The sequence below is a fragment of the Lissotriton helveticus genome, chromosome 12 (genome assembly GCF_964261635.1).
Source record: "Lissotriton helveticus chromosome 12, aLisHel1.1, whole genome shotgun sequence".
Classification (NCBI taxonomy): Eukaryota; Metazoa; Chordata; class Amphibia; order Caudata; family Salamandridae; genus Lissotriton; species Lissotriton helveticus.
The window spans coordinates 895,056,180-895,344,537 of NC_136073.1; the positions used below are offsets into that span (position 1 = coordinate 895,056,180).

The window sequence follows — 288,358 nt, forward strand, 5'->3', positions numbered from 1 at the left end:
TAAAGTGAGTACAAATCACACATTTTAAGTATGTATAGAGTTATACCTGGAGCACATTCACTTTGTAAAAACTGCCCTCACCCACAACAACGTGTGGCATGCTTCATCATGAACCGGTTGCCAAGGTCAGAATCCTTGGGGTCATGTTTGACACCAAACTAACATTTCACCATAATGTCAACACTGTGATTTCTTCCTCCTTCTTTATTCTCAGAAAAATCGAAAAACTCCTCCCTTATCTACCCTCTGCGGCAGAAAAAACTCACATAACCACGTTAATATTTTCCAAATTGGACTATTGCAATGCCCTCTTGCTGAATGCCCAGGAGCAGGTTTTAGACAAATTACAATCTGTCCAAAATGCGGCAGCCAGAGTACTACTCTCCATTCCCAAGCAACATTCTGTCTCTGCCACCATACGCCAACTCCATTGGCTGCGAGTCAGAAGCCGCATAAAATTTAAAGCCCTTTGCATTGCCTACAAGGCTATCCACAATTCCGGCCCACTATTCCTCAGTAAGGCTTTCTTGATTTACACCCCACCAGGGCTCTTCGCTCTGCATCGACTTATCTTCTCCCAGTCCCCCGCACTAGAACTGTCGCTTGGGGAGACAGACGCTTTCTAGTGGCCACTGCGAGGCTTTGGAACACTCTCCCGCTCACCATTAAGACCAGTCCCACACTTTTAATTTTTCGTAAAAAACTGAAAACCTGGCTCTTTGACCAATGATCTTCTTCAGTATGTTCTATGTCATCTTGATAATCCTATGCGCCGAGACACCTTCGGGTATTTGTGCGCAATAAAAATCCAATAAACATAAACATCATAGGGCTGCTACGAAACGCCTCAGTGCAGACCAACGCTAGAGGCGGAGCAATAGAGAGGGGTGGACAATACAAATAATTAGAAACAGGAAAAGAAAAGGATCCTAAACAGGTGCAGACGGTTAGTGTTAAAACTGACTAAGAGATATTGTCATAACAATTTTATTCCTTGATTCCCTAGTCAGGAGAAAAAAAAAAGGGTGAAAAGATACCCTCGGATGGTGGTGGCGTGAGTGAATTATGCACTCTCCACCCTCCGTTCGGCATAGAGGTCAACATGTTTCTGACGGATTCCGTCTCTCTACCGGCATTCATCAAGACAAACGGGATCCCCATGGTACTTTCCTTGTTGTCATAAATACCCCTGGTATTCCCACTGTACTAAGTGTTACTACACCTGTAAGTATGTTGCAGTCCAGTACACTTACGCATCAATGACATCGAGTTTATTGAGATGAGCGCTAGAATGGGCATGGAAGTAGAGGGCGACCCCCTGTAGTCACACTTTCGTCAAGGGTCGTCAGCCGCCACCTAATCGGTCTCTCAGGGTGCCCTCACTCCTGTATTTGTACTCACCTTACTTCCTTTTGTGTGTATATAGAGCTATGAGGTCCCAGTCTGTAGAAGCACTGTGAATATGTAAGTCATCATCTTTAACTTGCATTACACACAGTATAAGATAGGCTGCTACAAAATGCAAAGAAAGGCTTAAAATAAAAAAGTGCTTTCAAAATATAGATTTTAGTAATACCCAGACTGTACATAGTTCGATTTTTTTTATAACTGTCCTTTAAAAGCACGCACTTCACAACTCAGCTGATAACTCCTTGTAATACAACTTGAAAAGAATGAATCTGTGTCATCAGGAAGCTTCAAGTGATTCATTAAAGCTAATGATGGCGAAACGCCGAAGAAGATGGCCACAGACTACAGCGGCTCCGAAGAGGAATCCACCAAAAAAAAACTAAAATCCGTCTAATTAATCCATTAGTGGGGGACCGGAGCTAGCAGCGTAACCGAAGTCAGCGCCGTTACTCCAGAGCGGGGAGAGATCGTGAGGCCGATTCAGGACAATGGGCCTTCACTGCCAGGGGGCTGGCATAAGGAGTGAAGGCGGGGAGCAGGCCAGGAGAAGGCGGCAGAAATGAGGAACCGTGGGATGTGAAGAGAAGGATCTGTAAAAATAAAAAACGGAGCCGCATCCTGCCCTCATTGACGACCCTTCTCTGGCTCACGAGGCCCGAGACCCTTTGCATCCACTGAGACCCCTCAGTCCTACTGCCAGCGCTCCCTGTCAGACCCCTCCCCCCCACAGACCCAGGGGTCCGCCCACCTCCCGCTCCAAGGGAAGCTCAGAGCATGGCCGCGGTTTGCGGTGAAACAACGTATAAAATCACAGGTGGTGTGAGGAGTAGGCAGGCTGGTTCCAGGTGTGAGGGGATGGGCAGGCTGGTTCCAGGTGTGAGGGGATGGGCAGGCTGTTTCCAGGTCTGAGGGGACGGGCAGGCTGGTTCCAGGTCTGAGGGGACGGGCAGGCTGGTTCCAGGTGCGAGGGGATGGGCAGGCTGGTTCCAGGTGCGAGGGGATGGGCAGGCTGGTTCCAGGTGCGAGGGGATGGGCAGGCTGGTTGCAGGTGTGAGAGGGTGGCAGGCTGGTTCCAGGTGTGAGGGGTGGGCAGGCTGGTTCCAGGTGTGAGGGGATAGGTAGGTTGGCTGGCTCCATGTGCGTGGGGATGGGTGGTAGGCTGGTTCCAAGGGTGAGTGGGTGGTAGGCAAGCTTCCTTAGTGGGGTGGGCAGGGTGTGATGGGCAGGCTCCCTCTAGCTGTGAGCAGGTAGTGACAAGGCTTGTTGAGACACTCCCCCCCCCCCCCGGTGGTCATGTAGTGCTTTGACCTCACGGAGCACCCAGCACCATCACCCGCCTGCCCCAGAATACAAACCCTCACCCTGTGAAGGAACTCACTCGGTTCGTGTTGTTAGAGACCCTCCTGAGATTCCAGCCTCTGCTATGTGAGGTGGTGTATGTGTGGGGGAGGGGCAGTGTGTGGGTGGGTGGGGTCAGCACTCCGACCACAAATACAAAACGTGAAGTCATCACTTGTCCCAAAAGTGACCTGAATGTCAACCTCCTACCCCAAAACCCCACTAGAGGACACCACCCACAGAAGGATGCATAGGGGGAGTCCCGAACTCTGTTCAGGAACTGCCCCATGTTACTCAGTAATGTCTGCCATGAGCAGTTCTTCCCCGTCTGCAAGAATGTAAATACATTTTTGTATTTTTCTCCGGCTGGGAAATGAATGCTACCAGGCACTTGGACGTGTAGGAAAGAAATACTGTTCACGAGAGGAAAGAAACTGCCAAAGTTCTCGTCACTCTTCTGTTTTCCAGCACAGGTCGTCCAAGCGCCTGGTAAAATGATATAGGTGTTTTCGAAGCTGAGCTCAACTCGCAGCCATGATGAGTCAGAGATTCGCCCTTTGATGCTCCTGCAGTTGTAAATACAAGCTGCCTCCGTGGAGCCAACGGTGGGAGGGAAAGTGAAAGTGCGCAATGCGAGCGCTGTGTAATACCAGCCTCCGGGGACAGGAATGTGAACGTGTACGGAGTGCACATCTCCTGTCCGGGCGCGCACATGGTTTGTGTTCCTTCGCGAACCAAAGCGACGACAATAGAGTCTCGCCAAGGCGAAGCATCACATGCGCTGCGTTCGATTGGCGAGACCTAAAAAACGGGGCCGCATCCTCTCGGCAAATCCCCCTCCTCACACCCCACCCCCAAGTGAAGTAGTGAAGAAGAAACAGCAGGATTAAGGAATCGGCAGTGCGGGAAGCAGAAGAAGGGCTCAGAAACCGCAATCGCTATGGGCATCAAACCGCAAGTATTTTGCCCCTGACCGAGAAGCAAGGGGAAAACCCAGCGGCGGCGGCCACGAGAGCAGGACAGGGGGACGAGGGAGCAACGAAGAAAGGACGTGGAAAGAGGGGAATCGTGGCTCATCTTGTGCGACATCGAGGCCTTCTTCTCCCCCCCAAGGCAACAGAGTGGGGATGTATGGGCCTTCTGAAAAAGGAGAAGCTGCACCACGTGAAGGGGCAAGCGGGGAGGCCCTTATCGCAACTACCATGCCGCGTGGAGCTCACAAGAGGCCAGTGGGACGTGAAGCAATGCATAATCGATAGACTCCGGCCCCCGGGAGTAACACAGCTGAGAGAACTGGCAGCCTGGAGGCAGACTAAATACTAAAGGGGTCCTCAGCGAATACAAGGTATTTACCACTGGGAAATACCGGGCCATTAAAAGGAAAAAGGCTGAGCTGAATACATCAGAAATAGTGAGGTGCCGCAAAACGCGTGCTGAAGATCGAGGGACCACAGACTCACAGGCTAAGGGCAGCTCTCGCTCGCAGCTCAGACCCTGGCCAACAGAGTAATGGGAGCCATAAGCCACACCAGGTGGAGCAAGCCAGTGCCACACTCAGGGCCCAAGGACATTGTGCAGACTCAGAGAGACTTGTTGGAAAAGTCTATAACCTAGAGTGACAGCTGTAAAAATGGGAGAAACCAGACAGGCCGAGTGGAGAGGATTCTTCTCCTACATGCAGCTGGCAGAGAGTATCCCCCATACTCCCAAAACTTCGTGAGCCTACAAACTCAACTCACCCTCTGGAGATGATGGGAGGGAGGGGACTGAAAGGAGGACACTAAACTAAACTTAATAAAGTTACGACAAATAGAAATCACACGGTGGAAGCGGAGATGACACCTTTGCTCGCTCCAACCGCCCGCCGCACTCGGTATCTGTGTAAGGGTACTCGCGGGCAGGGGTATCTGTGCGTCGATATCTGCAAAGCTGTCTGGGGTATCAATGCAGGGGTGGGCTGGAGTAAGCTTTTACCACCTGCACCTGCACATCCAAGATGACAGCAAGAAAAAGCTGTACCTGAAGGGGTTGAAGGTGGGATTTGGTCTGATTGATAGTGAAGCCTAGACTGTGCAAGCAGTGAATTGTGGTCTGGGTGTGCTCTAGACAGAGTTGCTGTGTGCCGCTCTTGATTAGCCAGTCTTCTAGGTAAAGGGAGCACGTGGATGCCGCTCCTCCTGAGATGAGTGGCCACCGCTACCAGACATATGGTGAAAATTATATTTGCAGTGGTAACCCCGAAAGGGGGCACTTTGAATAGCTAAAGTTGTCAGATTACCACAAGCCTCAAATATCTGCAAGAGTGGTATTGATAGAGCAAGATTTCGTATCGCGACTTGCTCGATTCATGAACCTCGAAACCGTTGTAACCTCGTAACGAATTGTACGTTTTACTAATATCTTTTATTTCAGATATATATGTATGATAGAGAAGCTTGCCTATGTGTTCTACTAATACGATTAATCCTTGTCCCTAAAATGGCCGCTGCTTGGCTTTTCGTTTCTGCGCATGCGTAAGGCATAGTCAGCTGACATGACGCAGTCAGAATTCGAGAGGGAAAAGGCGCGCATGCGTAATATGATAACGTGGTGAAGCCTTGTGCTGCTGCTCCTGTGATGTTATTCGTTGCACTTATTCACTAATGCATAGTATACTTTTACAATGATGAAACCTGAAATGTGAAATCATGACATGTAATACATTCATTCATTTCTATGTTTTAATTTGTTTTCGCTTACTTTTCATGTATCACAGGAAATGGGGGTCCGAATGGGTCGTGAGCCATTTTGAAGGTCCTTTCTGTGCATGCTCCAGATGCAAGGCCAGAGACAAACTTGGACCGTGGAACTCAGCCAACTGGCAGCCACAGTCAAGATGCTCCTGAGAGAGTTACCTCTGACCCAGGAGGATGGAGCCAATGTCCCTATGTTGTTACAAATGTATAAGTTTCCATTGTATTCTCTGCGACTTCTCGTGGGAACCTCAATCTTGCTAGGCGGCACCCTAGGATGCTAAGTAAGGCTTGTAATAGTCTGTTCTGATTGGTGTGTTAACCAAATCCTACCTTAGGACCAATCGAAATTGGGGATTCTGACACTTTGCAACATTTGGGGGGTGGTACCCTGTCCCAAAACAGTATATCTAGCCTAGGTTCACCTAGGGAAATTGTCCGACTTGTCTGAATAGCTGACCTGTCACTGACCCATCGCACTCAATAGGTGACTGAAGATACAGAGCGCTGCGGAGCACTCTGTCCGAAATTGACCATAGACTAAGGTTTTACTAAACCTTAAAAGTGCTGGCGGAGCACTTTGCTGGGAGTTCGCTGACCCAATCGGGGTCCTGACTCATAGCTGCAGAGAGGGTGGAGCGCAGGCGTTGCTTCCAAACTGCGGGTGCTGGTCGTGTCCTGGTGGTCCTGTCCTGATCCTAATCTGAGGGTTTCCTGTCCTGTCCTGGGTGTCCATTCTGCACCTGCTGTCCATTGAGGGGTATCCTTCCTTGAGGGTTTCCTGTCCTTAACTGACCCGTGGCCAGGGTTTGGTTTTTCACACCAGTCTAGGTCAATATCGCTCAAAATCTCTTGAAACTGCACCTTTCTATTTTTCTGTCTTTGCTTCAATAAAGACATATCTTTGCATATGATAAGTTTTTCCATGCTTTTCCGCAACTCATTGCATCTCATGAAACGTATGCATTTATTTTCATAGCATGTTCCTATGTTACCCTTCCTTTTACAAATCAATTTTTCTCCATTTGCAGTTTATAATTTGTTTGACGTGTTCTATACATTTTTCTCACTAAACTAAATGAAGAGATTTTCTGAAGTTATAGCGTGTCCTATTTTTCACGTTAATCAAACTGTTTAGATTTCTAAGTTTCCCATTCCATAGCATAAATGATTCTTGCCCTAGTTATTCTTCATCACCCATGTCCACTCTTGTATGATTAGTTTACTAGCTTAGCAGGTTCCCAGTCGCATTTCTCTTGAATCCAAATGTTTTGTTATCTTGCTTACTGACTGTCTGCTCAATGTAAGTTGGATTTTCACACTGATTTGAACTTTATATAAACTTTATAAAACTTCTAGTTGTCCGTGGTCATTTTATGAAAAGCAAAGGTCATTTATTGAAGAGTATATTATTTTTGCTGCCTTTCCTTTACAGCTAGCTCCCTGATCCATTGTGGTCATAGGTACCCGTAACAGTGGATGGTAAGTCGGGTACACTAGAAAATAGAAAAGGAACTCCCAATTATTGGTAGTAGATTGTGACGTCATCCGATCAATGTATCTGGTGATTTGAAATATATGGGCCCGAAGCCGGAAGTGGCGAAATTATTGGTCGGGTGACCCGCGATCTCTAGCAGTAATTTTCTGGTAGCAGAGTTATGGTTAGGGAATAGCTAAAAGTTAGGCAGGACTAGTTAGTCTAGCTAAGTCGGAAGCTGCTAGTATTGATGCTGCTATAAGAGCAGGCTCTTCAGGAGATCTGATCAGTCACTTGAAAGGTTTGCTTTGAAAAATTATGAAATGTTTTAAACTGTTTTTCTTATTGTTATATTGATATATGTATTAACCCATTCGTTCGTAATTGTTATATGTTGTTAGGAATCCCCGGGGAATTGAATAGCGAATGGTGAATAGAATCCATTCGTGTTGAGGTCACCTGTTTTAAGGAAGGTTGGTGCAGGTTAGGTAGAACTGGAAGCACTAACTAGGGTTTTTTCCGAATGCATGTTTGAATAAATGTTAGTAACGAGGTTCATTGGCAAAATTCCCATTGTGGCATAAACCTATTTAGGGTCACATCAGAAGAGTAGCAGGTTCATCGGAGCTTGTGGTGAAAGCAAAGGGGTTCGCTGGGGAAACCTTAGTCTCGGATATATCCCGGTAAAGTGGATGAGTCTAGGGGAGTAACAGGTTCTCCGATGCTAGAGTGAAGGGTAGGCAGAGAAGATCTATCCGTAGTGAGTGAAAAGTAAATGGAAGTAGTTTACTTGCAGTGAAAAATTTCTTTCTATTTTAGACACTTGAGCACGGTGGCGAATGTGTAATTGTTGTAAAATAACCAAGCACTAAGCACTTTAGAAAGAAAGAAAGTTTCCGTTACCTTGTGAAGGAGGGAGTCAGTCGCGAAGCCGCTCTGACATCACTCCGTGCCGCGCTGGGATTGGTAGACGCAGCGGGCTGGTAGTGGAGCTGGAATTGTAAGGGAGGGGTGAGCGCCGGAGCGTGGGAACTGTCTCACGAAGGGGCCGCGCACCCATTGGCCGAAATAATTTGAACTCGTGCACCTCATTGGTCGCACGAAATTACAAGACGACTTCTGATTGGAAGTAATTTTGTAAACAAAGTTAAGCGTAGGAATCGTATGTGGCACTTGTACAGACCGCATACTAGACCCGATCCGAGAGATTTGGGATTTGAAAGAGATCAGTTTAAAGGCATAAAGCACGACATTATGTACGGAAATAAGAGAAAATTGTCCCTTGTAAATAAAGTAAAGAGTTACTTCAAAAAAGACAAGCCAATTAAAACTAGAGAAGGTGTTGTCATTCCACCACCAAATACTCCCGCATCTTTTATGATGTTCGATAAAGGGTACAACACATGTGTATGGTTGGAAAATTGGGCGGAATACACGAAAGATGACGGAGTATTGGCTTTTCCATTAGACGGAACATTTAACAGCAGGATTCTATTTAATTTGAGAACCCGAATGAATGATTTGCATCCCAGACCTCGGTTAACGCAGTATGAAGCACTAGAGGAATGGGAGATTGAGGCTTTCGAAAGGGACAAGCCCCGAATGGATAAAGGGTTAACTAAGTTTTACCCAAAACTGAAGCAAGAAGCCTGAGCCCAAAAGATGAAACAGTGGAGGCAGAGTATGATTGTTGAGGGACTGTTTCCCATGATGCCAGCAGAAGATCCTCCTGGGGGGGGGAAAAGGACAGAGAAATCCAAACACTGGGGGCCCCTCGGAGAATCAGATGACGAATTATTAGAGGACATATGCATGAGAAGTCCGCCTCCTTATAATGAAGGACACCGACCTTCAAGTGCAGGGGATATTCCCCGGAGACCTCTACAAAGGGAAGAGGTCAGGTACGCAAGTGTAGGAGGGGATTATCCAATTCCTCCTTATACTGAGAGTCTAGGACCCGTAGAAACCAGAAGTATTTACCCAAGGAGACCAATTGGTGGGGAGATGGGATATTCACGTGAAGGAGATTTTTGCTCTCGTCCCCCCTACGGAGGTGAGGTGAGGTCCTTAGGTTCAGGAATGCCGTTATTAAAGCCACAGGATGAGGAAGATCCGAGGATTCTAGGCACAGGGAGTTTGTTTCAAAAACCTAATTATGGCGGAGGACCGAGTGAGACACATCCCACTGCTCCGAGTTATGCTCCCACTCTAACCCCACAGGTGTTACATGACAAATCCTTGGACAGGTTATTAGAAGAGAAAGAGCAAGAAGCCCTAGCAAAGCAGAGAGCTGAGATAATACAGAAAATGTCACAGCTAAATACAAGTCCTGAAGCCTTGACGATCCCAGTAACTATCGGACCAGTGGTTCCGTTGTACGGGGACCGTCAAGGGACTCCGAAAACTCCAGTAATTACTCCTGTCATTGCACCGGCCAGACCAGAACCCTTAATTGTAGATGACCAGACAAGTGAGTGCGAGTCGGAGGTCTCGCTGCTAGATCTGCCCGTTAGAAATGCCAGAAAAAGGATACAGAAAAGACATAATCCTTTTAATGCGAGGGAAATTCAAATGGAATCGACCTCGGGTACTAAGAGTGTCACATTGGTGACTCCTGAAGAAATCGAAAGATGGAGTCAAGAATTTGAAAAACAAGCGTCCCCAACGAAACCTTTAGATCTCTACAAGCTGAGAATAGAAATAGAGGAATTGATGGCAGGAAACGTAGGATTAGACAGATTAAATACCTACTCCGAAGACGAAATGCTGTTTATCTGCAAGAGTCTTACCCGAAATACTCGAGTACTTCATGAAAAACTGACAGACACTGCTGCTAGCATGGGAATAGATATTTCAAAATCGAAACCTCTGCAGAAACCATATAGGGCAGATTTCTCAGACAAAGATTTGGAAAACTTGAATGTTTCAGGGAAGAAAGCACAGGTCAAAGAGCTATTGACAGTATTACAAAAATGGGGAGATGTGGAAAGATGGAAAGCCAGATGGGTCAAGAAAAAGGATGAGGCCAGGTCTAGGCAGGCAACTCCTGAATTTGTTCTAAAGGAAGCTGACAAGCTAGAACAGTTATGCCCTATGCGCGAAGTACCAGGTGGAAAATATGTACACGTTCCATGGTCCAGACAGGATAGTGTATCCTTTACTAATGATTTTCCGAAATTACGAGAAAAGCCCGTGGATTGGTATAGGCAGGTAGAAAGATTCGTAAAAGTGCAAAAATGCCTATGGAAGGACCTGGATGGGTTCTTCGACATAGTGGTCCCTGTAGATCTGTGGACCGAGTGTAAAATAGCCATAGCTTGGCCTAGTGAGGAATACCCGAGAGACGACAAAACAGGGGAACCATCGAAGGAAGTGATGAGGAAGTATGAACAAGTAATTCAACATTTGAAATTAAAAGTGCCTGCAAAGGAAACTGATTGGACCAAGATAGATAGAACCACGCAGGAAAGAGATGAGACCGTGCACTCTTTATATGAAAGGCTGTTGCAGGTATTTAAAACATACAGTGGTATAGATAACATCGAGATAAAGGATATGACCCATTTTATTTACAGGTTTGTAAACGGTTTAAGACCCGAAATTTGTCAGTGGATAAAGGATAATAAAATCTGTTGGCATACCAAAAAGATAGATGAGGTCCTACGGTACGCAAAGTACTGTGAGGACGAAATGGCAGAAAAGAAAAAGGCTCTCAAGGAGAAGGTTATGTGGGCTCAAGTAAAGCTCACAGAACAGCAGGAAAAACAGTTAAACAATATGAACAAAACTACCCCGAACCAAAGCACTGGGGGTGGGGGTGGAGGAAAGCCTAGACCGAAAATGAGTAGAGAGGAAGCTAAGAAGAAATTTCCTTGCCATCAGTGCGGGGAAATTGGACACTGGAGAGACGAGTGTCCCTATTTACAAGATGATAATGCCCAAACACCTGATTTAATTCCACAGACGCAGAGTGAAAAACAAAGAAAGACCCAGCAGCAGGTAAAAACGATCCAAGTGCCCAGAGCGCCAAAACCTATTTTTAAGGGAAAATCACCACAGGGTGATGACGTAGAAATCTGGGGAGGGAATGAAAATAGAAATGCAGCAACTTCGCAGTATTTGTTGAACGACACTTTCTTCTGTGACGACCAGTACTGACGGGGCCTGAGAGGGGAGGACGAGGAGTGCGTACTTGGCGCTTCCTTGCCGGTGGACCAGTCGGGACCATACATTGAAGGAAAGGTTGATGGAAATGATGTCACCTTTCTGTTGGACACTGGTGCTACCCGTTCTACTGTGAGAACAGTGGACGTTCCAAACCTACCCCTCTCGGGAGAAGCAATCCAAGTAGTGGGTGTATCTAATCAACTGATTAGTACACCTGTTACCGAGCCCATGGAGATCTCAATTGGAAACTTTAAAGAAATGCACAGATTTGTTGTCTGTGATACCAGTCCGGTAAACTTACTGGGACGTGATTTGCTGTGCAAAATGAATTGTACCATCTTTTGCACACCAAAGGGCGTCGAAATTCAAACTCCAGACGAAGACAGTATCTACAAGCTAATGTTAATTAGACCTGACTCAGAAATAAAACGACTGACTATACAGGACTTACCTGAAGAACTCCAGCAGACAGTGAAGCCAGAAGTATGGGACTTTACAGGAAAGGATGTGGGATTAATGAAAAACGTAGACCCCATACAAATAGCCATGAGAGAAAATGCAGTGTACCCCAATACCAAGCCTTACAGAATGAGTGCAGAAGTGAGAGCAGGTGTTGCCATTGAAATACAGAAATTGCTAGAAGCAAACATCATACAGGAAGTGATGAGTAGCCCGTGTAACTCACCCATTATGGGCATCAAAAAGCCTAATGGCAAGTACAGAGTAGTTCAGGACCTAAGAAAGGTAAACAAGATAGTGGTTCCTTGCTGTCCTATTGTCCCGAACCCAGCAGTGATCCTGTATCAGATTCCCTGGGATGCTGAATGGTTTACTGTGATAGACCTATGTCATGCATTCTTTTCGATTCCATTGCACCCAGACAGCAAATTTCTTTTCTCATTTGCTTTCAACAGTCACATGTATGTTTGGAATAGGGACCCCCAGGGGTACACAGAGAGCCCCTCTATCTTTAATCAGATCTTGAAAAAATGTCTTGAAACTTTAGTCTTACCTGAAAAGTCCGTTTTGGTCCAGTACATTGACGACCTATTGGTGGCGTCCAAAAGTCATAGGGACTGCGTGGTTGACACCATTGCCCTACTAAATCACCTGAGTGAAAAAGGACATAAAGTGGCCCCTGAGAAATTACAGTTCTGTTCGAAATCAGTGAAATATCTGGGACACCAGATAGAAAAAGGCATCAGAAAAGTTACCTCAGAGAGAGTCAGAATAATTCAAAATATGCAGTTACCCCGTACTCAGAAAGAAATCAGAATGTTCCTCGGAGTTGTAGGTTACTGCAGGCAATGGATTGTGGGATTCGCAGTCCTTGCAAAACCTTTGATTCAAATGACAAAGAAAGGAGCAAAGGACCCAGTGGAATGGAATGACGAGAGCCTAACAGCTTTCACAAAGTTGCGTAATTGTCTGTGTACAGCCCCTGCTCTAGGGATGCCCGACTACTCCAAGGAGTTTGGCCTATTCTGTGACACTCGTGACAATTGTGCATTGTCAGTCCTGACTCAGGAACATGGCACGACCAGAAGGCCTGTGGCATATTTCTCTGCCACATTGGATCCAGTGGCTGCTGGATTACCTGGATGTCTGAAAGCAGTAGCTGCAACATGCACCAGTCTGGAACAAAGTGAGTCCATTATCATGGGACATCCTGTAACTGTGTATGTTCCACATGCAGTTGTGATTCTATTGACCCGAACAAAAACTCAGTATCTCACCCCTAGTCGGCTGACTAAATATGAGAGGATTCTCATGGGTGCTGCCAACATTGTCATCACCAGATGCAATATTTTGAACCCCACCACTCTACTCCCTGAATCAATGGTAATGGAAGGTAAGGGAGATGATGAGCATGACTGTATTGATCTGACCGAGTTCAGTACTAAACCTCGCCCAGACATTAAAGAAACTCCTTTGCCTGTGCATGATGAGGAATGGTTTGTGGACGGTTCGTGCCTGAGGCATGAACTGGGGGGGCCTAAGTGCTGCCTATGCTGTGGTAACGTTAACGAAAATTGAAGAAGCGTCCTATTTATTTGGAGTAAAGTCTGCACAAGTAGCTGAATTGATCGCTCTGATTAGAGCTTGCAAATTGGGAAAAGACAAAAGAATAACAGTGTATACTGACAGCCAGTACTGTTATGGGGTGGTGCATGACTTTGGCCAGTTATGGCTACAAAGAGAATTCCTGACTTCATCCGGTACCCCCATTCCAAATGGAAAAGTGGTTCAAGACCTTTTAGAGGCAATCCAGTTACCAAAGGAATTGGCAGTGGTCAAGTGTATTGCTCATAAGAAGGGCCTTGACCCTGTATCTTTGGGAAACGATTTTGCTGATCGAGTGGCAAAACAATGCGCCATGGAACAGATGCGAATAAATCCGAAGCGGGGTGGGACTGGAAACAGCTGCCAACTTAGGATGTTTGAAGAAGTGCCTACATGGGATGAAGTGAGAGAATGGCAGCATGTGACACCCTGGGAGGAGAAAGAGAAGTGGAAGGAAGAAGGTTGTAGACCGAGACGTGAGGATGGTGTCATTGTGGGCCCGAATGGTATGGCTGTGTTACCCAGACAACTACTTGCCCCAATGGCCAGACTGATACATGAAGGATCACACATTGGTAGGGATGCCATGGTTCTGGTATTTCAACAGACTTGGTACAACAAGAAGTTCAGGAAGGTAGCAGAGTCCCTTTGCCAGAGGTGCTTGCCATGTCAACAGTTCAACGCTGGCAAGAGAACAGAAGTTGAGCTGATGAAAATTGGGAGATCAGGGGGTCCCTTTGTGAGAATACAAATAGATTTCATTACCATGCCCCGTTGTGAGGGAAAACGATATGTCCTTGTCATTGTCTGCCTATTTTCAAAGTGGGTGGAAGCTTACCCTGCCACACAATACGACGCCATAACAGTAGCCAAGTTATTGCTGAGAGAGCTAGTACCGAGGTTCGGGGTTCCAGTCTTTATTGACTCAGATAGAGGCGGACATTTCCAGAATGAAATCTTAGCTCAGCTCTGCAAAGCATTTGGGATCACACACAAACTCCACTGTGCATATCATCCAGAGGCTTCTGGAGTGGTAGAACAAATAAATGGCACCATCAAGAATAGATTGGCAAAAATATGTGATTCTACTGGCCTAAACTGGATAAATGCCTTGCCTCTTGTTCTGATGGGACTCAGAAGCATTCCAGATCGGAGAACAGGCCTGAGCCCCCATGAGATCTTGATGGGAAGAGTGATGAGACAAGCATGGGTACCAGGATACAAACTGTTAAGCATTTCTGATGATTTGGTACTTGAATACTGCAAGCAACTGGGTGACCAAGTGCGTTCTATCTCTCGCCAGATTGGGGCAGACGCCGTCGCCAACCCGACAACACCAGTTCACAAATTGGTTCCTGGTGACTGGGTTAAAATAAAGAAGCACACTCGTTCAAGTTGCCTTGCACCAAGGTGGGGGAAAAAGCGGCAAGTAATCCTGGTAACGACGACTGCTGTAAAGTGCGCCGGCGTTCCCAAGTGGATCCATGCCAGCCATACCCAGAAGGTGATACCTGACGAGGAGCCTGGAGCAGAAGGTTGTCCAGCTGAGGGGTCTGCAGATGTCGGTCCTGAAGTAGCTGACGACAGACGACCGAGCACCAGCCCAGCTGAGGGTCCCACAGACGTTGGCCCGGAGGTAGCTGATGACGCATGGCCAAGCACTAGTACTGCTGAACATCCAACGGAGGCTGGTCCAGAAGTAGCTGATGACGAGCTGCCGGGAATCTGGCCAGAGGATTGGATACCCATAGTCGATCTCTCTGGAGACCCACTCAGAACAAGAGAGCGAATAAGAGAAGACAGAGAGTGGAATAGTGAGGTCGAGCAAGGCACAGGCGAAGACCCTCAGATCATTGAGATTCACATCAAGTCTGAGGACGAAGAAGAAGGTCAGACAGGGACAGATCAGGTGATTGACACACCTCCACTAACTCCTGAAATTGAAAAGGGACAGACTAGAAAAAGTGTAATAGTTCGAGCAGAAGAAAATCAAGGGATCGAAGTGCTTGAACAGGATCAGTTAGAATTAGAAGAACGTGTTCAGGACAAAGAAATAGAGACATTCAAAAGCAAAAACAAAAATTCACCTGAACCAGGCCAGCTTAGTAACCAGGCAGAAGAAATAGACACAAGACCTGGGACTAGTCAGACAGGAAGGGAAGAAACAGAAATTGAAGTGCCACAAACAAGTGAAAATAAAAGGACGTTAAAAGAAAGTCAGATCGCAGTGCCAGCCAAAAGACTAAAGAAAAAGAAGCACATTGAGCCAAGGTATGTTAAGAGACTGAAATTAAGAATAAAACAGTCCAAGAGAAACTTGGAGATATAAGAAGAAGTCCCCGAATTGCAGAAATACCTGAAGATAGCTCCAAGAGAAGAAGTGAGCGAATAAAAAGACAAAACGAAAAATATCAAGACCCGGAATGGACCTACTTAATCTTGGAAAATTTTGAGGAACTTGATATCACTGACGAAAGTGACGGAGAACCGGTTGCTGAGTACTCTGGAGAAGAGGAAGACGAGCTCACCTGAGGTTGCACAGAGTAAGCTGGTGGGGAAAAACTTACAAAGAGGGGTTGAGAAACTTCTTCTGAGCCAAAATGTCTGAGTCAAGAACGAATGGAAGGCCTAGTTGCAGTTGTTGCAAAACATGCTGCAAGGTATGTGTATGTAGTATAGTTATAGTAATATTAGTTTGGATAGGACTAACAGTTTTCATTCCCTTTATGGTTAGTAAAAATACTAATATGTCCCCTACACAGATTACTGACACTGAAGAACTGACAACACGAAGTGTAGAAAGACGTGAGAAAGCACTCAAACAGACTAAACGAGACTTAGATGCATCAGATGAGGAAGGACTACATTACCACGGAGTTAGGAATCAGACACACTCAAATGTTTTCGCAAACGTGTTAGTACATTATGTAGAGACTATGGAGATAGAGGATTGCTATGTCTGCATGAAGCTACCTACCTCTGTAGCTGAAGGCGTGACATACCATCACTTGCCCCTGACATATGGAATTTCCTGTAGTATTTTAGCAAGCTTATTTTACAAAAGAGGACCGTTACAGTATTATTACTCTAACAATGACGTGATCTTTTCTGAACTTCCCATTCGTGGAAATCTGAATCCTGTACATATAAAAAGTGACATAATACGCTATATGGGAGACTACTTTTTGACTATAGGCAATATAGATATAGCTGAAGCACATAGAGACAACTTGACCTGTTCATTGCATGAACAAGAGAAAATATTTTTAAACATGGCAGAGAAGAGAAGGGAGAGTTTCCAAAGAAAGGCTAATGACAAAAGGCAGAAGACCCCTAAATGGGCTGAGAACATGGAAAGCACCTCAACTGGCGGGGCGGGACCTGCTCTGTTGCTGGATTTCGAGAAGAAAGGGAAACTCTGTCTTCACCGCGAGAAGACTGATTATTATAATAACATTTTCATTGGTTCCAGTCAATGTGAACACAATTACAAGGTAATTGGAGGTTGGGGATTCAAAAATGGGTCAGAGCCTGTGTTTCCTGGAATTTATTATATATGTGGAGACAAGGCTTATTTCAAATTGCCGGATCACTGGTATGGAAGCTGCTACTTTGGCATTGTCTTCCCGAAAATATACCATGTGAATGAAATTGCTGGAAGCAATGAAAACACTAATGGCTTAGTGCGTAGTACAAGAGAAAGTGTAGGTGAAATAATGGGTAGTATTTTTAGTGCACTGATACCTGGAGTGGGAGTGGTTCTGAACACTCACAGAATTTGCAAATTGTCCACAGTAGTGGATGTGCTGTCTACTGACACAGCTCATGGATTTCTGCTGGTCAATACCGAAATGGTTGCGATCAGATCAATGGTTTTGCAGGACAGACTTGCTCTTGACACCTTATTAGCAAAAGAGGGCGGAGTCTGCCGGATGTTGAAGGCGCAACATTGTTGCACTTACATTCCGGACAAGAGCGTGCAGCTCAAGAGATATGTGAAAAACATTACAAATTTGGAAAGGGAACTCAAACCACTCGAGGTTGACAGTGCCTGGAAGAGACTAGTTGATGGTCTCTCAAATGTAGGTCACTGGTTTGCTAACTTAGGTAGAAGCTTATTGTTCAAAGTACTGATGCCAATTGGAATTATAGGTCTTATCCTATTTTTCATATTCGTCTGTTGCAAGTGCCGGAGACATACTAAGAAGTATCAGGTGAATGCAAGAGGAGTGAAACGGAATGCGGATGAGCTTGAATTGGAAGAAATAAATAATCAGATTTACAAAAGGGTGAAGAATTCTCACCCTACCAAAAATGAGAAGGAAAAACTGAATCGGATGTTGGAAGAGATAGAGATGTACAAAGTGTGAAAGAAAGTTGGCATCTGGTTCCATTTTTTTGTGATGATAGTAAATATCATCAAAGAGGGGATTGATAGAGCAAGATTTCGCATCGCGACTTGCTCGATTCATGAACCTCGAAACCGTTGTAACCTCGTAACGAATTGTACGTTTTACTAATATCTTTTATTTCCGATATATATGTATGATAGAGAAGCTTGCCTATGTGTTCTACTAATACGATTAATCCTTGTCCCTAAAATGGCCGCTGCTTGGCTTTTCGTTTCTGCGCATGCGTAAGGCATAGTCAGCTGACATGACGCAGTCAGAATTCGAGAGGGAAAAGGCGCGCATGCGTAATATGATAACGTGGTGAAGCCTTGTGCTGCTGCTCCTGTGATGTTATTCGTTGCACTTATTCACTAATGCATAGTATACTTTTATAATGATGAAACCTGAAATGTGAAATCATGACATGTAATACATTCATTCATTTCTATGTTTTAATTTGTTTTCGCTTACTTTTCATGTAACACGGGAAATGGGGGTCCGAATGGGTCGTGAGCCATTTTGAAGGTCCTTTCTGCGCATGCTCCAGATGCAAGGCCAGAGACAAACTTGGACCGTGGAACTCAGCCAACTGGCAGCCACAGTCAAGATGCTCCTGAGAGAGTTACCTCTGACCCAGGAGGATGGAGCCAATGTCCCTATGTTGTTACAAATGTATAAGTTTCCATTGTATTCTCTGCGACTTCTCGTGGGAACCTCAATCTTGCTAGGCGGCACCCTAGGATGCTAAGTAAGGCTTGTAATAGTCTGTTCTGATTGGTGTGTTAACCAAATCCTACCTTAGGACCAATCGAAATTGGGGATTCTGACACTTTGCAACATTTGGGGGGTGGTACCCTGTCCCAAAACAGTATATCTAGCCTAGGTTCACCTAGGGAAATTGTCCGACTTGTCTGAATAGCTGACCTGTCACTGACCCAACGCACTCAATAGGTGACTGAAGATACAGAGCGCTGCGGAGCACTCTGTCCGAAATTGACCATAGACTAAGGTTTTATTAAACCTTAAAAGTGCTGGCGGAGCACTTTGCTGGGAGTTCGCTGACCCAATCGGGGTCCTGACTGATAGCTGCAGAGAGGGTGGAGCGCAGGCGTTGCTTCCAAACTGCGGGTGCTGGTCGTGTCCTGGTGGTCCTGTCCTGATCCTAATCTGAGGGTTTCCTGTCCTGTCCTGGGTGTCCATTCTGCACCTGCCGTTCATTGAGGGGTATCCTTCCTTGAGGGTTTCCTGTCCTTAACTGACCCGTGGCCAGGGTTTGGTTTTTCACACCAGTCTAGGTAAATATCGCTCAAAATCTCTTGAAACTGCACCTTTCTATTTTTCTGTCTTTGCTTCAATAAAGACATATCTTTGCATATGATACGTTTTTCCATGCTTTTCCGCAACTCATTGCATCTCATGAAACGTATGCATTTATTTTCATAGCATGTTCCTATGTTACCCTTCCTTTTACAAATCAATTTTCCTCCATTTGCAGTTTATAATTTGTTTGACGTGTTCTATACATTTTTCTCACTAAACTGAATGAAGAGATTTTCTGAAGTTATAGCGTGTCCTATTTTTCACGTTAATCAAACTGTTTAGATTTCTAAGTTTCCCATTCCATAGCATAAATGATTCTTGCCCTAGTTATTCTTCATCACCCATGTCCACTCTTGTATGATTAGTTTACTAGCTTAGCAGGTTCCCAGTCGCATTTCTCTTGAATCCAAATGTTTTGTTATCTTGCTTACTGACTGTCTGCTCAATGTAAGTTGGATTTTCACACTGATTTGAACTTTATATAAACTTTATAAAACTTCTAGTTGTTCGTGGTCATTTTATGAAAAGCAAAGGTCATTTATTGAAGAGTATATTATTTTTGCTGCCTTTCCTTTACAGCTAGCTCCCTGATCCATTGTGGTCATAGGTACCCGTAACAGTGGATGGTAAGTCGGGTACACTAGAAAATAGAAAAGGAACTCCCAATTATTGGTAGTAGATTGTGACGTCATCCGATCAATGTATCTGGTGATTTGAAATATATGGGCCCGAAGCCGGAAGTGGCGAAATTATTGGTCGGGTGACCCGCGATCTCTAGCAGTATAACATCCTATAGAGTCACCATATGGAAGTGCTCCAACAGAATATATTTGCCGAGAGACCCGAGATCGAGGATGGGCCTGAGGGAGCCATCCTTCTTTGGGATAAGAAACCAAAGGGAATATACACCCTTTCTACGGTGTTGATGCAGAACAGGCTCTATGGCTCCCCCGTCAGGGCTTGTACCTCCTCCCGCAAGAGGCCTAGATGTTCTCGGACAATCTGTGTTGACGAGGGGGTATTTGGTGGTGTTTGCATGAGCTCTGGACATTACCGCTCCTATATAATATCTAGAACCCAAAGGTCTGTGGTGATTTCTGTCCAGCAGGGCAGAAACCCAGATAATCACCCCGACTGGTATTGTGTGATCAGGGGAAAGCTGTAAGATATCACTTTCTTGGGACACGGTCCCTTTAGAGATGGTGACCCTACCTTGACCTCTTCCGTTATTGCCCCAATACCTGCCTCCACAGTAACCCCGCGAGGGGGACTGGTGTGTTGGATTTGTGAAGGTAGAAGAGCTTTCTGGAGTGGGGTTCTTGGATGCACCAAGAAATTGTGTGCACAAAAAGGAACCACTGGGGGTCTGTGTTTGTAGAGCACACACGGCCTTACCCATATCAGTGTCTTTTTCTGATTTTCTCAAGTATCTCACCTACCTGAGGGCCAAAGAGATGCTGACCATCAAAAGGGACATTGACTAGGTGTCACTGCACTTCCGGCTTAAAGCAATGCTAGTAATAATGCCGCAAGCGACTGTATCCACGGAAACCAGAGAGCAGCAGCTGTTAGTGTTGGAGATGATCTTCCCATCTGCCACTAAATGCTGCCCCTTCTTATGGTCCTGCTCTGGGAGGCGCTCTACCAGGTCCACCATTTGCTCCAAGTGTGCGCGGTTGTACCGGGAGAGCAAGCTAACTGAATTCTCAATTCGCCAAAGGGACGCGTCTGCGCTGCCACTCTTCTCCCCCTGCATCAGTTTTCTTGCTCTTCCAGTCGAGAGGAGGTGCATCACCTGTTCCCTGAGTGTTGGCACACTCTCTGGAGGTATGAACAACCAAACAGTCAGGGGGTGGTTGGCCACAGATGTATGGAGGGTCATTAAGGGAAGCTTTATACTTCCTATCCACATTAGGCATGGTCACTCTCACCTCGACTGGGACCTTAAAAATCTCGGTGGCAGGCTTGAGGACACCCTTAAGCATGGAAAGATATTGAAGAGAGCGTTGGGTGGAAAAAAGGGTAGACTTTTCCAAGACAATAACAAACTGCAAACATCCGGGCCCAACACCAGATGGCGATCTATGCATAGTGTGTGATCTGCAGCTCATCTGCCCAGAACAAAGGGTTTCCATGGGGAAATCATCCTCCCCTTGCTGCACATGAAGTTCTGTGTAAACACCTCCCTTATGACCTCCTGGTATGAAGTGACATCATCAGGAGATGACAGACTAGAAGGGTACAGATCTGGGTCTGTGTCTGAGGGGGGTACATCATTATAGTCATCCCATGGGTACGGACCCTGTAAGTCACGAGGTTGGTCTTATGGGTCATAAGGGAGTACAGAATTGTCCCCACCTCGAATGTGATGAACCTGTCTGTGAATGATGTGGCGACCTTAGAGGCAAGACAGGAGACACAGGTGGAGGTGATGGAGGAGGAGGCAGGGAGTAGGGGGGCGAGCAGGAGGCAGGGTAGAGGTTTCCCAGTCATTTCTCTTTTGCTTTTTGGGGGATGGAAGGTCTTGTGGGCCTCCTCAAAAGTGAGCTTCCTTTTGTGACGTGACGAGGCCTTTGCCACATGTGGCGGCTTTTCCAGAATCCAACCTATGCCTGGTTGGATATGAATGCATCCGAGTGTTCCTGCAGCCACTCGAGAAGTGGCTGCTCAAATTCCTCTGAAGGCGGCCTTGAAGGGCCTGCAGAGGTGCACCGACTGGAGGGTGCTCAGCTGGATCTCGGCACCGATTGATCGGAGTCGACAGGTCTCGAAGCTGTTCTTGGCCTCGACTCCAAATGTTTCGAGGCAGGATGTCTCAGCTCTGAAGATTTCAGTTCCAGTCCTTCAGAGTCCGAGGGGTGCCATGGATGTGCCTTTGGATCCGAAGCTGCACTTGAGGCTTCGAGGGACCTTTGGCGCCTAATGTGTCTTGGGCGCTGGGTCTGACTGCCGTGTAGACCATGGCTGGATGGCAGTGGTGTATCAGAGGCCTCACAAGCAGCCCTGGAGCTAGAGGCTTGCACCTCTGAAAAGGTGAGTTATATGTAAATCCATACTCACTGTGCAGGGGTGGATCAAGGCTCATGGCGGCCCTGGGCAGGGAGCGTAGGTAGGGGGCCCCGAAAGAGGGGGTCCGGGAGGGGCGGAGCCCCCCAGAGCTCAGTAAGGGGGTCAGGGTGTTTGGAAGTGGAACAGAGCCGGAGGCCGCCAAATCCCAGCCAGGGGCCGCCACGCAAATATGTATCCACCCTCAGAGGATTATTATATTAAGGATATATATTGGCGTGGCGGCCCCTGGGGTTTGCGGCCCTGTGCAGGTGCACAGCTTGCACATGCCTAAGGCCGGCCCTGCACTGTGACCTTCTGGGGACACTGGGCTGGTGGACACTCTTCGCACTCAACATCTGCCTCGGATCCGATGCTTCCAGGTGAAAAAGGTTGCTTCCATTACTACACATGGAGCATCTATGTTTTCCGCATCCGACTCTTCCTGCTCTCCGAAGATGTCTGGAGTGTCCCATACCTCTTGCCTTTGTGTCATGGCGGCAGAAGCGATCCGACATGCACGTCGGTTCCAAAGAGTTTTCTTATTTCGAAGCGCAAGGGAGGCCGAACAGGAATCCTCATGGTGGTCCGGTGACAAACAAAGGTTGCAGACTTCATGGAGGTCAGATCTCTGATACTCGACCCAAAACTAGTCCTTTCTATCACGGGAACATTCTCGACCCGAGCTGCTGTGAGTCGATGGTGTTTACATGGAGTCAAAGGTACGCAACAGTAAAAAACCCACAGGAAACACTGGATTGTTTGTATATAAACATGGGAGGACCGATCCGAGTGCCCGGAGAGAACACCACGCAGTGTCATACTGGAGCGATGGATGATACGTTTGAACCCGATGGCAGAGAAAACACAATCTGACAATGGAGCCGATGCCCAGGCGCAATACCACTAACAGATGGAGTCACTGGACCCTGTGATTCAAAGAAAAACGAGTTATACATATCCAAGCCCAAAAATAGATGGCGAAAGTATGCACAACATGTGAATCTACAGCTACACACACCACAAACATATATGTACATATAAACTGCTGTTTCTAATTGGAGTTAGAAGTAGTGTTTAGTCAATAGATAAAGTGGACGGGATCTGAGGTCAGGGCAGAACTAGGAACCAAAACCGACACTGGCAAAGTGCTCGGCCAGCCCCCGGGAGTTTGGGGGGTGTAGCCGAGCTGTTTGCTAGGGCTGGTCTCGGACGATTTTATTACAGGGGGCGATATTGCAGCTTTGCTGAAAAAACTGCCCTGTAACAAAAACGGACTGGCTCCCACCCTGGCGGCCCACCGGGGAAACGCCCAGTGCCCACTACGGCCAGTCCGGCCCTGTCTGAGGTGCACAACGTGACCATACTTAAGAAAAACATTTCTCCTACTTTTTATGAAAAGACAACCATCCCAGGACGGTTAACTCCGACAGTTGATATGCTTCTGCTGATCTGTAAGGCAGGGAGCCTCCTCTGCTGTGAAACCGAGGGAGGGGCAGGCAGCTATACAAGCCCGCTTGCCAGGGTGCCTGCTTTCCTGATAGAACTGTAAATGTGCGCAAATGGTTAATCTGCAAATGTAAAGGGTGCTTGGAAACCAGTATTGGTTTTATTTGGTGAAGTCATTTAAAGCTTCCTGATTACACCGATTTATTCTGTTTGAGTGGAACTGCAAGGGAGTTACCAGCTGAGCTGTGAATGGTGTGCTTTTAAATGACAGTTATAAAAAACATGGCACTGCGTACAGTCTGGGTATTACTAAATCTATATTTTTGAAGCACTTCTTTTATCCTAAATCTTGCACATTTTATAGAAGCCTATCTTATACTGTGTGTAATGCAAGTTTAAAATAATGTCTTACATGTTCACAGTGACTTCCATCACAATCTGGGACCGCGTAGCACTTAACATAAACAAGTCACTATTCTCCACTGCATCAGCTAGGATTCAGTTCTTTGGGTCTCTGGTTACAGACATAGACCTCTGCAGTGCATTAACTAATAGAGGTTTCGTAATGTACTACAGTGCAGATCCCACTGAGTAACATCTTTTTCAAATTTATTTTTTATTTAATCTGTGCACTATTTTATACGTAGCTACCTGACAGAGAAATACCAAAAATAGTACTGAATATTTGTTTTTAAGCCACACCTTTGACCCCACCCAGTCACTCACTGACCCCCATTGCATGCAGCATCACAGTTCACATATGTTTTTAATGTACTTCCACTGCAGTTTAACCCCTTCCATGCTGCCGTCGGCCATTGGCCGACGGCAGTGCTACCTCGCTGGTGCTGCCGTCGGCCAATGGCAGACGTGGCGCCGCCCATTTTTTAAAACGGCTGCACTGCCGCGAAATCGCGGAAGCAGCCAACGGGTTAAACGGTGTGTTCTTTTATATGTAGTTACCGGAAGGTGAACGACCGAGAAAAGTTATAGAATATTTATTTTAGCCACGCCTTTGACCACGCCCCCCACATTCACTCACCCGCCCCCATTGTACGCAGCAGTAGGTCCCATACATTTTTAGGTCGAGCCTGGGCAGCGTATGCGCTGCTCTGCGAGGCATGCTGTGTTGAGGTAGGGACTCGAAGCTCCGCCCACTCTCCGCCCATATTTTTCATTTGCTTGTGCCATTTTCCTCAGTAAACAGTCGCTGTTCATTGGTAAATAGGCTTAGTAGGCCCTCCTTAATACCGGCTTGTCTAATTTTGTACCCTCCCATGGCGACGCCACGTTACGTGTGTTGTTAATCTGCAGGCTTTTTTAAAAAAAATATATTTTTATTATTTTAAACACAAGAGAAGTAATACACATACCAGGTGCCAATGAACGAAATACATTACAGCATTGGATGGGCGAGTGAAGTACAGAACACCATACATCCATGAGCGGCAGAATAATCGATACCAGCAAAAGCTGAAGCAAAACAGTTAAACAGCGATGACCGCAGGCATCCCCCACCCCATCCACCCACCAAAAAGACAGGATTTACGATATATAAATGTGACACCCAGATACGATAAAACAGGAGAATATGCCACAGCTCTTGTGTGAGAAGGGAAAAGGGAATAGAAAGGTCATAGAAAATAACAAAGGAAAAAGAAAAAAAAAAACCACAACCCCCCACCCTACACCCCTGCCGATGGCCACGAGCTAACCCCACTAGCAGTGTGTCTGTCGCCCCCTAAACTACACCCCGAGGATGGGGAAAAGGCGGAGGAGGAGAATGATGCAACACGATAAGAGCTCCCGGACTCCCGTCCCCCCGCCAAAAGCAGACACCCCCTACCGTCAGAATAGCAAAGCAAAGCAAATCAAGAAATAGCCTGTAGGGGAGCCGCAAACAGAGAGGAAAGCGAACATCCCGACCGACCCCAATCAACAAAGATAGCAGTAGCTTTGTCAGGACAGGCTCTCTCCTAAACGCTTTTAAAAAATTTTATATCACAAACGCATTTGCAATGTAATAGGTCTAGCATTTGCGAGAGTTTAAGCTATTAGCATTCTAAATGACAATGCCTTTTATTTATCTTTTTTTTGATAATTAACACATTAATAAAAGGCGCAGTCCTTTTCAATGCCAATAGCTCAAACTCTCGTAAATGCGAGATTTATTGCATTGCAAATGCTTGTTTATTTAACGCACCTCAACCATTCTGTTTAGAACAGATGTTTAGTGGTAGCTCTTTATAGTTGTATTTATATAGTTCACTAGGTCAGAAGGTGGCGCTATTGTATCTATTTACACGCAGCTCGAGAAACGGAAAACACTGGTTTGCCTATAGAGTGGTGGCGCCCTAATGCCACGAGGTGGCGCTAGTGTATCTAAAACACGCAGCTTGCAAAACTGCAAATATTCAGTTGCGCCCATAAAGTAGTATTGCACTATAGCCACACGGTGGCGCCTGAAACCTGAGTATAGCACGTTTGATATCGCCTAGATCCAAGGAAACAAGCAATGGCAAAGCCAATCTTCTCACCTTGGCATTCTCGGTCACCCTAGCAGGCAAAGTGTCATATTACAGGCAGAGAACCCCTTTTTATTTTTAATGCACATTATAAGAAAATATAATTCTAATTGGTGCAAAAAAGGTACTCTTGGCTTTGAAATACCTATAACCAGATGATGTAGGTTAAATATGCAACACTGACTAAAAACCATACAAATAAGATAAAGGAATGGTAAAAAATAAAACCTTTCTAAAGTAAAGTATTGGCCCACCAGCTGTGGCACCAAAAAGCAGTTGTTTTTAAACCGATGTACACATACGTTCAAGCAAAATGTGGTCACTCACAGGGCAAGAGAGCAATGCAGAAGTGGGCTGACCTCTGCCCCTGCAGTATGTTCTGATTGGAGGAAGCAATAAGTCAATGACAGCTGAAGAGCTCAACGGATGAAAAGGGCTCACCCCCAAACCCTTCTATATTTGGGTAAATGTATGTATTTTTTATTTATCAATGTTTATGTTTACATTATGCTAAGAAAAAATTAAGGCTGTCTGCAGGTCAGCCCTAAAAATATGGATTAGGTGTGTGTTTGGACATGCTGAATTCTAATGAGTTGCATAGGTAAGGTTTTCCTTGATGGAATACAACAACATCTTGTATTATCCTTTGTATAAACAATTATAAGTCCTCATAATTTTGTTTCTTTATTCTTTTAAATATTTTATTGCTACTTTAATTTTTTTAATGAATTTAATATTAAAAAAACGACACAAAAATCAATATTTTGTTTCAAAATATTGTAATGACTTTAAATTTAATATACATGTAACTATTTTTTGAAAGAAAATAATTACATTAATTTAAATTAATTCTATACATAATTTTGTTTGCAATTTTAATACATAATAAATATAAGCATTTTACTTTAGGTGACTTTTTTCAAATGTAATTCAATTCAATATATTTGAAAGAAATTAAAAATATTTAAAAATTAGTTAATCGGGCTGTAGCACTTTTATTTTATTCTACATTGGTACATAAAAATGTATTTACATTAATATATTACATACAATTATTTTTACTAATTATTTAAAAGTCTTATAAGCTTTTTTACTTTTTCCTATATTCTTACATGTGTAACATTCCTAGTAGCAATTTTACATTTGCAAATTCGGCTCCACCCTCTCGTTTCACGGGTTGGAGACATGAAAGTCTACGCGTCTAGGTAAAGTTAAACTTTTAAATGGTAAATTTAGTACAAAGTGTAAAAGTAAATTTACCCATGTAGATTTACTCCTGTGTACATTGACACGTGTGGACAGCCCCCAGGGTCTGTAATACCTGGAGTGAGGTGGAAACCCTAACCCAGCTCCTCCTCCTCTTCCGGCCAATACTAATGTTCATAAATTTCATAAAAGCCGGTGTGAAAACGGATTAGTCCCTTCAAACCAGACCTCACCCAGAACTGGACTCTTGAGATGTGCATCAAACTAGGATAACTACTGAGGAGACATCCCCCTGAGCAGGGTTGTATGTCAATTCAACGCGGTGTTTACACCGCACTACCATTAAAACGCTGGTTTTACAACGCAAGTCGTTACCACGACTTGCGCTGTAGAGGTGCGGACTTAGGAATAGTAAGATTTACTAATCCAACACCAGCCTACGTACAGTAGGGAAGGTGTTGGAATAGTAAATCTACTATTCCTTAGTCTAGAGCGCCCTCCAATGCAAGTTGTGGTAACGACTTGCGTTGTAAAACCAGCGCTGTAATGGTAGTGCGGTGTAAACACCGCGTCATAATGGATGTTCCCCGGAGCAGTGCAGAGGGCCCCTCACCTGTGAAGGCTGGAAAGACATCTGAGCTCCAATGACTGCGGTCTTTGACCACCAACTCCCCCGGTCAGACTCGGGGACTGGACTCCGGGGGAGTGGCGTCCACTGGACGAAGCTGCCTTGAAACACCGTTGAAATAAACCACTGACCGCTGAAGTGGGGTAAACGAGGTATCCCTGCATGAAGGAACGGCTACCCAGACTGTGGAAGAGGAACCAGATGTGGAACCGCAGTCGCCAATGGAAGGGTCTGCACTATTGGGCCATACGAGTAAATCTGTGACTCACGTCCCTCGCAGTGTACTCCAAGAGTGAGGTTACGAACTCCTGAAGCCGGTAATCATGTGCAGGGGTATCTGTGCAGGGGTATCTGTGCAGGGGTATCTGTGCAGGGGTATCTGTGCAGGTGTTCTTATGTGCAAATGTACTTGTGTGCAGGTGCATCTCTGCAAGTGTATCTGTACAGAGCTATCTGCGCAGGTGTACTCGTGTGCAGGTGTACTCGTGTGCAGGGGTATCTGTACAGCGGTATCTGTGCAAGGGTACTCGTGTGCAGGTGTATCACGTATTTTGCTCATCGCTTGTAAACTTTTTTAAAAAGGTACTTTGTGATTTTAGATTGCTTTACTTTGCTCATTTTGCACATTGCGTGGTATTGCCCAGTGACCGCCCTCGGCTAAAAGTGTATCGCAAGGTCTCCGCGGGACTTCTGACACCGAGGCGGCCATCTTGGGGGTAGTCAGGTCAGCGAGCTAGGACTCATGCTCCTGAACCTATTTAAGATCACCCTGCCACGAGCGCGTAGCAGACGCGTGCTGCTGGCGCGCCAATGGCAAGCCCGTCTGCGCCCGTCCGCGCCCGACACGCGCTCAGCGCCAGTTCCCCTGGACCAAACACAGCAGACAGAACCCCCAGCATAAGATACTCAGAGAAATCATGATAAAACTCAACCGCACCCTTAGTAATCATGGGTGTACCATTTTCCATCCTGATAAAATATGTCCGACCAATCCTATCCGCTGTAAAGGTTGTAATATTAATAAACCTAGTTTTAGTATCCAGCCGGTTCATGTAAAAAGCCCCACCCAACCTCCTACTAAGCAGAATGCCTCTAAACACCTCTGGAAATTAGCCCTGCTAAATGCGAGGTCTCTAGTGAAACATGGCATGGAAACCGCCTCCCTCATCACTGATGAAGGCATACATGCGGCTTTCATCACAGAAACTTGGACAGATATGGCATCTGGACCAGACTTAGTTAATGCTACCCCCCCCCGATTACTTCTGCCATACACTTAATAGACAACAGAAACGTGGAGGCGGCCTTGCCATTATCTACCATCACTCTATCACGGCTTCTTTTAACCCCCTAGTTATAGAAGATTGTGAAACACTTGAATTCTGCCTCAAACTATCCCATCATTATACCTTTAGAGGCACCCTCCTCTACAGAGCGCCTGGCCCGAGAGCCCCTTTTCTTACACAAATTACCAGTGTAATATAAAGGGGTATTTGCTCTGATTCCTATACCATTCTCGGCGACTTTAACTACCATCTAGAACTACCCATGGATCATGACACTTCTAACCTACTTGTTCCAGGCTGATTTGCAACACCCCTTATCGTCACTCCATTTCACCTCATTTGATCAAACTTCATTGGCTCCCAGTAAGACTACGCATGCAATTTAAGTCTCTAATTCTAGCTTTCAGAGCTCTTAATGATCGTGGCCCGATTTACCTGAGACGAAGAATGAAGTTCTCACATGCATCAAGAAACCTCAGATCAAACCATCTCCGCCTTATGATCTGTCCCCGTTTTCGCCTTGCACGAACGGGAGGAAGGGCCTTCACAGTAGCCACCTCCAGACTGTGGAATCACCTGCCCGTGGAATTGAGATTCCTGTCCTCAGAGCCTCTATTTCGGAAAAAACTCAAGACCTGGCTCTTTTCCCTAATTTAATTTACCCTTTCTCACAAGCATCCCCCTGAACCACCTAGGACACGGTCTCCAGCGCCGTTGGAGGTAGCTGCGCGCTCTACAAACTACTAAATAAATAAAATCTCATGAGAGGGGGTAACCTAGAGCAAATAGTCAAGGGCGCTACTCATGTAGCTGGCCACACACTAGACGGCATTTTTTTTGAATAATCCTCAAATTTCCACAACTAAAATTTTGCCATTAGTCTGGTCTGATCACTCAGCAATTCTCTTTGAGCTTTCAATACCGGATCGCAAAATGCAGAATTTGGCAGTTAGCTACACCAAGAATAGAGCCTGGAATAAGATAAAAGAGGAGGAGCTGGTGCAAACGTTATCCAATTCCATCCCTCCCACTCCCAGCAACATAGACGACGCCACCAGAGCATATACTATATGGCTGGAATTAGCAGGGAACAAGTTAGCCCCCTTAAAAAGCCTCAGCCATACCAGACAACATCCCTCCGCCCCCTGGTACTCAAAGGAGCTGAAAGATCAAAAACTGGCCTGCAAACGCCTAGAAAGAATATGGAGGGAGGGCTATAAAGAAAAGGAAAAAGAAAGAATACAAAGCAGGGCTTGCACTCTATAAACAGCTTCTAAAATGCTCAAAGCAAGTATTTTTTAGCAGCAAAATTGCTTTGGCAAAAAACTCCCCCAAAGAACTTTTTAAAATTGTAAACTCCCTGGCTCATCCTCAGACCCCTCCGACAGTGGCTAGTCAGGGGCTCTGCAATAAAATAGCTCAAAGTCTTTTTGACAAAGTCAACAACATTTTTCAAATTTTCTCCTTGTCGGACCATGGTACCAGCTCTACTGGTGGGGGACAGGCTACCAAGCATGACTTTCAGACTCTTAGATCCTTCTCACACTTAGAGGTAGCAGATACTCTCAAATTACTGAATAACGCTAAATCGGGTTCCCCTACCGGCCCATGTTCTATTGTAAAAAAGGCAGCTGGGCCCATCGCAGCACAACTGACCAACATCTTCAATACTATCTACCATGAGGGATACTTCCCCAAGCAATGCAAACATGCTTCCATCCTACCCCTCCTAAAAAAGTCAAATTTGGATGCAGGCGACCCCAATAATTTTAGGCCTATTTCTAGATTATCCCTTCCCGCAAAACTCTTAGAAAGCAATCTGAATTCCCAATTGAACAGGTTTCTACAGGACTCGCAAGCCCTGGACCCAACTCAATATGGGTTTAGAGAGGCCCATAGCACGGAAACGGCACTCCTGAAGTCCACAGAAGAGATCAGAACAATTCTGGATCGGGGGGAAAGCCGTACTGATTATGCTGGACTTATCTGCGGCTTTCGACACGGTCCATCACAAGTTGTTGATGGACCGGTTGGACAAGTTAGGGATCAAAAACAACGCATGGAAACGCCTTGAATCGTTTCTTACAGATATAATCCAAACAGTGACTCCAGATGGATTTAAAGCCAATTCTTTCTCCCTGCCGTGTGGAGTGCCACAGGGCTCTTCATTAAGCCCAACGTTGTTCAACGTTTATGTATCTTCACTAGCTCCCTTAATTCAAAGTTTTGGGTTCGCATTAACATCATGCGAGGAGCTGGCCTAACGGCTAGGGCGCTCGACCTCGGACCTGGGGATCTGGGTTCGAGTCTCGGTAACGACGCCAAAAACCTCCTGTGATTCTGGGCAAATCACTTAATCTCCCCGTGCCTAAAATGAAAGTGTGTCCTCATGTAACGTAACTGGTGCAATGTAAAGCGCTCTGATACCCGATTCGGTTCGGGTATAGTTCGCGCTATATAAAACTCTGTAAAAAAAAAAACATCATACGGTGATGATACCCAAATCGTTGTGACTCTACTACCAGATAAACTACACGAAACTGCAACAAGGTTGAAGGAGTGTATGAAAGCAGTAGGGGACTGGATGTTCCAGAACTGCTTGAAGCTTAATTCCGGTAAGACGGAGGTGGGTCTCTTTGGAAACGACCCCAAGACGGAGGTGGTTCTCTTTGGAAACGACCCCACCTTTTGGACTCCTAGCTGCTGGCCAGATGAGATGGGTCCCTTACCCATTCCGATAAAAAGGTCGAGAACCTTGGTATCCTGATTGACGATAAAATGAGTTTTAGAGACCAAATAAATCAGGTTGCCTCCACCACCTCGTACATCCTTAAATCATGTAAAAAAATCATGCCCTTGTTGCCCAAGGATTCACAACAAACTGTAGTATCTGCCTTCAGAATGTCTAGACTAGACTATTGCAACAGTCTCTACCTTTCGGTTCATAAAGGTTTAGTGAACAAACTGCAGATGCTGCAAAATGCAGCCGCTAGGCTATTAACAGCTACCCCAAAATACAAATCCATCGCAACCAAAATAAGACAACTTCACTGGCTCACTGTCAGTAAACGCACAAAACTCAAGTCACTATGCCTTGTGTTTAAAGCTCTGCATGGCATAGGACCGAAATGTCTTCAGCAACGCTTTACTTGGTATAAGCCCAATAGAGCCTTTCTGTCAGCGGACCAAAAACTCATCAACATCCCTCGAGTAAAAAAAGCCAACTGGGGTGGAAGGAGCTTCACGATCAATGCGGCTAAATCGTGGAACACACCACCACTGAGCATTAGAAACATCCCCAACCTTCTGCCATTCAGAAAGGCACTGAAAACATGGCTTTTCGCAATCTAACTGGTTATCCCTACGCCCAGCTCTTTACAGGTCTTCTCTTAGCGCCAGGACTCCTTCGGGTATCAGTTTGCGCTTTACAAATACATTGTAGTATTTTACCTCTTTTTATTTTGTACACTTTTGTAACCTGCACACGTCACTTTTTCCTCCTGTAATGCACCGTTTGCTACCTGTTGTATTTTGTTGGCTCACGATTGTCATTTTTGCTTCATTTAATGTAACGTTTGCTTTTGTATTTTGTTCACTTGTAATGTTCTCATGTATCAGTTCTGTTCCTATTGTGAAGCGCTCCGGCGCCTTCGGGTAAAGTCCGCGCTATACAAAAACGCATAAATAGATAAATAAATAGTAGGTGGTGTGCTATTCTGCCTCCCATTGGTGTTGTGTGGGGGTCTTCCCTTGTGAGCAAGTCACTGTATTCCATTCTCCTTATCTCCAAAGTTGAAAACAACCCAGTGCAGACCTTCTCCAGCCTGCTCTTTCCCCTCTCGACCCCTCCCTTTGGGCAGAGAGGAGGGAAACGGCTCCTGTTTGCAAGCCTCACCACTATTCATGCCATGGAAGTTTGTCAATAGGGCATGAACAGTGCATTTTATTTCTTGAAAACAAGTGTCCCTGTCTCGCTTTCTACTCTGGGCTGCTCGCTCCTCTGGCCCCCACCTCTGGGCTTCAAGGTCAGAGTCTGTCAGCAGCTTCGCTCTGCAGCTCTTCTCTCCTCCTTCGCCCCTCCCCCCCCTTTTTCAGAGGGGAGGGGAGGGGAGGCTGGGTCCATTGCAAGCTTCTCAACCAGCAGCTTTAGGTATGTCATAGAAGCGGCCACTTCACCCTTAATACGTTGTGCTTACCCCCACTGGCCCCGCTCTGTCCTAACACTTATCATCAGGTTCAAAGCTCGCCGTGCTTATCCTCCCGCCCCTGCTCTGTCCTAAAACTGATCATCAGGTTCAAAGCTCGCCGTGCTTACCCCCGTGCCCCCGCTCTGTCCTAACATTTTTCATCAGGTTCAAAGCTCGCCGTGCTTACCCCCCTGCCCCCGCTCTGTCCTAAAACTGATCAGCCGGTTCAAAGCTCGCCATGCTTATCCCCCCGCCCCTGCTCTGTCCTAGAACTAATCATCCGGTTCAAAGCTCGCCATGCTTATCCCCCCGCCCCTGCTCTGTCCTAGAACTAATCATCCGGTTCAAAGCTTGCCGGGCTAACCCCCTTGCCCCCGCTCTGTCCTAACACTTATCATCAGGTTGAAAGCTCGCCGTGCTTATCCCCCGCCCCCGCTATGTCCTAACACTGACCGTCAGGGTCAAAGCTCACCATGCTTACCCCCCTGCCCGCCGCTCTGTCTTAACACTTACGATCAGGTTCAAAGCTCGCCGTGCTTACCCCCCTGCCCCCGCTCTCTCCTAAAACTGATTATCAGGTTCAAAGCTCGCTGTGCTTACCCCCCTGCCCCCGCTCTCTCCTAAAACTGATTATCAGGTTCAAAGCTCGCTGTGCTTACCCCCCTCTGCCCCCGCTCTGTCATAACACTTATCATCAGGTTCAAAGCTCGCCGTGCTTACCCCCTCTGCCCCCGCTCTGTCATAACACTTATCATCAGGTTCAAAGCTCGCCGTGCTTACCCCCTCTGCCCCCGCTCTGTCATAACACTTATCATCAGGTTCAAAGCTCGCCCTGCTTACCCCCTCTGCTCACCGCACTGTGTTAACACTTATCAGGTTCACAGCTCGCCGTTATGCAGCACAATATCCTTGGTGCAACAACATCAACTGTTGCATGGCTAAACACTTATAAGGTCCCAAAAGCGAGACCGGATATGCCAATGCTTGTTATCTGTTGAAGGGGTTATCTACCTTACTTCCAAACAGGGCGTCTCCTGTGAAGGGTTTGTTAATTATTGAGGTTTAGACCTCTTGCTTGAAGCCTGAAATTCTGAGACAGACGTGCCTTCTCAACGTTGTGCCTGTGCACACTTGTCTGCTGGCTGTATCGGCTGCATCTAGGGATGATTTCAGGCAGGTGTTCGCTATGTTTTTTTCTCCTGTATGATGGATGTTGCTCTGTTTTTATCTTCTTCTGGGAGCTTGTTCATCAGTTCTTTGGTGTCGTCCCATTGTTGGTGGCCGTACCAATTGAGGACGGCATTAGAGTTCGCAATCCGTCATCGCGTTGCGGCCTCCTTTCCCATCTTTCTACCCACCATGTCCATTCTCTTACTTTCTCTTTCTAGAGGTGGGCCAGTGGAGGAATGAGCGCTGCTCCTTCTTCTTGCCGTGGTGTCAATGATGGAGTCAGCCACTGTGTTCCCTTAAATGTATTTAGGGTCCTTTGTGGAGGGCTTGTATTTCTGTTCTACCCTTGGGGTTACCCCTTTGCTGAGGCAGGCTCCTTGAACGCCTACTTGTCCAGATCCAGAGGGCTTGGCAGCATTGAAAGGTACTTGTGCACCTTTCGTGGATGGTGTTAATGGTTCTAGAAGGAATCATGAGTCTCCTTTTTCCTCCTCTAAGGGGACCCTGAAAGTTTCAGCTGCTCTTTTGAGGAGTCTGTTGTTGTAAAAGGCTATGTCCTCCGGTGGCAAAGCCTTTGAGGGAAAGCTACAGACCTCTTCTTCAGGGCTTTCTGTGTTGAGGTCGTTCCACGCTTTCTCGAAAGTTCCTGTAGCTTCCCCCTCTTCTGGAACGTCGAGTTCTTTATCGACATGAGGTTCGGGGGTTGCCGGAGCTTCGAGGGTATCCTCTTCTTCCTCGGCCTCTGCAATAGTGGACGGTTTAGCAGGAATCCTGAACTCCTCTAGGGCCTCATCAAACTCCTTCTTTCATTGAAGGAGGGCCGCCATTTATGCCTCAAGGCATCTTTTCTTCTTTTCACCTTGAGGGCCCTTTCTGCATCTGCAGCCAGGGAGATCCTCTTCTTGGGTGTGGTGGATTCTGCCTTCGAAGGTATGGTCTTATCCTCCGTGGCCTCTCGTCTGGCACTTGTCTTTACTAATTTTGACATTTTACCCTTGTCGATATCTCTGGTATGGGATCTGTGGGGTTCTTTCGGCCGCGGCTAAACCTAGGTTGTCGTTTTCTCTCTCGAAGCCTGGGCTGCCTTTAGCACCTTCTTTTCAAGGCCCTTGGTAGCGGACAGGTGAGGGGTTTTTGATATCTTCTCTGCTTTCTTCTCGATGTCCTTGGTCATCCTTTTCACTGTACACCTCTTTTCTGCATCCCCTTCGAGGATCTCGATGTCCGACCCTCCGTGTGTTGATTCTGTGGTCACCCCATGTTCCTCTTCATCGCTTGAGAGGCCCAGGTTATTCAGCGACACCTGTTTCTGACCGACGAGCATAGCTGCATGGTGCTCCTCCCTCGGCTTCCTACGGGCCTTGAGAGATCTCTAAATGAATACAGCGCTGGCCTCCCAGTACTTATCCTTTGATCCCTCGGCAGACAGAGGTTACTGCTGTTGTGCGAATTTGCAGTGGTAATTAGGGCAACATTTGAAAGGGGTATTTTCCATGGCCCCATACCTGGCCTCATTTTGAGCCATCTGCGTCGTTGTTGATCTGTCGGGATCCCCTGAAGGGGAAAGGTGGCCAGAGGTCTTTCTCCCGCTCCGGTGTCTTCTTTGATGTTGGATTTTTTTTCATCTAAATTCCAAGATTTTTTAAGGGATTTCATCCAAAACTTCAGTTGGGTTTGAGAATTCTACACGGATTTGGAACGTGCCTCTCAAGTAGCAGCAAACGATTGTCTCACTTTTCGCCGATTAATGGGGCCATTGTGAGAGAAGACTTCGTATTTTGAGAAGTCCTCAAGGACTACCTTTATAAACTTCAGGAATAAGGAGGCCTTTGAGAACTACTGAATTTTCCCTAATGAATTTCCACGAATGATCATCAATTAAAGATGGATCTACCTGCTTTTATTCAGATGATTACTGCTCAAGAAACTTCCCAGTCCTGAGGATGACCGTGTAATAATTAGCGGTCGAAACGCCGTCGACGCCTTGTGGCTTAAGAAAATATTTAAGGACACATCAATTTTTTGCTTATGTTGTTCCTCTGTATGTTAATATATATTATTGTGTGTAGCCACTTGTCTGGTCTTGAAATTTGTTGTTTTGTATACCAGCACCTTGTCTTGAGCATTCTCTGTTTTTTATTTCTCTTTTAAACTTAAAGTAATAAATATAAATCTATTTTTGCAAAATTGTTAAGTTTTTTAGGGCTTCTTGTGAAGTTTTTCTTTTCTTTTTTTATTGTTTCATTGAATATAATCAGTAAGTTTAGGTGTGCTGATTGTAATAATTTTAAAGTGTTGTATCTCTTGAACCGTTGTTGGTTGTATTGACATATTGTCCCAGGTTCAGGTATGCTGGACTGCCCCTGTGGTAATTAATTAATTAATCATCCAAAACTTCGGAGTTGCTTCTCTTGCTTTCAGACCCCATTTTTATTTATTTTATTTTGAAAGTTTTATAAAGCGCGAACAAGATCCTAGCGGATATCAGAGCGCTATACAGATAGTAAATGTTACTTGTACAGAAAATATGAGTAGATCCAAACAAATGTACAGAGAATATAGTAAAAAACAGCATAGTTGGATTTAGCATCAATAAGTGTCTTGTGGTTGAGAGCACGAGAACATCTCGCCACAGTGTTTCAGCAGACCATACTCATGGCAATGGCAGGGAAAAGAATCTGAAGACGGCTACCAGGCACAGGAACTTCCGGGGCGCCATCTGGCGACACACAAGGGATGGGTCTAGCACCAAATGGTGGTCGACGACGCCCCAGAATTTTTAATTTTTTTTAAATAGTAAACAGAGACAATTCCGGACCCAACCACTAAATAGTGGAATAACGCACATCATGTGAATCCAGAAAATAATTTATGCTGCAAAACTATGTTCACCACATAAGTGTTTCTCATCCAGGAATTACTGTGCTTACCATGCAAGAGTTTCCATGTTCAATGCACAAGTGTAGCTATTAACCATGCATTTTGTTGTGGAATAATCTTCCAACTCATTTACGCTAAAGCAATCAGTTACAACTTTTAATCTAAAATCCAACAGTTGTTTACTCCTTTGCCTATGGATTTTAAGCAGTACATACAACAAACAATTCTGATAACATAAGCGATTGTAAAATGTTCACCAAGCAAACCTCGCCGTGTTCACCATGAGAGTGCAAGTAAACTGTTCACACCAAACCCCAAATTCCCTGCTTGAAAGAAATCGCTGCTAAGCCGTGAGGCGAGACTAAGCTTTAATGCTCAAGGGGAACAATTGTTCAACTTAGTCGCAGTAAAAAACAGCATACAAAAAGACACCAACAGTAAAAATAACATTTTCTGAACAACAAGTAACTCTGCCGAGTGGTAACGTTTAAACCTGAGTTTTGAGCCTAAGTGGAGTGGGCATCGCATGGAACATGAAGTCCACCGCCCACTAGACAAACAACATTCATGTGGCGCTGTCGCACTCTTTGAGCCCGTTACCTGTAAAGTGCAGGCTGGCTGCGTTCTGTAATGGCGGAGACCTCTGCGCGGTCTGACCTGAGGGTATACCCTGAAGGCTCGCAGCCTGGTGGATCAGCCGAGGCATGTCATGAAGACACAAGGTCTCCATGGTCCACCACTAAGAACCCTGGTGCAACTAGATGCCCTCTGGTCACCATAGCTCAAATGCTGCACCCTACTGTGGCCTTATGGTCCACTTTTACTGCCCTCTGCGCCCGCATTCTGGCCCCACTGTTTACTACTGCTGCGCCATGATGAGCCTCTAATGACCTTGATTTCACGTTGTGACCCCTTGTTCGCCATCACTCCCCCCAGGACAACCAATGTACCCACCTGGTTTTCTAGGTATGTCCCTGGACCACTAATACTGGTACTTGCCCACTGCTAATGCCTTTGTGTCTGTGGTCAATTATGGGTATCCCTCTTACCACTGAAGCTTAGCTTTTTAATGCCCTGTGGCCACCACTAATGGTCTTTTCATTGTTGCAATGGTCACTAATGCCTTGGGTCCACCAGTAAAGCTTCTCTTGCATGATCATTGCCCTTCTGCACCTTCCGGCCATCGGCTGCATCACTGATATTCCTCGTGAGCCACCACTGACCCGCGTCCCACTAAGGCCAGCAGCCACCATTAATACTCTTGTTCATTCTCATAGCACACCTGAGTCCTGGGGCCAATCAATGATGTTCTAGCCGGAGAATCATCTTCCCTCGGTCCCCTGGCTGTGGGATAAAAATAGAGTGTCCAAGTTCACCGTTGAAACCTGGATGCCCTCGTCCTTCATGAGAGGCCTCTTTGGTCCACAGCTCCGCGTCCACCCTGGTCCATCACCGAGTTGTCCATTGCAGTCTCTGAGCCTGGCTCGCCCCGGGACATGAGTTCCATACGCTCCCCACCAGGACACGCTTGGCTGTCGGTGCCGTCACACGTGCCACCTGCTGGGGAGGGACCTCTGCGGAAGGTGCCGGAGGATGGACGCGTGCTCTCTACCGATACCATAAACTGCAGCTGCAGCAGGGCCATGGCTGCCTCCTTCTCCCGCATCGAGCGCTGCGCAAATCTTCTGCAAACTGCAGCTGGTGACTCTCGTCTCTGCTTAGCCATCCTCACCGCAGCGGTGGCCTCAGCAGCCTTCACATTCTTCACTTTGCCTTCAGTCTTGTGCCCTCTGAGCTGCAGCTGATATATTGGGGTCAGCACACGAAAACCATCCTTCCACCCCCACTCATTTACAACCCCCTTTTCCGGAGTCTGGCGGGTCGGAAATTCTCTTTTCTCACCCCTTCCTAGTCTAGAATTTTTGGGGACAGTCTGAGACAATTGCTTCTCTCTGTTTCTCTCTTGCACAGGGAGGTCCATGGTCTGAACAAGTTGTGGTGACTTCTCGTGGCCCTTCCGTGCAATGGATAAGTCAATGGTGGAAGAGTCCAGATTGTGGATGGGGTGCAATGTGCTCATAGGTTGTGGGTTCAAGTCACTAGGGCCCAAGCGATCCCCTGCCGTGGCCCTGAGGGTGCTCAGCCCAGCTTTGGAAGGCCATGTCTTGTCTACTGACGATGGACACCTGTAATGTTCTTGCATGTGGCTCACTGGTGCAGTCAGGTGCTGGTCATCAGCGTGATCACGGTGTGGCATGTCCAGCAGGGCACTGAGTGCGTCATGCTCTGCCGTGGACAACCACTTGGCCCGGGTCTTGGAGCCGCAGGGGGCAGCGCCTTCAGGCTGCTTCGGCAACTCAACAGCTGGCAAACGGTTCTCCACAGGCACTGTAGACGGAGCTGCCGAGAGCGAACTGCTTTCACAGACCGACATGATCGGAGGCGGAGTTTCAAGGCGGAAATTCTTAAAGATCTACAAAGAAAAACAGCTTGTTTTAGAAGAAGCATTGTCTGCCTAAGAGAAACAGGAAGCCTCCCTTTGGGAGCATACTCTACCGAGGCCATGCACAACCCCATCCTTCATGACCCCACAGTGCAACAACCCTATGCTCTACCACAACCCTCTGCTCAACCACAACCCTCTGCTCAACCACAACCCTCTGCTCAACCACAACCCTCTGCTCAACCACAACCCTCTGCTCAACCACAACCCTCTGCTCAACCACAACCCTCTGCTCAACCACAACCCTCTGCTCAACCACAACCCTCTGCTCAACCACAACCCTCTGCTCAACCACAACCCTCTGCTCTACCACAACCCTCTGCTCTACCACAACCCTCTGCTCTACCACAACCCTCTGCTCAACCACAACCCTCTGCTCAACCACAACCCTCTGCTCAACCACAACCCTCTGCTCAACCACAACCCTCTGCTCAACCACAACCCTCTGCTCAACCACAACCCTCTGCTCTACCACAACCCTCTGCTCAACCACAACCCTCTGCTCTACCACAACCCTCTGCTCAACCACAACCCTCTGCTCAACCACAACCCTCTGCTCAACCACAACCCTCTGCTCAACCACAACCCTCTGCTCAACCACAACCCTCTGCTCTACCACAACCCTCTGCTCTACCACAACCCTCTGCTCTACCACAACCTCTGCTCTACCACAACCCTCTGCTCTACCACAACCCTCTGCTCTACCACAACCCTCTGCTCTACCACAACCCTCTGCTCTACCACAACCCTCTGCTCTACCACAACCCTCTGCTCAACCACAACCCTCTGCTCAACCACAACCCTCTGCTCAACCACAACCCTCTGCTCTACCGAACTCCATCCAATCCTGGGAGTTAGTGGCCCTCTGTTCAGATGTGGAACCTAGACCCGCACTGCAGCATGAAAACCTGGGCCTATCATGCAACTCTAGGACTTGGGCGCATGTAACATCCTGGGAACTAGACCCACATGTAACTCCAGGAGTCAGGCCCTTGCACAACCCAGGACCTTGGGGCCACATGAAATGCCAGGACAAGGGCCCTGCACAACAACACACAGGTTGGGGCTGATGAGGCTCATGTGCAACTTCTGGCTGTGTTCCACTGGGGACTTCCAAGAGGCTAAGACTTGGGAAACCTGACAACTTGGGAGCCCAGAGTATTCTAAGCAGAACGCAAGCCAGGGATGCGGGCACAAACTAAATACGTTGGTAGCCACAGGCCCCAAAGCTATCAAATGTAGCGCCTCTTTAGAGAAGCATCCCCAGACCCCAACGCATTAGTTCTTGTACATTTTAGATTTTTTTGTTGATCACACCTCTAAGTGCTTGTGAATGTGTGGTGTCCTCATTGCACGGTTTGATAAAACAGCAGAAGTTTTTTAATTTGCACCCTTGAGGATAAAGTTGAGATCTTTAGGGAAGACCTTTAAGATGGAGTAAGCCGGTGTCTCAAACTGTATGAAAATTGTTAGAGTAAAAAGCAAATAAAGCTACTCTCACACTCTTTATCAGACTTGTATCTAACAGGTCGCCCTTTATGCGACATTCCTTGTTCAGTCATTGGTTACACAAGACAGTGAACTGCCTGGGATCGAACACTTCAAAATATATCTAAGTACACCAAAGGCAAGATTTAAGTTGTGTATGAAGGGCTGCTCCTCAGCAGTGAGAGTCTGTGTCAAGATGGGTGGAAAAAATATTTAGGTTAACAGGACCAAACTGGCTGAAAGAATCTACATTGCTAGATTTTCAGTATAAAAAATATTTAAAAAACATTAGCTGAAGAAAATGAAGGACACGTTGCTTACTTCAGTAACGCCTTATCTGGAAGAGACATAATCTAGCCACTGATTACGGACCTTAGAATTTCTCAGGCGTCAGGCTGGATCTGAAGTCTTTTGCTTGAGCAATACCCTTGCGCGCCGGTAGGTGGTGTCGGTAGGCTCTGTGTGAGGTCATCAGCATAGTTGGCGTTGTCTGCGGCGGAAACAACGTCCGCTTCATCTATATAGGCACCACTTTGGTGTGCTGATGTCCGTTACTTTTTCACGACTTTCCACACAAGGAGTACGGAGCCATGAAGTGCACTGACAGTGGTGTGTTTAGCACAACTCGGGCCCCAAAAGGGATCAACCCTGACCCTAGAAACAGGACCACAGTGCAGGAAAGGATGGGTCGGACAGTAAGGAATCTGCGACAAAATCAGGTCTCTACCAGTTAAGGTGTTACTGAAGGTAAGTAACTTGTCCATCTGATAGAGCCATCTAGCCGCAGATTCCTTACCTTTGAATACATACCCAAGCAAACCATCCCTGGAGGAGGAACTGCGAACAAGTTTAGACCTGGAAGTCCTGCAGGACAGAGATGCCAAAAGGCCATCCCTGTGGACTTGACTCGCCAGGCAGTAGTGCTTTGTGAACATGAGCAGAGATGCCCACGTTGATGACGGACAAATGTCAAGAACTGGAATACCACGTTGTAACGCTGTGGTCGTAGCCTTAGCTCAGCCGGAATGAGCTCTTAAGCCTTCAGGGGGCTGTTTCTTGGCCAGAGCATAGCAAGTCTTGATAAAGAGGACGACCCATCGCGAGATAGCACTCTTCGGTACTGCATGACCTTTCTTTGATCCAACATACTGCACGCAGAGTTGGTCGTCCACCTGGAACCTATTAGTGGAGTCAAGGTAGAACGACAACGCTTTTCTTGAGTCCAGACAGTGAAGTCGCTCTTTCTCTTTAGAGGGGTGCGGAGGAGAATAGAAAGTGGGCAACATGACAGATTGCCCAACGTGGAATGGTGTTACCGCTTTCGGTAAGAAAGAGGCCGTAGTGCGAAGCACCAACTTATCAGGGGTCAGGTGTGGAGGCTTGGATGACAGAGCCTGTATTTCACTCACCCTCCTGGCATTAAGTTATTGCCACTAAAAATGCTGTTTTGATGGAAAGCAGCCGGAGAGGGCAGTTGTGCAGAGGTTCGAACAGAGGTCACATCAGGAAGGTGAGAACCAAATTAAGGTCCCACTGAGGCATGATGAATAGGGCAGGTGAGAACATATGTGCAAGCCTCTCAAGTGATCTGTTTATAAGAGGGGATTTAGCTAAAGATGGTTGGTCTGGCAGCCTCAAGAAGGCAGACAAGGCCAAAAGATAACCTTTAAGAGTGCCCCGAGCAGAGCCTTGCTGGGCAAGGGCCAAAACAAAGAGAAGTTCTTGAGAGAGGGAAGCAGTAACAGGGTCAACAGACCTTTCTTTATAATATTTGTCAAATTTCTGCCACCAGCAGGCATACACTGTATTGGTAGAGGGACGCCTGGCTGCCAAAATAACATCACAGACTTTGGGAGGAAGGAAGTGGGTGTTGCGGTGAAGCATGGAGACCGCGGCCCGCCCATTCCGGAGGCACTTCGCTGCACTGCCCACTTCTTTCTTAGGGCTGGAGGTGCTACTGCGGCCCCTAATCTCCCTCTCTGCGTCCCGCCTGGGTGGGGGACCCGGCCCGGCGATTGGACGCAACTGGTGCATTTGGCGCAGCTGGTGAGGGGCCTGCAGAATACTGGACACTGGTGCTGTGACACACACTGATGCTCACAGCCCGTTTACCTTGCCACATTAGCAGCCTCGCTGCACACATCGGTGCAGAGGCCCTGTGGAAAGACCTACACCTTCCTTCTCTTGGGGCCTCGTCGTTCGGACTCTGCAGCGGTTTACTCTCCCTGTGTCCAGACCGGGCTGGGGGCCTGGCCCATCAGTTGGCAGTCACCTGCGGAGCAGAGGGGGCCTGTGCTGTGACTTGGGCCCGGGAGGGGCCCATCAGCTAAGCCTTCGGAGCACCCGGGGGTCATGGGTGCTGCAAGGTGAGGCAGTTTTGCATGAGGCCAGGCTGCTGTGCCTCGTTGGGGGTGAAGGCAGAGTGGTGTTGAAGCCGCCACCGGCGCTCTTTGACGTGCGGACATTGGCTCCTACGGGGCGGCCTCGAGATTGCAGCCTACACATGTACCTGATGAGGTAGGTTCGCTGCACGGGTCTGAGCAGTCCCCCTGGGGTGTGGACTCCCATCTCTGGTGCCCCTTTAGACCTGCTGCTGCTCTCCCCTCCTATTCGTGGCGCACCTTTGCTGGGGGATGCTTTTGGAGGGTGAGTGGCGCAAATGATACCTAGGGTCGCACACAGATCCCAGTCATTATCACTATGCGCCTGGATGCTGGAGGCCTCCTACTGACGGACTGCCTGCTGGGGACGGGTGCTGCTCGGCTTTGTAGCTGCTGCGGGTATGTGGAGGCTTGAGTGGTGGGCCTTTTTCGGTAGAGGGGGAAGGTCGGTGTGTCGGTGCCGGCAGGCCTTGGGCCCTACTTCGGTGAGACAACACCACTGGTGTGATACCCAGCCCCTTCTCCCCCCTCCTGATTCCAGAGGACCACTGTGTGGGCCAGAGAGGGGCAGGGTGTGCAGTTGCTACCTAGTGTGGTCTCCTGGGGTCTGGGTGTCTGCTCTTGGTCAGCATCCTCCTTTCGCCCCCACTAGGCCTGGACAATGTGATTTGTGGACTGCAGCACAACAGCTCGGCAAACAACTGCAGGCACAGTGTAGGAAGGTAGATCCCTGACTATGGTTGCCCCCAACTTTTTGCCTGGTGTTTTGCTGGTTTTCTGACTTAGTTGACCTGAGGCCCTGCTGTTCAGGACCCCCAGGCCCACTGCTCTCTCTGTTAAAATGGATTCCATGTACCCTAGGGTACATATCTGATTGGCACTGGGCCCTCTCCAAGTCCCTGTACCCAGGGCTGAGGTGCACCCAGAAGTCTGCCAGGGGCTGCAGCATGTATTATGCCACCCCTGGGCTGACTAACTAAACAGACACAACTGGCTGCTTGACAGCTGGGGCAAGGTGGCGTAATCACCCTTTGCTTTAGATATAGTATACCTATATCTAAACCTAAATGGGCACACAGATCTCCTATCAGTCACTCCTATGGCAGGCCTTAACAATCCTGAAGGCAGAGTGCTTGGAATCGTGTGAGATGGTGCTCTGGCATGAGCTGAGCCTGTCTGCGGCTTTCAGGATCTATCCCTTAGCCGTTTCCATGATAGCGTCAGACCATATACTCTTAAGTGCCTTATAATCCTCGCGGTTATGGTAACTTTGGACTGACATTATCTAAACATGTTGTGTAAGGTGTCATACGCTTTGGAATACTACCCCCTCGCCAATTCTGGCGACGGGGGTAGCATTCCACCCCTCTAGAGGGAGAAGACATGTTGGTAACCTGTAACCCCGGTTAAAGTCAGACATAGCCTTAGCTCCACAAAATGGATGCTGCCACCGAGACACAAGTCTGCCCTCCTGCTGCTGGGAGCCCTCCCAGAGCAGGAGGCAAGGACAAAGGGTTTCCTGCCAGGGGCGGTGCCAGCACCGTCCCAGACAGGATTTTGTGTATCCTAGGTAGGCAGGGCTTTAGAGGAAGGTGACTGCAAGTGGCACCCCGGTGCTCACTGTGCATAGGCCGGCTGGAACCAGTTCCAGGGGCACTCCAGCCCCTGATCTGGGGAAAGCCCGCCAAAGGAGAGGGGTGTAACCACCCCCCTCCTGGTCCCACCCATAGGGCAGGACTTAGTCGCGTGCCAGCCCCCTTTTTCAGGTTAAAGGTGGGAACTGGTCCCCTTCCAAATCAGATCATCTTTGAATCCTGAACCAACTTTCCACGAAAGGAACTCAAGACACTTCTCAAGATTTCTCCCTTGTGGCTAAGGAGTAGTCACCCTGCAGCAGCAGGCACCATCCAAGCATCGCGGTCTGCTGTAAGTCTCTCCTCCGGATCAAGACTGCCCAGCACGACGAGAACCGGCTTCCCTGGCACCTCTGACCTCTACCCACATCATCAGCCCAGCTGTGACCCGTGGGTGTGACGAGACCTCGAGGGACCGGCCATCTTCCAAGACTGCACGACGCTTGACCAGCACGACTCCCGAGTGACCCTCGACCGAGTGCTTTGGGGTAAGAGAAGCCCCGACCCTGAGCAGCACCAGCACCGAAGTTCAGCCCCCCTGCATCCACGAGATCTGCGTGGGGCCCTTCTGCTCGTTGCTGCTCACCGCGTTGTTTAGGTCACTTGCCCGTGGGCTAGTGGCCCTTTCACGACGCTCCACGACGACAACTACTGCTGGTCTGGTTGCTCCAGACTAGCCCTTGCTCCCCTCCAACAGAGGAGCACCCTGGACCCTCCTGGTCCACCCAAGACGCCATTTTAGGTCCACCGCGTGGGCCTTGCATTTGCCAAGACTTGTTGCCCAATCCTGGGTCCAGCGACGTCAGCAGCAGATACCTTCGTGGGACAGCTCGCACCTCCATCCTGGTCGCCGACAACGCCTCCTGGTCCGAGAGACTGCAGAGCCCAGCAGCGCCCACTCACCTGGTTGAGGTGACTTCGTCCGGTGCCACCCTGGTGCCCACCTAAATCACTGGCTAGTGATTCAGAACTTGGTCCCCTCTGCTTTCAGGTCTTCTTCTTCCCTGATCCAGGCTTGGATCACTCCGAACTTTCTTCACTGGCCGCCTGCCAGCAACTTCTTTCTTCAGGCTCCTGGTTCTTCAACGTGGGTTTCCGACGCAACTTGAACTCTATGCAGCCGCAGCCCCTGGGCTAGGTAAACCAAGTACTCTGGTGCTTCAGCATAGTCCAACACCCTAAGTGTTCGGATCCACCCTTGTTTTCGACCCACCTAGTCGGGTTCTGTGGTAAATAAATAAATAATACCTCTATTTTTGAATGGATAAATGAATAACAGATAGCTCAAAAAATAAGAGTCAAGATTCGAGGTAGTAGGAGTTTTGCAGGTTTATTACAGCATAAAGGACAGGAACAGGACGACCTGCACGGGAACAGGATGGCAGCGCTGCCGGGGGCAGGGTCGGAATCGGCGTAACATTTAATAACAGTGCACGCTCATATATACTAAAATAGTTGCATTACAATACATACGATAGGCGGAGCAGTGGGTGTGGTCAATAGCAGTCGCGAAAGATAAGGGTGAAAGTAGGTGTAACAGAGGCGTATACATAGACATGTGATGCAAACGTAACAGAATATGTCATGAATGGGGCGGAAACATGGAGGGGGCTACCTAAGGAGCCGGGACCTCTGACCTAATGGTGCGCGCAAACTGGCAATGACGTGTTACTAGAAGAAGCTGGGGGCTATGAACTCTGTGCTAGGAGCAGAGACTGAAGTCTGGAGAGTCAGGGCGACATGTACCTAAGCAGTATCTAGTATCTAATGTTTAGAGAACATGTTGATAGAATCCAAAAGTTATCGGGGTAGAGGCGAACAGACTCTAAGACTGGAGCATGCATTATTCTACATGTAGTGCGTGATGAAGAATGTTAAATGACCATTAAATGCAGTATTTCTCTTACATGGAGACGTAAAGGCTAGACAATGACGGAAACTATTGATGCGATTCAGTAGCTTTAGGAATGCAGAGAAGGAGGACTGAACTGATAACTGGAATCATAACATACTCTTGGCAGACTCAGAGGCAGAGCCAGGCTGAGCCGGGCACTGCGAGACAGGAAGTAAGTGAAGGGTCGAGGATACAGGTGGGGGCTGTATCGCTCCTCAGCGAGGCTTCAGGAGTCAGGAGCTGAATCTGGTGTCCAGGCCCTTTTGAGGCCTAGAAACGGGGACTTTACAATGGAATAACGTGCACACTGAGAAACGTGGCAACGTAACTTTACATAGGCCTGATATTCGTAGTATTCACGAGAACTGGAAACTGACATACTAGAGGTGGACACAACTGTAATTGCGTCTTTAATCGAACATAGGGAATACATATGCATATTAATCATGCACAGATAACATATGATGGAGGACGCGTAGGGACACAGAACATGGCAAAATTTACTTTTCCACATTCCCTCCTTGTCACTATGTTTCCATCAGGAAACATCAATATTCATGATACCATCTATCATTTCATACAGTATCATTTGCTCGTCTCGAATTTTCTTGGAACGGGATTTAGAACGGGGCTTGGGACTAGGAATACAAGAGGTAGCACACATGCCGCAAATCGCAGGGCCACATTGTATACAGAGGCAGCAGCTGAATATGATCGCTACTGCAATACCTAGAAAGGACAAGACTTTCCATCCCCAAGCGGAAATTATATTCCAGAACCAACCGGACCATGTCCAGGTGCCTGGGTCTTGGTGTAACAGATGGGCAATTTTATGGAGTCTGGTTATAGCTGAATAAACAGACGGCGCGTTATTTGGAATGAAAATGCAGCAACTAGATCCGATGACTCTACAGGCCCCGCCCCTATCGGCCAATATGACGTCAAGGACGAGACGATTCTGTAAAACGACAAATCTCATAGCAGATTGCTCTTCGGTTAAGTTACCTAGAGCAGAGGCAGTCTCATTAACTACTGCTTCAAGGGTTCTGGTTAACCTACGGATTAGCTTACTATTCTGGATAGGTCCTATAAAGAAGAAGAAACCTCTATTGAAATCTGTATACTGTTCTAGAGCAGTTTCAGTATAATCGACAATGGGGGACTCCCTTCTATGTCTAAGGTGTACTAGATGTGTGTTTCTATGATAATCAGATGGGGCTAGGAAAACAGGTGGCAGTAGGAAGGCAATGTAACAGGTTCCCTCCCAATCGAGGGGCAGACGAACATATGCGGTCTGACCACAAATAAAATAAGAATGACGTGAAGCTTTGAAAATAGATTTCCCACTGTCACTATATTTGACAATAGTAGTACAATCACTATGGCCTACATGTACGGAACCATTATTTCTAACACATAATTCGCCTTTGACTGGTAGTACTGAAATAGCAGGTAAGTCTGGAGTGGAATCAGACTGAACATTCAGGACCATGAAATTCGAAGAATAATTACCTAAGTTGTAAACTTCGTTTTCTAGATCCAACCCTGTTCTGTGGGGAAGACCTTGCTTTTCTGGGAAACATGTACTGTTAAGAAAAGACATATCTGTTGAGGATGACGTTAACGTGGACCATGCTCCACACGAACCATTATGTGAAAATGGATAAGGAAAGAGTGGCAGAACTCCCTTCGGTGTCTGGAAAGGGGGGAGTCGACCACACACCCAACAATTAGTGGCATTGCTGGTCTGGTGTGAATAATGTAACATGCGGATGAAAGAATTGTTACGCATAGCGAGACGGTAAGAGAGTTCATGAGGAGGCAGATCACTAAACGTGTGCTCTACTGTAGCATTGGCAGACTTATTTACATGAGAAACTGGAAAATACAGATAAAACGCATAACTGGTGCAGGAAATCATAATACTGAGAAATAATATGAAACATAGAAAAACGATACATCGGATTGAGTTTTGACTAACTCTCTCACTATGGGGGTCTATTTTATACATGTCAGAAACCGGTCTAACCGTTTCACCTAGGGGAGGACTTAGACAATCAAACTGGCTGACTTATTTTACTAGACCTTAACTTAAGTTTATACTCCTGTTGCGGAGTTGTCTCTAACAGGGAGGGTGCAGTATCAGTGTCTTTTGCGGGACAGTCCTTAAGAATAGTACTTTGGCAGTCCTTTGAATCCTCGGAAATGTTCTTTGAAACTGGTTTCAATCCATGAAACCTTTTGATATGCGAAAGATGCACCCAGCCTTTGCGTCCCTCCAACTTCACGGCTGTACGGGTGGCCAGGAGGACCTGTCGGGGATCCTTCCAGCGAGGCTCCAGCGGACTTGAACGATCGAAATTTCGCACTAGGACCATGGATCCGGGAACGATTTCATGCGGTGCCACCTCGGTATTGTCTGGAAATGCGGCGGCAACCTGTGAACGACAAGAGTTGAGGGCAGACATCAAGGAAGCTAGGTAATCTGTCAGCATATTACTTGAAACATCGGTAATACTTCGGGGTCTAGGAGTACCCCACATGTTAGGGGGGCGGCCGAAAACGACCTCATACGGGGACAGACCTGATCTGGAATGGGCGACCATGCGCATATAAAACAAAGCGACTGGCAGAGCTATGAGCCAGTCCACACCTTTCTCTTGACAAACCTTTGCAATTCGGATTTTCAGGGTCTGATTATGTCTCTCTACGAGACCGGCTGCTTCAGGATGGCGTACACAATGGAACTTCCACTGGTACCCTAACAAAAGGGACACGTGTTTCATGAGTTCAGATGAGAATGGCTGGCCGTTGTCAGAATATACGACCCTAGGGAGTCCGTAACGGGGGAAGAACTCACGAACCAACTGCTTGGCAGTGGTCGCAGCTGTGTAATCTGGAACTGGATATGCCTCCGTCCATCTGGACAAAGCGCATACAACTACAAGGACATACTTGAAACCTCGACATCGCTCCATCTGAATGTAATCCATCTGGAGGACTTCAAAAGGGTGGTCAGGGGGCTGGAACCCACCTTGTTCCACCGGGACACTTTTACCTGGATTAAACTGGCAACATATCATACAGGTACGGACTTTCTGCTTGGCTGCAGCTCGTAAATGCTTGTTGAACCAAATGTTCTGGATACTGCCTAACATAGCTTTTTCTCCTAAATGTGCTGGACTATGTGCAGTATTAATAATGACTTGAACCATAGAGTCGGGGAGAAACCATGTGGTTCTACCCTTCGTTAACCATCCTTGATCTGTCTGTACCCCTCCTTGTTCGGACCATTTCTTGATTTCATCGGGAGTAGCATGTGACTGGATATCTATGACATCTTGAGTAGGGTCTTTAACTGTCATACATGTAGTCAGATCTGGAGTGTGCGTCTGTGTCGGATTAACTGAAATGTCTGGAGTCTGAGCTGTAAGCTTGGCTGTGCGATCTGCTAGATCATTACCCTGGGAAATAATGTCAGTAACTTTCGTATGTGCTTTGCACTTCATGATAGCAATGGATGTCGGTAAATGTATGGCATCTAACAGAGCCTGAATAAGGAGACCATGCTGAATCTTGGTTCCATGAGAAGTCATGAAACCTCTCTCTTGCCAGAGCACTCCAAAGTCGTGTACAACTCCAAATGCGTAACGTGAATCTGTGTAAACATTAACTTTCAGGTTCTTGGCGTGAATGCAGGCTTGTGTCAGAGCAACTAGCTCTGCTGCTTGAGCAGACAGGGTGTCAATACGGTGTGTCTCTATAACGTCGGTGTCGGTAGTCACTGCATACGCGGCGACTAGTTCTCCTGTACTTGTTCTCATACATGAACCATCCACATAAAGTGTCAGGTCTGGATCTGGTAATGGAATATCTGTCAGATCTTGTCTTGGCTTTGTCATGATGTTAACTACTTCCACACAGTCGTGTGTGGCAGAATTCGAAGTAACTGATGGTAACAATGTAGCAGGATTTAAAACGTTGCAGCGTCTGATTTCTATGTGTGGCTGGAACAGTGTCAATTCATAACCTGTTAAACGTGCAATTGTCAAGTGCTGAGTTTGTGTTCGGTTTAAAAGAACTTCCACGGAGTGTGGGACTTGTACTGTCAAGGAATGTCCTAATACTATGGAATCACTTTGTCTGATAGCTAGTGCTGTGGCTGCAACTGACTTGAGGCACGCAGGCAGAGCCTGGGCTACAGGATCTAATGTGCTCGAAAAATAAGCACAGGGCTTGTACTGTCCTGCTTGATCTTGTGTGAGAACTGATAATGCTGTACCTTCACGTTCAGTGACGAAAAGTGTAAAAGGCTTACTGTAGTTCGGTGTTGCTAGAACTGGGGCTTGACATAGGGCTTTCTTTAACTCATTGAAACTAAGTGTATGTTCAGATGTCCAAGGGAGGACAGTCGATACGGCTGCCTCCTGTGTCGTTAACTGTATCAGTGGCTTGGCTAGAAATGCATACTGAGGAATCCATTGTCTACAATAAGAAGTAAGGCCGATAAAAGCACGTACCTCCTTCTGGGTCTTGGGCTGAGGAAGACTCGCTATTAACTGGATACGGTCTGGTGTCAACTGCCTACCCCACTTGGACAGTAAGTGGCCTAAATAGATCACTTGCTGGACACAGAATTGAAGCTTCGAAGGGGACACCTTGTGTCCCATCTCGGCTAGGAAATACAAGACTGTAAGGGATGCTCGCTCGCAAGCACGTTCAGAACGGGCTGTGATCAGGAGATCATCGACATACTGGAGCAGGGCAGTGTCAGTTGGCATGTGAATGTTGTCTAGTTGTCTCTTGAGTGCTTGACTGTAAATACTAGGACTTTCTGTGAAACCTTGAGGAGCGCGTGTGAACATATAGCTCCTTCCATTTAAACAAAATCCGAAAAGAAACTGGCTGTCTGGATGAATGGGGACACTGAAAAACGCGTTCTTGAGGTCTATGACTGAAAAAAATGAGGCTTCGGAATCAATGGCTGTCAATAGGGAAGAGATATCTGGGACAACTGGGTACTGGGGAATAATACATTTATTAAGTTCTCGGAGATCAATCACTAAACGATATACTGGAGGTGCATTTGGATCAGTACGTTTCATAACAGGAATGATCGGAGAATTGCATACATTGGAGTCAGTTTCTACAACTACTCCTTGAGCCATGAGCTCGTCAATAATTTTGGATAAGGCTGCTACAGCCTCAGGTGGCAATCTGTACTGTCTGATTCGTGGCAGGACTACACCTGGCTTGAGAGTCACACGATGGGGTGTGATTTGCATAAAGCCAACATCAGTTGGACCTTGCGCCCATAGATGCTGTGGAACATTAGACAATCTCGGATCAAAATCTCGTAATACATAGTGACCCTTGAAGTCACGTAGGAACAATCGTATTCCCTCTGGGGAACAGCATATAACTGCACCTAACTCTTTCAGTGTTTTAATGCCTAATAGATTCTCTGGACATGACTTAGTAAGTAACAGATCAGTAGTGCGGGACAATGGACCTACTTCTAGAGTAACTGGCTTTGATATTTCATTTACAATAGGTTTTCCTGAAAATCCAAGGGAAACATTTCTTGAGCCTGAGAGCGGAGCCCCTGGAACTTCGGCGTGACTGATGGTGGTCCTACTTGCCCCTGTATCAATCAAAAACTTTCTGTCTTTCCCTAATACTTGACTGTGAACATAGGGACCTTCTTGATCTACAGGTATCTCGATGAGAGGCAAGCCTACCTCCTTCTCTAGGCTGTTTCATGAATACGGTTGATACTCTGGATACTCGGACTGTGCATACTGGTACATCTGCTGTGTAACATGCTGTGTTGCAGCAATAGGCTGCGGTGCTGGAACTGTCTGTTGTGCATTCTGTGACTGAGGAGTCTGTGTAACTTGTTCCTGTCTAGGCGGACGTGGTCTTTCTTTAGTCTTACCGGTAGCTATGTTGTGTTTCAGAACTGCACACTCGTTTATAAAATGACCTGGCTGTTTACAATAATTGCAGTTCCCTTTAACGGGAGCTGCAGGATGACTGGCTTGATTCGGACCCCTTTTCTGACTGTCTTGAGGAACGGATTGTGCAACTAGTACTTTCATTTTCGTGTCTTTCATACGTTTCCTTTCATGTTCTTGCTCTTCTCTGATTCTATTCTGGTGATATTGAAGCATCTGTAACATTTGGGACGGGGTATTAGCTTGCCAGGTACTTTCGACTTTCAAAACTCGATTCTTAACTTGTGGACTTGAATTCTCGACTAGTTTAGTAACAAAAAGATGAGGGTATGACTCGCTACTCGTCTTGAGGCCACTGTTTATAATAAAACATTTTTCAAATCTAGAGTAAAAATCACTAGTGTCTTCGTCTTGTTTCTGTTTACAGGCTGAGATTGCATCCCAGTCTTCCTTTTTAGTTGCTAATAGTCTGGGCAAAACTTGTATTAACAGTTCAGGTAATTCTTTACATTTATCTCCAAGACCGGTACCTGGTACTCGTGCCTTGTCTTCAGCTTCTAGAACTGCCCAATCGATCTTTTTCTCTCCCACCTCCCATTCTTTTTCCTTGAGTTTCTCATATACCCCTGCGGGCAACAGGACCTTTAACATTTTAATAATATCTGGATACGTGTATTCTCCCATACGGAGCATGTCTTTTAATTCTCGGTGGAACCCTGCTGGATCTTTATCATGACAGGGAATTAACTTTTTCATCTCTAAGAGTTCCATCTTTGTGATCGGGGTGTAAACAAACACTCGTTGCATTTCACCACCGTCTGTCTTAACTGGATGCACTTCTCGTAACGGATTCTGTCTGTCTATGTAAAAGGGTTTACTTTCTGGGGGTGAGACATGAACAAAATGCGGGTTCAAAAACATACTATATTTGTGGCGCTGTTCTAGAATGACACTAATTAAATCGGTACCTAAACCTTTCCATCTATACTGGAGACTCTCGTTCAGGACATCGTGTAACGGACCTGGATCAGAATGTTGACCCTCATACAATGTAATGAGGTGCTGGATCATATACATACCCACCAGTCGTTGCTCGGCTGGGGGCAATTTCAGAAACATTTGTGCCACTATTTCGTCTGGAAAAGTGGTAGAATCAGTAATCCATCGGACTGCTGATCGGACTAGTTCTTGTTCATGCATGGTACTTAACTCGCTATAACCGATTCGTGATTTCAGAATGTGATCGGTAACTTGAAATACTTGTTCCAGAGAACCTTGTTCTGGTGCTGGATGATGAAAAATTTACTTGTGTTCTAGGCGCAAATGGCGATCTGGAAATCTAGATTTTCCTACATACGCTATTCTGTCGGGATTCTCGTCCTCTACCTCTTCTGTAGAAGAGTCATTTTCTTTCTCGCTTACTTGTGCTTCTTTACGTTGTTCGTGTACCCTTATTATTTCTTTACGGATTTTCTTGTACATACTCTCTATACTACTGATAGTCTTGTGCTTACCCTCGGCTATATTATCACTCCACCTTGTCAGGACTTTCATTTCGGCTCGATCTTTGGTCGGATAATCTTGTTCCCTTATTAGACAATTAATCAGAAACTTTAATATCATGAGCTGGACTTCAACTTTTCTTTGGCACATGACGTCACTAATACTTTCTGGATCATTCCCTGTACGGATGAAACGATATATTCTGTCTAGATCTTCTTTCATATCTGGTAGGGTGACTAGATACTCGGTCACCTTTCTTACGCGTAATGAATATAAAACCATATTATCCTCGCCTGGGACTGGATCATAGCCACATTCGGTAAGGGCTTTTCTTATTTCTGCAACAGACTGATATCTGGGCGTACGCTGTGACGCTTGTGCATGTAATTCGGTTAACGTTAAACGCTTGTGTGGCGGCGGGGTTTGAGGAGGACCTCCCCCTGCGGCCCCTAAACTAGAGTCGTCTACTGATGCTCTTCGTCCTGGCAGAGTGGGAAATGGAAATGTAGGCTGGACTTGTATGGCGGGCTGGACCGGGGGTACCGTAACAGGTACTCCGGTGTCTGGAGGAGCGGGAAGTGCCTGATTTACAGGGACTGGCGGAGTAGGAACAGGATTTGCATATTCTGGGACTGTGTCGTCCAAATAGGACGAAATGAAAATATCAGCTGCGGTCAGTTTGTGACGTAGCTTGGTCGGAACTAGTGGTGGCGGGAAATTACTGGATGCCTCTGGGGTCGCTTTTGGCAAGCCCTCGGCAAGAAGAGGATACATACCCTTAATAAGAGCATGCCTCTGTCTGTCTGACTGTTCGGTTTTAACTCGTTCACCAATCTCGATTAATTCCCTTTCTTGGGCTCGTTCTAAGGATTCTCTACTTAATTCTGACTTTCTGATTTCTTTTTCGGTTCTTTTATGAGATTCTTTGCGCCATAACTCAATGGCATCTTTCTGTGACTGTCTGGCTTTCTTTTTCCATAATGCTTCTTCTACTCTCATGATGCACTCGGCATCCCATGTGCCTGATACAGGCCATCTATACTTTTCTTCTAACTGTTTGGTATACTCTACCCATAAATCTAGATATAGTATGGCACTTATGCCATGCTTTTGATACATAAAATGACCTGGACTGTCCCTAGGCGGGACAGGAACTGCTGCTTCTAGCAGACCTTTTCTGGTTTTTAACTGACGCAGTTTTGAAAAGAGCGGCATGACTGAACTATAATCTGGACACAACACAATACACAATAAACACGATAATTACTTCACACTCATACCACGACATTAAAATACATGAATAACATTCAGAATAACAGTTCGAACAGAATACTACCTGGAATACGGGAAACAGAATACATGAATTTTCTCGAGAACAGAACTGACTTAGAACAGAAACTAGATGCACTGCTGAAACAGTACGAAACTTACCGGTCTCATACAGAGACACGTCAGGACCCGCATCCACCGAAGTGGACACTTCGTTTGTGGGCCTGTGTACCACCAACCCACGGACCAGAGTCAATTAGATTGACCCTGTCTAGATACTACCCCAGCAACGGTACTCACCGGGCAGCAAGAACGGAAGGCCTCAGACTGGACTGGACTGCTTCGACGCCGGACGGACGAACTTCGGACTTCTGTTACAGGTGGGCCTCCGGATACCTCGGACCTTGGACTCTCGGCTTGGGCTCTGGTCGGGACTCGCCGCGTTTCCTCCACCGTCTCGTCTGGATGCTGGACCGCCTCCTCCGTCTCCTCCGTGGGCCTGAGGGATACTTAAAGCAGAAATATCTGCCGGTGCGCAGAAGAGTTCCGTCACGACTGCAGAGGGTCAGGGGGTCGGCGTGGCTTCACCGACGCGTGGGGAAAGGGCAAGTCCCTGTTCGGGCGCCATTATGTGGTAAATAAATAAATAATACCTCTATTTTTGAATGGATAAATGAATAACAGATAGCTCAAAAAATAAGAGTCAAGATTCGAGGTAGTAGGAGTTTTGCAGGTTTATTACAGCATAAAGGACAGGAACAGGACGACCTGCACGGGAACAGGATGGCAGCGCTGCCGGGGGCAGGGTCGGAATCGGCGTAACATTTAATAACAGTGCACGCTCATATATACTAAAATAGTTGCATTACAATACATACGATAGGCGGAGCAGTGGGTGTGGTCAATAGCAGTCGCGAAAGATAAGGGTGAAAGTAGGTGTAACAGAGGCGTATACATAGACATGTGATGCAAACGTAACAGAATATGTCATGAATGGGGCGGAAACATGGAGGGGGCTACCTAAGGAGCCGGGACCTCTGACCTAATGGTGCGCGCAAACTGGCAATGACGTGTTACTAGAAGAAGCTGGGGGCTATGAACTCTGTGCTAGGAGCAGAGACTGAAGTCTGGAGAGTCAGGGCGACATGTACCTAAGCAGTATCTAGTATCTAATGTTTAGAGAACATGTTGATAGAATCCAAAAGTTATCGGGGTAGAGGCGAACAGACTCTAAGACTGGAGCATGCATTATTCTACATGTAGTGCGTGATGAAGAATGTTAAATGACCATTAAATGCAGTATTTCTCTTACATGGAGACGTAAAGGCTAGACAATGACGGAAACTATTGATGCGATTCAGTAGCTTTAGGAATGCAGAGAAGGAGGACTGAACTGATAACTGGAATCATAACATACTCTTGGCAGACTCAGAGGCAGAGCCAGGCTGAGCCGGGCACTGCGAGGCAGGAAGTAAGTGAAGGGTCGAGGATACAGGTGGGGGCTGTATCGCTCCTCAGCGAGGCTTCAGGAGTCAGGAGCTGAATCTGGTGTCCAGGCCCTTTTGAGGCCTAGAAACGGGGACTTTACAATGGAATAACGTGCACACTGAGAAACGTGGCAACGTAACTTTACATAGGCCTGATATTCGTAGTATTCACGAGAACTGGAAACTGACATACTAGAGGTGGACACAACTGTAATTGCGTCTTTAATCGAACATAGGGAATACATATGCATATTAATCATGCACAGATAACATATGATGGAGGACGCGTAGGGACACAGAACATGGCAAAATTGACTTTTCCACAGTTCACCCGAGAACAGTAACTTTGTGACTACTAGCCTCCATAGACTTTTTCCCGCCTTACGCGTGAGAGTTCCCACTCTGCACACGACATCCACAGGCCTCCTGCAACTAATCTAAGTGTTTAGCATTGTAGGACTAGCGTTTCTAAAGTCTATGAGAATAGTTACTTACCTGCTAGTAGTTCGCATTCCACTTTTGTAATATATGGTTTTTCGTGCCCCTAGGGCATTTGTGTAAATTGTGCGACTTAAAGTATTTTCTTAAGAGTTTTGTTGTGTGCTTAGCTCCCTGTCTCATAAAGAGCCAGGGTAGTCTTGTTAGAAATAAATATACGTTTATTTTCATAACAACTTGTGTGGTGTCCTTTCACTTGGTATTCAAGGGGTAATGTGATGGTAAAACAGCTGGCTTAACACGCCCTCTAGAGTATTAGCCTTAGACTGCTCGTATCCATGCTACTAGGATAGCTGGTCTATAAGGTTGACTTACAACCAATCATCAATAAGGGTTGTTTGGACTGATACAAAGTGCTCACTAGAATAGTGAACATTATATATCAGGCCAACTTCTCACACACAGTTATCCCCACTGGGATCGTAGTCATGGGGAAGGGAAGGGCAAAGCGTTGCGTTCCGCCTCAACACAGATGTAAATGGACAACTACACTACGGATCCCACCCCCTCCAGGTTCCACCCCCGACGGCATAAAACCTGCGTCTGCGTCTAATGATCTAGCGGTTATTCTGCAAGTGATCCAGTCCTTTCAAGCAGCGGTAGAAGTCAAGGTCAGTGAGGTCAGAATAGATTTGGCGCTTGTCTGACAGGACCTCCGCAATGCCACAGCACAGATTGCAGAGGCGGAATCCTGGATTTCCACAGTTGAAGATGAAGTATCCACTCTTAAATCTCAGTTATCCGCTCTCCTTACTCACACATCGGAGCTACACGCTGGAGATTAGAATGCAGAGAATCGCTTGAGGCGCAACAACATCCGCGTCATAGGGGTGCCTGAAGTCAGTGATGGCACTACTCCGCAGCAGATGGCCAACTTCATCGAGACCTGGATTAGGGCCTGGATGGCGGATTCGCATTTGTCCCCGGGGTTTGAGATGGAGAGGGCAAATGGAGCCCTGACTCCCAGGCCTCCACCGGAAGCCTCCCCCCGGCCCATCACTGTCCGTACTCTGAACAATAGGGACAGAGATGCGATCCTGAGCTTGGATCAAAGGCGCAAGGACACGAAGGTCCTCATATTCCCAAACTATACCAGGGAGGTACAACAGCGGAGGTGGTCATACCTAGAAGTCAAACAGAAATTGCGAGCCATGGGCCTGCCATACCGCCTTCTGTTCCCAGCCAGACTCAGAGTCATTCTTTGCAACAACTCTCATTTCTTTGATACTCTTGAAGCAGCATTGCAGTGGATCATGGAGGAGCAGCGGGAGGGTTACTCCATCCCCTAGTTCTACCCTAACTGACCTCCCAATCGCTGCCCCGATCTCGGAGGTGCCGCACTCGCTCCCGGAGGGCACTTGGGCAGTCTGCTCGGCGTCGCCTGCCTGCCAGCATCATCCCGGGACTGTTTTGACTCGCAGTCCACGATTCCCCTCAGCCAGCTCAGTTTTAAATACCTGGGCATTTGGGTCACGCTTCATCCTAAACTCACTTGGGCCCTCAACTTGCAACCTTTGCTTAAGAAGGCAAAGGCGGACTTGGCATAATGGTACACCCTCTCTCTCTGGGCCGTGTGGCACTTTACAAGATGATGATCCTGCCACGTTTTTTATACATTTTTCAAAATCTCCCACTTCTTTTGCCACGGTCATGGTTTCAGGAGTTAGACGGAGTCGTCGGTCCTTCCTGTGGAGGGGCTCGCGTCCTCAGCTGGCCTTTTCTCATTGTCAGCTGGGCCCTTTGACGGTGGCCTGGACATATTCAATTTGTTTCTGTTTTACTTGTCATGTCACCTTCTTGTCATTCATGACTGGTTCAACTGGGGTTGGTCGGATCCAGCCTATCGCTTGGAGCTCTCGTCTCGACTTTCCCAACATACAGGCAATGCTATGCAGTTCCCCCATTCCCACCTCCATGCCCCTGGTCACCTGGGTGGTGATGCTCGCATGGTGAGCTGCGCTCCATCATGTGCAGTGGGAGGGCAGGCTTACCCTGCAAACCCCCCATGACACTGTACATGGCTGAGGGAAGTGGCTAGGCTTTGTGGTTTTAAGTCCTGGGACCTCATTGGAATCTCACCACTTGGAAATGTCTGGGCGGGGTCGCACATACCTTCTTTTTCAGATCTCCAACAAAAATATATACTTTCGCACACCCAATTTTATCGTTACCTTCAGATAAGACATGCTCTCCGCATGCATTTTCATATGGGAGACCCTCTCCTGAAATTTAAGCACTTGGAGGCCAAGCTCCTGATGGGTGACCCGGGCGTGGTGGCATTTTGTACATTTATTGCACTCTTGTTATTAACTCTTGTTATTAACTATGAACTGTTATTCAACGATCAGAAACGATCAGAAGCACCCAATCATGGCTGGCCGCTAATCATCTCAAACTCAATGCTCTTAAAACAGAGTTCCTCTTGATCTCACCTCCCGCGAAGATCACTACCGCTCAAATCTGGCTTAAACACCTAACGGCACTCAATGTTCATCCCACCATCGTGGACTCTGCAAAGTCTTTAGGCATAACACTTGACACCAACCTCAACATGCAGGAACACATCAACAAAGCAACTAAGGGTGCGAACTACCAGATCAATACCTTAAGGAAACTCAAACCCTTCCTTCCAGCCAAAGATTTCCAAACTGCGGTACAAGCACTAGTCATCCCTCGAATAGACTACGGCAGCATCGCCCTCTGCGGTTTCCCCCTAACCACTACGGCACCCATAAGAGCTTCTCTAAACGCCGCAGCAAGACTCATCACTGGATCAAAAAAACACTCACACATTTCCCCTGACCTGAAAGCCCTGAACTGGCTGCCTTTTGAAGCCAGAATACATCTGAAAATCGCCTGCATGACGCACAAGGCTGTCCACCTGAGCTCCCCCGGATACCTAGCTCAGAAGCTGACGATTTCTGGAGGCTCCAGAAACACTAGAGGCACAAACAATCTCTTGCTAAAGCCCCAAAGATTCCGCAAGGAAAAAACCTATAAACGCTCCTTCTCAGGAATAGCACCCAGGATCTGGAACTCACTCCCCCCTGAAACCAGGCTCATCTCCTCTACCATACACTTGAATTATTACTGGGGATGATATTTACAGACGCTGTACCATTCAGTTCTATTGATCTTTTTGCATTTTTGTGTGACTCGTGTTATTGACCTACCTGATTGTTTACGCTACTACTTATTTGTACTTGTATCATTATTGATGTACCTGGCTGACTATGCTCCCACATGTACCTTCCCCACCCCAATTGTTATTTACTCACATGTTGTACCCTTCGTCTGTAAAACGCTCTGATATCTGCAAAGATCTTGTTCGCGCTATATAAAACTTTCAAAATAAATAAAATAAATAAAAATAAATAAACTCGCCTGGTTCACTTGATCAACTGAAGTCCCAGTAGGAGGGTTGGGTAGACCCATTGGAGGATGAAGACTGACGTGATGCCCTGATGGCCCCCGCGTGCTCACAATCTCCTCCAGACTAAGACAGGTGCAGATATACTACCTGTATTCCGCATACCTTCCCCCCTAACCGCCTTCACCGAGCTGGCCTTCGTCCCCACTCCACGTGCCAGCGCGGCGAGTTTGATCCAGCAGATTTCTATCACATGGTATGGAAATACACGAAGATGCAATGCGCTTCTGGTCTGCAGTGACTAGAGACCTCTTTGAGGTTTTGGGAGGGGTGGTTCCTTTCTCCCCTCTTTTAATTCTTCTTGGGGTAAGGGTAATGGAAGGCACTGGCGGTACATGAGTGGAGAAAGCGTTTTTGGTTCTTGATAGTTAAGCCCTCTTGATAGCTAAGTGCGACATAGCCACGAAGTGGTTAAGTCCTAGTCTCCCACCCCTTGCACAGTGGAGGAGAGGTGTGGACTGGTGCGCTCAACAAAAACACGGGCAGGTGTGGGGGAAATGGCTGGGTTACTGCCATATTTATTTCATACGAGAACAAACGTGGATATGCTGGGTGATCTGCACATCTATATGTCAGTTGTCTTTTAAATTCAAGCAATCAAATATAGCATTCGTTCAGATATTAGGGCGCTTCCGTGGCGCTGTATTACCCACCCACCTTGGGTAAAAAACCCGCTAGATCTGCAGCCGCAGTCTAGACCCAAATGTTCCAAGAAATGCACCTGAGCACACCTATGCAATGTTACTGTTATCCTCGTACAAGTAATAAGAGATCAAAGAAGAACAGCTCTAGTCAATAAAGTTCCAATTTACAGTCTTTCAATGAGTAATCCAAAACAATCGTTGAGTCCAATTATTAGTACTTTATTCCATTTGAGACAAGAAAACGGCATCCAACATGCGTTCGGCCTCCTGGACTTTCCCAAGGCTGCAAAATTATATATACAAATATTAAAACCAACTTTATTACTTAAAAGAATAAAAACACAATTGTGAAAAACAATTGAGAAACACTACACCTCAATGATAGTAGACATGGAGAACACACCACCACCACCAACGTGCTCAGTTATCGAATCAAACAAAATAGTCACTGAGCACCCCGAAAACCAAAAAGGAAAAAGCAAGTCACTGAGCACCACAGTGAAGAAAAAGAAAAGAAAAGAGGAAAGAGAAATCAAATATAGCCGAAGAAAGGGGAGAAACAAACACCCATTTGTGTTGTGAAAGAGCTCTAATCATCTTGCATATAAGAATGCAAGTGACATGCAATGGTGTCACACGTCAAAAAAGGAGTCCATGAATTGCCTATCATAAAGTGACGAGAAATACACAAAGCCAACGGAACCCGCAGTGGTTAGTCCAATAAATCACTGGACCCATAGAAAAGGAAACAGACAAAACCAATTTTTTCAAATGTGAATCTAGCCAATCCATCAGAATATAATAAACACATATTACATAGCTATACACACGGTTCCATTATGCTTACCGAAAAGTATGAGGACTCATATATTCAAAATAGGCCAAATAAATATTCCTGCATCTCTTTCAGTCCCACGTGTCAAAATCCATGCCAGTATATGTGATGACCAATTGTGAATGGCCAAACATTAGTACCATGATACGTACGCTGAAAAGCAAAACGACAACAACCCTAACAATATAAATCAGTAAACCTTGTATCTCTACCCAATGCCCATTATCCAATCAATTACAGTACTGTGTAAGAAAAACTAAGATATCATTTTACCGCATTCAGGCATCTCGTCGCGGGTATCTCGACAAGCGTTCTAAATTGCTCTTTATTGACCGGAGACGTAGTTCTTTGATGTCTTATGTGAGAAGTTGGCCTGATGTGCAGCGTTCACTATTCTAGTGATCACTATATATCAGTCCAAACAACCCTTATTGATGATTGGTTGTAAGTCAACCTTATAGACCAGCTATCCTAGTAGCATGGATACGAGCAGTCTAAGGCTAAGACTCTAGAGGGCGTATTAAGCCAGCTGTTTTACCATCACATTACCCCTTGAACACCCAGTGAAAGGACACCACACAAGTGTTATGAAAATAAACAGTGTATTTATTAGAATCACAACAACCCTGTACTCTTTATGAGGACAGGGTGCTAGGCACACAACAAAACTCTTACGAAAATATTTAAGTTAGCACGTTATACACAAATGCCCGAGGGGCACGAAAAACCATATACTTTAAAAGTGGAATGCGAAATTACTAGCAGGTAAGTACAGTACTAATAGGCTTTGGACTCGCTAGGACTTGACTATAGAATCGTTAGATTACTTCTAGGAGACCTAGGGGACTCGGGTGCAGAGTGTGCACTCTCACGCGGGATGCGGGACAAAGTCTATGGGAGCTAGTAAAGGCAAAGTTAGTGTTCACGGGCGAACCCGACCTGGTAGGAAGAAAACGACAGTGGATCCTGACCCTAGGATAGTGAGGCTATGCTGGGACACCGAAGTGCCGAAGTTACCTAGCCCAGGGGCTGCAGCTGCATAGGTCTGAAAAGACGTCGGGAATCTCGTTGCCGGACCAGGAGCCTGGAAGAAGGAAGTTGCTGGCAGGCGACCAGTGAAGAAAAGTTCGATGGATCCAAGCCTGGATCAAGGAAGAAGGAAACCTGAAAGCAGAGGGGACCAAGTTCTTGAATCACTAGCCAGTGATTAAGTGGGCACCAGGATGGCACCGGGCGAAGTCACCGCAGTCAGGTGAGTGGGCGGCTGCTGGGCTCTGCAGTCTCTCGGACCAGGAGGCGTTGTCGGCGACCAGGATGGAGGTGCGAGCTGTCCCACGAAGGTTCTTGCTGTCGACGTCGCTGGACCCAGGATTGGGCAACAAGTCTTGGCAAATGCAAGGCCCACGCGGTGGACCTAAAATGGCGTCTTAGCCGGACCAGGAGGGTCCAGGGTACTTCTCCGATGGAGGGAAGCAAGGGCCAGTCTGGAGCAACCAGACTAGCAGCAGTGATGTCGTCGGGCGTCGTTCAGAAAGCCACAAGCCAGCGGGCTAGTAGCCAAACAACGCGGTGAGCAGCAAAAAGCAGAAGGGCCCCACGCAGATCGTGGAGATGCTTGGAGGCTGCAATTCGGTGCTGGAGCCGCTCAGGGTCGGGGCTTCTCGGACCCCAAAGCACTCACCAGGAAATTACTCGGCGGGCTTGCTGTGCAGAAGTCGTGCAGTCTTGAAGATGGCCGGTCCCTCGAGGTCTCGTCACACCCACGAATCTCAGCGTGACTGATGATGTAGGTAGAGGTCAGAGGTGCCAGGGAAGCCGGTTCTCATCGAGCTGGGCAGTCTTGATCCGGAGGAGAGACTTGCAGCAGACCGCAGTGTTCTTAAGATGGTGCCTGCGGATGCAGGGTGACTACTCCTTAGTCACAAGGGAGAAATCTTAGGAAGAAGTCTTGAGTTCCTTTCGTGGAAAGTAGTTTCAGGATTCAAAGATGATCTGATTTGGAAGGGGGCCAGTTCCTACCTTTATCCTGTAAAAAGGGGCTGGCACGCGACTAAGTCCTGCCCTAGGGGTGGGACTAGGAGGGGGGTGGTTACACCCACTTCCTTGGCGGGCTTTTCCCCAGCACAGGGTCTGGAGTGACCCTGGAACTGGTTCCAGCCAGCCTATGCACAGTGAGCACCGGGGTGCCACATGCAGTCACCTTCCTCTAAAGCCCTGCCTACCTACAATACACAAAACCCTGTCTGGGACGGTGCTGGCACCGCCCCTGGCAGGAAACCCTTTGTCCTTATCTCCTGCTCTGGGAGGACTCCCAGCAGCAGGAGGGCAGACTTGTGTCTTGGTGGCAGCATCCATTTTGTGGATGCTAAGGCTCTGTCTGACTTTTAACCGGGTTATAGGTTACAGGCATGTCGTGTCCCTCTAGAAGGGTGGAATGCTAACCCCGTCGCCAGAATTGGCGAGGGGTTAGTATTCCAATTCGTATGACACCTTACTCGACATGTTTTGATAAAGCGATACCAGAGTTGGCATATAACCGCGAGGATTATAATGCACTTAAGAGTATATGGTATGCGATATCATGGAAACGGCTAAGGGATGGATCCCGAAAGCCGCAGACAGGCTCAGCTCATGCCAGAGCACCATCTCACACGATTCCAAGCACTCTGCCTTCAGGATTGTCAAGGCCTGCCATAGGAGTGACTGATAGGAGATCTGTGTGTCCATTTTAGGGTTAGATATAGGTATACTATATCTAAAGCAAAGGGTGAGTACACCACCTTGCCCCAGCTGTCGTGCAGCCAGTTGTGTCAGTTTAGTTAGTCAGCCCAGGGGTGGCATAATACATGCTTCAGCCCCTGGGAGACTTCTGGGTACACCTCAGCCCTGGGTACAGGGACTTGGAGAGGGTCCAGTGCCAATTCAGTACCTGAGTACAATTTGGATAGAGAGAACAGCTAGGCTGTGGGTCTGATTAGCAGGCCCACAGCCAGGGAAAGTCGTAAACCAGTGCAGCAAAAAGCAAAAATCTGGGTGATCATAGGATTGCAGACCCTACTCTCCTACATCTTATTTCTTGTACAAGGATAAGAGTATCATTGCATAGGTGTGCTCAGGTGCATTTCTTGGAACATTACTTCCATAATTAGACTGTTACCTGAGGTCATTGAGTATCATGTGCAGTGTCTGCATTTTCATAGAAGAACGCTGTTTTTGCAATTGGTGATGACGTGCTATTTCACAATGTACTACTCAAGTGCCGTATTTGAATGTTTTTCACATGGCCAAGTTTTTGTGCCAAAAATCCAATAATGAATATGCTACTTACCAGTATGCATCTGTTCTTGGCATGTAGGGCTGCTAACATTCATATCTTAGCATTAGATCGCCGCCTAGTGTTGGGTCCGGATGATCGCACATTGTTGTCCTGGAAGAGTCTTCGAAGTATCCTGAGATAGGTGGCTCCTCCCCTGGACTACAGTGCGCATGGGCATCGGCTCCATCCCCAGATTGTTTTTCGCCATTGTGGCAGAAGATGGAGTGAAAAGTGTAAAGGATGTCCATGCTAACGATTGAATACAATAGTATATCTGCAGCTGCGACAGGCACCGGGGAGGAGGGTGGGCGATATGAATGTTAGCAGCCCTACATGCCAAGAACAGATGCATACTGGTAAGTAGCATATTCAGTTCGAGGCATGTGGGCTGCTAAATTCATATCTTAGCATAGAATACATAGCAGTCCCTCCATCAGCGGCGGTTGCCCGTGCCAGCTGCAGAAACCTGAAAAAGTGTCTTGAGAACAGCCTGCCCAACAGCTGCCTGCTGCTTGGAATGCACATCAACACAGTAGTGTTTTGTAAAGGTATGTGGTGTAACCCACGTGGCTGCTCTGCAAATGTCCTCTAAAGGAATGTTCCCTAGGAAAGCCATGGATGCCCCCAATTTGCGCGTGGAGTGCGCCCTTGGGGGTATTGTTAAAGTGCGCTTGGCTTTTTGATAACATATTTGGATGCACTTAACAATCCACCTGGCTATTCCTGCTTTGGAAATAGGGTTGCCTTTGTGTTGTGGTGCGAAGGCAACAAAAAGTTGTTTTGTCTTTCTAAAGGGTTGTGTCCTGTCTATGTAGTACATCAGCGCCCTCCGTACATCTAAGGTATGTAGCATTCTTTCCGCCACCGTTTGTGGGTTTTGAAAGAATGCCGGTAAGTCAATAGTTTGGTTGAGATGAAACTGTGACACCACCTTCGGAAGGAATTTGGGGTTAGTGCGTAGCACTACCCTATTTGGATGAATCTGAATGAATGGCTCTTGGATTGTGAGCGCTTGTAGCTCACTAACACGCCTCAGTGACGTAATAGCTATTAGGAAAGCTACTTTCCACGTTAGGAACTGGAGTTCACACGAGTGCAGTGGCTCGAAAGGTGGTCCCATCAGTCTGGTGAGTACCACATTGAGGTTCCACACCGGAGCTGGCGGTGTTCTTGGGGGAATGACTTGTTTCAGACCTTCAAGGAAGGCCTTAATGGCAGGCACTCTGAAGACAGAGAGATGTTGCCTGTTCTGAAGATAAGCTGCTATGGCGGACAGATGTATCCGAATGGAAGTATAGGCTAGATTGCACTTGTACAGATGTAACAGATAGCAAATGATGTTAGGGATAGACGCATCTAGCGGGTTGATGTCATTGGCTGTACAGTAAATGACAAAACGCTTCCATTTTGCAGCATAGCATGCTCTGGTAGTAGGTTTCCTCGCCTCTTTAATGATGTTCATGCATTCCGGAGGCAGGTTAAGGTATCCAAACTCTAGGACTTCAGGAGCCAGATCGCTAGGTTGAGCTGTTGCGGATCTGGATGCTGAATTTCTCCATGGTTCTGCGTCAAAAGTCTGGGCGTGAGGCGCAGTCTTTGATGCGGCACCACCGAGAGTTCGAGGAACGTGGTGTACCATGCTTGGCGTGCCCACGTTGGAGCAACCAGGATGAGAGTCATCGCGTGCTGCCTTAGCTTTCTTGCCACCAGCGGTATCAGAGGGGCTGGTGGAAAAGCGTACGCAAATTTGCCTGACCAGTTCATCCATATCGCATTCCCCTGCGACTGTGGGTGAGGGAACCTGGCGGCAAAGAGTTGGCATTTTGCGTTTTCGTTTGTGGCAAACAGGTCTATCTCTGGATGACCCCACTGCTGGAAGTACGGGTGGAGTACTGATGGATGCAACTCCCACTCGTGCATTTGATGGCTGTATCTGCTGAGCAGATCCGCCATCTGATTGTCCTTGCCCGGGAGGTGTTCTGCCATGAGGAAAATGTTCCTCTGAATGGCCCACTTCCACATGCTCTGAGCCAGATGAGACAGCTGTGGCAAGTGGGTGCCTCCCTGCTTTTGAATGTAGTACATCGCGGTCATGTTGTCCGTCCGGACTAACACTACCTTGTTGCACAGATGTACAATGAAGGACTTGATCGCCATGAAGATTGCCATCAGTTCCAGATAGTTGATGTGCATCTTCTGTTGCTGCGTCGTCCATAGTCCCTGCACTGTGTAAGTGAGCAGATGAGCTCCCCATCCCTGGAGAGATGCGTCCGTCGTCAGGATAATCTGTGGCACTGGCTCCTGGAACAGTCGGCCCTTGCAAAGGTTGTGTGGAGTCCACCAATGCAGAGAGTCGTATGCCCGACTGGTAACCAACACTAGGTCTGTCAATTGTCCCTGAGCCTGTGTCCACTGATTCGCTAAGCACTCCTGGAGCGGGCGCATATGTAACCGTGCGTGAGGGACTATGAAGATGCAGGAGGCCATCATGCCTATCAACTGCATGAACACTCTCGCTGGAAGCGAGTGTTGTGGCCTGAACCTTTGGATCAGGGCCTGCATGCTGTCTATCCTGACTTGGTTTGGTTGAGCCATGGCCGTCAGGGTATTGATCGTCGCACCTAGAAACTGCCGGACATGTGCCGGCTGAAGATGCGACTTTGGGTAGTTCAACGAGAAACCTAGATTGTGTAGGAGGTGAATGGTAGTCGACATGTCTGCGGCGCACTGTTGTTCCGACTTGACTTGAACGAGCCAGTCGTCCAGGTAGGGGTAGACATGGATGTTCTGCCTCCTGAGGTGCGCTGTTACTGTCGCCAGACACTTGGTAAACACCCTTGGGACTGTGGTGACTCCGAAGGGTAGGACCTTGAACTGGTAGTGCCTGCCTTGAATAGTGAACCTGAGGTATTTCCTGTGGGACGGGTGTAGTGGAATGTGGAAATAAGCATCCTTGAGATCTAAGGTTGCTAAGAAGTCCCCTTGGTTTAACAAGGGGAGAATCTGTTGCAGTGTAAGCATATGGAAATGTTCTGACAGTATGTACTGGTTGAGGGGACGCAGATCTAGAATGGGTCTGAGAGATCCGTCCTTCTTTGGAATAAGGAAGTACAGGGAATATACCCCTGTGCCTTCCTCTCCCACTGGCACGAGCTCGATTGCGCCTTTTTGCAGCATCGCCACTACTTCCTGCTGCAATAAGTGCAAGTGCTCTGCGGACATAGGCCTTTGCCTTGGCGGGATGTTGGGTGGAGTGGATTTCAACTCTAGGCAATAACCATACTGGACTAGTTGTCGCACCCTAAGTCTGTGGTGATGTTTCTCCAGACGGGCAGGAACTGCTGCAGTCTCCCCCCGACAGGTGTTAAGTGGTCGGGGGCAGTGACAGAGAGTCACTGTTTGCTTGGGGTAGAGGAGCGGGAGTTGTTGTTTCCTCTGCCGCGACCTCTGTTGCTGTTATTTCTGTAACCTCCCTTGTTCTGTTTCGTGAACGAGGATTGTGCTCCACCCCTTGAGAATTGAGATTGTTGACCCATTTGTCCTCTGGTGACTCCACGTGCACCTGAGCGACGAAAATTATTGCCACGAAACTGTTGTGATTGCAGGGCCCCCATGGACTTAGCAGTTTCTGTGTCCTTCTTTATCTTTTCGAGGGTGGTGTCAACATCTGGACCAAACAGTCTATCAGGATTGACTGGCTGATTAAGTATTGTTGTCTGAATATCAGGTTTAAACCCAGATATGCGGAGCCAAGCCTGTCGTCTCAGCATGACGCTAGTGTTGATAGCCCTAGCTGCTGTGTCTGCGGCGTCAAGTGCACACTTGATGGCTGCGTTGGAGATCAGTTTACCTTCCTCTATAAGCAGTTTGGTGCCCTCTTGAAACTGTGGAGGCAGGTGTTGTACAATTTGCTCTAGGGTGTCGTAATGCGCCCTATCGTAACGTGCTAAGAGTGCTTGTGTATTCGCAATACGCCAAAAGTTGGCAGCCTGTGCCGCCACTCTTTTGCCCCCTGCCTCTAGCACTTTGGACTCCTTGTCAGGGGGAGGAGCTTCACCCGTTGTCTGGGAGTTGGCCCGTTTTCTGGCATTTGCGACCACAAGAGAGTCCAGAGGCAACTGTCCCCGAATGTATGCAGGGTCCCCAGGTGCTGGCCTGTACTTCTTTTCGATACGTGGATTGACCACTCTCGCTCTGGTAGGTTCTTTAAAGATGTCAGCTGCGTGCTTGAGGACTCCCTTGAGCATAGGCAGTGTTTTCACAGTTCTTTCAGAGACTGAAAAAGTGTCAAAGAGAAAGTCCTCTTCCACTGGGTCAGCATGCATGTCTACATCATGATTAGCAGCTGCCCTTTCGATGAGTGCATGAAAACGAATAGTTTTCTTACCTGTCGGTGTAGTTTTGCAGCTTGAAGATCTTTCTGGATTCACTATGCTGTGCATTATTCCGCGGTCTTGTGGTTGGGTCCGGATTCGTAGTCTTTTCTTTGTTTTTTTTTTTTTTTTTTCTCTTTGCCCAGGTGGGCGTCGGCGTCACACCCCCTTTGGGTGTATTTCCGGTGACGTCGGCATGCTTCCTGCGGAAGCTCCCACTCTTGGGCGCCATCTTCGGGTTCTTTTTTTCCGTGTTTCTTTCGTTTCCGAAGTAATGGCAATGTTCTTCTTAGTTTGTATTTACCGCTTTGTATTTTCAAAGTCTATTCTTTAGTTAACCACCTCTTCTCTCTCCAGCCTCATCTTTCTGGCGGAGGTGGGTGGGTTCGCTAGTGAATCCAGAAAGATCTTCAAGCTGCAAAACTACACCGACAGGTAAGAAAACTATTCGTTTTGCAGCGTGAATCTTTCTGGATTCACTATGCTGTGCATAGATTTTGTAGCGGTTTCTCATCTCTGTGGCGGCTGGGTGGAAGATGAGCGTTGGGTGTTGAATATGTGCTGTAGCACCTTCTGTCCCACTTGAGCTTCCTTGTTCATTTGTATGTCCACACAGTAGTGCTTCGTGAACGTGTGCACCGAAGCCCATGTTGCCGCCAGGCATATGTCCTCTATGGGTGTGTTAGCCAGGAAGGCTATTGTAGCGCCCTTCTTCCTGGTGGAGTGGGCACGTGTCCCCTCAGCCAGTTCCTGTCCTGCCCGTTTGTGGCAGAGTTGGATTGTTTGTGCGATCCATCGTGCAATGGTCCTTTTGGTTACTGCTTTGCCCATGAAGCTGTTTGCGAAGGACACAAAAAACTGTTTCGTTTTCCTGTGCCCCTTTGTCCTTTCAATGTAGTGCATGACTGCCCTTCTGGCGTCCAGGGTGTGCAGAGCTCTCTCTGCGCTGGTTGTGGGTTTTTGGAAAAAACTCGGTATCTGTATAGACTGGTTCATGTGAAAATTGGATACCACCTTCGGCATGAAGTGTGGGTCAGTCCTCATCACAACTCTATCGTTGTGTATTTGTATGTATGGTTCTTGTAGCGTCAGCGCTTGAAGCTCGCTTACTCTGCGTAAGGACGTTATCGCAACCAGGAAGGCTGTTTTCATAGTTAGCATCTTTAGGGAGGCCTTGTGAAGTGGTTCAAAGGGCTCTTTCATGAGTTCCGTTAGGACTGTGTTCAAGTTCCATGCAGGTGGCGGCACCCGCTTGGGTGGTGCGATCCTTTTCGCTCCTTCTAGGAATCTCTTCACCACCTGTGATGTGAAGAAGCTCCTGCACGTTTCTCCCCTTGTGTAGGCTACTATCGCTGCCAAGTGAACTCTTAACGAGGATGAGCTAAGGTTCTTCTCCAGTAAGTGCGTCAGGTACCTTAGCACTGTGGAGTCCCTCTTCATCTTATTGTGGAGTCTTTCCTGTCTGCACCATATTGTGAATCTTTTCCATTTCGCAACGTAGCACTTTCGAGTGCTGGGCCTTCGTGCCTCCCGAAGTACCCTCAGGGTGCTTTCTGGTAGTCTCAAATGTGCGAACTCTATGTCCTCAGGAGCCACGCTACTAGGCTCATGCTCTCTGGCTCTGGATGCAGTACCTCTCCGTTCTGCATGGACAGTAGATCTTTCCTCCTGCTGAATCTGTGGGGTGCACACTGTGTCATCTCCATGATCTGCGAGTACCAGGTCTGCCTCGCCCACTGCGGTGCGACCAGTATCAGTGTCATGTTGCTCGCTCTGCACTTGCTCAGTACTCTGTGCATCAGTGGTATCGGGGGAAAGGCGTAGGCAAATGTCCTTGACCAATCTATCCATAGGGCATTCCCCAGTGTCCCCTCCTCGGGCTGCCTGGATGCGAAGTTTTGGCATTTTGCATTCTGGCGTGTGGCAAACAGGTCCACCGATGGTGTCCCCCACCTGTCGAACAGGTATCTTGTCTCCTGAGCATTGAGCTCCCACTCGTGGGATGCCGATGTCTGCCTGCTGAGCCAATCGGCTTGTATGTTGTCCTTCCCTGGTAGGTGTATGGCTAGCAGGTCTATCTTGAGAGGGATGGCCCATCTCCATATCTCCTGCGCCAGCGTTGAAAGCGGTGCGGACTGTGTGCCCCCCTGCTTGTTGATGTAGAACATCGCAGTGGTGTTGTCTGTTTGTATCAATACCCTGTGCTTGTACAGTCTTGTTTGAAAGGCCTTCAGTGCAAGGAAGATTGTCTTCAATTCTAAGTAATTGATGTGCTTTGTGGCATCCGTCGGTGTCCACAGTCCCCTCACCTTGAGCTCCTCCATGTGAGCGCCCCATCCCTTCAGGGATGCGTCTGTGGTGATGGTCACTGTTGGCGTTGGGGGCGTTAGAGGCTTTCCCCTTGCTATGTTCTCCATGGTCCACCATGTCATCTCCTTCTGCACTGCGTGCGTTACAACCACTAGATCCTCCCAACTGCCTGTAGCTTGTGACCATTGCTCCTGTAGCCATTCTTGAATGGGTCTCATGTGGAGTCGTACATTCGGTACCAGGTGGATGCATGATGCCATCATCCCCATGATCTTGCTCGCCGTCCTCACTGTCCGAGCTTGTCCCTTCCGGTAGAGGCGAGTTTCCTTCACCAGCGCCCTCGCCCTCTTCTCGCTGGGGAACACCTTGCCCTGTAAGGTGTTGATCTGTGCTCCCAGGAAGATCTTCACTTGTTCCGGCTCCATTGATGATTTCTTCCAATGGATGGAGAACCCCAGGTTTATGAGCGTGCTGGTCACTGTATGTGCGTGCAGCTTGCATTTCTGGTATGAGTTTGCTTTCACCAGCCAGTCGTCCAGGTAAGGGTATACATGTATTCCCTGCCTTCTTAGGTGCGCTGCGACTGCTGCGAGGCACTTTGTGAAAACTCTTGGTGCCGATTTTAGACCGAAGGCCAGTGTCGTGAACTGGTAGTGGCTTTCTCCGACGGTGAACCTGAGCATGTGCTTGTGCTTCCTGTTCATTGGGATGTGCAGGTATGCGTCTTTGAGGTCTATAGTGACCATGAAGTCCCCGGTCTGCAACTGTGGGAGCACCTCTTGCAGGGAGGTCATTTTGAATTTTTGCGTTCTTATGAATTTGTTCACGAACCGTAAATCGAGAATGGGCCTCATTGTCTCGTCTACTTTTGGTACCAGGAAGTATGTTGAGTATACTCCTGTGTTTCTTTCCTTGAAGGGTACCCTTTCTATGGCCTGCTTCTGCAGGAGTTCTTTTGCTTCTTCCTGAAGGCACTGCAGCTGCTTGCTTGCTAGCGGCTTTCTTCTTGGTTTTCTGTTTGTTGGCCTCGCCTCCAACTCTATGCAGTATCCGAATTGGATAATGTTGAGGATCCATTTGTCTGATGTGATTCCTCTCCACTCCTGGAGGTGGAATCTTAATCTTCCTCCCACTGGTGTCCTGTGGTCGTAGGTGTCTAGTTTGTCTTGACCCATCTGTACGTGCTGCCCCCTGGGATCTTTTTTGTGGGTGGGCACACGGATTTTTTTGAAGTCACTTGGAGGTGGGCTGCTGGCCCCCTCTTCTATTTTGTCCCCGTCCATTTCTCCCTCGAAAGGACTGGCCTCTTTGTTGGTACTGCCAGGGCTGTTTCTGATGGCCCTGCTGACCCTGCGAGTCTGCCTGGTGCGTTTGCTGGAAAGCCTGGTGTGATGTACCTGGCTGGTTTCCGCCTCTTCCGCCGGGCCTCCGTGACGGGGTGCCCCTCTTGTTCCCTCTGAACTGCAATGCTCCCATGGATCTTGCTGTTTCGTTATCCTTCTTAAGTTGGCTGAGTTGCTCATCAACTGTTTGTCCGAAAAGCGTACTGCCGTTGAATGGTGTGTTCAGGATGCTGTGTTGCACCTCCGGTTTGAAACCGGATATCCTGAGCCAGGCGTGTCTCCTTTCCGTGACGCCCATCATCATGAGCCTGCTGGCGGTGTCTGCCCCATCCAGGGCCGTCTTAAGGCAAGAATTTGCAGCATTCTTCCCCTCTTCAATTAGCTTTTCGGCTTTCTGCTTGGCATCCTGGGGCAAGTCCTTCACCAACTGCCCCAGTCCCTCCATGATTTGGTACATGTGTCTGTTTACCAGGGCGTTGGAATTAGCCATGCGCCAGTGGGTCGCGGCATTCCGTTCGATCCTTCTGCCCACCAGATCCATCCTTTTGCTCTCTTTATCCGGTGGCGGGCCCGAGGTAGTGGGTACGTTAGCCCTCCTCCTTGCTGTGGCCGTGATAATGGAGTCTGCGGAGACCGTGCCCTGAATGTAGGCCGGGTCCTTTGCGGCATGCTTGTACTTCTTCTCAGTTCTGGGAGTTACTGCCTTGCATGTTGCGGGCTCCCTGAAAGCTTCCTTCCCCTGAGCCAAGACGCTCTCGAGCATCGGGAGGAACTGGCTCCTCGTTTGTGTTGGGAGCAATGTTTCCAGAAGGAAGTCTGCTTTCTGCTTCTCTTCGTCGAGCTTGAGCTTGAAAGCTGCTGCGGCAGATTGTATCACCGCGTTGTAGGCCCCGATGTCGTCCGGCGGCGAGGGCCTCGAGGGGTAGGTGTCGACCACCTCCTCCGGGCTGTCGGTGTCGACATCGATGTAATCTACCTCCTGAAGGTCATAGGGCGCCGACTCTGTGTCTGTCCTGCCCTCATCTTCCTCCCCATAGCTGTAGCTCTCGTGGGGATTCTCGTACTCCTCCTGGTCGTCGAACACCTCGACGTCCTGGTCTTGCTCGGTGACTTCGGCGACCTCTTCTTCTTCCTCCTCGACCGCCTCCAGCACTGGTGGCTTGGTCTTGTGAGGGATCGTGAAGGCCTTCATCCTTGCGTCGAAATCTTTTTTCCGCTGCATGAAGTTCTCCATTTCTGCCTCGAGGCGCCTTCTTTTCTTTTCCATCTCGTCCGCGTGTTCCGCGTCGGATGGTTCCGCCGCTCTCTTCGACGGATGGCTCGTCGCCGTGCCTCTCGGAGTCGAAGTTTTCGACGTCGAACCGGATATCGGGTCTCTGGTCGTCGTCGACAGTTTCGGGTCTTTCTCCCTCGTCGATCGATCCTTTTCGGGGACGATTTTCGACGTCTTCTGCTGATCAGCAGCTCTCGGCGCCGGGGACTCCTTCTCTGAGGATCCGCTGGGCCTGGGAGTAGTCGCGGACGCCGCCTTTTTTGGCGTCGGCGCTTTCGGGGTCTTGCCCTCGATTTTTCGAGACTCAGAGTCTCTCGGGTTCTTGGGGGCCGAAGAGTCTCCTACCTTGTCAGAAGTCTTCGTGTAATCGGTCTCTACGACCGTGTAGCTGTCGTCTTCGGCGGCAGCGTTGTCTTCTTCCTCGGAGGACATCCCCAGCTCGTAGAGCGACGGGGTCGGGGCCTTCCCCTGCAGGGCGGCGTGTGCTACCCTCTGCCTCTCTCTCACACGAAGGGTCTTCGGGGTGAAGGCGGAACAGGCGTTGCAGTCTCCGCTTTCGTGGTCCACCGGTAGGCAAAGGTTGCATACCGGGTGCTGGTCCTTCTGCGCGTACTTGTGGTGGCAGTTACGGCAGAACTTGAACGGCGTGTTGTCCATCCTCGAGCGTCCAGGGCCTCTCTGGTCGCGTGTTCGTCGACGGTCGTCGAAGATCTGGATGGAAAACGCCTTATCTTTGCTTGTCTTTCGTCGGTGAAGTCCCCTGGAGTCTTCAGATGACTTCTCCTCGTCTTTTCTGTATTTTCTTTCTTCTTTCTCCAAAAATGTCTGGAGCCCAAACGGGAACGATCCAGACCCGACCGCGGAAAAAAAGAATCTGAAGATGGCGCCCAAGAGTGGGAGCTTCCGCAGGAAGCATGCCGACGTCACCGGAAATACACCCAAAGGGGGTGTGACGCCGACGCCCACCTGGGCAAAGAGAAAAAAAAAAAAAAAAAACAAAGAAAAGACTACGAATCCGGACCCAACCACAAGACCGCGGAATAATGCACAGCATAGTGAATCCAGAAAGATTCACGCTGCAAAACCTGCAGAATCCTCTGTTGGGGATGCACGGGCACTGAAAAGCTGTGGGTCTTGCCCCACACCTTGGGTGCCTTGGTCACCAATGTCATCATATGCATCTGGATGTGCATCTGGTTCATTGACGGGGAAGGTGTATTGGTCATCCTCATCATCTCCCTCACCTTCAGAGTGTTCTGGTGAGGGAGTAGGGCTTCTTCTTGGAGGAGGCTGGATAGGCTCTATGAGGTTAGAAGCATCCTGAGGAACCCTTTTCTTCTTTAGTGGGATAACATAGGAGTCCAGAGGCTCTGAAGTGATCCTCCTTTTGTATAGTGTTAATTTGCCTGTGTTGGCGTCGATGAAGTGCTCAGAATCGTCCTCTGATTCGAGTTCTCGACCTGAAGGTACCCCTGCCGTAGAAGAATCCGACTTCTTTGGCGTCGATTTCGTGGAAAAGGCCTTCGGAGCCTCTTTCGGCGGCAGAAGGAAGAGAAGCTTGCTCTTAGGCTTGGCCGGAGCATCCTTCGGCGTCTGAGGCGACGGTAACGGAGCCGACGTAGCAGCGGCCCTTTCTCTGATTCTCTGTAGCGAAGCGGCGATGGGAGACGCTTCACCCACAGTGGCTTTTGGCGCTGACGAGGATGTCTTGACCTTCCCCTCGGATCCGACGTGATGGTGGCCCTTCTGAGGTTTGGACGCCGACGCAGTTGTCGACGACCCAGAGTCCTTGGATCGATGCGCAGATGTTCCAGCCGTGGATCCGTGCGCTTGAGTCGGTTCCGTCTCCACTACGCGACCGGCTAACGGAGTCCCAGGCGTAACCGGAGCCGTGCTGCTGGCTTTGGCGTGCTTAGACGGTGTCGCAGCGGTTGATCCGTGCCGACCACCCTTTTTAGAGGATCCCTCCTCCGGCGCCGATTTCGATCCTGTGGAATCGACCGACTTCTTCGACTTCTGCGGACCGGAGGTCGACGGAGCCGATGCGGCTGCAGGTGCAGTAGGTTTCTGTGGGCCGGCCGCCATCTTAGGGACGCTCGAGTCCATAAGTTTCGGTTTCGTTTTCGGGTCGGCCATTTTAGGTGTAGTCGACACCGTAGGTTTCGGTTTCGGTTTCGATCCGGCCTGCCCAGCAAGTATGTCCGTGGCCGGGCCTGATGGCGGGGCCGTGGCTTGCGGCACGGGGTCTTGGGTAAGGCCAACTGGCGATCCCGTGACCCGATCGTGATCTTCGAAACCTTCGGGGCATAGCTCGTCCCCAGAGCTATCTGCCGCGGCCCCATAAATCTCTTCGACGTCCCCTACCTCGTCGACGTATTCAAGGTCTTGACCCGCGACTCCGTCGTCGTCCACCGGATCCGCCTCGACCTCCGTTTCGGGTGGGGATATCTGGAGATGATGACCCTGTTCATCTTCTTCTTGGTCGCCGAAGATGTTTTCTGGATCCGGGGCCGCTTGTCTGGCCTCCAGGCGCACCGCGCGCCGGAGCTTGAGAGTCTTTTTGGACCTGAATTGAGCGCAAGCCTTGCACTTGCCGTCGTCATGGTCCGGTGAAAGGCATTTGTTACAGACCGGGTGGAGGTCTATGTGTGGGTACTTGGACCCACAGAGCGGACAGTACTTAAACGGACTCCGCTCCATGCTGGAAAGTTGTAGTCGTGTCGCGATAAGAAGGCCTCGATGTCCGAAGAGTGAAAACTCCGCTGAATCCGACTCCAAGAGTTGGAAGAACCCGAGACCGTGCGCGAACAATACCGACGCTAGAAATACAAGGCCTGTTGGCCTTAAAAAGTTAGTTTTTCTCGGTTCCGACAGAGAGAAGTCGAGACCGCATCCGAACCCAATGGCGGAAAAAAACAATCTGGGGATGGAGCCGATGCCCATGCGCACTGTAGTCCAGGGGAGGAGCCACCTATCTCAGGATACTTCGAAGACTCTTCCAGGACAACAATGTGCGATCATCCGGACCCAACACTAGGCGGCGATCTAATGCTAAGATATGAATTTAGCAGCCCACATGCCTCGAACCATTTGTTTATTAAAATAAAAAAGAATGGGGCTGGTGCCGCTGGGGGGCGCCGGCAGCTTCAGGGGTCCCAGAGGGGGGAAGGCACCAGAAAAAGTTGCAGTGGCATGACCGGATCCACCATTGGATACACTGGGGGGCATCGGGCCAAAGTGGAACCCTATGGAGCCCCCTCTAAGACTCCGGGACATGAAGGCACGCCGAGAGGGTCAGGTCGCCCAAATATGAGGCACATGGCATCATTGAATTCTTCAAGCTGGGTGGATGTCACTCCATCTCCTGGAAAGGTAAAGAAGCATGGAGCAAACCCAGGCGAAGGTTTCTCAGAACAAGGCCTAGAAGATTCCTCCGTCAAGTCAGCCAATGGACGGGGAGAAGTTGAACTGCGGTTAGACTTCTTGTGCTACTTATACCTCTTACCTGACCGACCCAACGACTGAGTGGGAGGATGAGAACTTAGGACACCCGGAGCAGTGCCAGGACCTTCCTCTTGACTGGGAATGAGACCTCCCGGGTCGAACGGCATGGAGTAGAAAGCCGGGCCACAAGCAGCTTTAGGGACCGCTCCGTAAAGGCCTTCGGAGCCATAGCCCGGCAGTCGGAGCACGACTTCGAGTCGTGGACTGCTCCAGACATCAAAGACAAATTAAGTGTGAAACCGTCACTGACATGGCGCGATGGCAGGTGCAGTACGGTTTAAGTCCAGAAGTCTTCTTCAACATTGAGGAAAAACCTTCACACCAAAAATCGTTGACAAAATGTTGAAAAAAGCCTGTCAAAAATTGTCAGAGGGTAGCTCTCGTCATGGATCTGTGCTAGCTGGAACGGAAAGAAAAGAACTGATGTCAGCGAGCCGAGGTAGCGCCTACATAGGTGGCGTGGACATCACTTCAGGCGCGGACGATGACGCAACCCGGAGCCGCAGATGCCACCTACCTGCGAGCAAGGGTATTGCTCGAGCAAAAGTCCTCCGGATCCAGCCTGACGCCTGGGAAATTCTAAGGTAAGGAATCTGAGGCTAAATGTCTCTATGAGATATTCTGGGTTTGCAAAGATTATGAACCTATATGGAAGACCAAGGTATGAAAGGGGCATAGTGTTGAAAGTGGATCTGGGTGAGTGGTTTAACAGAGAAGCGGCCTATGAACTGTATGTCAGTCTCACCTTCAGATTTGTAAGGTACACGGGTGGGGCGTTACTGTGGTTGGCGAGTGTGTCTGTTGTTCCTAACACAATAGGATTACGAAGAAAAAATAAACTCTTGAAACTGTGCTAAAGAAATACTTAAACATACCAAGTGAAACATGAATTATTGTGGACAGTTTTGCCTCTTTCCAACAGCAACAAGGACATTGTCATGGCCATGTGTTGCAGTCTAGCACCCTCTTCTGCCCACTTGTGGTAGTGCTGTAAGGCAACTGCCTACAAAGGCCTTAATGTAACAATGACTCACTGTGTGGCTCACTGGTTAGAAGTGGCAGACCCTGAAGCAGAGGTCGGCCCGGGACCAGGGTCTTGGGCCAATGTCTGCGGACTCGATAGTTCTCGTCTAGGTGCCTAAGCTAACCATGGGTCCCACTCTGTAACTCTGGGCAATAGCTTGCTTAATCTCCACAATGGCCCTATCAGCGCCGGGGATGCCTGGCTTCATCTTGGGGGTGCCCAGGAGGGACCATCTCACAGGGAAAGCCAGGACGGGTTCCCCAGCAGTATACAGTGCCAGGACACTGCGTGATGGAGTAACAGTGCGCTTTACAAGTATACATTTACATTTTACTCTCAATCAAGTCAGCTACCAGGTGTCTAATTCTATCTCTCATACACACGCGTGCACGCATACACACACACACGCATTGGGTCTCATACTCTGTCCCAATCCGACAGTTGTTACTCAGGTGTCTAAATCTACCCTAGAGTCTCCTACCTGCCCCACATCCACTCTCCCAACCTGCACCTTTATTCTGGCTGCCCACCAGTCCAATATCTGATGCAGCCCCTAAAAGCTCTCAACCTCCCTCCACCAGTCTCATACCATGGCCCCCCCGGTACCTGTTGAGAGCGGCTGGACAGGCAGTTGTAGACACGATGCCCGGGTGGAAGAAGAGGGTCCGTGAAGAAGAAATCACAGGTGTCGATGGGGAAAACTAAAAAAAGGCGAGAAGAGAGATGTGAGGAGACTCAGATAACTCCTCCCAGGAGGCAACGCTGGCACAGACGTGAGAACCACTGAGTGATGAGGGCGAGATGGGGCGGAAGAACGTTCGCACAGCTGGTACCAAAGTTATGGAACGGTCTCCCACTCGTTATGAGGTCAATGGAAGATGAACTCACTTTTAGGAAAAAACTCAAGACTTGGGGCTAGATGCAGGTGGCTAAATACCGGTCGGTAACGGCCAAAAATCGGTAATTTTCCCGTTATCGACCGGTATTTAGCCCTTTCTAATATAGGAGGCAGGTTTTAAGAATTCAGTAATTTACTGATTCCTTAATTTAAGGAATCAGTGAATTACCAAATCCTTAAAAGCTATGTGGGTGGCACTCAAGTGAGTGCATTTTTGCTTTAAGGATTCGTTATTTACCACCAACTACAAGTTGGTGGTAAATACCGAATACCTTTTAAAAAGCAATCATTTGCTTTTTTCAAGGTGCCATGTGGCAGACATACATGCCCCTAGGGCATGTATGTGCGCCACATGTGCACACATGCACGATTCAGGGGTGCAACAGGGTGTCAATGTCACACCCTGCCACCCTTGAATATGCTCCCGCTATTACCGATTCGGTAAATGCCGAATCAGTAATAGTGAATGGCTTCCCATTCATTCCTATGGGCCTCCAGGCTAATATTTCTTATTACTGATTCGGTAATACCGATTCGGTAATAAGAAATAGCTTCCCATTCATTCCTATGGGCCTCCAGGCCCTCCAGGCCCATAGGAATGAATGGGAAGCTATTTCTTATTACCGAATCGCTATTACCAAATCAGTGATAAGAAATATTAGCGAATCGGTAAATATTATCGATTTATTACCTACATCACATTTACCGATTCCTAAATACCGAATCGGTAAAATTCGGTATTTAGGAATCGGTAAAATGCGATTACCTACATCTAGCCCTTGGTTGTTTCCTCACCAATCCATTACCATGCAGCGTTATCCAGTCCAGCACTCACCGGCACAAGGAAGCCCTCGGCAGCCATGCGCTTTACAAAACACAAACATAATTAGAACATTTCCCTATCTCATGCGTCTCTTGCAGCCGACCCTGGATTCATGAGCCGTAGGACAGACCTGCCAGATTGCATGGATAAGAATTAGAACCATCCTCCAATGGGTAGCGACTTCACAGAGATGAGGTCCTGGCAGCCTTAATCTGGATTTACACGTGGGCACCAGCCTTGGCCATGTGAACTCTGGCCTCTACCAGCCATACTTCCTGAAGCTAGGCTCCTGCTTCCCTTCCACTGCGGGCTGCCCTGGTCCCACGTAGGCTAGACCGAGGCAGCCATTTTGCCTGGATTAACCTCTTCGACGCTCATGACGAGCTGAGCTCGTCATGAGCCACGGCGCTCCGGTGCTCATGACGAGCTCAGCTCGTCATGGCCCGTGGAACGCTCAGGTGCGGGGTGAATTCCCCTGCTGTGCTGAGCGTTCCACGGGAGCCAATACACCTGTGGCGAGCTCAGCTCGTCATGGCCCGTGGAACGCTCCGGTGCGGGGAGAATTCCCCTGCTGTGCTGAGCGTTCCACAGGAGCCAATACACCTGTGACGAGCTCAGCTCGTCATGAGCACCGGAGCGCCGTAGCTCATGACGAGCTGAGCTCGCAATGAGCATGCGGGCGCTGTGCGTGCCCTCTGCCCCCCAGCACAGCGGGGGAATAACCCCCGCAGCGAAGAGGTTAAAAACCTGATCTTTAAGAAGGTGTGCTCTAGATGTTTCCACCATCAGCAGCTTGATCTTCAGGCTGGCCTGAGCTTGAGTCCACCTCTGGCAGGAAGCTGGGTAATGAATATGCTACTTACCAGTATGCATCTGTTCTTGGCATGTAGGGCTGCTGACATTCATATCTTAGCATTAGATCGCCGCCTAGTGTTGGGTCCGGATGATTGCACATTGTTGTCCTGGAAGAGTCTTCGAAGTATCACGAGATAGGTGGCTCCTCCCCTGGACTAGGAAGTCCCATGTGGATTAAACGAGAAGCCGGGAAACACCACCCCACATAGAAGGTTTTACTAGGGACAGCAACGAGATGAAGGCACCAACTCCAAGATAGTCCTTGTGCACCGGGGCCCCACCCCTCCAGCCCACCGGGGAAATGCCCGGTGCCCACTACGGCCAGTCCGGCCCGGAGTGGGGTTTGGTCAGAGAGCAAACACTCCCTTACAGACTGCACGGCAGGAGACCCTATTTTTTCTTTACAACTCACCACTAACATGTAATAACATATCAATGCTGGAGACCCCAAGGCCATTAAAACAATCATTAAAAGTTTAGGATTTTGGTGTAGGGCAACGACTCGTCTTTGAATAGAGGGTTTTGTGGCGGGGTGACTCTGCTAAACTGAAGCTGCATGCAAGGGGAAGTAGGGGCGGAAGACAAGGGAAAGCACAGAAGCTGCCAGGGGCCCTGGGATCACTACAAGTGTATTTGGAGTTTCCTTGTTATAGTGAGAACTTGAATGGGGTCAGCGGATCTTCAACGGAGACTGCTGTGGCCCGGCTCCCAGGGTGTGACATAACGTCTGTGTCGGCTTTATATCTGCTTCTGCGAGAATTTGAAGTTATTTATTACTTGCACACCTGCTAAAAATGTAATGAACAATAAAGGATAATGTTACTGACCCACTAAGCATCTGTTCTTGGCATGTAGAGCTGTAGATTCACATGCTTTGCATGCTCCTGCCATCTAGTGTTGGGTACGGATGTTTGCAAGTTGGTTTCCATGGGGTCCAAATATGTTCGCTCACATGTGACGTTGGCAGGGTGGGATTTTATGCAAATCCATCAATCACAGTACAGTTTACCTGACGACCTGCTATTCCTCCTAGCCAATCACAGTAGAGCTAAACATGACGACCTGCTGTTCCTTCCAGCCAATCAAAGTACAGCATACCACAACAATATACATTCTCTGGGGTGCCAAATCAGTGACCTGTAAAAGCCAGTTAATATCAGTTTATTTATTTCTGTGCAGACAAGGCCCAGGGGCATCCAACCACTTTACAAGAGCTTTACTTAAAACTGAAGAAAATTAATGAAGTCCCGACTCCACGAACATGGAAAATCAGACGAGCTCTTGTGTACATTATAATGAGAGGTGTCACTCATTCACCATGAAAAGATTTGCACTGACAGCTAGAGAGTTCTGGCACGGAGCCACTGACAGCGAAAGACGTCTGACATAGAGCCACTGACCGCGAGAGAGGTCTGGCATAGAGCCACTGACAGCGAGAGAGGGCTGGCACAGAGTCACAGACAGCAAGAGAGGGCTGGCATAGAGCCACTGACAGCGATAGAGGGCTGGCACAGAGCCACTGACAGCGAGAGAGGTCTGGCATAGAGTCACTGACAGCGAGAGAGGGCTGGCACAGAGCCACTGACAGCGAGAGAGGTCTGGCATAGAGTCACTGACAGCGAGAGAGGGCTGGCACAGAGCCACTGACAGCAAGAGAGGTCTGGCATAGAGTCACTGACAGCGAGAGAGGGCTGGCACAGAGCCACTGACAGCGAGAGAGGGCTGGCACAGAGCCACTGACAGCGAGAGAGGTCTGGCACAGAGCCACTGACAGCAAGAGAGGTCTGGCATAGAGCCACTGACAGCAAGAGAGGTCTGGCATAGAGTCACTGACAGCAAGAGAGGGCTGGCACAGAGCCACTGACAGCAAGAGAGGTCTGGCATAGAGTCACTGGCAGAGAGAGAGGTCTGGCATAGAGCCACTGACAGCGAGAGAGGGCTGGCATAGAGCCACTGACAGCTAGAGAGTTCTGGCACAGAGCCACGGACAGCGAGAGAGGGCTGGCATAGAGTCACTGACAGCGAGAGAGGTCTGGCATAGAGTCACTGACAGCGAGAGAGGGCTGACATAGAGCCACTGACAGCGAGAGAGGGCTGGCATAGAGTCACTGACAGCGAGAGAGGGCTGGCACAGAGCCACTGACAGCGAGAGAGGGCTGGCACAGAGCCACTGACAGCAAGAGAGGTCTGGCACAGAGCCACTGACAGCAAGAGAGGTCTGGCATAGAGTCACTGGCAGAGAGAGAGGTCTGGCATAGAGTCACTGACAGCGAGAGAGGGCTGGCACAGAGCCACTGACAGCGAGAGAGGTCTGGCATAGAGTCACTGACAGCGAGAGAGGGCTGGCACAGAGCCACTGACAGCGAGAGAGGGCTGGCATAGAGCCACTGACAGCAAGAGAGGTCTGGCACAGAGCCACTGACAGCAAGAGAGGTCTGGCATAGAGCCACTGACAGCAAGAGAGGGCTGGCATAGAGCCACTGACAGCGAGAGAGGTCTGGCAGAGAGACACTGACAGTGAGAGAGGGCTGGCATAGAGTCACTGACAGCGAGAGAGGGCTGGCATAGAGTCACTGACAGTGAGAGAGGGCTGGCATAGAGTCACTGACAGCGAGAGAGGGCTGGCATAGAGTCACTGACAGCGAGAGAGGGCTGGCATAGAGTCACTGACAGCGAGAGAGGGCTGGCATAGAGTCACTGACAACAAGAGAGGGCTGGCACAGAGCCACTGACAGCAAGAGAGATCTGACATAGAGCCACTGACAGCGACAGAGGTCTGGCATAGAGCCACTGACAGCAAGAGAGGGCTGGCACAGAGCCACTGACAGCAAGAGAGGTCTGGCATAGAGCCACTGACAGCGAGAGAGGGCTGGCACAGAGCCACTGACAGCGAGAGAGGGCTGGCACAGAGCCACTGACAGCGAGAGAGGGCTGGCACAGAGCCACTGACAGCGAGAGAGGGCTGGCACAGAGCCACTGACAGCGAAAGAGGGCTGGCACAGAGCCACTGACAGCAAGAGAGGGCTGGCATAGAGCCACTGAGAGCGAGAGAGGGCTGGCACAGAGCCACTGACAGCAAGAGAGGGCTGGCACAGAGCCACTGACAGCGAGAGAGGGCTGGCACAGAGCCACTGACAGCGAGAGAGGGCTGGCACAGAGCCACTGACAGCGAGAGAGGGCTGGCACAGAGCCACTGACAGCGAGAGAGGGCTGGCACAGAGCCACTGACAGCAAGAGAGGGCTGGCACAGAGCCACTGACAGCGAGAGAGGTCTGGCATAGAGTCACTGACAGCGAGAGAGGGCTGGCACAGAGCCACTGACAGCGAGAGAGGGCTGGCACAGAGCCACTGACAGCGAGAGAGGGCTGGCACAGAGCCACTGACAGCGAGAGAGGGCTGGCACAGAGCCACTGACAGCAAGAGAGGGCTGGCACAGAGCCACTGACAGCGAGAGAGGTCTGGCATAGAGTCACTGACAGCGAGAGAGGGCTGGCATAGAGCCACTGAGAGCGAGAGAGGGCTGGCACAGAGCCACTGACAGCAAGAGAGGGCTGGCACAGAGCCACTGACAGCGAGAGAGGTCTGGCATAGAGTCACTGACAGCGAGAGAGGGCTGGCATAGAGTCACTGACAGCGAGAGAGGGCTGGCATAGAGCCACTGAGAGCGAGAGAGGGCTGGCACAGAGCCACTGACAGCAAGAGAGGGCTGGCACAGAGCCACTGACAGCGAGAGAGGTCTGGCATAGAGTCACTGACAGCGAGAGAGGGCTGGCATAGAGCCACTGAGAGCGAGAGAGGGCTGGCACAGAGCCACTGACAGCAAGAGAGGGCTGGCACAGAGCCACTGACAGCGAGAGAGGTCTGGCATAGAGCCACCGACAGCGAGAGAGGTCTGGCACGGAGCCACTGACAGCGAGAGCGGTCTGGCATAGAGCCACTGACAGCAAGAGAGGTCTGGCATAGAGCCACTGACAGTGAGAGAGGTCTGGCACAGAGCCACTGACAGCGAGAGAGGTCTGGCACGGAGCCACTGACAGCGAGAGCGGTCTGGCATAGAGCCACTGACAGCAAGAGAGGTCTGGCATAGAGCCACTGACAGCGAGAGAGGTCTGGCATAGAGCCACTGACAGTGAGAGAGGGCTGGCACAGAGTCACTGACAGCGAGAGAGGTCTGGCATAGAGCCACCGACAGCAAGAGAAGTCTGGCACAGAGCCACTGACAGCGAGAGAGGTCTGGCATAGAGTCACTGACAGCGACAGAGGGCTGGCACAGAGCCACTGACAGCGAGAGAGGTCTGGCACAGAGCCACTGACAGCGAGAGAGGGCTGGCACAGAGTCACAGACAGCAAGAGAGGTCTGGCACAGAGCCACTGACAGCGAGAGAGGTCTGGCACAGAGCCACTGACAGCGATAGAGGGCTGGCATAGAGCCACCGACAGCAAGAGAAGTCTGGCACAGAGCCACTGACAGCAAGAGAGGGCTGGCATAGAGCCACTGACAGCGAGAGAGGTCTGGCATAGAGCCACCGACAGCAAGAGAAGTCTGGCACAGAGCCACTGACAGCAAGAGAGGGCTGGCATAGAGTCACTGACAGCAAGAGAGGGCTGGCATAGAGCCACTGACAGCGAGAGAGGGCTGGCATAGAGTCACTGACAGTGAGAGAGGTCTGGCATAGAGTCACTGACAGCGAGAGAGGGCTGGCACAGAGCCACTGACAGCGAGAGAGGTCTGGCATAGAGCCACTGACAGCGAGAGAGGTCTGGCATAGAGCCACTGACAGCGATAGAGGGCTGGCATAGAGCCACTGACAGCGAGAGAGGGCTGGCACAGAGCCACTGACAGCGAGAGAGGTCTGGCATAGAGCCACTGACAGCGAGAGAGGGCTGGCATAGAGCCACTGACAGCGAGAGAGGGCTGGCATAGAGCCACTGACAGCGAGAGAGGGCTGGCATAGAGCCACTGACAGCGAGAGAGGGCTGGCATAGAGCCATGGACAGCGAGAGAGGTCTGGCACAGAGCCACTGACAGAGAGAGAGGGCTGGCACAGAGCCACTGACAGCGAGAGAGGGCTGGCACAGAGCCACTGACAGCGAGAGCAGTCTGGCATAGAGCCACTGACAGCGAGAGAGGTCTGGCATAGAGCCACCGACAGCGAGAGAGGTCTGGCATAGAGCCACTGACAGTGAGAGAGGTCTGGCACAGAGCCACTGACAGCGAGAGAGGTCTGGCATAGAGCCACTGACAGCGAGAGAGGTCTGGCATAGAGCCACCGACAGCGAGAGAGGGCTGGCACAGAGCCATGGACAGCGAGAGAGGTCTGGCATAGAGTCACTGACAGCAAGAGAGGTCTGGCATAGAGCCACTGACAGTGAGAGAGGTCTGGCACAGAGCCACTGACAGCGAGAGAGGTCTGGCACAGAGCCACTGACAGCAAGAGAGGTCTGGCATAGAGCCACTGACAGTGAGAGAGGTCTGGCACAGAGCCACTGACAGCGAGAGAGGTCTGGCACAGAGCCACTGACAGCGAGAGAGGTCTGGCACAGAGCCACTGACAGCGAGAGAGGTCTGGCATAGAGCCACCGACAGCGAGAGAGGTCTGGCATAGAGCCACTGACAGCGAGAGAGGTCTGGCATAGAGTCACTGACAGCGAGAGAGGTCTGGCATAGAGCCACTGACAGCAAGAGAGGTCTGGCATAGAGTCACTGACAGCGAGAGAGGTCTGGCATAGAGCCACTGACAGCGAGAGAGGTCTGGCATAGAGCCACTGACAGCGAGAGAGGTCTGGCATAGAGTCACTGACAGCGAGAGAGGTCTGGCATAGAGCCACTGACAGCAAGAGAGGTCTGGCATAGAGTCACTGACAGCGAGAGAGGTCTGGCATAGAGCCACTGACAGCGAGAGAGGTCTGGCATAGAGCCACTGACAGCGAGAGAGGTCTGGCATAGAGCCACCGACAGCGAGAGAGGTCTGGCATAGAGCCACTGACAGCGAGAGAGGGCTGGCATAGAGCCACTGACAGCGAGAGAGGTCTGGCATAGAGCCACTGGCAGCGAGAGAGGGCTGGCATAGAGCCACTGACAGCGAGAGAGGGCTGACACAGAGCCACTGACAGCGAGAGAGGTCTGGCACAGAGCCACTGACAGCAAGAGAGGTCTGGCACAGAGCCACTGACAGCGAGAGAGGGCTGGCACAGAGCCACTGACAGTGAGAGAGGTCTGGCATAGAGTCACTGACAGCGAGAGAGGGCTGGCAGGGAACTACTGACAGCGAGAGAGGTCTGGCATAGAGTCACTGACAGCGAGAGAGGTCTGGCATAGAGCCATGGACAGCGAGAGAGGTCTGGCACAGAGCCACTGACAGCGAGAGAGGTCTGGCATAGAGCCACTGACAGCGAGAGAGGGCTGGCATAGAGTCACTGACAGCGAGAGAGGTCTGACATAGAGCCACTGACAGCAAGAGAGGTCTGGCATAGAGTCACTGACAGCGAGAGAGGTCTGGCATAGAGCCATGGACAGCGAGAGAGGTCTGGCACAGAGCCACTGACAGCGAGAGAGGTCTGGCATAGAGCCACTGACAGCGAGAGAGGGCTGGCATAGAGCCACTGACAGCGAGAGAGGGCTGGCATAGAGCCATGGACAGCGAGAGAGGGCTGGCATAGAGCCACTGACAGCGAGAGAGGGCTGGCATAGAGCCACTGACAGCGAGAGAGGGCTGGCATAGAGCCATGGACAGCGAGAGAGGGCTGGCACAGAGCCACTGACAGCGAGAGAGGTCTGGCATAGAGCCACTGACAGCGAGAGAGGGCTGGCATAGAGCCACTGACAGCGAGAGAGGGCTGGCATAGAGCCACTGACAGCGAGAGAGGGCTGGCATAGAGCCACTGACAGCAAGAGAGGGCTGGCACAGAGCCATGGACAGCGAGAGAGGTCTGGCATAGAGCCACTGACAGCGAGAGAGGTCTGGCATAGAGCCACTGACAGCAAGAGAGGGCTGGCACAGAGCCACTGACAGCGAGAGAGGTCTGGCATAGAGCCACTGACAGCGAGAGAGGACTGGCATAGAGTCACTGACAGCGAGAGAGGTCTGACATAGAGTCACCGACAGCGAGAGAGGTCTGGCATAGAGCCACTGACAGTGAGAGAGGTCTGGCATAGAGTCACTGACAGCGAGAGAGGGCTGGCAGGGAACTACTGACAGCGAGAGAGGGCTGGCACAGAGCCACTGACAGCGAGAGAGGTCTGGCACAGAGCCACTGACAGCAAGAGAGGTCTGGCACAGAGCCACTGACAGCGAGAGAGGGCTGGCATAGAGTCACTGACAGCGAGAGAGGGCTGGCAGGAAACTACTGACAGCGAGAGAGGTCTGGCACAGAGTCACTGACAGCGAGAGAGGGCTGGCACGGAGCCACTGACAGCGAGAGAGGTCTGGCATAGAGCCACTGACAGCGAGAGAGGGCTGGCATAGAGCCATGGACAGCGAGAGAGGTCTGGCACAGAGCCACTGACAGCGAGAGAGGTCTGGCATAGAGCCACTGACAGCGAGAGAGGGCTGGCATAGAGCCATGGACAGCGAGAGAGGGCTGGCATAGAGCCACTGACAGCGAGAGAGGGCTGGCATAGAGCCATGGACAGCGAGAGAGGTCTGGCACAGAGCCACTGACAGCGAGAGAGGTCTGGCATAGAGCCACTGACAGCGAGAGAGGTCTGGCATAGAGCCACTGACAGCGAGAGAGGACTGGCATAGAGTCACTGACAGCGAGAGAGGTCTGACATAGAGTCACTGACAGCGAGAGAGGTCTGACAGAGCCACTGACAGCAAGAGAGGTCTGACATAGAGCCACTGACAGCGAGAGAGGTCTGGCATAGAGCCACTGACAGCGAGAGAGGGCTGACATAGAGCCACTGACAGCGAGAGAGGGCTGGCATAGAGCCACTGACAGCGAGAGAGGTCTGGCACAGAGCCACTGACAGCGAGAGAGGTCTGGCATAGAGCCACTGACAGCGAGAGAGGGCTGACATAGAGCCACTGACAGCGAGAGAGGGCTGGCACAGAGCCACTGACAGCGAGAGAGGGCTGGCATAGAGCCACTGACAGCGAGAGAGGTCTGGCACAGAGCCACTGACAGCGAGAGAGGTCTGGCAGAGAGCCACTGACAGCGAGAGAGGTCTGGCACAGAGCCACTGACAGCGAGAGAGGTCTGGCATAGAGCCACTGACAGCGAGAGAGGGCTGACATAGAGCCACTGACAGCGAGAGAGGGCTGGCACAGAGCCACTGACAGCGAGAGAGGGCTGGCATAGAGCCACTGACAGCAAGAGAGGGCTGGCACAGAGCCATGGACAGCGAGAGAGGTCTGGCATAGAGCCACTGACAGCGAGAGAGGGCTGGCATAGAGCCACTGACAGCAAGAGAGGGCTGGCACAGAGCCATGGACAGCGAGAGAGGTCTGGCATAGAGTCACTGACAGCGAGAGAGGTCTGGCATAGAGCCACTGACAGCAAGAGAGGTCTGGCATAGAGCCACTGACAGCAAGAGAGGGCTGGCATAGAGCCACTGACAGCAAGAGAGGGCTGGCACAGAGCCATGGACAGCGAGAGAGGTCTGGCATAGAGTCACTGACAGCGAGAGAGGTCTGGCATAGAGCCACTGACAGCGAGAGAGGGCTGGCACAGAGCCACTGACAGCGAGAGAGGTCTGGCATAGAGCCACTGGCAGCGAGAGAGGGCTGGCATAGAGCCACTGACAGCGAGAGAGGGCTGGCATAGAGCCACTGACAGCGACAGAGGGCTGGCACAGAGCCACTGACAGCAAGAGAGGTCTGGCACAGAGCCACTGACAGCAAGAGAGGGCTGGCAGGGAACTACTGACAGCGAGAGAGGTCTGGCATAGAGCCACTGACAGCGAGAGAGGGCTGGCACAGAGCCACTGACAGCGAGAGAGGTCTGGCACAGAGCCACTGAGAGCGAGAGAGGTCTGGCATAGAGTCACTGACAGCGAGAGAGGTCTGGCACAGAGCCACTGACAGTGAGAGAGGGCTGGCACAGAGCCACTGACAGCGAGAGAGGGCTGGCACAGAGCCACGGACAGCGAGAGAGGTCTGGCACAGAGCCACTGACAGCGAGAGAGGTCTGGCATAGAGTCACTGACAGCGAGAGAGGTCTGGCACAATGCCACTGACAGGGAGAGAGGTCTGACATAGAGCCACAGACAGAGAGAGAGGTCTGGCACAGAGCCACTGACAGCGAGAGAGGTCTGGCATAGAGCCACTGACAGCAAGAGAGATCTCGCATAGAGCCACTGACAGCGAGAGAGGGCTGACATAGAGTCACTGACAGCGAGAGAGGTCTGGCATAGAGCCACTGACAGCGAGAGAGGGCTGGCATAGAGCCACTGAGAGCGAGAGAGATCTGGCATAGAGTCACTGACAGCGAGAGAGGGCTGGCATAGAGCCACTGACAGCGAGAGAGGGCTGGCATAGAGCCACTGAGAGCGAGAGAGGTCTGGCATAGAGCCACTGACAGCAAGAGAGGGCGGGCACAGAGACACTGACAGCGAGAGAGGTCTGGCACAGAGCCACTGACAGCGAGAGAGGTCTGGCATAGAGTCACTGACAGCGAGAGAGGTCTGGCATAGAGCCACCGACAGCGAGAGAGGTCTGGCATAGAGCCACTGACAGCAAGAGAGGTCTGGCATAGAGTCACTGACAGCGAGAGAGGGCTGGCACGGAGCCACTGACAGCGAGAGCGGTCTGGCATAGAGCCACTGACAGCGAGAGAGGTTTGGCATAGAGTCACTGACAGCAAGAGAGTTCTGGCACAGAGACACTGACAGCGAGAGAGGTCTGGCATAGAGCCACTGACAGCAAGAGAGGTCTGACATAGAGCCAATGACAGCGAGAGAGGTCTGGCATAGAGCCACTGACAGTGAGAGAAGTCTGGCACAGAGCCACTGACAGCAAGAGAGGTCTGACATAGAGCCAATGACAGCGAGAGAGGTCTGGCATAGAGCCACCGACAACAGGAGAGGTCTGGCATAGAGCCACTGACAGCGAGAGAGGTCTGGCATAGAGCCACTGACAGCGAGAGAGGTCTGGCACAGAGCCACTGACAGCAAGAGAGGTCTGACATAGAGCCAATGACAGCGAGAGAGGTCTGGCATAGAGCCACCGACAACAGGAGAGGTCTGGCATAGAGCCACTGACAGCGAGAGAGGGCTGGCATAGAGTCACTGACAGCGAGAGAGGTCTGACATAGAGCCACTGACAGCAAGAGAGGTCTGGCACAGAGCCACTGACAGCGAGAGAGGTCTGACATAGAGTCACTGACAGCGAGAGAGGTCTGGCATAGAGCCACTGACAGCGAGAGAGGTCTGGCACAGAGCCACTGACAGCAAGAGAGGGCTGGCACAGAGCCACTGACAGCAAGAGAGGTCTGGCATAGAGCCACAGACAGAGAGAGAGGTCTGGCATAGAGCCACTGACAGCGAGAGAGGGCTGACATAGAGCCACTGACAGCGAGAGAGGTCTGGCACAATGCCACTGACAGGGAGAGAGGTCTGACATAGAGCCACAGACAGAGAGAGAGGTCTGGCACAGAGCCACTGACAGCGAGAGAGGGCTGGCACAGAGCCACTGACAGCGAGAGAGGGCTGGCATAGAGCCACTGAGAGCGAGAGAGATCTGGCATAGAGTCACTTGCAGCGAGAGAGGGCTGGCATAGAGCCACTGACAGCGAGAGAGGGCTGGCATAGAGCCACTGAGAGCGAGAGAGGTCTGGCATAGAGTCACTGACAGCAAGAGAGTTCTGGCACAGAGACACTGACAGCGAGAGAGGGCTGGCACAGAGCCACTGACAGCGAGAGAGGTCTGGCATAGAGCCACTGACAGCGAGAGAGGGCTGGCATAGAGCCACTGAGAGCGAGAGAGGGCTGGCACAGAGCCACTGACAGCGAGAGAGGGCTGGCACAGAGCCACTGACAGCGAGAGAGGGCTGGCATAGAGTCACTGACAGCGAGAGAGGTCTGGCATAGAGTCACTGACAGCGAGAGAGGTCTCACAGAGAGCCACGGACAGCGATAGAGGTCTGTCAGAGAGCCACTGACAGCAAGAGAGGTCTGGCATAGAGCCACTGACAGCGAGAGAGGTCTGCCATAGAGCCACTGACAGCAAGAGAGGTCTGGCAGAGAGCCACTGACAGCAAGAGAGGTCTGGCATAGAGTCACTGACTGCAAGAGAGGTCTGGCATAGAGCCACTGACAGCGAGAGAGGGCTGGCATAGAGCCACTGACAGTGAGAGAGGGCTGGCACAGAGTCACTGACAGCGAGAGAGGTCTGGCATAGAGCCACCGACAGCAAGAGAAGTCTGGCACAGAGCCACTGACAGCGAGAGAGGTCTGGCATAGAGTCACTGACAGCGACAGAGGGCTGGCACAGAGCCACTGACAGCGAGAGAGGTCTGGCACAGAGCCACTGACAGCGAGAGAGGTCTGGCACAGAGCCACTGACAGCGATAGAGGGCTGGCATAGAGCCACCGACAGCAAGAGAAGTCTGGCACAGAGCCACTGACAGCAAGAGAGGGCTGGCATAGAGCCACTGACAGCGAGAGAGGTCTGGCATAGAGCCACCGACAGCAAGAGAAGTCTGGCACAGAGCCACTGACAGCAAGAGAGGGCTGGCATAGAGTCACTGACAGCAAGAGAGGGCTGGCATAGAGCCACTGACAGCGAGAGAGGGCTGGCATAGAGTCACTGACAGTGAGAGAGGTCTGGCATAGAGTCACTGACAGCGAGAGAGGGCTGGCACAGAGCCACTGACAGCGAGAGAGGTCTGGCATAGAGCCACTGACAGCGAGAGAGGTCTGGCATAGAGCCACTGACAGCGATAGAGGGCTGGCATAGAGCCACTGACAGCGAGAGAGGGCTGGCACAGAGCCACTGACAGCGAGAGAGGTCTGGCATAGAGCCACTGACAGCGAGAGAGGGCTGGCATAGAGCCACTGACAGCGAGAGAGGGCTGGCATAGAGCCACTGACAGCGAGAGAGGGCTGGCATAGAGCCACTGACAGCGAGAGAGGGCTGGCATAGAGCCATGGACAGCGAGAGAGGTCTGGCACAGAGCCACTGACAGAGAGAGAGGGCTGGCACAGAGCCACTGACAGCGAGAGAGGGCTGACACAGAGCCACTGACAGTGAGAGAGGGCTGGCACAGAGCCACTGACAGCGAGAGCAGTCTGGCATAGAGCCACTGACAGCGAGAGAGGTCTGGCATAGAGCCACCGACAGCGAGAGAGGTCTGGCATAGAGCCACTGACAGTGAGAGAGGTCTGGCACAGAGCCACTGACAGCGAGAGAGGTCTGGCATAGAGCCACTGACAGCGAGAGAGGTCTGGCATAGAGCCACCGACAGCGAGAGAGGGCTGGCACAGAGCCATGGACAGCGAGAGAGGTCTGGCATAGAGTCACTGACAGCAAGAGAGGTCTGGCATAGAGCCACTGACAGTGAGAGAGGTCTGGCACAGAGCCACTGACAGCGAGAGAGGTCTGGCACAGAGCCACTGACAGCAAGAGAGGTCTGGCATAGAGCCACTGACAGTGAGAGAGGTCTGGCACAGAGCCACTGACAGCGAGAGAGGTCTGGCACAGAGCCACTGACAGCGAGAGAGGTCTGGCACAGAGCCACTGACAGCGAGAGAGGTCTGGCATAGAGCCACCGACAGCGAGAGAGGTCTGGCATAGAGCCACTGACAGCGAGAGAGGTCTGGCATAGAGTCACTGACAGCGAGAGAGGTCTGGCATAGAGCCACTGACAGCAAGAGAGGTCTGGCATAGAGTCACTGACAGCGAGAGAGGTCTGGCATAGAGCCACTGACAGCGAGAGAGGTCTGGCATAGAGCCACTGACAGCGAGAGAGGTCTGGCATAGAGTCACTGACAGCGAGAGAGGTCTGGCATAGAGCCACTGACAGCAAGAGAGGTCTGGCATAGAGTCACTGACAGCGAGAGAGGTCTGGCATAGAGCCACTGACAGCGAGAGAGGTCTGGCATAGAGCCACTGACAGCGAGAGAGGTCTGGCATAGAGCCACCGACAGCGAGAGAGGTCTGGCATAGAGCCACTGACAGCGAGAGAGGGCTGGCATAGAGCCACTGACAGCGAGAGAGGTCTGGCATAGAGCCACTGGCAGCGAGAGAGGGCTGGCATAGAGCCACTGACAGCGAGAGAGGGCTGACACAGAGCCACTGACAGCGAGAGAGGTCTGGCACAGAGCCACTGACAGCAAGAGAGGTCTGGCACAGAGCCACTGACAGCGAGAGAGGGCTGGCACAGAGCCACTGACAGTGAGAGAGGTCTGGCATAGAGTCACTGACAGCGAGAGAGGGCTGGCAGGGAACTACTGACAGCGAGAGAGGTCTGGCATAGAGTCACTGACAGCGAGAGAGGTCTGGCATAGAGCCATGGACAGCGAGAGAGGTCTGGCACAGAGCCACTGACAGCGAGAGAGGTCTGGCATAGAGCCACTGACAGCGAGAGAGGGCTGGCATAGAGTCACTGACAGCGAGAGAGGTCTGACATAGAGCCACTGACAGCAAGAGAGGTCTGGCATAGAGTCACTGACAGCGAGAGAGGTCTGGCATAGAGCCATGGACAGCGAGAGAGGTCTGGCACAGAGCCACTGACAGCGAGAGAGGTCTGGCATAGAGCCACTGACAGCGAGAGAGGGCTGGCATAGAGCCACTGACAGCGAGAGAGGGCTGGCATAGAGCCATGGACAGCGAGAGAGGGCTGGCATAGAGCCACTGACAGCGAGAGAGGGCTGGCATAGAGCCACTGACAGCGAGAGAGGGCTGGCATAGAGCCATGGACAGCGAGAGAGGGCTGGCACAGAGCCACTGACAGCGAGAGAGGTCTGGCATAGAGCCACTGACAGCGAGAGAGGGCTGGCATAGAGCCACTGACAGCGAGAGAGGGCTGGCATAGAGCCACTGACAGCGAGAGAGGGCTGGCATAGAGCCACTGACAGCAAGAGAGGGCTGGCACAGAGCCATGGACAGCGAGAGAGGTCTGGCATAGAGCCACTGACAGCGAGAGAGGTCTGGCATAGAGCCACTGACAGCAAGAGAGGGCTGGCACAGAGCCACTGACAGCGAGAGAGGTCTGGCATAGAGCCACTGACAGCGAGAGAGGACTGGCATAGAGTCACTGACAGCGAGAGAGGTCTGACATAGAGTCACCGACAGCGAGAGAGGTCTGGCATAGAGCCACTGACAGTGAGAGAGGTCTGGCATAGAGTCACTGACAGCGAGAGAGGGCTGGCAGGGAACTACTGACAGCGAGAGAGGGCTGGCACAGAGCCACTGACAGCGAGAGAGGTCTGGCACAGAGCCACTGACAGCAAGAGAGGTCTGGCACAGAGCCACTGACAGCGAGAGAGGGCTGGCATAGAGTCACTGACAGCGAGAGAGGGCTGGCAGGAAACTACTGACAGCGAGAGAGGTCTGGCACAGAGTCACTGACAGCGAGAGAGGGCTGGCACGGAGCCACTGACAGCGAGAGAGGTCTGGCATAGAGCCACTGACAGCGAGAGAGGGCTGGCATAGAGCCATGGACAGCGAGAGAGGTCTGGCACAGAGCCACTGACAGCGAGAGAGGTCTGGCATAGAGCCACTGACAGCGAGAGAGGGCTGGCATAGAGCCATGGACAGCGAGAGAGGGCTGGCATAGAGCCACTGACAGCGAGAGAGGGCTGGCATAGAGCCATGGACAGCGAGAGAGGTCTGGCACAGAGCCACTGACAGCGAGAGAGGTCTGGCATAGAGCCACTGACAGCGAGAGAGGTCTGGCATAGAGCCACTGACAGCGAGAGAGGACTGGCATAGAGTCACTGACAGCGAGAGAGGTCTGACATAGAGTCACTGACAGCGAGAGAGGTCTGACAGAGCCACTGACAGCAAGAGAGGTCTGACATAGAGCCACTGACAGCGAGAGAGGTCTGGCATAGAGCCACTGACAGCGAGAGAGGGCTGACATAGAGCCACTGACAGCGAGAGAGGGCTGGCATAGAGCCACTGACAGCGAGAGAGGTCTGGCACAGAGCCACTGACAGCGAGAGAGGTCTGGCATAGAGCCACTGACAGCGAGAGAGGGCTGACATAGAGCCACTGACAGCGAGAGAGGGCTGGCACAGAGCCACTGACAGCGAGAGAGGGCTGGCATAGAGCCACTGACAGCGAGAGAGGTCTGGCACAGAGCCACTGACAGCGAGAGAGGTCTGGCAGAGAGCCACTGACAGCGAGAGAGGTCTGGCACAGAGCCACTGACAGCGAGAGAGGTCTGGCATAGAGCCACTGACAGCGAGAGAGGGCTGACATAGAGCCACTGACAGCGAGAGAGGGCTGGCACAGAGCCACTGACAGCGAGAGAGGGCTGGCATAGAGCCACTGACAGCAAGAGAGGGCTGGCACAGAGCCATGGACAGCGAGAGAGGTCTGGCATAGAGCCACTGACAGCGAGAGAGGGCTGGCATAGAGCCACTGACAGCAAGAGAGGGCTGGCACAGAGCCATGGACAGCGAGAGAGGTCTGGCATAGAGTCACTGACAGCGAGAGAGGTCTGGCATAGAGCCACTGACAGCAAGAGAGGTCTGGCATAGAGCCACTGACAGCAAGAGAGGGCTGGCATAGAGCCACTGACAGCAAGAGAGGGCTGGCACAGAGCCATGGACAGCGAGAGAGGTCTGGCATAGAGTCACTGACAGCGAGAGAGGTCTGGCATAGAGCCACTGACAGCGAGAGAGGGCTGGCACAGAGCCACTGACAGCGAGAGAGGTCTGGCATAGAGCCACTGGCAGCGAGAGAGGGCTGGCATAGAGCCACTGACAGCGAGAGAGGGCTGGCATAGAGCCACTGACAGCGACAGAGGGCTGGCACAGAGCCACTGACAGCAAGAGAGGTCTGGCACAGAGCCACTGACAGCAAGAGAGGGCTGGCAGGGAACTACTGACAGCGAGAGAGGTCTGGCATAGAGCCACTGACAGCGAGAGAGGGCTGGCACAGAGCCACTGACAGCGAGAGAGGTCTGGCACAGAGCCACTGAGAGCGAGAGAGGTCTGGCATAGAGTCACTGACAGCGAGAGAGGTCTGGCACAGAGCCACTGACAGTGAGAGAGGGCTGGCACAGAGCCACTGACAGCGAGAGAGGGCTGGCACAGAGCCACGGACAGCGAGAGAGGTCTGGCACAGAGCCACTGACAGCGAGAGAGGTCTGGCATAGAGTCACTGACAGCGAGAGAGGTCTGGCACAATGCCACTGACAGGGAGAGAGGTCTGACATAGAGCCACAGACAGAGAGAGAGGTCTGGCACAGAGCCACTGACAGCGATAGAGGGCTGGCATAGAGCCACTGACAGCGAGAGAGGTCTGGCATAGAGCCACTGACAGCGAGAGAGGTCTGGCATAGAGCCACTGACAGCAAGAGAGATCTCGCATAGAGCCACTGACAGCGAGAGAGGGCTGACATAGAGTCACTGACAGCGAGAGAGGTCTGGCATAGAGCCACTGACAGCGAGAGAGGGCTGGCATAGAGCCACTGAGAGCGAGAGAGATCTGGCATAGAGTCACTGACAGCGAGAGAGGGCTGGCATAGAGCCACTGACAGCGAGAGAGGGCTGGCATAGAGCCACTGAGAGCGAGAGAGGTCTGGCATAGAGCCACTGACAGCAAGAGAGGGCGGGCACAGAGACACTGACAGCGAGAGAGGTCTGGCACAGAGCCACTGACAGCGAGAGAGGTCTGGCATAGAGTCACTGACAGCGAGAGAGGTCTGGCATAGAGCCACCGACAGCGAGAGAGGTCTGGCATAGAGCCACTGACAGCAAGAGAGGTCTGGCATAGAGTCACTGACAGCGAGAGAGGGCTGGCACGGAGCCACTGACAGCGAGAGCGGTCTGGCATAGAGCCACTGACAGCGAGAGAGGTTTGGCATAGAGTCACTGACAGCAAGAGAGTTCTGGCACAGAGACACTGACAGCGAGAGAGGTCTGGCATAGAGCCACTGACAGCAAGAGAGGTCTGACATAGAGCCAATGACAGCGAGAGAGGTCTGGCATAGAGCCACTGACAGTGAGAGAAGTCTGGCACAGAGCCACTGACAGCAAGAGAGGTCTGACATAGAGCCAATGACAGCGAGAGAGGTCTGGCATAGAGCCACCGACAACAGGAGAGGTCTGGCATAGAGCCACTGACAGCGAGAGAGGTCTGGCATAGAGCCACTGACAGCGAGAGAGGTCTGGCACAGAGCCACTGACAGCAAGAGAGGTCTGACATAGAGCCAATGACAGCGAGAGAGGTCTGGCATAGAGCCACCGACAACAGGAGAGGTCTGGCATAGAGCCACTGACAGCGAGAGAGGGCTGGCATAGAGTCACTGACAGCGAGAGAGGTCTGACATAGAGCCACTGACAGCAAGAGAGGTCTGGCACAGAGCCACTGACAGCGAGAGAGGTCTGACATAGAGTCACTGACAGCGAGAGAGGTCTGGCATAGAGCCACTGACAGCGAGAGAGGTCTGGCACAGAGCCACTGACAGCAAGAGAGGGCTGGCACAGAGCCACTGACAGCAAGAGAGGTCTGGCATAGAGCCACAGACAGAGAGAGAGGTCTGGCATAGAGCCACTGACAGCGAGAGAGGGCTGACATAGAGCCACTGACAGCGAGAGAGGTCTGGCACAATGCCACTGACAGGGAGAGAGGTCTGACATAGAGCCACAGACAGAGAGAGAGGTCTGGCACAGAGCCACTGACAGCGAGAGAGGGCTGACATAGAGTCACTGACAGCGAGAGAGGGCTGGCACAGAGCCACTGACAGCGAGAGAGGGCTGGCATAGAGCCACTGAGAGCGAGAGAGATCTGGCATAGAGTCACTTGCAGCGAGAGAGGGCTGGCATAGAGCCACTGACAGCGAGAGAGGGCTGGCATAGAGCCACTGAGAGCGAGAGAGGTCTGGCATAGAGTCACTGACAGCAAGAGAGTTCTGGCACAGAGACACTGACAGCGAGAGAGGGCTGGCACAGAGCCACTGACAGCGAGAGAGGTCTGGCATAGAGCCACTGACAGCGAGAGAGGGCTGGCATAGAGCCACTGAGAGCGAGAGAGGGCTGGCACAGAGCCACTGACAGCGAGAGAGGGCTGGCACAGAGCCACTGACAGCGAGAGAGGGCTGGCATAGAGTCACTGACAGCGAGAGAGGTCTGGCATAGAGTCACTGACAGCGAGAGAGGTCTCACAGAGAGCCACGGACAGCGATAGAGGTCTGTCAGAGAGCCACTGACAGCAAGAGAGGTCTGGCATAGAGCCACTGACAGCGAGAGAGGTCTGCCATAGAGCCACTGACAGCAAGAGAGGTCTGGCAGAGAGCCACTGACAGCAAGAGAGGTCTGGCATAGAGTCACTGACTGCAAGAGAGGTCTGGCATAGAGCCACTGACAGCGAGAGAGGGCTGGCACAGAGCCACTGACAGCGAGAGAGGGCTGGCACAGAGCCACTGACAGCGAGAGAGGGTTGGCAGAGAGCAACTGGCAGCGAGAGAGGTCTGGCATAGAGCCACTGACAGCAAGAGAGGTCTGGCAGAGAGCCACTGACAGCGAGAGAGGTCTGGCAGAGAGCCACTGACAGCGAGAGAGGTCTGGCATAGAGCCACTGACAGTGAGAGAGGTCTGGCATAGAGCCACTGACATCAAGAGGGGTCTGGCAGAGAGCCACTGACAGGAAGAGAGGTCTGGCATAGAGCCACTGACAGGAAGAAAGGTCTGGCATAGAGTCACTGACAGCGAGAGAAGGTCTGGCACAGAGCCACTGAGAGCAAGAGAGGTCTGGCACAGAGCCACTGACAGCGAGAGAGATCTCGCATAGAGCCACTGACAGCAAGAGAGGTCTGGCATTGAGCCACTGACAGGAAGAAAGGTCTGGCATAGAGTCACTGACAGCGAGAGAAGGTCTGGCACAGAGCCACTGAGAGCAAGAGAGGTCTGGCACAGAGCCACTGAGAGCAAGAGAGGACTGGCACAGAGCCACTGACAGCGAGAGAGATCTCGCATAGAGCCACTGACAGCAAGAGAGGTCTGGCATTGAGCCACTGACAGGGAGAGAGGTCTGACATAGAGCCACCGACAGCGAGAGAGGTCTGGCACAGAGCCACTGACAGCGAGAGAGGTCTGGCACAGAGCCACTGAGAGCAAGAGAGGTCTGGCATAGAGTCACTGAGAGCAACAGAGGTCTGGCATAGAGCCACTGACAGCGAGAGAGGTCTGGCATAGAGCCACCGACAGCAAGAGAAGTCTGGCACAGAGCCACTGACAGCAAGAGAGGGCTGGCATAGAGTCACTGACAGCGACAGAGGTCTGGCACAGAGCCACTGACAGCAAGAGAGGTCAGGCACAGAGCCACTGACAGCAAGAGAGGTCAGGCACAGAGCCACTGACAGCAAGAGAGATCTGACATAGAGCCACTGACAGCGAGAGAGGGCTGGCACAGAGCCACTGACAGCGAGAGAGGGCTGGCACAGAGTCACAGACAGCAAGAGAGGTCTGGCATAGAGCCACTGACAGCGAGAGAGGTTTGGCATAGAGCCACTGACAGCGAGAGCGGTCTGGCATAGAGCCACTGACAGCGAGAGAGGGCTGGCACAGAGCCACTGACAGCGAGAGAGGGCTGGCACAGAGCCACTGACAGCGATAGAGGTCTGGCATAGAGCCACTGACAGCGAGAGAGGTCTGGCATAGAGCCACCGACAGCAAGAGAAGTCTGGCACAGAGCCACTGACAGCAAGAGAGGTCTGGCATAGAGTCACTGACAGCGAGAGAGGTCTGGCATAGAGCCACTGACAGAGAGAGAGGTCTGGCATAGAGCCACTGACAGCGAGAGAGGTCTGGCATAGAGTCACTGACAGCGAGAGAGGTCTGGCACAGAGCCACTGACAGCGAGAGAGGTCTGACATAGAGCCACTGACAGCGAGAGAGGTCTGGCATAGAGCCACTGACAGCGAGAGAGGTCTGACATAGAGCCACTGACAGCGAGAGAGGTCTGGCATAGAGCCACTGACAGTGAGAGAGGTCTGGCATAGAGTCACTGACAGCGAGAGAGGTCTGGCACAGAGCCACTGACAGCGAGAGAGGTCTGGCATAGAGTCACTGACAGCGAGAGAGGTCTGGCATAGAGCCACTGACAGCGAGAGAGGTCTGGCATAGAGCCACTGACAGCGAGAGAGGGCTGGCACAGAGCCACTGACAGCAAGAGAGATCTGACAGAGGCACTGACAGCGAGAGAGGACTGGCACAGAGACACTGACAGCGAGAGAGGTCTGACACAGAGCCACTGACAGCAAGAGAGATCTGACAGAGGCACTGACAGCGAGAGAGGGCTGGCAGAGAGTCACTGACTGCAAGAGAGGTCTGGCATAGAGTCACCTACGGCACGGGAGGTCTGGCGGAGAGCCAATGACAGCGAGAGAGGTCTGGCAGAGAGCCACTGACAGCAATAGAGGGCTGGCATAGAGTCACTGACAGCGAGAGAGGACTGGCAGAGAGCCAGTGACAGAGAGAGAGGTCTGGCACAGAGCCACTGAGTGCAAGAGAGCGGTCACCCACTGACTATGCAAGTAACAAATATAAAAACACAATGTAATGGCAGCCTGCGTACAAACTGCATGACAAGTGCATGGTACAAAGCAGGACAACTTGTAACTCCACATGCATCCCACTACAACACATAATAAGCAGTGCCTGTGCTTGCGTGCATTAGTATATCAAAGCTTGCCCTGGTGACCCTCTCAAGCGTTCTTTAGAGGCAAAGGCAGTACTATAGGGAAGGCAAAGGAGCCTTTCAATATAGTCCTGCTACTGGCTCTCTGTGAAATGAGGCTCAAGTGGCACAGGAGCATTCATTGTAGTCACAAGCTCAGGAATATAATAAAGGCTTTATTGTCATTCCCTTTGTCAGGAGACCGGTCTATCGGATAGTGGCCCGTCAGGTGAGTGGGTGCCCTGAGCGCTGCCCTGAGTGTGAAGTTTCTTTGCACACTGCCAGCAGAGAGGCTGGCAGTGTGTACAGAAGCGTCACCCTGGTGGAGAATGCACTAGACGAGGACATCAATGAGAAGGCTACGTTTGCTGGGACTCCTTGAATTTCATGGTCTTTGGAGATGGTGGCAGCCATCTTGGTTAATCTTTGGAGAAGGTGGTGGCCATCTTGGTTAGTCTTTGGTGATGGTGGCGGCCATCTTGGTTACCTGGGTATAACTTTCCTACTGTTTTATGGCGTCATTGCTGGGCAACCAAACTACAAAGGTGAAGCCACAAGAACATGCAGATTCATACTTAGTTTTAAAAGAACTACTTCCTCGAGAGCCTGCTGAAGGACAATGTGTGTGTATCCTGGACATCGAGTTCCCTTGGAAGACAACAAACTTTAACTTGGAAAGTCTTATTTTTATTATTAATTCAAAGACTTTAGGATTAATTACATTTTCAAACTTTAAAAGTGTTACTGATTTTGATGTATATATATATATATTCACTGAAAAAACCATAGGTTATAGACCATATATAGTTAGGAATTAGCATTTAAAAAACCTTATTTTACTCACACAAAACCATTGAAATTCCATATATAGTTAGTTGCACTAACTATATATCGCGCACCCGCAATCCACTGCTGATCATGTCACATATTACATCATTCATGACATGGTCAGTGACATCACTGATGACATCACTGATGACATCTCAAATGACATCACTGATGAGATCACTGATGACGTCATCCAGTGACTGTGTGTTTCTGTAAAGTTTAAATATGTTTTACATATTGAAGAATGAGTAGATGTATAAGTGTCTGGACGAAGGATTTAGTAGGTGCATGACTGAATGTATGAGTGAGTGATTAAATGTGTCTCACTGAGTGCATGGGTTAGTGACTAAACTGTCTTAATTTGTGCATCATTATGTCTGTTGTTCTGTAAACTGCTGCATGTGTTGATCAGTAGCTATATGATTAACTATATGGGTTATTGATTGATTGTCCAAGTATTTGTATGGGAGACTGAGTGTGTGTGTGGCTGGCTGGGAGGTGTGTGACTCTGTGCAGATCAATGTGTACTTGTATCAATGATTGTATAAGAAAGTAAGTATGTGTTAGTATATGTTTGAAAATGTAAGGTGCTCTATGTTTAACTGTATAGACAAGAAAATGGAAGTGTGATTGATTCTTTACAGGACTGACTAGGTGTGTGAGTAACTCCATGGATGAGTGGCAGAGTGTGAGTGTCTGTATAGGTGTATGAGTGCACATGATAGTGTTGTAAAGATGAGTGATTGTATGTATGAATGATTGTATGGGTGAATGAGTGAATGTGTGTGTAGACGTAGGAATCAGTGAGTACGTATGTAGTAACTAGTATTGGTGTGTCAATGGTTTCAAAAATTATACTCTGTATTTAACACTGGGTGAAACAGAGGTTATATTAAAATGTGAGGAGATGCATTGTATTGTCACATGAATGATATCATCAGTGATGTGGTCATTGATGTCAAATGAGATGTCATCAGTGATGTCATCAGTGATGTCATTTGAGATGTCATCAGTGATGTCATCAGTGATGTCACTGACCATGTCATGAATGATGTAATATGTGACATGATCAGCAGTGGATTGCGGGTGCGCGATATATAGTTAGTGCAACTAACTATATATGGTATTTTAATGGTTTTGTGTGAGTAAAATAAGGTTTTTTAAATGCTAATTCCTAACTATATATGGTCTATAACCTATGGTTTTTTCAGTGAATTTTCAAGGTTTTGTAAATGCTAATTCCTAACTATATATGGTCTATAACCTATGGTTTTTTCAGTGAATTTCAATGGTTTTTTAATAGCAAATATCATAAGCTGTCGAATGTCAAGTACGTGGTAAGTGAAAACATTTTCGTGTTTATGCACACTGATCTGCTTTGAATGGTGCCCCCCCCCCCTCATTTCTATTAGGAGTACTCTCTCTTTGCAGATAGTGAAAGGTAGTTAACGCAGGCCTTTGCCCCCGTTGTAATCCGTCGTGCCTGCTTCTCTCTCCATTTGATTGATTGTTATCCAAGTATTTACTGTTTTAGAATTAGTTCTCTTTGGTTCATTCTCTATTTACAAACAAACACAGAGTCGCAATACTCTGTTTAGTCTTTGCAGATAACGAAAAATCGTGTAAAAAAAAAGAAAAGGAATCGAGCAAAATCAGTAGGCCACTAATGGGATCTCTTTTTGACCTCGCTAAAATAGAAACATTAGGAACAACCCCTCATGACAAATACAAAACTAGTGAGATGAACTGAACTCCACACAATGATGGCTGCAAAACAGCTCGGCTCCGCCACCCACCCCGCCCAAAATAACGATAAAGAGCGGCTGCCATGATTGGTTGCGGAATGGCCACAACGGAGCTACGAAATGGTGCTGCTCTCATGCTAACCCCAGCTTCGGTCTGAAACATCCAGAAACACTGTAGACTACCAATTCGATCAGTTCCGGTAGCGCCCCAATGTAACCCGGTAGAGAAGAACTAGCCCTCCCCTCTTTGACTGATGGTTCTTGTTGCCTGTCCCTTCTGTTGTCATTTAACAGAACTATTTAGCCTGCTGAAAGGGGTTGTGTTTCGACCGCTGGTTGGTGGAGACATTTTGACTATATTCTGGACCTGCGTTGTCGCGTAATGCGTCATATGACGCGCCGGCGCATCCGGAAGTCATCCGGGGCGCGCAGCGCGTAACGTAAGCATAACAAGTCATGTGACTTGTTAATAAAACTTTTCATTGGTTCATTTTACTTTTCTTATTCTAATGATGAAAGCCTTGGTCATATCACCTAAAAATTACGCTTTTAATTACTTCCGAACATTATTTTCTCTTAAATATATGTTATAATGTTCCAGGCTAATGTACTTTCCCGGAAATTTTACAACTGTCCTGCAAGTAAAATATATTCTTTTTTCGAGAAAAAGAGCTTTTCTTCGTCCCATGACGGAGCCGTTGAGCAAAAGAGGGTCGACCTGCTGTCTTAGTCGCCGATACGCCTGAATATGAGATTCTTATCGATCACTTTATGTTGCAGGAATAGAAAACACAACAGCCCTTGACCATTTATCTTTACTGCGTTCCTTCGTATTATACCTTTTACCCTTCATGTAATTGGTCTGCTTTATTTCACTTGCCTTTTAATGATTCTAAAACAGTGACTATTATTAAAAACTTTACCAATGTATACACTACTACCATGTTTTCTTTTAAAAACCTTTATTGTGAAAATTTCATTATACAAATACGAGCCTATAACCACGTGGGCCTGCCACGGAGCAAACTGTAATCGTATATGATGAATAGACATTTACACTGTAGAGGAACGTAACGGGCGGGCCATTAGGTTGCAAAAACTAAGGTATCTAACAGTTACGGAATCGGTGGACGTACATTTTATAATTAAAATACGACAGGGCCAGTTACAATACAATTATCTAGATATACATTTGCGGGAAAGTACCATGGGTGACGTTAATTCGAATTTTCAACAGTACAGTAATCAATAACACATCAGAACTTAATATCAATAGGGATGTCGAAATATTCAATCAATTCTCGTCCCCGCCCGCCATGTGCTTCAAAACTGCATACGTATCTCGTGATTTCAAGGTTCTGCAACCAGTACACAACAAGGAGTTACGAGTCCCATTTATTCCGGCGCCATTTTGGGCGAGGACGGGCAGGTCCAGGATATAGTCAAAATGTCTCTACCAACCATCGACTATGATGATGTTCATATGCTGTATTTATTAGAGTAACACTCATCTGTCCACATGAAATTAATTTGCCACAATCTAAACATGTCATTTTAATCTTTCCAAAGTTCTTCTAAATATTTGGGACCGTTTCCCTTGCCTCTGAAGCTCTCAGTGCCACTTCTTTGATGAATGTACTAGCAGGTCAGGGGTTCTCCTCCAAATCTCTCTTTTATGCAGCACTATAATTAATTGGTGCCACCTCTCCATATGACGATGCATGGTATAGTTACCACAACTATATTTTTTTTCGGTTCCTCTGGAGAGTTCATCGTGGCAGATGAAGCGTGTAACATACCGGGCATTTACCTTTTTTTGCATGTACAGGAAAGGAAAAAAAAATCGAGCGTCCGAGTTCTAAGATGTCCCAGGGCCATTTTAGTGGACCAGGCCCAAATCCAAAGAACAGCCATCTCACAGGCTAATGGGGCGACCCACGCCGACTTTCAGCATTGTAGAATGACCACACCAGTACAGCAACTTGCTAGACATCACCTCGGTGCCATCCGGATCTCGGCGCCCCACTGCAGATGAAGTGCCTCTCAACTATGAAACCACCACGGTGACATCCGGATCTTGGCGCGTTGTGCTGCCTTCGGCCTATTCGCACATCGGTCCGCTACTGACGCCATCTCACAGGCTAATGGGGCGACCCACGCCGAGTTTCAGCATTGTAGGATGACCACACCAGTACAGCAACTTGCTAGACATCACCTCGGTGCCATCCGAATCTTGGCATCTCAACGCCTAGTGGTATCTTCCATACAAAAAATATTGTTACGCTGCCTTTGGCCCCATTCGCACATCAGTCCGCAACTTAGACATCACCTCGGTGCCATCCGGATCTTGGCATCTCAGCGCCTTGTGGTGTCTTCTACTCCGAAAATATAGTAGAAAATATTGTTGCGCTGCCTTTGGCCCCATTCACACATCAGTCCGCTACTGACACCATCTCACAGGCCAACAGGGCGCCCCACGCCGACTTTTACCATTGTACGATGGCCACACCAGTGCCACAACTTGCTAGACACCACCTCGGTGCCATCCGGATCTTGGCATCTCAGCGCCTTGTGGTGTCTTCAAATCAGAAAATATTGTTGCGCTGCCTTTGGCCCCATTCGCACATCGGTCCGCTACTGACGCCATCTCACAGGTCAACGGGGCGCCCCACGCCGACTTTCAGCATTGTAGGATGGCCACACCAGTGCGGCAACTTACTAGACACCACCTCGGTGCCATCCGGATCTTGGCGCGTTGTGCTGCCTTCGGCCTATTCGCACATCGGTCCGCTACTGACGCAAACTCACAGGCCAACGGGGCGCCCCACGCCGACTTTCAGCATTGTAGGATGGCCACACCAGTGCGGCAACTTACTAGACACCACCTCGGTGCCATCCGGATCTTGGCGCGTTGTGCTGCCTTCGGCCTATTCGCACATCGGTCCGCTACTGACGCAAACTCACAGGCCAACGGGGCGCCCCACGCCGACTTTCAGCATTGTTGGATGGCCACACCAGTGCGGCAACTTACTAGACACCACCTCGGTGCCATCCGGATCTTGGCGCGTTGTGCTGCCTTCGGCCTATTCGCACATCGGTCCGCTACTGACGCAAACTCACAGGCCAACGGGGCGCCCCACGCCGACTTTCAGCATTGTTGGATAGCCACACCAGTGCGGCAACTTACTAGACACCACCTCGGTGCCATCCGGATCTTGGCGCGTTGTGCTGCCTTCGGCCTATTCGCACATCGGTCCGCTACTGACGCCATCTCACAGGCTAATGGGGCGACCCACGCCGAGTTTCAGCATTTTAGGATGACCACACCAACTTGCTAGACATCACCTCAGTGCCATCCGAATCTTGGCATCTCAACGCCTAGTGGTATCTTCCATACAAAAAATATTGTTACGCTGCCTTTGGCCCCATTCGCACATCAGTCCGCAACTTAGACATCACCTCGGTGCCATCCGGATCTTGGCATCTCAGCGCCTTGTGGTGTCAGTCAGAAAATATTGTTGCGCTGCCTTTGGCCCCATTCGCACATCGGTCCGCTACTGACGCCATCTCACAGGCCAACGGGGCGCCCCACGCCGACTTTCAACATTGTAGGATGGCCACAGAAGTGCGACAACTTACTAGACACCACCTCGGTGCCATCCGGATCTTGGCGCGTTGTGCTGCCTTCGGCCTATTCGCACATCGGTCCGCTACTGACGCAAACTCACAGGCCAACGGGGCGCCCCACGCCGACTTTCAGCATTGTAGGATGGCCACACCAGTGCTGCAACTTGCTGGACACCACCTCGGTGCCATCCGGATCTTGGCGCGTTGTATTGCCTTCGGCCTATTCGCACATCGGTCCGCTACTGACGCCGCCTCACGTGCCAACGTATTTTCTCCGCATTTTATACCCTATGCCGCATAACAGGTCATGTGACTTGTTTATAAAACTTTTCATTGGTTCATTTTACTTTTGGTTTCCTAATGATGGAAGGCTTGATCATGTGACCTAAAAACAACACTTTTCATAGGATGAAAACTTTTTTTTTTTCCCAAACGATGAAAGCCCCACCTTGTTTCTGGATGTTTCAGACTGAAGCTGGCGTCAGCATGGGAGCACCACCATCTCGTGGCTCCGTCGTGGTCATTCCGCGAGCAATCATGGCAGCCGCTCCCCACCAGAAGCCTGCAGGAGTCGGAGCCCCCAAAACTTTTGATGAATTCTCAAGGCGGAGGGGACGCTTTCGAGAATGGGGTCCAAGACCTAGCAGACAAGCGTCCGATTTCCAAGGTGTCCCAGGGCCATTTCAATGGACCAGGCCCAAAAAGGAAACAGCCTGCCGCCATTTTGAGAGTCCTGTGACAGCCGCCTATCGCTGCACCGCAAGAGTGGGCGCAACTCAGCTGAATTGCGGCTTTTGACACAGTGGACCAAAAACGGACGGAATGGCAACTGAAACGGTAAAGGGGCGCCCCACTACAACAGATGACACTCCACCTGGAGAGGCCCGTTCACGCCGCCTCCCCCGGGGCGCTCCACGCCGTTATTCGGAGCAGCATTGTAGGATACCAAAACCAGTGCGGCAACTTACTGGACATCACCTTGGTGCCATCGTTCTGCTGCCTTGGAACTATTCGCGCAACAGTTTGCTACTGATGACCCACCCCACGCGACGCCCCATGCCGTTATTTGCTGGGTGGCAACTTACTAGACATCACTTTCGTGTCATTTAGATTTCGGCGCGTTCTGCTGCCTTGGAACTATTCGCACAACAGTTTGCTACTGATGACCCACCCCCCGCGACGCCCCACGCCGGAAATCTGGACGTTGTGCTGCGTTGGGACTATTCGCACAGCCGACCGCTACTTCGTTGTTTTTCCCTAAAAATGTTTATATGTTATTACTATTTTTGTTTTCTTGTATATATTTATAAATTATTAAAGTTTTATAATCTTACTACTTTGTCGGAGTGCTATATATTTTTAATGTGACACATAATTGTAAAAACTTTGATGTACAAACAGTCATCCCTGGAATCTTCCGCTTCAGGCTCGGTCCCCTCCCCAATCACAATACAGGATGGTTTTCAGATAATAGCAACGCTTCTGCTGTGACGGATCTCATCGAGTGTGGGCCTTGATCTACTATAACTCCTTTGAAGAGGGGTGATTCTTTACAGCTGTGGCCATAAACTACATCTGCAGGGCTAGCTGATACCCTAGGACCAGCCTGGACAATCGGACACAGAGGAAAAGGAGTGTCAGAGGGTGCGGTAGTGAATAGGGCGAAAGGGAGGTGTCGGGCGGGCACAGGGTGTGATTCTCAGGGAACAGCAGCGCAGATGGGGGAGGTTTATTACCCATGCATAAGACAGAGAGCGGGGGTGACCACTGCCTGGGGGAGATGCTTGCGAGGGTGGGGAGCCATGCTAAGGATCGACAGCGTGCACAGAGTGGGTCTGGTCAAGGCATCTAAAATGGCTGCCGTGCACGACAAAAGTGTGGCATTTGAAAAAAGACAAGATGGCGCAGACAATGTTTTTCAACACTTCCTGATTTCCTTCGAATCGAACGTTAACAGACGTTGGGGCATATTACCAAAGTTAAGCGATATTTATCCCTAACGATGCTTAGCAACGATTTTTTTACCGTCAGAAATTATCGCAGATAAACCTTGCTATTATCAAGGTTTATCGGAAATACGATAAAAAACGACCGCAATGCATTAATATCGCTGAAAACTCAGCGATATTCATGCATTACCGAGCTAATGCTCTTAGCCATGTTATCCACCTCCCATTGGATAACATGGCTAAGAACTGCTCAGGGCAGGTGGTAGCTTTTGGAGATATTCGCCCTTATCTCGAATATTTCCAAAAGTTGATAATAGGAGATAGCGATGTTAGCGACTGTTTCCAGTCGCTAACATCTTGGCATGCCCACTTTGCATGTCATTAGTGATAAATATCACTCACATGCAAAGTGGGGCCCAAGATGGTCGCTATCTTCTACTAGCCGTCGCTAACTGGTGTTAGCAACAGCTAGGTAATACACATATAATTTTATCTCCGCGAAGCGGAGCGCTGTTACAGATATATATCTTGTTTCTGAACGTTAATTTCTCAAAATGCACTGAAGCACATATATTGAGACCTAGCAAAGGCACATCGGGCTACCAGTCCCTACAATTTTGCCAAGTTTCGTGCAAATCCATTCAGCTGTTCGATCCTACCGAGAGACAAGATGGCGGCCGCTACGGACTGTTTGGAATGTTTACAGACACCGGAGAGCCAATCAGCTTCGCTTCGCAAAGCTCCGTAACGCGAAAAGTACGCGAAGCGGTGCGCTGTTACAGATATATACCTTTTTTTGAACGTTAATTTCTCAAAATCCACTGGAGCACATATATTGAGATCTAGCAAAGGCACATCGGGCTACCAGTCCCTACAATTTTGCCAAGTTTCGTGCAAATCCATTCAGCTGTTCGATTATTATTATTTTTATTTTTTTTTGCCCCGCGGGGCCCTTTTAAAACCTCCACATCAAACCTAGGGGGTGAGCGACAATGTACTATGCCCCCTTATGGTCATTTGCCCCTTCGCTTTGGCCTCCTCTTGTCTCTCGATCCTACCGAGAGACAAGATGGCGGCCGCTACGGACTGTTTGGAATGTTGACAGACGCCGGAGAACCAATCAGCTTCGCTTCACAAAGCTCCGTTGCGCGAAAAGTACGCGTAGCGGAGCGCTGCCCAGTCCGCTGTTACAGATATATATCTTTTTTTGAACATTAATTTCTCAAAATCCACTGAAGCACATATATTGAGACCTACAAAAGGCACATCGGGCTACCAGTCCCTAATATTTTGCCAAGTTTCGTGCAAATCCATTCAGCCGTTCGATTATTATTATTATTATTTTTTTTTGCCCCGCGGGGCCCTTTTAAAACCTCCACATCAAACCTAGGGGGTCAGCGAGGATCTACTATGCCCCCTTATAGTTATTTCCCCCTTTGTTTTGACCTCCTCTTGTCTCTCGATCCTACCGAGAGACAAGATGGCGGCCGCTACGGACTGTTTGGAATGTTGACAGACGCCGGAGAACCAATCAGCTTCGCTTCACAAAGCTCCGTTGCGCGACAAGTACGCGTCCTGGGCCGCTGCCCAGTCCGCTGTTACAGATATATATCTTTTTTTAAACGTTAATTTCTCAAAATCCACTGGAGCACATATATTGAGACCTACAAAAGGCACATCGGGCTACCAGTCCCTACAATTTTGCCAAGTTTCGTGCAAATCCATTCAGCCGTTCGGGCTAAAAGTGAGGCCAACCGCCCTATGGAAATTAACATGGGAAAAACGCGTTTTGGGACCCCCCTTTTTTCTCGGCCCCCCCTTGACGAACCCCCCCAAAATTTTCAGGGGCTGCTCAGAAACAAAATGTGCCATTTTCCTGAAAATTTCAGCCAATTCCGTCCACAAACGCCAAAGTTATTAGACATAGAATTTTCAAAAAACCCATAGAGAAAAAATCCTAACTATATATACCTACTGGCGACCGCCAGTAGGTAATATGTGTATGTATGTATTTATTAAGTAAAACGTGTGATTAGAATAGGAATCTCAAAGTGAGGAATGTGAATTATTTTCCAGCTGCACAAAGGACAAGCCAGAAGCTAAGCCAGACGTTATCAAAGGCACATATTTACGAAGCCTGAGGCTAATAAAGAAGGAAGTTGATCACTTTAGTTGTCATTGTTATCTCATTATATTTCAGTTACAGGAAGGTCAGTTCCGGCCAAGGATGCAGCGACCCGGATACACAGATATAACTTAAAGGAACTTCCTTCGCTGTTAGTGCTACGGACATGTCGTCTATCCTGGGTCTCTTGCCTGAATCGTACGTCAGCACTGTTGCGTTTCGCGAACATGTAAAGAGATGAACCATGTTGTCAATTTGCCAATGTCTGAAATACCAATGACACTAAAAGGCCATGGTATGACCCATTATACATGTGGAGGAAGTGGTTGGGATTCCCTGAATTGCGCATGTAGCTTCAGCATAATAACATCTGAATGCTCTTTGCAATCCATTTTGTGAGCTTTGGTTCCGAAGGAAAGGCCACGCGGCTCTCTTCGACGTCCTGCTCGAAAAGAACTGGAACAAGTACTCGGCACCGATCGAAATGACAATACCGACGCCCCCGAAGGCCTTTTGGCCTTTTAGAAAAGTTTCCGAACTGGAGTAAAGAAAGTACATCCGAACCCAATGGCGGAAAAAAACAATCTGAGGATGGAGAGGATGCCCATGCGCACTGTAGTCCAGGGGAGGAGCCACCTATCTCGTGATACTTCGAAGACTCTTCCAGGACAACAATGTGCAATCATCCGGACCGAACTCTAGGCGGCGATCTATGCACAGATATGAATTCAGCAGCCACATGCCTCGAACATGTTATTTACCCTTTAAGCATCCATTCAAGGCATGTAGTACTGCAGATTCACATGCTGTGCATGCTCCTGCCATCTAGTGTAGGACATGTGCAAGTTGTTTATCTTCCAAGAAGTCTTTCGATCACAAGGTAGCGACTCCACCTATTGCTGGTAATGCGCATGAGCATCGGCTCCATTCTTAGATTGCTTTTTTTCCGGACGAAGGGTAAGGATGTAGATAGAGCACAATATTCAGAAAAAGATGACCATGTAAAGGAAGTTTAAAGAAAAATATCTAACATCAAAAGGTTTATGGAAGGAGGGTGGGCGTGTGAATCTACAGCTCTGCAGGCCACAAACAGTTCCCTAGAGGGTAATATTTTCCATCTGTGGGAAGTGGCCCTGCAGATAAGTTTCTGACCCCCTGCAGGGGACACCCCGAGCTCCCTGCGGTCAGAATCAATGCTGTTCCGCAGGAAAGTATTCACATCTGCAGCAGGATGGCAAGTGATTTAGCATATCAAAGCCAGGGGCTTTAAAGTCCCTGCCGCCTTTAATATGCGACCCTGGCTATCCCCAGACCTGGAAGATGCCACAACAAATTAGCTATACGAGTAGGCGTGTTGCGTCACCAGGATAGTCACACCCCTAAGGTGGGCTACCTCATGTACTCCACGAAGGATACTCCTCCCATCTAGTGTTGGGTCTGGAGAGTGCGCATGGGCATGGAGTCAATTGTTTTCCCGCAGAAGGTAAGAATGGAGTTAGTAAGAGTAGAATGGAGAGGTCCATGTGTATGTATATAAAGTAAGAGAAAACTGCAACAGTTATAGGGACCAGGGGAGGTGGGTGGGCGCATGTGAATCTACAGCTCTACATGCCAAGAATAGATTCTTACTGGGCAGTAACATTAGCCGTTTGAGGCATGTGAGCTGTAGATCACAGGCTTTGCATCGACTATACATCAGTATTCTCCCAAAGCGGTGGATTTTGTGATGTATGGCCCACCTCCGAATGGCTTGTGCAAGGGTTGACAGCTGGACAGAGGGTGTCCTCCCTGTTTCTGTATGTAATACATGGCTGACATCTTGTCGGTGCATGTCAGGACAGCTTTGCCCACAGGGTGAGTCTAGGAGGCTTTGATGTCTAGACATAATGCTAGCAGTTCTAGATGATTTATATGAAGTTGCTTTTATTTTTGACTCCACAAACCTTTAATAGTGTGAGTCTGGAGATGAGCTCCCCAACCAGTGAGCAATGCGTCTGCTGTTAGCATTGTCTGTGGAACTGGGTCGATAAAGGGCCGCCCTTTGGATATGTTTTGTGAATTCCACCACTGCAGAGAGCAATGGGTGCGGCCGTCCACCAACACTAGATCTGACAATTAACCCTGAGACTGATTCCACTGGCGGGCTAAACATTCCTGAAGGGGACGCATTTGAAGACTTGCATGATCATGATGCAAGACGCCATCATTCCTAGCTGCATAAATACTCGAGCTGGTAATGAGCGATCGGGCTGAAACTGGGAAATAAGAGCCTGAGTATTGCAGATTCTGGCTCCATTGGGACAGGCTAGAGCTTTTTGCGTATTGAGAATGGCTCCTAGGTTATGTTTGCGTGTTGGGGGAATGGAGATGGGACTTCAACACATTTACTCTGGATTCGAGATCGTGCAGTAATTGTACTGTTATTTGAGTGTACTGGAGACACTTTGGGTAAGAACTGGTTTTGATGAGCCAATCGTTCAAGTATGGGAAGACGTGAATATGTTGTCTTTGCAAGTAAGCAGCAACTACTGCCAGGCATTTGGTGAATACTCTAGGAGCAGCGGTGACTCAGAATAGAAGTACTTTGAACTGGTAGAGTTGTCCCGCTACCACACCTGAGATATTTGCGATGAGCGGGATGTATTGGAATATGGAAGTATGCATCCTTTAAGTCTAAAGTGGACATAAAGTCGCCTTGCTGTAGGAGTGGGAGCACTTGTAGAAGTGTCACCCTATGAAAGTGTTCTGAGTGAATGTATTGATTTAACTCCCTGAGGTCCAGTATAGGCCTGACAGAGCCGTCCTTTTTGGGTATTGGAAGTATAGGGAGTACACGCTGGATACTTGATATTGTAGAGGTACAGGTTCTATGGCTCTCATTTGCAGAAGAGAGTGAACCTCCTGTCTGAGGAGGTGTAGATGCTCTGGTGACATTTTGTGTGAACGTGGAGGAATGTTTGGGGGATTGTTGGCAAGCTCCAGACAATAACCAGATTGGATAATTCCTAGGACCCATGTGTCTGTAATTATTGTATGCCTGATGGGAAGGAATTGAGATAGACGTCCCCCGGCAGGTGTGGCATGATCGGGGATGAGGAGGCAAGTCACTGTTTATTTATTGAGGGTGCGGGGTGTGGATCCTTAACCTCTTTCCTTGCCATTATTGCCTCTGATTCCGCTTCAAAAGTAACCTCTTGAAGAGGGTGACTGACTGATGCGTCTCTATGATGTTGAGGTGTTGTCGGTAGATATGCTTTTGGAGTCTCCGGTGTAGAAGGAGCGACTAAAAGAACCCTTATTGGATGGGGACTGCAGGGCTCCCATAAATTTTGCAACGTCTGTGTCCTTCTTCATCTTCTCTAAGGAAGTGTCTATCACAGGACCAAAGAGATGCTCTTTATCAAAAGGTAGATTTAAGCTAGAAGCCTGGACTTTGGGTTTAAACCCTGAAACTCTATGCCAGGCGTGCCTACGAAGCAAGACACTGGTGTTGATTAAACGAGCTGCAGTGTCAGCCGCATCTAAAGCGTATGTAATGCACGTGTTTGAGATTAGTTTCCCTTCTTGAATCAGGTCATGTGCTTTAGCTTTGTGTTCGTCCGGTAAAAATTGGAGTAATTGCTCCAATTCATCATAGTGCGCTCTGTGGTATCTAGCTAAGAGAGCCTGCGTATTGGCAATACACCAGTGATTGGCTGCTTGAGAAGCCACTCTTTTCCCAGAGGCATCCCCCGAGGTTTGTGAGTTTGCCCGTTTATGGGCATTAGAAACCACTAGGAAATCTAATGGTAATCAACCTCTGATGTAAACTGGATCTGATGGTGCAGATTTATACTTTTTATCTACCCTTGGTGTAAGAATTCTTGCACGAACGGGATCTTTAAAGATGTCGTCCGCATGTTTTAGCATACCCTTGAGCATAGGCCGTGTGTGAGTGGATCTTTGGGACGAGATTAGTGTTTCAAAGTGAAAATCTTCCTCAAGTGACTTTTTATGACGCTGAACTCCGTGATATTCAGCAGCCCTATTTATTAACTCTGTGTACCCTACATTGTCATCAGGTGCAGAGGGTTTTGTAGGGTCTAAGTCTGGATCATTATCAGTGTTAAGATCTGTATTAGAATCGTCCCATGGATCAGGACTATTGTCGTCTACCGCATCCCCATCCTCGTCATCCTGGTTGTCAGGCGATTGTGGTGGTGAATTTGGGGGTGTGATTAACAAATTTGGTTTGGGTGGGGAAGAAGGTGATAGAGGAGGAGGCGAGGGGTTAGTCCCAACACGTTTCCTCTTAAGAGGGATATAGTAAGTGTCCTCTGTTTCTGGTTTGCGTTTTAATGGCAATTTTGCATGAATATGTTCAGTTTTGGGATTGATAGCCAGTATCTTTTGTTTTGGGTCCGCGTTTGAATGCGTTACATCCAAACGATGCTCCTTTGACGGAGTTAGAGTGTTTTTTTATTTTGGAGCCTGTGTTTTCAACGTCGAAGTGCTCGAATCCGAAGTTAATTTTGGTTTCGGTATCGGAGGGATTGTCACCAAAATGTGCTTTGGTTTCGGTGTCGATGGTTTCGGCTCGGTACCCGAATGGGACCAACTCTGCCCCGAGTTGGAAGGCCTTAATGTCTGTTTGGGAGAGGTGTGGCGCCGCAGCCAGGGCGACTGACGCTGGAATCTGGGGACCACGGTTCGATCCCCGGCTCCGGCGGCAGGTTAGCCCAGCACCATGTGACTCTGGGCAATAGCTTGCTTAATCTTCCTGACGGCCCCCAGCGCCTAGAGACCCTTAAGGGTGATTGTGCGCTTTACAAATGTGGACTTTACTTTACTTTGTTTTAGTGCCAGGCCCGATAGCGGGGCTTTGGAAACCTGTTCTTGGTGTCGACCTTGGCCTGAAGGCAGAGGCAGGACCAGAGACTTTTTCTTACGCACAGATAGAGTCTTAGGCAGTGTAGTATTTCTACTCCCGGTACGCTGACCCTGCAGAATGTCTTTATCCATGTCTGACTCGGCTTCAGACAGGGAAATGTGCTTGTCCTCTTCCTCAGCTCCTTGAGCCTGGTCGGCGTCTTGTTCGGAATCTTTTCCAAAGAAGTGTGGAATGGAGCTGCTATGTTGATACTGCATTTTGTGACATCAAGCATCGTAAGGACATACATGCGTTGCATTCTTGCTTGTCGTGCTCCGGGGAGAGACACAAGTTGCACACATCATGTGAGTCAGTGTGCGAGTACTTGGCGTGGCAACGAAGGCAGAATTTAAATGGAGTCCGTTCCATCGACTGCAAGCTTGCCCGACGCAGCTAGGACTAAAGGCCTTTCACAAAGTTTCTGATCAGAAGAGATTTTTTCCGTACAATACGATACACGGAGAATGACAATACCGTCAAGGGTAAGTGAATTGCACATGAGGGTAACCTGAGAAACGGTGTTGAACCAGAGCACCGTAATACACGTCTGAACCCGATGGCGGAAAAAAAACAATCTAACAATGGAATTAATGCCCATGCGCACTGTCACTGAAAGGAGGAGTCACCGACCTCGTGACTAGAAAGACTTCTTCGAAGAAAAACAAAATGCTAATTTCCGGACCCAACACTAGATAGTAGGAGTATGCAAAGCAAGTGATCTACAGCTCACATGCCTCGAACATACATATTTTCATAAATACTTTGTGTGGTTCTTTTTCACCTAATCTATACTATAAGATTGCATTCTGGTAAAACAAGCTGCTATACTTTCCTTCTGGACTACGCCTGAAGGCTGCTCTCCACAGCAACCACTTAGAGAGCTTTCTAAGTTTGTCTAAGACCTCCTAAATCACCATAAGGGTTGCCTGGACTGGTGCAAGGTGCCCACTTACATTAGTGGACATCATATACCAGGCCAGCTCCTCACACTCCTGATATGAGATAGTATTGGCATTGTAAAGGTCAAGGTCAGTATTCCCACGGAAACGACATCATAGTCATCCCACGGGACGTTCTGAGGGGGTGGGTAAAAGGGCATGCCATATGGGTCATATTGAGACCTAGGACTGTCTCTTCCAAAACCAGAATGTGGGGATCCCTAAGGAGAATCGGGAGGCAGGTCTGCTGGTGGTAATGGCAAGGAAGGGGCAGAGAGGAAGGCAAAGGAGGTGGAAAAGCACGAGATAGAGATAGACAAGGCAAGGAAGTGCCCCCGTCATGGCACTGAAGTTTCTTAGGCACCGGCTCCGAAGGTGGATTCAGAGCTTCCTTAAAAGTGTATTTCCTCTCGGGAGGAACAGGATCCTTTGCCTTGAGAGGAGGCTGAGCTGGGATGCGTCTGGTCTCCGGATGGATGTGGATACACTGCTAAATGGAGTTTAGCTCCTCTTGGAGGCGCTGGAGGATGGGCTGGTCTTGATTCTCAGAAGCGGTGGAGGTAGCTGCCCTGGACACCAGTCGTTTTGGTGCTGAGGATGGCCACTGACCCGACAGCACCAAGCTGGATTTCGGCTCTGAATGTCTCAGCTCTGAAGCTAGCTTGGGGGCAGATTCAACACCAGCATCAAACGGTGTGGCTTTGACGAAGACTTTAATGCCAAGAGCTGGCATGGCGCTGGGTGCGAAGTATTAGTTTAGAGCTGGCCATGGCCTTGTGGCAGTGGCGGACTGGAGGCCTCTTAAAGGCATGCCACCTTGAAGCTCCCCGGGGGTGATGCTCGGCTTCTGAGCGGTGTCTAGGGGTGTAGGGCAGCAAGTCTGTACTTGCTGCGGCGGGGAACATCCATTACGACGCAGTTGTTACACCACGCTACCATTACAAAGCGGGCAATATAACGCATGTCGTTACCACAACTTGCGCTGGAGGGCGCTCTAGACTAAGGAATAGTAGATTTACTAATCCAACACCTTCCCTACTGTACGTAGGCTGGTGTTGGAATAGTAAATTTTACTATTCCTAAGTCCAGCACCCTACAGCGCAAGTCGTGATAACGACTTGCGTTGTAAAGCCCGAGTTGTAATGGTAGTGCGGTGTAACAACCGCGTTGTATTGACATACAACTGCTGCGGCAGTCGCCGCTGTGCTGTGCAGGCGGTAGTTCATCGGCTTCATCGTCGGAGCTCTCCTCCAACGAGAAGACCTGGGCCTCTGCCCCAAAAGTCTCTGGCTGCTGCTCGCTCATGATGTGTTGATCTTCACAAAGGTCTGGAGTCTTGTCGAGGCACGATGAACAGGAGAGCTCCTTATGGTCCAGGGACAGCCAGAGCTTACACATGTGATGGAGGTCTGTCCTCTGATATTTTGCTCAGGCTGTAACGAAATGGAGTCCTTTCCATTATGGGCACATTGCCAAACTTCGATGGATCGATGAAGCCTGGGAGGGGCTAGGTCCCATGCGGGGCATCAGAGGTTTTCGGTCACAGAGCTAAAAGAAAAGATGTGCGACACTTCAACTGAAGTGTATACACCACAACTTTTTGTACAGACGAGTCTGGAGAATCCGAAAGGCCCTGATAACACAACATGGCGTTGAACCGGAGCTCGGAGGAACCTAATGGAAGAGAAAAAAACAATCTAATAATGGAGGCGATGCCCATGTGCATTACCAGCAACACACTATACCTTGTGACTCGAAAGACTTCTTCAAAGAAAAACAACTTCCACAAATGGGAGCTCAAACTAGATGGCAGGAGAATGCACAGGATGTGTATCTACAGCTGCACATGCCACAAACATGGGGTTTTACTAATTGTGGTTTACAGAACAATAAACAACTGCTCACTTTTACAAAACACTCTTGTGGCTCATTTGAATACTTCAGAGCTCGTCTCACATCCGGCATGTGTATCTGCTGCAAGTCCTCCAAAGGGAACGGTGATCGATTTAGGATAAAACAATAAAATACTTTGTGTGTTAGAGTTTCATACACATGGGTGAATGCATGTCAGCATTTCAAAACTTGGGGGCTCATTAGGATGGCGTGCGGACCCGAGTACGCCCGCCATCCCTGCGGTGTTGGGACCGGCCGCCAGACATGCGGCGGTCCCGCACTGTGAATTAGGATGCGTCTGCCACCACGGCGGTCGCATTCTGTGGTTTAACATTGCGTTGGGTGCTGCTGACAGCAGCACCCTACGCGATGCTAAAATCGCATACCAGGCATCTTGCTGCACCACATGGCAGGCACCACACGGTGCCTGCCACTTGGTGCAGAGAAATGTAGGGGGGTACCAAAGGTACCCCCCCCCCCCAAGTGCACCCCATCTCCCCGAGACACAAGTCTGGGCCCAGAACAGGCCCCTACAAACAATCCCTGCCAGCCTTTCCATGGCAGCGCTGCCGCAATGGAAAAGCCTTTAAAACTCGGAATCCTAATATGGCTGGCAGTGCCTGCTAGGCACCGCCACATTATTAGAGCCCCTGCTCCGCCCGGCAGGCAATCGTGACGGTTGCCACCGGCAGAAAAGCGGCGGACGGACTTCCCGTCCGCCGCAATACCCTCCGCCATCACAATATGACAGGGGTAAATCTCATGACGATGGCATAACGATAACCGCCAGTTAGGGTGGGCCGATGGACTCTTTATTCTAGCCAGGTGGTGGGCAAACTATTCGAATTGTGTCCCAACATTGCTGCAGCATTCAGCATTTTTCTGTTCCTTAAGAATTGACTGAGCATCTCCCATTAGTTGTTTATAACGATCGTTAAGCCATCGTAATGAGCCCCAAAGTGTGCATAAACACTTGGATATGTAAGCATGCATGTGAGGGCATCTTATTAGGGAACGCATGATCGGAGGGGCTTACGCTTGGTTGTGCATACCCATAGCCTTCCGATCCAGATGTGCTTGTGCTAGCAGGTATCAGATGTGGGTGCCTGTGTGCAAATGCATTTCACATTTGGGTCAGCAAGTTCTGAAGGGTGCCAACTTTGAGTAAGAATGGGCATGAAGATTCCAGGTGTGAGTGACAGGTTTTAGATGCGGGTTCCCACGCACATAGAAGCGCCAGATGTGGATGCACATAGTCAGTGTGGTTTCAGGTTTGAGGGCTCTGCTCTCTTCATGGTCAGACCTCTGCCCTTCCTTAGAACAAATGTAAATCATGTCTTCTGAGTTTGTAGCTGTGCAGACACACTAGAGCAACTAGGGTCTTGAATAACTGTTCCAATGAGAGAATGGGCTTTAGGCAGCCTATCGTTGTTGATATGTGTATGCTTCTACATGACCAGGAGGGTTTCGGAGTTTGAGTGCACGCTCCCAGTAGTTTCAGATTAAAATGAATGTGTGCAGAGGTGAACGAGCAGTGAATTCAGTTCCTTGCTGGCCATACCTGGTTGTTTTCTGGTTCCATCTGTAGCCGGTTTTGCAGGGTCTCTGCAAGGCACACGGTCCTTGGCAGCATAGTTCCAGAGAGCAATGGCGGTGTAGTAGGATTGGAACGAAGGGTGCGAAAATGTACGGTTGGAGTGAGAGATGGTGAGATTAGATGGGGGAGGCTGGAAGAACAAAAAAAAAAGGTATGATTAAGCTTTTAGGTCACAATAAAGGCAAATACTGCAGCAATTAACTATGGGGCAGAAACATCTGGTGAAAAGGTGAAACAGAAGTAGCTCTCCGACTTAGAATACTTTAATTTAAAGAGTGACCTGTCATTACCTCAGAGTATAATTATATATTTATTAAAAATGCACCATAAACATATCTCCACTAGGCGCAGGGAGATCCGAAGAGAGCTTGGATTCGGCCTGGTGGGGGATGGGAAGAGAACAGGTGAATTTTATTTTTTGCAGACTGTAGGATGATGTTTGATTTACTGCAGGGATTCTAGAATGATCTTACAGAGCTAAGGGCCTGATGTACGAAGCATTTTTGCAGTTTCAATTGGCCCGATTAGTAGAATTGGGCTGTTTGCTACCCAATTCAGACTCAGCATTTGGAAGAGGTGCGTTTAGGGTGTCCCTTTCAAATACCAAATTGGAATGACATCTGAAGCAGACTGACTTGATGTGCCCTGTGTCCCTGCCAATCAGGCTCCCAGGGTCTGGGTTCTTTCCCTGTACCTTTGTATCCACCATTGGCACCTCCCTGGCCACAGGTAAGCCCCTTGTGACCAGGGAAGACCTCTGAGGGCTGCAGCACATATTGTGCTACCCTTAGAGGTCCTGCAGAGAAAGTGAAGAGTCGACATGGCACATATCCCTGTGTGCCATACCTGCAATCCACTGCCTGAGGCCTGGGTGCACTAGCCCTCGGGTGAGGGTACAGTTGCATGAGCTCTGTACCCCTGCAGTGACTAAGTCCATTCTTTAACATTGTAAGTGCAGTAAAGCCATAAAGAGTTTATGGTCTGGAAGTTGGTCATTATGAACTCCACAGCTTAAGTCCTTTCTAAGTGACAGGACTTTTCAAGTCTTTGAAGGAGGCTCTGTCTCCGCGAGCAAGCCTCTTGGCTGTGGGGTGCCGCAGGGCTCATCCTTGAGCCCCACGCTATTTAATGCGTACATGAGACCGCTGGCTGAGATCGTTCGTCCATATGGTATTAAGATCATTACATATGCGGACGATACTCAGCTAGTGGTCTCCCTTGCGCAAAAGAACTGCCACCAACCACAGACCAGTCTGACAACTTGCTTGGAACAGGTCAAGAGTTGGATGACAAAGTTGTGCCTCAAGCTTAATGGGGATAAAACCAAGCTTATGCTTCTTGGTCCATCAGCTCCCTCCACCATGGAGCTGTTATGGCCCGTTAGCTTGGGCGCACCCCCCACACCCAGAGACATTATAAAAAGTCTTGGGGTGTGGTTGGACAAATCCCTGACCTTCAAAACCCAAGCAACCAAGCTGTCTGCAACGTGCTTCGGTCTCATCAGGATGATGAAAAAAATCCTTCCGCTTCTACCTTTTGAAGCCAAGCAGGTAGTCATGCAGGGTCTAATCCAGTCCTGCCTTGATTTCAGTAACGCCCCGTATCTAGGGGCGCCTGAATACTGTCTGCAAAAACTTCAGCGGACTCAGAATTGTGCAGCACGCACATTGCTTGGTCTGCCACGCAGAATCTCGGTGAAGCCTGGGCTGAGAGCCCTGCACTGGCTCCCTGTCAGGGAGAGAATTGAGTTCAAGTCCATGTGCATCTCTCATCAAGCATACTGGAAATCTGGCCCAGCAATCAGTCACTCTCTGATTACCCCTTATCGGCCCAACAAACAACTTCGCTCCTCCCGCGCCTTTTTGGCGGCAGTTCCCCGGATCCGGAGATCCAGAGCTGGAGGTCGGTCATTTTCCTACAACGCAGCCAAGTTATGGAACTCACTCCCTCTCCATTTAAGATCTAATCCTAACTTGATGACCTTCCCCAAACAGCTCAACACTTTTCTCTTCAATAAATCAGGCTATCCCCTGGGCCGATCACACTGGAGGGTACTAACCTAGTTCTCTAGCGCCTGGACGCCTCAGGGCAGCAGTTGCGCTTAACAAAACCCCATTTAATTTAATTTCATTTCATTTCACAGCTCCATAATGGCTTTACTGAAATCTGGGAAGTTTGGTAGCAAACTTCTCAGCACATTAAACTCACACCGATGCCAGTGTGGGATTTGATGTACAACGCACTCAGAGCGCATCTTAGAGATGCCCCCTGAAAAACGACCAGCTGTGGTGTGGTTCCTGAATGGCTGCCTGCTATTTGCCACCACCAGAAAGGTGTCTGGACCCCTCGGTAGAGCTGCTCTTTGGGTCCAGAAACAAAGCCCATCCTGGGCAGAGGTGTCATGCCTCTTCCACCCCCGGGATGGGCTGGGTCACAAAAGGGAAAGCTTTAAAGGCCTGCCGCCTTAGGAAGCTGTCCCTGCCTTTTGCTTCCCCCAGCAACTAGCTCCCACTGGTTCTGGCCCCTCTTTGGGCAGGAGAATCGGAAGGAAATCCAAGCGAGGAAGAGAGGTGTGCCCACCTTGAACAACCCCACCCCTCATGTGGGGGAGGCGAGGTGAAGCACGCATCTCATTCCCCTCCATCTTGAACATGAGGGGACTCAGCCAATTAGGAAGAGGCTCATGTCCCCTCCCACTGGAAGGTGGCATAATAGGGGGTGTGCCCACCCCAAGGTGGGGACCCATTGGTTCCAACCTGCACACCATTTTTAAGCCCCTAAATCTGTTTTTTAGGGGCAACCCTGAACTGTGCCTCCTCAGATCCAAGGAAGAAAGAAGGGCCGAAGAGCTGTGCTGACCTAGGAAGGAGAGAAGGACACTAACTGCTTTGGTCCCAGCCCTACTGGTCTGTCCCTTCTATGACCTGCCTACAGCAAGAACCCCAGCGAGTCCAGCAGCCAGCAACCACCCGAGCCTGGAGGACCCGGCCTGTGACCTTCCCACAGACCCAGTCTCCCGTGAGCACAGGATTTACTCAACCCAAGACTCACCTTTAGAATCAGGATTATGGGGACTCTGTAATTCTGCACCATCATGCATCCGACGCCCACAGCCTGAGCTAGTGGCCCGCCACCCTCAGGAGGTCTACCCAGGGATCCTGACCTGGGATCCGATGATCCCTGACCTCCCACAAGACTCCAGACGAAGCCTACAGCCTCAGCCAGAAGGGTCCCCCTGACTATGACCGAAGCTAGTAAGAAAACCCAACGCCAGAAGACCCCCTGCAACCGACGCTCAAGGGCCTTGGGTGGCCCAGCCATCGGTGTCCAGGCATCCCTCAAGATCTCAACTTCTCCAGCAGGAGGTCGCCTGCAGGAAGTCTCGCTGTCCGAGCCTGCAGCATCTTTCCGAAACCTAAGGTCTCAGTTGGAAAGAACGGGGTCCACGACTTTCTTTTCGCACCCTGCACCCAGCCGCCCCAGTGCCGCTGGTGGTGCAGCTTCTGTGCTGGTCGTTGGCCTCTGCAGTGCTGACCTTAAACCCGTGAGCTTGGCTCCCGCAACCGAGTGGCCTGCTCGTCAGCAGTCCCTAATCGGAGGCCCCCTTAGCCTTATTGCATAACATTGGGCCCATGCACTATGCACCCAGCCGCCCCAGTGCCGCTGGTGGGCAACTTGAGTGCCCATCTAGACCTTGGGAAACTCCCATAGCTTACCCTCGTGGGTCAAGTATTTACCTCCGAAACAGATAACCATTTTTCTCCAATAGGACCCCATTTTATAAGATTTTGGGCCTAAAATTGTTTTAAGTGTGGAACCGCTAATGTATAGAGGAAAGTGAACTTAATTGCAAAGTATAAAAAGCCATACTTATCTTGTATGTAGAGATCCTAAGGTGTGGCATCAAGGCATACCACCCCCAGTACTCAAAGTAATCCAAAGTAACTCAACAGTAATCTGAAAATACTGCTGCATGATACAAACTGCATTTAAAAGTGATACAAAACTATCATTTCAAGCGCAACTGCATTTCCGTAAATGTCTTGCATTTTGAAAGTATATATTACTAACCTGTGCCAAGTCCTGTTTGGTTCTAAAAGAAAGAAATATGCTACTTACCAGTATGCATCTGTTCTTGCTATAGAGGTACATTTATGAATAGATCGCCATCTGGTGTTGGGCTCGGATGATTGCACTTGTTTTTCTCTAGGAGAAGTCTTTTGTAGTCACGAGACCGAACGACTCCTCCCTTGGGTGCTAGTGCGCATGGGCATCGGCTCCATCCTTAGATTGTTTTGCCATAGTAGGGTTAGATGGAGTAGTATGATAGAATACAGAAAGAGATGCCCATGTAAGTGTATCTAAATAAGATAGTGTTGGAACAGACACAGGTTTCCGAGAGGCAGGGAGGGCATGTACCGTCGAATTGGAAAGGGAATACGCGCCGAAATATAACTTTATTCTCGAAGTCGATCCGGAGCGCTTCGATCCTCATCCGAACCCGATGGCGGAAAAAGTGCAATCATCCTAGCCCAACACCAAATGGCGACCTATTTATAAATGTACCATCTGCAGCCCATATGCCTCGAACATATAAGTATATCTTTTTTTATACTTACCTATATGGTCTGGATTATGTCTCTTAGTGTGTGTATCAGTCCTTGATTGAGTGAATATAATAAACGCTCAACACACCCTCTAGATAAGCCTAACTGCTTGCCACGCTACCACAAAGAGAGCTGTTGGTACTTACCTAATTTATCCTCAGCTCTACCTCTAGGGACTCCCTGGACTCTGTGCACACCAAACCTTCATTTGGTACAGTATATACCGAGCCAGATTCCTACAGTTAGCCCCCACTTTTTGCCTGGGTTTGATGTGGTTTCAATTCTAGGGCACAAGGTCCCTGCAAACCAGGTCCACTGTGCCAGTGCTTCTTTCCTAAAACATACCCACACCACAATCTGTTCTTCTGCTCCCTGCAAGCCCCAGAAAATGGTACCCTCAGTGCCTATGGCCTGGGAGTTGAAGTGGGTCCCCTGGGACTCCCTCACTAGGACCATGCTACTGCCCTTGCAGCTTGCATGCCCTTCTGAGGAGAGAAAGGACAAAGTCGACATGGCACCCTACCTGGGTGCCATGCCAGTCAGCACTGTCTGTAGGTATAGGTAAATCACCACTCTAGCAGGTCTCACAGCCGCCGTAAGGTAAGGTGCACTATACCCCAGGTGAGGGCATATCTGCATACGCAGATATGATCCTACAATACTTAAGTCAATTTTTAAATATTGTAAGTGTCAGAGAAGCCATGGGGAGTACATGGGCTGGAAACTCGACAACTCGAGTTCCACAGCACCATGATGGCTTCACTGAACACAGGAGTGTTTGGTACCAAACTACTCCTGGTAATGAATCATCACTGATGCCAGTGTGAGAATTATAACACCATGTACTCAGAGGGCACCTCAGAGGTGCCCCCTGAAAACCTACCAACCCCGATGTGGGTACTGATGCGCGCAAAGATGCCGCCCCCCTGCCAGGATGGGCCAGGGCTCGAAGGGGAAGCTTCAAATGCCTGCCGCGGTTGTAATGCGACTCCCAGCCTCTGCTGTTAGCAGCAGATGGCAGCCCCCGGTTTACACCCCCACTATGGGTGGGAAAAGCAAAAGGAAAACCTAAAAGAATAGGAGGTGTGCCCACCTCTGCCAACTCCACCCCTAAGGTGGGGGAGGCGAGGTGAAGCACATCTTCCAGCCCCCGCCATCTTGAAGATGGGGGACCCTTTCAATCAGCGCTAGGTCTATGCCCCCTCCCACAGGAGGCTGGCATAATAGTGGGTGTAATCACCCCAAGTAAATTGCCCATTGGCCCCACCAGCCACTCCCCTAAAATGCCCCTAAATTTAGTATTTAGGTGGTGCCCCAGACCTAGAAACTAAATCTAAGATGACCTAAGAAGAAAGAAGACATCCCTGCAGAGAAGACTGAAGATGACTGCCTTTGCCCCAGCCCTACTGGTGTGTCTCCAGCTTTGGTGAACCTGCAACCTGTCTTGCAGCCAGCAACCTCTGAAAACCCTGGGAGGACTGCTGCCTTCGAAAAAGACTTTAATCTCCGGGGACACAGACCTGTCCAGAAGAAACTAGCTCCAAAGGCTCAGGAACCAGGCAAATCAACATTTTACTGTGGCACAAACTGGCATTGTGGAACATCTCGTCAAATCACCTACGTGTTGGGCAACTTCTGACCTCAGACACCTGTGCAAAAGTGAGCCTTGGCACGAACAAGGGCCTATCCCTGGAGATCAGACTCGGGCAAGGTCTAAAACAGGAGGGTGGACTCGCACTATTATTGTTCAAACTGTTTATCCAGGACCTGAGCAAATCACTGGATGAGACGCATTCTACCCCCCAAAACTGGGTAAATAACTGTTGACATCGCTACTATATGGAGATGACACAGTGTTGCTGAACTAAACTCTAACTGGCTTGCTAAAGCTGTTGAATGCGCGGGCCCTATAGTGCACACGGAACGGCAAAATAGTGAACTGAGAAAAAAAATAATCAAAATAGTAATTTTTGGAGATGACCACAACAAGGTGGGAAAAGGTACCTGGGAGGCAACTTGGTGGAAAACAGTTCTAGGTACAAATACTTTGGGGTATGCTTAAAGACCGCCACTGCCCCAGACTCCAACACACTACAGCCCGCTTGGCTTCACTCATTACAGCTTTTCAAAAAACTTTTCATATGATCCCCGCACCAACTTGGAAACCAGCTCTGACGGCAATCAAAGCTAAGTTATTCCCAATGTTATCCTATGGGTCAGAAGCCTTCACAGGAAAGTGTGGCTTATTTCTAAAAAACAACTCACAAAGCAAGGCTTTCCGACTTAAAATGTAAATTGATACTTGTATAGCGCACTACTCAACCGCAAGGGTCTCAAGGCTCTTGTACGAATACCGCTGTGGAACCCATCCTGGCTTTCCCTGTGAGGGGTCCACTCCTGGACACCCCCCAAGGTGGAGGCCAGGCATCCTTAGCGTTGTGGGGGCCGTTGTGGAGATTAAGCAAGCTATTGCCCAGAGTCGCAGAGTGTGACTCCATGATTGGAATAGGCTCCGAGGCGAGAATTATCAGGTCCGTGGAATTTTGAGCCCAAGACCCGCCGAGGCGGGGAATTGAACCCTGGTCCCGGGCTAGACCTCTGCACCAGGGTCTGCCGCTCTAACCATTGAGCCAGACTTCGCCACTTAGTAGTGGCGGCCAGCACGGCTCGCGGGTGGCGAGGCGTGAGGGGGTGCAATGTAACTTTAAAAAATAAATAAGCACTTACCTTGCTGCTGGGTCCTGCGTGTCTGCTCCTGCTCTCCTCCATCAGACTCCAGGAAGCACAGCTAGGCTCCCCATACCAATCAGAATGCTGCAATGCAGCACTGCGATTGGTCTGAGCGCCGTGGTTCAACGCTCAGCCAGGGAATGGGGGCCTGGGCATGTTCTCCATACAGGCTGTAATGCAGCCTGCGCTAGGGTGACCAACTGGCATGGGTGCAAATTCAGGATGATGAGTGTAAAAATTCAGGACAAAGGGTCAAAATTCAAAACAAAAACTCAGGACAGGTCGTCAAAATTCAGGACAAAACTTCTGGACAAAATGTACGTTTTACAGACCCATCAGAGGAGGTTGCGCAATAGTATGCAAGTAAGTAAATAGACAACCATTTAAGCACTAGTCAAAATAAGTTTATATTAGGTTGAAATAATCGCGTACTTCATGGTTTTTCAGTTTGCACGCAGCTTTGATCAACTGTGCAGGTCTTTTTGGGGAATTTTATATGATAATAATTTATATATATGGTTACAGCACTGGGTTGTCCAGTCTGATATTTTGTTTACTATTCATGGTCCTGAGCAGGCACGTTTGGTGAGAGACATGGTCGGGAAGATCTGCTTGGATAGCCATTGTGAGAAGTAAAGTGGCAAGCATAAGATGCAGCTAATCCAGATCCAAACACATTCAACCATTTGCAAACCTATCCATCATGTATCCTTCCATCCATCATTTCACTCATCCATCATCCATCCATCCACCCTTTCACCCAATCTATCAGCACACTCATCCATCCACTCTTCCACCCATCCATCCATTCACTCATCCATCCAGCCATTTACCCTTTCACCCATCCAGCCACCCTTTCACTTACTCATCCATCCACACATTCACCCTTTTAGTCATCCACACATCCATCCCCCCTCTCTCTCTCCATCGACCCTTTCACTTAGCCATCCATCCTTCCTTCCTTCTATCCACCCAACCATCCATCTACTCATCCACTCATGAATGCATCCATTGACCCTATCACTCATTCATCCTTTCAATCATCCATCCATCGTTTCTCTCATCCAGCCACCCTTTCACTCCTTCACTCATCTATCTAACCTTTTGCCCATGTACCCTCCCTTTCACTCACTCATCCATCCTTACATACACCCTTTCACACATCTGTCCATCCTTTCACCCTTTCACTTATCAATTCATCAATCCATCCATCCATCATTTCACTCATCCATTCACCCATTCTCTATCATCCATCATCCATCCATTCACCCTTTCAATAATCCAGCCAGCCATCCACCCATCCCTTCACTTACTCTCTCATCCACCTTTTCACATTAATTGTGAGCCGAGCCTTCGTCTGCAGAGCTGCAGACAGAAGAGACCCGTCAGGAACTCACCCCTGGCTGTAATTCCTAAAGCAAAGGGAGGGGTTCCAGCTGCCCCTGCACAGTCAATCTGAAACCTTGGAAGTCATGAGTCATGCATGATGCACAGTGCCATGACGTGACGTGACTGGCATGGTGTTGTTTCCAGGGCTTTAAGTGGGATGACAAAAGGTCTCTTCAAAGGGGGTGTTCGATGTAATTAAGAGCTCCGGCCATCTTGAAGATGGGGAGCCCTGCCCAATCCCAGCTAGGCTCATGCCCCCCTCCCACAGAAGAGGAGCAGGCTAGGGGGTGTACCCACCCCAGGACAGGGACCTATTGGCCCCTGCCCTTGCCCTAACTGTAACACCCCTAAATGTAGTATTTTGGGGCACCCTGAACCTCCTTCCTTAGATCCAGATTACGAAACAAGAAAGAAGAAAGAAGATCAAGGAACACGAAGACCTGCCGTGCAGCAGCTAAAAAGAGGAAGACACCAACTGATTTGGCCCCAGCCCTACCGGCCTGTCGACCCTCGAACCTACTCCTGCTAAACCCCGGCGTCTCCAGTGGTCAGCAACCTCAAAAACCCCGGAGGACCTGACTGCCTTGTGACTCTGACTACCTGGGTCTCCCACGAGCAGTGGTACTGCTCAAAGCAAGTAACAAGCCCTGGCATCAGCCCGGAACTGCAAACTCTGCACCCGCCAAGCCTGGCCTGTGCTGGAGTGAATCAAGACACTGAGGACGTCCCCCCGGCGATTCTGGCCTGGAATCCAGTGCCCAAGGACCCTCGTCGACGACCTCGACGACGCCTGCAGCCTCAAGACAAGAGACCCCTCCAACCGCGACCAGCAGGAGGTAAGATTTCCCAACCTCAAAAGACACCCCTGCACCCGGCGCCCCACGGCCCCCTGTGCCCAACTCCTGGGTGCCTACCTATCCTCCAAAGTCCCAACTCACCCCTCGAAGTGTTGGTCGCACCAGAGGATCCCCCATCCCCGAGCCTGCAGCCTTTGTTCCCTTTTCAAGATCTCCATTGAATAACATTGAGCGCCCGACGGCTCAAAAGCACCCTGCACTCAGCCGCCCGAGTGCCCCTGGCAGGGCAACCTGTACCCCATTCTACTTCCCCATTTGCCCTGAGCAAGTGACCAGGAGCCCAGCTCCCACAGCCGCGTGGCCTGCTAGCCAGCAGCCACCAATCGAAGGTCCCCTGCCTCTCATTGGATAACATTGGGCCTACCTACCTCTGCACCCGGCCGCCCCTGCGCCGCTGGGACTGAACTAACTGTACCTACCTGACCCTGGGGGACCCCTGAGTCTAAGCCCAGAACCTTAACTTCACCAGTCGAGTACTCACCTGAAAACCGATGACTCACTCTCCTGCCATTGGATAACATAGACTGGTCTGACTCGAAAAACCTTCTAAGTGTGAAGTTTTGAAACTCTAAAATATTCATCTAAAATCAGCCAAATACCCTGGGGTGTGAATGGCCCTGGATGGGGGGTGAACCCTGGGGTGTGAATGGCCCTGGATGGGGGGTGAACCCTGGGGTGTGAATGGCCCCGGAGGAGTGGGTGAACCCTGGGGTGTGACTGGCCCTGGAGGGGGGGGGTGAACCCTGGGGTGTGAATGGCCCCGGAGGGGTGGGTGAACCCTGGGGTGTGAATGGCCCTGGAGGGGTGGGTGAACCCTGGGGTGTGAATGGCCCGGAAGGGGGGTGGGGGTGAACCCTGGGGTGTGAATGGCCCCGGAGGGGTGGGTGAACCCTGGGGTGTGAATGGCCCCGGAGGGGTGGGTGAACCCTGGGGTGTGAATGGCAGCAACCTACCCAGGATGACTCGCACACTGTGCCCAGCCTGACGAGCTGGACGTAGAACCTCTTACCAACATCTGGACGAAGAACCTCTTACCAACATCTGGACGAAGAACCTCTTACCAACATCTGGACGTAGAACCTCTTACCAACATCTGGACGTAGAACCTCTTACCAACATCTGGACGAAGAACCTCTTACCAACATCTGGATGAAGAACCTCTTACCAACATCTGGACGTAGAACCTCTTACCAACATCTGGACGAAGAACCTCTTACCAACATCTGGACGAAGAACCTCTTACCAACATCTGGACGTAGAACCTCTTACCAACATCTGGACGAAGAACCTCTTACCAACATCTGGACGAAGAACCTCTTACCAACATCTGGACGAAGAACCTCTTACCAACATCTGGACGTAGAACCTCTTACCAACATCTGGACGAAGAACCTCTTACCAACATCTGGACATCTGGACGAAGAACCTCTTACCAACATCTGGACGTAGAACCTCTTACCAACATCTGGACGAAGAACCTCTTACCAACATCTGGACGAAGAACCTCTTACCAACATCTGGACGAAGAACCTCTTACCAACATCTGGACGTAGAACCTCTTACCAACATCTGGACGAAGAACCTCTTACCAACATCTGGACGTAGAACCTCTTACCAACATCTGGACGAAGAACCTCTTACCAACATCTGGACGTAGAACCTCTTACCAACATCTGGACATAGAACCTCTTACCAACATCTGGACGAAGAACCTCTTACCAATATCTGGACGAAGAACCTCTTACCAACATCTGGACGTAGAACCTCACATCTGTCCAGCCTACGGACCCGGACACGCCCTCTAGTGTGCTCACAAGACCCGAGCCCAGCATGGCCCCCGTGAGATCTCCTCATACTGGGACCCAACATACTCTGACACCCACGCCCGACCGTTCATGAAAAGATCACCGGTGGCACTTTACATCACTCGGCACTTCACCCGGAGGCCGCAGCATCACCGGAGGACGCGGCCACAGCCCCATGGCACCGGCGCCGCCGATCTTTTAAAAGAAAAACTACCGACAGTCCATCCATTCTGCCACACCCTGCCCGGAGCGCGGACACGCGTGAACACATACATGTCCTTCTTCATGCCTCCACATCTCCCTCTGCCTCTTCTGGAACCTTCGCGCGCGTGGCCCGGACGTCTTTTCGACGGTGAACTGCTTTCCTCCCGCCTCCTGCCCATGCACTTTTTTGGCCCCTTAATGGTGCACTGTGCCGGTCTGACCCCGGGTGCTCGCTCCGTCGTGTCACCAGTCACCTTGAGGTTCACTGTGCAAAGCGTCTTCACACGCTCCCTCTGCACAGCGCATTGAAGCCCGGAGGAGTGGAAACAGCGCTTTATGATACAAGAATAACAACGCGGTACACCTTAACAGGGACACCTCAAGGATCTGTGACCTCTTCAGCTCTGTGCACGAGACACTCTCAGGCTCGCTGGAGCCAGCCTCAGACCCACATGACCCCCCCCCCCCCAACTATCTTTATTTTATTTTTAAAGTATTGTATAGCGCTAGCTAGACCCGGCATCGCGCCCCTTGCTAGACACATGAAACGAGGGGTCATTTAGAATCTGAATGAAGACCCCCCGAGTCTGCAGACTGAGTGAGACCCCCAGACCGGCTCCGGTGTGTCTGCTCAGGTGTGAATGGCCCCGGAGGGGGGGGGGGGTGAACACTGGGGTGTGAACGGCGCAGGGGGTGAATGGGCCTGGAGTCCAGGTGGGGGAGGGGAGGCGCTATGCCGGTTGTGCTGGTGCCTGAAAGACCTTCACACGCTGCCAACAACACTGAAGGGTGAAAGAAGACATTAAAACATGCAGCTGCCTTCCCCGTCACACCCTGCTGCGGCAGGAAAGATATCTGCCCCCATCCACTGGTACCCACCCCCAGGGACCCCTTACCCCTTCTGTCCCACACTGGCACCCCCTCTTCAGGTCTCCCTTGCCCCTCTTCAGGTCTCCCTTGCCCCTCTGTCCTTCCCTGGCACCCCCTCTTCAGGTCTCCCTTGCCCCTCTGTCCTTCCCTGGCACCCCCTCTTCAGGTCTCCCTTGCCTCTCTGTCCCTGACTGGCACCCCCTCTTCAGGTCTCCCTTGCCCCTCTGTCCTTCCCTGGCACCCCCTCTTCAGGTCTCCCTTGCCCCTCTGTCCTTCCCTGGCACCCCCTCTTCAGGTCTCCCTTGCCCCTCTGTCCTTCCCTGGCACCCCCTCTTCAGGTCTCCCTTGCCCCTCTGTCCTTCCCTGGCACCCCCTCTTCAGGTCTCCCTTGCACCTCTGTCCTTCCCTGGCACCCCCTCTTCAGGTCTCCCTTGCACCTCTGTCCTTCCCTGGCACCCCCTCTTCAGGTCTCCCTTGCCCCTCTGTCCTTCCCTGGCACCCCCTCTTCAGGTCTCCCTTGCCCCTCTGTCCTTCCCTGGCACCCCCTCTTCAGGTCTCCCTTGCCCCTCTGTCCTTCCCTGGCACCCCCTCTTCAGGTCTCCCTTGCCCCTCTGTCCTTCCCTGGCACCCCCTCTTCAGGTCTTCCTTGCCCCTCTGTCCTTCCCTGGCACCCCCTCTTCAGGTCTCCCCTGCCCCTCTGTCCTTCCCTCGCACCCCCTCTTCAGGTCTCCCTTGCCCCTCTGTCCTTCCCTGGCACCCCCTCTTCAGGTCTTCCTTGCCCCTCTGTCCTTCCCTGGCACCCCCTCTTCAGGTCTCCCTTGCCCCTCTGTCCTTTCCTGGCACCCCCTCTTCAGGTCTCCCCTGCCCCTCTGTCCTTCCCTCGCACCCCCTCTTCAGGTCTCCCTTGCCCCTCTGTCCTTCCCTGGCACCCCCTCTTCAGGTCTCCCTTGCCCCTCTGTCCTTCCCTCGCACCCCCTCTTCAGGTCTCCCTTGCCCTCTGTCCTTTCCTGGCACCCCCCCTTCGGGTCTTTCTTGCCCCTCTGTCCTTTCCTGGCACCCCCTCTTCAGGTCTCCCTTGCCCCTCTGTCCTTTTCTGGCACCCCCTCTTCAGGTCTCCCTTGCCCCTCTGTCCTTCCCTGGCACCCCCTCTTCAGGTCTCCCTTGCCCTCTGTCCTTTCCTGGCACCCCCCCTTCGGGTCTTTCTTGCCCCTCTGTCCTTTCCTGGCACCCCCTCTTCAGGTCTCCTTGCCCCTCTGTCCTTCCCTGGCACCCCCTCTTCAGGTCTCCTTGCCCCTCTGTCCTTTCCTGGCACCCCCTCTTCAGGTCTCGCTTGCCCCTCTGTCCTTCCCTGGCACCCCCTCTTCAGGTCTCCCTTGCCCCTCTGTCCTTCCCTGGCACCCCCTCTTCAGGTCTCCCTTACCTCTCTGTCCTTCCCTGGCACCCCCTCTTCAGGTCTCCCTTACCTCTCTGTCCTTCCCTGGCACCCCCTCTTCAGGTCTCCATTGCCCCTCTGTCCTTTCCTGGAACCCCCTCTTCAGGTCTCCCATGCCCCTCTGTCCTTCCCTGGCACCCCCTCTTCAGGTCTCCCGTGCCCCTCTGTCCTTCCCTGGCACCCCCTCTTCAGGTCTCACTTGCCCCTCTGTCCTTCCCTGGCACCCCCTCTTCAGGTCTCCCTTGCCCCTCTGTCCTTCCCTGGCACCCCCTCTTCAGGTCTCCCTTGCCCCTCTGTCCTTCCCTGGCACCCCCTCTTCAGGTCTCCCTTACCCCTCTGTCCTTCCCTGGCACCCCCTCTTCAGGTCTCCCTTGCCCCCCTGTCCTTTCCTGGAACCCCCTCTTCAGGTCTCCCTTGCCCCTCTGTCCATCCCTGGCACCCCCTCTTCAGGTCTCCCTTGCCCCTCTGTCCTTCCCTGGCACCCCCACTTCAGGTCTGCCTTGCCCCTCTGTCCTTCCCTGGCACCCCCTGTTCAGGTCTCCCTTGCCCCTCTGTCCTTCCCTCGCACCCCCTCTTCAGGTCTCCCTTGCCCCTCTGTCCTTCCCTGGCACCCCCTCTTCAGGTCTCCTTTGCCCCTCTGTGTTTCCCTTGCACCCCCTCTTCAAGTCTCCCTTGCCCCTCTGTCCTTCCCTGGCACCCCCTCTTCAAGTCTCCCTTGCCCCTCTGTCCGTCCCTGGCACCCCCTCTTCAGGTCTCCCTTGCCCCTCTGTCCTTCCCTGGCACCCCCTGTTCAGGTCTCCCTTGCCCCTCTGTCCTTTCCTGGCACCCCCTCTTCAGGTCTCCCCTGCCCCTCTGTCCTTCCCTGGCACCCCCTCTTCAGGTCTCCTTTGCCCCTCTGTCCTTCCCTGGCACCCCCTCTTCAGGTCTCCCTTGCCCCTCTGTCCTTTCCTGGCACCCCCTCTTCAGGTCTCCCCTGCCCCTCTGTCCTTCCCTGGCACCCCCTCTTCAGGTCTCCCCTGCCCCTCTGTCCTTCCCTGGCACCCCCTATTCAGGTCTCCCTTGCCCCTCTGTCCTTCCCTGGCACCCCCTATTCAGGTCTCCCCTGCCCCTCTGTCCTTCCCTGGCACCCCCTCTTCAGGTCTCCCTTGCCTCATGTCCTTCCCTGGCACCCCCTCTTCAGGTCTCCCTTGCCCCTCTGTCCTTCTCTGGCACCCCCTCTTCAGGTCTCCCTTGCCTCATGTCCTTCCCTGGCACCCCCTCTTCAGGTCTCCCTTGCCCCTCTGTCCTTCCCTGGCACCCCCTCTTCAGGTCTCCCTTGCCCCTCTGTCCTTCCCTGGCACCCCCTCTTCAGGTCTCCCTTGCCTCATGTCCTTCCCTCGCACCCCCTCTTCGGGTCTCCCTTGCCCCTCTGTCCTTCCCTGGCACCCCCTCTTCAGGTCTCCCCTGCCCCTCTGTCCTTCCCTGGCACCCCCTCTTCAGGTCTCCCTTGCCTCATGTCCTTCCCTCGCACCCCCTCTTCAGGTCTCCCCTGCCCCTCTGTCCTTCCCTGGCACCCCCTCTTGAGGTCTCCCTTGCCTCCTGTCCTTCCCTGGCACCCCCTCTTCAGGTCTCCCCTGCCCCTCTGTCCTTCCCTGGCACCCCCTCTTCGGGTCTCCCTTGCCCCTCTGTCCTTCCCTGGCACCCCCTCTTCAGGTCTCCCTTGCCCCTCTGTCCTTCCCTCGCACCCCCTCTTCAGGTCTCCCTTGCCCCTCTGTCCGTCCCTGGCACCCCCTCTTCAGGTCTCCCTTGCCCCTCTGTCCTTCCCTGGCACCCCCTCTTCAGGTCTCCCTTGCCCCTCTGTCCTTCCCTGGCACCCCCTCTTCGGGTCTCCCTTGCCCCTCTGTCCTTCCCTGGCACCCCCTCTTCAGGTCTCCCTTGCCCCTCTGTCCTTCCCTGGCACCCCCTCTTCAGGTCTCCCTTGCCCCTCTGTCCTTCCCTGGCACCCCCACTTCAGGTCTCCCTTGCCCCTCTGTCCTTCCCTGGCACCCCCCTCTTCAGGTCTCCTTTGCCCCTCTGTCCTTCCCTGGCACCCCCTCTTCAGGTCTCCCTTGCCCCTCTGTCCTTCCCTGGCACCCCCTCTTCAGGTCTCCCTTGCCCCTCTGTCCTTCCCTGGCACCCCCTCTTCAGGTCTCCCTTGCCCCTCTGTCCTTCCCTGGCACCCCCTTCAGGTCCCTCTTTCCCCTCTGTCCTTTCCTGGCACCCCCTCTTCAGGTCTCCCTTGCCCCTCTGTCCTTCCCTCGCACCCCCTCTTCAGGTCTCCCTTGCCCCTCTGTCCTTCCCTGGCACCCCCTCTCCAGGTCTCCCTTGCCCGTCTGTCCTTCCCTGGCACCCCCTCTTCAGGTCTCCCTTGCCCGTCTGTCCTTCCCTGGCACCCCCTCTTCAGGTCTCCCTTGCCCCTCTGTCCTTCCCTGGCACCCCCTCTTCAGGTCTCCCTTGCCCGTCTGTCCTTCCCTGGCACCCCCTCTTCAGGTCTCCCCTGCCCCTCTGTCCTTTCCTGGCACCCCCTCTTCAGGTCTCCCCTGCCCCTCTGTCCTTCCCTGGCACCCCCTGTTCAGGTCTCCTTTGCCCCTCTGTGTTTCCCTCGCACCCCCTCTTCAAGTCTCCCTTGCCCCTCTGTCCTTCCCTGGCACCCCCTGTTCAGGTCTCCTTTGCCCCTCTGTGTTTCCCTCGCACCCCCTCTTCAAGTCTCCCTTGCCCCTCTGTCCTTCCCTGGCACCCCCTCTTCAAGTCTCCCTTGCCCCTCTGTCCTTCCCTGGCACCCCCTGTTCAGGTCTCCCTTGCCCCTCTGTCCTTTCCTGGCACCCCCTCTTCAGGTCTCCCCTGCCCCTCTGTCCTTCCCTGGCACCCCCTCTTCAGGTCTCCTTTGCCCCTCTGTCCTTCCCTGGCACCCCCTCTTCAGGTCTCCCTTGCCCCTCTGTCCTTTCCTGGCACCCCCTCTTCAGGTCTCCCCTGCCCCTCTGTCCTTCCCTGGCACCCCCTCTTCAGGTCTCCCCTGCCCCTCTGTCCTTCCCTGGCACCCCCTCTTCAGGTCTCCCTTGCCTCATGTCCTTCCCTGGCACCCCCTCTTCAGGTCTCCCTTGCCCCTCTGTCCTTCCCTGGCACCCCCTCTTCAGGTCTCCCTTGCCCCTCTGTCCTTTCCTGGCACCCCCTCTTCAGGTCTCCCCTGCCCCTCTGTCCTTCCCTGGCACCCCCTCTTCAGGTCTCCCTTGCCTCATGTCCTTCCCTCGCACCCCCTCTTCAGGTCTCCCTTGCCCCTCTGTCCTTCCCTGGCACCCCCTCTTCAGGTCTCCCTTGCCCCTCTGTCCTTCCCTCGCACCCCCTCTTCAGGTCTCCCTTGCCCCTCTGTCCTTCCCTGGCACCCCCTCTTCAGGTCTCCCTTGCCCCTCTGTCCTTCCCTGGCACCCCCTCTTCAGGTCTCCCTTGCCCCTCTGTCCTTCCCTGGCACCCCCTCTTCAGGTCTCCCTTGCCCCTCTGTCCTTCCCTGGCACCCCCTCTTCAGGTCTCCCTTGCCCCTCTGTCCTTCCCTGGCACCCCCTCTTCAGGTCTCCTTTGCCCCTCTGTCCTTCCCTGGCACCCCCTCTTCAGGTCTCCCTTGCCCCCTGTCCTTCCCTGGCACCCCCTCTTCAGGTCTCCCTTGCCCCTCTGTCCTTCCCTGGCACCCCCTCTTCAGGTCTCCCTTGCCCCTCTGTCCTTCCCTGGCACCCCCTCTTCAGGTCTCCCTTGCCCCTCTGTCCTTCCCTGGCACCCCCTCTTCAGGTCTCCCTTGCCCCTCTGTCCTTCCCTCGCACCCCCTCATCAGTTCTCCCTTGCCCCTCTGTCCTTCCCTGGCACCCCCTCATCGGGTCTCCCTTGCCCCTCTGTCCTTCCCTGGCACCCCCTCTTCGGGTCTCCCTTGCCCCTCTGTCCTTCCCTGGCACCCCCTCTTCAGGTCTCCCTTGCCCCTCTGTCCTTCCCTCGCACCCCCTATTCAGGTCTCCCTTGCCCCTCTGTCCTTCCCTGGCACCCCCTCTTCAGGTCTCCCTTGCCCCTCTGTCCTTCCCTGGCACCCCCTCTTCAGGGTTCCCTTGCCCCTCTGTCCTTCCCTGGCACCCCCTATTCAGGTCTCCCTTGCCCCTCTGTCCTTCCCTGGCACCCCCTATTCAGGTCTCCCTTGCCCCTCTGTCCTTCCCAGGCACCCCCTCTTCAGGTCTCCCTTGCCCCTCTGTCCTTCCCTGGCACCCCCTCTTCAGGGTTCCCTTGCCCCTCTGTCCTTCCCTGGCACCCCCTATTCAGGTCTCCCTTGCCCCTCTGTCCTTCCCTGGCACCCCCTCTTCAGGTCGCCTTGCCCCTCTGTCCTTTCCTGGCACCCCCTCTTCAGGTCTCCCTTGCCCCTCTGTCCTTTCCTGGCACCCCCTCTTCAGGTCTCCCTTGCCCCTCTGTCATTCCCTGGCACCCCATCTTCAGGTATCCCTTGCCCCTCTGTCCTTCCCTGGCACCCCCTCTTCAGGTCTCCCTTGCCCCTCTGTCCTTTCCTGGCACCCCCTCTTCAGGTCTCCCTTGCCCCTCTGTCCTTTCCTGGCACCCCCTCTTCAGGTCTCCCTTGCCCCTCTGTCCTTCCCTGGCACCCCCTCTTCAGGTCTACCTTGCCCCTCTGTCTTTCCCTGGCACCCCCTCTTCAGGTCTCCTTTGCCCCTCTGTCCTTCCCTCGCACCCCCTCTTCAGGTCTCCCTTGCCCCTCTGTCCTTCCCTGGCACCCCCTCTTCAGGTCTCTTTTGCCCCTCTGTCCTTCCCTGGCACCCCCTCTTCAGGTCTCCCTTGCCCCTCTGTCCTTCCCTCGCACCCCCTCTTCAGGTCTCCCTTGCCCCTCTGTCCTTCCCTGGCACCCCCTCTTCAGGTCTCCCTTGCCCCTCTGTCCTTCCCTGGCACCCCCTCTTCAGGTCTCCCTTGCCCCTCTGTCCTTCCCTGGCACCCCCTCTTCAGGTCTCCCTTGCCTCATGTCCTTCCCTGGCACCCCCTCTTCAGGTCTCCCTTGCCCCTCTGTCCTTCCCTCGCACCCCCTCTTCAGGTCTCCCTTGCCCCTCTGTCCTTCCCTGGCACCCCCTCTTCAGGTCTCCCTTGCCCCTCTGTCCGTCCCTGGCACCCCCTCTTCAGGTCTCCCTTGCCCCTCTGTCCTTCCCTCGCACCCCCTCTTCAGGTCTCCCTTACCCCTCTGTCCTTCCCTCGCACCCCCTCTTCAGGTCTCCCTTGCCCCTCTGTCCTTCCCTGACACCCCCTCTTCAGGTCTCCCTTGCCCCTCTGTCCTTCCCTGGCACCCCCTCTTCAGGCCTCCCTTGCCTCATGTCCTTCCCTGGCACCCCCTCTTCAGGTCTCCCTGCCCTCTGTCCTTCCCTGGCACCCCCTCTTCAGGTCTCCCTTGCACCTCTGTCCTTCCCTGGCACCCCCTCTTCAGGTCTCCCTTGCCTCCCTGTCCTTCCCTGGCACCCCCTCTTCAGGTCTCCCTTGCACCTCTGTCCTTCCCTGGCACCCCTCTTCAGGTCTCCCTTGCCCCCCTGTCCTTCCCTGGCACCCCCTCTTCAGGTCTCCCTTGCCCTCTGTCCTTCCCTGGCACCCCCTCTTCAGGTCTCCCTTGCCCGTCTGTCCTTCCCTGGCACCCCCTCTTCAGGTCTCCCTTGCCCCTCTGTCCTTTCCTGGCACCCCCTCTTCAGGTCTCCCTTGCCCCTCTGTCCTTCCCTGGCACCCCCTCTTCAGGTCTCCCTTGCCCCTCTGTCCTTCCCTGGCACCCCCTCCTCAGGTCTCCCTTGCCCCTCTGTCCTTCCCTGGCACCCCCTCTTCAGGTCTCCCTTGCCCCTCTGTCCTTCCCTGGCACCCCCTCTTCAGGTCTCCCTTGCCCCTCTGTCCTTCCCTGGCACCCCCATTCAGGTCCCTCTTGCCCCTCTGTCCTTTCCTGGCACCCCCTCTTCAGGTCTCCCTTGCCCCTCTGTCCTTCCCTGGCACCCCCTCTTCAGGTCTCCCTTGCCCCTCTGTCCTTCCCTCGCACCCCCTCTTCAGGTCTCCCTTGCCCCTCTGTCCTTCCTGGCACCCCTCTTCAGGTCTCCCTTGCCCCTCTGTCCTTCCCTGGCACCCCCTCTTCAAGTCTCCCTTGCCCCTCTGTCCTTCCCTGGCACCCCTCTTCAGGTCTCCCTTGCCCCTCTGTCCTTCCCTGGCACCCCCTCTTCAGGTCTCCCTTGCCCCTCTGTCCTTTCCTGGCACCCCCTCTTCAGGTCTCCCTTGCCCCTCTGTCCTTCCCTGGCACCCCTCTTCAGGTCTCCCTTGCCCCTCTGTCCTTCCCTGGCACCCCTCATCAGGTCTCCCTTGCCCCTCTGTCCTTTCCTGGCACCCCCTCTTCAGGTCTCCCTTGCCCCTCTGTCCTTTCCTGGCACCCCCTCTTCAGGTCTCCCTTGCCCCTCTGTCCTTCCCTGGCACCCCCTCTTCAGGTCTCCCTTGCCCCTCTGTCCTTCCCTCGCACCCCCTCTTCAGGTCTCCCTTGCCCCTCTGTCCTTCCTGGCACCCCTCTTCAGGTCTCCCTTGCCCCTCTGTCCTTCCCTGGCACCCCCTCTTCAAGTCTCCCTTGCCCCTCTGTCCTTCCCTGGCACCCCTCTTCAGGTCTCCCTTGCCCCTCTGTCCTTCCCTGGCAGCCCCTCTTCAGGTCTCCCTTGCCCCTCTGTCCTTCCCTGGCACCCCCTCTTCAGGTCTCCCTTGCCCCTCTCTCCTTCCCTGGCACCCCCTCTTCAGGTCTCCTTTGCCCCTCTGTCCTTCCCTGGCACCCCCTCTTCAGGTCTCCCTTGCCCCTCTGTCCTTCCCCGACACCCCCTCTTCAGGTCTCCCTCGCCCCTCTGTCCTTCCCTGGCACCCCCTCTTCAGGTCTCCCTTGCCCCTCTGTCCTTCCCTGGCACCCCCTCTTCAGGTTTCCCTTACCCCTCTGTCCTTCCCTGGCACCCCCTCTTCAGGTCTCCCTTGCCTCATGTCCTTCCCTGGCACCCCCTCTTCAGGTCTCCCTTGCCCCTCTGTCCTTCCCTGGCACCCCCTCTTCAGGTCTCCCTTGCCCCCCTGTCCTTCCCTGGCACCCCCTCTTCAGGTCTCCCTTGCCCCTCTGTCCTTTCCTGGCACCCCCTCTTCAGGTCTCCCTTGCCCCTCTGTCCTTCCCTGGCAACCCCTCTTCAGGTCTCCCTTGCCCCCCTGTCCTTCCCTGGCACCCCCTCTTCAGGTCTCCCTTGCCCCTCTGTCCTTTCCTGGCACCCCCTCTTCAGGTCTCCCTTGCCCCTCTGTCCTTCCCTGGCACCCCCTCTTCAGGTCTCCCTTGCCCCTCTGTCCTTCCCTGGCACCCCCTCTTCAGGTCTCCCTTGCCCCTCTGTCCTTCCCTGGCACCCCCTCTTCAGGTCTCCCTTGCCCCTCTGTCCTTCCCTGGCACCCCCCTTCAGGTCCCTCTTGCCCCTCTGTCCTTTCCTGGCACCCCCTCTTCAGGTCTCCCTTGCCCCTCTGTCCGTCCCTGGCACCCCCTCTTCAGGTCTCCCTTGCCCCTCTGTCCTTCCCTCGCACCCCCTCTTCAGGTCTCCCTTGCCCCTCTGTCCTTCCCTCGCACCCCCTCTTCAGGTCTCCCTTGCCCCTCTGTCCTTCCCTCGCACCCCCTCTTCAGGTCTCCCTTGCCCCTCTGTCCTTCAGTGGCACCCCCTCTTCAGGTCTCCCTTGCCCCTCTGTCCTTCCCTGGCACCCCCTCTTCAGGTCTCCCTTGCCCCTCTGTCCTTCCCTGGCACCCCCTCTTCAGGTCTCCCTTGCCCCTCTGTCCTTCCCTGGCACCCCCTCTTCAGGTCTCCCTTGCCCCTCTGTCCTTCCCTGGCACCCCCTCTTCAGGTCTCCCTTGCCTCATGTCCTTCCCTGGCACCCCCTCATCAGGTCTCCCTTGCCCCTCTGTCCTTCCCTGGCACCCCCTCTTCAGGTCTCCCTTGCCCCTCTGTCCTTCCCTGGCACCCCCTCTTCGGGTCTCCCTTGCCCCTCTGTCCTTCCCTGGCACCCCCTCTTCAGGTCTCCCTTGCCCCTCTGTCCTTTCCTGGCACCCCCTCTTCAGGTCTCCCTTGCCCCTCTGTCCTTTTCTGGCACCCCCTCTTCAGGTCTCCCTTGCCCCTCTGTCCTTCCCTGGCACCCCCTCTTCAGGTCTCCCTTGCCCCTCTGTCCTTCCCTGGCACCCCCTCTTCAGGTCTCCCTTGCCCCTCTGTCCTTCCCTCGCACCCCCTCTTCAGGTCTCCCTTGCCCCTCTGTCCTTCCCTGGCACCCCCTCTTCAGGTCTCCCTTGCCCCTCTGTCCTTTTCTGGCACCCCCTCTTCAGGTTTCCCTTGCCCCTCTGTCCTTCCCTGGCACCCCCTCTTCAGGTCTTCCTTGCCCCTCTGTCCTTCCCTGGCACCCCCTCTTCAGGTCTCCCTTGCCCCTCTGTCCTTTTTTGGCACCCCCTCTTCAGGTCTCCCTTGCCCCTCTGTCCTTCCCTGGCACCCCCTCTTCAGGTCTTCCTTGCCCCTCTGTCCTTCCCTGGCACCCCCTCTTCAGGTCTCCCTTGCCCCTCTGTCCTTCCCTGGCACCCCCTCTTCAGGTTTCCCTTGCCCCTCTGTCCTTCCCTGGCACCCCCTCTTCAGGTCTCCCTTGCCCTCTGTCCTTACCTCGCACCCCCTCTTCAGGTCTCCCTTGCCCCTCTGTCCTTCCCTGGCACCCCCTCTTCAGGTCTCCCTTGCCCCTCTGTCCTTTTCTGGCACCCCCTCTTCAGGTTTCCCTTGCCCCTCTGTCCTTCCCTGGCACCCCCTCTTCAGGTCTTCCTTGCCCCTCTGTCCTTCCCTGGCACCCCCTCTTCAGGTCTCCCTTGCCCCTCTGTCCTTTTCTGGCACCCCCTCTTCAGGTCTCCCTTGCCCCTCTCTCCTTCCCTGGCACCCCCTCTTCAGGTCTCCTTTGCCCCTCTGTCCTTCCCTGGCACCCCCTCTTCAGGTCTCCCTTGCCCCTCTGTCCTTCCCCGACACCCCCTCTTCAGGTCTCCCTCGCCCCTCTGTCCTTCCCTGGCACCCCCTCTTCAGGTCTCCCTTGCCCCTCTGTCCTTCCCTGGCACCCCCTCTTCAGGTTTCCCTTACCCCTCTGTCCTTCCCTGGCACCCCCTCTTCAGGTCTCCCTTGCCTCATGTCCGTCCCTGGCACCCCCTCTTCAGGTCTCCCTTGCCCCTCTGTCCTTCCCTGGCACCCCCTCTTCAGGTCTCCCTTGCCCCCCTGTCCTTCCCTGGCACCCCCTCTTCAGGTCTCCCTTGCCCCTCTGTCCTTTCCTGGCACCCCCTCTTCAGGTCTCCCTTGCCCCTCTGTCCTTCCCTGGCAACCCCTCTTCAGGTCTCCCTTGCCCCCCTGTCCTTCCCTGGCACCCCCTCTTCAGGTCTCCCTTGCCCCTCTGTCCTTTCCTGGCACCCCCTCTTCAGGTCTCCCTTGCCCCTCTGTCCTTCCCTGGCACCCCCTCTTCAGGTCTCCCTTGCCCCTCTGTCCTTCCCTGGCACCCCCTCTTCAGGTCTCCCTTGCCCCTCTGTCCTTCCCTGGCACCCCCTCTTCAGGTCTCCCTTGCCCCTCTGTCCTTCCCTGGCACCCCCCTTCAGGTCCCTCTTGCCCCTCTGTCCTTTCCTGGCACCCCCTCTTCAGGTCTCCCTTGCCCCTCTGTCCGTCCCTGGCACCCCCTCTTCAGGTCTCCCTTGCCCCTCTGTCCTTCCCTCGCACCCCCTCTTCAGGTCTCCCTTGCCCCTCTGTCCTTCCCTCGCACCCCCTCTTCAGGTCTCCCTTGCCCCTCTGTCCTTCCCTCGCACCCCCTCTTCAGGTCTCCCTTGCCCCTCTGTCCTTCAGTGGCACCCCCTCTTCAGGTCTCCCTTGCCCCTCTGTCCTTCCCTGGCACCCCCTCTTCAGGTCTCCCTTGCCCCTCTGTCCTTCCCTGGCACCCCCTCTTCAGGTCTCCCTTGCCCCTCTGTCCTTCCCTGGCACCCCCTCTTCAGGTCTCCCTTGCCCCTCTGTCCTTCCCTGGCACCCCCTCTTCAGGTCTCCCTTGCCTCATGTCCTTCCCTGGCACCCCCTCATCAGGTCTCCCTTGCCCCTCTGTCCTTCCCTGGCACCCCCTCTTCAGGTCTCCCTTGCCCCTCTGTCCTTCCCTGGCACCCCCTCTTCGGGTCTCCCTTGCCCCTCTGTCCTTCCCTGGCACCCCCTCTTCAGGTCTCCCTTGCCCCTCTGTCCTTTCCTGGCACCCCCTCTTCAGGTCTCCCTTGCCCCTCTGTCCTTTTCTGGCACCCCCTCTTCAGGTCTCCCTTGCCCCTCTGTCCTTCCCTGGCACCCCCTCTTCAGGTCTCCCTTGCCCCTCTGTCCTTCCCTGGCACCCCCTCTTCAGGTCTCCCTTGCCCCTCTGTCCTTCCCTCGCACCCCCTCTTCAGGTCTCCCTTGCCCCTCTGTCCTTCCCTGGCACCCCCTCTTCAGGTCTCCCTTGCCCCTCTGTCCTTTTCTGGCACCCCCTCTTCAGGTTTCCCTTGCCCCTCTGTCCTTCCCTGGCACCCCCTCTTCAGGTCTTCCTTGCCCCTCTGTCCTTCCCTGGCACCCCCTCTTCAGGTCTCCCTTGCCCCTCTGTCCTTTTTTGGCACCCCCTCTTCAGGTCTCCCTTGCCCCTCTGTCCTTCCCTGGCACCCCCTCTTCAGGTCTTCCTTGCCCCTCTGTCCTTCCCTGGCACCCCCTCTTCAGGTCTCCCTTGCCCCTCTGTCCTTCCCTGGCACCCCCTCTTCAGGTTTCCCTTGCCCCTCTGTCCTTCCCTGGCACCCCCTCTTCAGGTCTCCCTTGCCCTCTGTCCTTTCCTGGCACCCCCCCTTCGGGTCTTTCTTGCCCCTCTGTCCTTCCCTCGCACCCCCTCTTCAGGTCTCCCTTGCCCCTCTGTCCTTCCCTGGCACCCCCTCTTCAGGTCTCCCTTGCCCCTCTGTCCTTCCCTGGCACCCCTCTTCAGGTCTCGCTTGCCCCTCTGTCCTTCCCTGGCACCCCCTCTTCAGGCCTCCCTTGCCCCTCTTCAGGTCTCCCTTGCCCCCCTGTCCTTCCCTGGCACCCCCTCTTCAGGTCTCCCTTGCCCCTCTGTCCGTCCCTGGCACCCCCTCTTCAGGTCTCCCTTGCCCCTCTGTCCGTCCCTGGCACCCCCTCTTCAGGTCTCCCTTGCCCCTCTGTCCTTCCCTGGCACCCCCTCTTCAGGTCTCGCTTGCCCCTCTGTCCGTCCCTGGCACCCCCTCTTCAGGTCTCCCTTGCCCCTCTGTCCTTCCCTGGCACCCCCTCTTCAGGCCTCCCTTGCCCCTCTGTCCTTCCCTGGCACCCCCTCTTCAGGCCTCCCTTGCCCCTCTGTCCTTCCCTGGCACCCCCTCTTCAAGACCCCCATACTATCCTTCGTAACATGCACACCACACGCTTTAAAACAAAGTCTGGGCCCACCCCAGTGGGGGTGAGAGGGTCACTGGAGGGCTGCGGGGTCTCACCTGTCGTGGCATCACCTTGCAGGGCTTCCGGGTGCCCCCCCTGGCAGGCTCCGGGGTCCAGGGCATGCGGCAGAAGGTGGGGGGCACGGCGCAGCACGGAATCGCTCTCCCCGGGGCTGTGGAGACACAAGACAAGCCACAGAGATGGGCGTGAGGTGGAGGTGAGAGGGGCACAGATACCATCCTTAATATTAAAAAATACCCACCAACACCAGGAAGCAAGACAGAGCCAGAACTGGAAATAATTCGAGGAATGTATTGACCCCATTGACTCACCGAGGTGGGGGCAGTTTTAGGCGGGAGGCACCTTAAGCCCCCTCACTGGCCCCCCACCTGGAGCAGGGGTGCTGCCTGGCACTATCACGACTTCCATTGGGATACATCACAACAATTCTGTCACGGCTACTGCAGGTTCCAATGATATCAGGATATTGCGTTGGGATATTGGGGCATGTGTATGAAAGGATTTTTTATTCGCAAACGATGCGATTCGCAAAAAACAGCGTTTGCGGGAAAAAAACCGCAAAACGCGATGTATGAGACATTTTCTCATCGCATTTTTAAGGAATCGCTAACTTTGCGATTCTCAATTTTGCGTAAGCATTTAAGGAATCGCAAATTGCAATTCCTTAAATGCTATGTAACAAGCACCCAATTTGTGCGATTTCTCCTTAAGGAATCGCAAATTACCACCAACTTCAAGTTGGTGGTAATTTGCGATTCCTTTCACAAATGCACATTTTGGCATTTTTCAAGGAGCCATGTGGCGCACATACATGCCCTTATGGCATGTATGTGCGCCATACGCACACAGGCTCATTTCAGGCGTGCTTCAGGGTGTCCTAATGACACCCTTGCACTCTTGAAATTATTCTCAATTTGCGATTCTCAAATTGCGAATCGCAAATTGAGAATGACTTCCCATTGATTCCTATGGGCCTCCTGGCCCATAGGAATGAAAGGGAAGGTATTGCTTAATTGCGATTTCGCAATTTGCTAATCGCAATTAAGGAATACCAAGAAATCGCAAATTATTTGCAATTTTTTAAATACATCCCGTTTTGCGATTCTTAAATAGCGATTCTCAAAAAAATCGCTATTTCAGAATCGCAAAAACGGATTTTGATACATATGCCCCATTGTTATTTATGTCACACCCACCTTGAGTATAGGCTGTGGAGTGTGTGGGTCATGCTATATGACAGGCGTCTCCAAACCACGGCCCACAGGCCACAGCCGGCCCTCTACAAGATTGTATCCGGCCCGCAGCAACTTTAGCGTTAAAGGGCTAAAATGAAATTTCTCTTTTGTTTTCCAAAGCCTCAGATTCTGATGATCAAAGGGAAATATATATCCAATTCCTTTGGCAGCCTATAGGTGGCAGCAGAGCCTCTTGAATCTCATCTATTGTTCAAATTAAATTAAAAAAATGAACAATCTGCTGCTAAGTAATTGATTATTTTGTCAGAACATCTGCTAATGTTTGACATTTTTACTCATATATAATTTCCTATTGTAAGCTTGGCATTGTTTCTTTCTAATTGTCATATTTCTCTTTTGTTCTGAATCATATCATGCTAATTCAATCAAGCAATCATTCATGCAGGAATTATAAAGCGCGGCTTGTCACCCGCGGGGTATCCAGGCGCTTGCTGGAGGTCTCAGATGAAAAGCCAGGTCTTGAGCCCCTTCCTGAAGTCGGTTAGCGAGGGTGAGGTGCAGAGGAGGCGGGTGTTACAAGCTTTGGCGGCGAGACGGGAGAAGGAGCGACAGCGGCGTATGCATGGAGTCTGTGCGAGCGCGAGGTGTGCGGAGCGCAGGTTCGGGGTTGTTCGGTGGAAGTGCAGACAGTGCTTGATGTAGGTGGGTCCTTAGTCGTGGAAGAATTTGTAGGCGCTTGAACTGGCATGGGGAGCCCGTGGAGGCCCTTCATGTGCGGGTGATGTGGGTTCTCTTGAGAAGGTTGAGCATACCTGGCGGCTGCGTTCTGGATCGTCTGGAGTCTTTGCATGAGTTCGGTGTTGGTGCCTGCATAGAGTGCGTTGCCGCAGTCCAGTCTGTTGATGATGAGGGCCCGCGTTACGGTCTTCCTGGTGCAGATGGGGATTCACTTGAATATTTTGCGGACAAGTGGAGTGTGTGGAAGCAGGCTGAGGTGACCGTGACCTGAAGTTTCATGGAGAGTTCACTGTTGAGGATGATGCTGAGGTAGCAGGCGTGGTCTTTGGGCGTGGGGGTGGGATCCAAGTTCCACCGGCCACCATGATTCGTTTCAGAGGGCGTGTTAGTGCCAAAGATGAGGACTTCTGTCTTGTGCATGTTGAGTTTGAGGCAGTTGTCCTTCATCCAGGCTGAGACATTCTTCATACAGTTGTGGAAGTTTGTCTTCGTTGAGGTGGAGTCTGCTGAGAGCGATAGTACAAGTTGCATGTCGTTGGCATAGGTGATGATGTTGAAGTGCGATCTGACGATGTCTGCGAGTGGTGTCATGTAGATGTTGAAGAAGGTAGGGCTGAGGAATGAGCCTTGGGGGACGCCGCAGAGGTTGTGATTGACTTGCAATGAGAGGGAGGGAGTCGGATTGTCTGGGTTTGTCCCATGAGAAAAGATGCCATCCATTTGAGCTTGTCGGCTTTTATACCAATGTGGCATAGGCGATCGATGAGTGTGTGGTGGGAGACAGCGTTGAAGGCTGCAGAGAGGTCAAGCAGGATCAGGGAGGCTAATTCTCCTTTGTCGAGTGGGGTGCGGATGTCGTCTGTTGCGGACATAAGGGCTGTCTCGGTGCTGTGGTTTGTTCTAAATCCTGATTGGTGAGGGTCCAGTGTGTTGTTGATCACCAGGTGCTTGATGAGTTGGAGGTTGATGGCCTTCTCCAGGAATTTGGCGGGGAAGGGGAGCACTGAGATGGGACCATATTTCTGGAGTTCGTTGGGGTCTGATGAGTGTTTCTTCTAAATGGGTCTCACCTCGGCATGTCTACATGCATCGGGAAAGGTGGCAGAGGTTAATGAAGCGAAGAGGATGGTGGTGAGGTGGCGGCTGATCACGTCTCTTCCGAGGATAAGGAGTCAGCGGAGCAGGAGTCGCTAGGTGACCCCGAGTGGATGGATTTCATGATGGTGGCCGTGTTATGTGTGCTGAGATGTTTCCATGCAGTGAGTGAGTGGTCTGCCGTGGTGGTTGCTCGGAGGTTGAGGGGGTCGGAGGGTTAGAGATCAAAGTTTTTATAGATGGTCACTATCTTGTTGTGGAAGTGGTCGAGAGATAGTCACAGAGTTCCTGTGATGACGGGATGGAGTTTTCGGTGACGGGCAGGTGTCTCTAACGAGGGTGAAGAGTTCCTTAGGTTGGTTAGCACTGTTGTTGATTCGGTGGGTCAGGGCCTCCCTTTTTGCTGCTTTGATCTGTCGGTGGTAGTTGTTGACGGCTGATTTGAAGATGGCTCTGGCAGTGTGGTACCTGCTAGTGCACCACCTTCTTCTTAGTTTTTTTCATCATGCTGAGTTCTGGAGTGTACTAGCTGGCTTGTTTGGATGGCCTGTCTGTTTTGGCTGGTTTAGTGGGGGAGACTCAGTCGGCAGCATTGGTGATCCAGTCGTCGAAATTCTGTAGTGCCTGATCCACGTTGGTGGTGTCTTTGGTCTATGTGGTGGTGAGGCCATCCGTGCATTGCTGCTGCATGACCTTGGGCCAGCGGAGTGCTGTGTCTGTTGGGGACGGTGCAGGCGAGTCCGGTAATGGTGAAGTGTACGAAGGAGTAGTCCGACCAGGTGAAGCAAAGACACCGGGACAGAGAGGTACAGATACCGGGACAGAGAGGCACACACAGGGATGGAGAGGCACAGACACTGGGACAAGAGGTACAGACACCGGGACAAGAGGTACAGACATAGGGACAAAGAGGCACAGACACCGGGACAAGAGGTACAGACACCGGGACAAGAGGTACAGACACCGGGACAGAGAGGTACACAGAGAGGTACAGACAGCAGGACAGAGAGGTACAGACAGCGGGACAGGAAAGAGGCCCAGACACCCAGACAGAGAAGTACACATACCAGGAAAGAGAAGTACAGACACCGGGACAGAGAGGTACAGACACCGAAAGAGAAGGGTACAGAGACAGAGAGGTACAGACACCAGGACAAAGAGGTACACAGAGCAGTACAGACACCGGGACAGAGAGCTACGGCACTGGGACAGAGAGCTACAGGCAGGTAGGGGGGGGGGGGGGGTGGCACGGAAAACAGAGGAGAGACATAAGGAGGGAGCGCGTCATCTTCCTCTTCGATTGTCTCGCTGTATCCTGTCACTTTGTGACACCCCAGCAACTGGCTTCCACTGGTTCTGACCCTCACTTTGGGCAGGAGAATCAGCGGAAAAACCAAGTTAGGGGGAGAGGTGTGCCCACCTTTGTCAACCCCACCCTTCAGGTGGGGGAGGCCAGGTGAAGCACCCATCTCAGTCCTCTCAATCGTGTAGATCAGAGATGAGGGGACCCAGCCAATTAGAGAGAGGCTCATTCCCCCCATTCCACTGGGGGGTGGCATAATAGGGGTGTACTCACCCAAAGAAAGGGACCTATTGGTCCGGACCTGAACACCCCTGTAACGCCCCTAAATTTAGTATTTAGGGGGACCCTGAACCTTGCTTCCCTAGATTCCTGCAAACTACGAAGAACAAGCATTTACAATGCAATGGTTTTGCCTTTGGAAAAGTTAGAGCTATTGGCATTGTAAATGACAACATTTGTATTTATGTGTTGGTTTTGAAAACAGATACATAAATGGCATTGTCATTTACATTGCCATTAGCTTAATCTCTCGCAAATGTGAGACCTATTGTACCCTACAGACGAGCTCAGCAGACAGCAATTACTACCACACGCACACACCCAGAGCCACACACACACCCCCAGAGCCACACACACACCCCCAGAGCCAGCCACACACACACACCCAGAGCCACACACACACACACACACACACACAGAGCCACACACACACCCAGAGCCACACACACACACACACACACCCAGAGCCACACACACACACACCCAGAGCCACACACACACCCAGAGCCACACACACACACACCCAGAGCCACACACACACACACACAGAGCCACACACACACACACACACCCAGAGCCACACACACCCAGAGCCACACACACACCCAGAGCCACACACACACACACCCACAGCCACACACACCCAGAGCCACACACACACCCAGAGCCACACACACACACACAGAGCCACACACACACACACACACACACACAGAGCCACACACACACACACACACACAGCCACACACACACACAGAGCCACACACACACCCACCCAGTGCCACACCCACCCACCCAGAGCCACACACACTCAGGGGGCAGGGAAGCAAGCACAGCGAGGGGGCAGGGAAGCAAGCACAGCGAGGGGGCAGGGAAGCAAGCACAGCGAGGGGGCAGGGAAGCAAGCACAGCGAGGGGGCAGGGAAGCAAGCACAGCGAGAGGGCAGGGAAGCAAGCACAGAGAGAGGGCAGGGAAGCAAGCACAGAGAGGGGGCAGGGAAGCAAGCACAGTGAGGGGGCAGGGAAGCAAGCACAGCCAGGTGGCAGGGAAGCAAGCACAGCCAGGTGGAAGGGAAGCAAGCACAGCCAGGTGGCAGGGAAGCAAGCACAGCCATGTTGCAGGGGAGCAAGCACAGCCAGGGGAAGGGGAACAAGGGGGCGGGGGAGCAAGCACAGCCAGGGGGCAGGGAAGCAAGCACAGCCAGGGGGCAGGGAAGCAAGCACAGCCAGGGGGCAGGGAAGCAAGCACAGCCAGGGGGCAGAGAAGCAAGCACAGTCAGGGGGCAGGGAAGCAAGCACAGCCAGGGGGCAAGGAAGCAAGCACAGCCATGCTTCCAGTGCTTGGCTATTCTGAACAAACCATTGGTATCCGGCCTGCCACTCAAACGAAAACAACTCCCAGAATACCTTAAATAGCTAAATGAAACCTCAGAAGTAGAAACATTATGTCCTGACTACACGAGAGAGGCTGCAATTGTAACTGCGAGGGACAAATACCACCTGAACCACACACCGCGGATCCCCTACAAAACGACAAAGTTAAATTGCCCCTATCCAACTACTTTGCCAAGTAGCGATATTTGCTTAAAATGTTGAAAGTGACTTTGCATGTCAGAGTGTATTGCTCAATATCTAAATATAAAAATACAAGCACACATATGTAAGCACATAGATACAACACCTTTGTAGGTGGTCCCACCTGTTTATTGTGTAGCCCAATGTGTGCACTCTAAAATGTACTTTCAGAAACGCCACTAACACCAAATCACACTGCGCAATAAACACGCCCTCCAAGACGCACACCCACAGCCTCGACCCTGCGCATGTCTCCAGACCACTCACGCCACTTTACTCCACTCCTGCAGCACACCTCATGGGCGTGGTCGGAGTGCTGTGCTGCATGCAAGCGAGTTGTTAGGGGGGGCGGCAGCGCTCCTGCGTACACATGGTCGTTATCGCTGAACGCCCAAGATTTGCTTTAACCAACTTTCTGGCTGGTTTCGACGCCACAGTAAGAGTTCGTACACCGAGGGCTATAGCGCTAGATTAATCTTCTCACTAGCTACAATCCTCATACTCCTGTGTATTACCGAGGTGTGGCTGTGCATCAGGGGCACCAGAAGGGGTCCTTTACGGAGTAGACGCAAATCTACGTCAAAAGAGCCGACACACACCCCTCCCAGTCACCGCAATTTGGACCGATTAATGTGCAGAAGCGCTTCAAAGTTGCCCTAAAACTGTGTGGAAAGGTCACGGTTCCTACCTTCACGGGGAAACCTCCTCGCGCGGGGGCGGGCTCGTCTAACCCAGAATGTGGCTTGTTTCCTCTCCCTAGGAGATCTCCCATCTCTCGTCCTCTACAGGTACGCCAGGCATCGGATACGGACGACGGGAACCCGGAAGCAGTTCTCCATGACCCCGGAAGTCCCGGCCCCGGTTACGCCCCGGAAGGTAGAAAAACCATCGAGACTCAAGCAACGGGGTTCCAACCCGCGGACTCGTGGCAGGAGACAGCAAGGACGGAACCGGAGCGGAGAGAGAGAAGCGAGGAGAGCGAAAGTCGAACCGAAGAAGAGGAGGAGGACGCCGACGGCGACGTGTGGACTGAGGACTGGTGGAGTCCCCAGGAGGTGGCTGGAGAGCGGCCGCAACTCACCAGGGAGTTGCGGCGGGCCACGTGAGTAACCACCATCCGTTTCCGTGTGCCTCTTGTAGATAGTTGTAAATAATTGTAAAGCTGCACGACCCTGAGCACCATACCACTGTATATATATATATAGGCCCCTTTCACGTAGAGTGCACCCTGTCACCCCTTTTTTCCCCCCCTATCCTTCGGTCTCTTCCACCTCCCCATCCGACCCTCCCTCACTATCGCCTTTTCCGTAGCCTCACGTCCCGGTGTCGGTGGCAGTTGCAGTACTGCCGAGAGCGACAGACTAACGTCCCTCTCTGTTTTCTCTCGCCCCCAAACCTCCGAGGCCCACCAACGACATCCCAGACCCGACGGAACAGCCGAGAGGGGAGACGCACACCGCCCGGACGACGTCAGCCCAGCAGTCAGAAGCCGTCCACCACCCTTCCCGACCCGACTTCTTCTCTTCTCCGGACCCCATCAAGGATCCCGCGGCCCCCCTTTTGTGACTCTATTACCTCTGGACTGTGTCAACAATAAAACCACTTAAACATAGCGCACTATATCAGGCCTCCCCGCTTGTTATTCCGGCCCGCCGAAGCCCACACCCCACAAGTGGTGTCAGAAGTGGGATATCCTGGAGGCATGGAGGCCGCCGTTAAGAAACTGGCGGACAGCCAAGAGCTGCTCGGACAAATGATGGAAAAATTCCTAAAAACTGCAGAGGATGACCGTGGCCAACTGCACGATGTGCTGAAGGGGCAAGGAATAGCCCAAGATCAGGCCCTCGGAAAGCTCACAGAGGCCATGGGGCAGCAGAGGCCCGTGGCACCCTTACCTTCAGTCGTCCTACAAAAATATGTAACGGGGGAAGACCCAGACTTTTTCTTCACTAATTTTGAACGACTGGCACAGGCAGCCAATTGGCCTGTAGATCGCTGGGGCCATTACTTGGGCCCTTTGTTGACTGGTGAGCTACAGTCCGCCTACCAACAGGCCAACCTGCAAGGGCTGACCCCGTATGCGGACATTAAGACTTGCATCCTCGAACGCCTCGGGATAGATGAGGATTCCTACCGGATACGCCTGAGACAAGTCCGAGAAGGGCCCCAAGAAACACCACGGCCTCTCTCTTACCGCATCCAGGACCTGACCACTCGGTGGTTGAAACCCGCTACGTCCACTAAAGAGGAGATAGTGGCAAAAATTAACCTGGAACAGTTCCTCGCTTCTCTTCACCCGGCCACCCAAAAATGGGTGCGCCAGCATGCACACTTGACTCTGGACAGGGCGGTAGAGATAGCCAGTGCCTACAGCAAAGCCCAAGAAGTGCAGAAAATGAAAGAGGAACACCTTCCTCGCGGCCCACATACCGGTCACATACGTCCCCCCCCGACCTCCTGTCCCCCGAAAGCCAGAACCGATCCCTTTTGTGCCCTACCCAGTGATGCCTCGACCACACCCTCCCGGACCTCAATGCTATCACTGTGGGGGGTTCGGTCACATCGCTCGTCATTGCCCGCAGAAGGAAGAGCCCATGGAAGTGGGTGTGTCCCGGGCTTATGTATGCCTCACCGCAGGAGCCTCACCCCCTCCGTTCCGGTGCCCGGTTAAGATCAACAACCACCCCCTGATGGCTCTGGCGGACACAGGATGTAGACACAGTGTTTTACGTCCGCAGGACATGCCGAATCCAGTTGGACCTGTCACAGGGTCCGTGGCCATCAAGTGTGTACACGGAGACACCAAGAGTTACCCCACAGCCCAGGTCTCGGTACGAACCAACACCGACAACGGAAGGACACTGACCGTGGGGCTGATACCGAACCTGCCCGAACAAGCAATCCTGGGCAGCGATTACAGTGGCCTCCCCCTCCTTCTAAGAGACACTACCTGTTCCCTGGAACAATGGTGGAAAGAAGCTCCGTTTGCGCACCAACCCACCCAGAACCCCACAGCCACGAGACCGAATAAATCCAAGAATCAGAAGAAAAAGGAAAAAAGAGGGTACATGGGAGCGTATCCCGTGCAAGAGGCGCTGCATCCCTGGGAGACAGACCGCGAATTCAGGGCAGCCCAACAGGAGGATCCAGTGCTGCAGTATGCCTGGGGGCAGGCCAAAGACAACGAGGATCCGCTGCATGTATGTCCATACTTCTTTCGTTCTGGAGGCTTGTTGTACCGGAAGGCAGGACCACAACAAAAACCCCAATTACTAATCCCTGGTCCCTTCCGGGACAAGGTGTTATTCCTGGCCCATAGCCATCTCCTGGGAGGCCATTTCGGTGAAGAAAAGACCGGACAGGCAATACTCGAAAAATTCTACTGGCCCGGGGTATATGGCCAAGTGAAACAATACTGCAAGGAATGTGCCATCTGTCAGAAGAACAGCCGCTACCGACCCCCTAAAGCACCCCTCCGTCCTCTTCCCCTCATAGACATTCCCTTCAGTCGCATAGGGATGGACCTTATAGGTCCGATGTTGCCATCCAGGAGCGGCTGTAGGTACGCCTTGGTGGTGGTGGACTATGCTACGTGCTTCCCGGAGGCCGTCGCCCTGAAACAACCCACCACCCAAAACATAGCCAAAGCCCTGCTGTCTATCTTTGCCCGGGTGGGTTTTCCACGGGAAATCTTAACAGACCAAGGGACCCCATTTGTATCTTCCTTAATGCGCCAGGTATGCTCCCTGTTGGGTATTAAGCAAATAAGGACCTCGGCGTACCACCCACAGACCGACGGCTTGGTCGAACGCTACAACGCCACCCTGAAAGCCACCCTTAAAAAGCTCTTGGGGTTGGAAAGCAAGAGGTGGGAAGAGATGCTGCCTCTGGCTTTGTTTGCTATCCGGTGCAAAACCCAAAGCAGCACCGGATATTCCCCGTACGAGCTGTTGTATGGGAGGCCTCCCCGAACACTGTTGGACATGGCTCGCGAGGCCTGGGAGGCGGAACCCGACCGTACCCGACCCCTGCCCGAGTACGTGGACAATTTGAAAACCCACCTAACCCAGATCCGAGACATCGTACGACAGAACCTGGAGAACGCCCAAACAACCCAAAAACAACAGTACGATAAGGGGGCCAGGACGAGGTCCTTTGCAATCGGAGAGCTGGTGTTATTGCTCCTACCGTCCTCAGATCACAAGCTCCTAGGACAATGGCAGGGCTCGTTTCCGGTCATCAGAAAGGTGACCCCAGTAACCTACGAGATCGAGACCGAACCAACCCGAGGGGTTCGCCAGATCTACCATATCAACCTCCTGAAAAAATGGGAAGGTCCCCGCCCCGTCCTCTCCAGCGACCAGACGGATACCCCTCTACCCTTTGAAGGATGCATAGACTCGGACTTGCTCCCTGCATTACGAAATGAATTACGAGACGCATTGACCCCTGTACGGAGCGTTTTTTCCTCCCTTCCCGGACACGCGAAGTCAGTGGAACACGCCATCCAGACAGATCCCGGAGTGACCGTGAGACAAAGACCTTATCGTGTCCCGGAGGCCCGTAGAAACATCATAAAGAAGGAGACAGAACAAATGCTGCAGATGGGCATTATCGAGCCATCGGTCAGCTGTTGGAACTCGCCGATAGTCCTGGTCCCCAAACCAGACGGCTCGGTGCGTTTTTGCATTGACTTTCGTGAAGTAAACAAAGTCTCGCGATTTGATACCTATCCCCTTCCACGGGTCGACGAGATGGTGGAGCGAATAGGCGCAGCAAAGTACATTAGTACGCTCGATTTATGCAAAGGATACTGGCAGATACCCCTGAAGGAAGACGATAAGAAGAAGACCGCCTTCTCTACCCCTGATGGCCTATTTCAATTCCGGGTGATGCCTTTTGGACTACACGGAGCCCCTGCAACGTTCCAGCGAGCCATGAATCGGGTCCTCCAGCCCCATTCCAAATATGCGGGAGCCTATTTGGACGATATAGTCATACACAGCAGTACTTGGGAACAACACCTGGGGCACCTCCGAGCGGTGGTGTCTTCTCTGGGTAACAGCGGATACACCATAAACCCGACCAAAACGACATTAGCCGCTCAAAGCGTCAAGTATCTGGGCTATCTCCTGGGCGAAGGCCTTATCCGTCCCCAGGATAATAAGATAGAAGCCATTCGGTCCATACCGTTCCCTACAACCAAGAAAGAACTAAGGGCCTTCCTGGGGTTACTGGGCTATTACAGACGGTTCATTCCTAACTTTTCCCAAACCACTGTTCCCCTGACGGACCTATTGAAGAAAAGCCCCAAAACCGAAGAAGCCCTACGGCATCCCGCGGTCTCAGTAAAACAAGCCTTTGAACGCCTAAAACAGGCCCTGATATCAAAACCCGTCCTGGTTAGTCCTGACTATAGCCGACCGTTCATCCTACAAACGGATGCATCCGACCAAGGGCTGGGGGCCGTCTTATCCCAAAGAGACTCTTGTGGAAATGAAAAACCCATACTGTACATAAGCAGGAAACTCTTCCCCCGAGAAATGAACTACGCCTGTGTTGAGAAGGAGGCCCTGGCCATAAAATGGGCCGTGGATAGTCTCCGCTATTACCTCGAGGGAAGGGAATTCGTGTTGTACACAGACCATGCCCCCCTGGCCTGGATGGCCCGAAATCGAGGACACAACGACCGTGTCCTCAGATGGTTCCTTTCCCTCCAGCCCTATAGGTTCAAAACCGAACACAGAAAAGGGGCCGAACGGGGGAATGCGGATTACCTCTCCCGATTTCCATGTTCTCTGCCCCCCACTAGAAAGACAGCTAGAGAAAGGGGATGTGGAAAGGTCACGGTTCCTACCTTCACGGGGAAACCTCCTCGCGCGGGGGCGGGCTCGTCTAACCCAGAATGTGCCTTGTTTCCTCTCCCTAGGAGATCTCCCATCTCTCGTCCTCTACAGGTACGCCAGGCATCGGATACGGACGACGGGAACCCGGAAGCAGTTCTCCATGACCCCGGAAGTCCCGGCCCCGGTTACGCCCCGGAAGGTAGAAAAACCATCGAGACTCAAGCAACGGGGTTCCAACCCGCGGACTCGTGGCAGGAGACAGCAAGGACGGAACCGGAGCGGAGAGAGAGAAGCGAGGAGAGCGAAAGTCGAACCGAAGAAGAGGAGGAGGACGCCGACGGCGACGTGTGGACTGACGACTGGTGGAGTCCCCAGGAGGTGGCTGGAGAGCGGCCGCAACTCACCAGGGAGTTGCGGCGGGCCACGTGAGTAACCACCATCCGTTTCCGTGTGCCTCTTGTAGATAGTTGTAAATAATTGTAAAGCTGCACGACCCTGAGCACCATACCACTGTATATATATATATATAGGCCCCTTTCACGTAGAGTGCACCCTGTCACCCCTTTTTCCCCCCCTATCCTTCGGTCTCTTCCACCTCCCCATCCGACCCTCCCTCACTATCGCCTTTTCCGTAGCCTCACGTCCCGGTGTCGGTGGCAGTTGCAGTACTGCCGAGAGCGACAGACTAACGTCCCTCTCTGTTTTCTCTCGCCCCCAAACCTCCGAGGCCCACCAACGACATCCCAGACCCGACGGAACAGCCGAGAGGGGAGACACACACCGCCCGGACGACGTCAGCCCAGCAGTCAGAAGCCGTCCACCACCCTTCCCGACCCGACTTCTTCTCTTCTCCGGACCCCATCAAGGATCCCCGCGGCCCCCCTTTTGTGACTCTATTACCTCTGGACTGTGTCAACAATAAAACCACTTAAACATAGCGCACTATATCAGGCCTCCCCGCTTGTTATTCCGGCCCGCCGAAGCCCACACCCCACAAACTGTTTTGAAGCGAGGCGAAGTCTGTCCGGCGCCCCCAAACGGAGGAGTGCGGGGCAAGAAAATCATCCGAGCACAGAAAAGTTTTGCAATCCAGGGACACTCTGGAGCCCGGAGGGTGTCCAAACACGGGGAGGGCTCACGGACCAAGCTTCGAACCCAGGAAAAGTTTCCGAACTTTGGTTTCGGTGCAAAGGTCCAGTTGGGTCCATAGCAAGTGGGCGCAGGTGAGCTCCTTACCTGTCCTTTTGGGGGTCGGGCTTCTAGGCGGCCATCCCGGGGGGCTCCCTGGTCCGGTCCACTCCGGCTCTCGGTCTCTGCAGACGCAAAGCGGAATGCCCAGCTCGACTCCCGGGGCTGGGCTCTTGTAAAATGGGATGGGAACAGCCAGGAGCGCCTGGGTGTGTCTACACAGAGACACGGACAGCGGGATACACAAAGACACGGACAGCAGGAGGGGGGACGGACAGCGAGATACAACCATGCAGGACCAGGACGATTTTAGCAATGAGTAAAAACATCCACGTTAAAAAAAAAAAAAGAAATGTACACGCCCACAGCCACATGACGTGGGCAAAAGCCTAAAATTCTCGGGAACGCCCACGAATCTCCTCCGGCATTGACGGACAGATCTCTGTTCCAATGGCTAGCCTCCATTGATGGAGCTAGCCAATGGAACAGAGGGGCGGGACAACACACACATACTGTACACATAACATTTTGCCTGCGCCGAAAATCTGCGCGGTGCGCAGCTTTCGACAGGCGAAACCTAAAAATGGCCATCTTAGCCATGACACGTGTGTAAGCATTAACGCACTTTAGGACATCAGTATCCGTCTTGGAATGAGTTTTCTTTAACAGAAAACCTATTGCACGATTGCTACCTAGGCTTGTGCATTAATCTTGAAACATCCAGTTGGGGAAAAAAGCTTCTTTATGTCATCAATGGGCAAACACACTTTCCTTGTGACACAAGACATTCCTGACAGCTAGCTGCACCACAAAGGCATTCCCAGCATCCGTGTGTAACAGCACCACTGCCTGCAGCCTTCAGAGGACAACTGAAACTCAATGACAACTGACTAGCACCATAATGTTAACTATAAAGACTGTCCACATCCCAAATGGCATTCAGATGGCTAAATGCAATACAGCGGGCACCAACTTCTCCAATACAGTCAGCCTTGGAAAGGCAGCTGGTGTGCATGCACAGAATGGGGGAAATCCGGTTTAGACAAACATCCACATGAACCAATCGTGGCTAATTACGCCAGAGTGCCAGAGGAACCATCCTTTTCGAATCTTGAACCACAACAGATTCACCACAAAGTATCTCAGTTGAAGTGAATGCCCACCCTTGGGGGAACTTGCAGGGCCTGGAAGACCCAACCCGACATACAACTCACAACATCAGAGGCCCAATTCCCACAGGCCACAATCTGAGTACAGGAAAAAAAGAAGGCACCGTGGTCATCCCTGGCCTACCTGGGAGGGTAGCATGGCCATCGGACTCGGCAGGTTTCTTCCTCAGATATAAAGGGGGGAAAAAAGCCCAGCAGATCACTAAGCAACCAAGAAAGAAGCGTCTAATTTCTGGTGGGGACAGACTAGCAAGAAGAATTCTGAAAAAAGTGGGGCATTCATGACATGCACAAAAGTAACAAAAATCAAAAGCATAAGAGCAGACAAAAAACACTGTGGAAGCCGGCGATGACCCCATAAGCGGTACCTCCTGAAGGATCGTCGGGGAGACGAGATGCAGGCTGGCTCCAGTGGGGCTGAAGGGTTTAAACGCCCTGCTCAAAACACCCGCGGTCCCGCCGCGTGGAACGAAGTGCTGGTGAGAACGGGAATCTATGCAGAATAAACCCATCACGGGAGAGAAGGGGGGTTTTCCTGTTAAAAGTGAAAATAAACTCAAGGCCGCTGCCATACCACGACGGGCAGGTCATGCAGCAAAAAGCACCCGCCACTCCCTTCCGGAGACAGCTCTGTAAATGTGTAAATGCCCGGAGACACGGGAGCCCTGATCAATCCAATTAGAACACACACTGCAAAAATACCTAAGGTCTTACACAAGAGCACACGTTACAAGCAGCGCCGGGCTTCACCAGGGCATAACACGCAAGCAGGTCTCCCTGTCTTAACAATGCGTGTAACAACTTCGAGTTCTTTAACCGGATGCTTTACACGGGCTTAAGGGGGGGGACGGACAGCGGGATACACAAAGACACGGACAGCGGGACGGACAGCGGGATACACAAACACACGGACAGCGGGAGGGGGAATGGACAGCCCGATACAACCATGCGGGACCAGGACGATTTTAGCAATGAGTAAAAACATCCACGTTATAAAAAAAAAAGTACACGCCCACAGCCGCATGATGTCGCGAAAAGCCTAAAAATCGCCGGAACGCCCACAAATCTGCTCGCAGAATGACGAGCAGATCTCTCTTCCAATGGCTAGCCTCCATTTATGGAGCTAGCCAATGGAAAGAGAGGGCGGAACAACACACACATACTGTACACATAAGATTTCACCTGCACCGAAAAGCTGCGCGGTGCGCAGCTTTCGACAGGCGAAACCTAAAAAGGATGGAAGGGGAGGGGGGATTGCCATTGCTATTAAGTCTCCGTTTGAATGCACTTTAGAGCCCCTAAAAATAGATAACTGCGAAGCTGGATGTTTTACTTTGAAACTAGGGCCCCAATACTCTGTGTCGGGGATTCTCGTATACAGACCCCCAGGAGGGCTTAAAGATTTTAAGACTAGTCTGGTGGAGGGTATTGCTCATTTAGCAATTAGGAAGAGCAGACTTCTGGTGTTAGGAGACCTCAACATCCACCTTGAAGATGAGCAGGTCAAGGAGGCCATAGACCTAAGGCAAGAATTGCAGGCACTACAATTAAAACTAAAAAATACCCCTCCTACCCATAAGCATGGCCATTTATTGGATCCTGTGTTTGGAAGCTGGGACGGTGTGAGGGTGGACACTCCCCTTCCCGTACCTTGGTCGGATCACTACTTAGTCCCCTTTAAATTTCACACTTTAGCTACTGACACTCATAGAGGGGAGAATAAGAGCTACCCCCGTCGCAAATGAGAGCACTTTTCACAAGACACCTTCAATAAATTGCTGCAGGAAGGGGGTCAGCCGGGGGGCGCTGACTGCGAAAGCGCAAATAATAAGCTAGAGGAGCGCATTCTTAGTGCCCTCGATGCGGCGGCCCCGATGTGTCTATCTAAGGCAGGGAGTAGAGGTAAAAAGTCAGCTCCTTGGTTCACACCCGATCTGCAGGCTGTAAAATCGGACTGCAAAAGAATGGAGCGTAGATGGCGGGTGGACTTCTGCCCTCAGATGAAGACAACCTATAAGGAGGCACAGAAAAAGTACCAAATTATGGTGCGAGGAGCTAAAGCCACCCACTATAAAAATCGTATAGGGGAGGCAGAAAACTCCTCGAAAGAACTTTATAAGATATTTAAGGAGATCTCTTTGGTAGCAAACTCTAACGCCCCAGATAATGACTCGGTGGCAGAGTAGCAGAATACTTTGCAGGAAAGGTCAGGGATATTTATGCAACCTTTTCCAACAAGCCTGAAATTGGACTAAATTCTGAGGTAGTCACGGGGGCATGTAATACGGAAAAGAACCTGAAGCATTTTTCGGTTCCGCCCCCAGAGGTACTTCGGGATTAAGTCTGGCTCCCCTCGGGACCCGGCACCCCCTAGGGTGATGGGAGAGAGCCTTCTGGTTCTGGAGCCTTACGTTAGGCATATACTTCAGATTTCGTTTTTCTCTAAAACGCTGCCTGGAGACTGGAAGAAAGCGGTAGTTCTTCCTATAAAGAAGAAACCCAATGTGAGCCATGAAGTACTTGAGAATCTGAGGCCAATCTCTCTACTCCCATACCTAGCCAAAGTGTCTGAGAAAGTGGCTAACTCTTAACTGATGGCACACTTAGAGAAAGCTAACATCCTGCATTCCTCTCAATTAGGCTTCCGGTCAGGCTTCTCGACTGAGACGGCCCTTTTGAGAGCGACTGAGACCCTAAGACGTGGTGCAGATGCCGGACACATTATGGCATTGGTGATGTTAGACCTCAGTGCGGCTTTTGACACTGTAGCTCATTCCATCTTGCTGCAGTGTCTAAACAAAGCGGGTGTCACGGATTCCGCGCTGGGGTGGCTGAAATCCTTCCTCACAGGTCGAAGCTTTCAGGTTCAACGAGGCTCCTTTAGATCATCAGAGATGGCTTTAGAACAGGGGGTGCCTCAGGGCTCTGCCCTGAGTCTAACTTTATTTAATCTATACATGGCCCCCCTGGCCGAAGTGGTGTAAGCGTACGGAGTAGAGTTAGTCTCCTACGCTGATGATACCCAACTGCTGATCTCTCTGTCTCAAGCACCTTCTACGGCAGCATCCAATTTTAAGGCTTGCATGCAAGCCCTGGCAGCATGGATGGACTCGCACTGTTTGAAGCTAAATGGCTCCAAGACGGAGGTAATGGTGGTGGGTGGGGCCAACCTGAGCTGGACACTGGACTGGTGGCCAACATGTCTGGGTCCAATGCCTGTTCCCTGTAAGGAGGCAAAGAACTTGGGAATTTGGGTTGATCCCACTCTGTCCTACGAAGGCCACATTCGTCGCCCAGTGGGAAAGTGTTTTGGGGTGTTGAAAACACTCAACCACACCTTAGACTTACTTCCTCTGGATGCCAGACGCACCATGACCCAGGCACTTGTGACGTCCCGTATGGATTACGGAAATGTCCTGTTTTTAGGCGCCACCGAAAAAAGCATGGGGCGCCTGCAAGTTCTTCAAAACACAGCCGCTCGTCTTGTCCTGAGACTCCCCAAAAGAGCAGCATCCAAACCTGCTCTTGCGGCTCTACACTGGCTACCGGTCAGGAAGAGAGTTATGTATAAATCTCTCTTAATATGCCACAGGATACTCTGGCATAAAGCTCCATCCTATCTCCAAGACCTAGTACATAGGTATGAGCCTAACAGAGCTCTACGCTCAGAAGGGACGGGCCAGCGGACGATTCCCCGTGTAAAAAGAGCAAAACTGGGAGGTCGCTCTTTCAGAGTCGTAGTGGCTCAAAATTGGAACAGACTCCCGATATGCCTTAGACTGGAAAAATCAGAGGCCAAGTTCAGAAGTCTTTTAAAAACCCACTTGTATAATCTTTAATGTATTGCTTGGGCGGGGGTGGTGCCAAATGTTGCTTGCTAATCTTTATCTCCACAGCGCGGGGACACGCCGGGATGGCGTCGCCAGGCGCTTTATAAACTACTTTATTATTAAGAAGTTGCACAGCAGGAGAGACTGTGGAGAAGAAATGACTTGGCCCCAGCCCTACCGGTCTGTCTGCAGTTTCCAGAGATCCTGCTCGAAGAGTCGACTTGTTCTGCAGCCAGTGACCACCAAACCCCCCGTGAGGCTTGACTGCCTTCAACAAGGACCATATCTCCGTCAAACAGCAGCTCAGTTCAAAAGAAACTCCAAAGACAGACTCTGAGCCTGCTGAGGGCGAAGAAACTCGACGCCTGTAACCACCACTGCACCCGTCATCTACAGCCCGAGTCCAAGTGGCCCACCGGTCACAGCAAGGTTCAAGAGCGCTCCAGAGTCCGAGTCCACCATGGGTTGCCAGGGAGCAACCAACGTCACCTGCAGACTCACACGCGAGTGGCCCGGTAAGGTGAAATCTGACCTCAAAAGACACCCCTGCATCCAGCTGCCCTGCATCCTGGAGAAGAGTACCTGAGGTGCACCTACGTCCCTGAGCCCTTGCCCAGCTGTTGGTTCCTCCCGGACGACTTCCTGGACCAAGCCTGCAGCCAAAATCCAAAACCGGCAATCTCTATAGGATTGCATCGCACTCCGACCCCTCTTAAGCACCCAGCCTCCCCTGCACCGCTGGTGGTGTGGACTTGGTGCTGACCTGAGATCCCCTTTGCCTTGACCTTAATCCTAGGAGCTTGGCTCCTGAGACCGAGTGGCCTGTCCGTGAGCAGCCCCCAACAGACGTGCTACCTAGCCCCATTGGTCAACATTGGCATCCTGTACTCTGCACCCGGCTGCCCTAGTGCCGCTGGTCGGTTCGAACGCCCAAAGGGAAAATGCTACTTACTAGTATGCATCTGTTCTTGGCATGTAGAGCTGTGGATTCGTATGCTTGTGCATAGATCCCCATCTGGTGTTGGGCTTGGATGTTTGCACGTTGTTTTTGTCTTGGAAGAACTATTTGTAGTCACGAGGTAGGTTACTCCTTCTTAGGACGATAGTGCGCATGGACATCGACTCCATCTTCAGATTGTTTTTTTCAGCCATCAGGTTCAGAAGTGTATTGTGATGCTCCGGGATCGTCTTTGAATCTTTTCGACACGCAATCCTTACCACTCGATGGTATTGTTTGCGATCGTGATTTCCCTTTCGACGTGCATCGTAAAAATCCAAGTACTTCAATCGACGTGGGACGTGAGGCCTACCCACGCCGACCACGCAAGCGGTCTACGGAACGGACTAATTTAAAAAAAATGCCACCCAAAAACTATTTTTGCAGGCCGTCTACTTACCTGCAAACCGATAACATTTTTTTTCGCATAGGAAACTAATTTCACGAGTTTTGTTCCTAAAAATGTTGTTGAACTGTTGTTTTAGAAAGAAAAGTAACTATGCTTTAACTTAAGAATAGTCTTATTTCCCTGTATGTGACAAAGTCTAGTGTATGATATCTCGGCATATCACCTCAACTACTCAAAGTAACTGAAAAGTAATCCAAGAGTAATAAGAAGTAATCTTTCTGTATTTTGAACTGCTTTAAAAGTACATGTAAACGATTCCAATACAATTTACAATTGCATTACTGTGTACAGCCTCACATTTGAAAGTATTTCTTACTTGCCTGTGCCAAGGCCTGCTTGGTTCAATCAATCCGTCAATGCATTTGTAGAGCGCACTACTCACCCGTGAGGGTCTCAAGGCGCTGAGGGGGGGGGTTTCCGCTATTGCTCGAATAGCCAGGTCTTGTGGTGTTTCCTGAAGGTGATATGGTCCTGGGTCAGTCGTAGGTGTGCGGGGAGGGAGTTCCATGTCTTGGCTGCCAGGTAGGAGAACGATCTTCCTCCGGTGCTGGTTCTGCGAATCCGTGGGACGGTGGCGAGGGCGAGGCTGGAGGAGCGGAGCTGGCGGGTGGGGGTGTAGAACGCGAGGCGGTTGTTGAGGTATTCGGGGCCCATGTTGTGGAGCGCTTTGTGTGCGTGGGTGAGCAGCTTGAACGTGATCCTCTTGCTGACGGGGAGCCAGTGCAGGTTTCTCAGGTGGACGGATTTGTGGCCGTGGCGAGGGATGTCGAGGATGAGTCGTGCGGAGGCGTTCTGTATGCGTTGAAGGCGTTTCTGATGTTTGGCTGTGGTTCCTGCGTATAGGGCGTTCCTGTAGTCCAGTCGGCTGGTGACGAGGGCCTGGGTGACCGTCTTTCTGGTTTCGGTGGGGATCCACCGGAAGATCTTCCGGAGCATTATACTTACCTAATTGGTCTGGATTCTGTCTCTACGTGCGTGTATCAGTCCTTGATTGAGTGAATACAATAAATGCTTGACACACCCTCTGGATGAGTCTAACTGCTTACTCACACTACCACAAAGAGAGCTGTCAGTACTTACCTAATGTAAACTCTGCTGTACCTCTGGGGACTCCCTGGACTCTGTGCACTCTATACCTTACCTTGGTACAGTATATACAGAGCCAGCTTCCTACAGACTAACTGTGGAACAGACTACACAGGCGAGCCATTGCCACTGGAAGAGCGAGGCACTTAGCTGGGTTGGGAAGTTACTGAGGCAGAGAGACACAGGGTGATCTGGCATTGAGACAGGAAGCCTAGAACATGGACACTGGGACAGAGAGACAGAGACTGCCTCTGGGACAGTGAAACAAGGACAGAGAGACATGCAAACACTCGCCTGAACAATGGAGAGACAGCCAGAAGAACAGAGAGGCTGAAACCTTGACACTTCTGCAAAAGTATACAGAAGCACACAGTGGGACAGGAAGTAACGCACACCAGGACAGGAAATGTGCACACACTAGAGCTGGAAATAAAGTGGCATTGGGAGAGGCGCACGCCCACTCTGGGACAGTGAATACACTTACACTACGGCTAGAACCGATGCGGAGGAACAGGGCTACAGGTGAAGACCATTTCAGAATAACCAGTAAGTTTCTAAAGGAGTCACACTCACAATGACTGGCTGCTGTAGATTCACTTCCCGTGAATCCCTGGAGGCCTGCCTCTTGTGGACCCATGCTGGACACCCTGGAGACAGAATGACACTAGGACTGAGAGACACTCACACTGGGACAAGAAATGCTACAGGGAGAGAGGGAGACAATGGCATTGGGACAGTGGAGACTGCCACACTGAGTCAAGGGGACATGACATGCACACTCAGGTCATAAAGCACACAGACACATATCAGAGTTATCACACCCACCCTGCGCGCACCCTGCCAAAGTCAGGACACGTGAAACAATGAACGGGGCAGGTTGACACCGGGACAGGAGCACACCGACAATGGGACAGGAACACACTGGGACAGGAGCGCACTGAAACTGGGACAGGAACACACTGGGACAGGAGCGCACTGAAACTGGGACAGGAACACACTGGAGAGTAGTGAGACACTGGGTCAGGAACACACGAACACTGGGACAGGGGCGCACTGACACAAACTGACACTGGGGAATGTAAAACACTGACAGACATGGGCCAGCTTTAGGGTGGTGCGACCAGTGCAGCTGCACTGGGCAGCAATACAAATGTCATGGTAAATCTTCTGATTAATGTTCCTACTAGCGAGCGATATCACTGTTTTGCCTAGTGACAGTTTTGACTCGCAATAAAGTAGCACAGAGGGTTAATATGCCGGCTGCAAAGAACAGATCTGTATTTTATGTGGATAGTGTTATGTTTCTGAGGGTACCCCAATATAGGCTTCAGTAGTCACCTGACCCTTCACCAACATTTACCGTACCATTGTGCTACATAACGGTTTTGGTATGGACCTTTTATCTAGTTATGCACTGCATAAATGTCGTGTGGTGCCCCCGAAACCTAGCCTTGTTAATTATGCATGAGGATTCTCACAATCACAGCAGAACTACCAGCTTCTGCATAATAACGAATAGTTTTCTTACCTGTCGGTGTAGTTTTGCAGCTTGAAGATCTTTCTGGATTCACTATGCTGTGCATTATTCCGCGGTCTTGTGGTTGGGTCCGGATTCGTAGTCTTTTCTTTTTTTTTTTTTTTTTTTTAGCCCAGGTGGGCGTCGGCGTCACACCCCCTTGGGTGTATTTCCGGTGACGTCGGCATGCTTCCTGCGGAAGCTCCCACTCTTGGGCGCCATCTTCGGGTTCTTTTTTCCCGTGTTTCTTTTCGTTTCCGAAGTAATGGCAATGTTCTATTTAGTTGGTATTTTACCGCTTTGTACTTTTTAAAATCCTTTCTTTTGTTAACCACCTCTTCTCTCTCCAGCCTCATCTTTCTGGCGGAGGTGGGTGGGTTCGCTAGTGAATCCAGAAAGATCTTCAAGCTGCAAAACTACACCGACAGGTAAGAAAACTATTCGTTTTGCAGCGTGAATCTTTCTGGATTCACTATGCTGTGCATAGATTTTGTAGCGGTTTCTCATTTCTGTGGCGGTTGGGTGGAAGATGAGCGTTGGGTATTGAATATGTGCTGTAGCACCTTCTGTCCAACTTGAGCTTCCTTGTTCATCTGTATGTCCACACAGTAGTGCTTCGTGAACGTGTGCACCGAAGCCCATGTTGCCGCCAGGCATATGTCTTGTATGGGTGTGTTAGCCAGGAAGGCTATTGTAGCGCCCTTTTTCCTAGTGGAGTGGGCACGTGTCCCCTCTGCTAGCTCTTGTCCTGCACGCTTGTGGCAGACAAGGAGCCACGCTACTAGGCTCATGCTCTCTGGCTCTGGGTGTAGCACCTCTCCGTTCTGCATGGAGAGTAAGTCTTTCCTCCTGCTGAATCTGTGGGGTGCACACTGTGTCATCTCCATGATCTGCGAGTACCATGTCTGCCTCGCCCACTGTGGTGCGACCAGTATCAGTGTCATGTTGCTCGCTCTGCACTTGCTCAGTACTCTGTGCATCAGTGGTATCGGGGGAAAGGCGTAGGCAAATGTCCTTGACCAATCTATCCATAGGGCATTCCCTAGTGACCCTTCCTCGGGCTGCCTGGATGCGAAGTTTCGGCATTTTGCATTCTGGCGTGTGGCAAACAGGTCCACCGATGGAGTTCCCCATCTGTCGAATAGGCGCCTTGTCTCCTGAGCATTGAGCTCCCACTCGTGGGATGCCGATGTCTGCCTGCTGAGCCAATCTGCTTGTATGTTGTCCTTCCCTGGCAGGTGTATGGCCAGCAGGTCTATCTTGAGAGGGATGGCCCATCTCCATATCTCCTGCGCTAGCGTTGAAAGCGGGGCTGACTGGGTGCCCCCCTGCTTGTTGATGTAGAACATCGCAGTGGTATTGTCTGTTTGTATCAACACCTTGTGTTTGTACAGTCTTGTTTGAAAGGCTTTCAGTGCAAGGAAGATTGTCTTCAATTCTAAGTAATTGATGTGCTTTGTGGCATCCGTCGGTGTCCACAGTCCTCTCACCTTGAGCTCCTCCATGTGAGCGCCCCATCCCTTCAGGGATGCGTCTGTGGTGATGGTCACTGTTGGCGTTGGGGGCGTTAGAGGCTTTCCCCTTGCTATGTTCTCCATGGTCCACCATGTCATCTCCTTCTGCACTGCGTGCGTTACAACCACTAGATCCTCCCAACTGCCTGTAGCTTGTGACCATTGCTCCTGTAGCCATTCTGGAGTCGTACATTCGGTACCAGGTGGATGCATGATGCCATCATCCCCATGATCTTGCTCGCAGTCCTCACTGTCAGAGCTTGTCGCTTCCGGTAGAGGCGAGTTTCCTTCACCAGCGCCCTCGCCCTCTTCTCGCTGGGGAACACCTTGCCCTGTAAGGTGTTGATCTGTGCTCCCAGGAAGATCTTCACTTGTTCCGGCTCCATTGATGATTTCTTCCAATGGATGGAGAACCCCAGGTTTATGAGCGTGCTCGTCACTGTGTGTGCGTGCTGCTTGCATTTCTGGTATGAGTTTGTTTTCACCAGCCAGTCATCCAGGTAGGGGTATACGTGTATTCCCTGCCTTCGTAGGTGCGCTGCGACTGCTGCGAGGCACTTTGTGAAGACCCTTGGTGCTGATTTGAGCCCGAAGGCTAGTGTCGTGAACTGGTAGTGGCTTTCTCCGATGGTGAACCTGAGCATATGCTTGTGCTTTCTGTTCATTGGGATGTGCAGGTAAGTGTCCTTGAGGTCTATCGTGACCATGAAGTCGCCGATCTGCAATTGCGGGAGCACCTCTTGCAGGAGGTCATTTTGAATTTTTGCGTTCTTATGAACTTGTTCAGGAACCTTAGGTCCAGAATGGGTCTCATTGTCTCGTCTACCTTTGGTACCAGGAAGTACGTCGAGTATATTCCCTTGTTTCTTTCCTTGAAGGGTACCCGTTCTATGGCCTGCTTCTGCAGGAGTTCTTTTGCTTCTTCCTGAAGACGCTCTAGCTGCTTGCTTGCTAGTGGTTTTCTTTTTGGTTTTCTGCTTGTTGGCCTCGCCTCCAACTCTATGCAGTATCCGAATTGGATAATGTTGAGGATCCATTTGTCTGATGTGATTTCTCTCCATTCTTGGAGGTAAAACCTTAATCTTCCTCCCACTGGTGTTATGTGGTCGTAGGTGTCTAGTTTGTCCTGACCCCTCTGTACGTGCTGCCCCCTTGGGATCTTTTCTGTGGGCGGGCACACGGAGTTTTTTTAAGTCACTTAGAGGCGGGCTGCTGTCCCCCTCTTCTATTCTGTCCACGTCCATTTCCGCTCCCTCGAAAGGACTGGCCTCTTTGTTGGTACTGCCAGGACTGCTTCTGCTGACCCTGCTGGGCCTGCGAGTCTGCCTGGTGCGTTTGTTGGAAAGCCTGGTGTGAGGTACCTGGCTGGTTTCCACCTCTCCCGCCAGGCCTCCGTGACGGGGTGCCCCTTTTGTTCCCTCTGAACTGCAATGCTGAATAGCTGTTTCGTTATCCTTTTTTTGACTCAGCGTCTCATCAACTGTTGTTCCGAAAAGCGTGTTGCCGTTGAACGGTGTGTTCAGGATGCTGTGTTGCACCTCGGGTTTGAAACCTGAGATCCTGAGCCAGGCGTGTCTTCTTTCAGTGACACCCATCATCATGAGCCTGCTGGAGGTGTCTGCCCCATCCAGGGCCGTCTTAAGGCAAGAGTTTGCCGCGTTCTTCCCTTCTTCAACCAGCTTTTCGGCCTTCTGCCTGGCATCCTGGGGCAGGTCCTTCACCAACTGTCCTAGCTCCTCCATGATCTGGTACATGTGCCTGTTTATCAGGGCGTTGGAATTAGCCATGCGCCAGTGGGTCGCGGCATTCCGCTCGATCCTTCTGCCCACCAGATTCATCCTCTTGCTCTCCTTATCCAGTGGTGGTCCAGAAGTAGTGGGTACGTTAGCCCTCTTCCTTGCTGTGGCCGTGTTAATGGAGTCTGCGGAGACCGTGCCCTGAATGTAGGCTGGGTCCTTTGTGGAATGTTTGTATTTCTTCTCTGTTCTGGGAGTTACTGCCTTGCATGTTGCGGGTTCCCTGAATGCTTCCTTCCCTTGAGCCAAGACGCTGTCGAGCATTGGAAGGTACTGGCTCCTTGTTTGTGTGGGGAGCAATGTCTCTAGAAGGAAGTCTTGTTTCTGCTTCTCTTCGTCGAGCTTGAGTTTGAATGCCGCTGCGGCAGACCTTATCACCGAGTTGTAGGCCCCGATGTCGTCCGGCGGCGAGGGCCTCGAGGGATATGTGTCGACCGCCTCCTCCGGGCTGTCGGTGTCGACATCTAGGTAATCCGCCTCCTGTAAGTCAGAGGGGGCCGACTCTGCGTCCGTCCTGCTGTCCTCTTCCTCCCCATAGTTGTAACTATCGTAGGGATTCTCGTACTCTTCCTGATCGTCGACCACCTCGACGTCCGGGTCTTGTTCCTCGGCAACCTCATCTCCCTCCTCGACCACCTCCACCACTGGTGGCTTGGTCTTCTGTGGGATCGTGAAGGTTTTCATCTTTGCGTCGAATTCTTTCTTCCGCTGCAAGATGTTTTCTATTTCGGCCTCGAGGCGCCTTCTCTTTTTCTCCATCTCGGCCGCGTGTTCCGCGTCGGATGGTTCGGCCGCTCTTTTCGGCGGTTGGCTCGGCGCCGTGCTTTTCGGTGCCGAGGTTTTCGACGTCGACGTCGAACCGGATTTTGGGTCTCTGCTCGGCGTCGGTAGTTTAGGGTCCTTCTCCCTCGTCGTCGATCGATCCTTTTCGGGGACGATTTTCGACGACTTCTGCTGTTCAACAGCTCTCGGCGCCGGGGACTCCTTCTCAGAGGATCCGCTGGGCCTGTGAGTACTCGCGGACGCCAGGTGTTTTGGCGTCGGCGCTTTCGGGGCCTTGCCCTCGTTTTTTCGAGACTCAGAGTTTCTCGGGTTCTTGGGGGCCGGAGAGTCTCCTACCTTATCAGAAGTCTTCGTGTAATTGGTCTCTACGACCGTGTAGCTGTCGTCTTCGGCGGCAGCGTTGTCCTCTTCCTCGGAAGACATCCCCAGATCGTAGAGGGATGGAGTCGGGGCCTTCCCCTGCAGGGTGGCGTGCGCTACCCTCTGTCTCTCTCTCACACGAAGGGTCTTCGGGGTGAAGGCGGAGCAGGCCTTGCAGTCCTCGTTTTCGTGATTTACCGGTAGACAAAGGTTGCATACCGGGTGCTGGTCCTTCTGCGCGTACTTGTGGAGGCAGTTACGGCAGAACTTGAACGGCGTGTTGTCCATCATCGAGCGCTCAGGTCTCCCTGGTCGGGTGCTCGTTGACGTTCGTCGAAGATCTCAATGGATTCTCCTTTTCCTTTGCTGACTCCTCGTCGATGAAGTCTCCTGGAGTCTTCAGATGCCTTTTCTTTGCAATTTCTTTATTTTTCTTTCTTCTTTCTCCAAAAATGTCTGGAGCCCAAACGGGAACGATCCAGACCCGACCGCGGAAAAAAAAATCTGAAGATGGCGCCCAAGAGTGGGAGCTTCCGCAGGAAGCATGCCGACGTCACCGGAAATGCACCCAAGGAGGTGTGACGCCGACGCCCTGGGCTACGAAAAAAAAAAAAAAGAAAAGACTACGAATCCGGACCCAACCACAAGACCGCGGAATAATGCACAGCATAGTGAATCCAGAAAGACTCACGCTGTAAAATTTAGTATTTAGGGGGACCCTGAACCTTGCTTCCCTAGATTCCTGCAACCTACGAAGAAAAAGGATGGAAGGGGAGGGGGGATTGCCATTGCTATTAAGTCTCCGTTTGAATGCACTTTAGAGCCCCTAAAAATATATAACTGCGAAGCTGGATGTTTTACTTTGAAACTAGGGCCTTAATACTCTGTGTCAGGGATTCTCGTATACAGACCCCAGGAGGGCTTAAAGATTTTAAGACTATTCTGGTGGAGGGTATTGCTCATTTAGCAATTAGGAAGAGCAGACTTCTGGTGTTATGAGACCTCAACATCCACCTTGAAGATGAGCAGGTCAAGGAGGCCATAGACTTAGGGCAAGAATTGCAGGCATTACAATTAGAACTGAAAAATACTACTCCGACCCATAAGCATGGCCATTTATTGGATCCAGTGTTTGGAAGCTGGGACGGAGTGAGGGTGGATACTCCCCTTCCTGTACCTTGGTCGGATCACTACTTAGTCCCCTTTAAAATTTACATTTCAGCTACTGACACTCATAGAGGGGAGAATAAGAGCTACCCCCGTCGCAAATGGAAGCACTTTTCACCAGACACCTTCAATAAACTGCTGCAGGAAGGGGGTCCGCCGGGGGGCGATGACTGCGAAAGCGCAAATAATCAGCTAGAGGAGCGCATTCTTAGTGCCCTCGATGCGGCGGCCCCGATGTGTCTATCTAAGGTAGGGAGTAGAGGTAAAAAGTCAGCTCCTTGGTTCACACCCGATCTGCAGGCTGCAAAATCGGTCTGCAAAAAAATGGAGCGTAGATGGCGGGGGGACTTCAGCCCTCTGATGAAGATAACTTATAAGGAGGCACAGAGAAAGTACCAAATTATGGTGCGAGGAGCTAAAGCCACCCACTATAAAAATCGTATAGGGGAGGCAGAAAACTCCTTGAAAGAACTTTATACGATATTTAAGGAGATCTCTTTGATAGCAAACCTTAACGCCCCAGATAATGACTCGGTGGCAGAGTGTAACAGAGTAGCAGAATACTTTGCAGGAAAGGTCAGGGATATTTATGCAACCTTTTCCAACAAGCCTGAAATTGGACTAAATTCTGAGGTAGTCACGGGGGCATGTAATACGGAAAAGAACCTGAAGCATTTTTCGGTTCCGCCCCCAGAGGTACTTCGTAGCATCTGTCAGGGGATTAAGTCTGGCTCCCCTTGGGACCCGGCACCCCCTAGGGTGATGGGAGAGAGCCTCCTGGTTCTGGAGCCTTACATCAGTCATATACTTCAGATTTTGTTTTTCTCTAAAACGCAGCCTGAAGACTGAAAGAAAGCAGTAGTTCTTCCTATAAAGAAGAAACCCAATGTGAGCCATGAAGTACTTGAGAATCTGAGGCCAATCTCTCTACTCCCATACCTAGCCAAAGTGGCTGAGAAAGTGGCTAACTCTCAACTGATGGCACACTTAGAGAAAGCTAACATCCTGCATTCCTCTCAATCAGGCTTCCGGTCGGGTTTCTCGACTGAGACGGCCCTTTTGAGAGCGACTGAGACCCTGAGACGTGGGGCGGATGGCGGACACACCATGGCATTGGTGATGTTAGACCTCAGTGCGGCGTTTGACACTGTAGCTCATTCCTTCTTGCTGCAGTGTCTAAACAAAGCGGGTGTCACGGATTCCGCGCTGGGGTGGCTGAAATCCTTCCTCACAGGCCGAAGCTTTCAGGTTCAATGAGGCTCCTTTAGGTCATCAGAGATGGCGATAGAACAGGGGGTGCCTCAGGGCTCTGCCCTGAGTCCAACTTTATTTAATCTATACATGGCCCCCCTGGCCGAAGTGGTGTAAGCGTATGGAGTAGAGTTAGTCTCCTACGCTGATGACACCCAACTGCTTATCTCTCTGTCTCAAGCACCTTCAACGGCGGCATCCAATTTTAAGGCTTGTATGCCGGCTCTGGCAGTATGGATGGACTCGCATTGTTTGAAGCTAAATGGCTCCAAGACGGAGGTAATGGTGGTGGGGGGGAGCAACCTGAGCTGGACAACGGACTGGTGGGCATCATGTCTGGGTCCAACACCTGTTCCCTGCAAGGAGGCAAAGAACTTGGGAATATGGGTCGATCCCACTCTGTCCTACGAAGGCCACATTCGTCGCCTAGTAGGAAAGTGTTTTGGGGTGTTAAAAACACTCAATCACACCTTAGATTTACTTCCTCTTGATGCCAGACGCACCATGGCTCAGGCACTGGTGACGTCCCGTATGGATTACGGAAATGCCCTGTTTTTAGGCGCCACAGAAAAAAGCATGGGGCGCCTGCAAGTTCTTCAAAACACAGCCGCTCGTCTTGTCCTGAGACTCCCCAAAAGAGCAGCATCCACACCTGCTCTAGCAGCTCTACACTGGCTGCCGGTCAGGAAGAGAGTTATGTATAAATCTCTCTTAATATGCCACAGGATACTCTGGCATGAAGCTCCATCCTATCTCCAAGACCTAGTACATAGGTATGAGCCTAACAGAGCTCTACGCTCAGAAGGGACGGGCCAGCTGACGATTCCCCGTGTAAAAAGAGCAAAACTGGGAGGTCGCTCTTTCAGAGTCGTAGTGGCTCAAAATTGGAACAGACTCCCGATATGCCTTAGACTGGAAAAATCAGAGGCCAAGTTCAGAAGTCTTTTAAAAACCCACTTGTATAATCTTTAATGTATTGCCTGGGCGGGGGTGGTGCCAAATGTTGCTTGCTAATCTTTATCTCCACAGCGCGGGGACACGCCGGGATGGCGTCGCCAGGCGCTTTATAAACTACTTTATTATTAAGAAGTTGCACAGCAGGAGAGACTGTGGAGAAGAAATGACTTGGCCCCAGCCCTACCGGTTCGTCTGCAGTTTCCAGAGATCCTGCTCCAAGAGTCGACTTGTTCTGCAGCCAGTGACCACCAAACCCCCTGTGAGGCTTGACTGCCTTCAACAAAGACCATATTTCCGTCAAACAGCAGCTCAGTTCAAAAGAAACTCCAAAGACAGACTCTGAGCCTGCTGAGGGCGAAGAAACTCGACGCCTGTAACCACCACTGCACCCGTCATCTACAGCCCGAGTCCAAGTGGCCCACCGGTCACAGCAAGGTTCAAGAGTGCTCCAGAGTCCGAGTCCACCATGAGTTGCCAGGGGGCATCCGACGTCACCTGCAGGCTCACACACGAGTGGCCCGGTAAGGTGAAATCTGACCTCAAAAGACACCCCTGCATCCAGCTGCCCTGCATCCTGGAGAAGAGTACCTGAGGTGCACCTACGTCCCTGAGCCCTTGCCCAGCTGTTGGTTCCTCCCGGACGACTTCCTGGACCAAGCCTGCAGCCAAAATCCAAAACCGGCAATCTCTATAGGATTGCATCGCACTCCGACCCCTCTTAAGCACCCAGCCTCCCCTGCACCGCTGGTGGTGTGGACTTGGTGCTGACCTGAGATCCCCTTTGCCTTGACCTTAATCCTAGGAGCTTGGCTCCTGAGACCGAGTGGCCTGTCCGTGAGCAGCCCCCAACAGACGTGCTACCTAGCCCCATTGGTCAACATTGGCATCCTGTACTCTGCACCCGGCTGCCCTAGTGCCGCTGGTCGGTTCGAACGCCCAAAGGGAAAATGCTACTTACTAGTATGCATCTGTTCTTGGCATGTAGAGCTGTGGATTCGTATGCTTGTGCATAGATCCCCATCTGGTGTTGGGCTTGGATGTTTGCACGTTGTTTTTGTCTTGGAAGAACTATTTGTAGTCACGAGGTAGGTTACTCCTTCTTAGGACGATAGTGCGCATGGACATCGACTCCATCTTCAGATTGTTTTTTTCAGCCATCAGGTTCAGAAGTGTATTGTGATGCTCCGGGATCGTCTTTGAATCTTTTCGACACGCAATCCTTACCACTCGATGGTATTGTTTGCGATCGTGATTTCCCTTTCGACGTGCATCGTAAAAATCCAAGTACTTCAATCGACGTGGGACGTGAGGCCTACCCACGCCGACCACGCAAGCGGTCTACAGAACGGACTCATTTAAAAAAATGCCACCCAAAAACTATTTTTGCAGGCTGTCTACTTACCTGCAAACCGATAACATTCTTTTTCGCATAGGAAACTAATTTTACGAGTTTTGTTCCTAAAAATGTTGTTGAACTGTTGTTTTGGAAAGAAAAGTAACTATGCTTTAACTTAAGAATAGTTTTATTTCCCTGTATGTGACAAAGTCTAGTGTATGATATCTCGGCATATCACCTCAACTACTCATAGTAACTGAAAAGTAATCCAAGAGTAATAAGAAGTAATTTTTCTGTATTTTGAACTGCTTTAAAAATACATGTAAACGATTCCAATACAATTTACAATTGCATTACTGTGTACAGCCTCACATTTGAAAGTATTTCTTACTTGCCTGTGCCAAGGCCTGCTTGGTTCAATCAATCAATCAATGCATTTGTAGAGCGCGCTACTCACCCGTGAGGGTCTCAAGGCGCTGAGAGGGGGGGGGGGTCCGCTATTGCTCGAATAACCAGGTCTTGAGGTGTTTCCTGAAGGTGAGATGGTCCTGGGTCAGTCGTAGGTGTGCGGGGAGGGAGTTCCAGGTCTAGGGTGCCAGGTAGGAGAACGATCTTCCTCCGGTGGTGGTTCAGCGAATCCGTGGGACGGTGGCGAGGGCGAGGCTGGAGGAGCGGAGCTGGGGGTGTAGAACGCGAGGCGGTTGTTGAGGTATTCGGGGCCCATGTTGTGGAGCGCTTTGTGTGCGTGGGTGAGCAGCTTGAATGTGATCCTCTTGCTGACGGGGAGCCAGCGCAGGTTTCTCAGGTGGACGGATTTGTGGCCGTGGCGAGGGATGTCGAGGATGAGTCGTGCGGAGACGTTCTGCATGCGTTGAAGGCGTTTCTGATGTTTGGCTGTGGTTCCTGCGTATAGGGCGTTCCCGTTGTCCAGTCGGCTGGTGACGAGGGCCTGGGTGACCGTCTTTCTGGTTTCGGTGGGGATCCACCGGAAGATCTTCCGGAGCATTATACTTACCTAATTGGTCTGGATTCTGTCTCTACGTGCGTGTATCAGTCCTTGATTGAGTGAATACAATAAATGCTTGACACACCCTCTGGATGAGTCTAACTGCTTACTCACACTACCACAAAGAGAGCTGTCAGTACTTACCTAATGTAACCTCTGCTGTACCCCTGGGAACTCCCTAGACTCTGTGCACTCTATACCTTACTTTGGTACAGTATATACAGAGCCAGCTTCCTACAGACTAACTGTGGAACAGACTACACAGGCGAGCCATTGCCACTGGAAGAGCGAGGCACTTAGCTGGGTTGGGAAGTTACTGACACTGAGGCAGAGAGACACAGGGTGATCTGGCATTGAGACAGGAAGCCTGGAACATGGACACTGGGACAGAGAGACAGAGACTGCCTCTGGGACAGTGAAACAAGGACAGAGAGACATGCAAACACTCGCCTGAACAATGGAGAGACAGCCAGAAGAACAGAGAGGCTGAAACCTTGACACTTCTGCAAAAGTATACAGAAACACACAGTGGGACAGGAAGTAACGCACACCAGGACAGGAAATGTGTACACACTAGAGCTGGAAATAGAGTGGCATTGGGAGAGGCGCACGCCCACTCTGGGACAGTGAATACACTTACACTACGGCTAGAACCGATGCGGAGGAACAGGGCTACAGGTGAAGACCATTTCAGAATAACCAGTAAGTTTCTAAAGGAGTCACACTCACAATGACTGCTGTAGATTCACTTCCCGTGAATCCCTGGAGGCCTGCCTCTTGTGGACCCATGCTGGACACCCTGGAGACAGAATGACACTAGGACTGAGAGACACTCACACTGGGACAAGAAATGCTACAGGGAGAGAGGGAGACAATGGCATTGGGACAGTGGAGACTGCCACACTGAGCCAAGGGGACATGACATGCACACTCAGGTCATAAAGCACACAGACACATATCAGAGTTATCACACCCACCCTGCGCGCACCCTGCCAAAGTCAGGACACGTGAAACAATGAACGGGGCAGGTTGACACCGGGACAGGAGCACACCGACAATGGGACAGGAACACACTGGGACAGGAGCGCACTGAAACTGGGACAGGAACACACTGGGACAGGAGCGCACTGAAACTGGGACAGGAACACACTGGAGAGTAGTGAGACACTGGGTCAGGAACACACGAACACTGGGACAGGGGCGCACTGACACAAACTGACACTGGGGAATGTAAAACACTGACAGACATGGGCCAGCTTTAGGGTGGTGCGACCAGTGCAGCTGCACTGGGCAGCAATACAAATGTCATGGTAAATCTTCTGATTAATGTTCCTACTAGCGAGCGATATCACTGTTTTGCCTAGTGACAGTTTTGACTCGCAATAAAGTAGCACAGAGGGTTAATATGCCGGCTGCAAAGAACAGATCTGTATTTTATGTGGATAGTGTTATGTTTCTGAGGGTACCCCAATATAGGCTTCAGTAGTCACCTGACCCTTCACCAACATTTACCGTACCATTGTGCTACATAACGGTTTTGGTATGGACCTTTTATCTAGTTATGCACTGCATAAATGTCGTGTGGTGCTCCCCGAAACCTAGCCTTGTTAATTATGCATGAGGATTCTCACAATCACAGCAGAACTACCAGCTTCTGCATAATAACGAATAGTTTTCTTACCTGTCGGTGTAGTTTTGCAGCTTGAAGATCTTTCTGGATTCACTATGCTGTGCATTATTCCGCGGTCTTGTGGTTGGGTCCGGATTCGTAGTCTTTTCTTTGTTTTTTTTTTTCTTAGCCCAGGTGGGCGTCGGCGTCACACCCCCTTGGGTGTATTTCCGGTGACGTCGGCATGCTTCCTGCGGAAGCTCCCACTCTTGGGCGCCATCTTCGGGTTCTTTTTTTCCGTGTTTCTTTTCGTTTCCGAAGTAATGGCAATGTTCTATTTAGTTGGTATTTTACCGCTTTGTACTTTTTAAAATCCTTTCTTTTGTTAACCACCTCTTCTCTCTCCAGCCTCATCTTTCTGGCGGAGGTGGGTGGGTTCGCTAGTGAATCCAGAAAGATCTTCAAGCTGCAAAACTACACCGACAGGTAAGAAAACTATTCGTTTTGCAGCGTGAATCTTTCTGGATTCACTATGCTGTGCATAGATTTTGTAGCGGTTTCTCATTTCTGTGGCGGTTGGGTGGAAGATGAGCGTTGGGTATTGAATATGTGCTGTAGCACCTTCTGTCCAACTTGAGCTTCCTTGTTCATCTGTATGTCCACACAGTAGTGCTTCGTGAACGTGTGCACCGAAGCCCATGTTGCCGCCAGGCATATGTCTTGTATGGGTGTGTTAGCCAGGAAGGCTATTGTAGCGCCCTTTTTCCTAGTGGAGTGGGCACGTGTCCCCTCTGCTAGCTCTTGTCCTGCAGGCTTGTGGCAGAGTTGGATTGTCTGTGCGATCCATCGTGCAATGGTCTTTTGGTTACTGCTTTTCCCATGTAACTGTTGGCGAATGACACAAAGAACTGTTTTGTTTTCCTGTGTCCCTTCGTCCTTTCGATGTAGTGCATGACTGCCCTTCTGGCGTCCAGGGTGTGCAGAGCTCGCTCTGCGGCAGTTGTTGGTTTTTGGAAAAAACTCGGTATCTGTATAGACTGGTTCATGTGAAATTTAGATACCACCTTCGGCATGAAGTTTGGGTCAGTCCTCATCACAACCCTGTCATTGTGTATTTGTATGTAGGGTTCTTGTAGCGTCAGAGCCTGAAGCTCGCTTACTCTGCGTAGGGACGTTATTGCAACCAGGAAAGCTGTTTTCATAGTTAGCATCTTTAAGGACGCCTTGTGGAGCGGTTCAAAGGGCTCTTTCATGAGTTCCGTTAGGACTATGTTCAAGTTCCATGCAGGTGGCGGCACCCGCTTGGGCGGTGCGATCCTTTTCGCCCCTTCTAGGAATCTCTTCACCACCTGTGATGTGAAGAAACTCCTGCACGTTTCACCCCTTGTGTAGGCGACTATCGCTGCTAAGTGAACCCTCAAGGAGGATGAGCTAAGGTTCTTCTCTAGCAAGTGCGTCAGGTACTTTAGCACTGTGGAGTCCTTCTTCATTTTATTGTGAAGTCTTTCTTGTCTACACCATATTGTGAACCTCTTCCATTTCACAACATAGCACTTCCGAGTGCTAGGCCTTCTTGCCTCCCGCAGGACCTTCAGTGTACTTTCTGGCAATCTTAAATGTGCGAACTCTATGTCCTCAGGAGGCACGCTACTAGGCTCATGCTCTCTGGCTCTGGGTGTAGCACCTCTCCGTTCTGCATGGAGAGTAAGTCTTTCCTCCTGCTGAATCTGTGGGGTCCACACTGTGTCATCTCCATGATCTGCGAGTACCATGTCTGCCTCGCCCACTGTGGTGCGACCAGTATCAGTGTCATGTTGCTCGCTCTGCACTTGCTCAGTACTCTGTGCATCAGTGGTATCGGGGGAAAGGCGTAGGCAAATGTCCTTGACCAATCTATCCATAGGGCATTCCCTAGTGACCCTTCCTCGGGCTGCCTGGATGCGAAGTTTCGGCATTTTGCATTCTGGCGTGTGGCAAACAGGTCCACCGATGGAGTTCCCCATCTGTCGAATAGGCGCCTTGTCTCCTGAGCATTGAGCTCCCATTCGTGGGATGCCGATGTCTGCCTGCTGAGCCAATCTGCTTGTATGTTGTCCTTCCCTGGCAGGTGTATGGCCAGCAGGTCTATCTTGAGAGGGATGGCCCATCTCCATATCTCCTGCGCTAGCGTTGAAAGCGGGGCTGACTGGGTGCCCCCCTGCTTGTTGATGTAGAACATCGCAGTGGTATTGTCTGTTTGTATCAACACCTTGTGTTTATACAGTCTTGTTTGAAAGGCTTTCAGTGCAAGGAAGATTGTCTTCAATTCTAAGTAATTGATGTGCTTTGTGGCATCCGTCGATGTCCACAGTCCTCTCACCTTGAGCTCCTCCATGTGAGCGCCCCATCCCTTCAGGGATGCGTCTGTGGTGATGGTCACTGTTGGCGTTGGGGGCGTTAGAGGCTTTCCCCTTGCTATGTTCTCCATGGTCCACCATGTCATCTCCTTCTGCACTGCGTGCGTTACAACCACTAGATCCTCCCAACTGCCTGTAGCTTGTGACCATTGCTCCTGTAGTCATTCTTGAATGGGTCATGTGGAGTCGTACATTCGGTACCAGGTGGATGCATGATGCCATCATCCCCATGATCTTGCTCGCAGTCCTCACTGTCCGAGCTTGTCCCTTCCGGTAGAGGCGAGTTTCCTTCACCAGCGCCCTCGCCCTCTTCTCGCTGGGGAACACCTTGCCCTGTAAGGTGTTGATCTGTGCTCCCAGGAAGATCTTCACTTGTTCCGGCTCCATTGATGATTTCTTCCAATGGATGGAGAACCCCAGGTTTATGAGCGTGCTGGTCACTGTATGTGCGTGCAGCTTGCATTTCTGGTATGAGTTTGCTTTCACCAGCCAGTCGTCCAGGTAAGGGTATACGTGTATTCCTTGCCTTCTTAGGTGCGCTGCGACTGCTGCGAGGCACTTTGTGAAAACTCTTGGTGCCGATTTTAGACCGAAGGCTAGTGTCGTGAACTGGTAGTGGCTTTCTCCGACGGTGAACCTGAGCATATGCTTGTGCTTTCTGTTCATTGGGATGTGCAGGTATGCGTCTTTGAGGTCTATAGTGACCATGAAGTCCCCGATCTGCAATTGTGGGAGCACCTCTTGCAGGGAGGTCATTTTGAATTTTTGCGTTCTTATGAATTTGTTCATGAACCTTAAATCGAGAATGGGTCTCATTGTCTCGTCTACTTTTGGTACCAGGAAGTACGTTGAGTATACTCCTGTGTTTCTTTCCTTGAAGGGTACCCGTTCTATGGCCTGCTTCCGCAGGAGTTCTTTTGCTTCTTCCTGAAGGCACTGCAGCTGCTTGCCTGCTAGTGGCTTTCTTTTTGGTTTTTTGCTTGTTGGCCTCCCCTCCAACTCTATGCAGTATCCGAATTGGATAATGTTGAGGATCCATTTGTCTGATGTGATTTCTCTCCACTCCCGGAGGTAAAATCTTAATCTTCCTCCCACTGGTGTCATGTGGTCGTAGGTGTCTAGTTTGTCTTGACCCATCTGTACGTGCTGCCCCCTGGGACCTTTTTTGTGGGCGGGCACACGGAGTTTTTTGAAGTCACTTGGAGGTGGGCTGCTGCCCTCCTCTCCTATTTTGTCCCCGTCCATTTCTCCCTCGAAAGGACTGGCCTCTTTGTTGGTACTGCCAGGACTGCTTCTGCTGACCATGCTGAGCTTGCGGGTCTGACTGGTGCGTTTGCTGGAAAGCCTGGTGTGATGTACCTGGCTGGTTTCCGCCTCTCCCGCCGGGCCTCCGTGACGGGGTGCCCCTCTTGTTCCCTCTGAACTGCAATGCTCCCATGGATCTTGCTGTTTCGTTATCTTTTTTCAGTTGGCTGAGCGTTTCATCAACTGTTGTCCCGAAAAGCGTGCTGCCGTTGAACGGTGTGTTCAGGATGCTGTGTTGCACCTCCGGTTTGAAACCTGAAATCCTGAGCCAGGCGTGCCTCCTTTCCGTGACACCCATCATCATGAGCCTGCTGGCTGTGTCTGCCCCATCCAGGGCCGTCTTAAGGCAAGAATTAGCTGCGTTCTTTCCCTCTTCAACCAGCTTTTCGGCCTTCTGCCTGGCATCCTGGGGCAGGTCCTTCACCAACTGCCCCAGCCCCTCCATGATCTGGTACATGTGCCTGTTTATCAGGGCGTTGGAATTAGCCATGCGCCAGTGGGTCGCGGCATTCCGTTCGATCCTTCTGCCCACCAGATCCATCTTCTTGCTCTCCTTATCCGGTGGCGGGCCCGAGGTAGTGGGTACGTTAGCCCTCCTCCTTGCTGTGGCCGTGATAATTGAGTCTGCGGAGACCGTGCCCTGAATGTAGGCCGGGTCCTTTGCGGCATGTTTGTACTTTTTCTCAGTTCTGGGAGTTACTGCTTTGCATGTTGCGGGCTCCCTGAATGCTTCCTTCCCCTGAGCCAAGACGCTTTCGAGCATTGGAAGGAATTGGCTCCTCGTTTGTGTTGGGAGCAATGTTTCTAGAAGGAAGTCTGCTTTCTGCTTCTCTTCGTCGAGCTTGAGCTTGAAAGCTGCTGCGGCAGATTGTATCACCGAGTTGTAGGCCCCGATGTCGTCCGGCGGCGAGGGCCTCGAGGGGTAAGTGTCGACCACCTCCTCCGGGCTGTCGGTGTCGACATCGATGTAATCTACCTCCTGAAGGTCCGAGGGTGCCGACTCTGTGTCTGTCCTGGCATCCTCTTCCTCCCCATAGTTGTAACTATCGTAGGGATTCTCGTACTCCTCCTGGTCGTCGATCACCTCGACGTCCTGGTCTTGTTCCTCGGTGACTTCGGCGATCTCCTCTTCCTCCTCGACCTCCTCCACCACCGGTGGCTTGGTCTTGTGAGGGATCGTGAAGGCTTTCATCTTTGCGTCGAAATCTTTCTTCCGCTGCATGATGTTCTCCATTTCTGCCTCGAGGCGCCTTCTTTTCTTCTCCATCTCGGCCGCGTGTTCCGCGTCGGATGGGTCGGCCGCTCTCTTCGGCGGATGGCTCGTCGCCGTGCCTCTCGGAGTCGAAGTTTTCGACGTCGAACCGGATTTTGGGTCTCTGGTCGTCGTCAGTTTTGGGTCTTTCTCCCTCGGCGTCGATCGATCCTTTTCGGGGTCGATTTTCGCCGTTTTCTGCTGATCAGCAGCTCTCGGCGCCGGGGACTCCTTCTCGGAGGATCCGCTGGGCCTGGGAGTAGTCGCGGACGCCGCCTTTTTTGGCGTCGGCGCTTTCGGGGTCTTGCCCTCGATCTTTCTAGACTCAGAGTCTCTCGGGTTCTTGGGGGCCGAAGAGTCTCCTACCTTGTCAGAAGTCTTTGTGTAATCGGTCTCTACGACCGTGTAGCTGTCGTCTTCGGCGGCAGCGTAGTCTTCTTCCTCTGAGGACATCCCCAGCTCGTAGAGTGACGGAGTCGGGGCCTTCCCCTGCAGGGCGGCGTGTGCTACCCTCTGCCTCTCTCTCACACGAAGGGTCTTCGGGGTGAAGGCGGAACAGGCGTTGCAGTCTCCGCTTTCGTGGTCCACCGGTAGGCAAAGGTTGCATACCGGGTGCTGGTCCTTCTGCGCATACTTGTGGTGGCAGTTACGGCAGAACTTGAACGGCGTGTGGTCCATCATCGAGCGTCCAGGGCCTCTCTGGTCGCGTGTTCGTCGACGGTCGTCGAAGATCTCGATGGAAACGCCTTATCCTTGCTGGTTTTTCGTCGATGAAGTCCCCTGGAGTCTTCAGATGACTTCTCCTCGTCTTTTCTGTATTTTCTTCTGTCTGGAGCCCAAACGGGAACGATCCAGACCCGACCGCGGAAAAAAAGAATCTGAAGATGGCGCCCAAGAGTGGGAGCTTCCGCAGGAAGCATGCCGACGTCACCGGAAATACACCCAAGGGGGTGTGACGCCGACGCCCACCTGGGCAAAGAAGAAAAAAAAAAAAAAAAAAACAAAGAAAAGACTACGAATCCGGACCCAACCACAAGACCGCGGAATAATGCACAGCATAGTGAATCCAGAAAGATTCACGCTGCAAAACCTCTGTTGCTTTGGGTTGGGAGCCTCAGGGGATTTGTGAGAATTGTGGGTATGGGGATGTGCGAGATCGATATGTGTTTTACTGGACCTGGGCCATAAGAGCGAAGGAGGGAGCGTAAGTCGCGGTCCGACAGGGAGTTGAGGACACGACAGGGGCGGTGGGAGTTATTGCGAGCGGGGATAGTCGGCCAACGCGGGTATCGTTGAAGGCGAAGGTATGTGGGGAGGGTGCATTGTTTGTCGGGTGGTGGGACGGTGGGAGGTTGACTGGGCTGTGAGAAGAGATGTTCTTTGATTGCGTGGAGATCTTTTTTGACTTGTAGGAGATCCTCTCTAACTTGTTGGAGGGTGGATAAAGTCAAGTCCAGATGTGGATTGGGGATGGGGTTGGTGATGAGAGCCGTTGGTGGGTGGTTGAGTAGAGGGCTGGAAAGCGAGCAGGGTACCGAGGGGGGGGGGATATGCTAGCGTTATTGGAGTGTTCTGCGGTGATATTGAGTGGGATGGCATTCGTTGTGTGGAAGAATTTGTGGGCGAGGGGTGTGGGTGACGTAGGGGGAGGGTGGGAGGCATAGGTAGAGACGTCTGTGGGAGACGGTGCAGGTGAATTGAAGAGTGAGTGAAGGCTGAAGACAGTGGGGGTGGCAGGAAGGTAGTGGGGGCTGAGAATGGGAGGGGAGAGAGGGGGGATGCTAAGGTAAGGGAGGTGGTATGTTCTGTGGGTCTAGTAGGGATGGTGGGGAGGTGGTGAGTGAGAGTGGGGAGGGAGCTGGGGAGGGAGAAGGGTCTACCGTGGGGGGGGGGGGAAGCTCCGGACGGTGGTGTGTTCAGAGGCGTTCGTGGGGGGTGTAAGGTGGGGGGAAGGGAGCGTGGGGGTATCGAGGATGTGGGGGTATTGAGGATGTATGGGGGAGTGCTCTCACAAGGGCACTGAGAGTGGGGGGGAACAAAGGGTGGGATTTGTCGTTATGCGTGTCGTTCTGGTGCTGATCTAGGTAAGAGGTGTTGTGGGTGGGAGTTGTTATGTCAGGGGAGAGAGGAATGGGAGTGGTATGAGTGGGGATCAAAGGGATAGTGTTAGAGGGGCGGCTAGTGTACGAGGGGGAGATATTAGTGACTGTGATTGGGGAGTGTGGGGTGGTAGCAACAGGTGGGCTATTGACTAGGATGCTGGGTGTAGGGGTGAGGTGCGTGTGGATCTGATGCTGAGCTAAGTTAGAAGCGCTGTGGGTGGGGGCTGCGACGTCATGAGTGATAGTGCTGGAGGAGTTATGGGTGGAGGTCCGCAGCTTGGAAAGGTGCTCTTTGAACTTGGGGAACAGGTTGTCTAGTAGTTCCAGGTTCTTGTCTGTGGATTGAATTAGGACAATCCCGTTATTGTAGATAGAGATGGTGGCTCTGCCAGGGAAGAGTTGGGAAGGTGTGATAGAGAGAGTTAGGCCATGAGCGGTTTTCCTGGTGGTGGAGACGGTGAGTAGGGTTATGAACGCTTTTCTCCATTGAGCTCTGCGTGAGGTGTGGAAGATGATATCAATGTTCAGGGCTCCATTGCCCGGTGAGAAGTAGGTGTCGGCAAAGGGTGTTTCAGGGTGCGACCTCAAGAAGTTGTGTTTAAAGCGTTTAGCGGCTTTTTTGGTGAGAGTGGAAGGGTAGTTGATTTTATATGTGTGCTTGCCGATGAGATCCATGTTAGGATGGCTGTAACGGTGGGTGTGGGAGGAAGAACGATGATAATGCACATATGCAGAGAACAACTGTCAACCGTAGGTTACAAAGCACAAGAGTGACACTAGTGAGTGGCCAAAAATAGCCAAAAATATAAGAGGTAGCAATCGGTGCAATCCAGGAACAAACAGTGCGTAGGTGCAGCTTAGAAAATGTACAATATATAAGAGGTAGCAATCAGTTAAAAGGAGAAAAAATGACACATCAGAATGTAGGAGGTAGCATCAGTGTAATCCAGGAATAGAAGGTGAGTGGGTGCAGCTTACAAGACTAAACGAAATAAATGTAAATGTAAGAGGTAGCAATCGGTGCAATCCGGGAACAAACAGTGCGTAGGTGCAGCTTACAAAATGCACAATATATAAGAGGTAGTAATCAGTTAAATGGAGCCAAAATGACACATCAGAATGTAGGAGGTAGCCTCAGTGTAATCCAGGAATAGAAAGTGAATGGGTGCAGCTTACAAGACTAAACGAGATAAATGAGGTAGTAGTAATCAGTGCATCATAGTGATAAAGTGAAATGGGGGCAGCTTACAAGACTGAACCAAATATATGAGGTAGTGATCAGTGAATAATAGGGATAAAAGTGAGAAGGGTGCAGCTTACAACATATACAGTATACAAATAGGGATAAAATACTAATGAGTTACTGGAACCAATATAGGTGCAAACAAATGACTGCAATAAACAAATATGACACTAGTGTGCAACCGGTGGAATATGAGGTAGCAAACAGTGCACTGTCGGTGAGGAAAAAGTGAAAGTGGGTGCAGGTTACATAAATTGTAGAAATACCAGTAGTAATATAATACTGCAATAAATGGCAGGCACTTAATCACCAATACCAGTAGTGATATAATACTGCAATAAATGGCAGGCACTTAATCACACAAACATTTAAATACAGAGCTATGTAAAGTCTGTGGTACCGATAGTCAAGAATAGTCAGAAAGACTAGTCCATGATGGCCGCCAGAGAGAAAGAATAGTCTAAAATGGCCGCCAAGTAGGGGGGTAGAATCATTAGTCCTCTTTTAGTTTTTGCTGTTTTCAAAGCAGGGAAAGCAGTTTCAGATTCTATTCCGGCTGGCTCGGATCTTGCATGCCAAGGGGAGTCTTATCTTTATTTTGGTTATCTTAGTTATCTTAAGTGGAGCTGCTGAGGGGCCTCGTGGACTCAGGCTGTGCAGGAGGGGATTAATTGCTCAGTTTATGGCCCCGGCCATTTTGAACAAAAGAGGTTTTGTTCTTCCACATTCTCGCCAGAAACACCTCAAATAATTGTCCCGGCTTCCGCTTGCAGTTTGCGGGCTGCGCGGGGCCGCGCGCTCTCCGGCGGGGCTGCCCTGCTGCTGCGGTTGTCCTCGTGGTAGGCGCCCACGTGGGACGTGCTCGTGATGCCTTGGCGGGGCTTGCTGGGCTTGCTTGTGTGCTTCCCAGAGAGACAGGAGATTGGGAACGCGCGCGGCCGGCTCCGATCGCTTTTCTGACCGTGCGCTTTTCTGAGCGTGCGCGTGACAGTCTCCTGTCTCCTGGGAAGCAGACCAGGCAACTATAGTATCGCGCCTGCGCGATGGCATATGGCTTCGCCATATGCATCGCAGGCGCGAGACCTAAAAAGTACTTGCACAGGAAGAGAAGCTCTCTCTGGGGTGTGGTCTGCTGAGGCAAACGGTGCTGGAGCCTGGTGCAATGGGCAGTTGGAAGGAGGACACCCCTGACTGCCCCCCAGGCCTTTAACAGTGCCAGAAGAAGAGACCAGGGCGCAGAAGAAGAGGTCCGGGCCCGGGACCCCATCCCCAGGCCCCAGCGAAGAAGAGGAGGCTGGGGGAGTGCCGCTGCACTCTCCCCCCGAGGTCCCGATGGGCTGAGGGAGTCCTCGTGTCTGCCCGCCGGAGCGGAGCGGGCAGACCAGATGGGATCGGCCGGCTCCCGCGGCAGCAGGGAAGAGTGCTGGCCGCGCGGGGAGCCGGCGGGGGCAGCTGGAGGTGGGCTCCCCAGGCTGCCCTCCAACAAAGGAGGACCGTGGGGGTCCCGGGTGGGACCGGGTCCCCCAGAGAAGACCGTCGGAGGTGCGAGGGGCCCGGGTAGGACCGGGCCCCAGAAAGGAGGAGGAGGAGCGGCCGGGGGTGGGCTCCCCGAGCCGTCTGTGCGCACCTGGGGGTCCGGGTGGGACCGGACCCCCCTCCGAGGCCGGGAAAAGCTGAGAAGCGCCAGCTCGGCTCTCCCCGGAGCAGCGGGAGAGCCGCTCATCTAATATGCGGCACAGCCCACAATGCCTTGCAGGCCAGGACCGGCCTGCAAGGGCAACACAGCATTTTCTTGGCACCTGGTGGCCCCAGAAGAACCGGGTCACTACTCTACAGGTGCAAAGGTGCTGGGGGAGCTGCAGAAGAAGCGCAGTCTCCCCCTAACACGAAGAGCAAAGTCCCACCCCAAATGTCTTGGGGATTCTAAGGAATCAACCCCTCCAGAGCTCAACTGGCAGTTAACACCTTCCAGGCTGGAACATTTGTTCTTCAGCTGAGGGTGTTTTGATAATTGCATCAAGGAGTGAAGGGCTGAGTTGGGGGATGTCTAGAAGGGCATCACCTGGAGGTGAAGAGGTGTAATTGCACTGAACTGCGATTATTAATGGTTATTTCTTATAGAGGGACTGATTTTCACCTGGTTAATGTGAAGTGCTTGTGCAAGGTGATGTCATAAGCGAAATGGATTTAAGTGGCTAGACATTCCTGCTAGGGTGTCTGGCTGTAGATATTTAAACCTGTGATTTTATCTGTGATGCCTTTAGGGGCTGTAATTGCAATGCATTCTAATGATATCCAAAGGTGCTGAGTACGGTCATTCTAAAGTGTGCGTAAACATGTATTCTTGCTGCTGCGCTTAGGTGAAGACCCCAGACTATTAGCCCTTAAGATATAGAGGTGTATACTGTATGGTAAGTAGGAGATGCTCAGTCAGGGTCATGTGTCACCAAGGCAGGTGTAGCCTGTTCAATGCTTGTTGAGGTTATGGGGGGTTCACCACTAGGATGGTGCCAGTGCGCAGGGCCCTCGCTCCAGGTTAAGACCAATTCACTGCATTGGGGGCAAGAAGATGTGCCTACATGGGAGTGGTGGTACTAGACCGCACCCCCCCCGAGGGAGGAGTGAAGATGTCATGCAATGTCACAAAGTAATTCCAACAGCTTATGTATGATTGTAAATTGGTGCATAGTATTGAGTGGTGTGTGTGTTTAATAAATGTACTCTTACTTTTATAAAGCAAAGTACAGACTGGACAATCAATTATTGAGTGTTATTTGTGCGCACCTGCAAATGGCGATTACTAGCCCACACCACCTCCCTTGAGTAAGCCTTAGATTGCTCTGCAACGCTGCCCTAGGGTGTTTGGTTCCCAGTAAAGGACAAATGTGTCATGTTATTTGTGCAGGCCTCACAGATGCTGCCTCGTTTTCCAACAATCCTTAAAACACAAGACAAGCCGCAGAGATGGGCGTGAGGTGGAGGTGAGAGGGGCACAGACACCATCCTTAATAATAATAAATACCCACCAACACCAGGAGGCAAGACAGAGCCAGAACTGGAAACAATTCGAGGAATGTATTGACCCCATTGACTCACCGAGGTGGGGGCAGGTTTAGGCGGGAGGCACTTTAAGCCCCTCACTGGCCCCCCCACCTGGAGCAGGGGTGCTGGCCTGCCTCACGACTCTCGTCAGCACGGGAAGTATCACGACTTCCATTGTGATATATCACAACCAGGGCCGGCTTTAGGGCAGTGCGACTGGTGCGGCCGCACCAGGCGCTGGCCTGTGGAGGGGGGCACTGATCGCAGGTGGGGCGCTGTATTCAGTAATGGGGTATGATTGGAGAGATGAGGGGCACTTTTGCCTGGTGGTAGTAAGAGAATCCGAGGAGGCGGTCATACAGTGTAGGGCGCTAAAAAGGATTGTCGCACTGGGCGCCACCAGCGCTAAAGCCGGCCCTGATCACAACAATTCTATCAAGGCCACCGCAGGTTCCATTAATATCAGGATATTGCGTCTTGATATTGTTATGCATGTTACACCCACCTTGAGGATGGCCTATGGGGTGTGCGAGTCATGCTATACGGCAGCGGTCTCCAAACCACGGCCCGCAGGCCACAGCCGGCCCTCTACAAGATTTCATCCAGCCCGCAGCAACTTTAGCGTTAATAGGCTAAAATGAAATTTCTCTTTTGCTATCCAAAGCCTCGGATTCTGATGATCAAAGGGAAATATATATCCACTTCCTTTGGCAGCCAATAGGTGGCAGCAGAGCCTATTGAATCTAATCTATTGTTTAACTTAAATTAAAAAATGAACAATCTGCTTTACTTATCTACAGTTAAGTAATTGATTGTTTTGTCAGAGCATCTGCTAATGTTTGGCATTTTTACTTATATAATTTCCTATTGTAAGCAAGTTTATTTGTAAATGTCACATTTTTCTTTTCTTCTGACTCATATCATGCGGATTCTATCGATCAATCATTCAGGCAGGATTTGTAAAGCGCGGCTTGTCACCCGCGGGGTATCCAGGCGCTTGCTGTAGGTCTCGGTTGAAAAGCCAGGTCTTGAGCCCCTTCCAGAAGTCGGTTAGTGAGGGTGAGGTGCAGAGGAGGAGCGTGTTCCAAGCTTTGGCGGCGAGACGGGAGAAGGAGCATCCTTCAGCAATGGCGTATGCATGGACTCTGTGCGAGGGTGATGGGGGGGGCTGGGGGGGGGATGTAGGGAGGGGGGTTCGGTGGAAGTGCAGACAGTGGTTGATGTAGGTGGGTCCTTGGTCGTGGAGGGATTTGTAGGCGCTTGAACTGGCATCTCTTCTGCATGGGGAGCCCGTGCGGGGTGATGTGGGTTCTCTTGAGAAGGTTGAGCATACCTGGCGGCTGCGTTGTGGATCGTCTGGAGTCTTTGCATGAGTTCGGTGGTGGTGCCTGCTTAGAGTGCGTTGCCGTAGTCCAGTCTGTTGATGATGAGGGCCCGCGTTACGGTCTTCCTGGTGCAGATGGGGATTCACCTGAAGATTTTGCGGACATGTGGAGCGTGTGGAAACAGGCTGAGGAGACCGTCACCTGACGTTTCATGGAGAGTTCGCTGTTGAGGATGATGCCGAGGTTGCGGGCGTGGTCTTTGGGCGTGGGGGTGGGATCCAAGTTCCACCGGCCGCCAAAGGGCGTTCCAGAGGGCGTGTTTGTGCCAAAGATGAGGACTTCTGTCTTGTGCATGTTGAGCTTGAGGCAGTTCTCCATCCAGGCTGAGAGATTCTTTATACAGCTGTGTAAGTTTGTCTTCATTGAGGTGGAGTCTGCTGAGAGCGATAGTACAAGCTGCATGCCGTCGGCGTAGGAGATGATGCGGATGTCGTCGGTCTGCGAGTGGTGACATGTAGACAGTGAAGGTAGGGCTGAGGAATGAGCTTTGTGGGATCGATGAGTGTGTGGTGGGAGACAGTGTTGACACTGCAGAGAGGTCAAGCAGAATCAGGGCGGCTCATTCTCCTTTGTCGAGTGGGGTGCGGATGTCGTCTGTTGTGGAAATTTGGGTTGTCTCGGTGCTGGTTTATTCTGAATCCTTATTGGTGAGGGTCCAGTGTGTTGTTGATCACCAGGTGCTCGATAAGTTGGAGACAAGTTCACAGCATATCCTGAGCTAGGACACAAATAGTAAATACAATCGTGCACAAAAATTCTGGAATTTTTCGTTTCTTCTTTTATTCACAAATGCGTAGTCTTCCAAGACAGCGGCTAGACTGTGTCTTGCAAGACTACACATTTGTAAATAATAGGAAGAAACGAAAAATTCCAGAATTTTTGTGCATGATTGTATTTACTATTTGAGTCCTAGCTCAGGATATGCTGTGAACTTGTTGTATAAACGGTATTGATTCATCAATACGGGTTTTTGGTTGATGGTGGATGGCCATCTCCTTATCCTTAGAGCTTGCTTGATTGTATACATAGGGACTTCCTTCTCACGACCTAGCACAAACTATCACCCAACCATCCAACTCTTTTCCTCTCGATGAGTTGGAGGTTGATGGCCTTCTCCAGGAATTTGGCGGGGAAGGGAGCACTGAGATGGGACAGCATTTCTGGAGTTTGTTGGGGTCTGATGAGTGTTTCTTTTGCATGGGTCTGACCTCGGCATGTCTACAGGCATCGGGAAAGGTGGCAGAGTTAATGAGATGTAGAGGATGGTGGTGAGGTGGTGGCTGATCACTTCTCTTCCAAGGATGAAGAGTCAGTGGAGCAGGGGTTGCTGAGTGCCCCAGAGTGGATGGATTTCATGAGGGTGGCCGTGGTAGGTGTGCTTTGATGTTTCCACGCAGTGAGTGGTCTGCGGTGATGGTTGCTCGGAGGTTGAGGGGGTCAGAGGGTTCGAGATCAAAGTTTGTATAGATGGTCACTATCTTGTTGTGGAAGTGGTCGCGAGTGGGTCGCAGAGTTCCTGTGATGACGGGATGGAGTTTTCAGTGGCTGACGAGCAGGTGAACTCTCTAATGAGGGTGAAGAGTTCCTCAGCTTGGTTGGCACTGTTGTTGATCCCTTTTTGCTGCTTTGATCTGTCGGAGGTAGTTGTTGATGACGGATTTGAAGATGGCTCTGGCAGTGTGCTTCCTGTGAGTGCACCATCTTCTTCTTAGTTGTTTGCATCATGCGGAGTTCTGGAGTGTACTAGCTGGTTTGTTTGGAGGGCCTGTCTGTTTTGGCTGGTTTGGTGGGGGAGACTCAGTTGGCGGCGCTGGTGATCCAGTCGTCGAAATTCTGTACTGCCTGATCCACGTTGGTGGTGTCTTTGGGCTATGTGGTGGTTAGGACATCCGTCCACTGTTGCTGTGTGAACTTGGACCAGCGACGGAAGGGAGCGCGTGTCTGTTGGGGACGGTGCAGGCAAGTCCCGTAGTGGTGAAGTGTATGAAGAAGTAGTCCGACCAGGTGAAGCACAGACACCGGGACAGAGAGGTACACACATAGGGACAAAGAGGTACAGACACCGGGACAGAGAGGTACAAACACTGCACCTCTCTGTCCCGGTGTCCTCTCTGTCCCGGTGTCTGTACCTCTCTGTACTAGTGCCTGCAGCTCTCTGTCCCAGGCACCAGGACAGAGAGGTACACAGAGCGGTACAGGCAGCAGGACAGAGAGGTACAGACAGCGGGTCAGGAAAGAGGCCCAGACACCCAGACAGAGAAGTACACATACCGGGAAAGAGAAGTACAGACATCGAGACGGAGAGGTATAGACACAGAGAGGTACAGACACTGAAACAGAGGAGGTACAGACACAGAGACAGAGAGGTACAGACACCAGGACAGAGAGGTACACAGAGCAGTACAGACACCGGGACAGAGAGCTACAGCACTGGGACAGAGAGCTACAGGCAGGTAGTGGGGGGGCACGGAAAATAGAGGAGAGACATAAGGAGGGAGCGCGTCATCTTCCTCTTCGATTATCTCGCTGTATCCTGTCAATTTGTGACACCCCAGCAACTGGCTTCCACTGGTTCTGACCCTCACTTTGGGCAGGAGAATCAGCGGAAAACAAATATGCTACTTACCAGTATGCATCTGTTCTTGGCATGTAGGGCTGCTGACATTCATATCTATTGCATAGATTGCCGCCTAGTGTTGGGTCCGGATGATTGCACATTGTTGTCCTGGAAGAGTCTTTGAAGTATCACGAGATAGGTGGCTCCTCCCCTGGACTACAGTGCACATGGGCATCGACTCCATCCCCACATTGTTTTTTTCCGCCATTGGGTTCGGATGCGTATTCGATCACTCAAGTTAGGAATCGACAGAAACTTTCCTTTTGGCCCAAAGGCCTTTCCTATCATCGGTATTGTCTTCCGATCGGTGCCCACTTCTGTTCCAGCTCAGTTCCCGAGTCGGACATCCAGAGGAGTCGCGTGGCTCTTCAGTGCTCGAGGCCCGGTCGACGCTACAGGCCTTCTTTGACGAACCATCATGGAACGGAGCCCGTTCAAAAGGTGCCCCGTGTGCAACTCGAAGTATCCTCACATCGACGTCCCCTCGGTGTGCAACAAGTGCCTGTCGCCGGATCACGATGAAGCCAACTGTATGGCTTGTTCTCGTTTGTGCTCCAAAAAGACGATTCGACTTCGGCGCGTAGCGCGCCAGGAGGCCCAGCAGACGGCACCTGACCCGGTGAACATTTTCGATACCGAGGGAGAAGAAGCAGACGAGCCGGAAGATCAAGAGCCGATTTCCAATCCAGCGGCAGAAATCGACTCCAACTACGACGCAGACGTGGAAATGCTCGATGCAGAAGAAATCGTCGATGAGGTAGGAGACGACGATCAGGCCTATGGGGCCACGGAAGATAGCTCAAGCGAGGAGCTATGCCCCGTTCAAACTATATATACGGCTCAGGTCAAGGGATCGCCACATGGCCTTACCCAAGATCTTGCACCTAGTTCCACAGTCTCGCCTCCGGGCCCGGCTACGGACACTTCTAAAGAGCCACCATTGGTGAAATCGAAACCGAAAGAGAAAGCTTCGGTGTCTACAAAACCGAAAGTGCTGGAGGCGCCGTCGAAACCGAAAGTGCGTGTCGCCTTGGTCGGCTCCAAGTCTTCAGACCTGTCGGTGCAGACAAAGCCGAAAAAGGTTGTCGACCTGGTGAAGTCGCTCAAGGGCGTCGAGCCGAAGACTGGGACACCAAAAGCACTTGTCAAGATCGTCGACCCGAAGACTTCGGCGACGAGGGCCGTCGACACAGACAAAGGACTCGGAGCTACAAAAGTTGTCGACCCTGCGCGTCGGCCGGACAAGGCCAAAAGTACTGCAACCCTCGAGTCCGCACCTGGTGGTGGCTCGAAGGCACCTGTCGAGTCGACGCAGCCGTCCGCCTCCTTCACGAAGCAGGTGTCGGAATCATTGAAACGAATTAAAGACAAAGCTTCCGCGGTCGATCCGAAGGATGCTTCCATGCCGAAGCCGGCCACCAAAACGCAGAAGTCGACAGCGCCTATTCAATTTACGCTGGCGCCGAAGGCGTTCGCGCCGAAGAAGGTCATCGAGGCGTCCATGAAGGTGTCCACGGGGCTGAAGCCTACCCCTGCGGTTGTGGGCACAAAGCATCAACAACCCCTGCTGGAGGAGCAGTCGGAACAATTCATCGACGCCGACACCGGTAAACTTTCGATTTACAAACGAAAGATCACACCAGCACAGCCTATGGAGTCCTACACAATTCCTTTAAAGAAAAAGAAGGATTCCACGGATTCACCCATTCTGGTAGAACTAATAGCTCCATGTGGACAGGAAACTGCTCTAATCTCACCCACTTACTCAGAGGTGGAGGCTGGGGAAGGTGACTATGATGAGTACAACTACCCTGCCGACACTGATCCTGAAGATCAACATGACACATGGGCAGATGCTGCGGACCCAGGGGATCCACAAACTGCCCCAGACACTCAAGTTTATAATGTCAAAACATCACCTACTGAGGACTCAGCGGCATTTAATGCGCTTATTGAAAGGGCAGCCAAAAATCATGATGTCCAGCTCCATGCTGACCCTATTGAGGTGGATTTTTTGTTTGACACCTTTTCCACCTCTGAAAAAACCGTAAAGACTCTGCCTATGTTGAAGGGTGTCTTAAAACATGCTGCAGACATTTTTAAAGAGCCCACAAGGGCCAGAGTTATAAACCCCAGAATTGAAAAAAAGTACAAGCCGGCGCCTGGAGACCCTACCTACATCAAGGGCCAGTTGCCGTTGGACTCTTTAGTAGTTTCCAATGCCCGGAAGAGGGCGAACTCACAAACTACTGGTGATGCTCCTCCCCCTGACAAGGAATCTAAAGTGCTAGAAGCATCAGGGAAAAGGGTGGCGGCTCAAGCGGCCAATATCTGGCGCATTTCAAACACTCAGGCACTCTTGGCCAGATATGACAGGGCACATTACGATACACTTGAGACCCTGTTACAACACTTGCCAGATGAATATAAAGAGGCGGCAGAGATGCTCATACAAGAAGGGAAACTCATCTCAAATGCTTCTATTAAGTGTGCACTGGACGCAGCAGACACTGCGGCCAGGGCCATTAACACCAGTGTGATGTTGCGGCGTCAGGCCTGGCTCAGAATCTCCGGGTTCAAGCCAGAGATACAAACCACCATCCTAAATCAGCCTGTAAACCCTGATCACTTATTTGGACCTGAGGTGGACACCACCCTGGAAAAAATCAAAAAGGACACCGAGACTGCAAAGTCCATGGGGGCTCTCCAGTCCCAGCAGTTCAGGGGTGGTTCTTTTAGTCGCTCAAGCAATAGAGGTGTTTCCAGAGGCCAGATGTCCCAGCAAACACAGTACAATAAAAGTGGCGCGCAAACCACGTACAACAAGCAGAGTAGAGGTGGCTATCGCGGAAACAGCACCAAGGGCATAGGTCGTGGAAACAACAACTCCCGCTCCTCCGCCACCAACAAACAGTGATGCCCTGTCACTGCCCCCCGACCATACCACACCAGTCGGGGGGAGACTCCAACAGTTCCTGCCAGTCTGGAAATCCATCACCACAGACAGGTGGGTCAGAAAGCTTATCCAGTACGGTTATTGTCTGAAGTTGACATCCACTCCACCCAACATACCCCCAAAACACCGTCCTATGTCCACAGAGCATTTGCACTTATTGCAGCAAGAGGTACTCGTCATGCTGCAAAAAGGGGCAATCGAGCTGGTACCAGTGGAACAAAGGGGCACAGGAGTGTACTCCCTGTATTTCTTAATCCCAAAGAAAGACGGATCCCTCAGGCCCATACTGGACCTCAGACCCCTGAACCAGTACATTCTATCAGAACACTTTCACATGCTGACACTGCAGCAGGTTCTTCCGTTGCTCAATCAGGGAGATTTCCTCGCAACATTAGACCTAAAGGATGCATATTTTCACATTCCACTACATCCTTCACACAGAAAACACCTCAGATTCACCATCCAGAATCAGCATTACCAATTCAAAGTCCTTCCTTTCAGAGTAACTACAGCGCCCAGGGTGTTCACAAAGTGCCTGGCGACAGTGGCTGCGCACCTCAGGAGACAAAACGTTCACGTCTACCCTTATCTGGACGACTGGCTTGTCCAAGCAAAGTCGGCCCAGCAGTGCGCTGCCAACATGTCCCACACCATTCACCTTCTTCACAATCTGGGATTCTCACTGAATTATCCAAAGTCACACCTTCAGCCCGCCCATGTGCGGCAGTATCTGGGTGCGACAATAAACACTCTGGCGGCCACAGCGCAGCCAAATTCAGTGAGGATCAACAGCATTCAGTTGCTGATACAGAAATTCAGACCGCAACACTCGCTCCCAGCACGAGTGTTCATGCAGTTGATAGGAATGATGGCCTCCTGCATCTTCATAGTCCCGCACGCGAGACTACATATGCGTCCGCTTCAAGAGTGCTTAGCACGTCAGTGGAATCAGGCTCACGGACAGTTAAAAGACCTAGTGTTGGTGACCGGTCGTGCATACAACTCTCTGCATTGGTGGAATCCACACAACCTTTGCAAGGGACGACCGTTCCAGGAGCCTGTGCCACAGATCATCCTAACAACGGACGCATCTCTCCAGAGTTGGGGAGCTCATGTACTCCACTACACAGTGCAAGGACTATGGACAACGCAGCAAAAGAAGATGCACATCAACCACCTAGAGCTGATGGCAATCTTCATGGCAATAAAGGCATTCAAGGTACACCTGTGCAACAAGGTCGTGTTGATCCGGACGGACAACATGACAGCCATGTACTACATTCAGAAGCAGGGAGGTGCACACACTCCACAGTTGTCTCATCTGGCTCAGAGCATGTGGAAGTGGGCCATTCAGAGGAACATCTTCCTCATTGCGGAACACCTCCCGGGCAAGGACAATCAGATGGCGGATCTGCTCAGCAGGTACAGCCACCAACTGCACGAGTGGGAGATACATCCATCTGTACTCCGCCCGTACTTCCAGCAGTGGGGTCATCCAGAGATAGACCTGTTCGCCACAAGGGAAAACGCCAAATGCCGAAGCTTTGCCGCCAGGTTCCCTCACCCACAGTCGCAAGGCAATGCGATATGGATGAACTGGTCAGGCAGATTTGCGTACGCTTTTCCCCAGCACCTCTAATACCGCTGGTGGCACGAAAGCTAAAGCAACACTCGATGACACTCATCCTGGTTGCTCCAACGTGGGCACGCCAACCATGGTACACCACGTTTCTAGAACTTTCCGTGGTACCGCATCAAAGGCTGCACCTCACACCCATACTTTTGACGCAGAGCCATGGCGACATTCAGCATCCAGATCCGCAACAGCTCAACCTGGCGATCTGGCTCCTGGGGTCTTAGAGTTTGGCTACCTCAACCTGCCTCCAGAATGCATGGATATCATACGGGAGGCAAGAAAGCCCACCACCAGAGCATGCTATGCGGCAAAATGGAAGCGGTTTGTCATTTACTGTGCTAAACACAACATAGACCCGCTAGACGCGTCTACGCACAACATCATTTGTTATCTGTTACATCTTTACAAATGCAATCTAGCATATGCTTCCATTCGAATACATTTATCCGCCATATCAGCTTATCTCCAAAACAGGCAGCATCTCTCCCTTTTCAGAGTGCCTGCCATTAAAGCCTTTCTGGAGGGACTCAAATGAGTCATTCCTCCCAGGACCCCACCAGCTCCTGAATGGAATCTTAATGTGGTCCTCACCCGACTAATGGGTCCACCTTTTGAGCCTCTACATTCATGCGAGATTCAGTTCCTAACATGGAAAGTGGCTTTCCTAATAGCCATTACGTCACTGCGACGTGTTAGTGAACTCCAGGCACTCACTGTCCAAGAGCCATTCATACAAATTCACTCCAACCGGGTGGTGCTGCGCCCTAACCCTTAATTTCTTCCAAAGGTGGTTTCACAGTTCCATATCAATCAGACTATTGAACTGCCTGTGGTCTTCCAAAATCCTGAGACAGTGGCAGAAAGAATGCTCCACATTCTTGACGTCAAAAGAGCTTTGATGTATTACATTGATAGGACCAAATATTTTAGGAAGACGAAACAACTCTTTGTTGCCTTTTCCGCACAACACAAGGGCAACCCCATTTCCAAAGCAGGTATAGCCAGGTGGATCGTTAAGTGTATTCAAATTTGCTATCAAAAAGCTAAGCGCACTTTAACGATCCCCCCAAAGGCCCACTCCACCCGCAAGTTGGGGGCCTCCATGGCTTTCCTTGGAAATATCCCTTTAGAAGACATTTGTAGAGCAGCCACATGGTCTACCCCGCACACATTTACAAAACACTACTGTGTAGATGTGCACTCCAAGCAGCTGTAGGGCAGGCTGTTCTTAAGACACTTTTTCAAACTGCTGCAGCTGGCACAGGCGGCTGCCGCTAATGGAGGGACTGCTATATATTCTATGCAATAGATATGAATTCAGCAGCCCACATGCCTCGAACCGAATATGCTACTTACCAGTATGCATCTGTTCTTGGCATGTAGGGCTGCTGACCGTCCTCTCAATCTTGTAGATGAGAGATGAGGGGACCCAGCCAATTAGAGAGAGGCTCATTCCCCCCATTCCACTGGGGGGTGGCATAATAGGGGTGTACTCACCCAAAGAAAGGGACCTATTGGTCCGGACCTGCACACCCCTGTAACGCCCCTAAATTTAGTATTTAGGGGGACCCTGAACCTTGCTTCCCTAGATTCCGGCAACCTACGAAGAAAAAGGATGGAAGAAGTTGCACAGCAGAAGAGATTGTGGAGAAGAAATTACTTGGCCCCAGCCCTACCGGTCCGTCTGTAGTTTCCAGAGACCCTGCTTCAAGAGTCGACTTGTTCTGCAGCCAGTGACCACCAAACCCCCCGTGAGGCTTGACTGCCTTCAACAAAGACCATATCTCCGTCAAACAGCAGCTCAGTTCAAAAGAAACTCCAAAGACAGACTCGGAGCCTGCTGAGGGCGAAGAAACTCAACGCCTGTAACCACCACTGCACCCGTCATCTACAGCCCGAGTCCAAGTGGCCCACCGGTCCCAGCAAGGTCCAAGAGCGCTCCAGAGTCCGAGTCCACCATGGGTTGCCAGGGGCAACTGACGTCACCTGCAGCCTCACACACGAGTGGCCAGGTAAGGTGAAATCTGTACCTGAGGTGCACCTACGTCCCTGAGCCCCCCAACTTACCTGCCCAGCTGTTGGTTCCTCCCGGAAGACTTCCTGGACCAAGCCTGCAGCCAAAATCCAAAACCGGCAATCTCTATAGGATTGCATCGCACTCCGACCCCTCTTAAGCACCCAGCCTCCCCTGCACCGCTGGTGGTGTGGACTTGGTGCTGACCTGAGACCCCCTTTGCCCTGACCTTAATCCTAGGAGCTTGGCTCCTGAGACCGAGTGGCCTGTCCGTGAGCAGCCCCCAACAGACGTGCTACCTAGCCCCATTGGTCAACATTGGCTTCCTGTACTCTGCACCCGGCTGCCCTAGTGCCGCTGGTCGGTTCTAACGCCCAAAAGGAAAATGCTACTTACTAGTATGCATCTGTTCTTGGCATGTAGAGCTGTGGATTCGTATGCTTGTGCATAGATCATCATCTGGTGTTGGGCTCGAATGTTTGCATGTTGTTTTTGTCTTGGAAGAACTATTTGTAGTCATGAGGTAGGTTACTCCTTAGGACGATAGTGCGCATGGGCATCGACTCCATCTTCAGATTGTTTTTTTCGGCCATCAGGTTCAGAAGTGTATTGTGATGCTCCGGGATCGTCTTCGAATCTTTTCGACACGCAATTTTTACCATTCGACGGTATTGTTTTCAATTGTGATTTCCCTTTCGACGTGCATCGTAAAATTCCAAGTACATCAATCGACGTGGGACGTGAGGCCTACCCATGCCGACCACGCAAGCAGTCTACGGAACGGACTAATTTAAAAAAAATGCCACCCAAAAACTATTTTTGCAGGCCGTCTACTTACCTGCAAACCGATAACATTCTTTTTCGCATAGGAAACTAATTTCACGAGTTTTGTTAATAAAAATGTTGTTGAACTGTTGTTTTAGAAAGAAAAGTAACTATGCTTTAACTTAAGAATAGTCTTATTTCCCTGTATGTGACAAAGTCTAGTGTATGATATCTCGGCATATCACCTCAACTACTCAAAGTAACTGAAAAGTAATCCAAGAGTAATAAGAAGTAATCTTTCTGTATTTTGAACTGCTTTAAAAGTACATGTAAACGATTCCAATACAATTTACAATTGCATTACTGTGTACAGCCTCACATTTGAAAGTATTTCTTACTTGCCTGTGCCAAGGCCTGCTTGGTTCAATCAATCCGTCAATGCATTTGTAGAGCGCACTACTCACCCGTGAGGGTCTCAAGGCGCTGAGGGGGGGGGGTTCCGCTATTGCTCGAATAACCAGGTCTTGAGGTGTTTCCTGAAGATAAGATGGTCCTGGGTCAGTCGTAGGTGTGCGGGGAGGGAGTTCCAGGTCTAGGCTGCTAGGTAGGAGAACGATCTTCCTCCGGTGCTGGTTCTGCGAATCCGTGGGACGGTGGCGAGGGCGAGGCTGGAGGAGCGGAGCTGGCGGGTGGGGGTGTAGAACGCGAGGCGGTTGTTGAGGTATTCGGGGCCCATGTTGTGGAGCGCTTAGTGTGCGTGGGTGAGCAGCCTGAACGTGATCCTCTTGCTGATCGGGAGCCAGTGCAGGTTTCTCAGGTGGACGGATTTGTGGCCGTGGCGAGGGATGTCGAGGATGAGTCGTGCGGAGGCGTTCTGTATGCGTTGAAGGCGTTTCTGATGTTTGGCTGTGGTTCCTGCGTATAGGGCGTTCCCGTAGTCCAGTCGGCTGGTGACGAGGGCCTGGGTGACCGTCTTTCTGGTTTCGGTGGGGATCCACCGGAAGATCTTCCGGAGCATTATACTTACCTAATTGGTCTGGATTCGGTCTCTACGTGCGTGTATCAGTCCTTGATTGAGTGAATACAATAAATGCTTGACACACCCTCTGGATGAGTCTAACTGCTTACTCACACTACCACAAAGAGAGCTGTCAGTACTTACCTAATGTAACCTCTGCTGTACCCCTGGGAACTCCCTAGACTCTGTGCACTCTATACCTTACTTTGGTACAGTATATACAGAGCCAGCTTCCTACCGACTAACTGTGGAACAGACTACACAGGCGAGACGTTGCCACTGGAAGAGCGAGGCACTTAGCTGGGTTGGGAAGTTACGGACACTGAGGCAGAGAGACACAGGGTGATCTGGCATTGAGACAGGAAGCCTAGAACATGGACACTGGGACAGAGAGACATACACTGCCTCTGGGACAGTGAAACAAGGACAGAGAGACATGCAAACACTCGCCTGAACAATGGAGAGACAGCCAGAAGAACAGAGAGGCTGAAACCTTGACACTTCTGCAAAAGTATACAGAAGCACACAGTGGGACAGGAAGTAACGCACACCAGGACAGGAAATGTGCACACACTAGAGCTGGAAATAAAGTGGCATTGGGAGAGGCGCACACCCACTCTGGGACAGTGAATACACCTGCACTGCGGCTGGAACCGATGCGGAGGAACAGGGCTACAGGTGAAGACCATTTCAGAATAACCAGTAAGTTTCTAAAGGAGTCACACTCACAATGACTGGCTGCTGTAGATTCACTTCCCGTGAATCCCTGGAGGCCTGCCTCTTGTGGACCCCTGCTGGACACCCTGGAGACAGAATGACACTAGGACTGAGAGACACTCACACTGGGACAAGAAATGCTACAGGGAGAGAGGGAGACAATGGCATTGGGACAGTGGAGACTGCCACACTGAGCCAAGGGGACATGACATGCACACTCAGGTCATAAAGCACACAGACACATATCAGAGTTATCACACCCACCCTGCGCGCACCCTGCCAAAGTCAGGACACGTGAAACAATGAACGGGGCAGGTTGACACCGGGACAGGAGCACACCGACAATGGGACAGGAACACACTGGGACAGGAGCGCACTGAAACTGGGACAGGAACACACTGGGACAGGAGCGCACTGAAACTGGGACAGGAACACACTGGAGAGTAGTGAGACACTGGGTCAGGAACACACGAACACTGGGACAGGGGCGCACTGACACAAACTGACACTGGGGAATGTAAAACACTGACAGACATGGGCCAGCTTTAGGGTGGTGCGACCAGTGCAGCTGCACTGGGCAGCAATACAAATTTATTTTATTTATTTATTTATTTATTGACATTTATAAAGCGCGGCGAATACCCGTGGGCGTCTCGGCGCTAATTAAGGGCATAGATCAGCAACTGGGGTAATGAAGATATACAAGGCTATTGGTCAAATAACCACGTCTTTAGCTGTTTGCGAAATATGAACAGGGAGGGACTTGCCCGGATATGTGCAGGAAGGGTGTTCCAGAGTTTCGGGGCGGCAACCAGGAAACGCCTGTCGCCCCATGTGACTGTTCTAGTGCGAGGCACAGCCAAAAAGTTCTGATAAGAGGAACGAAGGGATCAGGTTGGAACATGATGAAGAAGATTCTGTTTGAGAAAATGGGGACCTTGATTATTGAGTGACTTATAAGCAATACACAGCGATTTAAATTTAATACGACTGCGTATCGGGAGCCAATGGAGATCCCTAATGATATTTGTGACTGGTGCAAACTTGGGGATCCCAGCCAGCATTCGTGCGGCGGCATTTTGGATTGACTGCATCCTATTTATCACTCGGACTTGAGCCTTTAAGAATAGAGCGTTGCAATAGTCCATGGAGGACAAATGTCATGGTAAATCTTCTGATTAATGTTCCTACTAGCGAGCGATATCACTGTTTTGCCTAGTGACAGTTTTGACTCGCAATAAAGTAGCACAGAGGGTTAATATGCCGGCTGCAAAGAACAGATCTGTATTTTATGTGGATAGTGTTATGTTTCTGAGGGTACCCCAATATAGGCTTCAGTAGTCACCTGACCCTTCACCAACATTTACCGTACCATTGTGCTACATAACGGTTTTGGTATGGACCTTTTATCTAGTTATGCACTGCATAAATGTCGTGTGGTGCCCCCGAAACCTAGCCTCGTTAATTATGCATGAGGATTCTCACAATCACAGCAGGACTACCAGCTTCTGCATAATAACTATGTATAAGGGTCATCCCTTCCGTCATCCTTGGCCGACATGACACAGCAAGGTAGAGTCCCCTGAGGGTACCTTTTGGGTATACATACACGGGGAACATCCATTACGACACGGTGTTTACACCGCACTACCATTACAACGCTGGTATTACAACACAAGTCGTTACCACGACTTGCGCTGGAGGGCGCTCTAGGCTAAGGAATAGTAGATTTACTATTCCAACACCTTCCCAACTGTACGTAGGCTGGTGTTGGCAATGTAAATCTTACTATTCCTGAGTCCAGCACCCTACAGCGCAAGTCGTGGTAACGACTTGCATTGTAAAACCAGCGTTGTAATGATAGTGCGGTGTAAACACCGCGTTGTATTGACAGCACGCAGTGGTGCGACAACCCTCGCAGGGTGTCCATCTCGAGACCAAGACGGGCCCTTCATTCTCTCACACCAGGTTATGGGGTTGGCCTCATCCTAGGGGGATTCTTGGCTCTACACCTACATGCACGCTAGGTACACTTAGGTACATCTAGTTAGCGTTGCATCGTAGGAGTACGCATTATTACTGTCATTTATACGCCTGCATATATTCATTGTTTTAGCACTGTGGTAGAAATCTACCATCCATTTACTCTACTGGAGGTTATAACCATTTATATCTGCTTCTGTCTTATGGTTGCTTCAGCACACCTACTTTACACTAGAATGACGCTGGCTCAATAAATACTTATTGAAAAACGTCCCCACCGTTTATTCTGTGTTTGTCTCCGAGATAAAGTGAGCACGAATGACTAAGCGAAAAGTACTGTAGTGTTTCCACGATCCCTGATGGGATGGGAAAGAGTTGTCACGTTCGATAGTTGCCAAGAACTATTCTCTCCTTGGTAAGAGGAGTTGTACAGTCGCACTGTGAGCTAGCTGGTATACAGGCGAACATATCCGGTGGGGGTGTCTGGAATCAGTCTGGCCACCAATCCCAGTCTATGTTGTCTAAACGCAAAGATCCTATATAGATTTATAGGAACTACACAACAATAGGCGAGTGGATAAGTAAAGCCAGCCTTTACCAGCGCTTTAACCTATTCCATGCTCATGACGGCTCCCGGCCGTCATGAGTCACGGTGGGAGTGTGCTGATGACGGCCGGGAGCCGTCATGACCACGCCCGGGAGCCGTCATGACCACGCCCGTGATCGGAATGTTCAGCACTGCGGCGGAATTCGTGCCGCAGCAATGAGGTTGAAACAAATGACATGTATGTGAAAGAGGGGCTATAGAGAGACGAGGGGCACTTTTGCCGGGTGGTATTGAAGGAATCCAAGGGGGAGTTCATGGGGTGTGCCAAAAAATATTGTCGCAAGAGGCACGACCAGTGCTAAAGCCGGCCCTGCTGGCAGACACATAGACTGTCACATGCACACGACACCCGATAACACAACACACTCAGGGCGGTCACACCGGTCTGGCAGACGGATGCAAGACCCAACCCTCACACCTCTACCGAGCCCACACGCAGCTGACCCCAGACTACACCCAAGCACCAACGGGGCCTGGAAATGGTGAATGTTGCATAGTACAAAAAATACAGAAAGAGAAGTGTTCTTACTGTTATTAGGACTTCCCGTCAGTAAGAAACGTGCCAGTGACTTCCACTTCAAGAAGTGACAAAGGAAGGAGAGACACGTGTCGATTGTCAATATGGCGGAAACTTACAAAATTACAAGAGTCAACAATTGACATTAATAAACAAGGTAACACGTGCAGGATGCAACTCACCTGCAGCGGCATTGGGGCTGCTTGTGCAGGGCGAAGAGCTGACCCCCCTTCGATGCCTCATAGGAAGATGGAAGGCAGTGCTCCCTCCCGCGGAGAAGCCCCCCAGGGTACCATCTGACGGCCTGCAGGGGGAAAAGGAGAGACAATATAGTCAAACATAGCTCCTTTGGCCTATTACAGCACGCTTCTAAGCGACCGCAAGTAAAAAGCTGGAAACAGAGTGAAAATAACAGAATTCTAGTTCATTTTATTTAGTATATGTTTCTAGTGCTTAAGGCTGCCGCTTGAGGCCTTCAGAGCGATCATGGGGTTACCAAGTAGCAGAGTGGGTTTGTCGTTCACAGACCAGGGCTTGAACATGGTGAGTTTTGTGGCCAAAAAGTCTGGGTGTTAACAAGTAAACGGAGAGACTGTCATGGGGGCCAATCTTGGGCATTTGTCAGCTTGTAGGGCGCCATATGATTGGTCAGCTTGTATGGCACCACCAGTTAAGTTTACGGTACTAAGGCACTATCAGTTTGGTCAGTGGGATGGCACCATCAATTTGGTTGGCTGGTCCGTCACTATCCGTTTGGCCTGCTGGTAAGGCACCATCCGTTTGGTCTGCTGGTAAGGCACCATCCGCTTGGCCTGCTGGTAAGGCACCATCCGTATGGCCTGCTGGTAAGGCACCATCCGCTTGGCCTGCTGGTAAGGCACCATCCGTTTGGCCTGCTGGTAAGGCACCATCCGTTTGGCCTGCTGGTAAGGCACCATCTGTTTGGCCTGCTGGTAAGGCACCATCCGTTTGGCCTGCTTGTAAGGCACCATCCGTTTGGCCTGCTGGTAAGGCACCATCCGTTTGGCCTGCTTTTAAGGCACCATCCGTTTGGCCTGCTGGTAAGGCACCATCCGTTTGGCCTACTTGTAAGGCACCATCCGTTTGGCCTGCTGGTAAGGCACCATCCGTTTGGCCTACTTGTAAGGCACCATCCGTTTGGCCTGTTGGTAAGGCACCATCCGTTTGGCCTGTTCGTAAGGCACCATCCGTTTGGCCTGCTTGTAAGGCACCATCCGTTTGGCCTACTTGTAAGGCACCATCCGTTTGGCCTGCTGGTAAGGCACCATCCGTTTGGCCTACTTGTAAGGCACCACCCGTTTGGCCTGTTCGTAAGGCACCATCCGTTTGGCCTGTTCGTAAGGCACCATCTGTTTGGCCTACTTGTAAGGCACCATCTGCTTGGCCTGCTGGTAAGGCACCATCCGTTTGGCCTGCTGGAAAGGCACCATCATTTTGGCGTGCTAGTAGGGCACCATTGTTTTGGCCTGCTGGTATTGTCCCCTTTTTTTGGATGGCTGGTATGGTATGTTATAAATTTTTTGTAAAGCGCACGTTAACCGATTGGTTTCATGGCGCTGTTTCTAGGAAGAGCCGAACTCTGGGAATTTATTTGTACGCTTGTCTACACAGCAATGTCTTGAGGGATTTTCTGAAGCTCAGCAGGTCAGTACAGGCATTGGCAGGGCAGAGTCAGGGCACGTCTGGAGCAACCAGGGAAGCCCAAGGAAGGTTAAAATGGCCTTCTCAGGGACCCACCAGTCGACAGACCAGGGATCGCGAAGGTACCCCGAGAGAAAACGCAAAGGGCCGGCTCACGGAACACTCGTGGAGTGTAGGCCGGCAATCTTCGGTGGAAATGCTGCTCGTGGTCTGGGCTACAAGTAACCCAATGCACAGCCTTAAGGATTGTCAAGAAGCATATGTTCTCTCACTGCACATGTCCCCCGTGGGTCCCCTGTGTCACTACCTTGGATGGTTCCTTGGGGTCCCAGCGATTCTACGTTCTCTAGGCACTTTGTCTAGTCAAATTGTGGTTCTTATACCACTTGCTTAATACATGGTTTGCTCCCCCACTGGGGCCCAGTGCATATTGTGCTATTTACTGAAGTTCTATTGCGTTTGAAGTGTGTACTTTGCTCTGTAATCTCGTGAAGGGATTACTAGAGAGTGTTTAGTAATAAATACATATATTTTATATATACCTTGTGTGGTTCCCCTTTCATTTGGTCACTCAAGGGGTTATAATCTGGTAAACCATGCTGCTTTACACTCCTTCAAGACTTAGCCTGAAGGCTGCTCTCCATAGCTACCACTAGGATAGCTTTCAGTAAAGGTTGTCTTTAAACCTATCATCAATAAGGGTTGTTTGGACTGGTGCAAGGTGCCCACTAGAACTAGTGGACAGAGTATGCCAGGCCAACTTCTCACAATTATTCTGCAACTACATAAGTTGTATTCGCACGTTGCATGAAGGCGCTGCTTGAATGATTGAGAGCCAATAAATTGCAGTGCAACCCAGACAAAACGGAGATCATATTGTACGGGTTGAATCCCCCCCCAGGATGGGCAGGTGCATGGCCTAACAGTGCGCCCCCCCTCCCCCAGTGGCCAGACATCTGGGCATTATGTTCGGTTCTCAACTATCTCTCAGAGCGCAGGTGTCAGCAGTAGTGACGCCTGGCCGCTGGATCTATCGAATGCGGAGGAAGTTTCTCAACTTCCTTCCGCAGGACGCACGAGTCACTGTGGTCGGAGCACGGAGTCGCTCTAGGCCGGACTCTGCCAATGTTCTGTACTTGGGTCTTCCTGAATATCTGCTCCGGCGTCTACAAGTGATTCAGAACACGGCGGCCCGCCGCCTTTGTAAAATTCCTACACTCTCGCTGAAACTACGTCTCGAACCTAGCTACGTCCAATACCGGAAAGGCATCAAAGCATGGCTATTTAACCAGTAAACTACACATTCGTCCTTAATTTCCATCCATAGGGTATTACTCGGATCCAAGGCGCCGGGAAACCCTCAGGGTAGCTTTTGACGCCATATAAATGTATTAAATAAATGAATAAATAAATAAATAAATAAATGCACATTGGTATCTCTGTCATGGGAGGGACTGCTCTGGTCGCCGGTCCGGTAACGCATAATGTACACGGCTCGGACATTGACACAATAAGCTCTTCACAACAAAGTGTCTCTGTACCTGAATGAGAGGATCAAGGCATAGTGACCAGGGCGGTCCCTACGTTCCAGGGGGGGCGGTCCACTCTCAGTCCCCGATTTACGATACAGCGCAGAGGCGGCTCCTCTTTTACAGTTAAAGCGGCCAGGACATGGAACCAGTCGCCGGGCCATCTGCGATCCATTAGGGAGGAAACACATTTTAAGAAAGAACTAAGAACATTTGTATTCAAACTTTATGATTGTAAGACTCCGGCTGTTCCCGGCTTCTTTTCAGTCTCTAGTTGCCTAAAGCGCCGGGACACTCTTTTGAGTAGCTGTGCGCAATAGAAAAACCTCTCATTCATTCATTTAGTCAATAAAACAAGCATTTGCAATGCAATCGGTCTCGCCTTTGGGACCTTATATGTATTCAGCTATGCAGCACATTAGTCTGGGTGCTGAAACATCCACGGTTCATTAACATGGAGGGAAAGTAAGCACCGAACTGCATGACAGTCAGGTATGGGAACACATGAGAGAAATATTGCCTTTCAGCGGGAAATGGTGTAGTCCAAAGCTCTGCTTTTAATATAAAATCAGGGCCTTCGGTGGTCATATCACTGAAAATATAAGATTTGAAAAAAATATTATTGTCTACGGGTTCTCGTGGAAGACAATTTCTATGGACTGGAATCCAGAGAATGCTAACGTGATTCTGGTATTTTACTGTCCTCTGCTGGTCGTTTTCTATCAAGAAAGTTAAATAGAGGCAGTTGAACAGAAAAAAAAGAAAGAAAGTCCCTAAGCGGAAGCAGACAAGTCCTAGGGCTGATCTCCAGAGCCCACGAACTACATACACATATAAGTATACACTAAAGTATATACAAAAGGTCTCGAATGCTCGACGTAACAAGGACATGTTACATATATTTTTCAACAAAACATGAATTCTTTTATGTGAGCAGTGCTCTGTCTGGCCAGCCCTAGGCAGGGTATTAGAAACTGTTCACAGACAGTGTTCCCAGAGCAGGGCTCCTCGCCAGAGGGCCCCCTAAACCAGGCATAGAGAGGGTTTGAAGCCTCACCTCCAGACAGGGCCCAGAGCAAAGGAAACTTCACTGGACAGGCCCTTTAGAAGGACCCTCCATGACCAGGCCGCTGCAGCCGGCTTTTAAAAAGGGTTTCATCCTTCACAGGCCAGAGGGTACACCAGGTATAAAGGGGAACCAGAGAGGGCACGTATGACGACTTCTCACTGGATTCAGATCCCATCCCCCAACCAGACTCCAAGCCTAGCCCCGCCCTGACCCTCACTGGACTCAGACCCTCGTCCCTCATCCAGACCCCGGGCCCCGCCCTGACCCTCACTGGACTCAGACCCTCATCCCTCAGCCAGACCCCAAGCCCCACCCTGACCCTCACTGGACTCAGACCCCTCAGCCAGACCCCAAGCCCCGCCCTGACCCTCACTGGACTCAGACCCTCATCCCTCAGCCAGACCCCAAGCCCCGCCCCGCACTGGACTCAGACCCTCATCCCTCAGCCAGACCCCGACCCCCGCCCTGACCCTCATCCATCAGCCAGACCCCAGGCCCCGCCCGCCCTGACCCTCACTGGACTCAGACCCCTCATCCCTCATCCAGACCGCAAGCCCCGCCCTGACCCTCACTGGACTCAGACCCTCATCCCTCAGCCAGACCCCAAGCCCCGCCCCTCACTGGACTCAGATCCTCACCCCTCAGCCAGACCGCAAGCCCCGCCCTGACCCTCACTGGACTCAGACCCTCATCCCTCAGCCAGACCCCAAGCCCCGCCCTGACCCTCACTGGACTCAGACCCTCATCCCTCAGCCAGACCCCAAGCCCCGCCCTGACCCTCACTGGACTCAGACCCTCATCCCTCAGCCAAACCCCAAGCCCCGCCCTGACCCTCACTGGACTCAGACCCTCATCCCTCAGCCAAACCCCGCCCTGACCCTCACTGGACTCAGACCCTCATCCCTCAGCCAGACCCCCGCCCTGACCCTCATCCCTCAGCCAGACCCTAGGCCCCGCCCGCCCTGACCCTCACTGGACTCAGAACCCTAATCCCTCATCCAGACCCCAAGCCCCGCCCTGACCCTAACTGGACTCAGACCCTCACCCCTCAGCCAGACCCCAAGCCCCGCCCTGACCCTCACTGGACTCAGACCCTCATCCCTCATCCAGACCCCAAGCCCCGCCCTGACCCTAACTGGACTCAGACCCTCACCCCTCAGCCAGACCCCAAGCCCCGCCCTGACCCTCACTGGACTCAGACCCTCAGCCAGACCCCAGGCCCCGCCCTGACCCTCACTGGACTCAGACCCTCATCCCTCAGCCAGACCCCGACCTGACCCTCATCCATCAGCCAGACCCCAGGCCCCGCCCGCCCTGACCCTCACTGGACTCGGACCCCTCATCCCTCATCCAGACCCCAAGCCCCGCCCCGCCCCTCACTGGACTCAGATCCTCACCCCTCAGCCAGACCGCAAGCCCCGCCCTGACCCTCACTGGACTCAGACCCTCACCCCTCAGCCAGACCGCAAGCCCCGCCCTGACCCTCACTGGACTCAGACCCTCATCCCTCAGCCAGACCCCAAGCCCCGCCCTGACCCTCACTGGACTCAGACCCTCATCCCTCAGCCAGACCCCGACCCCCGCCCTGACCCTCATCCCTCATCCAGACCCCAAGCCTCGCCCCGCCCTGACCCTCACTGGACTCAGATCCTCACCCCTCAGCCAGACCCTAAGCCCCGCCCCGCCCTGACCCCCACTGGACTCAGACCCTCATCCCTCATCCAGACCCCAAGCCCCGCCCTGACCCTCACTGGACTCAGACCCTCACCCCTCAGCCAGACCCCAAGCCCCGCCCCTCCCCCGGTGCCAGGGGCCTCTCACCACACAGTCCGGGGGCCCCTGGCTCGCCTGGGAGCCCCCCCGGCGTCCGAGTCCATGTCAGAGTAGCCCTCGTTCCAGCAGGTGTCATCCGGGGGGTCGTCCGAATCTTTACCCCACGGGGTGTGGCGTGTCCTCTCCATGTCAGCGCCGACCATCTGGAAGGAACGGACACGGATACCAGACATGTCAATCAAAGGGTGACATAGCATAAACATAGCCTCTGTAACATTAGAGATAGCTCGGCTGTCTGGGGTCTGTAAGATCGTTGTAACCTGAGGGATAGCTCAGCTGTCTGGGGTCTGTAAGATCGGTGTACCCTGAGGGATAGCTCAGCTGCCTGAGGTTTGTAAAATGGGTGAACCGGAGGGATAGCTCTGCCATCTGAGGTCTGTAAAATATGTGTAACTTGAGGGATAGCTCAGCTGTGTAAAATCTCTGTAACCCGAGTAATAGTTCTGCTTTCACAGGCGAGTAAAGCCAGTGTAATCTAAGGGATAGCTCTGCTGTCAGAGGTCTGTAAAATCTGTGTAACCTGATCTAAAGCTCTGCTGTGGCCTGTAAAATCTGAGTAAACTGAGGGATAGCTCTGCTGTCTGAGGTCTTACCCGAGGAATACCTGTGCTGTCTGGGGTCTGTAAGATCTATGTAACTGGAGGGATAGCTCGGCTGTGTAAGGTCTGTGTAATCTGAGGGATAGCTCCACTGTGTAAGGTCTGTGTAACCAGAGGGATAGCTCCGCTGTGTAAGGTTTGTGCAAGTGTGGATAGCTCCGCTGTGTAAGGTCTGTGTAACCTGAGGGATAGCTCAGCTGTGTAAGGTCTGTGTAACCTGAGGGATAGCTCTGCTGTGTAAGGTTTGTGTAACCTGAGGGATAGCTCAGCTGTGTAAGGTCTGTGTAACCTGAGGGATAGCTCCGCTGTGTAAGGTCTGTGTAACCTGAGGGATAGCTCAGCTGTGTAAGGTCTGTGTAACCTGAGGGATAGCTCAGCTGTGTAAGGTCTGTGCAAGCTGAGGGATAGCTCCACTGTGTAAGGTCTGTGTAATCTGAGGGATAGCTTAGCTGTGTAAGGTCTCTGTAACCTGAGGGATAGCTCCACTGTGTAAGGTCTGTGTAACCAGAGGGATAGCTCTGCTGTGTAAGGTTTGTGCAAGTGTGGATAGCTCCGCTGTGTAAGGTCTGTGTAACCCGAGGGATAGCTCTGCTGTGTAAGGTCTGTGCAAGCTGTGGGATAGCTCTGCTGTGTAAGGTCTGTGTAACCTGAGGGATAGCTCCGCTGTGTAAGGTCTGTGCAAGCTGTGGATAGCTCCGCTGTGTAAGGTCTGTGCAAGCTGTGGATAGCTCTGCTGTCTAAGGTCTGTGTTACCTGAGGGATAGCTCCGCTGTGTAAGGTCTGTGTAACCTGAGGGATAGCTCCGCTGTGTAAGGTATGTGCAAGCTGTGGATAGCTCCGCTGTGTAAGGTCTGTGCAAGCTGTGGATAGCTCTGCTGTCTAAGGTCTGTGCAAGCTGTGGATAGCTCCGCTGTGTAAGGTCTGTGTAACCCGAGGGATAGCTCTGCTGTGTAAGGTCTGTGCAAGCTGTGGATAGCTCTGCTGTGTAAGGTCTGTGCAAGCTGTGGATAGCTCCGCTGTGTAAGGTCTGTGCAAGCTGTGGATAGCTCCGCTGTGTAAGGTCTGTGCACGCTGTGGATAGCTCTGCTGTGTAAGGTCTGTGCAAGCTGAGGGATAGCTCTGCTGTGTAAGGTCTCTGTAACCTGAGGGATAGCTCAGCTGTGTAAGGTCTGTGTAACCTGAGGGATAGCTCTGCTGTGTAAGGTCTGTACAAGCTGTGGATAGCTCTGCTGTGTAAGGTCTGTGCACGCTGTGGATAGCTCCGCTGTGTAAGGTCTGTGTAAGCTGTGGATAGCTCCGCTGTGTAAGGTCTGTGCAAGCTGTGGATAGCTCCGCTGTGTAAGGTCTGTGCAAGCTGTGGATAGCTCTGCTGTGTAAGGTCTGTGCAAGCTGTGGATAGCTCCGCTGTGTAAGGTCTGTTACCTGAGGGATAGCTCTGCTGTGTAAGGTCTGTGTAACCTGAGGGATAGCTCTGCTGTGTAAGGTCTCTGTAACCTGAGGGATAGCTCTGCTGTGTAAGGTCTGTGTAACCTGAGGGATAGCTCTGCAGTGTAAGGTCTGTGTAACCTGAGGGATAGCTCCGCTGTGTAAGGTCTGTGCAAGCTGTGGATAGCTCCGCTGTGTAAGGTCTGTGCACGCTGTGGATAGCTCTGCTGTGTAAGGTCTGTGTAACCTGAGGGATAGCTCTGCTGTGTAAGGTCTCTGTAACCTGAGGGATAGCTCAGCTGTGTAAGGTCTGTGTAACCTGAGGGATAGCTCTGCTGTGTAAGGTCTGTACAAGCTGTGGATAGCTCTGCTGTGTAAGGTCTGTGCACGCTGTGGATAGCTCCGCTGTGTAAGGTCTGTGTAAGCTGTGGATAGCTCCGCTGTGTAAGGTCTGTGCAAGCTGTGGATAGCTCTGCTGTGTAAGGTCTGTGCAAGCTGTGGATAGCTCCGCTGTGTAAGGTCTGTTACCTGAGGGATAGCTCTGCTGTGTAAGGTCTGTGTAACCTGAGGGATAGCTCTGCTGTGTAAGGTCTCTGTAACCTGAGGGATAGCTCTGCTGTGTAAGGTCTGTGTAACCTGAGGGATAGCTCTGCAGTGTAAGGTCTGTGTAACCTGAGGGATAGCTCCGCTGTGTAAGGTCTGTGCAAGCTGTGGATAGCTCCGCTGTGTAAGGTCTGTGCAAGCTGTGGATAGCTCCGCTGTGTATGGTCTGTGTAACCTGAGGGATAGCTCTGCTGTGTAAGGTCTGTGCAAGCTGTGGGATAGCTCCGCTGTGTAAGGTCTGTGTTACCTGAGGGATAGCTCCGCTGTGTAAGGTCTGTGTAACCTGAGGGATAGCTCCGCTGTGTAAGGTCTGTGCAAGCTGTGGATAGCTCCGTTGTGTAAGGTCTGTGTTACCTGAGGGATAGCTCCGCTGTGTAAGGTCTGTGTAACCTGAGGGATAGCTCCGCTGTGTAAGGTCTGTGCAAGCTGTGGATAGCTCCGCTGTGTAAGGTCTGTTACCTGAGGGATAGCTCCGCTGTGTAAGGTCTGTGTAACCTGAGGGATAGCTCTGCTGTGTAAGGTCTGTGCAAGCTGTGGATAGCTCTGCTGTGTAAGGTCTGTGTAACCTGAGGGATAGCTCTGCTGTGTAAGGTCTGTGTAACCTGAGGGATAGCTCTGCTGTGTAAGGTCAGTGTAACCTGAGGGATAGCTCTGCTGTGTAAGGTCTGTGTTACCTGAGGGATAGCTCCGCTGTGTAAGGTCTGTGCAAGCTGTTTATAGCTCTGCTGTGTAAGGTCTGTGCAAGCTGTGGGATAGCTCCGCTGTGTAAGGTCTGAGTTACCCGAGGGATAGCTCTGCTGTGTAAGGTCTGTGTTACCTGAGGGATAGCTCCGCTGTGTAAGGTCTGTGTAACCTGAGGGATAGCTCTGCTGTGTTAAGTCTGTGCAAGCTGTGGATAGCTCTGCTGTGTAAGGTCTGTGTTACCTGAGGGATAGCTCTGCTGTGTAAGGTCTGTGCAAGCTGTGGGATAGCTCTGCTGTGTAAGGTCTGAGTTACCCGAGGGATAGCTCTGCTGTGTAAGGTCTGAGTTACCCGAGGGATAGCTCTGCTGTGTAAGGTCTGTGTTACCTGAGGGATAGCTCTGCTGTGTAAGGTCTGTGCAAGCTGTGGATAGCTCTGCTGTGTAAGGTCTGTGTAACCTGAGGGATAGCTCCGCTGTATAAGGTCTGTGCAAGCTGAGGGATAGCTCTGCTGTGTAAGGTCTGTGTAACCTGAGGGATAGCTCCGCTGTGTAAGGTCTGTGTAACCTGAGGGATAGCTCTGCTGTGTAAGGTCTGTGTAACCTGAGGGATAGCTCTGCTGTGTAAGGTCTGTGTAACCTGAGGGATAGCTCCGCTGTGTAAGGTCTGAGCAAGCTGTGGATAGCTCTGCTGTGTAAGGTCTGTGTAACCTGAGGGATAGCTCTGCTGTGTAAGGTCTGTGTAACCTGAGGGATAGCTCTGCTGTGTAAGGTCTGTGCAAGCTGTGGGATAGCTCTGCTGTGTAAGGTCTGAGTTACCCGAGGGATAGCTCTGCTGTGTAAGGTCTGTGTTACCTGAGGGATAGCTCGGCTGTGTAAGGTCTGTGTTACCTGAGGGATAGCTCCGCTGTGTAAGGTCTGTGCAAGCTGTGGATAGCTCCGCTGTGTAAGGTCTGTGTTACCTGAGGGATAGCTCTGCTGTGTAAGGTCTGTGTAACCTGAGGGATAGCTCTGCTGTGTAAGGTCTGTGCAAGCTGTGGATAGCTCTGCTGTGTAAGGTCTGTGTAACCTGAGGGATAGCTCTGCTGTGTAAGGTCTGTGCAAGCTGTGGATAGCTCTGCTGTGTAAGGTCTGTGCACGCTGTGGGATAGCTCCGCTGTGTAAGGTCTGTGCAAGCTGTGGATAGCTCTGCTGTGTAAGGTCTGTGTAACCTGAGGGATAGCTCTGCTGTGTAAGGTCTGTGTAACCTGAGGGATAGCTCTGCTGTGTAAGGTCTGTGTAACCTGAGGGATAGCTCTGCTGTGTTAGGTCTGTGCAAGCTGTGGATACCTCTGCTGTGTAAGGTCTGTGTAACCTGAGGGATAGATCAGCTGTGTAAGGTCTGTGTAACCTGAGGGATAGCTCTGCTGTGTAAGGTCTGTGTAACCTGAGGGATAGCTCTGCTGTGTAAGGTCTGTGTAACCTGAGGGATAGCTCCGCTGTGTAAGGTCTGTGCAAGCTGAGGGATAGCTCCGCTGTGTAAGGTCTGTGCAAGCTGTGGATAGCTCCGCTGTGTAAGGTCTGTGCAAGCTGTGGATAGCTCCGCTGTGTAAGGTCTGTGTAACCTGAGGGATAGCTCCGCTGTGTAAGGTCTGTGCAAGCTGTGGGATAGCTCTGCTGTGTAAGGTCTGTGCAAGCTGTGGGATAGCTCTGCTGTGTAAGGTCTGAGTTACCCGAGGGATAGCTCCGCTGTGTAAGGTCTGTGCAAGCTGTGGATAGCTCCGCTGTGTAAGGTCTGTGTTACCTGAGGGATAGCTCTGCTGTGTAAGGTCTGTGTAACCTGAGGGATAGCTCCGCTGTGTAAGGTCTGTGTAACCTGAGGGATAGCTCCGCTGTGTAAGGTCTTTGCATGCTGTGGATAGCTCTGCTGTGTAAGATGTGTGCACACTGTGGGATAGCTCAGCTGTGTAAGGTCTGTGTAACCTGAGGGATAGCTCCGCTGTGTAAGGTCTGTGCAAGCTGTGGATAGCTCCGCTGTGTAAGGTCTGTTACCTGAGGGATAGCTCCGCTGTGTAAGGTCTGTGTTACCTGAGGGATAGCTCTGCTGTGTAAGGTCTGTGTAACCTGAGGGATAGCTCTGATGTGTAAGGTCTGTGCAAGCTGTGGATAGCTCTGCTGTGTAAGGTCTGTGTAACCTGAGGGATAGCTCTGCTGTGTAAGGTCTGTGCAAGCTGTGGATAGCTCTGCTGTGTAAGGTCTGTGCACGCTGTGGGATAGCTCTGATGTGTAAGGTCTGTGCAAGCTGTGGATAGCTCTGCTGTGTAAGGTCTGTGTAACCTGAGGGATAGCTCTGCTGTGTAAGGTCTGTGCAAGCTGTGGATAGCTCTGCTGTGTAAGGTCTGTGCACGCTGTGGATAGCTCTGCTGTGTAAGGTCTGTGTAACCTGAGGGATAGCTCTGCTGTGTAAGGTCTGTGTAACCTGAGGGATAGCTCTGCTGTGTAAGGTTTGTGCAACCTGAGGGATAGCTCCGCTGTGTAAGGTATGTGCAAGCTGTGGATAGCTCCGCTGTGTAAGGTCTGTGCAAGCTGTGGATAGCTCCGCTGTGTAAGGTCTGTGCAAGCTGTGGATAGCTCCGCTGTGTAAGGTCTGTGTAACCTGAGGGATAGCTCCGCTGTGTAAGGTCTGTGCAAGCTGTGGATAGCTCTGCTGTGTAAGGTCTGTGTAACCTGAGGGATAGCTCCGCTGTGTAAGGTCTGTGTAACCTGAGGGATAGCTCCGCTGTGTAAGGTCTGTGCAAGCTGTGGATAGCTCTGCTGTGTAAGGTCTGTGTAACCTGAGGGATAGCTCCGCTGTGTAAGGTCTGTGTAACCTGAGGGATAGCTCTGCTGTGTAAGGTTTGTGTAACCTGAGGGATAGCTCCGCTGTGTAAGGTCTGTGTAACCTGAGGGATAGCTCCGCTGTGTAAGGTCTGTGCAAGCTGTGGATAGCTCCGCTGTGTAAGGTCTGTGTTACCTGAGGGATAGATCTGCTGTGTACGGTCTGTGTTACCTGAGGGATAGCTCCGCTGTGTAAGGTCTGTGCACGCTGTGGATAGCTCCCCCTGTGTAAGGTCTGTGCAAGCTGTGGATAGCTCCCCTGTGTAAGGTCTGTGCACGCTGTGGATAGCTCCCCCTGTGTAAGGTCTGTGCAAGCTGTGGATAGCTCCGCTGTGTATGGTCTGTGTAACCTGAGGGATAGCTCTGCTGTGTAAGGTCTGTGCAAGCTGTGGATAGCTCAGCTGTGTAAGGTCTGTGCAAGCTGTGGATAGCTCCGCTGTGTAAGGTCTGTGTTACCTGAGGGATAGCTCCGCTGTGTAAGGTCTGTGTAACCTGAGGGATAGCTCCGCTGTGTAAGGTCTGTGCAAGCTGTGGATAGCTCCGTTGTGTAAGGTCTGTGTTACCTGAGGGATAGCTCCGCTGTGTAAGGTCTGTGTAACCTGAGGGATAGCTCCGCTGTGTAAGGTCTGTGCAAGCTGTGGATAGCTCCGCTGTGTAAGGTCTGTGTTACCTGAGGGATAGCTCCGCTGTGTAAGGTCTGTGTAACCTGAGGGATAGCTCTGCTGTGTAAGGTCTGTGCAAGCTGTGGATAGCTCTGCTGTGTAAGGTCTGTGTAACCTGAGGGATAGCTCTGCTGTGTAAGGTCTGTGTAACCTGAGGGATAGCTCTGCTGTGTAAGGTCAGTGTAACCTGAGGGAAAGCTATGCTGTGTAAGGTCTGTGTTACCTGAGGGATAGCTCCGCTGTGTAAGGTCTGTGCAAGCTGTTTATAGCTCTGCTGTGTAAGGTCTGTGCAAGCTGTGGGATAGCTCCGCTGTGTAAGGTCTGTGCAAGCTGTGGGATAGCTCCGCTGTGTAAGGTCTGTGTAACCTGAGGGATAGCTCTGCTGTGTAAGGTCTGTGCACGCTGAGGGATAGCTCTGCTGTGTAAGGTCTGAGTTACCCGAGGGATAGCTCTGCTGTGTAAGGTCTGTGTTACCTGAGGGATAGCTCCGCTGTGTAAGGTCTGTGTAACCTGAGGGATAGCTCTGCTGTGTAAGGTCTGTGCAAGCTGAGGGATAGCTCTGCTGTGTAAGGTCTGTGGAAGCTGTGGATAGTTCTGCTGTGTACGGTCTGTGTTACCTGAGGGATAGCTCCGCTGTGTAAGGTCTGTGCACGCTGTGGATAGCTCCCCCTGTGTAAGGTCTGTGCAAGCTGTGGATAGCTCCCCTGTGTAAGGTCTGTGCACGCTGTGGATAGCTCCCCCTGTGTAAGGTCTGTGCAAGCTGTGGATAGCTCCGCTGTGCATGGTCTGTGTAACCTGAGGGATAGCTCTGCTGTGTAAGGTCTGTGCAAGCTGTGGATAGCTCAGCTGTGTAAGGTCTGTGCAAGCTGTGGATAGCTCCGCTGTGTAAGGTCTGTGTTACCTGAGGGATAGCTCCGCTGTGTAAGGTCTGTGTAACCTGAGGGATAGCTCCGCTGTGTAAGGTCTGTGCAAGCTGTGGATAGCTCCGTTGTGTAAGGTCTGTGTTACCTGAGGGATAGCTCCGCTGTGTAAGGTCTGTGTAACCTGAGGGATAGCTCCGCTGTGTAAGGTCTGTGCAAGCTGTGGATAGCTCCGCTGTGTAAGGTCTGTGTTACCTGAGGGATAGCTCCGCTGTGTAAGGTCTGTGTAACCTGAGGGATAGCTCTGCTGTGTAAGGTCTGTGCAAGCTGTGGATAGCTCTGCTGTGTAAGGTCTGTGTAACCTGAGGGATAGCTCTGCTGTGTAAGGTCTGTGTAACCTGAGGGATAGCTCTGCTGTGTAAGGTCAGTGTAACCTGAGGGATAGCTCTGCTGTGTAAGGTCTGTGTTACCTGAGGGATAGCTCCGCTGTGTAAGGTCTGTGCAAGCTGTTTATAGCTCTGCTGTGTAAGGTCTGTGCAAGCTGTGGGATAGCTCCGCTGTGTAAGGTCTGTGCAAGCTGTGGGATAGCTCCGCTGTGTAAGGTCTGTGTAACCTGAGGGATAGCTCTGCTGTGTAAGGTCTGTGCACGCTGTGGGATAGCTCTGCTGTGTAAGGTCTGAGTTACCCGAGGGATAGCTCTGCTGTGTAAGGTCTGTGTTACCTGAGGGATAGCTCCGCTGTGTAAGGTCTGTGTAACCTGAGGGATAGCTCTGCTGTGTAAGGTCTGTGCAAGCTGTGGATAGCTCTGCTGTGTAAGGTCTGTGTTACCTGAGGGATAGCTCTGCTGTGTAAGGTCTGTGCAAGCTGTGGGATAGCTCTGCTGTGTAAGGTCTGAGTTACCCGAGGGATAGCTCTGCTGTGTAAGGTCTGAGTTACCCGAGGGATAGCTCTGCTGTGTAAGGTCTGTGTTACCTGAGGGATAGCTCTGCTGTGTAAGGTCTGTGCAAGCTGTGGATAGCTCTGCTGTGTAAGGTCTGTGTAACCTGAGGGATAGCTCCGCTGTGTAAGGTCTGTGCAAGCTGAGGGATAGCTCTGCTGTGTAAGGTCTGTGTAACCTGAGGGATAGCTCCGCTGTGTAAGGTCTGTGTAACCTGAGGGATAGCTCTGCTGTGTAAGGTCTGTGTAACCTGAGGGATAGCTCTGCTGTGTAAGGTCTGTGTAACCTGAGGGATAGCTCCGCTGTGTAAGGTCTGAGCAAGCTGTGGATAGCTCTGCTGTGTAAGGTCTGTGTAACCTGAGGGATAGCTCTGCTGTGTAAGGTCTGTGTAACCTGAGGGATAGCTCTGCTGTGTAAGGTCTGTGCAAGCTGTGGGATAGCTCTGCTGTGTAAGGTCTGAGTTACCCGAGGGATAGCTCTGCTGTGTAAGGTCTGTGTTACCTGAGGGATAGCTCGGCTGTGTAAGGTCTGTGTTACCTGAGGGATAGCTCCGCTGTGTAAGGTCTGTGCAAGCTGTGGATAGCTCCGCTGTGTAAGGTCTGTGTTACCTGAGGGATAGCTCTGCTGTGTAAGGTCTGTGTAACCTGAGGGATAGCTCTGCTGTGTAAGGTCTGTGCAAGCTGTGGATAGCTCTGCTGTGTAAGGTCTGTGTAACCTGAGGGATAGCTCTGCTGTGTAAGGTCTGTGCAAGCTGTGGATAGCTCTGCTGTGTAAGGTCTGTGCACGCTGTGGGATAGCTCCGCTGTGTAAGGTCTGTGCAAGCTGTGGATAGCTCTGCTGTGTAAGGTCTGTGTAACCTGAGGGATAGCTCTGCTGTGGAAGGTCTGTGTAACCTGAGGGATAGCTCTGCTGTGTAAGGTCTGTGTAACCTGAGGGATAGCTCTGCTGTGTTAGGTCTGTGCAAGCTGTGGATACCTCTGCTGTGTAAGGTCTGTGTAACCTGAGGGATAGATCAGCTGTGTAAGGTCTGTGTAACCTGAGGGATAGCTCTGCTGTGTAAGGTCTGTGTAACCTGAGGGATAGATCAGCTGTGTAAGGTCTGTGTAACCTGAGGGATAGCTCCGCTGTGTAAGGTCTGTGCAAGCTGTGGGATAGCTCTGCTGTGTAAGGTCTGAGTTACCCGAGGGATAGCTCTGCTGTGTAAGGTCTGTGTTACCTGAGGGATAGCTCTGCTGTGTAAGGTCTGTGTAACCTGAGGGATAGCTCCGCTGTGTAAGGTCTGTGTAACCTGAGGGATAGCTCCGCTGTGTAAGGTCTGTGCATGCTGTGGATAGCTCTGCTGTGTAAGATCTGTGCACGCTGTGGGATAGCTCAGCTGTGTAAGGTCTGTGTAACCTGAGGGATAGCTCCGCTGTGTAAGGTCTGTGCAAGCTGTGGATAGCTCAGCTGTGTAAGGTCTGTGCAAGCTGTGGATAGCTCAGCTGTGTAAGGTCTGTGTAACCCGAGGGATAGCTCTGCTGTGTAAGGTCTGTGCAAGCTGTGGATAGCTCAGCTGTGTAAGGTCTGTGCAAGCTGTGGATAGCTCAGCTGTGTAAGGTCTGTGCAAGCTGTGGATAGCTCAGCTGTGTAAGGTCTGTGCAAGCTGTGGATAGCTCCGCTGTGTAAGGTCTGTGCAAGCTGTGGATAGCTCCGCTGTGTAAGGTCTGAGTTACCCGAGGGATAGCTCTGCTGTGTAAGGTCTGTGTAACCTGAGGGATAGCTCCGCTGTGTAAGGTCTGTGTAACCTGAGGAATAGCTCCGCTGTGTAAGGTCTGTGCATGCTGTGGGTAGCTCTGCTGTGCAAGGTCTGTGCACGCTGTGGGATAGCTCAGCTGTGTAAGGTCTGTGTAACCTGAGGGATAGCTCCGCTGTGTAAGGTCTGTGCAAGCTGTGGATAGCTCAGCTGTGTAAGGTCTGTGCACGCTGTGGGATAGCTCAGCTGTGTAAGGTCTGTGTAACCTGAGGGATAGCTCCGCTGTGTAAGGTCTGTGCAAGCTGTGGATAGCTCCGCTGTGTAAGGTCTGTGCATGCTGTGGATAGCTCTGCTGTGTAAGGTCTGTGCAAGCTGTGGATAGCTCCGCTGTGTAAGGTCTGTGTTACCTGAGGGATAGCTCTGCTGTGTAAGGTCTGTGTTACCTGAGGGATAGCTCCGCTGTGTAAGGTCTGTGTTACCTGAGGGATAGCTCTGCTGTGTAAGGTCTGTGTTACCTGAGGGATAGCTCCGCTGTGTAAGGTCTGTGCAAGCTGTGGATAGCTCCGCTGTGTAAGGTCTGTGTTACCTGAGGGATAGCTCTGCTGTGTAAGGTCTGTGTAACCTGAGGGATAGCTCTGCTGTGTAAGGTCTGTGCAAGCTGTGGATAGCTCTGCTGTGTAAGGTCTGTGTAACCTGAGGGATAGCTCCGCTGTGTAAGGTCTGTGCAAGCTGTGGATAGCTCTGCTGTGTAAGGTCTGTGTAACCTGAGGGATAGCTCTGCTGTGTAAGGTCTGTGCAAGCTGTGGATAGCTCTGCTGTGTAAGGTCTGTGTAACCTGAGGGATAGCTCTGCTGTGTAAGGTCTGTGCAAGCTGTGGATAGCTCCGCTGTGTAAGGTCTGTGCACGCTGTGGGATAGCTCCGCTGTGTAAGGTCTGTGCAAGCTGTGGATAGCTCTGCTGTGTAAGGTCTGTGTAACCTGAGGGATAGCTCTGCTGTGTAAGGTCTGTGTAACCTGAGGGATAGCTCTGCTGTGTAAGGTCTGTGTAACCTGAGGGATAGCTCTGCTGTGTTAGGTCTGTGCAAGCTGTGGATACCTCTGCTGTGTAAGGTCTGTGTAACCTGAGGGATAGCTCTGCTGTGTAAGGTCTGTGTAACCTGAGGGATAGCTCTGCTGTGTAAGGTCTGTGTAACCTGAGGGATAGCTCCGCTGTGTAAGGTCTGTGCAAGCTGAGGGATAGCTCCGCTGTGTAAGGTCTGTGCAAGCTGAGGGATAGCTCCGCTGTGTAAGGTCTGTGCAAGCTGTGGATAGCTCCGCTGTGTAAGGTCTGTGTTACCTGAGGGATAGCTCTGCTGTGTAAGGTCTGTGTAACCTGAGGAATAGCTCTGCTGTGTAAGGTCCGTGCAAGCTGTGGATAGCTCTGCTGTGTAAGGTCTGTGTAACCCGAGGGATAGCTCTGCTGTGTAAGGTCTGTGCAAGCTGTAGATAGCTCCGCTGTGTAAGGTCTGTGCAAGCTGTGGATAGCTGCGCTGTGTAAGGTCTGCACGCTGTAGATAGCTCTGCTGTGTAAGGTCTGTGTAACCTGAGGGATAGCTCTGCTGTGTAAGGTCTGTGTAACCTGAGGGATAGCTCTGCTGTGTAAGGTCTGTGTAACCTGAGGGATAGCTCCGCTGTGTAAGGTCTGTGCAAGCTGTGGATAGCTCCGCTGTGTAAGGTCTGTGCAAGCTGTGGATAGCTCCGCTGTGTAAGGTCTGTGCAAGCTGTGGATAGCTCCGCTGTGTAAGGTCTGTGTAACCTGAGGGATAGCTCCGCTGTGTAAGGTCTGTGCAAGCTGTGGATAGCTCTGCTGTGTAAGGTCTGTGTAACCTGAGGGATAGCTCCGCTGTGTAAGGTCTGTGTAACCTGAGGGATAGCTCCGCTGTGTAAGGTATGTGCAAGCTGTGGATAGCTCTGCTGTGTAAGGTCTGTGTAACCTGAGGGATAGCTCCGCTGTGTAAGGTTTGTGTAACCTGAGGGATAGCTCCGCTGTGTAAGATCTGTGTAACCTGAGGGATAGCTCCGCTGTGGAAGGTCTGTGCAAGCTGTGGATAGCTCCGCTGTGTAAGGTCTGTGTTACCTGAGGGATAGATCTGCTGTGTACGGTCTGTGTTACCTGAGGGATAGCTCCGCTGTGTAAGGTCTGTGCACGCTGTGGATAGCTCCCCCTGTGTAAGGTATGTGCAAGCTGTGGATAGCTCCCCTGTGTAAGGTCTGTGCAGGCTGTGGATAGCTCCCCCTGTGTAAGGTCTGTGCAAGCTGTGGATAGCTCCCCTGTGTAAGGTCTGTGCAAGCTGTGGATAACTCAGCTGTGTAAGGTCTGTGCAAGCTGTGGATAGCTCCGCTGTGTAAGGTCTGTGCACGCTGTGGATAGCTCCCCCTGTGTAAGGTCTGTGCACGCTGTGGATAGCTCCCCCTGTGTAAGGTCTGTGCAAGCTGTGGATAGCTCCCCTGTGTAAGGTCTGTGCAAGCTGTGGATAGCTCAGCTGTGTAAGGTCTGTGCAAGCTGTGGATAGCTCAGCTGTGTAAGGTCTGTGCAAGCTGTGGATAGCTCAGCTGTGTAAGGTCTGTGCACGCTGTGGATAGCTCCCCTGTGTAAGGTCTGTGCACGCTGTGGATAGCTCAGCTGTGTAAGGTCTGTGCACGCTGTGGATAGCTCCCCCTGTGTAAGGTCTGTGCAAGCTGTGGATAGCTCCCCTGTGTAAGGTCTGTGCACGCTGTGGATAGCTCCCCCTGTGTAAGGTCTGTGCAAGCTGTGGATAGCTCCCCTGTGTAAGGTCTGTGCAAGCTGTGGATAACTCAGCTGTGTAAGGTCTGTGCAAGCTGTGGATAGCTCCGCTGTGTAAGGTCTGTGCACGCTGCGGATAGCTCCCCCTGTGTAAGGTCTGTGCACGCTGTGGATAGCTCCCCCTGTGTAAGGTCTGTGCAAGCTGTGGATAGCTCCCCTGTGTAAGGTCTGTGCAAGCTGTGGATAGCTCAGCTGTGTAAGGTCTGTGCAAGCTGTGGATAGCTCAGCTGTGTAAGGTCTGTGCAAGCTGTGGATAGCTCAGCTGTGTAAGGTCTGTGCACGCTGTGGATAGCTCCGCTGTGTAAGGTCTGTGCATGCTGTGGATAGCTCAGCTGTGTAAGGTCTGTGCAAGCTGTGGATAGCTCAGCTGTGTAAGGTCTGTGCACGCTGTGGATAGCTCCCCTGTGTGAGGTCTGTGCACGCTGTGGATAGCTCAGCTGTGTAAGGTCTGTGCACGCTGTGGATAGCTCAGCTGTGTAAGGTCTGTGCACGCTATGGATAGCTCCCCTGTGTAAGGTCTGTGCACGCTGTGGATAGCTCAGCTGTGTAAGGTCTGTGCACGCTGTGGATAGCTCCCCTGTGTAAGGTCTGTGCACGCTGTGGATAGCTCAGCTGTGTTAGGTCTGTGCACGCTGTGGATAGCTCAGCTGTGTAAGGTCTGTGCAAGCTGTGGATAGCTCCGCTGTGTAAGGTCTGTGGAAGCTGTGGATAGTTCTGCTGTGTAAGGTCTGTGCACGGTGTGTATAGCTCAGCTGTGTAAGGTCTGTGCAAGCTGTGGATAGCTCAGCTGTGTAAGGTCTGTGCAAGCTGTGGATAGCTCTGCTGTGTAAGGTCTGTGGAAGCTGTGGATAGTTCTGCTGTGTAAGGTCTGTGTAACCTGAGGGATAGCTCCGCTGTGTAAGGTCTGTGCAAGCTGAGGATAGCTCCGCTGTGTAAGGTCTGTGCAAGCTGTGGGATAGCTCTGCTGTGTAAGGTCTGTGCACGCTGTGGATAGCTCTGCTGTGTAAGGTCTGTGCAAGCTGTGGATAGCTCTGCTGTGTAAGGTCTGTGGAAGCTGTGGATAGTTCCGCTGTGTAAGGTCTGTGCACGCTGTGGATAGCTCAGCTGTGTAAGGTCTGTGCACGCTGTGGATAGCTCAGCTGTGTAAGGTCTGTGCACGCTGTGGATAGCTCAGCTGTGTAAGGTCTGTGCACGCTGTGGATAGCTCCCCTGTGTAAGGTCTGTGCACGCTGTGGATAGCTCAGCTGTGTAAGGTCTGTGCACGCTGTGGATAGCTCCCCTGTGTAAGGTCTGTGCACGCTGTGGATAGCTCAGCTGTGTAAGGTCTGTGCACGCTGTGGATAGCTCTGCTGTGTAAGGTCTGTGGAAGCTGTGGATAGCTCTGCTGTGTAAGGTCTGTGCACGCTGTGGATAGCTCCCCTGTGTAAGGTCTGTGCACGCTGTGGATAGCTCATCTGTGTAAGGTCTGTGCACGCTGTGGATAGCTCTGCTGTGTAAGGTCTGTGGAAGCTGTGGATAGTTCTGCTGTGTAAGGTCTGTGTAACCTGAGGGATAGCTCCGCTGTGTAAGGTCTGTGCAAGCTGTGGATAGCTCTGCTGTGTAAGGTCTGTGGAAGCTGTGGATAGTTCCGCTGTGTAAGGTCTGTGCACGCTGTGGATAGCTCAGCTGTGTAAGGTCTGTGCAAGCTGTGGATAGCTCCGCTGTGTAAGGTCTGTGCAAGCTGGGGATAGCTCCGCTGTGTAAGGTCTGTGCAAGCTGGGGATAGCTCCGCTGTGTAAGGTCTGTGCAAGCTGTGGGATAGCTCTGGTGTGTAAGGTCTGTGCAAGCTGTGGGATAGCTCTGCTGTGTAAGGTCTGTGTAACCTGAGGGATAGCTCCGCTGTGTATGGTCTGTGCAAGCTGGGGATAGCTCCGCTGTGTAAGGTCTGTGCACGCTGTGGATAGCTCCGCTGTGTAAGGTCTGGCAAGCTGTGGGATAGCTCCGCTGTGTAAGGTCTGTGCAAGCTGTGGGATAGCTCTGGTGTGTAAGGTCTGTGCAAGCTGTGGGATAGCTCTGCTGTGTAAGGTCTGTGTAACCTGAGGGATAGCTCTGCTGTGTAAGGTCTGTGCAAGCTGGGGATAGCTCCGCTGTGTAAGGTCTGTGCACGCTGTGGATAGCTCTGCTGTGTAAGGTCTGTGGAAGCTGTGGATAGTTCTGCTGTGTAAGGTCTGTGTAACCTGAGGGATAGCTCCGCTGTGTAAGGTCTGTGCAAGCTGTGGATAGCTCTGCTGTGTAAGGTCTGTGGAAGCTGTGGATAGTTCCGCTGTGTAAGGTCTGTGCACGCTGTGGATAGCTCAGCTGTGTAAGGTCTGTGCAAGCTGTGGATAGCTCTGCTGTGTAAGGTTTGTGCAAGCTGGGGATAGCTCCGCTGTGTAAGGTCTGTGCAAGCTGTGGATAGCTCCGCTGTGTAAGGTCTGTGCAAGCTGTGGGATAGCTCTGGTGTGTAAGGTCTGTGCAAGCAAGGGATAGCTCCGCTGTGTAAGGTCTGTGCACGCTGTGGATAGCTCCGCTGTGTAAGGTCTGTGCAAGCTGTGGATAGCTCCGCTGTGTAAGGTCTGTGCAAGCTGTGGATAGCTCAGCTGTGTAAGGTCTGTGCACGCTGTGGATAGCTCAGCTGTGTAAGGTCTGTGCACGCTGTGGATAGCTCCCCTGTGTAAGGTCTGTGCACGCTGTGGATAGCTCCGCTGTGTAAGGTCTGTGCAAGCTGTGGATAGCTCCGCTGTGTAAGATCTGTATAACCTGAGGGATAGCTCTGCTGTGTAAGGTCTGTGCAAGCTGTGGGATAGATCTGCTGTGTAAGGTCTGAGTTACCCGAGGGATAGCTCCGCTGTGTAAGGTCTGTGCAAGCTGTGGATAGCTCCGCTGTGTAAGGTCTGTGCAAGCTGTGGATAGCTCCGCTGTGTAAGGTCTGTGCAAGCTGAGGGATAGCTCCGCTGTGTAAGGTCTGGCAAGCTGTGGGATAGCTCTGCTGTGTAAGGTCTGTGTAACCTGAGGGATAGCTCTGCTGTGTAAGGTCTGTGCAAGCTGTGGATAGCTCCGCTTTGTAAGGTCTGGCAAGCTGTGGGATAGCTCTGCTGTGTAAGGTCTGTGCAAGCTGTGGGATAGCTCTGCTGTGTAAGGTCTGTGCAAGCTGTGGATAGCTCTGCTGTGTAAGGTCTGTGCAAGCTGTGGGATAGCTCCGCTGTGTAAGGTCTGTGCAAGCTGTGGGATAGCTCCGCTGTGTAAGGTCTGTGCAAGCTGTGGGATAGCTCTGCTGTGTAAGGTCTGTATAACCTGAGGGATAGCTCTGCTGTGTAAGGTCTGTGCAAGCTGAGGGATAGCTCCGCTGTGTAAGGTCTGTGTTACCTGAGGGATAGCTCCGCTGTGTAAGGTCTGTGCAAGCTGAGGGATAGCTCTGCTGTGTAAGGTCTGTGGAAGCTGTGGATAGCTCCGCTGTGTAAGGTCTGTGTAACCTGAGGGATAGCTCCGCTGTGTAAGGTCTGGCAAGCTGTGGGATAGCTCTGCTGTGTAAGGTCTGTGCAAGCTGTGGATAGCTCTGCTGTGTAAGGTCTGTGCAAGCTGAGGGATAGCTCCGCTGTGTAAGGTCTGTGCAAGCTGTGGGATAGCTCTGCTGTGTAAGGTCTGTGCAAGCTGAGGGATAGCTCCGCTGTGTAAGGTCTGTGCAAGCTGAGGGATAGCTCCGCTGTGTAAGGTCTGTGTTACCTGAGGGATAGCTCCGCTGTGTAAGGTCTGTGCAAGCTGAGGGATAGCTCCGCTGTGTAAGGTCTGTGTAACCTGAGGGATAGCTCTGCTGTGTAAGGTCTGTACAAGCTGTGGATAGCTCTGCTGTGTAAGGTCTGTGCAAGCTGTGGATAGCTCCGCTGTGTAAGGTCTGTGCAAGCTGTGGATAGCTCAGCTGTGTAAGGTCTGTGCAAGCTGTGGATAGCTCCGCTGTGTAAGGTCTGTGCAAGCTGTGGATAGCTCCGCTGTGTAAGGTCTGTGCAAGCTGTGGATAGCTCAGCTGTGTAAGGTCTGTGCAAGCTGTGGATAGCTCCGCTGTGTAAGGTCTGTGTAACCTGTGGGATAGCTCCGCTGTGTAAGGTCTGTGCAAGCTGTGGATAGCTCCGCTGTGTAAGGTCTGTGCAAGCTGTGGATAGCTCAGCTGTGTAAGGTCTGTGCAAGCTGTGGATAGCTCCGCTGTGTAAGGTCTGTGTAACCTGAGGGATAGCTCTGCTGTGTAAGGTCTGTGCAAGCTGGGGATAGCTCCGCTGTGTAAGGTCTGTGTTACCTGAGGGATAGCTCTGCTGTGTAAGGTCTGGCAAGCTGTGGATAGCTCTGCTGTGTAAGGTCTGTGCAAGCTGTGGGATAGCTCCGCTGTGTAAGGTCTGTGCAAGCTGTGGGATAGCTCCGCTGTGTAAGGTCTGTGCAAGCTGTGGGATAGCTCTGCTGTGTAAGGTCTGTGTAACCTGAGGGATAGCTCTGCTGTGTAAGGTCTGTGCAAGCTGAGGGATAGCTCTGCTGTGTAAGGTCTGGCAAGCTGTGGATAGCTCTGCTGTGTAAGGTCTGGCAAGCTGTGGGATAGCTCCGCTGTGTAAGGTCTGTGCAAGCTGTGGGATAGCTCTGGTGTGTAAGGTCTGTGCACGCTGTGGGATAGCTCTGCTGTGTAAGGTCTGTGCAAGCTGAGGGATAGCTCTGCTGTGTTAGGTCTGTGCAAGCTGTGGATAGCTCTGCTGTGTAAGGTCTGTGTAACCTGAGGGATAGCTCTGCTGTGTAAGGTCTGTGCAAGCTGAGGGATAGCTCTGCTGTGTAAGGTCTGTGCATGCTGTGGGTAGCTCTGCTGTGCAAGGTCTGTGTAACCTGAGGGATAGCTCTGCTGTGTAAGGTCTGTGCAAGCTGTGGATAGCTCAGCTGTCTGAGGTCTGTGCACGCTGTGGGATAGCTCCGCTGTGTAAGGTCTGTGCAAGCTGTGGATAGCTCCGCTGTGTAAGGTCTGTGCAAGCTGAGGGATAGCTCTGCTGTGTAAGGTCTGTGCAAGCTGTGGATAGCTCAGCTGTGTAAGGTCTGTGCAAGCTGTGGATAGCTCAGCTGTGTAAGGTCTGTGCAAGCTGTGGGATAGCTCTGGTGTGTAAGGTCTGTGCACGCTGTGGGATAGCTCTGCTGTGTAAGGTCTGTGCAAGCTGTGGGATAGCTCAGCTGTGTAAGGTCTGTGCAAGCTGTGGGATAGCTCTGCTGTGTAAGGTCTGTGCAAGCTGAGGGATAGCTCCACTGTGTAAGGTCTGTGCAAGCTGAGGGATAGCTCTGCTGTGTAAGGTCTGTGCACGCTGTGGATAGCTCCGCTGTGTAAGGTCTGTGCAAGCTGTGGATAGCTCTGCTGTGTAAGGTCTGGCAAGCTGTGGGATAGCTCCGCTGTGTAAGGTCTGTGCAAGCTGTGGGATAGCTCTGGTGTGTAAGGTCTGTGCACGCTGTGGGATAGCTCTGCTGTGTAAGGTCTGTGCAAGCTGAGGGATAGCTCTGCTGTGTTAGGTCTGTGCAAGCTGTGGATAGCTCTGCTGTGTAAGGTCTGTGTAACCTGAGGGATAGCTCTGCTGTGTAAGGTCTGTGCATGCTGTGGGTAGCTCTGCTGTCTAAGGTCTGTGTTACCTGAGGGATAGCTCCGCTGTGTAAGGTCTGTGTAACCTGAGGGATAGCTCCGCTGTGTAAGGTATGTGCAAGCTGTGGATAGCTCCGCTGTGTAAGGTCTGTGCATGCTGTGGATAGCTCTGCTGTCTAAGGTCTGTGCAAGCTGTGGGTAGCTCTGCTGTGCAAGGTCTGTGTAACCTGAGGGATAGCTCTGCTGTGTAAGGTCTGTGCAAGCTGTGGATAGCTCAGCTGTCTGAGGTCTGTGCACGCTGTGGGATAGCTCCGCTGTGTAAGGTCTGTGCAAGCTGTGGATAGCTCCGCTGTGTAAAGTCTGTGCAAGCTGAGGGATAGCTCAGCTGTGTAAGGTCTGTGCAAGCTGAGGGATAGCTCAGCTGTGTAAGGTCTGTGCAAGCTGAGGGATAGCTCAGCTGTGTAAGGTCTGTGCAAGCTGTGGGATAGCTCTGCTGTGTAAGGTCTGTGCAAGCTGTGGATAGCTCAGCTGTCTGAGGTCTGTGCACGCTGTGGGATAGCTCCGCTGTGTAAGGTCTGTGCAAGCTGTGGGATAGCTCCGCTGTGTAAGGTCTGTGTTACCTGAGGGATAGCTCCGCTGTCTGAGGTCTGTGCACGCTGTGGGATAGCTCCGCTGTGTAAGGTCTGTGTAACCTGAGGGATAGCTCTGCTGTGTTAGGTCTGTGCAAGCTGTGGATAGCTCTGCTGTGTAAGGTCTGTGTAACCTGAGGGATAGCTCTGCTGTGTAAGGTCTGTGTAACCTGAGGGATAGCTCTGCTGTGTTAGGTCTGTGCAAGCTGTGGATAGCTCTGCTGTGTAAGGTCTGTGCACGCTGTGGGATAGCTCTGCTGTGTAAGGTCTGTGTAACCTGAGGGATAGCTCTGCTGTGTAAGGTCTGTGCAAGCTGTGGATAGCTCCGCTGTGTAAGGTCTGTGCAAGCTGTGGATAGCTCCGCTGTGTAAGGTCTGTGCAAGCTGTGGATAGCTCCGCTGTGTAAGGTCTGTGCAAGCTGTGGATAGCTCAGCTGTGTAAGGTCTGTGCAAGCTGTGGGATAGCTCCGCTGTGTAAGGTCTGTGCAAGCTGTGGATAGCTCCGCTGTGTAAGGTCTGTGCAAGCTGTGGATAGCTCAGCTGTGTAAGGTCTGGCAAGCTGTGGGATAGCTCCGCTGTGTAAGGTCTGTGCAAGCTGTGGATAGCTCCGCTGTGTAAGGTCTGTGCAAGCTGTGGATAGCTCCGTTGTGTAAGGTCTGTGCAAGCTGTGGATAGCTCAGCTGTGTAAGGTCTGTGCAAGCTGTGGATAGCTCAGCTGTGTAAGGTCTGTGCAAGCTGTGGGATAGCTCCGCTGTGTAAGGTCTGTGCAAGCTGTGGGATAGCTCCGCTGTGTAAGGTCTGTGCAAGCTGTGGGATAGCTCCGCTGTGTAAGGTCTGTGTAACCTGAGGGATAGCTCCGCTGTGTAAGGTCTGTGCAAGCTGTGGATAGCTCAGCTGTGTAAGGTCTGTGCAAGCTGTGGGATAGCTCCGCTGTGTAAGGTCTGTGCAAGCTGTGGGATAGCTCCGCTGTGTAAGGTCTGTGCAAGCTGTGGATAGCTCCGCTGTGTAAGGTCTGTCCAAGCTGTGGATAGCTCCGCTGTGTAAGTTCTGGCAAGCTGTGGGATAGCTCCGCTGTGTAAGTTCTGGCAAGCTGTGGGATAGCTCCGCTGTGTAAGGTCTGTGCAAGCTGTGGATAGCTCCGCTGTGTAAGGTCTGTGTAACCTGAGGGATAGCTCTGCTGTGTAAGGTCTGTGTAACCTGAGGGATAGCTCCGCTGTGTAAGGTCTGTGCAAGCTGTGGATAGCTCCGCTGTGTAAGTTCTGGCAAGCTGTGGGATAGCTCTGCTGTGTAAGGTCTGTGCACGCTGTGGGATAGCTCTGCTGTGTAAGGTCTGTGCAAGCTGTGGATAGCTCCGCTGTGTAAGGTCTGGCAAGCTGTGGGATAGCTCCGCTGTGTAAGGTCTGTGCAAGCTGTGGGATAGCTCTGCTGTGTAAGGTCTGTGTAACCTGAGGGATAGCTCTGCTGTGTAAGGTCTGTGCACACTGTGGATAGCTCTGCTGTGTAAGGTCTGTGCAAGCTGAGGGATAGCTCCGCTGTGTAAGGTCTGTGCAAGCTGTGGATACCTCCGCTGTGTAAGGTCTGTCCAAGCTGTGGATAGCTCCGCTGTGTAAGTTCTGGCAAGCTGTGGGATAGCTCTGCTGTGTAAGGTCTGTGCAAGCTGTGGGATAGCTCCGCTGTGTAAGGTCTGTGCAAGCTGTGGGATAGCTCTGGTGTGTAAGGTCTGTGCACGCTGTGGGATAGCTCTGCTGTGTAAGGTCTGTGCAAGCTGTGGATAGCTCCGCTGTGTAAGGTCTGTGCAAGCTGAGGGATAGCTCCGCTGTGTAAGGTCTGTGTTACCTGAGGGATAGCTCCGCTGTGTAAGGTCTGTGCAAGCTGTGGATAGCTCTGCTGTGTAAGGTCTGTGCAAGCTGAGGGATAGCTCCGCTGTGTAAGGTCTGTGTTACCTGAGGGATAGCTCCGCTGTGTAAGGTCTGTGCAAGCTGTGGATAGCTCCGCTGTGTAAGGTCTGTGTAACCTGAGGGATAGCTCTGCTGTGTAAGGTCTGTGTAACCTGAGGGATAGCTCCGCTGTGTAAGTTCTGGCAAGCTGTGGGATAGCTCTGCTGTGTAAGGTCTGTGCACGCTGTGGGATAGCTCTGCTGTGTAAGGTCTGTGCAAGCTGTGGATAGCTCCGCTGTGTAAGGTCTGGCAAGCTGTGGGATAGCTCCGCTGTGTAAGGTCTGTGCAAGCTGTGGGATAGCTCCGCTGTGTAAGGTCTGTGCAAGCTGTGGGATAGCTCTGCTGTGTAAGGTCTGTGCAAGCTGTGGGATAGCTCTGCTGTGTAAGGTCTGTGTAACCTGAGGGATAGCTCCGCTGTGTAAGGTCTGTGGAAGCTGTGGGATAGCTCCGCTGTGTAAGGTCTGTGCAAGCTGTGGATAGTTCTGCTGTGTAAGGTCTGTGCAAGCTGTGGATAGCTCCGCTGTGTAAGGTCTGTGCAAGCTGTGGATAGCTCCGCTGTGTAAGGTCTGTGTAACCTGAGGGATAGCTCTGCTGTGTAAGGTCTGTGTAACCTGAGGGATAGCTCTGCTGTGTAAGGTCTGTGTTACCTGAGGGATAGCTCTGCTGTGTAAGGTCTGTGTAACCTGAGGGATAGCTCAGCTGTGTAAGGTCTGTGTAAGCTGTGGATAGCTCAGCTGTGTAAGGTCTGTGTAACCTGAGGGATAGCTCAGCTGTGTAAGGTCTGTGTAACCTGAGGGATAGCTCTGCTGTGTAAGGTCTGTGTAACCTGAGGGATAGCTCTGCTGTGTAAGGTCTGTGCAAGCTGTGGATACCTCTGCTGTGTAAGGTCTGTGTAACCTGAGGGATAGATCAGCTGTGTAAGGTCTGTGTAACCTGAGGGATAGCTCTGCTGTGTAAGGTCTGTGCACGCTGTGGATAGCTCTGCTGTGTAAGGTCTGTGCACGCTGTGGGTAGCTCTGCTGTGCAAGGTCTGTGTAACCTGAGGGATAGCTCAGCTGTCTGAGGTCTGTGCACGCTGTGGGATAGCTCCGCTGTGTAAGGTCTGTGCAAGCTGTGGATAGCTCCGCTGTGTAAGGTCTGTGCAAGCTGAGGGATAGCTCTGCTGTGTAAGGTCTGTGCACGCTGTGGATAGCTCCGCTGTGTAAGGTCTGTGTAACCTGAGGGATAGCTCAGCTGTCTGAGGTCTGTGCACGCTGTGGGATAGCTCCGCTGTGTAAGGTCTGTGCAAGCTGTGGATAGCTCCGCTGTGTAAGGTCTGTGCAAGCTGAGGGATAGCTCTGCTGTGTAAGGTCTGTGCACGCTGTGGATAGCTCCGCTGTGTAAGGTCTGTGCAAGCTGGGGATAGCTCCGCTGTGTAAGGTCTGTGCAAGCTGTGGATAGCTCCGCTGTGTAAGGTCTGTGCAAGCTGAGGGATAGCTCTGCTGTGTAAGGTCTGTGCACGCTGTGGATAGCTCCGCTGTGTAAGGTCTGTGTTACCTGAGGGATAGCTCTGCTGTGTAAGGTCTGTGTTACCTGAGGGATAGCTCCGCTGTGTAAGGTCTGTGTAACCTGAGGGATAGCTCAGCTGTGTAAGGTCTGTGCAAGCTGTGGGATAGCTCTGCTGTGTAAGGTCTGTGTAACCTGAGGGATAGCTCCGCTGTGTAAGGTCTGTGCAAGCTGTGGATAGCTCCGCTGTGTAAGGTCTGTGTAACCTGAGGGATAGCTCCGCTGTGTAAGGTCTGTGTAACCTGAGGGATAGCTCTGCTGTGTAAGGTCTGTGTAACCTGAGGGATAGCTCTGCTGTGTAAGGTCTGTGCACGCTGTGGATAGCTCTGCTGTGTAAGGTCTGTGTAACCTGAGGGATAGCTCTGCTGTGTAAGGTCTGTGGAAGCTGTGGATAGCTCTGCTGTGTAAGGTCTGTGTAACCAGAGGGATAGCTCCGCTGTGTAAGGTCTGTGTAACCTGAGGGATAGCTCTGCTGTGTAAGGTCTGTGGAAGCTGTGGATAGCTCTGCTGTGTAAGGTCTGTGTAACCTGAGGGATAGCTCTGCTGTGTAAGGTCTGGCAAGCTGTGGATAGCTCCGCTGTGTAAGGTCAGTGTAACCTGAGGGATAGCTCCACTGTGTAAGGTCTGTGCAAGCTGTGGATAGCTCCGCTGTGTAAGGTCAGTATAACCTGAGGGATAGCTCCACTGTGTAAGGTCTGTGCAAGCTGTGGATAGCTCCGCTGTGTAAGGTCAGTGTAACCTGAGGGATAGCTCCACTGTGTAAGGTCTGTGCAAGCTGTGGATAGCTCCGCTGTGTAAGGTCTGTGCAAGCTGAGGGATAGCTCTGCTGTGTAAGGTCTGTGTAACCTGAGGGATAGCTCTGCTGTGTAAGGTCTGTGTAACCTGAGGGATAGCTCTGCTGTGTAAGGTCTGTGTAACCTGAGGGATAGCTCTGCTGTGTAAGGTCTGTGCAAGCTGTGGATAGCTCCGCTGTGTAAGGTCAGTGTAAGCTGTGGATAGCTCAGCTGTGTAAGGTCAGTGTAAGCTGTGGATAGCTCAGCTGTGTAAGGTCTGTGTAACCTGAGGGATAGCTCTGCTGTGTAAGGTCTGTGTAACCTGAGGGATAGCTCTGCTGTGTAAGGTCTGTGCAAGCTGTGGATAGCTCCGCTGTGTAAGGTCAGTGTAACCTGAGGGATAGCTCTGCTGTGTAAGGTCTGTGCAAGCTGAGGGATAGCTCCGCTGTGTAAGGTCTGTGTAACCTGAGGGATAGCTCTGCTGTGTAAGGTCTGTGCAAGCTGAGGGATAGCTCCGCTGTGTAAGGTATGTGCAAGCTGTGGATAGCTCCGCTGTGTAAGGTATGTGCACGCTGTGGGATAGCTCTGCTGTCTGTGAGATCTGCAGACCCTGGCTGGCGGTCTGTCCTGCTGGCTGGGATCAGTGCCAGTGTTTTGCGTTCAGTGACCTTGGGCCGAGCACTGCACGTGGGAACCGAGAGCCCCGTGTGTAAGGAGCAGCCCCCCCCCACCCCCCACCCCCACCAAGAGCACACGGTGCGCTGCAAAGACTCACAGGAAAGGGAACAATCAGACAAAAGCACGAACTTAAGATGCAAAGACTAACAGACCCGCAATGGAAGACGGACTACAACGCGCCCCTGTGGGCCTCACAGGCCCCAACAGGAGGTAAAGTACCCTCACCCCGCCATAAAAATAGGTTTACTTTCCCCCGCGTCTAGCTATGAGGAGGAAATAAAGGGTCTTTTTCCAGGGGCTGTGTGTTCCCGGGACTCTCCCTAATAAACGAACTGCATTCTGGGACTTGCAGCCTAAACTCTCTCTGACGGACTAGTTCCACTAAAGTGTCAGAAGTGAGACTAAAAGTTGGTTGTGAAAGTCAAGCCCACAACCAATCAGACAACAAAAATGAAACATAGGGACAACCTCCCTCTATGTCTTCGGGGACACTGTTAGCAGTTCGGGACTTTTGTCTGATAGCGAAATGCATTCTGGGAGTTGTAGTCTTATTTTGCTTTAATGCAACTCATTAGACGAACACACCTGAAATCACTCATCTGTTGATCAAAACTTTGGACCTCAGACCTTACCAACCAGCTCTCCGGCTGCAAACACACGTGCAAGCTGGTGGCCCAGGTCTCTGCAGCAGGCGCAGCGACCCACGCAGCTAGAATGAGTGACCGACACGTGCTACCTTCAAACCACATCAATAAAGTTTTTCCAGATCGACTGTCCAAAGCATAGACCGGCCTCACTCGTCCCTAAAATGACATATTTACCAGATCGCCCCTATAATGTGCCACCAGACCCCGAAAAGAAACCAAGCAATGTTCACATAAAAGTGAAAGTAAAACGCAGGGATGGCAGCTCGGCGGGTGGAAGGCCTCGTAGTGCGTACTCAGGGCACAACCGGTAAATGAAGGATTCTCACCCTCGCCTCCAAGACCCCCGGAGAGCCCCCCCCCCGGTGCAGACTGGACTTTCAAATTATTTTACTTACACGTCTCAACGAGGTTCAACAATCACAGACACGCTGCGCCCGGCCGGGGCTGGGGTTTGTGTATGTGAGGGGTGCCCGGGCAGTTGGAGGGTGAATTAAAGCACATCACACACGTCTCTGGACCCCCCCCCCCCCCCTGCCCCCCACCACCCGTACCTGCAGACGGCGGCATCAGAGGTGGCGGCCGCAGCTGGAGGCGCCTCCTGGCGCGGCTGGCGGTCCCGGAGTGAGCTCTGCCCCCCCAGAAGCGGCATCTTTAGGAGGAGAGTGACCCCCACCGTCCCCCCCGCCCCTCCCACGTGCAGCGCCTGGACGTGAACTGAAAGGGGGGGGGGCGCTGCCCAGACTGAGAGATAAAGGTGCCATCCTCCCGTGGGGGAATTTACAGCTCCTGAGATAACGATCTCATCCTAGGAGGGGGTCGCCCCACCCCCAATCACACTTCTGTACACTTACAAACAAGCACTGGAAGTGTAGCCAGGGCCTGGCTGCAGGGGGACAGCCCGTGCCGGGACCCCACAACTAAAATATATTTTATTATCATTCTTTCTGTCTGAGGTCTGTGCTTGCCCCAGCCGTGTAAGGTAAATAAGCAGCAACTACGGCTGTGTTGTACATAATCTTGAAAAGGCTTCAGTTCTCAAATGACGGGACTGTGAAAGATCTACGAAAAAAGTCTCTTTGAAGTTTCCTCAAAGGCAGTGAAGGCGGCGCTGCGGCAGAGGTGAGATTTTATTTTTCACCCCAGGGCAAAAACAGAGAGCCCTATAGGGACCCGTCTCACTTAAAGCCCTAATTATTGCGAACAATAGACAGCAAGAAGGGACTGAGGCTCGGACAGTCCGAGTTGGAATGCAGAGCTGCTCTGCGATTGGTTGGGAGAGGGTTGCACGATTCGTGGCCCGGGGACTGGGGTTACATCTTTTTTATTTAATTATTTGTTTCCTTTCATTGGTGGCCGCTGGTGTTGGCAGAAAGTGTCTGTGTCTGTGCTGAGATGGTCTCTGGTGGTAGAAAGATGCCCGCACACACCAGGGCACAGCTGGGTCAAGGCGCCAGGCCTCAGGGTTCAAGGCAGAGCCCCCCAGGGGTTAAGAGGGGTGTCCAGCTGAGGGCGCCAGGCCTCGGGGTTCAGGGCAGAGCCCCCCTGGGGTTAAGAGGGGTGTCCAGCTGAGGGCGCCAGGCCTCGGGGTTCAGGGCAGAGCCCCCCTGGGGTTAAGAGGGGTGTCCAGCTGAGGGCGCCAGGCCTCGGGGCTCAAGGCAGAGCCCCCCAGGGGTTCAGAGGGGTGTCCAGCTGAGGGCGCCAGGCCTCGGGGTTCAGGGCAGAGCCCCCCTGGGGTTAAGAGGGGTGTCCAGCTGAGGGCGCCAGGCCTCGGGGTTCAGGGCAGAGCCCCCCAGGGGTTAAGAGGGGTGTCCAGCTGAGGGCGCCAGGCCTCGGGGTTCAGGGCAGAGCCCCCCTGGGGTTAACAGGGGTCAAGAGAGGTGTGCAGCTGGGAAGCAGCGGCCACTACGCTCACTAGGCGCTGTAAAACAATTCAAAACAGGCCATTCAAGCAGCTGTGAGTGGAAACGTGGAACAAAAGACACGAGGCACCAAAAGTACACTTTGCACAGTAAAGAAAAGAGAAGGCATCTCCCGGTTCACAGTGTAGCTGGTGCCGAGACACACATCCTATAAGTACATCTTTCTGCTCACCCGCATCATTCATGCTTCGCGCCGTAGCATGGCCCTGGGCTGCTTTTAATAAAAACGTGAATTTCGGGGGTTGTATTTTTCCTTTGTTTACCTGAAAACGTACATTTGATAACGATTATTCATGAGGGGGGGTGCTGAACTGGAAACATAATGATAATAGCCACTTATTTTAATATAGTCATTCTTACCGCACTTCTGCAAATTCTAGGCGCTGCAGGGAACAATTTACCGACCCCAGAAGGATTAAAGGCTGTGTGGGCCTTGGCAGGATTCAAACTTCCGACGCGCAGATCACTGCATGTTACAGCAGCGAGCGAGCCTCTCCATGGGTCATCCTCACTGGCCGCACACTGGCAGACGTAGGTAAAGCCCTCTTCCAAACTTCTGTACCTCACACCTGAGCCACAATCACAATACATTCAGGTTGTAAAAGTGCATCTTTCAGTGAGCGCTCACCGCTGACAAACGCGAGATCTGAAGGTCACAAGGTCAAACCTCAAGACAGACTCCGGCTCTCATCCTTCCGAGGTTGGTAAGTCCACTACCACAGACACCTAATAGTAACACTTGCTATTTACAGTACTTTGCAAAGGTAGAACCGTGGCACGAAGCGGCACAGGAAAACAAGTTAACAAAGAGAAGGGGCATGAGGTTGGAATGGACTCGCAGAGGGCACAGCGACCTCTGACCCTGCCTACTTAGGTCGCCCCCAAACCGCTGCCGCCTGCTCACCCTGGTCTCCTGCTGCCAGCTGACTTGGCCTGCCCGCTTGCTGCCTCTGCCTGCCCCCGGTCCCAGCCGCTGCTGAGCCGGTCACCTTCGCCACACTCTTCCCGCCGCTGCCTCCCTGAAGCCCCGCCCCCCTGACAGCCCATTCGCCGCCCCGCTCCCACCACCCAGCTGCTTTTCCCGCCCATCAACGCTCTTATGCAGACCACGAAGTGGCCGCGCCTAAGGCAAGCCTGTCTGCGCCCGTCTGCACCCGTCCGCGCCTGGACCGCGCCCAGCGCCAGAGCCCCTGGCCCCCGCGACCGCCACAACACCCGTCTCCACCACGCCACCGGAACCCTCGACGCTCTCAACACCAGACGATCAAGCACCTGCTACCTGGCCGCCCCAAAACGCACCCACGAACCCTTCATCTGCCGAAACTGCAGCTACACTAGCATCCAGCCCTCCAACCCATCCGCCAATCAATCCAACCACCTTCGCTGCATCCTCCTAAACACCCGCTCTGCCAGGAAACACGCTATCGAACTCTGGGACCTACTCGACACCCGACACCCCTGACGTCGCCTTCCTGATGGAGACCTGGCTGAACTCCTCCTCAGCACCCGACATCACCATAGCCACACCGGAAGGCTACAAGATCATCCGCAAGTACCGCACCAACGGAGCAGGAAGAGGAATCGCCATCATCCACAGGAACACCCTCAACATCTCGACTAATGACGCTGACACCCTCTGCACCGCTGAACACCTGCACTTCCAGATCCACACCGACCCAAACACCACCCTCAGAGGAACACTCGTCTACAGACCCCACGGACCCCGACCACAGTTCTCCATCGCCGACCTCGTCAGCACGCACGCCCTCGCCTGCACGGACTACATCCTCATCGGGGACCTGAACTTCCACCTCGAGAACAACAACGACCCCAACTCCTCCACCCTGATCGACAACCTCGCCAAACTCGGACTCAGACAACTCGTCACAACGCCCACCCACGCCGCAGCCCACACGCTTGACCCCGTCTTCTCAGCAAGCACCCACGTCTGCTTCAACCACACCACCGAACTCCACTGGACCGACCACCGCTGCATCCACTTCACCTTTCGGAAACCCGTCACACCCCACCGCACCCAACAGAGGCCACGCTGCTGCTGGAGCAAAGTCACCAATGACCAGCTAACCACCACCCTCGCCCAAAGCCCACCCGCAGATCCGACCGACCCGGACGCCGCAGCCCACAACCTCAAACAATGGATCGAAGACTGTGCCAACACCCTTGCCCCAGTCAAGAAACCCTCCACCAGCCACACCAGGAAGAAAGCAAGCTGGTTCTCCCAAGACCTCCAGGGATCCAAGAAAACTTTCTGTAAGTTAGAGAAGAACTGGACCCACGATCGAACCCCGGAAAGCTACGCAGCTCACAAGGACGCCACCCACAACCACCACCACCTCATCAGATCCGCCAAGAGAGCCTCCTTCAAAGACCGCCTAGACAACAACGCACACAACAGCAAAGAGCTCTTCAACATCGTGCAAGAACTCTCCAACCCCAACTCCAGCTCCAACGACATCCCACCCTCGCAAGAGCTGTGCGACTCACTGGCCACCTTCTTCCACCGCAAGATCAGGGACATCCACGACAGCTTCAACACCGCGACCGCCCCGGCAACCACCGACAGCTTCAACACCGCAACCGCCCCCGCAACCACTGAGACGACCACCACTCGCACCAACCGCCTGAACTCGTGGACCAACATAGACAACGACACCATCAAGATCATGAACTCCGTACACTCCGGATACCCGACAGGTCCATGCCCTCACCACATCTTCAACAGGACCAGCACCGTCATCGCACCCCACCTCTGGAAGGCCATCAACCGCTCCCTCAAGACAGCGACCTTCCCTGAGGACTGGAAGCACGCCGAGATCAACGCCCTACTGAAGAAACCCACAGCTGACCCCCAAGGACCTCCAAAACCTCCGACCCATCTCCCTGCTCCCGTTCCCGGCGAAGGTCATCGAGAAGGCCGTCAACATACAACTAACCAGGTTCCTCGAGGAAAACAGCATTCTGGACTCGTCCCAGTCCGGATTTCACCGCAACCACAGCACCGAGACAGCCCTCCTAGCCGCCACCGACGACATCAGAACCCTGCTAGACAACGGTGAAACAGCGGCCCTCATCCTCCTGGACCTGTCGGCTGCCTTCGACACGGTCTGCTACCACACCCTACGCGCTTGCCTCCACAACGCAGGGATTCAAGGGAAGGCCCTGGACTGGAACACCTCCTTCCTCTCCGGTAGAACACAGAGCGTCCACCTTTCTCCCCTCCGCTCCAAAGCCACCGAGATCATCTGCGGCGTACCCCAGGGCTCTTCCCTCAGCCCACACTGTTCAACGTCTACATGGCCCCGCTCGCCCGCATTGCCCGACTGCACAACCTCAACATCATCTCCTACGCTGACGACAACCAGCTGATCCTCTCCCTCACCAAAGACCCTCACACAGCAAAAAACAACCTCCATGAGGGAATAACAGCCGTCTCCGACTGGATGAGAAACAGCCGGCTGAAGCTAAACTCAGACAAAGCGGAGGTCCTCATCCTCGGGTCCACCCCCTCGACTTGCGACAACTCCTGGTGGCCCTCCTCGCTAGGAACAGCCCCCACCGACCACGCACGCAACCTAGGGGTCATCCTCGATTCCACCCTCTCCATGACAAAGCAGGTCAACGCCGTCTCCTCCTCCTGCTTCAACACCCTCCGTATGCTTCACAGGATCTACAAGCGGATCCCCACCGAAACCAGAAGGACGGTCACCCAGGCTCTCGTCAGCAGTAGACTGGATTACGGACACGCCCTCTACGCCGGAGCCTCAACGAAACTCCTCAAACGGCTCCAACGCATCCAGAATGCTTCAGCACGTCTGATCCTCGACATCCCGCACCACAGCCACATCACACCCCACCTGAGAGACCTGCACTGGCTCCCGGTCAACAAGAGGATCACCTTCAAGCTCCTCACCCACGCACACAAAGCACTCCACAACACCGGACCAGCGTACCTCAACTGCCGCCTCAACTTCTACACCCCCACCCGCCAGCTCCGCTTCGCCGACCACGCCCTCGCCACCGTCCCCCGCATCCGAAGAGCAACCACCAGCGGTAGATCCTTCTCCCAACTCGCCGCAAAGACATGGAACAAACTCCCCCTCCACCTACGGCAGACACAAGACCTGCTGACCTTCAGGAGACTCCTCAAGACCTGGCTCTTCGAACAGTAGCAGCCCCCCCCCCCCCTCAGCACCTTGAAATCCTCATGGGTAAGTAGCGCGCTTTACAAATAAAATGATTGATTGATTGATTGTGATCTTTCCGAAGAGGGCAACGATTGAATGGGCATGACGAGCGATTTCTCCAAGGAGAGGCCAAAGATGCACTCCAAAAGATGCCTCCGGAACCGGCCGGTTGTAAAGGAGGCCTCCAGAACCAGCCTGCCTCAAAGGAGCCCCCCCAGAACCGGCCAACTTCAAAGGATGCCTATAAAATAACCCTACATCAAAGGACGCTTCCAGAACCAGCCTACTTCAAAGGAGAACTGACTGGCTTCAAAAGTAAGCCTTCAGAACCGGCCAACCTGTTCAGGTAAGGGTGCCAGAACTGGCCTACTTCAAAGGAGGCCTCCAGAATTGGCCTACTTTAAAAGAGGTTTCCAGGACTGTCGAACTTGTTCAGGCAAGGCTTCCAGAACCTGCCTATTTCGGAGGAGGCCACCAGAACCAAACTGATTGTTTCGGTGAGGCCTCCAGAAACGGACTACTTTAAAGACCTCTAACAACAAAGCAAACCTCTACAGGTGTATGACCAGTGTAGCCAGCAGGATGCAAAACAACTGCCTCAAACACCGACAAAACGTAGGCACTCATCTTCTGCAACAACAACACTTCCTCCTGGGACAACACCTAGTGGCCAGCAGATCTAGGCCCCTCCCCATCACCCTCAGAACAGGTCAGGAAGCTCAGCATCATACTAGACAGCAGGCCACCATATCACCACCCCACCTCAGATCTCTCCACTGGCTCCCCATACACAAGAGATGTCTGCTCAAAATGCTGACCCATGGTTACCAAGCCCTTCAGACGTGGGATCAGCCTACCCCAACCCCGGGCTGAACTTCCACCAACCTATCGGACAGCTGCGTCCGCCACCCTCACCCACACTCCGCGGTACTGCCGCAGGAGGATAGGCGGTCGCTCCTGCCCCTACCTGGACAGCGAGACCTGGAACGGTCCCCCTCTTCACCTCAGGATCTCCCCCACACTGCAAGAGTTCAGAAACGGCCTGAAGGATTGGCTGTTCCTCTCACGACGCCCAGCAGAAGAATATGTCAACAAGCCGCCACTCTCTGTGCATTAAGTCTCTTGTGAATTATGTGTTTTAATATACACTTCTTTTGACTAAAGTTGGAAAAAGAAAAAATGATGTGTGTACAAGTGATTTGAAAAGCTGACAATCTTGCTACTTGAAATACAGAGTTATGAAATGCACCAACTGTCAGTCGAAGATAATACATGTGGTTCATAAATGAGTATTAAGACGGTAAATATATTTATCTTTGTCTATATATTATTTGTAAAAAAAAAAATCTAAAAAAAAGATAAGAATATTAGTAAGAAAATAATAAACTGTTTATATTTTTCCTTGGTTAGCATTTGTGTCTTTATGGCATGCGTAAATAATTTAGCCTAGAGTTGACATCCCATCCGAATGTAAAATACACTGTGCCCGGTGTCGCCGCTTTCCAAAGCAGTATTTTCCCTGTCTGGGTTTCTTTATCCTAACTTCAGGGGTCCTTTTTCCAAAAATAACCCACCACACCCCATCCAGCACCTAGACACCCTCCCGGGTGATGAGCAGCGCTTAAAAGAGCCTGATTGATTGATTGAAAGAAGACCCCAAAAACAGCTTACTCCTCTGAATAAGATCTCTAGGCCTACCTCTCAAGATGAGGCCTCCAGAACCGGCCTACACCAGATAAGGCCTCCAGAACTGGGCTGCTTCTGATGAGGACTCTAGAACCAGCCTACTTCAGATGAGGGCTCTAGAACCAGCCCTACTTCAGATGAGGGCTCTAGAACCAGCCCTACTTCAGATGAGGGCTCTAGAACCAGCCCTACTTCAGATGAGGGCTCTAGAACCGTCTTGCTTCAGATGAGGTCTCTAGAACCGGTCTACTTCAGATGAGGGCTTCAGAACCGGCCTACTTCAGATGAGGGCTCTAGAACCAGCCTACTTCAGATGAGGGCTCTAGAACCAGCCTACTTCAGATGAGGGCTCTAGAACCGGCCTACTTCAGATGAGGGCTCTAGAACCGGCCTACTTCAGATGAGGGCTTCAGAACCGGCCTACTTCTTCAGATGAGGTCTAAAGAACGGGCCCTACTTCAGATGAGGTCTATAGAACCGGCCTACTTCAGATGAGCGCTCTAGAACCAGCCCTACTTCAGATGAGGGCTCTAGAACCGTCTTGCTTCAGATGAGGTCTCTAGAACCAGCCTACTTCAGATGAGGGCTCTAGAACCAGCCTACTTCAGATGAGGGCTCTAGAACCAGCCTACTTCAGATGAGGGCTCTAGAACCAGCCTACTTCAGATGAGGGCTCTAGAACCGGCCTACTTCAGATGAGGGCTTCAGAACCGGCCTACTTCAGATGAGGGCTTCAGAACCGGCCTACTTCTTCAGATGAGGTCTAAAGAACGGGCCCTACTTCAGATGAGCGCTCTAGAACCAGCCTACTTCAGATGAGGGCTCTAGAACCAGCCTACTTCAGATGAGGCCTCCAGAACCGGCCTACACCAGATAAGGCCTCCAGAACTGGGCTGCTTCTGAGGAGGACTCTAGAACCAGCCTTCTTCAGATGAGGGCTCTAGAACCAGCCCTACTTCAGATGAGGGCTCTAGAACTGACCTACTTCAGAGGAGGTCTATAGAACCTGCCCTTCTTCAGAGGAGGTCTATAGAACCTGCCCTACTTCAGATGAGGTCTAAAGAACGGGCCCTACTTCAGATGAGGGCTCTAGAACCGGCCTACTTCAGATGAGGGCTCTAGAACCGGCCTACTTCAGATGAGGGCTCTAGAACCAGCCTACTTCAGATGAGGGCTCTAGAACCAGCCTACTTCAGATGAGGGCTCTAGAACCAGCATACTCCAGATGAGGGCTCTAGAATCGGCCTACTTCAGATGAGGGCTCTAGAACCGGCCTACTTCTTCAGATGAGGTCTAAAGAACGGGCCCTACTTAAGATGAGGTCTATAGAACCGGCCTACTTCAGATGAGGGCTCTAGAACCAGCCTACTTCAGATGAGGGCTCTAGAACCAGCCTACTTCAGATGAGGGCTCTAGAACCAGCCTACTTCAGATGAGGCCTCCAGAACCGGCCTACACCAGATAAGACCTCCAGAACTGGGCTGCTTCTGATGAGGACTCTAGAACCAGCCTACGTCAGATGAGGGCTCTAGAACCAGCCCTACTTCAGATGAGGGCTCTAGAACCGGCCTACTTCAGAGGAGGACTATAGAACGGATGTATGACGTTACATCGCGAACTTTTACAACGCACACCGTTACAACGCAATTTTTACAACGCAGATACATTTACAACAAATACTTTTACAACGCATGCCATTACATAGCAGATGCTATTACAACGCATGCCATTACAACGTAAGTATATGTAAGTATATTATTTTTAAAAAAAATGTAATTTATTAAAATTTATTTAATTTAATAAATTAAATTATTTTTTAATAATTAATTTGTAAATATATATACTTTAAAAAATAGTTTATTTAAAAAAAACAATTATTATTAAAGAACTAATATTAAAAAATAATAAAAATATTAAAATTAATTATTTAAATTATTTAAAATTATTTATTTAAAAAATGAACCCTAAAAATACCCGTTACCCTGAACCCTTAAAATACCCATGTACCCCATAACCCATACCTATCCTTGAAACCTAAAAATACCCCTGTACCCCAAAACCCATACTTAGCCCTGAAACCTAAAAATACCCCTGTACCCCAAAACCCAAACCTAACCCTGAAACCTAAAAATACCCTTGTACCCCAAACCTAACCCTGAAACCTAAAAATACCCCTGTACCCCAAAACCCAAACCTAGCCCTGAAACCTAAAAATACCCTTGTACCCCAAAACCCAAACCTAGCCCTGAAACCTAAAAAGTACCCCTGTACCCCAAAACCCAAACCTAACCCTGAAACCTAAAAATACCCCTGTACCCCAAAACCCAAACCTAACCCTGAAACCTAAAAATACCCCTGTACCCCAAAATCCAAACCTAACCCTGAAACCTAAAAATACCCCTGTACCCCAAAACCCAAACCTAGCCCTGAAACCTAAAAATACCCCTGTACCCCAAAACCCAAACCTAGCCCTGAAACCTAAAAATACCCCTGTACCCCAAAACCCAAACCTAACCCTGAAACCTAAAAATACCCCTGTACCCCAAAACCCAAACCTAGCCCTGAAACCTAAAAATACCCCTGTACCCCAAAACCCAAACCTAGCCCTGAAACCTAAAAATACCCCTGTACCCCAAAACCCAAACCTAACCCTGAAACCTAAAAATACCCCTGTACCCCAAAACCCAAACCTAGCCCTGAAACCTAAAAATACCCCTGTACCCCAAAACCCAAACCTAACCCTGAAACCTAAAAATACCCCTGTACCCCAAAACCCAAACCTAATCCTGAAACCTAAAAATACCCCTGTACCCCAAAACCCAAACCTTACCCTGAAACCTAAAAATACCCCTGTACCCCATAACCCATACCTAGCCCTGAAACTTAAAAATACCCCTGTACCCCATAACCCAAAACTAAATATATACTATTAATTAAATTAATTAATTTAATTTACATTTAAAAAAAATGATTTAAAAAAATAACATACTTACCAATACTTACGTTGTAATGGCATGCGTTGTAATAGCATCTGCTATGTAATGTCATGCGTTGTAAAGGCATGCGTTGTAACGGATCCTGCGTTGTAATGGTGTGCGTTGTAACGGTGTGCGTTGTAATAGTTGCGTTGTAAGTGTTGTTTCCCCTATAGAACCTGCCCTTCTTCAGATGAGGTCTATAGAACCTGCCCTACTTCAGATGAGGTCTAAAGAACGGGCCCTACTTCAGATGAGGGCTCTAGAACTGGCCTACTTCAGATGAGGGCTCTAGCACCAGCCTACTTCAGATGAGGGCTACTAGAACCAGCCTACTTCAGATGAGGGCTCTAGAACCGGCCTACTTCAGATGAGGGCTCTAGAACCGGCCTACTTCAGATGAGGGCTCTAGAACCGGCCTACTTCAGATGAGGGCTCTAGAACCGGCCTACTTCAGATGAGGGCTCTAGAACCAGCATACTTCAGAGGAGGTCTATAGAACCAGCATACTTCAGAGGAGGTCTATAGAACCAGCATACTTCAGAGGAGGTCTATAGAACCAGCATACTTCAGAGGAGGTCTATAGAATCTGCCCTACTTTAGACGAGGTCTATAGAACCTACCCTTCTTCAGATGAGGTCTATAGAACCTGTCCTACTTCAGATGAGGTCTAAAGAACGGGCCCTACTTCAGATGAGGTCTATAGAACCGGCCTACTTCAGATGAGGGCTCTAGAACCAGCCTACTTCAGATGAGGGCTCTAGAACCAGCCTACTTCAGATGAGGGCTCTAGAACCAGCCTACTTCAGATGAGGGCTCTAGAACCGGCCTACTTCAGATGAGGGCTCTAGAACCAGCCTACTTCAGATGAAGGCTCTAGAACCTGCCTACTTCAGATGAGGGCTCTAGAACCGGCCTACTTCAGATGAGGGCTCTAGAACCGGCCTACTTCAGATGAGGTCTATAGAACCAGCATACTTCAGAGGAGTTCTATAGAACCAGCATACTTCAGAGGAGGTCTATAGAATCAGCATACTTCAGAGGAGGTCTATAGAACCTGCCCTACTTTAGATGAGGTCTATAGAACCTGCCCTTCTTCAGATGAGGTCTATAGAACCTGCCCTACTTCAGATGAGGTCTAAAGAATGGGCCCTACTTCAGATGAGGTCTATAGAACCGGCCTACTTCAGATGAGGTCTATAGAACCGGCCTACTTCAGATGAGGGCTCTAGAACCAGCCTACTTCAGATGAGGGCTCTAGAACCAGCCTACTTCAGATGAGGGCTCTAGAACCAGCCTACTTCAGATGAGGGCTCTAGAACCGGCCTACTTCAGATGAGGGCTCTAGAACCAGCATACTTCAGAGGAGGTCTATAGAACCAGCATACTTCAGAGGAGGTCTATAGAACCAGCATACTTCAAAGGAGGTCTATAGAACCTGCCCTACTTTAGATGAGGTCTATAGAACCTGCCCTTCTTCAGATGAGGTATATAGAACCGGCCCTACTTCAGATGAGGTCTATAGAACAGGCCCTACTTCCGATGAGGTCTCTAGAACCGGCCTACTTCCGATGAGGTCTCTAGAACCGGCCCTACTTCAGATGAGGTCTCTAGAACCGGCCTACTTCCAATGAGGTCTCTAGAACTGGCCTACTTCAGATGAGTTCTCTAGAACCGGCCTACTTCAGATGAGTTCTCTAGAACCGGCCTACTTCCGATGAGGTCTCTACAACTGGCCTACTTCAGATGAGGGCTCTAGAACCAGCATACTTTAGAGGAGGTCTATAGAACCTGCCCTACTTCAGATGAGGTCTATAGAACCTGCCCTACTTCAGTTGAGGTCTATAGAACCGGCCCTACTTCAGATGAGGTCTATAGAACCGGCCTACTTCCGATGAGGTCTCTAGAACCGGCCTACTTCCGATGAGGTCTCTAGAACCGGCCCTACTTCCGATGAGGTCTCTAGAACCGGCCTACTTCAGATGAAGTTTCTAGAAGCGGCCTACTTCAGACGAGGTCTATAGAACCAGCATACTTCAGAGGAGTTCTATAGAACCAGCATACTTCAGAGGAGGTCTATAGAACCAGCATACTTCAGAGGAGGTCTATAGAACCTGCCCTACTTCAGATGAGGTCTATAGAACCGGCCTACTTCAGATGAGGTCTATAGAACCGGCCTACTTCAGATGAGGTCTATAGAACCGGCCTACTTCAGATGAGGGCTCTAGAACCAGCCTACTTCAGATGAGGGCTCTAGAACCAGCCTACTTCAGATGAGGGCTCTAGAACCGGCCTACTTCAGATGAGGGCTCTAGAACCAGCATACTTCAGAGGAGGTCTATAGAACGAGCATACTTCAGAGGAGGTCTATAGAACCAGCATACTTCAGAGGAGGTCTATAGAACCTGCCCTACTTTAGATGAGGTCTATAGAACCTGCCCTTCTTCAGATGAGGTCTATAGAACCGGCCCTACTTCAGATGAGGTCTATAGAACCGGCCCTACTTCCGATGAGGTCTCTAGAACCGGCCTACTTCCGATGAGGTCTCTAGAACCGGCCCTACTTCAGATGAGGTCTCTAGAACCGGCCTACTTCCAATGAGGTCTCTAGAACTGGCCTACTTCAGATGAGTTCTCTAGAACCGGCCTACTTCAGATGAGTTCTCTAGAACCGGCCTACTTCAGATGAGTTCTCTAGAACCGGCCTACTTCCGATGAGGTCTCTACAACTGGCCTACTTCAGATGAGGGCTCTAGAACCAGCATACTTCAGATGAGGTCTATAGAACCTGCCCTACTTCAGTTGAGGTCTATAGAACCGGCCCTACTTCAGATGAGGTCTCTAGAACCGGCCTACTTCCGATGAGGTCTCTAGAACCGGCCTACTTCAGATGAGGTCTCTAGAACCGGCCTACTTCCGATGAGGTCTCTAGAACCGGCCTACTTCAGATGAGTTCTCTAGAACCGGCCTACTTCCGATGAGGTCTCTACAACTGGCCTACATCAGATGAGGGCTCTAGAACCAGCATACTTTAGAGGAGGTCTATAGAACCTGCCCTACTTCAGATGAGGTCTATAGAACCTGCCCTACTTCAGTTGAGGTCTATAGAACCGGCCCTACTTCAGATGAGGTCTATAGAACCGGCCCTACTTCAGATGAGGTCTAGAGAACCTGCCCTACTTCAGATGAGGTCTATAGAACCTGCCCTACTTCAGATGAGGGCTCTAGAACCAGCCTACTTCAGATGAGGTCTCTAGAACCGGCCTACTTCAGATGAGGTCTCTAGAAGCGGCCTACTTCCAATGAAGTTTCTAGAACCGGCCTACTTCAGATGAGGTCTCTAGAAGCGGCCTACTTCAGACGAGGCCTCTGCCTACTTCAGATGAGATCTCTAGAACCAGAATACTTCAGATGAGGTCTCTAGAACCGGCCTACTTCAGATGAGGTCTCTAGAAGCGGCCTACTTCAGACGAGGCCTCTGCCTACTTCAGATGAGATCTCTAGAACCAGAATACTTCAGATGAGGTCTATAGAACCAGCCTACTTCAGATGAGGTCTATAGATCCAGCCTACATCTTCTGATGAGGTCTCCAGAACTGGGCTGCTTCTTCAGATGAGATCCCCAGAACTGGCTTACTTGTTCAGAAGAGGCCTCCGGAATTAACCTACTTCTGCAGCGGAGGTATCCAGAACAGGCCTTCAGGACCGGCCTACTTCCGCTGAAGTCTCTAGAACGGGCCTACTTCAGATGCGGTTTATCGAACCGGCCTACTTGATGAGGGCTCTAGAACCAGCCAACTTCAGATGAGGGCTCTAGAACCGGCCTACTTCTTCTGATGAGGTCTCCAGAACAGGCCAGATCCTTACAGAAACCTGGATGAACACATCATCAACACCCGACATCGCCATAGCTATCCCGGACACTTACAAGATCACCCGAAAAGACCGCACCAATCAAACAGGAGGAGGCATCGCCATCGTCCATAAGAACACCATCAAAATCACGACCAGCTTCGACGACAACCTTACATCCGCCGAACACCTCCACTTCCAGATCCACACTGACCCTAGAACCACACTCAGAGGCACCCTCATCTACAGGCCTCCAGGAACTCGTAAACAATTCAGCGAAGACATCATAGACTTCATCAGCCCACATGCCCTCGCCTCCGAGAACTACATCCTACTGGGAGACCTCAACTTTCACTTGGAAAAGAAAAACGACTGCAACACCTCCACCCTTCTTGACAACCTGGCCAATCTCGGTCTCAAACAACTTGTTGACACCCCCACCCATATAGCCGGACATACGCTCGACCCAATCTTCACCTCCAGCAAACACATCTCCTTCGATCGCACCACAACTCTCCATTGGACGGACCACAGTTGTGTTCACTTCAGCTACAAAACCACCTCGACCCGTAACCCCCCACAACCTATCCCTCGAAGAAACTGGAACAAAATCACCACCGACCAACTCCTCACATCGCTCAACCAAAACCCACCCGCCCTCTCATCGGACCCAAACCAAGCTGCCACCAAATTCAAACAATGGATCACTCACAGCGCTGACGAATTAGCACCCTTAAAAAACCATCACACCAAACAGAACAGCAAAAAGGCCCCCTGGTTCAACGATGACCTTAAGAAATCCAAGAAGCTATGCCGTACTCTCGAGAAAACATGGAGAAAAAACCCAACCACCGACAACATGACCACCTTCAAGGCAGCCACCCGCAAACACCACCAACTGATTCGATCCACCAAGAAATCAGCATTCAAGAATCGACTCGACAACAACGCCCATAACAGCAAGGAACTATTCAACATCGTTAAAGAATTTACCAACCCCACCGCAGCCTCAAACGACATCACTCCCTCCCAAGACCTCTGCGATTCGTTATCCTCCTTCTTCTACAACAAAATTGCCGACATACATAACAGCTTCAAAAACATTACCAACGAACAATCCTCTTTACCCCCCTCCGAACCTAAACCGCCCTCTAACATCCTCAGCGCCTGGAACCCAATCACCACTGAAGACACCACCCGCCTAATGAACTCCATCCATTCTGGTTCGCCAACCGACCCCTGTCCCCACCACATCTTCAACAAAGCTGACTCCATCATCGCACCCCACCTCCGTGATGTCATCAATTGCTCCTTCAACTCCGCTACCTTCCCAGAAAGCTGGAAACACGCCGAAGTCAGCGCCCTCCTGAAGAAACCCACAGCAGACCCCACCGAACTTAAAAACTACCGCCCCATCTCACTCCTCCCATTCCCTGCCAAAGAAAGCCGTCAATAGTCAGCTCGCCACCTTCCTCGAATCCAACAACTCCCTCGATTCCTCACAGTCCGGCTTTCGAGCCAAACACAGCACGGAGACCGCCCTCATCGCAGCCACAGACGACATCCGAACACTACTAGACAACGGAGAAACAGTGGCCCTCATTCTACTAGACCTCTCCGCCGCCTTCGACACTGTCTGTCACCGCACCCTCATACAACGCCTCAACAACATCGGCATACAAGGAAAAGCCTTGGACTGGATCACCTCGTTCCTAGCTGGGAGAACTCAGAGAGTCCGACTTCCCCCATTCAAATCAGAGGCCACCGAAGTCATCTGCGGCGTACCACAAGGATCATCACTCAGTCCCACCCTCTTCAACGTTTACATGAGCCCACTCGCATCCATCGCGCGTCAACACAATCTTAACATCATCTCCTACGCTGACGACACCCAGCTGATCCTTTCCCTCACCAAAGACCCTAACACCGCCAAAACCAATCTTCACGAAGGCATGAAAGAAGTAGCCATCTGGATGAAAAACAGCCGCCTAAAACTTAACTCAGACAAAACGGAAGTGCTCATCCTGGGATCATCCCCCTCTGCCTGGGACAACTCATGGTGGCCCTCGCCTCTCGGCTCAGCACCCATACCCACAGACCATGCACGAAACCTTGGCTTCATCCTAGACTCCGCACTCTCGATGACCAGACAAGTCAACGCCGTCTCATCCTCCTGCTTCAACGTACTTCGTATGCTCAAACAAATCTTCCGCTGGATTCCCTCCGAGACAAGAAAGACTGTCACCCACGCACTGGTCACGAGTCGACTAGATTACGGAAACACCCTCTACGCCGGAATCACAGCCAAACTACAAAAAAACTCCAACGCATCCAAAACGCATCAGCGAGACTCATTTTAGACATCCCTCGCCAAGATCACATTACCGGCCACCTGAAAGACCTCCACTGGCTTCCCGTCAACAAGAGAATTACGTTCCGTCTCCTCACCCACGCACACAAGGCCCTCTACGACCTAGGACCCGAATGCCTCAACACTCGACTATCCTTCTACACACCCACCCGCCAACTGAGATCCTCCAATCAAGCCCTCGCCGCAATTCCCCGTATCCAAAGATCCACCATGGGAGGTAGATCCTTCTCCTACTTGGCGGCCAAGACCTGGAACTCACTCCCAACTCACCTCCGCCTCACACAGAACCACATCTCCTTCAGAAAAGAACTCAAAACCTGGCTATTCGATATATAATGAACCCCCTCCCCAAGCGCCTTCAGACCCTCTGGGTGAGTAGTGCGCTATATAAATTCTTGAACTTGAACTATTCTTCAGATGAGGCCTTTAGAACCGGCCTACTTCAAAGGAGGCCTCCAGAACTGGCCTTTTTGGGCAGACAAGGCCTCCAGAACCAACCTACATTTTTAGACGAGGCCTCCAGAAGTGGCCTCCTTCAAACAAGGACTCCATAAGTGAGCCATCACTTAAAGATTCAGCAAACTCATTGCACTTGAAAAACTCTTCTCAAAAATTAAAACCTATTTTTCTAAAATACCTTTTGGCTCTAAATTATTCTATAGGAGTTGACCCTGGATGCAAAGCACCGTGATGTAATTATACCCAAACAACGGTTATGCCAGTTCAGAATAGATAACTCGTTCTTTAAAGAAGGCTCATTGGGGTGGGTGACATCTCGAGAAGCAATAATATATCCGCGAGGCCCTTCAGGAGAGAGGCCCTTATATCCACCTCCTAGACCTTGAGAAATCCAGAGTATTTTACTCTTTTCACTTAGGGGGGGGGCCCACAATCTAAAAACAACACCACTGGGTGGCGAGGGAGGGCAGGAAGGAAGGAACCTTGAAAAGTACAGGGATAATAAATCCGGCAGCTGTGCGAGGGAGGGAGGGCGGATGGAATGTACCTTGAAAATAGGAGGGGGAGTTAACCAGGCGGCTGCCCTCTTATCAGCAATGGTGCATTCCAGCGGGGTCCGGGCTGGTGGATACCCAACCAGGAGGCTCCAGGCAAGGACAAGACACAGGCCTCATTAGAGCATCAGACCACATAAAACCAATGCATGCCCCAAAACAGCATCATGAGAAGGTTTCAGACTTCAAACACAGAGCTAGAATGCTGACCTCGCCCACAGAGTGTGCCAGCGCGGGCAGCCATGCTGGGGGAGGGGGAAGCATCACAGCCATCCCCAGTGCTGGGAGCCATTCTGCTTGGGGGCGGGGGGGGGGGGGGGGGGGGGGGGGACAGCTGCCCAACCACCCCCTCTTCTGTACAGGAGGAGGAATTGGCACATGAAAATGTTTCTTATCTCTGCTCCTACCAGTGTCTGTCATAAACAATCCTTTCAAGCTGGTCATAATACACATTTGAAATGTCTGAGTCTATGAAAATTGCGAGGGTAGTCCATGACTGTGTTTTTAAAGAAGAGGCTACTTTTCGGTCTGATTTATATATAATGTTACTTAATTCATAATTCCCTTTAGTTAAGTAATCTTGAATGTTACTTCACGAGCTTGATCTGTGAAAGACAAATGCATATTCGGGCAATTCTTACATTTTACCAATTTTTATTGCAAGATTATTGCACTGTCGTTGCACTAACTAAAGTCAGTTTTTCGCTCCTTTTTAAATTTGTACATGTATATATGAGTCATATGGTGTTAACATTGTGTTATGATTTTTAGTAATCAAATAATATTTGAATTGAAGTGGTTCACAGATTGTACAGAAACAAATTTAAACAACTTTATCCTTCAAGGGGGGCGGACACTGGGAAAAAGCCGCAACCTCACCTGCCAGCATGCCAGCCCATGGCCACGCTCCAGGGTCAGCAACAAGCTCACCCTCCATAAGGGCCAGTTACAGGTTCACCTCCCACCAGGGCAACCACAGATGCAACAGTACCAACCTCATGTGCCACAGGACAAGCCACAGTTGCAACAGTACCAGCCTCAGGAGCAGTACCAGCAACAGGTGCCACAGGGCCCGCCACAGGTGCCACAGGGCCCGCCACAGGTGCAACAGTACCAGCAACAGGTGCCACAGGGCCCGCCACAGGTGCCACAGGGCCCGCCACAGGTGCAACAGTACCAGCAACAGGTGCCACAGTGCCAGCCACAGTTGCAACAGTGCCAGCCACAGGTGCAACAGTACCAGCAACAGGTGCCACAGTGCCAGCCACAGTTGCAACAGTGCCAGCCACAGGTGCAACAGTGCCAGCCACAGTTGCCACAGTGCCAGCCACAGGTGCCACAGCACCAGTCACAGTTGCAACAGGGCCAGCCACAGGTGCAACAGTGCCAGCCACAGTTGCCACAGTACCAGCCTCAGGAGCAGTACCAGCAACAGGTGCCACAGGGCCCGCCACAGGTGCCACAGGGCCCGCCACAGGTGCAACAGTACCAGCCACAGGTGCAACAGTGCCAGCCACAGTTGCAACAGGGCCAGCCTCAGGAGCAGTACCAGCAACAGGTGCCACAGTGCCAGCCACAGTTGCAACAGTGCCAGCCACAGTTGCCACAGTGCCAGCCACAGGTGCCACAGTGCCAGCCTCATGTGCCACAGCACCAGTCACAGTTGCAACAGGGCCAGCCACAGGTGCAACAGTGCCAGCCTCAGTTGCAACAGTGCCAGCCTCAGGAGCAGTACCAGCAACTGGTGCCACAGTGCCAGCCACAGTTGCAACAGTGCCAGCCACAGTTGCCACAGTGCCAGCCACAGGTGCCACAGTGCCAGCCACAGGTGCCACAGTGCCAGCCACAGTTGCCACAGTGCCAGCCACAGATGCCACAGTGCCAGCCACAGGTGCCACAGTACCAGCCACAGGTGCCACAGTGCCAGCCACAGATGCCACAGGGCCAGCCACAGATGCCACAGGGCCAGCCACAGTTGCAACAGTGCCAGCCACAGGTGCAACAGTGCCAGACACAGATGCAACAGTGCCAGCCACAGGTGCCACAGGGCCCATCACAGGTGCGACAGTGCCAGCCACAGGTGCAACAGGGCCAGCCACAGGTGCGACAGTGCCAGCCACAGGTGCCACAGTGCCAGCCACAGTTGCAACAGTGCCAGCCACAGTTGCAACAGTGCCAGCCACAGGTGCCACAGTGCCAGCCACAGATGCCACAGGGCCAGCCACAGGTGCAACAGTGCCAGCCACAGGTGCAACAGTGCCAGCCACAGGTGGGACAGTGCCAGCCACAGGTGCAACAGTGCCAGCCTCAGGTGCAACAGTGCCAGCCTCAGGTGCAACAGTGCCAGCTACAAGTGCGACAGGGCCAGCTACAGGTGCAACAGTGCCAGCCACAGGTGCCACAGTGCCAGCCACAGGTGCCACAGTGCCAGCCACAGATGCAACAGTGCCAGCCACAGTTGCAGCAGTGCCAGCCACAGTTGCAGCAGTGCCAGCCACAGTTGCAACAGTGCCAGCCACAGGTGCCACAGTGCCAGCCTCAGGTGCAACAGTGCCAGCCACAAGTGCGACAGGGCCAGCCACAGGTGCAACAGTGCCAGCCACAGGTGCAACAGTGCCAGCCTCAGGTGCAACAGTGCCAGCCTCGGGTGCAACAGTGCCAGCCACAAGTGCGACAGGGCCAGCTACAGGTGCAACAGTGCCAGCCACAGGTGCCACAGGGCCCATCACAGGTGCCACAGTGCCAGCCACAGATGCAACAGTGCCAGCCACAGTTGCAGCAGTGCCAGCCACAGTTGCAACAGTGCCAGCCACAGATGCCACAGGGCCAGCCACAGGTGCAACAGTGCCAGCCACAGGTGCAACAGTGCCAGCCACAGGTGCAACAGTGCCAGCCTCAGGTGCAACAGTGCCAGCCACAGTTGCACAGTGCCAGCCACAGTTGCAACAGTGCCAGCCTCAGGTGCAACAGTGCCAGCCTCAGGTGCAACAGTGCCAGCCACAAGTGCGACAGGGCCAGCTACAGGTGCAACAGTGCCAGCCACAGGTGCAACAGTGCCAGCCTCAGGTGCAACAGTGCCAGCCACAAGTGCGACAGGGCCAGCTACAGGTGCAACAGTGCCAGCCACAGGTGCCACAGGGCCCATCACAGGGCCAGCCACAGATGCAACAGTGCCAGCCACAGTTGCAGCAGTGCCAGCCACAGTTGCAACAGTGCCAGCCACAAATGCCACAGGGCCAGCCTCAGTTGCAACAGTGCCAGCCACAGGTGCCACAGTGCCAGCCACAGATGCCACAGGGCCAGCCACAGATGCCACAGGGCCAGCCACAGGTGCAACAGTGCCAGCCACAGGTGCAACAGTGCCAGCCACAGGTGCAACAGTGCCAGCCTCAGGTGCAACAGTGCCAGCCTCAGGTGCAACAGTGCCAGCCTCAGGTGCAACAGTGCCAGCCACAGGTGGGACAGTGCCAGCCACAAGTGCGACAGGGCCAGCTACAGGCGCGACAGGGCCAGCTACAGGCGCAACAGGGCCAGCTACAGGTGCAACAGTGCCAGCCACAGGTGTGACAGGGCCATTCAGAGGTGCAACAGTGCCAGCCACAGGTGCAACAGTGCCAGCCTCAGGTGCAACAGTGCCAGCCACAGGTGGGACAGTGCCAGCCACGGGTGCGACAGTGCCAGCCACGGGTGCAACAGTGCCAGCCACAGGTGCAACAGTGCCAGCCACAGGTGCAACAGTGCCAGCCACAGGTGCAACAGTGCCAGCCACAGGTGCAACAGTGCCAGTCAAAGGTGCAACAGGGCAAGCCACAGGTGCAGCGCCAGCCACAGGTGCAACAGTGCCAGCCTCAGGTGCAACAGTGCCAACCACAGGTGGGACAGTGCCAGCCACAGGCGCGACAGTGCCAGCCACAGGTGCAACAGGGCCAGCCACAGTTGCAACAGTGCCAGTCAAAAGTGCAACAGTGCCAGCCTCAGGTGCAACAGTGCCAGCCTCAGGTGCAACAGTGCCAGCCACAGGTGCAGCGCCAGCCACAGGTGCAACAGTGCCAGCCTCAGGTGCAACAGTGCCAGCCTCAGGTGCAACAGTGCCAGCCACAGGTGCAGCGCCAGCCACAGGTGCAACAGTGCCAGCCTCAGGCGCAACAGTGCCAACCACAGGTGGGACAGTGCCAGCCACAGGTGCGACAGTGCCAGCCACAGTTGCAACAGTGCCAGCCACAGGTGCAACGGTGCCAGTCAAAGGTGCAACAGTGCCAGTCAAAGGTGCAACAGGGCCAGCTACAGGTGCAACAGGGCCAGCCACAGATGCCACAGGGCCAGCCACAGGTGCAACAGTGCCAGCCACAGGTGCAACAGTGCCAGCCACAGGTGCAACAGTGCCAGCCTCAGGTGCAACAGTGCCAGCCACAGTTGCAGCAGTGCCAGCCACAGTTGCAACAGTGCCAGCCACAGGTGCCACAGTGCCAGCCTCAGGTGCAACAGTGCCAGCCACAAGTGCGACAGGGCCAGCTACAGGTGCAACAGTGCCAGCCACAGGTGCAACAGTGCCAGCCTCAGGTGCAACAGTGCCAGCCTCAGGTGCAACAGTGCCAGCCACAAGTGCGACAGGGCCAGCTACAGGTGCAACAGTGCCAGCCACAGGTGCCACAGGGCCCATCACAGGGCCAGCCACAGATGCAACAGTGCCAGCCACAGTTGCAGCAGTGCCAGCCACAGTTGCAACAGTGCCAGCCACAAATGCCACAGGGCCAGCCTCAGTTGCAACAGTGCCAGCCACAGGTGCCACAGTGCCAGCCACAGATGCCACAGGGCCAGCCACAGATGCCACAGGGCCAGCCACAGGTGCAACAGTGCCAGCCACAGGTGCAACAGTGCCAGCCACAGGTGCAACAGTGCCAGCCTCAGGTGCAACAGTGCCAGCCTCAGGTGCAACAGTGCCAGCCTCAGGTGCAACAGTGCCAGCCACAGGTGGGACAGTGCCAGCCACAAGTGCGACAGGGCCAGCTACAGGCGCAACAGGGCCAGCTACAGGCGCAACAGGGCCAGCTACAGGTGCAACAGTGCCAGCCACAGGTGTGACAGGGCCATCCAGAGGTGCAACAGTGCCAGCCACAGGTGCAACAGTGCCAGCCTCAGGTGCAACAGTGCCAGCCACAGGTGGGACAGTGCCAGCCACAGGTGCGACAGTGCCAGCCACGGGTGCAACAGTGCCAGCCACAGGTGCAACAGTGCCAGCCACAGGTGCAACAGTGCCAGCCACAGGTGCAACAGTGCCAGTCAAAGGTGCAACAGGGCCAGCCACAGGTGCAGCGCCAGCCACAGGTGCAACAGTGCCAGCCTCAGGTGCAACAGTGCCAACCACAGGTGGGACAGTGCCAGCCACAGGCGCGACAGTGCCAGCCACAGGTGCAACAGGGCCAGCCACAGTTGCAACAGTGCCAGTCAAAAGTGCAACAGTGCCAGCCTCAGGTGCAACAGTGCCAGCCTCAGGTGCAACAGTGCCAGCCACAGGTGCAGCGCCAGCCACAGGTGCAACAGTGCCAGCCTCAGGTGCAACAGTGCCAACCACAGGTGGGACAGTGCCAGCCACAGGTGCGACAGTGCCAGCCACAGGTGCAACAGTGCCAGCCACAGGTGCAACGGTGCCAGTCATAGGTGCAACAGGGCCAGCTACAGGTGCAACAGGGCCAGCCACAGTTGCCACAGTGCCAGCCACAGGTGCCACAGTGCCAGCCACAGTTGCAACAGTGCCAGTCAAAAGTGCAACAGTGCCAGCCACAGTTGCAACAGTGCCAGCCTCAGGTGCAACAGTGCCAGCCTCAGGTGCAACAGTGCCAGCCTCAGGTGCAACAGTGCCAGCCTCAGGTGCAACAGTGCCAGCCTCAGGTGCGACAGTGCCAGCCACAGGTGCAACAGTGCCAGCCACAGGTGCAACTGTGCCAGTCATAGGTGCAACAGGGCCAGCTACAGGTGCAACAGGGCCAGCCACAGTTGCCACAGTGCCAGCCACAGGTGCCACAGTGCCAGCCACAGTTGCAACAGTGCCAGTCAAAAGTGCAACAGTGCCAGCCTCAGGTGCCACAGTGCCAGCCACAGTTGCAACAGTGCCAGTCAAAAGTGCAACAGTGCCAGCCTCAGGTGCAACAGTGCCAGCCTCAGGTGCAACAGTGCCAGCCTCAGGTGCAACAGTGCCAGCCACAGGTGCAACGGTGCCAGTCATAGGTGCAACAGGGCCAGCTACAGGTGCAACAGTGCCAGCCACAGTTGCCACAGTGCCAGCCACAGGTGCCACAGTGCCAGCCACAGTTGCAACAGTGCCAGTCAAAAGTGCAACAGTGCCAGCCTCAGGTGCAACAGTGCCGGCCTTGGGTGCAACAGTGCCAGACACAGGTGCAACAGTGCCAGCCTCAGGTGCAACAGTGCCAGCCACAGGTGCAACAGTGCCAGTCATAGGTGCAACAGGGCCAGCTACAGGTGCAACAGGGCCAGCCACAGTTGCCACAGTGCCAGCCACAGGTGCCACAGTGCCAGCCACAGTTGCAACAGTGCCAGTCAAAAGTGCAACAGTGCCAGCCTCAGGTGCAACAGTGCCAGCCTCAGGTGCAACAGTGCCGGCCTTAGGTGCAACAGTGCCAGGCACAGGTGCAACAGTGCCAGCCTCAGGTGCAACAGTGCCAGCCTCAGGTGCAACAGGGCCAGCTACAGGTGCAACAGTGCCAGCCACAGTTGCCACAGTGCCAGCCACAGGTGCCACAGTGCCAGCCACAGTTGCAACAGTGCCAGTCAAAAGTGCAACAGTGCCAGCCTCAGGTGCAACAGTGCCGGCCTTAGGTGCAACAGTGCCAGACACAGGTGCAACAGTGCCAGCCTCAGGTGCAACAGTGCCAGCCACAGGTGCAACAGTGCCAGTCATAGGTGCAACAGGGCCAGCTACAGGTGCAACAGGGCCAGCCACAGTTGCCACAGTGCCAGCCACAGGTGCCACAGTGCCAGCCACAGTTGCAACTGTGCCAGTCAAAAGTGCAACAGTGCCAGCCACAGGTGCAACAGTGCCAGCCTCAGGCGCAACAGTGCCAACCACAGGTGGGACAGTGCCAGCCACAGGTGCCACAGTGCCAGCCTTAGGTGCATCAGGGCCAGATACAAGTTCACTCTCCACCAGACAAACCACAAGTTCACCATTCACCAGGGCAGCCACGTGTTCAGCCATCCTCCAGGGCTGCATGACACCCCTCCCCCATCCCTACATGAGTTGAGACCCCCCCCCCCCCCCCCCCAGGCTGCCGTGAGTGGTTGTGTGCTTGCCAGTGTTATGAGTTGCCCTGACCTGCTGAAAGAGGGCACCAGTGTCCGCCTCAGGGCACCAAGGGCTTTGAAGTCTCCCTTCCTGGCCTGTTTTTGCCAGTGCTTCTTGGGCCCATACTGTGGGCACTGGGGAGCAGGTGATGACTGACCGGTGCCTGTGTAAGGAGGGCAGTAAAAACCCAAACTACAGGATCGGAATGAGCAGGCATGTGATTGGATGAGTGGCGGCATGACAGATCAGCGCCCACAACGCGCGTGAAGCACTATGTAAACGTCACAGCACAATATTAACATACATCACTGCGGGGGCATTTGGTTGAGGAACGACCCCTTGAACAGACCCCAGTAGGGACCGGACTGCCCCGCCCAGCAGCAGACCCTTCGATTGGGGGGAAAATTAGGGGAACTGTGGGCAGAGAATCAAAGGGCGGGAATAACCCAGGGATTGGGTCAGTGGGCGGAGTCAGAGGTGTGGCCAGAAAGAGCAAACCATCCCAAGTTTTAGTATTTGTTTGGCAATTCACTGACCAGTTAGAGCTTATTACGTTATTTAATTCAACCAATTAATGCACATCTTTGCTTAAGGTTTAATATGAGTTATCGACATTGGTAGAGCCCAATTTAGCTCTGGCATTTGCATGGGTGCATCATAGTCATGGGTAGTCCGCTACTGCTTATATTCTTTATCGTGTTAACATTTGTGCTATTAGATCATGTACTGTAATAACGTGTAAAGTGAGGTGATAGAGACATTTTGTATAATACAGGGAATTCATCACTTTAATTGCATGTGGTTAGGTGGAACTCTTAACGTAATGAATTGTACTCGTGACTAATGAACGTTAATAATTCGTATGCCTATGTAACGCATTGATTTATATGTGCATAGTAACAATGCTCATGTATACCTGTGTTTTATGAATTTACCCGCTGTTTCTTATGTTGGCCGAATTCTGTAGGTCTAACGTGCACTTTCCCTGTTGCTCTCGGGCAGGTCGCTATTAGAATCCATCTGTATGCACAACTTGTTCTTTCTCACATTTTCCGCAGCAGGTGGAGAAATGCATCTTTGTTATTTGAAATAACGTCTTTGTTTTAGGGGTTAGGTTTAGGGAGGAGAAGATACATTGAACGGCGATGCTGATAATATGGGATGGTGTTCCTTCTCACCAGAGAGAGCCTGTGAATCAAGGTCATCGAGCTAAGGCCTGGGAGCTTTGTCTCCCGCAGTCGGGAGGGGTCGGCCTGGGCGGTGGATGCTGGCGGTGGATGCTCTCTCCTGCCCTTGGCCCCGCGGGCTTCTGTATGCCTTTCCTCCTTTCTCCGCTTCCTGCTGCGGGTCCGCTCCTCGGGGGCTTCTGTGATTCTGGGGCTCCGGCTTGGCCTCGTGCCTCCTGGTTTCCTCTCCTGGTGGAGATGAGGTCGGAGGTGGAGTGGTTGCTGCCTCTGTCTTCGCCCCCTTTGATTTTTCCCGGCGTTACAACTGGATGTTCTGGCCCGGATGAGCTTGGCGGCTTGGAGGTTGAACGCTTAGGTCTTCTGCGTCAAGGGGTTCCGGCTGGTTTGACCTCTACTCTGCAGGCGGCTAGGCGCGCGTCGACCGACAAGTCTTACCTGCGGCACTGGCGTACTTTCAGTCGGTGGTGTCTTGTCAAGGGTTTGGCCCCTATTTCCTCTTCTTTGTTTGAGGTGATGCTGTTTCTTCAGGAGGGTGCTGCCTTGGGCTTGGAGGTTTCTTCCCTTCGTTTGCAATGGGCGTTTAGGAGCTCTTGGGGCTATCTCTCTGATTCTGAGGGCTTGGTCAGTCCCCTTTTTGAGGGTTTGGGTGATGTTCTTCCTACCCCCTGGAGGCATTTTCCGACTCGGGATCTGTCTTTGGTCTTGGACGCCTTGATGTCCTCTCCCTTTGAACCCTTACTTTCTGTGCATCTGCGCCTGTTGGCCTTCAGGACTTTCTTTTTGGTGGCCATTTCCTCTGCTCGCCGCCTGGGTGAACTGGGTGCTCTTTCTTCCACTCGCCCCTTTTGTCGGGTTTTTGGGAGCGGGATCGTGTTGCGGTTGATTCTTTCCTTTCGTCCTAAAGTAGACTCTCGGTTCCACAGGGATCAGGGGTTGGTTCTTCCTTCCTTTTTGATTCCCCGTCCTCGGTGTCTGAGGTACGGCTTCTCTCTTTGGATGTTAGGAGGACTCTCCTGGTCTGTTTGGAGCGGGTCGCTCCTTTCAGTCTCTCGGATTCCCTTTTTTGTTAATTTTGGGCCTGTGAATCGGGGTTTACGTCCTTCTACTCCTTCCTTGAGTCGTTGGGTTCGTTCGCTGATTTCTTTGGCGTACATGGAGGGGGGGCACCTTTCTCCTTTGGGGGTTCAGGGTTGTTCCACTCGCTCCATGGCTGCTTCCTGTGCGGAGGTTCAAGGGGCTTCCATTTCTGAGATTTGCCGGGCTGCCGCCTGGGCTTCCCTGTTGACCTTTGCCTCTCATTGCCGGATTGGACAGGAGGTTGACTGTGCTGTTGTCTTTAGACACAAGGTTCTTTCCACTATGGTTCCTGATTAGTAGTTTTTCCCTTGTTTTCTGTGTTTTTTATTAAACCTGTTTTTTGCATACCTTCTTTGGTTGTCCTTTTTGGCTTTGTACATCTCAATTTTGTAAGGAAGGGAAGCGAGGGAGGGACGATGAGGTAATGCCTCAATTACTTACCGGTAATTACTCTGAGTCCTACTCCCGCGCTTCCCTTACTTACATCCCTCCCTCTCTCCCTGATGGTCCAGGCCAACCTTTTGGTGTTGTTTCGATCTATGTGGTATTACAGGAGGTTTGAGGGGGGTGGGGGCTACTTATAGTCCCCGCGTAATAAATCACGTGGTATGGGTGTATGGTGAGGCAGGGATGGATGTATGACATTACAACGCATGCTTTTACATCGCATGCCTTTACAGCGCGGTTTTTACAACGCATACCATTACAAAGCATAGTGCTTGTAGGCGCTGGATAGTGAATTGTTTAATTTACTATTCCAACTCCAGTCCCCGTGGATAGTAGGGAAGGTGTTGGATAGTACATTAAACCTATTCCCTATCCTAGAGCGCCCCCCAGTGCAATGCATTCTAATGGTTTGCGTTGTAAAAGTTGCGTCGTAAAGGCACTGCGTGGTAAAAGTTGCGTTGCAAAGGTTGTTTACCGGCAGGGATGCCTCATTGCGTAAGTAAGGGAAGCGTGGGAGTAGGACTCAGAGTAATGCAATTACCGGTAAGTAATTGAGGCATTTCTCTCTTCCCTCCTCCTAGTGGCTGTCGGTGTATCACCCCCACCTGTGGAGAGCTGGCACTGCCATGCACCATGGAACACTGCACATCTCAAGAGTACACCCAATCGCCACACATTCAATCATTTGCTATGCAGGCATTGCATAAAGATAGAAAATTGTTTAGTTTTTGTTTTCTCACTTTTGAAAATAGTTTAGTTTGGGTTAGCACTTCTCCAGCTTGAGAGCTCCAAACACGGATAAACGAGCATTGGCTAATCCAATAGGTCTGACTTTAAAATGCTGTTTACATACTTTAGCACATTGAAGCCAGGACGCTTGGCCCTGCTAATGCTTGTTTTCTAATGACTGACTTAGAGGCCCGTGCTCAGCCCTCTCCTGCTCTGCCTGGGCCTCCTCAGAGGGGACAGGCCTCAGATACAAATCTTTAGAGCGCCCACGTGTTTATTGGGGGGCTAAAAGCGCACCTTCCAAGGGCTGGAAGGAATTAGGGCCTTCCCTTATCAAGGCCGGACATTAAAATGTGTCACACTAGGATGTGAAACCGGAAGAGGAGGGGGCGGGCAAAGACGACGCGTCAGAGACATTGGCATATATATGTCAATAGATTCCATAAGCCCCACCCACCAAACACCCGTATGGAAATGTGGATAACATGGGGTGAAGGAAAAGTGAAGAAGGGAGAGATGGTCAGAAGAGGGAAGGAAGGGAGAAGGTGGGGAGGAATGAAGGAAGAGGAGGGAAGGATGTAGAATGAAGGGGAGAAAATGAGGGAGAGAGAGAGAGGAAGGAGGAGGGAAGATATGAAGGGGAGCGAAGGTGAGACAAGGAACAAGAGAGGGTGCGAGAAGAGAGGGAAGGAGCAAAGGACGAAGAAAAGGAGAAGAGGACGAGAACAGACGAATGGGAAGAGGAGGAAGGGAGAAGGGAAGAGAGAAATTGGGGATAAAGAAGGAGAAGGCAGGAGAAAAGGTGGGAAGGTACTGGAGGAACAGGAAGGAATAAATGAAAGGCGAGGAAGGGCTGAACGCTGCACAGAGAGGAAAGACTGGAGGAGACAAGAGGGAGAGGAAAGGAAGCAGCAGGGACGGAAGAAGGAAAGACGGAGGGACTTTGTGAGTGGTAAAGAAAAGAAGTGAAGAGAAGGGAAGGACAGGCGAGAGAGGGGGAACAAGAAAGACGAAAGTGAAAGTAGAAAAGGAAGATGGTAGAGGACAAGGGTGAAAAGAAGAAAGGTGGGAAGGAGGAAGAGGGAATTTGGGGGTGAAGGAGGGACTGACGGCAAAAACCATGAAAAGCAATGAAGAGGGAACGGAAAAGAAAATGTGCAGATGGTGGCGAAATACACTAGGAGACAGGGAGGACGGAAACATAGAATTATAGCAGGTGAACTCAGTGGCGTAGCTGGGGGGGGGGGGCACCCTTATTGGGGGCAGAGGAGGTGAGCAAGTCGTGTCTGTCAACTACCACCATACCCCTGAGAACAAGTCGCCCCGCCCCTAGGGTGACCAGATTTTCAGAACCACAAACCGAGACATTTGGGGAAAAATAAAAGGAGGACTCCTTTTATTCTCCTGGAGGACTCCTGGACAACCTCGCTAACCTTGCTAACCTCGGACTCAAGCAACTGGTGACCACCCCCACCCACTACGCCGGACACACACTCGACCCGGTCTTCTCACCAAGCAAGGACATCACCTTCAGCCACGCCACGGGACTCCACTGGACGGACCACAGCTGCGTCCACTTCAGCTTCAGAAGGACCACGATCCACCATCACCAACAACAGGCTGCACGCAGAAGCTGGAACAAGATCACTGCCGACCAGCTCGCCACTTCCCTGAGCAAGAACCCTCCCACCAGCACAACGAACCCCAGCCAAGCGGCCACCAACCTCACGAAATGGATCAGCAACTGCGCAGACGACCTTGCCCCTCTGAAGACCCCGACGAGCAGACCCGGCAGCAAGAAAGCCCCATGGTTTAACAACGAACTCAAGAGCTCCAAGAAGAACTGCAGAGCACTCGAGAAAACCTGGCGCAGAGACCCAACACCAGACAACATGACTGCCCTCAAGCTCGCCACCCGAAAACACCACCAACTGATCCACGCCACCAAGAAAACCGCATTCAAGGATCGACTGGACAACAACGCACACAACAGCAAGGAACTCTTCAACATCGTGAAAGAGCTCTCCAACCCCAACGCCGGAAACAACGACATCACCCCGTCACAAGACCTCTGCAACTCCCTCGCCTCCTACTTCCACAACAAGATCGCGGACATACACAACAGCTTCAGCACTCAACCGACGCACGCCACGACCGAACCACCGCCCCCCACCACGACCCTCCGCGCCTGGACCCGATCAGCACCGAAGACACCGTCCGCACGATGAACTCCATCCACTCCGGATCTCCGACCGACCCCTGCCCCCACCACGTCTTCAACAAGGCGAACGCTGTCATCGCACCCCACCTGCGGGACATCATCAACACCTCCTTCGACACCGCCACCTTCCCGGAGAGCTGGAAGCACGCCAAACTCAGCGCTCTACTTAAGAAACCATCAGCCGACCCCACCGACCTCAAGAACTACCGCCCCATCTCGCTGCTCCCGTTTCCGGCAAAAGTCATCGAGAAGACCGACAACAAGCAACTGGCCACCTTCCTCGAGACGAACGGCTCCCTCGACCCCTCGCAGTCTGGCTTCCGCACCAACCACAGCACCGAGACCGCCCTGATCGCAGCTACCGATGACATCCGAGCCCTGCTCGACAACGGAGAAACAGCGGCCCTCATCCTCCTGGACCTTTCCGCGGCGTTCGACACTGTCTGCCACCGCACCCTAATCCAGCGCCTCAGCAACATCGGAATCCAGGAGAAGGCACTGGAGTGGATCATCTCCTTCCTCGCCGGAAGGACACAGAGAGTCCGTGTAGGAAGGTGGCTACCTGACTATGGTTACCCCAGATTTTTTGCCTGTGTTTAGCTGGTTTTTTGACTTAGTTGACCTGGTTCCCTGCTATTCAGGGCCCCAGGCCATCTGCTCTCTCTGTAAAATGGATTCCATGTACCCTAGGTACATACCACAATTGGAAATGGACTCCTTGTCAGCCCCTGTATAATGCACTATAGGTGCCCAGGGCATAGGGGCCACCAAGGCCTACCAGGGGCTGCAGCATATCTTTTGCCACCCCTGGCTGGTTCTTAAATTGACACAACTGGCTGATCAGTCAGCTGGGGTAAGGTGGTGTAATCACCCCTTGCTTAGATATAGTATACCTATATCTAAACCTATATCTGGACACATATTAACCTGTGAGCCACTCCTATGGAAGGCCTCATCAATCCTGGAGGCAGAGTGCGTGGTTTCATGTGAGATGGAGCTCTAGCATGAGCTGAGCCTGTCTGCAGCTGTCGGGAACAACTCCCTAAGCTGTTTCAGGATAATGCAATACCATATACTCTTAAGTGCCTTATAATCCTCGCGGTTATATAGCAACTTTGGTTTGGCTTGATCAAAACATGTCGTGTAAGGTGTCATACGATTTGGAATACTATCCCCTCGCCAGTTCTGGCGACGGGGATAGCATTCCACCCCTCTAGAGGGGTAAGACATGTTACTTTACTTTAATGCGGTTAATTTCTAAAAAGGCCTTAGATCCACAAAATGGATGCCTCTGCCACAGACAAGAGTCTGACCCCCTGAAGCTGACCGGAACTCAGCCAAATGGGGCCTGGACAAAGGGTTTCCTGTCGCAGGGGGGTGTTATCACCCTCCAGACAGGAGATAGTGGATTGTAGCAGTGTGGAAAAGTAAATTTTGCCATGTTATATGTGCCTACGTGTTCCCCATCTTATGTTATATGTGCATGATCGATATGCATAGATTCCCCTCTGATCGATTAAAGACGCAATTACAGTTGTGTCCATCTCTAGTATGCCAGTTTCCAGTCCTCATGAAAACAACGAATATTAGGCCTATGTAAACCTATGTTGCCACATTTTACAATGTACACGTTAATTCATTGAATTGTCCCCGTTTCTAGGCCTCAAAAGGGCCCGGACTCAGATTCAGCTCCTGTCTCCTGAACTCTCTCCGAGGAGCGATACAGCCCCCACCTGTATCCCTGACCCTTCGCTTACTTCATGCCTCGCAGTGCCCGGCCCGGCCTGGCTCTGCCTCCCAGTCTGCCAAGAGTATGTTATGCTTCTAGTTATCAGTCCAGCCCTCCTTCTCTGCATTCCTAAGCTACTGCATCGCATCAATAGTTTCCGTCATGGTCTAGCCTTTATGTCTCCATGTAAGAGAAATACTGTATTAATATTCATAGAATATTCCTCACACACGCAATACATGTAGAATTATGTATGCACCAGTCTTAGTGTCTATTAGCCTTTGCCCTGATAACTTTTGGATTCTATCAATATGTACTCCAAACACCAGATACTAGATATGCCTTGGGTACATGTCGCTCCGACACTCCAGACTTTAGTCTCCTCTTCTAGCGCAGAAGTCATAGCCCCCAGTTCTTCCTGGTAACACGTCATTGCCCGTTTGCGCGCACCACTAGGTTAGAGGTCCCAGCTGCTCCAGGTAGCCCCCTCCATGTTTCCGCCCCGTTTATGACATATTCTGTTACGTTTACATCACATGTCTATGTATACGCCCTGTACACGCCTTCTTGTTACATCATTTTGCCCTTATCTTTCGCGACTGCTACGAATCACGCCTACTGCTACGCCTACTGTATTGAATGCTATTGTAAATGAAATGTATATATATCATGTACTGTTAATATGATACAGCGATCCTGCGATCCTGCGATTTTCCCCTGCCCCCGGCAGCTGCCATCCTATTCCCATGCAGGCTGTCCTGTTCCTGTCCTTTATGTCTTATTAAAGCCTGTAGACTCAAGATAGCTCAATAAATAAGAGTCAGGATTCGAGGTATCTGTTTATATGAGTATCCTGAAAAATAGAACCGGTAATTAATTATTTATTTACCACATAATGGCGCCCGAATAGGGACTTGCCCTTTCCCCACGCGCCGGAGAAGCCACGCAGGCCCCCTGATCCTCTGCAGCCGTGACGGAACCATACCGTGCACGTGCAGATATTTCTGCTTCAAGTATCCCTCAGGCCCACGGAGGAGACGGAGGTTGCGGTCCAGCATCCAGACGAGGCGGTGGAGGAACGCGGCGAGTCCCGACCAGAGCCCAAGCCGAGAGTCCAAGGTCCGAGGTATCCGGAGGCCCACCTGTAACTGAAGTCCGAAGTTCGTAGTCCGTCGTCGTAGCAGTCCAGTCCAGTCCGAGGCCTTCCGTTCTTGCTGCCCGGTGAGTACCGTTGCTGAGGTAGTATCTAGACAGGGTCAATTAATTTGTCTCTGGTCCGTGGGTTTGGGTACGCAGATCCAACACGAAGTGTTCACCTAGGTGGACGCGGGTCCTGACGTGTCTCTTTATGGGACCGGTATGTTTCGTACTGTTCTAGCAGTGCATCTAGTAATTCTAGTAAGTTCCGTTCTCGAGAAATCCATGTGTTCTGTTCTCAGTATTTCAGGTAATATTCTGTCCGAACTGTTATTTTAAATGTTATTTCAATGTGTTTTCAATGTCGTGGTACGAGTGATTTGTTTTTCAAGTTATTATTGTGTTTATTGTGTCCAGATTCCAGCCTAAACTATGCCTCTATTTTCCAAGTTATGTCAGCTAAAGACCAGAAAAGGGCTGCTCGAGGAAGCAGTCCCTGTCCCTCCTAGGGACAGTCCAGGACATTTTATGTATCATAAGCATGGCTTAAGTGCCATATTATATCTAGACTTATGGGTGGAGTACACCAAGGAATTAGACGAGAAATATAGATGGCCCGTATCAGATACATGGGATGCCGAGTGCATCATGCGAGTAGAAGAAGTATTATGGAAAAAGAAAGCCAGACAGTCCCAGAAAGATGCCATCGAGTTATGGCGCAAAGAATCTCATAGAAGAACCGAAAAAGAAATTAGAAAAACAGAATTAAGTAGGGAATCCTCAGAGAGAGCCCAAGAAAGGGAATTAATCGAAGTAGGTGAACGAGTTAAAGCCGAACAGTCAGACAGACAGAGAAATGCCCTTATTAAGGGTATGTATCCTCTTCTTGCCGAGGGCTTGCCAAAAGCAAACCTGGAAGCACCATGTAATTTTCCGCCGCCATTAGTTCCGATCAAGCTACGTCACAAACCGACCGCAGCTGATATTTTTCTCTCGTCCTATTTGGACGATACAGTCCCAGAATATGCCAATCCTGTTCCGCCAGCACCCGTAAATAATGTAATTCCTGTTCCTCCAGCCACCGGGGCACCCGTGGCAGCACCCGTTACGGTACCCCCGGTCCAGCTTACAGTACATGTACCCGTTTTATCAGTCACTCTCCCAGCCCGTACAATACCCGTCGATGATTCTAGTCTAGGGGCCACGGGGGGAAGTCCTCCTGGAACCCCGCCTCAACACAGACGTTTAACGTTACTCGAGCTACATGAACGAGCGTTACAGCGTTCGCCCAAAATCCAGTCAGTTGCAGATATCAAGCGAGCCCTTACCGAATGCCGTTATGATCCAGTCCCAGGCGATGATGATATGGTCCTGTATTCATTGCGTGTAAGACGTGTGACCGAATATTTGGACACCCTGCCGAATATGAAAGGTTATCTAGACAGAATATATCGTTTCATCCGTACAGGAGTAGATCCAGAAAGTATTGGCGACGCCATGGTTCAAAGAAAAGTCGAGATCCAGCTCATGCTTTTAAAGTTTCTAATCAATTGTCTAATAAGAGAACAAGATTATCCAGATAAAGATCCGGAAGAAATGAAAGTCCTGACTAGGTGGAGTGACCATATAGCCGAGGGAAGACACAAGACACAGAACTGTATAGAGAGTATGTACAAGAAAATCCGTAGAGAAATAATAAAGTTACACGAGAAACGAAAAGCAATACAAGGGTCCGAGAAAGAAAATGACTCTTCTACTGAAGAGGTAGACAGCGAGAATCCCTCCAGAGTAGCGTATGTAGGTAGAACTAGACTTCCCGACCGACATTCACGCCTAGAACACAAGAAAGTTTTCCTTTCTCCAGCACCAGAACAGTGTTCTCTTGAACAAGTATTTCAAGGTACCGATCACATTCTGAAATCACGAATCGGTTATAGTGAACTTAGTACAAGGCATGAACAAGAACTAGCCCGATCAGCAGTCCGATGGACTACTGATTCTACCACTTTTCCAGACGAAATAGTGGCACAAATGTTTCTGAAACTGCCCCCAGCCGAACAGCGACTGGTGGGTATGTATATGATCCAGTACCTCATTACACTGTATGAGGGACAGCATTCTGATCCAGGTCCGTTACATGATGTTTTGAACGAGTTACTCCAGTACAGATGGAGAGGGCTAGGTACTGATTTAATTAGTATCATTCTAGAACAGCGCCACAAATATAGAACGTTTCTGAATCCGCATTTTGTCCATGTCTCACCTCCAGAAAGTAAATCATTGTACATAGATAGACAGCATCCGTTACGAGAAGTACACCCAGTTAGGACAGCGGGTGGTGATCTAGAACGAGTATTTGTTTACACCCCTATCACCAAGATGGAACTCTTAGAGATGAAGAAGTTAATTCCCTGTCACGACAAAGATCCAGCAGGATTCCATCGTGAATTAAAAGACATGCTCCGCATGGGAGAATACACGTATCCTGATATCATTAAAATGTTAAAGGTCCTGTTGCCCGCAGGGGTATATGAAAAACTCAAGGAAAAAGAATGGGAGGTGGGAGAGAAAAAGATAGATCGGACAGCTCTAGAAGCTGAAGATAATTCACGAGTACCAGGTACCGGTCTAGGGGGTAAAGTTAAAGAATTGCCCGAGTTATTGATACAAGTTTTGCCAAGATTACTAGCCACGAAAAAGGAAGATTGGGATGCAATCTCAGCTTGTAAACAGAAACAGGATGAAGACACTAGTGATTTTTATTCTAGATTTGAAAAATGTTTTATTATTAACAGTGGTCTGAAAACAAGTAGTGAATCGTACCCTCATCTTTTTGTTACCAAACTAGTCGAGAATTCAAGTCCACAAGTTAAAAATCGAGTTTTAAAAGTCGAAAGTAGTTGGCAAGCTAATACTCCGTCACAAATGTTACAAATGCTCCAGTATCACCAGAACAGAATCAGGGAAGAACAAGATCACGAAAGGAGACGTATGAAAGACACGAAAATGAAAGTATTAGTTGCACAATCTGTTCCGCAAGACAGTCAGAAGAGGGGTCCGAATCAAGCCAGTCATCCTGCAGCTCCCGTTAAAGGGACTTGCAATTACTGTAAACAGCCAGGTCATTTTATAAACGAGTGTGCAGTTCTGAAACACAACATAGCTACTGGTAAGACTAAAGAAAGACCACGTCCGCTTAGACAAGAACAAGTTTCACAGACTTCTCAGTCACCACAGACTGCACAACAGACAGTTCTAGCACCGCAGCCTATCGCTGCAACACAGCATGTTACACAACAGATGTACCAGTATGCTCAGTCAGAGTATCCAGAGTATCAGCCGTATTCATGAAACAGCCTAGAGAGGGAGGTAGGCTTGCCTCTCATCGAGATACCTGTAGATCAAGAGGGTCCCTATGTACACAGTCAAGTATTAGGGAAAGACAGAAAGTTTTTGATTGATACAGGGGCAAGTAGGACTACTATCAGTCATGACGAAGTTCCAGGGGCTCCGCTCTCAGGCTCTAGAAATGTTTCCCTTGGATTTTCAGGAAAGCCGATTGTTAATGAAATTTCGAAACCAGTTACTCTAGAAGTTGGTCCATTGTCCCGAACTACTGATTTGTTACTCACAAAATCATGTCCAGAAAATTTGTTAGGCATCAAGACGTTAAAAGAGTTAGGAGCAGTTATATGCTGCTCCCCAGAAGGAGTACGTTTGTTCCTTAGAGACTTTAAAGGTCACTATGTATTACGTGATTTTGATCCAAGATTATTGAATGTACCACAGCATTTATGGGCGCAAGGTCCAACTGATGTTGGTTATATGCATATCACACCCCATCGTGTGACTCTCAAACAAGGTATAGTTTTGCCACGAATCAGACAGTACAGATTGCCACCTGAGGCTGTAGCAGCCTTATCCAAAATTATTGACGAGCTCATTGCTCAAGGAGTGGTTGTAGAAACTGACTCCAATGTATGTAATTCTCCTATCATTCCAGTCCTGAAACGTACTGATCCAAATGCACCTCCAGTATATCGATTAGTGATTGACCTTCGAGAACTTAATAAATGTATCATACCCCAGTACCCAGTAGTCCCAGATATCTCTTCCCTATTGACAGCTATTGATTCCGAAGCTACGTTCTTCACAGTTATCGATCTCAAGAACGCATTTTTCAGTGCCCCCATTCATCCAGACAGCCAGTACCTTTTCGGATTCTGTTTAAATGGAAGAAGCTATAAATTTACACGAGCTTCTCAAGGTTTTACAGAAAGTCCTAGTATTTATAGTCAAGCACTTAAGAGACAACTAGACAATATTCACATGCCAACTGACACTGCCCTGCTCCAGTATGTCGATGATCTACTGATCACAGCCCGTTCTGAACATGACTGCGAGCGTGCGTCACTCACAGTTCTGTATTTTCTGTCCGAGCAGGGGCACAAGGTGTCCCCTTCCAAATTACAATTCTGTGTCCAGCAAGTGGTATACTTAGGACACTTACTGTCCAAGTGGGGTAGGAAGTTGACACCAGACCGTATCCAGCTAATAGCGAGTCTTCCACAGCCCAAGACACAGAAGGAGGTACGAGCTTTTATCGGCCTCACTTCTTACTGCAGACAATGGATTCCCCAGTATGCATTTCTAGCCAAGCCACTGATACAGTTAACGACACAAGAGGCAGCCGTATCGACTGTCCTCCCTTGGACCCAGGAACATACACTTGTTTTCAATGAGTTAAAGAAAGCCTTATGCCAAGCACCAGTTCTAGCAACACCGAACTACAGTAAGTCTTTTACACTTTTTGTCACAGAACGTGATGGTACTGCATTATCTGTTCTCACACAAGATCAAGCAGGACAGTACAAGCCCTGTGCTTATTTTTCGAGCACATTAGATCCAGTAGCCCAGGCGCTGCCTGCGTGCCTCAAGTCAGTTGCAGCCACAGCTCTAGCTATCAGACAAAGTGATTCCATAGTATTAGGACACTCCCTGACAGTACAAGTTCCACACTCCGTGGAAGTTCTTTTAAACCGAACACAGACTCAGCACTTGACAATTGCACGTTTAACAGGTTATGAACTGACACTGTTCCAGCCACACATAGAAATCAGACGCTGCAACATTCTAAATCCTGCTACACTGTTACCGTCAGTTACTTCAAATCCTGCCACACATGACTGTGTGGAAGTTGTTAACACTATGACAAAGCCAAGACAAGACCTGACAGACATTGCATTACCTAATCCCGACCTGACACTTTATGTGGATGGTTCATGTATGAGAACAAGTACAGGAGAACTAGTAGCCGCGTATGCAGTGACTACTGAAACTGAAGTTATAGAAACACATCGTATTGACACCCTGTCTGCTCAAGCAGCAGAGCTAGTCGCTCTGACCCAAGCCTGCATACGTGCCAAGAACCTGAAAGTAAACATATATACAGATTCACGTTACGCATTCGGAGTTGTACACGACTTCGGAGTGCTCTGGCAGGAGAGAGGTTTCATGACTTCTCATGGAACCAAGATTCAGCATGGTCTCCTTATTCAAGCTCTGTTAGATGCAATACATTTACCGACAGCTATCGCTATCATGAAGTGCAAGGCACATACGAAAGTCACTGACATCATTTCCCAAGGAAACGATCTAGCAGATCGAACAGCCAAGCTTACAGCTCAGACCCCAGACATTCCAGTTAACACGACACAGACACTCACTCCAGATCAGACTACTTGTATGACAGTTAAGGACCCTACACAAGATGTCATAGACATACAATTACATGCTACTCCCGAAGAAATCAAGAAATGGTCCGAACAAGGAGGGGTCCAGACAGATCAAGGATGGTTGACGAAGGGAAAAGCCACATGGTTTCTCCCCGACTCTATGGTTCAAGTCATTATTAATACCGCACATAGTCCAGCACATCTAGGAGAAAAAGCTATGTTAGACAGTATTCAGAACCTTTGGTTCAACAAGCACTTACGAGCTGCAGCCAAGCAGAAAGTCCGTACCTGTATGATATGTTGTCAGTTCAATCCAGGTAAAAGTGTCCCGGTGGAACAAGGTGGATTCCAACCTCCTGACCACCCTTTTGAAGTCCTCCAGATGGATTATATTCAGATGGAGCGATGTCGAGGTTTCAAGTATGTCCTCGTAGTAGTATGCGCTTTGTCCAGGTGGACAGAAGCATACCCAGTCCCAGATTACACAGCCGCGACCACTGCCAGGCAGTTGGTTCGTGAATTCTTTCCCCGCTATGGACTCCCTAGGGTCGTGTATTCAGATAACGGCCAGCCATTCTCATCTGAGCTTATGAAACATGTTTCCCTTCTGTTAGGGTACCAGTGGAAGTTCCATTGTGTGCGCCATCCTGAAGCAGCCGGTCTCGTAGAGAGACATAATCAGACTCTGAAAATCCGCATTGCAAAAGTATGTAGAGAAAAAGGTGTAGACTGGCTAGTTGCCCTGCCAGTTGCTTTATTTTATATGAGGATGGTTGCACATTCCAGATCAGGTCTGTCCCCGTATGAGGTCGTATTCGGCCGCCCCCCAAACATGTGGGGTACACCTAGACCCCGCAGTATTACCGATGTTTCCAGTAATATGCTGACAGATTACCTAGCTTCCTTGATGTCTGCCCTACACTCTTGTCGTTCACAGGTTGCCGCCGCATTTCCAGACAACACCGAGGTGAAACCGCATGAGGTCATTCCAGGCGACCTGGTGTTTGTGCGGAATTTTGATCGTTCAAGTTCGCTGGAGCCCCGCTGGAAGGAGCCCCGCCTGGTTTTACTAACAACAAGGACTGCAGTCAAGCTCGAGGGCAGGAAGGGCTGGGTCCACCTGAGCCATATAAAGAAGTTCCATGGACTACCAGACAAGACATTTGCTAAGGACTGCCTTATTCCTAAAGACTGCCTAAAGACAGACTCTGAACTCAAAGTTCCCCTGTTAGAGAAAACTCCGCAACAGGAGTATAAACAGAAACTTCGGTCTAGTAAAATAAGTCAGCCAGTTTAATTGTCTAAGTCCCTCTCGGGTGAAACGGTTAGACAGGTTCCTGACATGTATGAAATAGACCCCCATAGTGAGAGAGTTAGTCAAAAATCTAGAATATGTATTATTGTTTTATCCTTCTTGTTATTTCTGAGTCTTATGGTTACCTGCACAAGTTATGCTTTACATTTATGTTTTCCAATTTCACATGTAAATATGTTTTCTAATGCTACAGTAGAGCACACATTCAGTGATCTGCCTCCTCACGAGCTATCCTATCGTCTTGCTATGCGAAATAATACATTCATCAGAATGTTACACTATTCACACCAGACCAGCAATGCCACTAATTGTTGGGTGTGTGGTCGACTTCCTCCTTTCCAGACACCGAAGGGAGTTCTGCCACTCTTTCCTTATCCGTTTTCACATAATGGTTCGTGTGGAGCATGGTCCACGTTAACGTCATCCTCCAATGATATGTCCCTTCTGAATAGAACATGTTTCCCAGACAAGCAAGGTCTTCCCCATAGAACAGGGTTAGATCTAGAAAATGAAGTATATGATTTAGGTAATTATTCTTCGAATTTCATGGTCCTGAATGTTCAGTCCGAGACTACTCCAGATTTGCCTGCTATTTCAGTACTACCAGTCAAAGGCGAATTATGTGTCAGAAAGAATGGTTCCGCACATGTAGGACATAGTGATTGTACTACTACTGTCGAGTATAGTGACAGTGGTAAATCTATTTTCAAAGCCTCACGTCATTCTTATTTTGTTTGTGGTCAGACCGCATATGTTCGTCTGCCCCTCGATTGGGATGGAACATGTTACATTGCCTTCCTACTGCCACCAGTTTTTCTAGCCCCATCTGATTATCACAGAAATACACATCTAGTACACGTCAGACATAGAAGGGAGATCGAGTCCCCAATTGTCGATCAAACTGAAACTACTCTAGAACAATATCAAGACTTTAATAAAGGTTTCTTCTTCTTTATAGGACCTATCCAGAATAGTAAACTAATCCGTAGGTTAACGAGAACCCTTGAAGCAGTAGTGAATGAGACTACTTCTGCTCTAGGTAACTTAACTGAAGAGCAATCTGCTATGAGATTTGTCGTGCTCCAAAATCGTCTCGTTCTTGACGTCATACTGGCCGATAGAGGAGGAGCATGTAGAGTCATCGGATCTAGTTGCTGTATTTTCATTTCTAATAACGCGCCGTCTGTTTATTCAGCTATAACCAGACTTCATAAAATTGCCCATCAGTTACACCAGAATCCAGGCACCTGGACATGGTCCGGTTGGCTCTGGAGTATTATATCTGCCTGGGGATGGAAAGTATTGTCATTCCTAGGTATTGCAGTAATGATCATATTCAGTTGCTGCCTCTGTATACAATGTGGCCCTGCGATTTGCGGCATTTGTGCTACCTCTTGTATTCCTAGTCCTAAATCCCGTTCCAAGACAATTCGAGACGAGCAAATGATGCTATATGAGATGATAGATGGTATCATGAATATAGATGTTTCCTGATGGAAACGTAGGGCACAAGGAGGGAATGTGGAAAAGTAAATTTTGCCATGTTATATGTGCCTACGTGTTCCCCATCTTATGTTATATGTGCATGATCGATATGCATAGATTCCCCTCTGATCGATTAAAGACGCAATTACAGTTGTGTCCATCTCTAGTATGCCAGTTTCCAGTCCTCATGAAAACAACGAATATTAGGCCTATGTAAACCTATGTTGCCACATTTTACAATGTACACGTTAATTCATTGAATTGTCCCCGTTTCTAGGCCTCAAAAGGGCCCGGACTCAGATTCAGCTCCTGTCTCCTGAACTCTCTCCGAGGAGCGATACAGCCCCCACCTGTATCCCTGACCCTTCGCTTACTTCATGCCTCGCAGTGCCCGGCCCGGCCTGGCTCTGCCTCCCAGTCTGCCAAGAGTATGTTATGCTTCTAGTTATCAGTCCAGCCCTCCTTCTCTGCATTCCTAAGCTACTGCATCGCATCAATAGTTTCCGTCATGGTCTAGCCTTTATGTCTCCATGTAAGAGAAATACTGTATTAATATTCATAGAATATTCCTCACACACGCAATACATGTAGAATTATGTATGCACCAGTCTTAGTGTCTATTAGCCTTTGCCCTGATAACTTTTGGATTCTATCAATATGTACTCCAAACACCAGATACTAGATATGCCTTGGGTACATGTCGCTCCGACACTCCAGACTTTAGTCTCCTCTTCTAGCGCAGAAGTCATAGCCCCCAGTTCTTCCTGGTAACACGTCATTGCCCGTTTGCGCGCACCACTAGGTTAGAGGTCCCAGCTGCTCCAGGTAGCCCCCTCCATGTTTCCGCCCCGTTTATGACATATTCTGTTACGTTTACATCACATGTCTATGTATACGCCCTGTACACGCCTTCTTGTTACATCATTTTGCCCTTATCTTTCGCGACTGCTACGAATCACGCCTACTGCTACGCCTACTGTATTGAATGCTATTGTAAATGAAATGTATATATATCATGTACTGTTAATATGATACAGCGATCCTGCGATCCTGCGATTTTCCCCTGCCCCCGGCAGCTGCCATCCTATTCCCATGCAGGCTGTCCTGTTCCTGTCCTTTATGTCTTATTAAAGCCTGTAGACTCAAGATACCTCGAATCCTGACTCTTATTTATTGAGCTATCTGTTTATATGAGTATCCTGAAAAATAGAACCGGTAATTAATTATTTATTTACCACAGCAGGGAGGTCTGAAAGAAACCAGACACTGCATGGGGAGCACAAGGCTGCCCCTTGCATAATCCGGCCAAACCGGTTCTGGGGCACTCCAGCCCTCGTGCCAGGGCGGCCTGGATCAAAGGAAAGGGGTGTATCCACCCACTTCCTGGGTCCCACCCATAGGAGGGGACCTAGCAGGAAATCCCGCCCCCCAGATTCGAATAAGAGTGGGAGCAGTGCCAAGACACTTCAGATCATCCTGAAATCACCTTTAAACTAAGAAGACGACTGGACTTCGACATTCTGATGAACAGAAGACTGAAGAGCATCTCCCTTGTGGCCTAGGAGGGGCCACCCTGTGAACACAGGCACCACCCAGCACCTCGACGTCTGCTTTGCCGCCGCCTCCCGCCGGAGCCCGAGTGCAGAGCCTGACAAGACCCAGCTTCCCAGACTTCTCTCAGCCCGATCCACAGTCCCTGCAAAGAAGGGACCCGTGGAGGCACCGAGAGACGTGGGAGCGGACATCTTGAAAGACCCCCGAGACGCTGACTGCGCAGCACCCGAGGCACCCTCGACTCTGTGCTTTGGGGTTTGAGAAGCCCCACAATCGAGCAGCATTTGACCAAAGATCAGCCCTCCAGCATCTCCACGATCTGCGTGGGGCCCTTTTGCTTTGTGCCACTCGACTCGCCATCCCGGCCGCTTGTCACGTGGTCAGCGGCCATCTTGGCAACGAAACCTACGATTTACACTGTGGGTCTGGTTGCTCCAGACCTGCCCTCGCTCCTGTAGAAAGGAGTACCCGCTCTGACCTTGCTGGTCCGAGTAATAAGCCTTTTTCACTTTCCCCGTGGCTTGCATTAGCCAAGGCTTGTTTGCTTCAATCGAGTTGCCGACACCGCCATCAGCTAGAGCCTTCGAGGGACAGCTCGTGATCGACTCCTGGACGTCCTTGACCTCTTCGTGTCCACGTGGCTGCAGAGAGGAGCAACACCTCATCACCTGTTTGCACCCGACTTTGCCTGGTTCCAATCTGGTTCCACGGTGGTCACTGGTCAGTGACTTTGAACACTGTCCCCTCTGCTTTCAGGTCTTCACCACTTCAGATCCACCCTTGGATCCACCGGACACTTTTCCTTCACATCGCCTGCAGCATCTTCAGCTTCAAGCGCCAAGAACCTGCGTGTCAAAACCCGACGCCACTTCGACCCTGTGCACCCGCTTCCTGTGGGTGAGGTAACTTTGCTCCGCCGGTGTTCCCACACTGGTACACATCTCTAGGGTCTGTGTCTTAAGTTTTGTTCCTCTAGGTTCAGCGGAAGTGTCCTTAAACTTTAACTTTACAACTTTTACGCACCATTGGTCAACATTGGTGCATGCGTGCGCTTTCCGCACTGCACCCGAATCCCGCGGGCTTTTCCTGACTTCAGCACTGCTTGTCCCGACTGCTCCCAGCGATTCCCTAGGCCCTAGGCCTAACCACTGCTCGAGTGGCATCTCTTATACCACTTGTTTAGTATATGGTTTGAGTGGCCCCCTGCCCTCATCCATAATTGTGCAACTTTGTATGTTTAAACAGTGCTTTTGATTTAACGCTTGTGCCCCTTTATTCATAAAGAATACTGGGGATTGTTTTTAGTAATAAACACATATATTTTTATAATATATACTTGTGTGGTGTCCTTTCATTTGATATTACAGGATTGTATGTGGTAAAACAGCTCGCTTAACACGACCTCTTAAGTTAAGCCTTTAGGCTGCTTAGTCCATGCTACCCCTAGGATAGCTTGTCTAATAAGGTTGACTTACAACCAGACACCATAAGGGATTGTTTGGTCTGATAATCGGTGGTTCCAGAATTGGAAACATCACCTATCAGGCCAACTTCTCACATTGGTGAGCAGCGGTGCGGATTTGAGCTTGCTGTTGTTTTACCATTGCAATCTTTTTATCAAATTGAAAGATCACATCAAGTACCTCTAGGTACATATAAATCAAAAGCTTAGCATATTAAGTTCTACTGAACTTAGTAGTTGTAGATTAAAGGGATTAGCACACCCTGACTACAACTCACTAGCAAGGTACAGTAGGAAAACACTTAGTGTAGGTAAGTGCACCACTTACACCTCACTAGCAGTCATGTCTGACACAGGAAAAGCCTCAGGGTCTGCTCCTGTGACAGTTGACCTTACCAAGGCAACTTCCAGCTATGACAAACTAACCCGAAAGGACTTGATTGCCTTGTGCAAATCAAGAGGGTTAAAAAGGGGCAGAAGTCCCACCTGTCCTATCCTGATAGCCATTCTAGAGCAGGATGACTTAGAAAAGGTGAATGAAGTTACCTTAGAGTCAGGAGATGGAGTGAACCCCACTGTAACTGATCACCCTCAGGAGGAAGAAGGAGAAGAAGGAGAAGAGGGGGAGGAGGACTCAGATGTAGAGGACCCAGAAGATCAGGATCAGGGGGTTAGCCAGGTTGGAGTTGCCAGGCTTAGCCAGGCCAACTTAAACCTACTGGGGAATGGAGAGGGCCAGCACCTCCCCAGACCCTATAACATTCTCCCAGGCAACAGAAGAGTGAGATCTCCCTCAGGGGACTCTCATATTTCTAGTGCCTCCAGAGAATCTCAGAGAGGCATGACTGCTTCTCAAAAGCTAGAGCATAGGGCCAGAATGAGGGCTGTCAAACTCCAAATAGAGAGGGAGGAGGTAGCCTTGGCTCAAGCTAGACTTGCCTTGGCAAGAGAGCAAAAATTGTGTGGCTTAGATGCCACTGGTGGCAGCAATATTCCTAAAGAGAAACCCAGGTCCTATGATAGTACAAACCTGACAAAGATTGTGCCCCCCTACAAGGATGGGGATGACATCCACAAGTGGATAACTGCTCTTGAGAGAGCCTGCATGGTACAGCAGGTTCCTGAGGAACAGTGGGCAGCAATCTTATGGTACTCCTTTTCAGAGAAAGGGAGAGATAAGCTCCTCACTGTCAGACATGAGGATGCAAACAATTACAAAGTCCTGAAGAGTGTCCTAATAGATGGGTTTGGCTTAACCACTGAACAGTACAGGTTGAAGTTCAGAGACACCCAGAATACACAGACACAGGACTGGACTGATTTTGTAGATTGTGCTACTAAGGCTCTGGAGGGTTGGCTACATGGCAGCAAAGTACATGACTTTACAGGATTGTATAATTTGATTATGAGGGAGCAGATCCTAAGTAATTGTCAGAACCAGCTCTTACACCAGCACCTGGTGGACTCTGATCTGACCTCTCCCCAAGAATTGGGAAAGAAGGCAGACAAGTGGGTCAGAACCAGGATTAGGCCTAAGAATCAGGACAGTAACCAGAAGAAGGAGTCTACCAAGCCTCAAGATAAGGGTGGGGATAAAAATAAAGAAAAGACTTCCCCAGGGCCCCAAAACTCCAAGGATGGGGGTGGGTCCCAAGACACTTCTTCAACTGAGAAAAAGCCTTATTGTTATGCCTGTAAACAGGTTGGGCATTACAAAACAGACAACTGTTGTCCCAAGAATAACAATAAAGAAAATATACCTCCAAAGCCAGCTCCAACACCTCCTGTTACTGTCAGCAGTAATCCCCCAGGAAGTGGGAGCACACCCAGGAATCTGGGTGGGTTTACTTTTGGAGCCCAGGAGGACCCTGGCCTATCCAGGTCCCCCTCCCCAAATGATCTTGTTTATGAGACTGGCAGGGGGTTTGCCAACTTCTCTGATTGCCCAAATACTTTGAGCAAGTATAGACAAGAACCCATCACAAATGGT

At 51.3% G+C, this 288,358-nt stretch overlaps 1 protein-coding gene across 1 annotated transcript; it reads right to left on the reverse strand.

Moving 5' to 3' along the window:
- Nucleotides 1-37,629: 37,629 nt before the first annotated feature.
- SAP25 (Sin3A associated protein 25) lies at nt 37,630-241,631 on the reverse strand. Its single transcript, XM_078668316.1, is given in 8 exon segments — nt 37,630-38,740; nt 38,743-39,745; nt 80,545-80,639; nt 122,879-123,044; nt 148,360-148,475; nt 210,068-210,189; nt 215,967-216,121; nt 241,522-241,631. Coding segments are annotated over 7 exon segments (1,803 nt in total). The 5' UTR covers nt 241,522-241,631; the 3' UTR covers nt 37,630-38,594.
- Nucleotides 241,632-288,358: the final 46,727 nt, after the last annotated feature.